At 41.2% G+C, this 220,681-nt stretch overlaps 1 protein-coding gene and 1 long non-coding RNA gene across 5 annotated transcripts; one reads left to right on the forward strand and one right to left on the reverse strand.

Moving 5' to 3' along the window:
* Positions 1–43,054: 43,054 nt before the first annotated feature.
* Positions 43,055–211,653, reverse strand: AOAH (acyloxyacyl hydrolase). Of its 3 annotated transcripts, none has more exons than XM_045495320.1 (22): positions 211,260–211,653; positions 210,758–210,949; positions 186,376–186,471; positions 176,921–176,987; positions 169,372–169,471; positions 152,361–152,420; positions 147,131–147,201; positions 140,584–140,644; positions 139,457–139,527; positions 138,494–138,542; positions 137,230–137,278; positions 135,246–135,340; positions 113,088–113,179; positions 93,213–93,295; positions 77,158–77,194; positions 76,346–76,420; positions 68,237–68,409; positions 60,971–61,029; positions 60,823–60,882; positions 59,461–59,557; positions 54,073–54,149; positions 43,055–44,508 (listed from the first exon to the last, which is right to left on the reverse strand). In XM_045495320.1, the coding sequence occupies exons 2-22, from the start codon at positions 210,882–210,884 to the stop codon at positions 44,380–44,382; spliced, it is 1,728 nt and encodes a 575-aa protein (XP_045351276.1). In that variant the 5' UTR covers positions 210,885–210,949; positions 211,260–211,653; the 3' UTR covers positions 43,055–44,379. The 3 variants fall into 3 exon arrangements, with proteins under 3 accessions (XP_045351276.1, XP_045351277.1, XP_045351275.1); XM_045495321.1 differs by lacking the exon at positions 211,260–211,653 and adding an exon at positions 211,113–211,253; XM_045495319.1 differs by lacking the exon at positions 211,260–211,653 and adding an exon at positions 211,109–211,253.
* LOC123606702 lies at positions 114,563–125,634 on the forward strand. 2 transcript variants are annotated; one of them, XR_006716456.1, is made up of 4 exons: positions 114,563–115,118; positions 116,727–116,856; positions 124,168–125,239; positions 125,425–125,634. It is a non-coding gene; the product is annotated as an uncharacterized LOC123606702 (long non-coding RNA). The 2 variants fall into 2 exon arrangements; XR_006716455.1 differs by having other exon boundaries at positions 124,168–125,634.
* Positions 211,654–220,681: the final 9,028 nt, after the last annotated feature.

The following is a 220,681-nucleotide window of genomic DNA, read 5'->3' on the forward strand; positions in this document are numbered from 1 at the left end:
ACAAAACACCACGCAGTATTCAAGAAAAGAAGCAAACCTAGTATGTATACATATACATATATGTGTATATATTTGGAAAAAAATTCCAGAACAACCTATGGGAAAAAGACACATGCCATGCAACATGACACTATGTAACATGTATACATGTACATACCTAGATGCAAATGTGGAAGGAACCACACCACAATTTATATGGGAAAGGGCAGTGGGCAGAGGCTGGGAACAGTGTTGGGTGGAGGAATGCTCTGACTTTTAACTCTAGAATATTTGGTATGCTTATGATGAGAGTATTTTCATATTGCTCATGCACCTGAGTACTTTAGAAATTGAAATCAGAAAGGAACATCCAGTGCCTGGAAGACTGAGTAGAGACCACAGGTTATTGGGTCGGGAAGGGAAAGGCACAGTTGGGACAATCGTTTGCTGAGGCAATGTTGAAGGACAGATAGTTTGGATGGAGAACTGAGTATGTCACTACACTGGTCGGGGAGAGCAGAGGGGCGGGAGGACCTGAGGATAGTGGTCAACAGGAGTGTAAGAGATGAGGGAGGATGAGTGTGTGGAGAGGATGAAGGGTAATCAGACCCAGATGATAGGTGGAGTCCAGACCCCCTCCCAGGAGTCAGCATCTATTTAGGGAATTTGTAAGTGTTGAAGAAATGGGGCGCCCAAACTGCACAGTCATGCAGGACTAGGTGCTGTGTGTAGGGCTTCCTCCTCGTTCACGACATATACTGGCCAGTGGGATATGGGGAGGCCCAACAACTGTCACTTGTGACAACTGCACAGGGGTTTCAAATAGGGAGCCAGAGCATGGCCAACCACAGCTGATGCAGAGACCCTGTGAAGACATTTGGGGCAGTAATCTCTAAGCTCTAAGAGAGTTCATACCGTAAAGAGTCTAAACCCGAAGAGACTATATACGCCCCTCTCATTTTCAAGCTGATCTCTAAAATTTTTCATTAGAACTTTACAAAGTTGCAGAGGATGTAATTTCCATCACATTAGAAACACTACCACTTCAGATTAAAATTTTCACATTAGTTTTTAAAACCAAATCCAATAGAATCTAAATGCAAGTACAATTTTATCCCTTCCTCCATCGTCAATTTAAAAATTCATGAATAGGATATTTTTGGAAATTTTATAGTGTTCTTTTTGCTTCTGTTCTTTCACATAATTTTATACTAATGTAATTTATATTTTTATGCTTGAGCAAAACGTGTATATAAAATAAAATGGAATTTTAAAAATGTTCCATGACCATAAGATTTTAAATGTTAAAAGGTTGTTTTGAACTGAATTATCATTCATTCATTATCAGTTAACAAATGATCAAAGCTAAAGTAGACATTTGAAAATTTTTAAACATAAAGAGCAAAACTTTGTAGGAAATATGTTCCTTAATGAAATGGATGGGCTTTCCATCAGCCGGCTTATGGATCTATGGATAAACATCAATTCTTTTTGGAATGAGATGTGGTTCAGCACTGATTCTATTTCTTTTTTTCATTTTTATAGAAAACCTAATTAGATAAAAATGAAAGCTTTGTTATTGCAAAGTCACTCAATTCTCGGGACTCTGAAGTGATCTATCAAAAATTATTTTTAATGATACACTCAATTATTTTTAACTGATATAGCAGGCAGAATATATACTGTGCTACCATAGAAAATGAACAATAGCAACAAAATTCAGTGGATGGAACTGGATAGAAGTTTTTCTTTCATACGAAAATCTAGAAAGGGTGTCAGTCTGGGTAGAGAGGTGGTTCTGAACTTGCAGGACATCCAGGGACCAAAGACCTTACACCTAGTGTAGCCTAGGATGTGGCCCTTGTCCTCATAGTCAAAGCTAGCCCCCCCTGCATCACTTCCAGAATCCAGCTTTCAGGAAAGGAGAGAGAGGGGAGCTCATCTCTGGTCATTTTAAGATCAAGACACAGAACTGGCACGCATCACTTCTCACACCCCGCCTGCAAGAACTTAATCACATAGCCATCCATACCTTGTTGCTAGGAAAGGTAGTCTTTAGTTGAGTGAGCCCCAAACCCTGCTGGGATGCACGAGCGTCTATTACAAAAATGCCCAAAGGGGCATTCAGGGATGACCAGCAGGCCCTACCACTGCTCGAATTCCTTCACTTTTGTTGAAAACAAAGGTATGAAAGCTACCTATCTTGCAAAAGGATTTGTTATCTGCCTCCAGAGTCCAGGAAACCATTATTTGAATTGTCATTTTCTTTTAGTGTTGGGAGATTTTTACATCCCAGGAAAGTGACTGTAGAGAGAAGCATAGTGCATTTCCTTTGCAAAGCAGGGGAAAGGCAATTGGGAACAGGGTGAGGGTAGACAAGACAGCTTAGAGGAAGGTGCCTCCCGAAGGGAGGAGTTGCCTCCCTGAAGCAGTTCTGCCTCACTGAAGAGGAAGATGGCGGAACGGTTCCCCTGGAATTATTCAAGGGCATGGCCTCTGAGAAGTCTTCCTGCTGAAACTTTCTAGTTTTCATGTGTTTTAAGCATGTTCGTAGGTGCTCATTGAAGCATTTTTACTATGGTTGCTTTAAAATTCTCATTTGGTAATTCCAACATCTGTGTGATTTCGGTATTGGCATCTACTGATTGTCTTTTTTCATTCAGGTTGAGATTTTTCCTGGTTCTTGATTTTTTTTTTAAGGTTTTATTTATTTATTTTTTTTATTTAAAAAAAATTTTTTAATGTTTATTCATTTTTGAAAGAGACAGAGCACAAGCAGGGGTGGGGCGGAGGGGGGGTTGGGGAACGCAGAATCTGAAGCAGGCTCCAGGCTCTGAGCTGTCAGCACAGAGCCCGATGCAGGGCTCGAACTCACGCATCATGAGATCATGACCTGAGCCCAAGTCGGATGCTCAACCAACTGAGCCACCCAGGCGCCCCAAGGTTAGTTTTATTTTTTTTTAATATTTTATTTGTTTTTGAGAGAGAGAATGAACGTGAGTGGGGGAGGGGCGGAGGGGGACAGAGGATCCAAAGCAGGCTCTGTGCTGATAGCAGACAGCCCAATGTGGGGCTGATAATCAAGAACTGTGAGATCATGACCTGAGCCGAAGTCAGACACTTAACTGAGCCACCCAGGAATCCTGATATAAGTGATTTTTAAAATCGTACTATGTATGTTTGGGGTGTCATATTATGAGACTCTGGATCACATTTAAATCTTCTGTGTTAGCAGACCTCCTCTGACACCATGCTGGTGGGGAGATGGGGGGATTGTTTCTGCCAGGTGGGTAGTGAAAGTGCAGTTCCCCACTCAGCCTCAGTTGGCAAGAGGGGAGGGGAGGGGCTCCTTGTCAGTGCTGGTCGGGGGTGGGGTGCTGGCCCCTGCTAGGCTTTGCTGCTTCACTTTGGCTGGGATGGAGGGCGCCTGTTACTGTCCCTCAAATGATCAATACTGACACCCAGAAAGGGAGGGGAAGGCCTTGTTACAACTGGACGGTGGTAAGAGGTTCTGCTTCCCCTTGGCTTCTTTAGACTCTGGCAGGGAGGGAGAGGGATGCCTCATTACCACTGGGTGGAAGTGGAAGCCTAGGCTCCCCACGTGGAGTCTCCTGACACAGTAAGGGTGCCTCCTTACAGCTAGTGGAGGGTAGAAGTCCAGGCTCCCCACTCTGCCTTTCCTGGCATGGGTGATAGTGGGGCCATGTTTTCTTCTGTGGTATTTGGCTAGGGTAGGGTGGTTATTGTCCAAAAGTTTGCTTTCTTTCTAAGTTGCCACTTTTCTGCTCCTTTGTCTAAAGAGAGCTGGCTTTCCTTTGCTGCCATTGGCATTTCTAGGTTGCTTCTCTAGCATTCAGTCCAGAATATATCACATAAAAAGAAAGTGCAGAGAATTCACCATCATGTTGTTCCTTGGGTCTCAAGGTCTCTAGATAGGTTTCCTTTTTCTTTCCACCTTTTAGAGCCTTCTGATGTTTGTTTTATATAATGCCTTGGGCTTTGGCTGTGCATAAAGGAGGAACAGGGAGAAATACATCTACTACATCCTGGTTCTACTGATTGAGTTTTAACAGTCTGTAATTTCCAGAGTTCTCAAGCACATCTTGTGGGGCTTAATTATGTTAATTTAAATGATCCTCTCTATTATGGAATAAATTTTTTTTCTTTAATCAATTCTATCAAGAAGTGTCCCAAAGCTGATGAGCTCTTTTTAATTACTTAGGCAATTTTGGTAGATTCTAGTGAGGTTGAATATCTTTCCATGTGTTTATTGGCTCTATGTATTTCTTCATTTGTGAATTTCATGCTTGTGTCTTTTGTTTATTTTTCAATTGTCCATATTAACTGATTTATAAGATTATATGTTAGGGATATTAATGCTTGGGTATATGTGGTTAGATCTACAAGCAACTCCTTTATTAGCTGTGCATTCTGCAGCTACAAATTGGATATTCTAGTACCCACCACAAAATCTGTTGGGTACACTAAATAAGACAATCAATGTTAAGGCCTCAGACCAGTAAAAAGGCAAAGAGTAAATCCCTAATACGTGACAGCGATTGTTTATTGTGGAATTAGCAGCCCAAGAAGATCTGGACAGAGGCAGACATAAATCTGGTTGGACTAGCTATCTTCCCATCAAGCTTTCTACTCTTGCCCTCTGCAGTTAGAGGTTGCTGGGAATTTGAAAGTGGCTAGAAATTCTCTTGGCAAAGAATAACACTTTCTGGCATTATTGAAGTTTTGTCACAGAGAACATAACCGTAATACTACAATTTTAGAATTGCCTATGTGCAATATAATATTTTTGTGTGTGTTTTCAAGACCTCCTTGAGGAATTAAAACAACTTTTACTTCTATAAAAGGATGAATAAAATAGACTTAATTTGATTTCTTCCAAAAGTTAATTTTTTGTGTGGATGAAGTGATTTCAAAAAAATGACATGTACTTTATAAGATCCTAGAGTTTGGGTGTTGCATATGAGGTCTAACAAAACGTGAGGCTCCAGGCTGGAAAGAGGAAGACTAGGAGGGGATAGAAGATGTATCCTTATAAGCATTCTGGAGATGCTGCATATTACCTATGGTTTTGTTCAGAACATTTAGAAATGTTATGTGCCTCTGGGGACTGGTACACAAGGTCCAGTTTGCTTGACTCTGCTTCCCACAGTGCATTTGAAATAAGCATTATAGGGAGAGCATTTTCCCATCTTCTGGTTTCAGATTGTACTGGAAAACTTATAATAAAATCTTAGAATATGAAGCCCCAAACAAAGTAGTCCAAATCAAAGCAAATATTAAAGTCAATGAGAAAAAAGTACATAGAGCTTTCACTGTACCAAACAAAAACTTGTAGAAATGCAGGAATTCTTATATAAGAAGTCTGAGAATAAAAACTAAAGGAAAAATACAAGCTGATCCAAACATTCACCCACTTTCTGGTTACCCAGTTGAGGAAGGAAGAGCATAATGAAAGGGCACACGTTGGTGTAGAACACACAAAACTAGGAGGGTAAAGAAAGACTTGGGTATGAGCTTCTTTTCTATGGCTTAATTCTGTGCGTACCTCATTTCAAACTACTCTGTTGCTCTGAAACTCTGGCTTCCTGATTTGTAAAATGCAAGAAAAGCTCTAGAGGTTTTGTGATGGGAAAAATCTTTTATGATGCTTCTTGACCTGGAGCATGCAGCTGTGAGCCCCTTAATGGAAAGACTGAGGTATTGCTCATTAACCGAGAAGAGGATCAAAGGCAAAGGTGTGGTACACACGTTGGTGCTCAATCAATGTTTATCAAGGAAGGTGCATTAAACCAATCAAAATCTACCGCTAATTTGAATGTGGTCTTGGATAAATCACATTCTATAGGCTTCATAGAGCTTGCTTGTAAAATTAGCAGACAGCGCTAGGAGATCTGTAAGGGTCTTTACACAGAATTCTACTGTAGCAAAGTTCAAAAATGTGTTTAGCAGTGGCTCACATCCTCCCCTCCTCCCATCTTTTTTTTTTTTTTTTTTTCTCTTCCTCCTTTTTTTCCTGTGGATTAGGTAGGAATTAAGAAAAAGGAACTGGATTCTACATCCAGGTCAACCAGGAGAAAAGCAAACAGAATTACTTCACATGAGAAGAAAGGAAAATTTAGAACCCAGCAAGGACAGGAAATTGGGCCGTGGGAAGCTCTTGGAAATAGGCAGAAATCATGAGAGCACTGGAGGCACCAAAGATACTTGACTGAAGCCAAATTTATCTCAGTTTTATATGACCTGCAAACCATCACTGACCATTAAGCTTACAGGCACATCTTACCATTCTGACAGTCTTGAGTTCAACCTGAGTGATTCTTCGAATATCAACACACATCAAAGACAGAGAGAGAGAGAGAGAGATTGAAAACAATTTTCACAGGCAAAAAAAGTCTCAGAAAAAGAGACTTTCCTTCCACTTAAACACAAATTGGCTTTTAAAAATTAGTGTTTTTTTATGGCCCCCCTCTTTTCCCCCCTCAAACTCCAGCACTGTCAAATTCCACAGCTCCTGCATAGGATGGTCAATCTGGAAGTGAGAAGTCTTTGGGGCATATTTGTGATGTGCCGAAGCTAATTCTTATTGGAAATTGTATGCATCTGTTCCCAAGTCCGTGTTTAACTGATGTCAGTCTGGTACCTTGAAATCCATCATGGTGGAGGTATTTATAAATACCAGGGAGACTGGAAAACACTACAAATAAAAAATCAGGTTCCCAGTTCCCTCCCATGATATACCAACAGACCACTGGACATATCTCTACTCTTGATGGGCAGTGATTTAAGGCTGGTGTGCCTTCCTTCAAAATTGATTTTGTTGTTACTGTGGGAGATGGAATACCAGGACTCACGATTAGCCAGAAGGGAGATTTTTAGTTGGGAGGTTGCCATTTCAGAGGCAGGTAAATGTTTTGAATGGAATAGCAAGGCTGGTGCCATGGAAGATATTCAGTAAGGAACGTCTGGGCCTAATGGAAATGAAGTGGAGACATGACCTGCTGGTAAGTAATACTGAAGACAGAACGGGCTGGAGAACTGTGCATGTGATATAGCAAGAAACATGTTGATTCCTAGAAAATTCCAGGATTATTTGGTCAGTTTGACCTGGTGGTTTTTGGCACCCCATATGTGGACATTATGGGGTCACTTTTCTGCCTAACTAAAATGTGCCAACCTTCAAAATGAAATAGCCAATTTTACCAGCAAAATGAATTTATTTGGGGATAACAGAGAAATCACAATTCAGGACATGCAAGCTGTGGCGAACCATAGGCAAGTCCAACAACACAAAGGGAAGGTGAGCTTTTTTTAGGTTTAGGAGGATGCCAGGGAGGGCTGTTCTGAACAAAAGTTCGTTTGAGAAGAACAGGAGCTCCAGGTGGTGGTGGTTGGTGCTTTGTTGGATCTCCCTTACTTTTCTTAAAGGCAGGAGACAAATTCCTATGTGCAAAGTCCCTTTGCCCTCCCTTTTCCAAGTGATTCTGTTTCTTCTTTCTGTTGGTAAGCAGGCTGCAAGGAGTGGTATGTATGTGAGTGCCTGCTGCAGGGCTTGCCGACTCTATTTTTAAGTGAGGTTTCACTTATTTTCACAAATGTAACCTCACTGTTGGACCTGAGGTGACCAGGAACACCATCTTCCTTTTCTCCATGTCTCTGAAATTGCAGCCATTTCTACACGGGACCCTGTAACTGGTGTAAGCAGCAACGATAAATTATGTAGATTTTCTGGGACTTCTTCCAATGGTGACCCAAACATGATTCCTTAGATACATGTGGCTGCACTAGACTGTGTTCTGCACGGTGCACACTTTCTGCTTATACCAATGGCAGCTGTTGTTATGATTTGAACTTCATGTCTTGTTGAGGCTTGGGATGCATCTTTGGGACTCCCCAGACTTCTCCTGAGATTTCTTCCTCTTGAAGTTTGCCGTCTGGCATTCTTCGGTCCCACCCACTGTTGGGAGGCAGTTCCCATGGCTCTCTTGCATTTCTGTCCAACTTGCACTTCTTTTGCAGGGAGAGGCACTGACTACTTTTGTTCTGGACAGCCCTTTCAAGGATGTTATATAGCGAACAGCCTTGGAAGATAAAGCATCTGCCTCTGGAGCAAAGAGCAAGTTTGCTTGGCATACACAGACAGTGTCGTTCTCAAGTACAAAAAGGAGACTTACTTCTCATTATAAAAGATGTAATTTTCCTACGCTAAGGGCTCCTCTCTGTAATGCAATGCAGAGTACTAGCAGGTATTATCTGGCATTCTTTGTGTTGCCCTGGGAGCCAGCACAAATGTTGATACTTTGACTAATGTTATTGCTATAATATAGTCCTTTGTCTCTGACCCAGGAGTCCTGTATCTTTTGTCAGCATCCATGAAACTGTGGCAGGCCACCTGGTGAGTGACAGTAGGGCAAATCTCAGACCCTTTACCTACCTGAGTTTGTCTGATCTGCCTCTTGTTTCTAAACACCAACCTGGGGTGAATATGGAGATGCAAGGGAAAAAAAAAAAAAAAAGCCTAGATTGTGAGAAGCAATGTTTACTGAGGACTGAAGGACACCCATTTCTAAATGTTATCCTCAGAACACGTACTTTTGGCTCTGGGACTTGTACTAAATTGTGTTTCCATTTTTTGCCATCTGCCTATTTTGATGGACATAAGAAAAAACAATGCAAAATTTACTGTTGTAAATATTGTTGGGATAGTTTCAAGGACACCGACTACAACATCATGCAGTGTCCTTTTTATGAGAGCCCACGGGAGAAATTTGTCTCAGGTATCAGGAAAAGCTGCATTTCTGCTGAACATCTGTGGTGTGTTTGTCCTATGGATACTATAAATCTTATAACTGATTGTGTATTTCTATTGTCCCAGTATCTTGGAAGAATGGAGCCAAATTTGTGATCCAGCTCTTGGAATTGAGGCCAGACAGTATGTATCTGAGAGTACTAAATTTACCCCAGGTTATTTTCTTCACTCCATTTCCTTATTTATTTCTTTTTATATTTTTGCAATGTATGTTATTAAAAATTATCTTAATCAAATTTTAAGGGTCTGATATTTTTATAAAGCTTATCATAAGACCACATCTCTACCCCTTTCTCCCCCTTCCCATGGCCCCTCCATCCTGTCTCTTTCTCACCTTTGGTTTAAGTTCTGTTTTGGGAAAGATGCTGGGAAGCATATTTATGGGAGCTAACTTGTCCAACAATGTCATTGGCCTACCATCACACTTAACGGGTGATTTGGCCAGTTATAGAATTCTAGACTAGACTAAGTTTTATATAGACTTTTGAAGACTTTGCTCCATTCGCTGCTGGGTTCCAGCATTTCAGTTGTGTAGTCCAAAGACATTCTGATTCTAGATTCTTTGATGAGGCCCCTATAGTGCACACCCTCTTACACCACAAATCTCTTACTTAGTCTTTTGCTCTCTTCTGCAGTTATGGGCTAATGTGATTACACTGGCCCTACTTGATAATCCAGGATCATCTTCTCTTAAGACCTGAAGTCCCTCCACCACAGCAGCATCGAGGTTAGCATTTGTATCACTAGGGGATGGAGATCTTATCAGGACACTTTTGGAAATCTGTTTATCACACTCCTCACCTATATATTGCAACTCTCTTGTTTCCTGAAAATTTCTTTTTTATAGTGTTCTGTTCTTGGGACTTGTGGACAATATCTTCTTTTCCTTTGAGAGTCTTAGTGAGTTTTTTCAAAGTTTTCTTCCTTCTGCATTTCCTATTTCCCTAGGTTTCTTCTTTCGGTTTGTTAGTGTGGGGCTCCCTTTTTCCATGTTACAGGCTTTCCCCAAGTGTTCAATGTCAATCCGTGGCTATCTGTCCAGGTGTATAACTAACTTCTGAATGCAAACTCTTCATGGCAGGCTCCACCAAGGCATCATCAGGTGGGACATTTCACTGAAGAACCTACAAAGTCAGTATACGTGGAATTTTTTTCTAGGACTGGTTCGAATCCCCAGAGAAGGAAGTCCCAGTCTCTTGGTGGAATACCTGGCTCCCAACATGGCAGGGACTGTTGGGACATCTCCAGATTCAATGGACAGGCTTCCCAAGCCCACCTGTTTCTAGCACGTACCTTAAACCTCAGCTCTGCCCAGTGTTTGGGGGCAGAGTCCCTCCTGCTCCCTGTTTTCTAAAAATCAACCCACGCCATTTTGCTGAGGCTGGGGAGGGGATCTAGGGGATCTACTGCATCTTACTAGATTTTCAAGCAATCCTCCTGTTTTCAATTCTGATTTTACTCCAATTTTAAGGTACCTGGTGCTCCCTGTCTCTGAGATTTTGTGAAGTTCTGTGAGGCAGGTTGCTTCTGGGCTTTCTCTCTGCATGTTTGGCTCTCACCTGTTTTGGGTTGGTCTAGTCAGCTGCTTTTTTACCTCACTCTCCATGTGCCTTGTGAATGTTTCCTCTCTCATTCACTTTGACCCTGTAACTACATGTGTCTTTACAACAACCTCATTGCTGTAATTTCATGGGCCTCCAGGAGACAGCCAAGGTGAACACATCTGTCCAATGAACATCATGAATCAGAAAGGCCTATGTAGAGTTATTTATTTATCTATTCATTCATTCATTTATTTATTTTAGCAAAATCCACACCCAATGTGGGGCTTGAACTCACAACTCCAGAGATTAAAGTTACGTGCTTTACTGACTAAGCCTGCCAGGCACCCTGGGTTTTATTTTTAAATGAAAAGCCTTGAATCCCTTTTGGAATGTGGTAAGGAAAAAAACACCCAATTCATTAAATACATTAATTAATATTGTATCTGGATCTCTGGGAAGTTACTTAGCTTCTGAAACGAACTTCATTTTCTCATTCGTGAAAATCCAAATAGTTTTGTTTGTAAAGATACAATGTGATGATATTTAAGAGTACTTAGGACAGCACCTGACATGCAGTTGACATTCACTTGATATGCTTGTTGAATCAAGGAATAAAACACATTCACTCAGAACTAAAAGGAAAAAAATAATACTGGGACTAGATATTGTAAACAGGGGCTGCATGCAGACATGAGATGCCCAAGGCAGATTAGGAATGTGGGCTTTCTCCAAACCAATGGACTTCCCATGTTTGCTCCATATTCATTTAGTTGGTAGCTGAAGGAAAGAAATTGATTTTCTCTTAAAAATATTGTATGTCCCTTTCTTCCAAATTTAGGGCTTATTATTTAGCCTAAAAGTAATATAATATTTTAACTTCCTTAGAAATGTCTTTCATTTCACAGTTTTCCCACCACTCAACTCTACAGAGTTATCCATGCCTAATGATAAAGGATAACAAATGAATATAGTTGTAAAATTTTATTTAAAAATATTATGGGGTGCCTAGGTGGCTCAGTCGGTTGGGCATCCAACTTCGGCTCAGGTCATGATCTCAGAGCTTGTGAGTTCAAGCCCCACATTGGGCTCTGTGCTGATGGCTCGGGGCCTGGAATCTGCTTCGGATTCTGTGTCTCCCTCTCTCTCTCTCCCTGCCCCTCCCTCACTCACTCTATCCTTCTCTCTCTCAAAAATAAATAAAAACATTAAAAAAAAAAAACCTTTTTATGACTTTCACAATAGCAAATATGTTCCATTTTTTGGTAGATCCTGTATTCTTTGGTTTTATTTTTTTCTGAATCAGTGTTTTGGGTGGCGTATTGGAGGGTTACAATATATACAGCAAAGTAGAAGAACCCTCACTCTGTTGACATGTGCCAGAGCGTTGCCTGACTTTGTCCTCATCATATGACTGTGAGCCTATCCACACTCCATCACTGATGGAGAGGATGAATAAGTGGCTTATGGGAGGATTTCTTTTCAAATGTCCACTTCTACTTTGGGGGAATTGGAAAGAAAATGACCGATTGTAGTTTTCTAATAAAGCAAGGAACTACATGAAATATCTGAGCTAACTGGCACCTTTCCTCCTACTCCAGTGATACCTTGGTGACTATAATGAGTTGGCACCTTGAGCAGCTGCCAGACTGACCTGCCCCTTGATCTGGTTCTGTCCTCCACTTCTGCATTTTCTGCCTGCTGTCCCAGGTGCTCAGTGTCCTGATAATCTCTATCCCACACTCCATGAAATAGCTTTCAGTGCTATTCACACTCAGGTAAAGTGCTTGATAACAGCATAAAGACCTATTATTTCTCAGGGAGTTCTGAACTTTAGTAAAGATCTAAACTTGGAACCATATACATGGCATTCAGCCCAGAGAAGAGCATCCAGCACCAGTAACTATTTCCCATTGTCTTTGAAATACACATTATAGATCCCCTCTCCCAAATTTCTAGTCCTGTGGCATTCCTTTAAGCAGCCCCATTTGCTTGGGAAATACCTTAGACCACATGAAGGTAAGCTTCAGGGTAGATTTGCCATTTAACACTATGAATCACCTTCGACCACTTCCTAACTCCTTATTCTGCCCTGAGTCAACCTTCCAAAATACTGTTTTTGCTGCTTTTTCTTCCATTTGCATCTTGGTTCCTCTTTGGGTATAGTACTTAACTCTATTTGACTTCTGTGGGCTGTAATTTTTCACTAAGCTAAGCTGCCTCAGGTGAGCATCCTTCCTAGTTTCACTTGGCCTCCTATTTTGACCTTCCCAGGCCTTATGTGTAGGGTCTGGGAAGCACATGAAGCTAGGCCAGGATACACACCCAAGAGCCCCAGCCATGTAGAACACATTATATGCAGAGTAATGCCTAGAGAATCTGTCTGAGGGACCACTGGCTTATCTTCCGGGCAGCTAAACCCATGGTAGTCTATACTGCTAGATGCCTACCAGTGTTTATTCTCTCTCTCTCTCTCTCTCTCTCTCTCTCTCTCTCTCTCTCTCTTTTTTACATCAGAATTGCTATATAGGGGCGCCTGGGTGACTCAGCCGGTTGAGTGTCTGACTTGGGCTCAGGTCACGATCTCACAGTGCATAAGTTTGAGCCCCGCGTCGGGCTCTGTGCTGACAGCTCAGAGCCTGGAGCCTGCTTCAGATTCTGTCTCCCTTCCCCTCTGCCCCTCCCCCACTCATGCTCTGTGTCTGTCTCAAAAATAAATAAACATTAAAAAAATTTTTTTTTAAAAGAACTGCTATATAACTGGGCAAGGTGTGGGGGTCAGAAGGGTAGGGCAATGTGCTTAGCTAAGTTTAAGACTATATTTCCTAATCTCCCTTGTATTTAGATATGGCCATACAACTTATTTCTGGTCAATGATATGTAAGGAAGACTCAAAAGGAACTAACAATGAGGGCAATGTTTTTCTTTTTCCAGCTCCTTGGAATAAAGGCATGATGACTGGAGCTACAGCAGCCATATTGGATCAAGAGGGTAGAGGCAATGTCCCGAGCATAGTAAAGCATAAATATAAAATAAACATAGGTCCCTGATAGTTTAATGATTCCACCACACCTTCTTAGACTATACCTCAATTTTCTTATATGAGACAATAAACCTTTGTGGATTTATTCACAAGGTCGCCATTGCGACCTTGGATTTTCTGCTATATATTGCCAAACCTAAGCCAAACTTACACCAACAGCTTCCCTTTCCCTACTTTTATCTTGTTGCCACCTCTGAAAGGGAGAGGAACACCTGTATTGATGTTGATAACACAAGATCTTGGATTGCTCTTCTAGGCTTGCTGTCATCACTACTGTTGAAGCAAAAGTAAAGCACATTGTTTTTTTTTTTAAAGATTGTAATAATATCCATGGCCAGAGACTCTGAACCCCACAAACTCAACATACTGGCATCTACCAAAAATATCTAAGTACTACTCCTTAACTCTACCTTTTACTTGTGGAAGTGTCTCCTGCTTGGAAAATGTGCACATAATCTTTGCATATAACCAAAGGTTTGAAATCACTTTATCAAAGGCAGTGTAGGAGAGTAAGACCTCTAATGGGAATTCCTAGTGTTTGCTGAAAACGGTCTGTTGTTCAGGTTCACTCTTCCTCCAGCCTCCAACTTTTTACTTAAAACAAAAATTTTAAACATGCAGAAGCATTCCAAGAACATTAAATGAATTGTAGTCATATTCCTACCCCTGAGATCAATAGTTGTTAGCATTTTGCCATATTGCTTTCTCTATATACCTCTATATTAAAAAAAATTTTTTTTGACATTTATTTATTTTTGAGAGACAGAGCATGAGCATGGGAGGGGCAGAGAGAGAGGGAGACACAGAATCTGAGACAGGCTCCAGGCTCCTAGCTGTCAGCACAGAGCCTGACGTGGGGCTCGAACTCACGAATTATGATATCATGACCTAGGCAGAAGTCGGATGGTCAACCAACTGAGCCACCCAGGGGCCCCATATATATCTCTCTATTTTTAAAGCTGAAATCTGTATCTAAAATAGCATATTTGGACCATTGAAAGTAAGTTGCAGACATTATTTTTACATTCTTAACATATTATGAATTTCCGAATTGTGTTTTACCCGGTCAAGACAGATTTCCTAAGTATTTTCAGCCCAAGAGTGTGTGGGGCTTAGAGGAGCCCTTTAGCATGGGCATGGGTCAGGGGAGAAACGAAGAAATCCAGAGAGCAATGTTATAAAGTGAATAACTGGAATATCTGTGCTTTGTCAACTTTTTGTAGGGAAATACTTGCTTTGTTCCTAAAATATTGTAAATTTAACTAAATTCAGTTCGAAAACATCTGAGCCATAATGTTGACTCCCAGATAGTACTGGAAAGCCTTAAGTAGGATGACCAATTTTTCCTGGTTTTCCTGGGACTTTTCTTGTTTTAGCATTAGGTGTCGTGGAGAGCCCTCATCCTGGGCAAAACTGGCTTATTGGTTACCCTACTCAAAATAATTCTCTGACTTAAACTCCCCAGGGAGAGATCTGACAGTTGTTTTTTCATTCACTTAACAAACTCTTCTGGAACAGTGGTTAGATGTGGCCCCGGGCTGGCGATGTGCTATTGTGACATGCCTCTGTTCTGGAAGGTCTGCACGTGACCCTCTATATTTGCTCCAGCTAGGTAATGACAAGCGTCTGTGTCTCAGAATTGAAATTTCTTTTCTGTTCAGAGTCACATGGAGGAGAAGGAATGAGAATGGATTTATACAGAGAATAGTCCGGATACTTGAACACATTTTGTCCAATTGTGGGGAATTTAGCTTTCTTTTACCTTATATTTCCAACTAGGGTTCCTCAAATAGAAAAGTCCCTGAGGAAGAGAAACTGTGGCCACAATTGTTTGGTGTCTCCTGAGAGCTTTCCCACTCTTCTGTTGCTCAGTGTCTTTGGAAAGAAAACCTGCCGGCTTTTCACAGCCTAAGAGTCCATTTGCAAAAAAAAGCTGATGAGAGATTCCTGGCAGGTTTCTGGAACTCACTAATTAATGAGGGTAGTGGTGAGATACTAAAACCAGTTGAAAGAGCACTCAGGAACTAAGGTATTTAGACATAGTGTTTGGGTAAGTTTGCTGGGTTAGATACAAAACTGGTTAATGTCCAACAGGGCAATAAACTATAACCCTTGGGGTTATCTGTTCTACTAAACATAAATTATTTGCATTTTCACTAGACAAAAATCTACAAATTAACCTCTGCCTCCAAAGATTTGTGAAATGGCTCATTCAGTAGGAAGTCGAGCCCAGCACAGTACCGCACAAGCACCCTATAATCTTTTTCGTCTACTTCTACATCTTGGATAATTTCAGATGGTTGTTGAGACATGACTTTTGGTTGAATTTGACAGACACATAAGGAGAAAGCTAATGTTCTCTTCCTTTAATGAAGAAGGTACAGGGACTGATGGCAATCTCTTTATGCACCATTCAGTTTCCTTTCTTATGCCACATGGGATACCTTATTGTTGTCAACAAGAGATACACATGCCAGTTCAAAACCTTCAGGAGATCTGTCATCAGCTTTCTTGTGTAAAGATAAAGCTGTGAAAAGCTTTCACGATTGGTGAGAAAAATGCCTTTTGAAACACTATGTGATTACTACTCCAGAAGTCTTATGTTCTCATAGTAACTCAGTGAATTTCTACTTAATTGAAATTTTAAGGACAAAAAGCAGATGTTCTCCTATATTAGACAAATTGTATTTACCTGAACAGTTTTATCTGCTATAGTGGAAAGAGTGAACAGAGTTGGACTAACTTTTGCCAATTAGATGAACTTATTTGAACCTTTGTTTCATTATCTAGAAACTGGTAATAATAGTGAACTAAATACATTCTTCACTTTAAAAGCATGATGAAGTGTCTCCTAATCTTTATGCCATAAGTAGCACAATATTTAGCCAAAATATAACTGGATGATTTTTATTTTAAAATATCATGCCATTTTCTGGTAAGATCTCTTGGGGGATGTAATTTGCTCTGGCTAACTAGCCACAACTGATGAAGGTCCATCCATTTTAACTGCCCCATAAAGTTAGAAGTTAACTTATAGAAAGTTAATGTGGGCTGTGTGTGTGTGTGTGTGTGTGTGTGTGTGTGTGTGTGTGTGTGTGTTTTGACCTGATAGAGGACAACCCCAAATATTATGGTATTATTGCTCTAGAGAAAGTTCATCAATTTTATATCTAACTAGACTTTCTCATTTCTGCTTTCATTTTCCCACTGACTGCTACATCCCCATTTTTCAAGTGTTCTTTTTGTCAGCTCTTCCATTTGTCTATTTCCTCCTTAAAAAGTTAAGTAAAACTTTGCCATGTTTTCTATTTGTAAGAGAAGTAGATTTTTGTCAGTCTGAGAATTAAACTTTTAACCAACTATACAGAATCCAAGAAAAAACAATAACCCACACCTGATTCCAAAATTTTTGAAGAACAGTGTGGATTTTTACTGAAGAATATTCTCAGAGATGGAGTACAAGGGATTATCATGCCACACTGACAAAATGTTCCCTATAAATGTCTTTGTGTCTCCCAAATCCCAGACCCTTAGCTAGCTACCTAAATTCCCTGTGTCTCTCCCAACTCATTGTTCCCCACACCCACCAGTCAATTCCTAGGCTCTTCCAGCACCTCCCTTCCTGGGGCAGACACAGCCTATGGTGACCCCCCCCCCCCCAAGTGAGATACACATTACAGACAATCTCCTCCCTGGGGGAGTGTGGAAGGAAGCTGTGACCTGCTTCTAACTGACAGAAAATAGCAAAGTTGATGGGATGGTACTCCCTTAATTAGGTTGTGTTATACGACAAAGGTGATGGAAGGTCATTTCCATGATTATGTTATCTAAGACTCTGCTGCAGCAGGTTGGAGAGATACACTTCCTACTGGTCTCTAAGAAGCAACTTGCTCTCATGTGACCTGTCTACGGAGAGGGCCACAGGGCCCTCTAGGAGTTGAGGAATTCTGCCAACACTCATGTGAGCTTAGAAGAGTACCCCAAGCAAAGAAAAAAGAGAACTACAGGCCAATATCCCTGATGAATATGGATGCAAAAATTCTCAACAAGATACTAGCAAATTGAATTCAACAGCATATAAAAAGAATTATTCACCATGATCAAGTGGGATTCATTCCTGAGCTGCAGGGCTGGTTCAATATTCGCAAATCAATCAATGTGATACATCACATTAATAAAAGAAAAGAACCATATGATCCTGCTAATAGATGCAGAAAAAGCATTTGACAAAATACAGCATCTTTTCTTAATAAAAACCCTCAAGAAAGTCGGGATAGAAGGAACATACTTAAACATCATAAAAGCCATTTATGAAAAGCCCACAACTAATATCACCCTCAATGGGGAAAAACTGAGAGCTTTTCCCCTGAGATCAGGAACACGACAAAGATGTCCACTTTCACCACTGTTGTTTAACATAGTGTTGGAGGTCCTAGCATCAGCAATCAGACAACAAAATGAAATCAAAGGCATCAAAATTGGCAAAGATGAAGTCAAACTTTCACTTTTCACAAGAGGACATGATACTCTACATGCAAAACCCAACCGACTCCACCAAAAGTCTGCTAGAACTGATACATGAATTCAACAAAGTTGCAGGGTACAGAATCAATGTACAGAAATCGGTTGCATTTTTATACACCGATAATGAAGCAACAGAAAGAGAACTAAACTGATCCCATTCACAATTGTACCAAGAACCATAAAATACGTAGGAATAAACCTAACCAAAGATGTAAAAGATCTGTACACTGAAAACCATAGAAAGCTTATGAAGGAAATCAAGAAGACACAAAGAAATGGAAAAACATTCCATGCGCATGGATTGGAAGAATAAATATTGTCAGAATGTCAATACTACCCAAAATCGTCTATAAATAACACAATCCCAATCAAAATTGCACCAGCATTCTTCTCGAAGCTAGAACAAACAATCCTAAAATTTGTATGGAATCACAAAAGACCTCGAATAGCCAAAGTAATATTGAGGAAGAAAAACCAAAGCAGGAGGCATCACAATCCCAGACTTTAGCCTCTACTACAAAGCTGTAATCATTAAGACAGTTCGGTGTTGGCACAAAAACAGACACATAGACCAATGGAATAGAGAACCCAGAAATGGACCCACAAATGTATGGCCAACTAATCTTTGACAAAGCAGGAAAGAATATCCAATGGAAAAAAGCCAGTCTCTTTAACAAATGGTGCTGGGAGAACTGGACAGCAACATGCAGAAGATTGAAACTAGACCGCTTTCTCACACCATTCACAAAAATAAACTCAAAATGGATAAAGGACCTGAATATGAGACAGGAAACCATCAAATCCCTAGAGGAGAAAGCAGGGAATAACCTCTTTGACCTCAGCTGCAGCAATTTCTTACTTGACACATCTCCAAAGGCAAGGGAATTAAAAGTAAAAATGAACTATTGGGACCTCATCAAGATAAAAAGCTTCTGCACTGCAGAGGAAACAATCAACAAAACTAAAAGGCAACCAACGGAATGGGAAAAGACATTTGTAAATGACACATTGGATAAAGTGCTAGTACCCAAAATCTATAAAGAACTCACCAAACTCCACATCTGAAAAACAAATAATCCAGTGAAGAAATGGGCAGAAGACATGAATAGACACTTTTCCAAAGAAGACATCCAGATGGCCAACAGACACATGAAACGATGCTCAATGTCACTCCTCATCAGGGAAATACAAATCAAAACCACACTCAGATACCACCTCATGCTGCTCAGATTAGCTAAAATGAACAAATCAGGAGAATATAGATGCTGGAGACAATATGGAGAAATGGGAACCCTCTTGCACTGTTGGTGGGAATGCAAACTGGTGCAGCCACTCTGGAAAAGTGTGGAGGTTCCTCAAAAAATTAAAAATAGAACTACTCTGTGACCCAGTAATAGCACTGCTAGGAATTTACCCAAGGGATACAGGAGTACTGATGCATAGGGGCACTTGTACCCCAATGTTCATAGCAGTACTTCCAACAATAGCCAAATTATGGAAAGAGCCTAAATGTCCATCAACTGATGAATGGATAAAGAAGATGTGGTTTATATATACAATGGAATACTACTCGGCAATGAGAAAGAATGAAATCATGCCATTTGCAGCAACATAGATGGAACTGGAAGGTATTATGCTAAGTGAAATAAGTTAGTCAGAGAAAGACTGATACCATATGTTTTCACTCATATGTGGATCTTGAGAAATTTAACAGAAGACCATGGGGGAGGGGAAGGGGAAAAAAAAGTTACAGAGAAGGAGGGAGGCAAACCATGAGAGACTCTTGGATACTGAGAACAAACTGAGGGTTCAAGGGGTGTGGGGGAGAGGGGAAAGTGGGTGATGGGCATTGAGGAGGGCACTTGTTGGGATGAGCACTGGGTATTGTATGGAAACCAATTTATCAATACATTATATTAAAAAATAAACTTTACATTTCTAAATTCATCAGTATAAAAAAAGGAAGAGGACCCCAAGTTCCAGGAAGAAACATAACCTGGCTGGCCCCTTGATGTAGCCTGTGAGACCGTAAGTCAGCTCAGCCAGCCTGGACTCTTGATCCACTGGAATTGTGAGATAATAAATGGGTGTGCCTTCAAACTTCTTAGTTTGGGTGAATTTGTTACCCAGCAAGCCCCTTTAGCCCTCTTGGCTTCTTTCAGATAAAATCCTCTTGCTCTCCTGGCTTCTTTCATTTGTATTCAATCAACCACTGTTTCCCATCAAAACTCAAGGATCTTCCTTAGGATCCACACTTCTGAGAAACCAGGGAGTGTGTGTGTGTGTGTGTGTGTGTGTGTGTGTGTGTGTGTGTCTGCGTGTGTGCAGGTGCACACATGTGTGTACATATCATAAAAGGGCCGCACGTCTCATTTATATATTAATATTATGTTAATATTAATATAAATTATTATTAATGTATATTAATCCATCTAACTATATTAATTTGCTCATTCCCTTGGTAAAATCTATTGATTAACAACCACCCAGATGCCAGTAGGCTGCTTTCCAATGTGTGCATGCATTTGTTTCCACAAGCAAATGGCAGAAGAGTCAATGTGGTTTGTTCCCAAATCTGATCATATCAGTTGTAAATGTTTTTGTAAATGATATAGTTAGATCTTACATAAAGTGTGAAAAGGGAAGTTTTTTCTACAAGAACCATGAAAGGGTCTATAACATTAAATAGAACAGAGGATGGAACACCTGGGTGGCTCGGTCAGTTAAGCGTCTGCCTCTTGATTTCCGCTCAGGTGGTGATCTCACGGTTTGTGAGTTTCAGCCCACGTGGCTGGCTCTTTGCTGACAGCATGGAGCCTGCTTGGGACTCTCAACTCCCTCTTTCTCTGCACCTCCCTTGCTCATGCGCACACGCTCTCTCTCTCAAAATAAATATATAAATAAATAAATATTAAAAAAAAAGAAAGCAGAACAGAGCAAAATAATAGAAATCTAGAAGACTTTGCTCTGAGATTATTTCATAAGTGCCTTTAATTTTTTTTTTTTTTTTTTTTTTTTGCACAGAGTACATTTGTTTATATAAGGAAGACGTGGTATAACTCATTCTGCAAACTTCTGCTCAAAGAAAAGGGCTTGTCCTTGAAATATGTTTGATGAATGAAAATGAATATTTGAAATGTGTGTGCAATCTTTCATAATGCTTTCCCCGTTTAATTGGCTTTTTCAATTAATTGATTGTGTTAGACAAAAAGATTCTTTCTGAATTTTACTTTTAACATTTTTTCCTCTGTCACAATAAGATTGCATAAATTTCTATTCTGTCTTTAAGAAAAGGACTATTTTGTGCTCACCAGCTGGAAGTATTTTAGGAAAAGCTCTGAGGCCTTGTCATAAAGCTGACTCTTGGAATCTGTTTGTCTTAGAGCAGCAGCAAGTATAGCTGAAGGGTTAAGTGATAGGTTTGACAACAAAATGGGAAAGTCATTTCCAGGTAGCTCTTGACATGTTTTCAAATGAATAACATAACAGGGTTGGAAGATACTGTCATTGCCGACCTTGAGAAAGAATTACTGGCTAATGGGAATTAACTTATAAAAGGTAAATAACAAAGGACTCCCAGGAAGGATTCCCTTCCTCCCTCACTTTCTCCTTCCCTCCTTTCCCCTCTCTCCCTTCCTTCCTTCCTTCCTTCCTGCATTCCTTCCTTCCTTCTTTGCTTCCTTCCTTCCTTCTCCTTAAATCTATATAACACACATTTGTCTTAAGGCATAATGAAATCCTGATGGCCAATACAAACACATAGAATGACTATTTCTCTGGAACTAAAAATCCACATAACTAGCTTACCAGTAGGGACAGACTATTTGGAATTGGGACATTAACTTCATTTTTCCTATGGATTTATATAAAGAAGGGCTTGTGACTGTTGCTAAGAGCATTAAGAATCTGAATTTGGACACTGCCTGAAGGAGTGCCTGCAATATTTCTATTCTATCCATAGGCAGGCCTTTGGAGAAGACAGATATGTCTCTTAGCCAAGGGAATATTCAAAATCCTGCTCCAAAATCTGCACATAAGAGGCGGTTAGAAAGTGGGAAAAGGGCACTGTAGGAGATTTACTTCTTTAGGAAGATTCAAGAAAGTGGCTTCCCAGACAATAGGGCCCTTTCTTTGGGTTCCAACCCCTTCTTCCTTTAGCTCACCTCCAACCATGAGCTTCCTCTGCAAGGCCAAGGGGATGCCCACCCGGACCCTGCATCTCCCCTTCTAGATCATGCTCCTGGCAAATGTGTCTTCAGAATCCCTTGTCCAAATGACCAGAGTCTGCTTCTAGAGGCTGTTCCAACCTTTCCCCTGGGTCATTCTCTCAAGGGTCAACCATGATGCCTGTGCTTCCCTGATCCTGAGAAGTGGCTATGCATAGGGTAGTGTGAAAAGATCTTGGCGGTGTGAGCTGGGGTATCTACAATATGTGAGTACAAGGCCCCCTGAATATGATACAGAGACAGCGGTGGAGAGAGAAGGTGGCAGCTGCAGACCAGAGGCTGCTCACCACATTTTGACACAGAACTCTGAGCAATCCATGGTTTCTAAATTCAAATCTGGACCTCCAGGTCCTCAGGAAGGTGTATTCATCATGGCATCAGAATAGAGCATACATAATTTATTTAGCAGCTTGTTAGTTTAATTTATAAGTTTTACATGTGCTTTTATGTAAACAGTATAGAGGTCTTCACTGTACTTTGTCCCAGACCCTGCTTAGAGTTGAATTGCTGGTAAAAATACAAAGCAGTACACCCTGCATGGGGCAAGCTGTCAGTATTTGTCAAAATTGTGAAAGTGTATCCTCCGACTCAGGAAATCCATTTCTGGGAATTTGTTCTACAGTACAGACTTCTGACCCACAATCTGTAGCCACGAGGTGAGAAAAGCCACTTATTACCTACAAAAACCAGCTCAGGAAGGCAGTTTGCTATCCACAGGCCAGACAGTCAGGCCACCATCTCTACCACCTGATCCAGGAAGCCAAACGAAAACCTCTGTAACAATTGGCCCCAAATGGTTAGAACTCTGTTAATACCTGTAGCTTCCCTAATTTTTGTTCCCAGTTCCAATTTAAGACGAAGCTGAGAAAACGAAACATGCATCCCTCGCCAGTCACATGGGATGCTGTATTTCTAGTTGGCCTGTCTACACTTCCCCATGCCAACAGCTTCCAACCAGGGCATGCCTAAGCCCTCCCTTTTTCCCCACCAGAGAACTGTCCCACTCCTCTGCCTGCCTTTACTCTCTGCTCACACAAGTGATGGTGGCTGACTCCCTTGCTATAGCAATCCCTAAATAAATACCCTTTGCCTCTTCTCATTTACATGGTCTTTATTCCCACGATTACCACAGCTTCTCTGATCTCCCACATTCTCACATCTAACCCAAAGGCGACATTTTAATGTTCAAAATAATTACTCACAATATCTGTGTCTTTATTACTTACTTAACACATTAAGCCCTATTTAAAGTTTTCTGAGGCAGAGTAAAAGGATTCCAAGTATTGAATGCTGGGGACCTGGGAGTATATATACGTGTATTTTAATTCTTATAAACTAGTTCTTTATAAACCTTTTTTCATTTGAGTTTTCTTTCAGCATAGACTTGGCGAATGTGAATTTGCAGGGTTGAATGTAGAAATCCTGGAAGGAGGGCAGCACTTGAAGAAGGAACACTGGCTGGTGGATCAATAACCTATCTGGCGTAAGGTCTGAGTTTGTTAACAGCTGGAGGTTGTTCACGTCTACTTGCAGTTTTCAGTCTTACCAGAGGATGGCGCCAATACTTCTCCAGTGGGTCTTGCCAAGCTGCTTTGGTATCCTCTCAAGCGGCATTTGAGAGACACTGAAAAGATTGGTGACTTACGCTCTTAACCAAATAAGGCTTTTATTATTAATTCAACTTTATATGTAGTTAAAAATGAGTATACATGTATCACATCCTTCAGAACCATTTATGCCAAAGAATTAAGCAGCCTGAAATGAATGGAGAGCTACTTATTTCCTGTAAATGTACTCACACTTTATATTTAATTTATACAACTTCCAAAAACCAGTTTCTACAAGTGAGATCTTTCCGAAATTTCCATTTGCGTGCCATCTGCTGCATTGTAGACCAGCCATTTAATATTAAAACTTGTTCAGAAGCTGCACTCTTTAATGCACACACCGGCACACCAGGGTGTTTCCTGCAGCAGGGCTGTTGGGGTGGGGTGGGAGGTGGAGGCAAAGGGGAAGTCACTTGTCTATCTTCTCGGTCTTCCAGATGGAACTGAGCCATGGGCGCAGCCATTCCTTTGTTTCCCCTTCTTGGACTCCACGCATTTGTTCAATGGTGTCTTCTGAACAGGAGTGGTTGTAACTTTTCCTCCTTAAACTCTGTGTTCTGGAGACTCAAGGGCTGTCCGGACGTAGCAGACGGGTTTGCTCAGAAACTGTGCTTCTCTTTTGGAAGATGACCCCAAACTCACTGGTATTCTATAATGCACTCGAAAGCAACCATAGTCAACTCACAAAAACTGTTATAAGAGTTATAAGAATCCATACATATCCAATCCATGGTTGGTGCAAAGAGCCCAACTAGAGAAAGCACTGATGAGCTGTCCATGCATTAAAGAGTGCAGCCTCGGAACAACTTTTAATAGGGGGTCTTAACATGCCCTGAAGCAGAATAGAAAATTCATAAAGTAATCATAAAATAGGGATGTCATATAGGTTCACTATACCTTATCTGAAATTCTTGGGACCAGATGTGCTTTGGAATTCAGAATATTTTGAATTTATAAAGCTAACATGGTCTATATGCCATATATTATGCAATACTCCAGAAGGGTCCAAGGCAGCTCCCTGTAAGCAAAACATTAGTATTTCTTCAGAGACAAATGAATATTCACATCAAGTGGGATAAATAAAGGCGAACTGGCCTCATGTCAGGGTACAGGCCAGGTTTTGCCTCCAAATGAATTAGGAAACAAACCTTGGTTGTAGGAGTTTTTGGATTTGGGAAATGCAAACAAGGTATTGTGGGGCTGTAATTAAGTGCTTTACGTGCACTATTTCATTTAATTCTCACAGGAGGCCTATGTTAAATACAAGGACATAAGAACATGGGGAACCTGAGTGTCAGAGTGGTTAAGTAACTTTCCCGAGTTCACACAGCAGAGCCAACATTCAAACCTTGGCCTGATTCTAAAAGGCAAAATGCTACATTGCTTTCTATGTGTAATATAAATGCTAGATATTCTAAAATAATGAAAACTCTTTCACTTCCTTGTCAACTTTTGGATTTGCACCCATATTCTGCACTCTTCTTTATTTTCCCTGTGGTCCTTGAGAAAAGATAAGATGGCAGAGTGAACTATTCCACCCTAATGGATGGAGGTAAAGCCTCTGTCTGGCGTCCTTTCAGAGCAGCCTCGTCTGCTTAGGGAGGCAGCAGGTCTGCAGTGCTGAAGAGCAAACAGTCAATGCCCCAAATGTCAGGTTTTCCAGCGGTTAGTTTCCTGTTCTGTACTTGGTCCGTGCAGCTGATCAGCCTTGATGTCATCTGCAATATGATCCAAACATCTAATTAATGTCTCTGGCCTCCTTTTGCAAATTTTGCACCAGGCTGGCCTCCCATAAAGGGATTCTGCTTCTTTGAATTGATCGGGATATCAGAAGTCACTTGGCTTAATAAAGTTGTCAGCAGGGAGGAATCCTTGATTTTTTTTTCTGTCCGTTTTCTCATGATGGGAATGAATTAAGGTAATCATATTTTAAAATTGTGATTTCAAGGCAATTCATGAGCCATGTTCCCCTTTTTTTTTTTTTTGCATTGTAATTATCCCTTTTCTCTTTTCCTTTATGTCTTTCTCTTTTTCAAATTATAATCCTATTTATAGTCTAAAGTTTAGGAGCTTACAGTCTCTTGTCCCCCATCCCCAGGGATATTTCTTTCTTGTAATGAAACCAATAGCTTAGCAATTGCATGGACACAAAACTCTTTTTATATTCCTGTAAAAATATTACAAGTCACAATAAACTGTGTAACATTTTAATGGATTTTTCCAGTGGCCTTTTATAGACTTTCAAGATCTGTTAGAAAAATGATTCACCTATATAGGTGTACATATATCTATCTGTCATGCTTGAGGTACTTAAACAAAGAACCCTTGACATATTTTTATAAAGGAAGCTAGCAGATACAGGCAGTCCTGCATTTGCACACCTTGCCTCCCATCTGGCCATAAAATTCACATACAATAAAGTGTGCAAATCTTAAGTGTTTCATTTTGATAAGTGCATGCCTCTGTGTAATGCAAAACTTTTATGAGGATAGAACCATCACTCCTCAAAGTTCTTTACTGTTCTTCCTAGGTTCCCTCACTTTAGGCAAACACTTTTCTGATTTTTTTCATCATAGTTTTGCCCGTTCTAGAATTTTCATATGTATACACATACATACAAATTATATGGCGGATGCTCTTTTGTGTAAGGCTTCTTTTCTTCTGCATAATAATTTTAAGACTCATTCTTTTTGTGTGTGTCAGTAGTTTCTTTTATATCGATGTGTTTACCCATTCCATTTTCCTATTGATAGACATCTGGACAGTTTCCAGATTTTAGCAATTATGAATAAAGCTGCCATGAACATTCTCATACAAGTCTTTTTGTGGACATATGCTGGTAAATAATTAGGAGTAAAGTTGCTGGGCCATGGTGGAGACTTACAATCAGTTTTGTAAGAAACATTTTTCTTTCTTAAAAATTTTATTTCAATGCTAGTATAGTTAACACACACTGTTATATTAGTTTCAGGTGTATAATATATTGATTTAACAATTCTGTACATTACTCAGTGCTCATCACAATAAGTATACTCTTTAATCCCCATCACCTAGTTCACCCATTCCCCCACCCTCCTCTTCTCTAGTAACTGTCAGTTTGTTCTCTATAGTTAAGAGCCTGTTTCTTGGTTTGTGTCTCTTTTTTTCTTTGTGCATTTATTTTGTTTCTTAGATTCTACCTATGAGTGAAATCATACGGTGTTTGTCTTTCTCTGACTGACTTTAATTACTTAGGATTAAACTCTCTAGATTCATCCATGTTGTTGCAAATGGCAAGAGCTCATTCTTTTTTAGGGCTGAGTACTATTCCATGCTGTATACATACCACTTCTTAATCCATTCATCTATGAATCGATGCTTGGGCTGCTTCCGTAATTTGGCTATTATAAATACTTCTACAATGTACACAGGGTGCATAAATCTTTTTGAATTCGTGTTTCATAAGCAACTTTTTCAAAAGTGCTTCTATGTGAGAGTTTCATTTGCTCCACATACTTGCTAACACTTGCTGCTGTCAAATCTTTTCATGCTTTGGCCATCCTGGTGGATGTGAGCTGATATTTTATTGTGGTTTTAATTTGCATTTCCCTGATGACTAAGGATGTTGAGAACTTTTTCATATACTTGTTGGCTTTTCATATGCCTTCTTTTGTGAAACATATTTTCAAATCTTTTGCTCACTAAAAAAAAAAAAATGGGTTGTCTTTTTATTATTATAGTTGAGTCGTAGGAGTTCTTTAAATATTCTGGAGTCATCTGTCAGATACACATTTTGTGAATATTTTCTCCCAATCTGTGGTGCCTTTGGATAAGTAGAAGTTTTAAACTTTTGGTAATTTAACAGAATAATGTTAATTCTGTCTAAAGTTTGTCAGGTTTTTAAATTTTTATTTTTGTTAATTATTTCTGTGTCTTGGCTAGAAAACTCTTACCTATCCCTAAGCTGTGAAGATATATTTTTTTAATGTTTTCTTTCTAGGGGCGCCTGGGTGGCTCTTTCGGGTAAGTGTCGACTTTGACTCAGGACATGATCTCACAGCTCATGGGTTCAAGCTCTGTGTTGGGCTCTGTGCTGACAGCTCAGAGCCTGAGGCCTGCTTTGGATTCTGTGTCTCCCTCTCTCTCTGCTCCTTCTCCGCTCATGCTCTCTCTCTCTCTCTCAAAAATAAATAAACATTAAAAAATTAATAAAATGTTTTCTTTCTAGAAGCTTTTTAGGTTTAGCTTTTACATTAAGGTCTATGATCCGTCTCTAATTAATTTATACATATGGTATGATATAGAGGTGGAAAGTCATGAAAAAATATCCCCTTGTTCCAGTAATATTTATTAAAGACTTTCTTTTTCCCCTTGCATTTCTTTGGCAACTGTGTAAAAAAAAATTAAATGACCATACATATTGGGATTTGTTTCTAGGTACTGTGTTCTGTTCCATTGAGTTATTTGTCTGTGTTGATGCCAGTAACACACTATCTTGATTATTGTAGCACTATAGTAAGTTTTAAGTCAGGGAGTAAAAACACTTCCACTGTTTTTATTTTTTTCTCTCTGAAATTTCTTTGGCCAACCTAAGTTCTTTGCATCTCACTATAAGCTTTAGAATCAGCTTTAAATTTTATTAAACAAATCTCTGCAATTATGTTTAAAATTATGTTGAATCTATGGATCAATTTTAGTAGAACTGACAAGTTAATAATACTGAGTTTTCCAATTTATGAATGAGGTAGATATCCCCACGTATTTAGGTCTTTTTAATTTTCTTCCAGCAAGACATTGTTTTTGGCAGAGAGGTCTTGCCTGTCTTTTGGTAGGCCTGTACAACCCACCACTGGATGCCTTTTATGTGAGAAACAATTTTCTCTCTTTTTTAAAGCACAGTTATTTTTTCACACATAATGAAAAAATACCAGGATTAGCTGAAACTAATTGTAGAGATTCTTATACCCTCCAGCAGATTAGGTGGGTGTCTATATCTTTTCATCTGTGACAACAGTGGGGTAACCTGGGTCTTGAAGAATGAATAAGAGTGTTCCAATCAGGGGTACCTGGGCGGCTCAGTCAGTTGAGCATCTGACTTTGGATCAGGTCACGATCTCGTGGTTGTGGGTTCGAGTCCCTCATTGGGCTCTGTGGTGTCAGCACGGAGCCTGCTTTGGATCATGTGTCCCCCACTCTCTCTGCCCCTCCCCTGCTTGCAGTCTCTCTCTCTCAAAAATAAATACAAGCATAAAAAAAGAGTGTTTCAATCAGAGAAGGGAGTGAAGGCTGAGGAGACAGTCTGTGGGAGGACATGGTGCTGTGAGAGATCTAGGCCTGTGTTTTGGTTCACTGTTGCTGCATAACAGCCCCCTCAAAAACTCAGAGGCTTGAAAGAAGAAGTGGATGATACCCCATGACTCTGTAGGCTGGCTGGGCTCCATGTGGTCTCGGCTGGGATTGCCCGTTGGGCTACATCCAGCTGGTGGAGGGCTGGGTGGGAAGTCCCAAGAAAGCCTCTTTCACGCCTCTGAGGTGTGGCCTCTCTCCTCCACACGGTGTCTCCTCCACGAGGGCCTCTTTCATGGAGGCAGAGCCTCAACTTCCCTTAGGGTGGCTCTATGACCCAAGAGGTAAAGAGGCCACTCGGCCTCCTTGTGCTAAGCTTGGTGTGGAAGTGCACCTCCTTCTCTGTGCCAGGCCAGCTTCAAGGGGTGGGAATAGATGCTGTGTGTCTTCGTGGAAGGGGTGGCATGAACATGCGGGGGGGGGGGGGGCAGCCATGATTGGCAGCCATCTTTGGACACCTACCCACTGCCTATGTTTTTAATGACAAGTTTTCTGTGGCTGGGATGTAGGATAAAGGAAGGAACGGACAGGAAAAGAGGGAGCCTGCATAGGCCTGGGCTTTGTCAGTTGATGAGTTCTGGTTTCACTCTTTTTTTTTTAATTTCTGTTTTGAATGTTTATTTGTTTTTTGAGAGAGAGAGAGAAAGAGAGAGAGACAGAGAGTGCAAGCTGGGGAGGGGCAGAGAGAGAGGGAGACAGAGAATCTGAAGCAGGCTCCAGGCTCTGAGCTGTTAGCACAGTGCCCGACGTGGGGCAAACTCATGAACCACGAGTTCATGACCTGAGCTGAAGTCAGACGCTTAACAGACTGAGCCACCCAGGCGCCCCAGCTAGTTTTACTCTTTAGACAAGGCAGACTCCAGCCTGTGTGGTGGCCAGACTCCATCCTGGTTGTATAGACCATCAGCAAGTACCGAGTGACTACTTGTCATGTTGGACAAACATTATCTTACTTAATAAAGGCGGTGTTCCTACAGCAGTATGGAAACTGGAGCCAGAGGGCTTGACTTCAAATTCTTGATTCATCATCTATTAGCTGTGCAAACTCCAGCAAGTTAACTTAACTGCTATCTGCCTGTCTCCTTACTGTGAAAGCAGATAATCATGGTAGACCTGCATTATGCAGCTAAGGGTTAAGTGCGATTATATATGTCACTTAGCCCTCTGTAAGCACCAGCTTTTATTGTTAATGCTCACAATAGTGCTGGGAAACAGGTATTATTGCTCCCATCTTAAACAAAAAATGACTGAGGTACCAGGGGCTTAAACAACATTCAAATGCAGATGAGTGCCTCCAAAGACTGTTGCCATGAAGTTGCCACTCGTGTTTTGATGTGTCTCTCAGCTCCAGCCGGCAGCAGGACAGAGTTTTGGTCTTTCCATAGGAGTTGTATGAGCCTGAAGTCTCCACTTATTATCCCTCAAAAGCTCTCTGCTTCCCCAGCAGCCTCACTCAAGGTCCATGCTCTGGCTGATATTTACAGTGTGGAGGTCACTGTAAAAATAGTAACACTTTTTTTTTTTTTTTTTTTTTTTTTTTTTTCCTGAGTCTGTGCAAGCGTGAATCTCTGAGGACCGAATCCTCTGGTGAGACTGCGAGTCTCTGGGGTCTGAAGCTGCCTGAAGCCTCTCCTGCCACAGAAGCTCTGGCTGCGCCCTCCCAGCCGTCCTTCTGCTCCGGCTTATTGACTGCGGCTTTGTGAACCCGCAAGTTACATTTGTAGCAATCCCAGGCTGAAAGGGTTCCTATAAATGCTCCATGTAATTAATTATAAACAAAGCAGCCAGCCAGAAGCCCAATGCCCAAAGAAGTCCTTAGCAAGCCTCATTGTGCGCTCTTTATTTCTCCTCTGCATTTCTATCCATGCAAGAGCTTCAGAAGTGTAATAATCCTCCTTAACGACAGATTCGTGATGATGAAGCCATTATTGTTTGATACTGCGGTTCTAAGAAGTGACCCAGAAACAGCCTTCGAAAGCAACCTCTCTCCACCCCCTTTACCCCAAGCAAAGGACCAGATTAAAAGAGCTTGTATGAATATTTATGCTAGAACCTCTGCCAGATCAGATTAGAGGAGTTCATCCTGCCGGGCAAACAGCGATTCTGTACTCCGATTTAATGAGAAACTGACATGTTAATAGCATACTGATGCATCCATTCATCAGCAAATCCATAACGCACAGTGAATGTGCCGTGCCTCTCAGGGGCCCGGAGAGGTGATGCTTTTGTCGTTTTAACTTCAACCAGGAAAGCTGTTGCAGTGAGAAGGATTCCAAAGACATTCTGCCTCACAGAAAAGATGAGGGGTGGGGATTCTAGTCTAGATATGCCTGGGAAATTGCTCTCTCACACTGCCAGTGAGAATGTTAGACAGAGGCTAATTCCTCTAAGCAGGATCTCCCAAGGTGGTTCCATAGAGCATGGTACCCACAGGGTGTTAATAGCTATCATACAGAGAAAAAGGCTTTAAGTAAAAAATGTGGCGTAAATGGTGAACTGAACAAATTTCTTTACGGTAGAATTTCCACCCTGTGACTTTGCAGGGAGCAGAGAAATTATGCTGTTCTTCCAGCTTTTTTGGACTGTGGAGTTCTTCCTTCGTACAGCACCACCCCCCAAAGCATACAACCTTTTGAGTTCCCAATCCCTTTGGCAGGCCGGGGAAGGCTGGGGAATCCTTTCTCAGAATAAAGTGGTTTTTTTAAGTAGTGTCTATACCCAATGCAGGGTTCGAACTTACAACCACGAGATCAAGAGTTGCATGCTCTATGGACTGAACCAGCTGGGATCCCCAGAATAACATTTTTAAATGCAAAAAATATAACACATAGGATTACAAAGGAAACCAATTGTATTAAACCAAATATCAAACTACTAAAAATACGTTGAAATAGTGAGGAGCTAAGATGGCAAAACAGCATGGAAGGTTTTTTTGTTCCTTGCGTCCATGAAATACAGTGAAATAGAGCCAGATCAACACTAAACCACATTGCACACCTAGAAAACTCATCTGAGGATTCACACAACAATCTGCACAACCTGAGCTACAGAATTCAGCAGGTATGGCATGGAGTGGTGAACTGGGGGAGGATGAAACTGCAGGGCGCAGGGAGCTGTTTTTGCGTGCGGAGAGAGGACGGAGACAGGGTTGGGGGGGGTGAAATTCAGGAAAAGCTCCCCCCCCCCCAAACAGCTGAAAAGAAAGTGGAAAAGTGGAAACAGCTGCAGGGGTTGAACTAAAAAGGGAGAAAGGAGAAAGGAGAGGGTTTAAAATCCATTAAGACTATAAACAGGGGATGTGCAGACTGAAACGCCGCAGCTCCATACCTGGCGGTGCTCTGGTGGGAAGGGCAAATCCCCAGGAGCAGAGTGGAGTCCGGTGTTCTTCAGGCCACACGGGGAGAGGCGGTTCCCCTGCTGGGAGGACTCCCCACACGCAAAGGTCCCAGTGGACTCTGGAGAACACCACATTCGCTGGTGCTGGAACAAGGTCATTAAGGGTGAAGCCTGGTGCCAGACGTGTGTCATGATTTTCCATAATCCCTGAAATGCTGCTGCTGCATGATCGCATGAACTTTTTCTGGGGCAGGCTGGCACCTGGCCGCAGTCTCTGGGCATCAGCAGCAGCACAGGCCTGCAAATGTTGCTGGGTGCAGCTGGCACACGGCCATTGCAGAGGGGCAGCATGGGTCAAAGCCATAGTCCCTCAGAAGTAAGGGGTCGGGAAAAACAGCCGCATCGGAGACAAAACTCAGGACGGAAGTGCTGCCTGGGGCTTGGTCACGGACAGTGTGAAAGCAGGCAGTGGAAGAAGCCGAAGACAAAGGACGGGTGCGCAATTGCTGACCCTGGAGAACAGAATTCCGACATTAGAGACTGGGGAGCTGGGTGTCGCCATTTTCACCAGTCTCGTGCATGCGCATACGCACCTACGAGCACCACAACAATCTACCCCAGTAAGCCAAGCAGCGCCATCTAGTGGAGAACAGAGACATTACACTAAGCCCCACCTAACTGGGCCAACCTCGCTCTTCAGGAACCTAAGTCTCTCCACCTGCTTAGTTAACGGACTATGAAATACTTCATAGGTTGACTTCTAGGGCAAAATGATGTAATTTCAATCATATTTCAGTTTGTTCGCTGGTCCATCTATTCAATTTTCTTTCTTTTTCATTTCTTTTCTTTCTTGAATATAGAAAGAGAAAAAATTTATTTTTCTTTTCAGTTTTTATTAAAATATTTTTCTTTAAATTTTTTTCTACTATAGTTTTTACTTTTTTGTAAATTTTCACATTTTATTCTATTTCATTGTATTCATTTTTTCAAATTTTCAAATGTTTTCCTTTTTTTTTCTTTTTCCCCCTTTTTTCCTAATACATCAAACCCCTTTCAACATCCAGACCAAAACACACCTAGGATCTAGCATCATTTATTTGATTTGTGTGTGTGTGTTGTCTTTAATTTTTTAATTAAATTTTTTTTACCTCATTAATTCCCTTTCTTCCTTCAAAATGGTGAAATGAAGGAATTCACCCCAAAGAAAGAGCAGGAAGAAAAAACAGCCAGGGATTTAATGAACACAGATACAAGCAAGATGTCTGAACCAGAATTTAGAATCACGATAATAAGAATACTAGCTGGGGTTGAAAACAGATTAGAATCCCTTTCTGCAGAGATAAAAGTTAGTCAGGATGAAATAAAACTGCTATAACTGAGCTGCAATATCGATGGATGAGGCAGAGCAGTGAATCAGTGATATAGAGAACAAACTTATGGAGAACAATGAAGTAGAAAAAAAGTGGGAGACTAAAGCAAAACAGCATGATTTAAGACTTAGAGAAATGAGTGACTCATTAAAAAGGAACATCAGAATCATAGATGAAGATTCTGAATCAAGATCTGAAGGATCTTTGATTCTGAAGATAGAATCAAAGATGAAGATTCACCAGAAGATGAAGAGAGAGAAAAAGGGGTAGAAGGGTTATGAGAGCAAATCATAACAGAAAACTTTCCTAACCTGGAGACATCAAAATTCAGGAAGCACAGAGGACTCCCATTAGATTCAACAAAAACCGACCATTGACAAGGCATAGCATAGTCAAATTCACAAAATACTTAGGCAAGGAAAGAATCATGAAAGCAGCAAGGGAAAAAGAGTCCTTAACCTACATCATCAAGGGAAGACACATCAGGTTTGCAGCAGACCTAATCACAGAATCTTGGCAAGCCAGAAAGGAGTGGCAGGATATATTCAATGTGGTGAATCGGAAAATATGCAGCCAAGAATTCTTTATCCAGCAAGCCGTCATTCATAATGGAAGGAGAGACTAAAAGTTTCCCAGACAAACAAAAATTAAAGGAGTTCGTGATCATTAAACCATCCCTGCAAGAAATTTTAAGGGGGACTCTCTGAGGGGAAAAAAGATGAAAAAAAAAAAAAAAAGATCAAAAGCAACAGAGACTAGAAAGGACCAGAGAACTCCACCGGAAACTCCAACCTTACAAGAAACATAATGGCAATAAATTCATACCTTTCAGAACTCACTCTAAACGTCCATGGACTAAATGCTCCAATCAAAAGATATAGGGTAACAGAATGGATAAGAAAACAAGATCCATCTATACGCTATTTACAAGAGACCCACTTTAGACCTAAAGACACCTTCAGATTGAAAGTAAGGGGATGAAGAACCATCTATCATGCTAATGGTTGCCAAAAGAAAGCCGGAGTAGCCATAATTATATCACACAATCTAGATTTTAAAATAAAGACTGTAACAAGAGATGACGAAGGGCATTAGGTCATAATTAAGGGGTCTATCCACTGAGAAGATCTAACAATTTGTGCTCCAAATATGGGAGTACCCAAATATATAATTCAATAGCCACAAACATAAAGAAACTCATTGATACTAATACCATAATAGTAGGGGACTTCATCACCCCACTTACAACAATGGACAGATCATCTAATCAGAATCAACAAGGAAACAATGGCTTTGAATGACACACTGGAGCAGATGGACTTAACAGATATATTCAGAAAATTTCATCCTAAAGTAGTGGAATATACATTCTTCTCCAGTGCACATGGAATGTTCTCCAGAATACATCACATACTGGGACACAAATCAGCCCTCAACAAGCACAAAAAGATCGAGATCATACCGTGCATATTTTCAGACCACAACTTTATGAAACTCGAAATCAACCACAAGAAAAAATTTGGAAAAGTAACAAATACTTGGAGACTAAAGACCACCCTACTAAAGAATAAATGGGTTAACCAAGAAGTTAAAGAGGAAATTAAAAAGTACATGGAAACCAATGTAAACGATAACACCACAGCCCAAAACCTCTGGGATGCAGCAATGGCCATCATAAGAGGAAAGTATATAGCAATCCAGGCCTTCCTAAAGAAGGAAGAAAAGTCTCAGATACACAACCTAACCTGACACCTAAAGAGCTGAAAAAATAACAGCAAATAAAACCCCAAACCAGCAGAAGACAGGAAATAATAAAGATTAGAGCAGAAATCAATGCTATCAAAATAAAACAAACAAACAAACAAACAAACAAACAGTAGAAAGATTAATGAAACCAGAAGATGGTTCTTTGAAAGAATTAACAAAATTGATAAACCCCTAGCCAGTTTAATCAAAAAGAAAAAGGAAAGGACCCAAATAAATAAAATCAAGAATGAAAGAGGAGAGGTCACAACCAACAAAGCAGAAATATAAGCAATAATAACAGAATGTTATGAGGAATTATAAGCCAATAAAATGGGCAATCTGGAAGAAATGGACAAATTCCTAGAAACATATAAATTACCAAAACTAAAACAGGAAGAAATAGAAAATTTGAACAGACGCATAACCAGCAAAGAAATAGAATTAGTAATCAAAAGTCTCCCAAAAAACAAGAACCCAGGGCCAGATGGCTTTCCAGGGCTTTCCAGATTGCTACCAAACCTTTAAGGAAAAGTTAACACCTATTCTCTTGAAGCTGTTCCAAAAAATAGAAATGGAAGGAAAACTTCCAATCTCTTTCTATGAAGCCAACATTATCTTGATTCCAAAACCAGACAGAGACCCCACTATAAAGGAGAACTATAGACCAATTTCCCTGATGAACACGGATGCAAAAATCCTCAATAAGATATTAGCCAACTGGATCCAACAATACATTAAAAAAAAATTATTTACCACGACCAAGTGGGATTTATATCTGGGATGCAGGGCTGGTTCAATATCCACAAAACAGTCAATGTGATTCATCACATCAATAAAAGAAAGAACAAGAACCACATGATCCTTTCAATAGATGCAGAGAAAGCATTTGACAAAATACAGCATCCTTTCTTGATAACAACCCTCAAGAAAGTAAGCATAGAAGGAGCATACCTCAAGATCATAAAAGCCATATATGAAAGACCCAATGCTAATATCATCCTCAATGGGGAAAAACTGAGAGGTTTCCCCTAAGGTCAGGAACAAGACAGGATGTCCACCCTCGCCACTGTTATTCAACATAGTATTAGAAGTCTTAGCCTCAGCAATAAGACAACATGAAGAAATAAAAAGCATCCAAATCTGCCAGGAGGAGGTCAAACTTTCACTCTGCAGATGACATGATACTCTATATGGAAAACCCAAAAGATTCCACCAAAAAACTGCTAAAACTTATCCATGAATTCGGCAAAGTTGCAGGATATAAAATCAATGCACAGAAATCGGTTGAATTCCTATACACCAACAATGAAGCAACAGAAAGAGAAATCAAGGAATGGATCCCATTTACAATTGCAACAAAAACCATAAAATACCTAGGAATAAATCTAACCAAAGAGGTGAAAAATCTATACACTAAAAACTATGCAAAACTATAGAAAGCTTATGAAAGAAATTGAAGAAGAGACAAAAAAATGGAAAAGTATTCCATGCTCCTGGATAGGAAGAACAAATATTGTTAAACTGCCAATACTACCCAAAGCAATCTACATATTCAATACCTATCAAAATAACACCAGCATTCTTCACAGAGCTAGAACAAACAATCCTAAAATTTGTATGGAACCAGAAAAGACCCCGAATAGCCAAAGCAATCTTGAAAAAGAAAACCAAAGCAGGAGGCATCACAATCTGGGACTTCAAGCTGTATTACAAAGCTGTAATCATCAAGACAGCATGGTACTGGCATAAAAACAGACACTTAGATCAGTGGAACAGAATATAGAACCCAGAAACGGACCCACAAACGTATGGCCAACTGATCTTTGACAAAGCAGGAAAGAATATCCAATGGAATAAAGACAGTCTCTTCAGCAAGTGGTGCTGGGAAAACTGGACAGCGACATGCATAAAAATGAACCTGGACCACTTTCTTACACCATACACAAAAATAAACTCACAATGGATGAAAGACCTAAACATAAGACAGGAAGTCATCAGAATCCTCGAGGAGAAAGTGGGCAAAAACCTCTTTGATCTTGGCCGCAGCAACTTCTTACTTAACACGTCTCCGGAGGCAAGGGAAACAAAAGCAAAAAAGAACTATTGGGACTTCATCAAAATATAAAGCTTCTGCACAGCGAAGGAAACAATCAGCAAAACAACCGATGGAATGGGAGAAGATATTTGCAAATGACATATCAGATAAAAGTTTGTATCTAAAATCTATAGAGAACTTATCAACCTCAACACCCAAAAAACAAAAAGTCCAGTGAAGAAATGGACAAAAGACATGAATAGACACTTCTCCAAAGAAGACATCCAGATGGCCAACTGACACATGAAAAAATGTTCAACATCACTCAACATCCAGGAAATACAAATCAAAACCACACTGAGATACCACCTCACAGCTGTCCGAATGGCTAACATTAACAACTGAGGCAACAACAGATGTTGGTGAGGATTCAGAGACAGAGGATCTCTTTTGCACTGCTGATGGGAATGCAAGCTGGTGCAACCACTCTGGAAAACAGTGTGGAGGTTCCTCAAAAAAGTAAAGACAGAACTACCCTACGACCCAGGAATTGCATTACTAGGTATTTATCCAAGGGATACAGGTATGCTGTTTCTAAGGGACACATGCACCCCAATGATTATAGCAGTACTATCAACAATAGACAAAGTATGGAAAGAGCCCAAATGTCCATTGATGGGTGAATGGATAAAGAGGCGTGGTAAATATATACAATGGAGTATTACTCAGCAATCAAAAAGAGTGAAATCTTGCCATTTGCAATCATGTGGATGGAACTAGAGGGTATTATGCTAAGCGAAATTAGTCAGAGAAAGACAAATATCATATAACTTCACTCATATGAGGACTTTAAGACACAGAACAGGTGAGCACAAGGGAAAGGAAGCAAAAAAATGTATAAAAACAGGGAGGGGGACAAAACATAAAAGCCTCTTAAATATGGAGAACAAACAGAGGGTTACTGGAGGGGGTGTGGGAGGGGGATGGGCTAAATGGGTAAGAAGCATTAAGGAATCTACTCCTGAAATCATTGTTGCACTATATGCTAACTAACTTGGATGTAAATTTAAAAAAATAAATAATAAAAAAATAGTCATTAAAAAAAACGTTGAAATATTTAAAAATGGGCATACATGAATACATGTGCTTCTTTTATAATGGGTCTAATAATGACAGTTATTTCAAAATATTTATGGCCATAAATGATATTTTAAGAAATGGTCAATCCTCATTAATCAGGATTCTGTATTTGTGAATTTGCCTACTTGTTAAAATTTATTTGTAAGCCCCAAGTCAATACTCATGGCACTTTTTCAGTTATTTGAATGGTGAAATTTTCAGTCATTTGACCTGTATGTTCCCAGCTGAGGTTGAATCAGGCAGTGCTCTGCCTTCTTGTTTCAGCTTTTACACTGTAAATAAGTGTCCTTTTCAAGGCATATTTATTGTCATGTTCCGGGCATTTTTATGCTTTTCATTGGTGGTTTCACTGTTTAATATGCAAGCGCAGTGCTAAAGTGTTCTCGGGTGTTCCTAAGCGCAAGAAGGCTGTGATGTGCCTTATGGAGAAAATAGATGTGTAGATAAATTTCATTCAGGTGTGAGTGAAAGTGCTGTTGGCTGTGAGGGGCACCCGCTTGGCTCAGTGGGTAGAGCGTGTGATGGTGACTCTTGATCTAGGAGTTGTGAATTCAAGTCCTATGTTGGCTGTGGAGTCTACTTTAAAAAAAAGTGCTCTTGTCTATGAATTCAAGGTTAATTAACAACTATACATTAAATAAGGTGTCTTTAAACAAAAGCCACACATGAAACAAGATTATGTATTGATTGGTTGATGATAATGTTGTGACCAGAGGCTTGCAGAACAGAATCCTGAATTTCCCTTAGGAGCAATGGTTCACTATTTGCTAATTCAGTGTTCCGGATGACTTTATGGAACATAACGCCTATGAATAATGATAACTGACTGTGTCTGCAGCAAATATAATGTGCTATGTAAAATATTAGTGACAGAAATATGGCTGTCTTGTTGCCTACATTCATAATAAAAGGAAATGCTCTTTTAGAAGGTCTTTTACTTTTTATTTTTTTAAATGTTTTATTCTTTTGGAGAGAGAGAGCATGAGCAGGGTAGGGGGCAGAGAGAGAGAGAATCTTAATTTTAAAAAATCTTTTATTTATTTTTGAGAGAGAGGGAGAGAGACAGAGACAGAAGGACAGAGTGTGAGGGGGGGAGGAACAGAAAGAGAGGGAGACACAGAATCTGAAACAGGCTCCAGGCTCTGAGCTGTCAGCACAGAGTCAGACATGGGGCTTGAACCCAAGAACCATGAGATCATGACCTGAGCTGAAGTCAGATGCTTAACCAATGAGCCACCCAGGTGCCCCATAGAGAGAGAGGGTATCTTAAGCAGACTTCACGCTCAGTGCAGAGCCTGATGGGGGCTCAATCCCACAACCTTGGGATCAAGGTCTGAGCCAAAATCAAGAGTCAGACCCTCAACTGACTGAGCCACCTAGGCACCCCAAGAAGGTCTTTTTTTTTCCAAGTTCATAAGCACTCTTAATTCTGGGGGAGTAAGGTCCCCATGGACTCTAGTCAAGAATCTCTTTTCTAGTGGGATTAACTTGGTGAGAAAGTAGGGTGGGGAAGCAGTTCAAGTTCCTGGGGCTTAGATCCTGCTATGTTGTGTATCAATACAATCTCATATAAAGATTTTTTAGCTGATCTACTTTGACTGGGGGCCCTGGAAATTTTTTTCACCAAGGCCCAAACCCAAAAGGCTCTATCCCAAACGAAAAATGCCTAGCAGTGGTGGTGGGGAGATAAAAGTTCTTGATAATTGTTAATGCAGAAAATGAGGAGCTCTATTTCAATAGCAAAGGGTAGACAGGTCCTTCATCTGAAAACAGGAGAAACAAATGGCAGTATAGTGTTGAGGTATTTAAATGAAGATTATAAAGGAGCCCATGCCTCCCCACCAAGGGTCTCTGGGAGGATGGCATCTTCTCATTGATTGCTTTCCTTTTTTACACTTTCACACTTTTTACCCAAGTGTGATCCCATGAGGCTAATTTAAATATGTCAAAAAAGAGGCTCCTTTTGTTTTTAAATAGCAAGAAATAATGGTGTGACTTGGAAGGCAACATTAATATCTCATTCATTCACTCACTCATTCATTAATGTATTCACTCATTCGTTCATTCATTCATTCATTCATTCATCCCCTCTTCATTTAGTACTTCTTACTGAGCACTTATTGTGGGGCAGGCATTGTTGTAAGGCTGTGGATACAGGACAGGATATAAATCATGTGAACATGACTGACCAGGAGGTTATCTCCTGGAGCTTCTGTTCTGGTGCATCTGTCCAGGAGGCCACTACAGGAATGAGGAAAGGGGATGGAAAGGGATGTGAGCCACCCTGAGGAAGTCCTCCACTTGCCTCTCAGAGGCTAGTACTCACACACTGATTCTGAAAAACTGGAGGCTGAAGACAGTATCTCAAGAGGAACCAGTGCAGAAATATAAGAATAAAGCTGTCCCCTACAGCTATCTTGTAAATTCTGGACACTCAGAAGTTATAGGAAGTACACAAAGCACTTTATGGGGGCAGAACATCCCTAAGCTAGAGAGAAAGACGTGGTTGAATCTCAAAGAAGGAACATGTCTGGAATGGAGTGGAATATACAGATGGAGGCAGAAGTGGACATACCTCACCTATGGGCTCCTGTCCCCAGGATGAGGGTCTGGCCTTGGACTCTAGTTCTTAAGGAGATGATAGTGGCATTTAGTACTTATTTCATGCAGTATTTGTGTTATATATATATATATATATATATATATATATATATATATATATATAAAGTGAGATGGGAGCACCATTCTTTCCTTTGATTTCATGGGACCATGCTGTAGGAGTGAGGTCAGGGCTCAGGGTCCAGGCACCTCTGCCTCCCCACCTGCACCTGTTCAAGTGGAGAAGGGGAATGGTGGTACTGGTGATATTCCCCAAGGTGGGGGCTTCAGTCCCTAAGAGAATTTAAATAGGAAAAAGTGGCAGGGACAGAGATAACCTCTAGGGTTGGAGAAAGAAGGTGGTTGGCCTCAGGATAATTCAGTCTGGGAACCCCTTCCCTGTACTCTCTGAATCTCCCTATATACTCCCTCCGGTTTCCTCCAATTTTTAAAATAACTCTAGTCCTTCAGGGCCTTCTGGGAAATGACTAGGTCTAAAATGAATTCTCTATCCCCCCAACAAGAGCAACAGCAATACAAGATAACCAACTTCACAAGTAGTCTGGGAAATAGAAATTAGAATAGCAATAAAGTAGCTTGGAAGCATTTTAAACAGAGGGAGGATGAAATAGAATTCTTTCTGAAGGAATAAAAAATTTTACTGCTGTGTTCCCTGGGTATATCTTCAGACTAAACGATTAAGATTTCAGATTAAAAAAAATAAAACAACACTACAACAAGTATTGGTATTTTGGTGCTTAAAAAAAATAACATGAGATATTGGAACACCAAAACCAATGATGTACTTACCAAGACCCTGTTAGGGGACACATCCCGCAAGAGGAGACAGATATACCAGGTTTCCAGAGCCCCACACCTCCACACCTCATAGTCTCCAATTCGTTCCCCTCATCTGTATTTCTTGCTGGCACCAAGCAGTCTCCTGGCAGCATGTTGGCCCCCTGTTGATCCACCTCCCCAGGATGTGTACTGGTCATGCTAAACCAAGGATTCTGTCCAAGTGACAGAAATTAATGGTTTGACAACATTTTGAGTGTTTTGGCCCCTAAAACTGAAGCTCGCCCGCAAACTGGCAAATTAATCTTGTGAGCATAGGCAGACTGACCATAAAGCTAATAAAGATTAAGTTTTAGGGTCCCTTCCAAAAGCCTAGAAGGGGACCAAGCAATGTGTTTGCATGGTTATATACTTTGTAAAATTTGCAAAACTGGGATATTCTAAACACAATTGCTTCTTCTCTGTTATACTTTCCTTTACATCTGGTGGCTGGGGGATAGCCATGGGCATTTGGAGTCAGTTGAAGTGGAGATCCATTTAGGTTGGATTTAGGTTGAAATATTTATATGGTTTGCAGTCATTTCTGTGCACAGCTGGGTTACTGCTAGCCATTGTGGTATAGGAGGGGCTTACAAGCGTGCCCCTACTGTCCATCAGTATTGTGACAAAGGTGCAGGGCCAATGGGCAGAATCACAGTATGAAATTATGCTACAGCTCCCAGCGTGGGAAGTGTGTGGGTCATGGAGGAGAAACAAGGTGTGAAATGCACAAAGCTAGAAGCTGGTCCGTGTCAATGGATGGTATACAGTGAGTGGGAGATTTGGTTTGTATTGGTGCCTAGTCAAAACAGAAGTATAGGGGCAGGGGAAAAACAAAAACAAAAAACCAAACCAAAACAGAAGTATATTCATATGAGGAATATATTCAATAATAAAGCATACACAATTATACACACACCAACATTTTAATTTTGTCTTTATTGAGACAAAGATTTAGGTGCAGGTGGTTTATTTGGGAAGCATCCAAGAAAGCAGGAATGAGGGACCAATGAGTGATAGAAGGCAGGAGGAGGCACCATCGAAGGCATCATTGCCATGAACATAGGGGATGATTCTGTCCCTGAGAAGCACACTGAATGCCTCCCAAACTGACCACTAAAGGAAGATGCTGATGCATTTATTCACGGTTTCCTGGGACCGCTGGGGTAGACCTGCCCCACATCTCTGGGCTCTGTCAAGCAAGTTTTGAGGGCAGAATGTGGGAAGATGTGCTCATGTGAGGTGGGATGCTGGCAGTGTGATGTGGGTCTCGATATACACCCACTGACTCCTGAATCCATGGCTGCATCAGATACGGGCAAGGGAGGTGACACAACAATGAGAATGGTGTGCAATAGAATTTACGAGAATTCCTGTGCTTATATGGATGCAAAACTTTAACAATACTTGAACAATACTACAAATAGGGAGTGTGACTGTAACAGATCCTACTCAAAAGAAATTGGATAAAGGTCTTCCCAATGTGACAATTCTAAAAGTTTACATGACTTTACCAATAATGAATTGTGGAGCTGCAAGAAACTCTTCTAAATTATCAGTTAAAAGCAAGGTATTTCACTTTTCTGTCCTTTCTTTAGACAATGATATCACCAAATCATTGTTCTGGGAAAAGACGATGAGATTGTGCAGCCAAAGAAAGTAAGAAAACATTTTAAAGAAAGAAAAATTGTCACATTTTTCAATCATCTGGATTTTAAACAAATTTGTAATTTGTTGTGATTTCTTTTCTCATTCTAAATAAACATTCAAGTCGGTAACTAATTTTGTGTTTATAGTCTTGTGCTCTGATGTGAGAGTCCTTGGCAGCCAGCCACAGCCTCCCTAGGGGCAGTACCCACTTGCTGGCCATCTTGAAGAAGCAGCAACAGAGCAAGGACAAGTCCTGGCACACCAAGACCCGGGGTAAGTTGCCGAGCACTGCTGGACTTCTCATTTGTTTTTAGAACAATTAGCTGTGAAATGGCACACTCTCTTGTTTGGAATGGCATCCAAAACACTTTATTAAAGGTTACTTGAAAGGTCAATTGGAGGGAACTGATCCTTGAAACACACAGAATCACGCTGTCATTTAGATACACTCCAAAATCAGAGAAAATCACTTTTCAAAGTTGCTGCTGGAGGAACCAATGAGTCTGTCAAATGGCAGCCCTATAACATTTGTTGAATGAATTTACCCAAGTTTTTGCCTCACTGAGCTTTCCAGGAATGCATATCCTGAAGGCACTCAGTGGCCCCCTTGATCTCCAAACACCTGTTCAATCTGAGGGTTGAATGGATTCTCCTTTCCCAGAACCTGGGGCCAATGAAGTTCCACTTTCTTCCACAAGCGATCTGCCAACAGCAGCAAAGCCACCTGCAAGAGAGAACCCAAAGGAGGAATAAAAGGAAAATTACCACAAAATAAATAATTTAGCAGCAGGATTTATTGTATTCTTTGTATGGTGGGCAGACTCTAGAATGGTCCCCATGATGCCTACATTTGTGTCTTTGTATGATCCTCTTACCTTGATGTGGGTGGGACCTATCACTTGGTTCTAAACATGGGATATGGATGTCACTTCAGTGATTGTGTAACATTGTCTAAGACTCTGCTTTGCTAGCAGTCTTGCTTGGGAGACTCTCCTTGTGGGATTGATGAAGTAAGAAGGCTCGTCAGGAAGTCCACACGGCAAGGGGTTGACATCCAGCAAGAAGCTGGGTCCTCAGTCCTACATCCACAAGGAAATGAATGAATTCTGCCAACAACCCAAGTTATTCTGAAGTCAATTCTTCCTCAGGTGAGTCTCTGGATGAGGACGTGGCCCGGATGACACACCTGGATGTTAGCCTTGTGAGATCCTGAGCAGAGGAGCCAGTTAAACTGTGCCAGCACTCTGACCCACAGAAACTGTGAGTTCTGGATTGTTTTGAGCTGCTACCTTTGAGGTGATTTTTCATTTAGTAACAGACAGCAGGTGCACATTTTCATTTGTCTGTGGGCAGCTAATACCGACTGCAGGCCTCAGTCTTGGTTGGATCTTGGGATGGATCCTTCCTTCAAGGAACTCCAGTCTAGGGAGGGAACCAGACATGCAAAATGACACCACCAAACCCACAGGGGGTGCTGTGAGAGGCTGGAAGGGGAGGAGGTGCCAACTCTGCTGCGGGGGGCAGGGAAGGGGGGGCAGGTCCTCTCTGAGGAGGGTGATGGCGGAGCTGAATTTTCAAGGGAAGTTCACCAAGATGGATTATGTGGGAAACATCGCACCTGGTGGAGGACACAACGTGTGTAAAGACAGATGGTGTGGGAGAGAATGGCATGGTGGGCAACTCTGGGGGTCTGGGAGATGAGGCTGCACGGTCACTGGGTTGAAGCAGGCTGTGAGCACGAAGAGTGTGGCTGGGGTGCCAGGGTGAACAATGATTGGCTTAATGCACAACAGGCCTGTCTCTGGCTTTCCCAGCTTAATGCCCACTCTCAGGTTGCTTTGTTTTACAGCAGGTCTCCCTTCACTCGTGATGTTAGCAGGATCCATTCTTGGTTGTCCAATCCTCTGGCTTGTCATTAACATGCTTGCGATGAGGAGTCTTTCTCTGCAGATAATGCCTTATTTAGCAAATGGGGCCTGGCCAGGCATTGAGGTCCTAGGTGGCTACATCTCCAAAGGGTTTTTTAATACTGAAAGATAAATGTGATTGCTGAAGACCTTAGGGGGGCACACATTATTCATGGCAGATGCTCAGGGATGTCCCCAACTTTACTCAGAAGCATGTGGACTTTGTCTCCAAAGGGCAGGTCCCGTTCACCATTCCTATAGGCAGGGCCTCCAGCTCCCCATGTGATGTTTGGCAGCCCCCTTCTACTCTCTGGGCTGCAATTCTCTCACTTGCAAAATGAGCGGACTAGAGCAAACGGTCTAAAGACCTTTCTGGGTCTAAATGGTGTGTAAGGTTTTAGCAGTTGTTAGAAAAAACTAGAACTGGCTTAGTTGCTACATTAAATAGCCCCAGTATTTTAATACATTCCTGAGCCTTTTGAGGTACACCCGAAATTCTATTTATCCAGCAATGTAATCTTGATCATATCCATGTGGTGTCTAATAGAAACTCACCCTACCCACCCACCACATATACACATACCACATACACACCCCTAACACCACACACATCACATCACACCACACACACCATATCCACCCTCTTCCTCCACATCACAGACACACACACACACACACACACACACACACACACACACCCCTCTACACTCATACCACCCCTCCCCCTAGGCTAACTGTCAAGCCAGCAGATTCCTGGGAAGGGGGTGATCATCTCTCACACACTAAGCAATCAGTGTCTTCGAAGCTCTTGTGGCTGTTTTTCCTGCTATTTCTCAACGAAGGAGGCTGCTGCCATGTCTGTGAAAGATCACTGCTTCTTCTTTTATGTTTCTTGCCTTTCTACTTGGTACACCTAAGCTGTCTTCTTAACAATTATGTGAAACCAAGGCATTTGTGGTTATTTATTTCCCAATCTAAATTAATAGAGGAGGAGATGGGGTGAGGATACGAAAAGGAAAGTTAAAAGGAAGGAGATCAGCTTTCAGCATGTGGTAACTGTTTGGTTTGAAAGCAATTAGTTGGCTGTCACTCTAATGGAGATGAAAATATTTATGAATGTGCACTGCTAATATATTGGGTCTAAAGTGAGAGTGGCATGGCTATTATTAAACTAGAGACTTGTGATAAAATGACCCACTATAATCATTCACTCATGTGACAAACATTTACTGAGCGCCTACCATGGGCTTCTCTTATAACCAACCTCCTATTATAACTCCCATGATGCACAGGGCAAGGCACAGTCACCCTCTACCCTCATTACTCCAACTTAGCCATTCCTTGAACATGAACCTTCTTCTGTGCTTCCCTAGTCATAGTTTAAAATAGTAAAGCAATACCTATTCACTGGAGAAAAATTTAAAGACAATTAGGCAGAAAGAGAAAACAATAAAAGTCATCTGTAATTATAATAGAGGTAGCCAATGTTAACAGTGGGTGTAGAGCCTTGCACGTGCACAGACATACACACACAAATTGAATCCTTCTGTAAATATCATTTTATAATCTGCTCTTTCTGAGGTATAATTTACACACAGTAAAATTAACTTCCTGTGATAAACAGCTTCATGAGTGTTGACAAATGCATACACTTGAATAATCGCCCCCACAATCTGTAATCTTCTTTTATTTACTTTTCTTTATATTACAAACATATTTCTGTGTCACTAAAGGTAGATCTACATCATTGTTTTTATTCAGTGCACAGTACTCCATCACATGGGTGCAAGATAATTTACTTCACCGGTGGAGACTTTTGTCACTTATCTCCCTAACATTTGTCCTCAGGACAACGGACAGGGACAGCCTCCTCCTGCCAGCATACACAACCTCTGCAGCACGGAAGGGGTTCAGAGACTGCCTTGCTCAGTAACCCTACCAAACACATGCATGGGATGAAATCTGGTCTAGCAGAAGGCTAGCTAATAGGAGGTTGTAGTTAAGTGGGATTTTCTGGTTAACGGAGGTAGGCCCTTCAGAGTCTCTTCCTTTGCAGTTGACTCAGCTGCCTGCGTGCTCTTGCAAGGCCCCAGTTGCAGTGAGTCCAGATAGCTGCCGCGTGGGTGGTGCTGCTCTGGCCCACACACCACTGCCAACTTCAGCAGGTGTGCCCCTTCCTCTGGCTAAGCCCACATCTGAGGAGCACCGGTGCTTTTTTTGCAGGCACACCTGCAGCCTCAGTGCTTTTGTGGGATATTGCCACACACCTGTCCGCCTGCTGCTACTGCTGTTTAGGCGCCCTCATGCTACCAAATCCATGTGGTGGTCAGGGGTCCACCGCAAAGGCTCCTCTTTGAGGTTTTCATGAAAGGAGCAGCAAAGCAGGGTGACTTAACGCCCCAATGTCCTATGTGAGTTTTGCAAAACAGGTCTTTCAGTTTTTATCTGTAGCCCCAGAATCTCTCAGGATTGAGGTGTGAGTCCAGAGAGAGGAGGATGGGAGGAAACTGGTGTAGTTTCTTGATTGGATTCTTGCTATTAGCCACCGTATGGCTTTTAGAATCTCTCTCCCTTCTGATGACAGTTTTTAAATTGAGCCACACTTCTTTGCTCAACCACATTTATACTCATGCTGAGTTCCTCTCCAGGAGAGCCTCTGGTCCTCCAAGCAAACATAACTGTGTGGGGTCCACCCCACAAGTTCATGAGACACATCTGGACACAGCAGAAGCCCAGCAGTGGTCACTGCTGCACATAATCCAGGATTCTTTCACGTGCCTGTTTCATAAACTAATTTCATGTATTTTGCTACAAAAATAGACCTCTTTAGTAAGACAACTATAAAATCAAACCCTAAACAGTAACTACCTTTTTGCAATATTTAAAAGAAGAAATGCAATTCAAAGCAAGATTGCACAGGTTTTACCAAAAGCTTATCATCCCTGATCCCTTTTAAGTTGAACCCTGGCTAAATTTAACTCTGGGGTTTTATGAGACCAAAGTTAAAAATGCACTCTGAATTTATTTTTCCTGTAGGAAGAACATTTCTGGGCTATTTTGGTAAGATTGCTTTTTAAACGCCTGCAGGGAAGTCCTAACTAACCACAGGGAAGGCATGGCTTTGCTTCTCGGGGCTCTTAATCTGCCCACAAACACAGTCTATTGGACCTGGTTACCTTTGGTCCCAATTAATTTTAAATTTGTAAACTGACAACATGACAATGATGTAAGATGGATTTAAACACTGACATCTAAGGAAAAAGGTAAAGTCCCGGCTCTAGCCCCTCTGTGCTGACTCAGTGTGTCATTCCAGAAACACTGCTACTAGCTGGCTTCATGTAGAAAGCAAAGTGAAGAGATATGCTCCCTGGTGCCTAGGCAGGGCTAGCCTAAAATGACTGGGTTTGAGGGTTCCCTGGCCCAGAAGGCCCTCCTCTCCACCCTACCCACTGCCAACATTGCTTCCTTCTTAGAGGAACTCCACAAGTCTGCTCAGGACTTTGGGTTCCCAGGGGCTTACATGCTGAGATAAACAAACCCCTGCAGACTATTAACATTTAATAACTAATTATATATATATATATATATATATATATATATATATATATATATATATAAACCAAGTATATATATAATGCAAAACCAATCCTTTGATTATTTATCTTATGTCTGACTCTAGTACTGTACAAGGTCCAGGGCTCAAGAGAAGGTAGAGATGATGTCATGGAAAGTTTATTGCTTGCAACGAGAAGTTTAGGAGGATGGTTTGAGTTGCTGTTGGCTTTATGAGAGCAGAGGGCTGTGCTGGGCAAAGCTGCTAAGGCAGGAGAGGTCAGGTATGTTTAGCTGAGTGGTCTCAGAGTAGTCAAGGAATCTGGACTTGATGTATGTCTGTGGCTCTTTCATCATTTTTTATTTACTATTGTCTGGTTTTAGGCAGAGATCTCCTAAGTGTCTCTTCAGAGGCTTAACTTCGCAGATATTTTAAAAAGTGTTTATTTGAACTGGTAGAATTGTTGCCGCTTCTACAGGCCACAGACCTGGGTCTTGGGTCTTTGCAATATCATTTCTTTTATAAGTCAGGCTTCCTTTGCATTTTGTCAGCAGTTTGGCTGCCATTTTCCCCTCTTCACTACATCTTCTCTTGCTGGAGGCAATGGGCAATGGCCACAATTTGATCCCATGGCCCAATCCACCGTTGAGAGTGCTTCCAGTTCTCAACTAGATGCCGGTGATTTCCAAACCTGTGTCCCCTAGCTGGGCCCCTGTCCTGACATCAGAACCCATCAATTTGATCTAATGCTGATTTAGACAATTCCATCTGGATTTTGTGCAGGCACCCCGATTTCAGAATGCTCAAATCTGCCCCTTCTTCTTTGGGGTTCCTTGACTTGGTATTTTTCATTTCTGTTCATCCAAATGCCCAATCCTGTGAGTCATCTCCTTCCTACCCACCAAACCCCATCAACCGTCATGCCCAGCATTATAACCTTCTATGTCTCCCCCTCATACTAAAGAAGTTATTTTTTAAATTTCTGGTTCTACATTTGGGGAGTGAGATGAAAAGATAAAGCAGTTCTCAGTCTATATTGGGAGTTTTCCTTTGCCTGGTTATTTCCATCAAAATATAAGCAAAGATGGTGGATGTAATTTGGTTAAAAAATTATAATGTATCAATCATAACACAACTCATGTTTGTACTTAAACTTGTCTTCCTAAGAAAATTGGAGAAGTTGAGTCAATAGTGGTTAGACACTTCCGCTGCTTCTCTAGCAGAATTTTAGGAAGAATAGGCCAATAAGATAAAGCCTGTTCCCCCTTTGGTGGTTAAGGGACCAGGGCCAGCTGTTTTTGCTTGGATAGGAATTGGTGGGACGGCATTTGAACAAGTCCTGAGTCTACTCCTTTGGTTGGTATTCTGTCCATGCCATTAGCATGAGGTCCTTAGACCAACATTGCCCATCTTGCTCTTTTAAGATGGAAAAGATGTGGACTCCCATAGCTGACCATGTTTTGTGGACCATGTGCTTGTGTGTGTGTGTGTGTGGGTGTGTGTGTGTGTGTGGCAATTTTAAGTGTTAGTTTTTAAACTATTAACATAAGGATCCTTTTAGATCCATTAACACTGCCTCTGCTGTAAGGTGCTTCATTGGGAGGGGAGTTTGCAGGTTCATCCAGAGGCTCTTCTTCAAGGCCTCAAGTCACAAGTCTATCCTGATGTGCTCGCATCTGCAGCTCCCACCCAGACCCCTTCCTGAGCTCTAAGCTTGTATATTATCTGCCAAAAGGACATCCTCATTTTGGATGTCCTGTAGGCTCCCTAAGTCCAACATGTGACAAACTCCTCAAACCACTCCATCCTGTGTGTTCTTTACCTCAGTGAGCAACAGAATCATCTATCCAATCTCTCAAGTCATAAAAAGTGTTACACTAAGCATCTCTTTCTCTTTCACCCTCACATCCAATAAACGACCATGTTCTGTGGACTCAACTGTGAATGAAACTCCAATACAAACCTTTCTCTTTCTGCCTATTCCTCCTGGGCCATCACCTCTCACACACAGAAGCTTCCTCCAGATGGTCTCCCTCCCTCTAGCGGGGCCCTACTGCACCATTCTCCAGGATGCTACCACAAGTCTGGTTATTTTTCTTTCTTGCTTAAAAACCTTCAGTGGCTCCCTCTTCCCCACAGGAAAAAGGTCAAATCCCATACAGGCGTTACATAATCTGGTCTCTGAATACTTCTCTTGATTCCTCTCTCTTAATCCCCCTCCCATACTCTATGTTCTGGCCTCACTGAGGCACTTTTACTTCCTCCAACATGCCCTGTTTGTTTTTTTTTTTTTTTCATTCAGGTCTTGGCCAGTGCATTTCCTCTGCTCAGAACACTTTGTGCAGACCCTCCCTCTTCTTTGCACTTGACTAGCTCTTGGTCTTAGCTCTGAGTGGGCGCCTCTGAAAACTCTTCCAAACACCCCTCTCTCCCATCCCATCCCTCACAGTGCTCCCATTATACCGGGCTTGCACAAATGGAAGCATCAACCACTTTCTATTTAATTATCTGTTCACTTGTCATTCTTTCCCTCTATACTATAATCTCCTTAGATGGCAGGGGCAGTTTCTCATTCACTCTTAAATTCTTACTGTGTTTGATATGGGGTGGGCACTCAATAAACATTTTTGGATGGCACGTTGCAGTCTGGACTCTTCGGTTCAATATACATGATGAATAGGCAGGTTTTCATCATGGTGCCCACTTGCAATGTGGCTCCACCATGCCATCATCCACTACCAGCATGTGAACAAATCTCTCAGGAATAACATACAATTATGGCACATACCGATTTTCAGTTTTATTTTTATTCATTTATATATTTATCTATCTCTTTATTTATTTATTTATTTATTTATTTATTTATTTATTTTGAAGTAGGCTTCACGTCCGACGTGGGGCTGGAAGTCACAACCTTGAGATCAAGAGTTGCATACTTTACTAACTGAGCCTACCAGGTGCCCCCCCGATTTTCAGCTTTTGACCCTGTTCTCAATAATTAGTTATAGGCAAAACTGTTTGAGTGCAAGATAAAGCCTTAATCTGACACACTTTGAACCCTAATATTATTTTAAGTGTCAGGGACAGGATGGTCTTTTGATGGATCAGATAAATAGGTCCAGAAGGGTAAAACAAAGCTATTTTTGACCCTCTGCTTTTTAGTCTGTTCCTAATTAACTCCTTCTATATTTCTTTATGTCCTCAATTCTCTACAGAATCAGAAAGGTAAAATTCTGTGACTTGTGGGAATAACAAGAACCACTACCTAATTATTGCCACAAAGAAAGTCTCCATATTAAAAATTACTCTATAACGAAAGTCATCATTTCTGTGGGGAGAAGAAATCTAGTATTTAGCCAATTCCTAGGCAATAATTCTGTTGGATCAGTTCATCCAAATGAGACACAGGAAAATTAGATATTCTGAGGTGGATTACTTAGATTTATTTATTTATTTATTTTTGGTTGTTGAAAACAGGGAGATGGGTATTTAAATGCTTACTTTAAATTTTCCCAGCATTTGTGGGACCCAACTGTATATTCATCTGTCAGTGGAGCGGCACTTTTTTGTTTTTCCCAATGAGGCAGTTCTTTTTTTTTTTTTTTAATTTTTTTAACGTTTATTTTTGAGACAGAGAGAGACAGAGCATGAACGGGGGAGGAGCAGAGAGAGAGGGAGACACAGAATCGGAAGCAGGCTCCAGGCTCTGGGCCATCAGCCCAGAGCCTGACGCAGGGCTCGAACTCACGGACCGTGAGATCGTGACCTGAGCTGAAGTCGGACACTCAACCGACTGAGCCACCCAGGCGCCCCCCAATGAGGCAGTTCTTAGCCCTGTCCGTAGGTGCTCCCTGGAGCCTACAGTGCATTTCATTCAAGCTCCTGAGGGGATGGTCAGCTCTCCCTGTGGCCCAGCTGACCACCGAGACAGGAGCCATGAGGTAAGCACACCAGGATGCTTCTCTGGTTTAGACCCTTGTCACTGCCACACCATACTCACCAAAGGCTAGGCCAGAAAGACTACAGTTGCAAAGGATTGCCAGCTTTCAAAATTTGAAAAGTGACAGAATTACCCCCATACTTATTCATTTGTTTTTTAAAGGAAGAAACATCATGAGCAAGTCTAGTATGTATAACAGATAAAAGTGGAGCTTCCCTTGTTGAAGTTCGGATAAAGGAGAGCATGAGGTAGGAAGGGACAGAGTCCCTCCAGCTCCCCTTGCTCTGGGAAGAGGCCAGAGTAGAACTACTTTCTAGAATTATACCTTGGAATCCTAGATAAAAAACAGCTCTTACTGCAGGATATTGCTAAGGACACTGTTCTCCTCTCATTCAGTGTCCTTTCTGGAAAGATCCATAGAAGAGATTTCTCATAGGTCTCTCTTCCAGGAATCCTTGTGATTGTTTTCGAGTATGTGATTTATTTATTTATTTATTTATTTATTTACGTATGTATGTATGTATGTATGTATGTATTTATCTGTTTATTTATTTTAATGGGGGCCATGACTTATGCCTCTTTTTACATCAGTCCCTAGACCACACAGCTGATTTTGTAGGCTCTCACCAGCAGTTTCTCAGGACCACCCTGCACACATTTTATGAACTGTAGACATTAAGTGAGGAAGCCAGGTATCATTTCTATCTTATTGGCTTTTTACTCTGATTTTCACTTTATTTTACTGAATCTTCTGTTTTACACATGTGAATACATTACCTCAAATTCTTTCTGGAACAAAATGGGATAATGATAAACATAGATGCATAACTATATTTTAAATATAACCCAAGATATAGCCTTCAGCCACTGCTGTGTGATTGCACTTACCTCATTGGGGTGGAATCCATCGACTGGTTCAATGAGCTGCCAGGGCTCCCCGCCTCTCTTCTGCCACTCCTCTGTCACTGCAGGGCACACACACAACCAGAGGATTAACTGCATGCTTCTATGAGTGACCAAGTGACTGCCATCGATGTTAGAGAGCAAGGACCAAGTGGAAAATGTCAGAGCTGCCCACCACCCCTGGGGAGATGCTTACTCAATTGTGGCTGCTCTGGGCTATTATCTCTGTCTGGAGGCTTTCTGAATGGAAATGATCTTCCCATTGTATGGTCTTCTTCTTTTTCCTAACTCAGGAAGAAAATGTGTGGGGGTATTAGGTGAAGATGGTTTGTGCAGTGAAGAGGGTGGTGAGAAAAGGTGAGCTCTGAAATATTCAACATCAATGTAAATTCACCTCATTTCTCAGTGGGTGAGTATTGCAAGAAAAGGAGGGAAAATTAAACATTTTGTTAACATCTCTTTATGTAGGCTGCCATTTCCAGATACTGCCTGTGTATGTCAAGCAATCACCATTAAAAGTCATATAGTTTGCCAGAAATATAATTACATAAAATTATCTCAACATCACATTTAGAGTGAGTATGGCAACAGAGGAAATATTATGAGCCCCAAAGTGATGAAAAGCAATAAAACTGCCCTTCAACAGGAGTAAGAGACCAAGAATGTCAGTTGCTCCAAGGCAACAGCACCATTAACTCTACAGTGTAATACTACACAGCCAGGAAGAACTCCTCAAGGAAATTCCAAGTCCCTAGAGAGCCTCCAGAAATAAATATTTGAAATGTACTGCTCCCAGCATCACCAATACCCTCACTTCCTTGCTGTCCAGAGAGGGGAGCAAGACATAGATTTTCCAGTTCTTCCCCCTCCACCTGACAAAGACTCAAGAGCAGGGATGTGCGCTCTCTTCGTTCCCCCATGCCCCTCATCTCACCCCAAGGGAAGGAATGAAAATTCTACTGGAAGCTTTGACTGGGCAAGTGAAGCTTGTTCCAGAGCTGAATCAGTACATTGCTGTTTTTTGTAATTAGTCCTAATATCACAGTGTGCCACCCCTGCTTGCTATCCAATCCCTGTACTCTGAGGGGCTGAAAATACTGCTGCTCTTCTCAGAGCTCAGGGAAAAATTCCTGCTGGTGGTTTGAATCCCTAGACACAGGATCACCTATTTCTGTTGCCTTCTTTCCTGGCAAAATGGCCGCCCTTGAGCCTTTCCTTCATATTTTGCATCTGGATTTAATTGGGAGTCAGCGACAACATATTCCTTCCTTCCAGGAAACATATTCCTGCTGCTGCACAAGTCCCCATCCCTCACCACTACGAGGGAGTCCAACTTTAGAAGAACTGGCTTAGCATATAGAATAATCCAGTAAGTGTTAAAATAAATGCCACAGGTTACCAAGGCTACGATCAGACTATTAAGAGTGAAAACCATTGCTTTCTCACATGATTATTGTGTCTGCAAGGGTTACCAGTCATTGCACATCTGCAGACATCAGTTTTATAACACTTAAAGGGAGAATCGATAACTCACAGGCAAGAGACTAAGGTTTTACCTGTGTTGTGCCCAGTGTTAGACAGAGTGACCCTTTTACATTTGTTTATCTCAGGGGGAAATTTTACTTTCTTAGAATAAATGCAACACCAGAGAGTGGTCTTATTTCTTCTCTGATTTTAGAGGTGGAGGTCCAAGCAGGGGCAGCATGGGAAGGTGGTCTGTTTTCCTCTTACTTGGGACCATAATTAAAAATAGGTAAACAAATTGCTATTTGTTCAGAAGACCCGAATGAAGCCTCTTAAATGATCATGAATGATCTCTCAGGATTTGGTGCATAACGTATTTTCTGTATCTGCAAAGTCAAAGTAACTCTGCTAATGACCAGCTTTTCAAAGATACAATAGAAATCAATGAGGAAGAGTCACAAAACACTTGATAGCATCTTGATGAACAGTAACACTAGTAGATATTTAAAACAAGAAATTGAGCTCTGGTCAGTACCGTGAAGTCATTGGTTGTTTTACAAACATACACATGGGAAGAACTAAGAACCCAGTTTACTCCAATTGAGTTGTCTTGGAAACTGAGGGCAGGTGGTATATTTAAGCTGTCGGTGTAAAAATGGCCTTGTCGGCCAAGCAGCATTTTCCTTCCTCTGTTTGGGAGGTGTGGTACAGACAAAGAAAAAGGACATCACCTGCTCAAGCTGGCATTTTCTGAAGGAAGGAAAAATTGCTTCCTCTGTTTAGCTTATAACCAGTGAGAGAATGAGTCAGCAAGAGACAAAAAAGAGTCTTTGGAGATGAGCAATAGCCTTTCACGGTGGGACTGAGGCTGTCAGAGTGGAGAACAGATAGGTCTCATGCCTGCCCTCAAAACACAGGGACCCTCAGTTGCAATTTGCTCTGCCACAGGGTGTGGACATGTAAATTTTGTAGGAAAAAAATGAGGATATTTGTGATGCAACAGTCAGCTCAAATACAGCACTGAAAGAAGCGGGGAGATTTTCTTGTGACCATTAAGACTGCCGGTTTATTTTGGGATGAGCACTGGGTGTTGTATGGAAACCAATTTGACAATAAACTTCATATATTGAAAAAAATAACTGAGAACAAACTGAGGGTTGATGGGGGGTGGGAGGGAGGGGAGGGTGGGTGATGGGTATTGAGGAGGGCACCTTTTGGGATGAGCGCTGGGTGTTGTATGGAAACCAATTTGACAATAAACTTCATATATTGAAAAAAAAAAAAGACTGCCGGTTTAATATGTGGCTATGCAATTTTTGGGTCTGGTAACAGAAGACCGCAGTGCCAATGAGATACATTCTACCACAGCTTCCTCTAGGGAACTCAAAGTGATCTACAGGTATGAGTGGTGATGGGAGTTGGGTTGGATGTTGGAAGAGAACCAACATTTAGTCTCCTTCTATAATAAGCCTTAGAAGAATGTACTAGGTGCTTGGCATACATTGATGGCAGTGGTGGCGGGAGACTAACAGAGTTCTCAGTACATAGCAGAGTTGGCTCTGTGTTCACATAGCAGCCCCCCTCCCCAGCTTAGTTCTTGCTACCTTACACAAAAGGAGACAAAGCAGACTGGTTATTTAATTTACTCAAGGTTGGTTACACAGTCATTCTGTGTCTGAGCTGGGCTAGGGGCACAGTTCTACCTGGGCTCTTTCTATCATAGCACATTGCAGCTACAGGATTTCTGGGACGGTGAGCTGCCCAGGTGTGGCGGTTACCACGGGGATGCATCTGGGAGTGGATGATCCCTCTGCTGTATCAGATGTTCACTGGGGGGCAGATCCCAGGCCACCATTTCCTCTGCCTGCACCATCCCTCCACTGTGCCCGCTAACTTCACACGGAGAAGCCAAAGAAGGCCCTCGACCAAAACTGGGTCTTCAGATTTATTTTTCATAAGTGCCTCTCAGGAAATTCCTGAAACTGTTGATGAGAGTTGCCAAGCAAGGGCAAATGCCAAGGAGGTTTCTCAGTAATAACCTACTGCCATTTTGGTTTAGAATGCTCAGTTCAGTTTAACTGAGCGTTTTGCTTCTTTGATGCATTTATTGTTGCTGTGAGGACAAGAATGGGCTGATGAACCTCACCTTCAAGCCTGTTAGGTCACCAGTGGAAAGCTGGTAGTACTAAGTCAAGGGTAAAGCTCTTCTCTCTGTATCCTTCATGAAGATAAGGACTGTTTTGTTTTTCTGACAGCTGTATCCCTAGCACCTACACGGTACATAGTAGGACTTAGGAAAAATCGGATGACTAACTAAATCTTAATCTTGTAGTATTATAGAGCCCCATTTATTAAATTTTAACATGCATATGGTTCATCTGTAGATTATGTTAAAAGGCAAAATTCCAGTGAGGTAGGTCCTAATTAAAAGTGGGGCCTGGGAGCCCTGCATTTGTAGCTAGAGCCCAGGAGGTGTGGATGCTGCTCATTCTGAACCACACATTGAGTAGCAAGGGTGTGAGGGAACCGTGCTCTTTCCTGGGCACTGACTATGTGTGTACCAGGCACAGCACTTAGGAGAATTACACATTTGTTTCATATAATCATCACAAAGATCTGTTATGAAGATATGGTACCCCCAGTTCCAGGTCTGGAAAGGAGAGTTTAGACATGTTCAGGGAACTGCCTACATTCCCAAAGACAATAAACGACAGAGCTAGGGATTACTTTGGAAAATGAAAAGTCCCATGTGAATGTTAGACATTATTATATTTTTAATAACTTTATCTATATTCAAGGTTGATGATCATCAAAGATCACTTGGTGGTGCATTTGTTTACACCAGGAATTCATTAATGAGTCCTTAGCTCTGCATTTTAATGAGAGGTTATTTATCAAAATGTCTCTCCCCATGAGAGAATTATGTATCACCCGGGCAGGAAATCTAGTTAAGGGAGATCAGTCCTGTTGAAAAGATGTTCAGACTTGAAGTGTTAGAGTGTGCAATGCAGTACTTGTCAGCTAATGTAAAATTTGATAATTCATGATGGCCATCTGCTTCATCCCAGATGCTGGGGCTGGGGTTGTTGGTGGTGGGGAGATGGAGATTATAAACTCTGGATGAGACACCTTCCATCATTTGCATACACTGTAAAGCTTTCCATTAGCATCATCTCAGCTGGCAGTCAATCAACAGGAGGTTTTTCTCTTGTATAACAAGTGCTTAGCAATGAAAACGAGGCTGAGAGGAATAAAGTCAATAAATAACCATTTTTCAGAGTCAAGATGTAAAGGATAAATCAGTAGCTCCGATAATCATGCCTATTTTTTGCATGGCCGTCCATCAGTGACCCCAGTGTCTGGACAGAATGCTAGGAAAGAAGCAGTGATATTCTTTCCAGAAAGCTGGGATATGGATTGTCCACTTTACCACAAGCAAATCTGAGGTCCCTTCCTTAAAGACTCTGGTGTGGTGTCTGGGAGTCTGCACTGCTATTGAGTCTGTAGGTAATTTCATGTGCATCTGGGAGGCACCGCCTTTCCCTCTTTCCTGCCACACTCATCTTTAGGTAAGCAAGGCATTGGTAAACAGGCAAGAATGAGTTAGGTGATTCCACTGATCTGCTGGCTCCTGGCCCAAATTTGTTTCCCACTGGTCATTGGCTCTGTTGCTTCAGGAATTCTAAAACGATGCTGAAATGAATAGGTGATGGTAAACTTCCACTCTCCCAGAGAGGGTCTCACACTTCACCTTTCTCTAATACTCAGAGCTATTAGTATGTCAGAACATACAGGAGCCTCCCCACCCAACCTACTGCCTGTTGCCTTACAAACACTTTGCCCAGTCAGGCTCTAAACTGTAGCTGCTACTTCTGTCTTGTGCCAACACCTCCTTCCAGCAAAACTTACCTTCTTGGAAGTCAAAATCTGCATAGAAAAGATCGAAGTTCGTAAATTTCTGGCTGGTTGCAATATTTTTCAGTGTATTGGAGAGTTGTTTTGCTCTCTGAATACAAAGGAAACAGGGAGAATTCTGTAAAGCCTACACTTCAGTGAGACAATTCAGGCAGAACAAAGAAATTGATAATCATCACCCTCACTCCAAGCCCTCAGCAGTGGGTTGCTCTGCACATTACAGTCTAGTCATGTACAAGTGGCTAACAAAGACACAAAACTGTTAAGATTCATTAGGAATAAATCAGTGAAAATTAAAGTAATAAGATACCACTTCTTTCCCATGGGATTGGCAAAGAAAAGATGAATAATCATGATAATACAGAATATTGCCATGGGAGAGGTGACTGAGAATGTCAATTCGTTTAAACTTTCCAGAGAGCAATTTGGAAATAGGGATCAAACCCTTAAACCTGGCATACACTTTGACCCAATAATTTTTCTAAGAATTTGTCTGAAGGAAATAGACAGGGTATAGAAAAAAATATATACACACACAGGTTCATCACAATGCTATTTTTCATATTGAAAAATTGGAAACAACCTATATGTCCAACACTAAGGTGAGAAATAAATCATGGTATATTCATATATTGTATACTTTAAAATGATTATAAAATTATGATGTGGAGAATAACTTATGAATGTTAGAAGGCACAAAACAATATGTGTATTCTGATACTATGTAGGCAAAACCCCCAAAATATCTATGAAGGTAATATTGGAAAAACATACATACATATTGACTTTGGGTAGTGGAATTTGGGGTCATTTGTGTTGATATTCTTTGTGCTTTTTTACATTCTCCAAGTTTTTTTAATTGAAATATACTTCTTTTGCAAAAAAAAACAATAAATCTCTTACAAAGAGATTATTCACCATCAGTGAAAGAAGTGTATGAATCATGGCTTCCATCAGAGAAGAGAGGAAAGCAATCGAGTACCTGGTCCTCGTGTACCTTGGGAGAACACCAGTCATACATGGGCCTATCCTTGCTCACTTCTATTTCTACAAATACGCCTAAGACCAGCTTCGAAAGGGGTGTATGTGTGTACATGCATGCACAAGAGAGGCAGGCACACACAGAGACAGTGACCGAGAGACACAGCAAGAGCCAAAGACCCAGACCGAGGCAGAAAGAGAGAGACAGGGCACCCCACATTCTCTCGACTTCTCAAGAACCCTAGAAGTTGACATTTTTATTCATCAGTTTGGAGGCCATTGCCCCGCCCAAATCCCATTCCCAGCAGAAATGCTGCAGTAAACACCAGGAAGGAATAATCAAAGATGGCATCAAAAGACCTACTACAGTCCTACCTCTGAAGTGAGATTCCGGAGTGTCTTGTTGGAGGACATCCAGCTGTGGCAGGGGCTAACCTGAGAGTAAGAAAACACCACTTTGATGACAGTGGAACAAGGCCTGTAACAGGGAATGTGGCCTTGGAACAGGTCAGTGTGGGCTCACCTGGAGACAGTTCAGGAAAGAGTAGAAATGTGCATAGGTCACATCCTTATTCAGCTGACCTGGAAGACAGAGAGGTCTGGTGTGTTGTACATATTCAAATCTAGCAGCCAATGAAACACACTTGTGGGTGACCATGTCTCTCCTGCAGAAGGGCAGCACTGCCAGGGACCTTCCCCGATTTTTCATTCAGCATTGCTCTTGAAGAACACCTGTGCATTCTTTCTTTCTGAGCGCCCTACAAATTCAGACTGAGTTGGGGAGTGGCCCTAGGGACTTTACTCCCATCTCGATCTTCTGGAGTGACTAGGGCAGGCCCTGAAAGGCCTGACCTTATTTGGAACCTAGGTAGAAGGATACAAAGGTACCATACAGACTGAAACGCCACTGACACAGGACTTGTGGAGTGGTGGCTTTCTCCTGGCAATGATATGAGATGCTAAGTTCCCCTGGGGCACAGGGAGCATTCAAGATGGTAGTTGATCAAACCCTTCTTTTCAACTTTATGTAACCCAATTATCTGCCCAATTATCCCATGCTAAGGACCTTCCAGGACATTCTGTGTGTCTTAAGTTCTGACCATGCACTGTCCTGCAGTTTATTAGACTGAAAGCCTACAAAAGAGCTTGGTGGCCATCGGATGGGAAAGGACAGTACATCATATCCCTTCACAGCCCAGTGCATACCTTATTTGAGCCCTAATTAGTAGATATACCCTACATTTATTTTTTGGTGCAGGTTAAAGAGGTACATAAGAATAAAGATGGGGGTGCCTGGCTAAGTCAGTGAGAAGAGCATGCAGTTCTTGACCTCAGGGTTGTGAGTTTGAACCCCACATTGGGTGTAGGCATTACTAAAAGAAATAAAATAAAACTTAAAAAAAAAGAATGAAAGTGTTAAGTGCTATATGTGAGTTCATCCAGAGTCTTTCCAAACATCAGTTACAGGCCCAGAATCTGTGGGGGTTATTTCTTCTCTCTCCCCACATACCTCCCCTCTCTCCCCACCCCCACCTCCCAGCCTATCCACCCACAGAGGCAATTTGACTTTCATGCTGAGGCTGAGACACGAAACCCAGGCCCTCCCAGATCTCAGGGCTGAATAACTGATGTCTCATCCATTAACACTTCTCTCCCGCTTGAAAAAATAAAGGAAAATAATAGGACCTATCTCGGAGTGAAGAGAAAGATTGAAGGTGATGGAACACAGTCTTATTTTTCACTTATACCTCAGATCGGTTAGACTGAAAGATAGATTCAATTTTCTTGTCATAGAGGAAAAATATATTCTCTCTGTGTGGGTGAGTGAATCCAAGACTGGAAAACCACAGGCTTATTACCACCATTAAAGTCACAATGACACGCCAGGCCTCCTCTCTTCTCCAAAGGTGCCTGCATCTTCATATTTTAGATAAATCCCAAGCCACTGGCTTCTGTCTTTGCTTTCATTTTCTGCTCAACATGGAGCCCTGAGCTCCTGTCTTTCTCCAAGATCCTGCTTTCTACCACTGAGGCTTCTTTTCCTCTATTGTGTGTGTGTGTGTGTGTGTGTGTGTGTGTGTGTGTTGTAATTTGTCTTTGTGGGGGCACCTGGGTGGCTCAGTTGGTTAAGCTTCCGGCTCTTGATTCTGGCTCAGGTCATGATCTCAGGGTTTATGAGGTTGAGCCCTCTGTCACTGCAGAGCCTGCTGGAGATTCTCTCCCTCCCCTCCCCCGCACTCTCACACACTCTCATTCTCACAATAAATAAACTTAAAAGAAGTGTCATTTGCCTTTCTGTATGTGTTCCCATCTGTCTTAGCCTAGACAGCTGCAGTGACTGACACCTCCAATCTCCACTCCCCATCCTCTATCCTCTGTGTCCCAGTGACTTGGCTCTTGCCCCCTGCTGGTACTACCTCTGAGTAGTAGTACTACCTCTGCAGCCTTCCCTCTGCCATCTTGTTTTTTGTTGTTGTTGTTGTTGTTGTTGGGCTGGGGCTTTGTAATAAACCTTAGGTAGCTTAGCTGGGGCCCTGTCAACCTGCTTGGCCCTGATGAGTCCCCTCTCCCTGAGAAGTGGCCTCTCTCTCTTTCCCTTGTCCAATGGCTGAAGCCTTTTTAACCTGGGGGTGATGGCACCTAAGGCCTGACTATAAGTAAAGTTCTTGCACCTTCCCCTTTCCCACCTGGATTACTCTGCTATCCAGAGGGTCCAGAGATTGTCCTTCTCCTGGATATTGGGAACTCATCTGCTGACTCTCCTTGAGGGGTTAAGTCTTGACATAGCCTTGTTCCATTCTGGCTTACTCTTCCCTCCCTGCTGTCCTACTGCTGAGGTCCCAGCACACCTGAGCATGAGACCACAAGATGTGTCTTTCTAGGTCTTCTCCCAATCCCTGTCCTTCCCCCCCCCCCCCATTTTCTTGCTTTTCTGGCACTAATTTTAATTAGACAAGTCAATATAGGAAAAATCCTTAGGTGAGTAGGTGGGTCTGTTGAATAGGATAAAGGCATTCTAGCTGTACTTGGGGGAGGTAACTGGGAAAGATGTAATGAGTTGGTTTCCCTTCTCTCTGGGATTTCTGCTGTGGAAGGTAGGGTGACTCTGGGCTGGCCATGTGGAAGGTCAGTTGGGAGTGCTTGTGATAGGCTTGTGGTTTAAAGAAAGGGAAGCGGGGAAGTAGTTCTTTTCTCCACTTATTGGTGCTGTCAGTTCACTCTTTCTTTTTAGGTATTAGTTTTTATCTCTGTAATTTTAATGGTATTTTTGTAGATTGAGGAGCCTCGTATAAAGAGTGATCCTACCTACGTGTCATACCTATAAAGAGGCAGTGTCTGCAACATCCTGTTTAGAAAGTGAATCTGGTGAAGAAAGCTGGTCAAGAATGCCAGGACAGGGGCGCCTGGGTGGCGCAGTCGGTTAAGCGTCCGACTTCAGCCAGGTCACGATCTCGCGGTCTGCGAGTTCGAGCCCCACATCAGGCTCTGGGCTGATGGCTCAGAGCCTGGAGCCTGTTTCCGAGATTCTGTGTCTCCCTCTCTCTCTGCCCCTCCCCCGTTCATGCTCTGTCTCTCTCTGTCCCAAAAATGAATAAACGTTGAAAAAAAAAAAAAAAAGACCAAGGCTGCTTGGTAAAAAAAAAAAAAAAAAAAATGCCAGGACAGGGGCAAGAGGACTAGAATTATCAGGGCTGAGGAACTACCAGTGTGTGTGTGTGTGTGTGTGTGTGTGTGTGTGTGTGTGTAAGGGGTGGGGAGCCTGTGGACTGGCATCCAAAGATTAAAGGGCATGTTTTACCCCTACTGCCTAGAGTAGCAGCTTGTGTCTCAGTCATTTGTCAGTTCTTTAGGGCAGAGTCTTTGGCATTTACTCAATGCTAGGACCATAATTGAAATTTTAGGCACCATACCAACAAAGATCAGCTACACCTCCATGAAGTACCATCTGAATGTATAAAACCTTAGTAAAACCACATGAAATCAGACAGGGAGTAAGCCAGTAATAAAACAAGAGGCATACTACAAGGTATTTTAGAATATATTAGGTTTCAAGTTTAAGAATAATTGGGACAAAATTAAGCTGTTGTTGATGTTTTGTGGCAGAGGTCTTTCAAGGAAGGCCTACTTACAGGCTTATTTGTAGCCAGAAATCCTGAACTTTTTGATTATATAGTCTAATCCTTCAGGTAGCTCTCAGCCTATGACTTGTACCAGTGTCATTGACACAAGGTGATTTCACTGTCAGGATCTATATTGTATTTTCCCCAATGGAGTTTTCTTTTCTCTCTCTTTTGAGGACAAGGGCTCCATTTTAGTATCGTCTTTACCTCCAAAGGTATCTCTGACATATTTATGGAAAGATTGCCTTTCTCATAGACTGTGCCCGAGAGGACTTATCCCTGGTCAAACTTGAAAAGATCTATGTAAGTAGAATCCTAATGTGTGAGATTTACTTTCTGGTGATTCTTCAAAAAGCCTATGCATCTTGCTAGGAATTTTAATTGCTGGTAAGGATTGTGGGGCTGTCACAGACATTGGCATTGAGGCATTGACTGGGTAGTGACTCAAATAGGGCTAAAAGATGCTAAGAGGGATTTATTACCCCCTTCTCCTTGGCAGGAGTGAGCTAGGAATCTATTCTTGCCCTAGGCCTCCATTACCTGCCGATCTGATGTTGTAGCATTGAAACTTTTCCTAGGTGAATGGTCAGGCTGAGTTCCTACCTGTCCTACTGAGGCAGCAGAGAATGTATCACTGACCCAGGGGTTCTCCTTGACCCCTTCTGCTTCCTGACAGCAGGCAGCCAGATGTAGGGTTTGAAATCATGAACTGTGAGATCACGACAGCCGAAGTCAGAGACTTATCCGACTGAGCCACCTGTGCACCCCCTGACCTCTTTCTTGATCCTTAATGGGTGGCTACAGTCAAGTCTAGAGAGTATCCTCATTGTGTTTCTAGGCTCAAAGACAGAAGTAAATGGAACACCCTGTTTATTTGCCTACACAATCCTTAGCACTGTGCCCTGGGAATCAGACTTGGCATTTGACTATTGACTAAGATGAGACCGACCCTAACCTAGGCAGAGCAGCCAAACCCTGAGGCTGGCCCAGAATTAACCTGCTTTATTGCTGGCACATGTCTGGTGGGAGTAAAGGTCCAAAGATTAGATTTGAAGCCAGAGCAGAATTGGGACATAGGGTGATAGCCCTCCCCTCAAGCCTCTCATCTTATGTGAGTTATGTGCCAGCTCAAGGAGAAATGGGGAAGCTGGGTAAATCCCACCTACTTTCCTGGGCTGTCTAGGAAGGACACTGATGCTTCGTTGAGGAATTTATAATTTATTTCCCATGGCAACCAGGCAGCAGGGATAATTTAAGATATGAATAATAACTTAAAAACATTAAACAAATTTTAGAGGGTTTCAACTTTCTTCCTAATTGGATTTTTTTTTTTCCAAAACCAGGGTTGTTTATATATAACAAATTTGTTCTACCTTTTCCTTCTTCCTCTTTTGTACTGTGAAATGCTAGTGTCTGATTAGTGGCTGGAGAAAGGCCATTTGAGAACAGGGCAAAACCTAAATAAAACAGGGTTTCTCAACCTTGGCACTATTGACATTTTGAGTTGTGGGTGGTTTTCCTGTGCATTGTAGCATGTTTGGGAACATCCTTGGATTCTACTCTTTAGATGTTAGTAGCACACCCTCTCCAGTTGTGATAATGAGTAGGATGGGTAGGTTGTCCCTGGATGAGAACCACTGGCCCAGGGAATCCACCAAAGTGATTGATGAGTCCCCCAAGTCACCTTCTTTCCTTCCCTTGTTCCCTTCCAAATTGCATGGTGTCATCATTGCATACTGTGGTTGAGTGAAGTGAATTATGCATCATATATGAGAGAATTTATGGAGTTGTCTAACTGGAGTTCATGGAAAGAAAATGGAATCTGAAGTCAGAAAACCCAAAGTCAAGTCACCATTGATGTGATAGAGTAAATTGGAAGCACATCTCCCCTGCCTTCAACTCCTCTTCCCCAGGCATTTCTTAGTATGGGAGAAATCTAGGAATCTGAAAACATCTGTTAGGGGAACTGAAATTTTCAACCTCAATGACTCAAAGAGACATTCTCGGCCCAAATAGTTGTCCTTTGCATGTTCAAGGCAGCCCCAAATGGAGTTAAGCTCTCTGTGTAAACATGTTACTATCTCTAAGGGTCAGCGTGAAAGCTGTGGGAACAGAAGGAATATGTTTTCCTCGTTGGAGGCTGGACAGTGTTTTCCTTGGATGAAAATGACATTTGGGGCACACTTGATAATTGAAGAGCAAAATGACTTCAGTCTTATTGGTGGGAATCCTAGAAAATGGGTATTTATTGTTGTCCCCCTGGTGACGGGACAAGACTCCTTTGACAAGTGGTTAGAGGGAAACTGCTCATTTTGTGTGTGAGGAGGGGTGGAACTTTCTGAGGGAGGTGGTGGTAAGGGGTTGGCTTAAGCAAGGACTACAGGAGGAGGAGGAGGAGGAGGAGGAGGAGGAGGAGAAGATACTGGAAAGATACAGAGAAGTTATTAATACAAGGGAAAGCTCTCCACCTCCACCCTCTAAGGTGGGCACTGAGGAAGGAATTTCAGGTTTTTCCCTTTAAATTGCTCATCTGACTCATTAGAAACTGCTTGGACCTCCAGAACACTTTAGTAGGAGTTGGTCTAAAGAGGAGGCTATGGCAATATCAGGGAAGGGGCAGACCTTTTAATGAGAGATTGGCACAGGCGTTGTTGACGTGGGGCTGAGGGGAGGGTACACATGCCCCTTGTTGTAGGTGCCTGTCAGAGAGGACTGAGGCCAGCACTTCCCATCCCCCTTCCCTGCTTAATTTTCTCTAATAACACTTATCATCCTCTGACATGCTCCCACTGGAATATAAGCCTATTGGTTTTGATTACTGTGTTCACTGTTAGTTATGCAGTGCCCAGAACAGTGCCTGGCACATAGTAAATATTTCTTGAAAGGACTTTCTCCCCCCAAACACCGAGAGAGCCCTGCTACACCCACGTTACATATACAATAAGCTATACAACATTTGGCAAGGTGCCTGCCTCTCTGAGCCTTACTTAGGTTTTTCATCTATAAAATGGAATTAATGAAAACATCTTACAGGATTGTTTTAAGGATCAGCATGTCAGCCCTTCCTGATGTGAATTACTACTACTTTTACACTGTTTATAAAGCGTATGGATGCTAGAGATGCTATTGGAAGTTTCTGGAGATCTTTAAAGCGTTTTAGAGCCAAGGATTCCGAGTGAGTGTGGGAGCAGGAAGCGAGGCCGCTGGAAGATGTGTTGTGTAGAATTTTAACTGTCCACCAGAGTCCACAGAATTTGTTAGAATTCTGGCCACCAGGGGGCACTCACCATTGAGATTTGGAGAAATCCTTCTCTTCCACAAGAGCTTTATCCGCTCATTCTAGATTTCACTTTTTGTTAAAGGAGTTTCTTGATTTAAACTCTTACCTTTCAATTTGTCCTAATTCTACATTAAAGATTTCTGCCCTTTCTGACTTTGGATCCGGTTCTGCTCACCTTTAGATACTGACTTTTATATCCACACCTCAGGGCTCTTGCCCTTACCTGTTCTGACCTGTGCACTGTGGTGGCATTTTAGGTGTATTCCTATATGGTTCGGACCACATATATTTGAACTATGTATAGCTAACATTGTTAGTTAGTAAACTAACTATATATAACTAACATTGTTAGTTAGTACAATTAGTAAAAGTATCTTCAAACTAATACCGAGAGGATAATATCTGTTGTGCAAGTTATCCCAGAGAAACGTTCCATTTGGTAAGCCATATAAAATAACATGGCTGCCATTTGGCAGGTGGGAATTTAGATACTTTAGAGTCTTCATGACACTGGAGTATAATTTCTTAGGAGTAGTCATTTCTGGGACTGGGTCAGCTTTCCTGTTGGTGAAAGAAACAGAAAATATCTTAGTAGATAAGGATAAATGTATACACATACATGATCCCCCCTGGCCTCCTCCCCACGCCCCATACATACAATGTAGTAGCTATTGGTGCTATTTGCAAAATACTTTGGGCTTCCTTACTCTCTTTTGGTTGGGTGGGTCATGTGACTGGTTTAGCCTATCAGTGTCATACGTCACAGTTGGTGATATGAGAGCCTCTAAAATGCTCTTTGCCATGAGTCTGCACTATGTTCCATATAGCAGCTGCTTCACTAATCTGAGTCCTAGAATAGAGCCCCATGGTGATCCCTGGTGGACAGTGGAGTATGAGTAAATGTTTTTTGCTTTACGCGACTAGGATTTGAGGCTGTTTGTTCCTGCAGCATGAGCTTACGTATCCTGACTGATATACACAGTTAATGGAATCATAGGAGTCTGGTATTATTATTTGTTTGACCCTTTGAATTCTGTAACTTCGTCTTTAAACTCTTCACATATATCACAGTCAGGAAAATACAACCTCTCTGAGAAACAAAATGACATTATGTATCCACACAACATCCTTCTTTTCTACATTGAATATGAACATACACACATTTAGGAATATATCAAGTTTGAATTAAGGTACCAACTTGCATTATCCTGGGAGTAGATTATAGAATTCTCTAAGATTTTCATCTACTCTTTAGGGTTAAAACTGCCTTTTGTTAACCTAAATGGAATAAAAAGTTGTTTTCTATTTTGAGCCCTTAAAATTTCAAAGTTACATAATGATCTTATAGTGGTTTGAGTGGTGTCCCTCAGAATGTGATCTTATTTGGAAACAAGGTTTTTGCAGATATTAAGATGATGTCAAACTGGGTTAGAATGGGCCCTCAATCCAAAGACAAGTGTCTTTATAAGAAGAGAAGGTGTTACACAGACACACAGGGAAGAAGGCCATGTGAAGCTGGAAGCAGAGACTGGAATTATATTGCCACAAAACACAAGGAAGGATTTTCCCTTAGACCCTTCAGAAAGAGCATGACCCTCCTGAGACCTTGATTTTGGACTTCTAGTCCCTAGAACTGTGAGAGTTGTTTGAAGTCACCCAGTTTGTGGTATTTTGTTATGGCATCCCTTGGGAACTTAACACAGATTCCAAACCAGGCAAAGGAAGTCTATTACTCACAGGCTGGACTCAAGGCATGAGTGACATGGAAGGAAGGGACAGAAAGAAGCCCCGGGTAGATCCACTTTTTTTTTTTTTTTTTAACGTTTATTTATTTTTGAGACAGAGAGAGACAGAGCATGAACGGGGGAGGGGCAGAGAGAGAAGGAGACACAGAATCGGAAACAGGCTCCAGGCTCTGAGCCATCAGCCCAGAACCCGACGCGGGGCTCGAACTCACGGGCCGCGAGATCGTGACCTGGCTGAAGTCGGACGCTTAACCGACTGCGCCACCCAGGCGCCCCCGGGTAGATCCACTTTAAAAACTTTTTTTTCTTTTTTAAGGTTTTAAGTAATCTCTCCACCCAAAGTGGGGCTTGTACTTACAACCTCCTGAGATCAAGAATCACAAGTTCTACCTACAGAGCCAGCCTGGCACCCTTCCACTGTTATCAGTTTTAAGGGAGCTTCTAAATGACATTGGAAATGTACCAACATTTGAAGTTGGCTTAACTTTTGACCTTGAAATTTATAGTAACATTTCCACAAATGTGCAAAGATGTACATATAAGTATTGCAACATTGTGTGAAATAGTGTAAAGTTAGAAAATGCTAAAAAGCCTGGCTACATAAATTATAGTACACTCATGAAGTAGAATGGGATACAGCCAGTAAAAATAATGAAGTAACTAGATACAGGTGATGGTTATACAACACTTTGAATTACTAAATGCCATGGAATTGTTCACTTTAATTTATTTTTTTAAAATTTGCATCCAAATTAGCATATAGTGCAACAATGATTTCAGGAGTAGATTACTTAATGCCCCTTACCAATTTAGCCCATCCCGCCTCCCACAACCCCCAGAATTGTTCACTTTAAAAAGGTTAATTTTATATTATGTAAATTTCACCTCAATAAAATAAATTTTTTTTAAATAATGAAGTAATCTGTAAGTTTTAGCATGGAAAAGTATTGTTGATTGAAAAGAACAAATTATAGAGTAGTAAGCATAATATTATTTCATTTCAATGAGCATTAATCAGTCTGTAAATTAGAATTTGCATAGACAAAATCTGGATGCAAATACGTTAAACTGTTTCCATTGGTTAGCTTGGAGCAAGGTGGTGGGGGTGGTTGGTAGGCAGTGATGTTGGGGAAACTCACTTCCTATGCCCTGTATTATTTGAACTTTTAATAACAGATGTTATTTTGTAATCAGAAAAATAACAACAATAAAACAGATTCTCATATTATTTTTATTCTTTCTAAAGTAAGGGGGGGAAACTGGACTCTACCTAAATTTTAATGGGAAGAGCAGAAAGCATTGTAATTTTACGTCATTCCCCCCCCCACCCCCCCACCTAGTTCACTTAGTCAAATAAAATCACTTTCTAAATTGCTGCTATCCAGAAGGGACAGGTTGATCCTGGATGCGAGGTTCACTTTGGCTAATTTGTGACAAGCAATATATACCCATACAGAGGAAAAGGCAGAGAAAGTCTGATTTAGGGGTTGTGGGTAGGGTGTTAGTTGTGGATTATATACATGCTTCTACACTACATAACAGGTTTCTTAGACCCCCCCCTCCCCCGCCAAATAAAAGAAAAAGAAAAGAAAAGAAAGAAAGAAGAAAGAAGGAAAGAAAATGTTGTCCTATTTTACCCTAGCATATAGAACAGACTGCTAAATTCAGGTTTTTTTACCTTGGGAAAAAATATACTACTTTATGAGTAAAAATCTTCCTAATTTGCATATAAAGCTCTCATAAGGATTTGACAATAGGTTGCCTACCTACCAAGCGCAGAAGGCTGGGTAGGGGTTTTGGCTTGACTTGCATAAGTGTAGAAGTGCTAGAAGGATCTCAGTTTGTGAAGGGGATTTAGGCTGCCTTGTGGGTTTGCTCAATGCAGGAGGACCCACCCAGAGTAACTGGTTTTATTTCACTGTGTGTGTTGAATGTGACAGTGAGGATGAAAGGGAAGCAAGCTGGGTGTTTATACCCTATGTTCAATCACCAGTAAGGGTACCACATACTGCTTATTAACTTTTGCCTTGGTACCTCAGTTTTTTGTTTTTTGTTTTTTCCTGCTGATACACTAGCACTTTGGCACGAAGCAATTATGCTGAGCTATGGCTCTCCACTCACATAAAGCCAAGATGAGTTAAGATGGAGAAAAGTCTCCCAAACTCCCTATTTAATGATTATTTTTTGGCTAGAGACACAGCCCTGATGATAACAAAGAATCTGAGCTAATTTGTGCTTTTGCACCAGCACCCCATAACTGAACCAAGCATTACCCAAATGACTAATTACTTAGTGAAATCAAAATGGAAGCCTTGGTGTTGCTGATGGAACATTCTCCAGTCATCTTTGCTCCATCATGTACAGCACATTGATATGTGCATTGTCAGTCAAACCCTTCGATGTGCATAGCAAAATTACCTGATTTTTAAAAAATTTTTCTTAATGTTTATTTATTTTTGAGAGGGGGGAGGGGGAGGGGCAGAGAGAGAGGGAGACAGAATCTGAAGCAGGCTCTAGGTTCTGAGCTGTCAGCACAGAGCCTGACGCGGGGCTCAGACCCACAAACTGTGAGATCATGACCTGTGCAGAAATCAGATGCTTAACAGACTGAGCCACCCAGGTGCCCCCAAATTAACTGATTCCTAAAAAAAATTTTTTTAAGTAAGCTCTAGGCCCAATGTGGGGTTTGAACTCATGACCCTAAAATCAAGAGTCACATATTCTACCCACTAAGCCAGATAGGGACCCCAAAATTAATGGATTCTCAGTTCAGGCAAGGACACATGGGTCTAAGTGATAGGTGGTGGGTCACTTCTTCTGGATGCCATAGAAGGTGCCTTCTGACTCTGTCCCTGAAAAATCCTCAATGCCATTTTGGTCTGGTACTGTTTCTCCTCTGGTGGTTTTTGAGGAGAATTAGCATTAGCGTTTTGGACACCACAGTTCCAGTGGTTTGGGAAACATCTCTTAGGCCTTCTCTGATGTCCACCAAAGGTTGAATAGGCTGAACTGCAAGCGTCTAACACTCTTCAACCCATGTTTTCTGGAGCCTGTGTGGGGTCCACTCTGCCAGCCTGGATTTGCCTGCACACCCCAGCGCCCTGCACCCCTTCTCACTCACTGATGAGCTCCTGCCAGTCACCCAGACGGAGAGGTGAGGGGTTAGGGGAGCTGAGCTCACAGAGGGAAAGCCTGGGACATGTGAGGCTTCCACTGGGGAAAATGATGAGAGAGCAGCCGGCGCCCTCGGCTGTGCTTTCAAAGGTCAGGAACACACGGCAGGGGAAAGACAAAGAGTCTCACCTCCTGGGTGGCTCAGAGCCTGTCCTTGTCCTAATGAATTGTGTCTGATCATGAAAATAAGCCCCGTGACTTGGGTGCAGTGCCGGCTGTGATCTTTTCATTACCCTGGCAGCTATTCCAGCCAGATTTCATCTGGCTGATGCCAGAGAGATGTGCCCCCTCCTAAGGATGAAGGCAAACAGCCTCTGTGGAAAACAGTTCCCAGAACCTGAGCGAAAGCCCAGAGGCTTGTCATGACTGAGTGCTCGGACCTCATGCACAGCTAGCATTTGAGCTTCTAAGCGGCCAGGCAATATAGTCAGCCCTTTCTGCAGGCCAGCCAGTTGTAATCACATCTCTGGCCTTGCACTCACCCCCCCTCTAAGGGGCGTCTTGCCACAGACTGGGAAGGAGATGGGAACGCACTGGGCCCGCACTACCTCATGCCTAGAGATCCTGGGTCCCTGGAAGTGGGTGTGCCTTGGAGCATGCTGGCTGCTTGGGAACCTCCTTAGCCTTCCCATGGCCACCCATGCCTCAACTGAGGAGGCTGGGAGATAGAAATGCTCTGAGCATTTCTTTCCCTGCCGGTTTTCCTACCATTTGTCTAGATAGAATGGATTGTTTCCCTCTCCTTGGGGAGCACGTTGGTACCTATCAGCACATTGACTGGTTTCTTCTTAATGCAGTGCTGATCATCTGCGCTAGGTGACATCAGAAACACTGACATTGCAGACAAAAAAATAATGCTTGGGGGCAGGGAAGGCAGACAACCTGTCACAGGGGGGCCCTGGCTCTTTCCATTAGGTGAAAAACGTACAATTAATTATTTCTCGGTCCACTATAAAGAAAAATGGAACCATGTCAATCGATGTGGATAGTACTGGATGTTTTCATAATTCTATCACATTGCTGACAATTGCAATGTTCTTGTCAGGGATGTCATGTTGGGGTGGGGGCGGAGGAGGGGTTTATGATTTGAGGCCCTTAAGGACATTCCCATTTCCCATGCTGCCCCTGCAAGGTTCTGCTGCTGTAGCTCACTCAAATCTTCCCTATTTCCAGGAATTTTTCTCCTTCTGTATCATTGACCTTCCATAGCTTTTAAGGGCAGTGACAGGAAAGGCCAGGGGAAGCTGGGTTAGCTTTGGCCAAATTGACTACAATCACAATGAGAAAGCTGGATGTGTCTATGTTACCTTTCTTCTTAAATTCCAGATACTAAAAGCTGTCTTCCAATCCTGGCCTTCATTCATTTAGCAAGTATTCATTGAGTAACTGCATAGGTTGAGTGAATTGAGAAAGAAGCGGATAGCTACATTATTTCAGTACATGCTAGCTAGCATCCTCATGTAAAAAAAAAAAAAAAAAAAAAAAAGAAAAAAAGAAAAGAGAAAAGTCAAGCAAATATCCCCAAACTTGTTCCAGGACGGACTTATTATGCAACTCATTGCTAGCTTGAGCTTTTTATGAAATTGCTTTGCTCATTTTGGGTTGTCTACTCCACCTTGACGTTCTGGCAGATGGGGAGGTATAGCTGCCATCTGCCTTTATTTTTCTAACCCCACCACAGGACATTGCAAAGTGGGCACCACAGGGACATCCCACACTGCCAACACTGTTCTTTCACCCAAATGCTTGCTGCTTCTCTGCCCAGATCCCTGGCGGGGGGAGCGGCTGGCACAGGTCTCTGGCTGATGTCTGCCTTGCCCTTTGGCTCTTTGGAAAAGGAAAAGCAGGACTGGGCTGGAAGGGCCTCTGAGTAAGCAGGTTCTGTTGCAAAAGTGCAGTTTCAGAGGTTAGGACTCTTGGAGTCAAAGCCGCTTTCCGCAGGTGTTCTTTACTCAGTATCACTGGTTTGCTCTCTATCCCCCCCAGGGGAATATGATCCAGAGGCTAGCAGGGCACTGGCTGATCTGGCATGGGTTCAGTCTGTTTGGTGATGGGACTGGGGTTCCTGAAGCTCAGTGCTTCTCCTTCTAGAAGCTCCTTGTGGTCAGGCACCGTGGCCTGTTTGCCATAATGCCCCAGAGCCTGGCACAGCATTTGGCACATCATAGGTCGTTAATACGTACTTTTCAAAAAGCGACTGTCTCAAAGAAAGCAAATAAGGCAAGTGTGGATTGTGGAAAGAGCACAGAACTGAGTCAGAGAACCTGGTCTGCATCTCAAACTTGCTACTCATTCAGTATTAGTGAGTTCCTTCACCTTGCTGAAACTGTTTCCTCATCTGTAAATTGGGGACAATCATACTTTTGTCTTAAGGCTGCTGTGGGGATGAGATAATATAGAGTGGTGCAGCTCTTGGCTCATGGAAAGCTTTGTGGGTGTTTGCTATTTACCAGAGAGTTCCATGTGGCTCATCACAGAGGTTGGGACTTTGGTCCCCAGTGTGTTGCTTTGGGAGTCTTGGGGTTCTGGGGAGGGTGGTAAACCAGCCCAAGGTGTGCCAAAGCAGGGTCTGGCACTCAGTATCTTTGCAGGACAGCATGGTATCTCTTGGCCTGAACTCACTTCACTAATTAAGTTTACAGCTCCTTCACTGTGAGAGTTCCAGGGCTCTCACAACTTGTGGAGTTATTGGTGAGGGCAAACACATTTTCATAATATTGAACTGGGTCTTTAACACAGACTTAGAAAGCTTGGTGAGTGAAAGCAAAGGGTGGGCAGTGAGTAGAATGACCTATTTCTAGTACCACTTGGCTTGGAGGCCAGCTCTGCCATTAATCAATTAATCAAGCAAGTCACATAATGTCTCTTGGCTCTAGTTTTCTGTTTTCTAAAATGGTGGGTGGGTGGGTGGCTACTGGGGAGTTGTTCTAGATCTGATCTCACCTTTTTTTTTTCTTTTTGGCCACAATCACAGGACAGATGGCATTCACATGTGCAGCATATTCTTAGGGGTACACACAATTTTTGAAAAACCTTCCAAAATGGTGTGGGGGAACTAAGGCATTCAACACTTTGAAATCACTACTGATATTAGCAGTTTAGCAAAACTGCTTTCTTACTGTGGGCCATGGGCATACATAAAATTGGCCATAAATGATACACAGTCCTTTTGCAAATGCTCTAAGCCTATGCTGTCTCTGCCATGAGTACCTATATCAGAATATAAGTGAGGAAGCTATTCTTATGGGGTAGCAGAAATTCAGCCTTATTTTACTTAAAAGGCCGTTATATTCAGTTTGGATTCTTGGCTAGTAGCAGCATCTATCTTGTGCTACAATTGAGAACTTGTAGCATGACATACCCATTTGTTGTGAATTGGAACAGAGAATTAATGGATCAGATCTTTTTAAAAGGGCCTTTCAGCTTTACAGGTTGGTTCCGTTGATTTCACATATGTCTGGGACTTGCTAAGACAGAGAAATTCAACTCAACAGCAGGTACTGGGACGCAGTGGAGTGCAGTGGAGGACAAGGAATCCAGAGTCCAAGAATTTAAAACTTTTTTTCTCCATAACTCACCCATTGCAGACATCGTTTCCAATCATGGCGTATATAATGATGGCTGGATGATCCAACAGTGGGTCCCTGGACAAACTGAGAAACATAGATGGGATATGAATGGCAAACACTCAGAAGCCATGCTTTGGAACTGATGTCACAGCCTGGATCTGTGAAAGGATCTTTGCGTGCCCCCCCTTTTGGATAACATTTTGCTATTTTTCTTTCATTCCAGTGCCACCATTCTCTTTCCCTCTTCTTGTGTATAATCTGTAACCTACTTCCCCATTAGGGAAAGACCACAGAAGTAAACAGAATTGAGAAGAGTGGATTGAAGTCTCCAGTAGGCACATGTGATGCCATCTTTTTAGGACCTTTCCCAGCGTTTTTCATCAAGTGTTACTTGGTTACTTCTGTCCAGATTTGTAGGACATCCCAACATCTGTGTACTGAACTTCAAATTCAAGGTTTTCTCAAGCTTTCTCTCTGGGAACCCAGGGCCTTGCTTCTGAATTTTAAGCTCAAAATGAGCACATAAAGCAAGAAAATGAAATACATTTTTTCGGTCTTTTGTTCAGCAACTTTGGCCAGACCTAAATCTGATCCCCTTTGTATGCGTTTTTTATGATTCTTCTTAAAGAACATATGCAAATTAATCACTTCCTATGCCCACGGGTCCAAGAAGTGATAATGTCCCAATGTTTGGGAGTGGCTAGTAAGGTACTGGTACTCAGTACAAGTGATTACAGGGTAGCCACAGAGGGTTTTCATTCTTTGTTTTTAAATCAGAAACCCAATCTAAAAACAACTTCTTATATCCCACTTTCACTTACCTTTCTATAAATCTTTCCAGGTTTTGGGAAGATGCACCTGAATAATTAAAAGACAATAATTAAAGGTAGTGAGCTCAATTCAACACGATTGGGATGATAGTCTGATTGACTGAAATCATGGAAGAAGCATCACTGTGCAACCAGACATTGTCTGCACCATCACACAGATGGGAAAGCTTCATTCTCCTTAAAGAGTTTTCTGTTTATGTGGCATTATATTAACATGATCCTAAATTCTTTGGATTTCCAAGTCTCAAGATATTTCCTAAGCATGAATGAGTAAGCTTTCTAGTAGATGTGAGAACATGATATACATCTATCACCAAAGAGAAACTACTCCAAAGATCATTAGGTGAGGGATGAGAAGAAGTAAAAAAGGATTCTTTGAGAACTAGCCATCTCCTTAGAAAGCCCCAGTTAATCACCTGCTGGGATCCCTGCTCACTCCTGAGGCTCCTCCTGGCTGGCTGGTCTGTTCAAGGTTCAGATTGTACAGCTGGTATATTTAAACTCCTGTGATGAATGACCACCCTCCCCCTCTCCTTGCTACCACCTGTAATGTATCTCTTATGTGAAAATTGTATTTATTGGATACTCATTTTATTGTGGACACACTGTTAGGTACTTATATTATTAGTTCATTTACACCTTGGCACAACTGTGTGAGGTAGGTATAGTAGTATTCCCATTTTATAGATGAGAAAAGTGAGGCTTACTTAAGTGACTTGCCTAAAGCCACCCAACTAATAATATGGAGAGCTGCTTAAACCCAGTCCCTTCTGTCTGTAATGCTGAGCTCTGGCACTGCTCCTTTAGGCTGGGAGTCTAGAAAGAGTGAACCCATATAGGTTTATTGCTAGTTTGTCCCTTGGAGGCTGGCCGGCAGTAACGAGTAATCATCAGCTGGGTGACAAGGGACGAGGAAGATTCTCCTATAATTTCCAGCCTTAGAAGCCTGGGTACAGGTGCATCTTATGACAGAGTCAGTGAGTGTTCTTAGAGATCTGCAAAGAGAAAAGGGGAGTGCACAGCCATGAAGGCCATGATGGCCCGTGTTTCCCTGAATCAGTGTGACCACAAAGTGACTGCCTCTTCTTCAAGTGCAGTAGAATCAAGCTATATGGGCAGTGCTGATGTTCCCTTGGTTGACTCGGGAATGTCAGCACATTAAATGGATGTTGCTTTATTTCCCTTTTTTTTGTGTGTGTTAAATATACAACCCATAAACTTCACCATTTTAACTTTTTTGAGCATCCAAGTGGCTTTAAGTACATTCACATTATTATGCAACCATCAGCAATATCCATCTCCAGAACTTTTCCAGCATCCCAAATTGAAGACTTATACTCATTAAGGAATAACTAGGTCCCTCATATAGGTGGAATCATAATATATTTGTCTTTTTGTGCCTGGCTTATTTCATTTACCATAATGTTTTCATAGTTCATTTGTAACATGTGTTAGTATATCCACTTTTTTAAAGGCTGAATAAGTTTCCATTGTATGGATCTATACATTCATCCGTTGATAGGCACTTGGTTTGTTTCTACCTTTTGACTATTGTGAATGATGCTGCTATGAACATTGGTGTGCAAGTATCTGTTCAGGTCCCTGCTTTCAATTCTTTTAGGTATATACCTAATTTAAATTGCTGGACCATATGGCAATGCTATGGTTAATTTTTTTTTTTTTTTGAGGAACTGTCATACTGTTTTTTTATTCCCTTTATGTTAGAGAGGCAGGGTACATTTGATATGAACACAAACATAGAAATTAAGAGCAGTCAATTCATCTCGGCATGCATGCATCCATTCACCCTCTCCATTGGTTTGCTGAACACCTACCATGTGCCTGACATACAGTAGGGAGTTGACAAATGGGTTGAATGCAGACTCTATGTCTGAGGAGCAGCATTTAAAGGGGGTAAACACATAACTGAGTGCTGGTGAAAGTTTTAATGCCCATCCAAACCCAATGAGAATGTGCCAGATTTTACAACACTGAGTCCTAAATGTACAGACTCAAAGACTTTCTGGGTGTTAGAGGGTTCCCATCGTTCTCAAGAGGAAAGAGAAGGAGGGCAGCCATTGCCTGCTGACATATCCCATGGTGTCTCACTCATCTCATTGGCTGGCCTTTCATTCAGTTCCAGCCCCATGACTCTCAACTTGCCATTTTCAATAGGGTAACAATCAAGACGTGTTTAATTCTCACTCTTTGATTTTTCTTTTAATGAGAAATGAAAACTAATGAAAGCTCAAGCCATCAGTGGGAAAAAAAATTAAAGGACCAGGTCAGGCCAATAATTTTCCTCATTATCCAGACTGCAGCTGGGAATTTGAGGTGCTGAGCACCCACAGAGCTGGAGGGAAATGAAAATGAAAACCTGTCATGGCTTGCAACATGGGCCGCACCCTCCCAGTGCCCACACCACCCACATCCCTTTGCTGCTCAGGACAAGGATGGCAGGCCAATTGCAACTGGGTGTGGCGAATTTCAAAACAACAATCACAAACTTCCACTCAAGGGGAGATAACATGCCTACTCTTCTTTACTCAAATGTTAAGGGTTTTTTTTTTTTTCCCTGCTGAATATTTATAATATGAGCACAGAATTTTCTGTGCTCCAGAGCTGTTGTGCCTTCCATGATTTATATTTCCTTTTGGGAATCTCAGTTTTATGAAATTATGTAATTAGGTAATTTCCACATCACTCTCTCTTCTTAATTCCCTTTTCCTGTTGTCCTGCTACCCTTTTTAAGTCCCATCAACATTTGCTGTCTCTCTCCCTCCCAAGCCCTCTTGTCTTCTTCCTCTTGTATATAGACTTCTTCTCAGCTGCTGATTTTACGGCTGCTGTTGTAGAAAATACTGAAGCATTTGGAACTGGAAGATGTGAGCAGGAAAGAAAGACAGCCCCTAGCCTGTGGGATGTGGCAAAACAAGGGGGACATTTGAAGAACTATAACTACCCTTAAGAGATCCATAGTCTGGTCTCTACAATTATAGTTCAGAGAAATGGAAAATGTGTGACTATGAAATAGGGACATTTTATTTATTCATTGAAGTGGTCCAATGGAGAATTAAAGGAATTCTTTCCCCAATTAAAGGAAGAAGGGAGTCTTTTTTGGCCATCAAAGTCTGAATTCCGGCTCATTTAGTGCCTTTTTTCCTAACATTTATTTATTTTGAGAGAGAGAGAGAGAGAGAGGGGAGGAGGGGCAGAGGAGGGAGGAAGAGAGAGAGAGAGAGAGAGAGAGAGAGAGAATCCCAAGCAGGCCCTGCACAAATTGTGAGATCATGACTCACATTGAGCTGAATTGAGCTGAAATCAAGAGTCAGAAGCTTCACTGACTGAACCACCCAGGAACCCCTCATTCATTGCATTTTAAATGAGGAATTGTGCACTGCAAGGAGAGAAGAAGGGTTTCACATAATCTCAGCATTGGTTGTTCTCCCATAAATAAATTTCAGTGTACATTTCCACTGCTGGATCAGTGTTGACCCTATATAGCATCAATTCCTTCATATTCTGGGCATTCAGATCAACTGGTAAGATGCTTTTCATGGTCTTCTAAATGAGCTTGTAACTTTCTGTGCCTGGCCCAGAACAGAAGTGCTCTGTCTCAAATTCTTCATGGGAAAAGATGAAGTATATTTAAATATAACAGGTCTTCAGAAATTAATGCATTAATTTTATAACACTTATGGACTACTTCCTGTGTGCCGGGCATTGCAATAGATGCTGGGGACACATCAGTAAGTAGAACAGATACAGTCCCTATTTTTATGAAGTTTATAGTTCTGAGGCAAATAATGAACATAAAGTGTGAGGATTCAGAGAAGCCCTGAAGAAGTGTTAAGCTGTGCACTGAAAGAAAACTAGGTGTTTCCTTTCTTGATGTTCGAAGACAATAACTTGTTAATTAATTTCTGATAAAATATTTGATGCTTTTTTATACATGATGCAGAAAGAAATCCCAAGTTTAAGGCCATTTTGTTATAACTGTCTGAATAGGACAAGGGAAGATCCAGGTTTCAAGTTCTAAAGCTTATATAATTTGGGGAATCCTCTTTAAGGAAAAGGACACAAAACAGAAAAATGATTCCTGACATAAAGGGAAGCCAAAGTGGGAAGAGAGAAGGGTCTGAACCAATTGTGGTTAGATATCTTAAGTTGGAAAATTTTACAAATTCATATGGTTGCCAAGCTTGGGAGGCCCTCAAGCTAGAATATCATTAGCTTCATAACTCTGCCTCTTGATGCTCCTTAAAGGTCATGTGTGAAGTCTTGGGGCATCAGTGCCAGGTGGGACCTCCAAGAGCATGTGATCAGGCAGCCCACTTTCCAGATGAGGCCCAGGGGCAGAAAGAGACTTGCTCAAGGTCCTACAGCTAGTAAGCGGTAATCCATTTCAGATGTCAATTTAACAATACACATTAGTAATGATTGAACTAGATCATTTTAGTTCCTATATGAGAATATGTGAATTATATTATTCATTCTTCTATGAGACCCTGTCACTGCCAGGAGACCCCTTTCCCACTTCCTGAGTGAGAACTGAAGGTTTTTTTCTCTGTGCCTCTGTCCACGTCTGGGTTTTGGGGAGCCTTGAGACTAGGTCGGGAGATATCAGAAGACAATAAAATGCTAACCTCACTGCTGGTTTGGTGGTACTCATTCTGGTCTTCTTCTTCAATCGACCTGCTACTATTTACTTTTCAGAGTCTTCTAGCACCTGCTCCATACTTCCTGACAAGGCTTTAGAGCAGCTTTCAGGGGGGCAGGCTGGGTGGAGCATACTTACTCTATTGTACCCAGAACCAGAAACCTAAGAAGTGTTATAGAGAGTATAAAATGTTCATGGAAAATGTGCTATCATACACAGACATAAAGTAAATCTAATAATGTTTTTTAACTTTCATTAGATTTTAAATAATGCAGATTTTGCTCGTATTTTTGTAATTGAGGAAGCATTTTGAAGAGTATGATGTATATACATCCAGTTAAAAAATCAGCCATAAGAAATTTAAATTCCTTCTTTTCTCTAAAAATGTTGCTTGCAATAAGTAGAAACATTCAGACTAATACATTGACCTTGAGCTCAAAATAGTAGGCACTTAATAATTGTTGTGACAGTTTCTGCTGGTGTTTCTACTACTGAAAATGCTTTCAAATTCACAAGTGTGGTTCTGAATTTCTGTGACAAGCTAGATAAATGATTCCCCAAAACATATATTTTTTAAAAGAATATAATAGCCTTCCCAGAATGGCTCTGATCTCCCTCATAGTCTCATAACTTGACACAGCTTCACAAGCATCCCTCAGCCACGCTGAACTTCTCTCTTCCTCTTTCTCAAAGATATTTTGCCCTTGGAGCCTCTTTGCACTGAGTCACCATCTCCCTCTGCTTTTTGGATTCCTATTTTTTTTTTCCTGCAGGGAAGTCTGCTCAAACGTACCTTCTCTGTGAAGTTTTCCTCTCCTTCTCCAGGAAGAGGTAAATATCTCTCACCTCCAGAGACCTCAGCCTACCTCTATTTTAGTGTCATTTCAGAAGAACACTGATTGTCTCCTTATTTGTCTCTCTTTTCTGTGTAGTTATGATCTCCTTGAAGGCAGGGGCTTTGTCTTGTCCATCTTTCTATTTCTAGCACCTATTACAATATCAGAGAAGAAACAGAGGGAGTACTGGGGGCAAAATCAAGTGGAAAATGAGAGGATGGGAAGTAAGAGAAGACCAAAGGTAAAAGGCACATCCCAGCATGCTTTGGAGCTGATAAAAAAAACATGGCAAATTCATTTAAGCTATCAACACAAGTAGCAGGGAGCTTTCCCCACAATGTCCTTTATCTCAAAACCTAAACAAATGAGATCTACTGAGGGGCCCCTGGGTGGCTTAGTCTGACTCTTGATTTCAGGTCATGATCTCACAGTTCATGGTTTTGAGCCCCATGTTGGGCTCTGTGCTGACAGCACAGAGCCTGCTTGGGATTCTCTCTCTCCCTCTCTCTTTCTTGCTGCCCCTCCCCCATGTGCACACTCTCTCTCAAAATAAATGTTTAAACATTTAAAAAAGGGGGGATCTATTGAAAGGAGACCCCCTAGGACTTCAGCAACCTTTGCCATTGACAATTACACAAAAAAAGTAGAAGATATTTGCTTCTGAATTTGCCTTCTGTAGGTGGGCAGATTCAAGAGGTACAGGATGGAAATCTTGACCTAACAGAAGAAATGAAAACTCATTCTCTTCACATTATAATCATTGTCAGGTGCCCTGCTTCTATCTAGATGAGTTGCATGGAACAAGGAGAAGCCAGGCAGGGCTGCGTAGATAAGTGCTAAGAAATAGTTCCACTTGGATCAGAATGTCTCCACTGTTTAATGATTCTTTGAGATTGAAAGCCTTGAAAATATTAAAAATGGGAATAAATCCTCCTAATATAAGGAGGGAAATGTGCCCCTCTATACAAAATGTATCAAATTGAAATGTTTTTAACTCAAAAGTTTCTATTAAAATCAAACAGTGTATCTTGGAGATAAATTTGGTCCTTAGGATAAATAGGAAGTTTTGATACCTTGCAGGCATTGAGCATATCTGCATTTACCTTTTAGATCAAGCAACTCAAAAACTGGCATTAAAACCTGGCTGCTTTTTTTTTTTTTTTTTTTGCTGTGAGCACACTGGATCATGGCTCCCAAACAGAAACATCCCAGTTGTTTTGTTATAAATAATTTCTCTCGTTGCCTCCCAACATTCTGGGTTGAGATTAAAAACTTGACCCAGTGGTTGGGTTTACTAAATACTTACTGAAGGCCTACTTCTGCTTGGCAAGATAATTTCTTTGCTTCTCTCCTGTGCTCTGTGGCTTTTAAAAAATTGTTTTAAAATTTCCATTTTAAAATCATTTCCAAGAACTTAACATAATTTTCGAAGGTTGAAATAGTTTACAAAAGTTGCAAAAATAGAACAAAGCATTTGCACATATCTTTTATCCAAACTCCCTGAAAGTGAACATCTTTCACAGTCATGGTACAGTTATCAAGATCAGGAAATTCAATACTGTTGTCAAATCTATAGACCTATTTAAATTTCACTGATTGTCCACTCATGGGTCAGTCCAACTCAGACCCAACACTTTCTGGGTCAGTCCAACTCAGGATCACATATTGTATTTAGTTTTATGTCAGCCCAGTCTCCTTTAACCTGGGCTAATTCTTCAAAGTTTTATGACCTTGACACTTTGGAAGGGTACTGACCAATTATTTTATAGAATGCCCTTCAATTTGGGTTTGTCTTATGTTTCCTCCTAATTAAATTCAGGTTGTGTATTTTTGTCAAGAATACAATAGCAAGTGCTCAGACAGCTAGTTAAAGCCACAGAATCTGTTTTGATAGAGAATAGAGACCATGGTGGGGGGAAGTGATAATAAAAGTAATACGTTCTTGTATGTGTAACTGAATTCAGCTCTACCTGGATTAATACTCGTTTCTAGTTTGTTTCTTCATCCTTCTTTTACTTTTTTTCTTGCCTCTCCCTTTCTGAGAGGATCACTTTTGATAAAGAGGGAAGGCTAACAGAGTGCTGGGTCAAGGTATCTAATTCTGATGTTCAGCTGCCTCTGGGCAGGTATGGGTCATCTTGACAGTGTGACAGTGAAGATAGTGGCTTTAGAAGCCAGAATCTGAAAGAGGGACAGCATGGCATGGTTGGGAGCAGGCATAGACACTCTCTGACACGGCTTGTACAAGACAGACACGGGTTTACACTCTACCACTGATGAGCTAATGGACTTTGGGTGAGTTATTAAACTTATCTAAGCCCCAGTTTCCTCACCTGTAAAATAGGGTTGCTTTGTGGATTAAATGGGGATAAAGTATGCAAAGTACTTAGCATAGTGTCTGGGTGAGAGAAGGTACATTTTATGAACTAAATATTTGTGTCCCTCCAAAACTCATACGTTGGAACCTAATTCCCATCATGATGGTATTTGGAGGTGGGATCTTTGAGAAGTAATTAGGTCCAAAGGATGGAGTTCTCATGAATCAAATCTGTGCCCTTTAAGAAGAGGCAGAAAGCTAGGGTGCTTTCTTTCTGCCATGTCACAAGAGGATACAAGGAGAAGTCAGCAGTTTGCAACCCGGGAGGGGGCTCTCACCCAGAACTCCCCCTGCTAGCACTCTGATCTTGAACTTCCAGACTCTAAAACTGTGAGATATAAGTTTCTGTCATTTATAAGATAGTCTGTGTTTGTTGTTGTTGTTGTTAAAGCAGTCTGAACTAAGCCTGCAGTACTTAATATCAGCTAAAATCTATAAAAGTAGTAATAACAATAGCAACCTCAAAACCTCTCCAGCTAAATCCACCCATCCTGCTAATGGATGCTCCTGGGGAATCATGCCCTGACCACTGGTCCCTCCTAGATGGTATTCCCCAGGTAGAACACACGATTAGCTGGCCAGGGCCTGAAAAGACATCGATGTATTCTTTCTGGCTTGGAGCAAGGCCTGAATGGTGGTGTTTCTGTGTCCAAGGCAAGCTCCTTCGACAGTTCTCTTGCTTGTTGAGGAAGCAAGCTGCTTTCTGGCAAATCTCTGCAAGTCTAACAGCAGGATGGATGGTTCTTTCATGTTCACTCTTATTAGAACATCCCCCAGAAGCATCTTCTCTCCTTCTGCTTCTCACTCCGGGCCTGGTCACCTTGTAGGAGCTCTTCCCACTTTTGACTTGTTGTACATTGAAGTCCTACTTTTACTTGCACAGTCCCTGGCCACTTAAGACTTGGGAGGGGGTCCGAAGCCTCAAATGGCCACAAGGGCCAGGTAGCTAAGCCCATAGTCCACCTGAAGGGCAGGCCACTACTCAGCTCCAAGCAATCGTTGCCAGGCAGGGGTGTGGCTGTGTTGCCAGAACTGCTGATTTTCAGAGATAGATAAAAATGGGATTTTTATGCAAGAGCTCTCGAGTTTTAAATATGAGCAACAAATCAGATTAAAAACAAAACTCTTAACCATGGAGTGACCCTGAAGATTGCTGGTCTAAAACAGTCTGATTTAGAATTTCAGAGTCATGGAGCTTGGATGGAAGTTGAGATTATCTGGTTAAAGCCCTTTATTTTACACAGAGGGAAACTGAGGCTCAGAACAGGGAGGGACTCACGGAGGCTGTGGAGTCAGCCAGTGAGAGGTCAGGACCTGAATGTGGTCATGCATCCATTAATGGTTAGTCTTTTTTATCCTTTGTGCCTATTACAGCAGCTGGTGCTCAAAAACACCAGCAGACTTAATATCAGCATAGAGATGAGTTTAGGGTTCGCCTCTCCCCTCACTTTTCACTGGAGAGCAACAGGAATGAGTTGTACTGTGCTGCGGTGCACGAATGAGGTGATTTGCTTTGCCGGTAATCTTGTGGGGTTCATCTCAGAGCAGTGATTTGTAGAAGAAACAGTTGAGCGGCCATCAGGAGGGAGCACGGAGCTGAGCTCATAGCCGTCATGGACACGTAGTACCCTGCTCTCTTCTTCCTCCCTCTCCCCTCCCTCTGCTTCTGCTCCTCACCCCTCTGCTTCCCGCCACCTCCCGCTTAGCCTTCCCAGCACCTTACCATGTAGATGGCCTGAATATAAATTTCATACGCTGCCCTGAATTTTGCCCCTTTACCCTAGTTTCTCTGGTCTGCCAGATTCTCTCCCATTCTCTAGATGGTTTAATGCAAGCTGAAAGAAGGGAACCAGCAAGTTCTTGGAGTGGGGGAGGGGCAGTGGAGTTCAAGCTCAAATCCGGTTTGCAGCAAAAGGATTGAGGTGGGGTCAGGTAGGTAAGGCTGTGACACATGCTCTGTGGCAGCATGTTAAAATTCTCCAAGTTTCGGGGAGCCTGGGTGGCTCAATCGGTTAAGCAACTGACTTCGGCTCAGGTCATGATCTCACGGTTCGTGGGTTTGAGCCCCGCGTGGGGGCTCTGTGCTGACAGCTCAGAGCCTGGAGCCTGCTTCAGATTCTGTGTTTCCCTCTCTCTCTCTGTTCCTCCCCTGCTCGTTCTCTGTCTCTCTGTCTCTCAAAAATAAATAAAAACGTTAAAAAAATTTTTTAAAAATTCTCCAAGTTTCTTATCTATATACTTCCAGCTGGTCCCCTGCTCCCACTTCTGGCGTGTGGGGGAGCACATGCGTGCACAGAGAGGGGTGGCCTCACACTGTGTGGGAGATCAGGCCTGGAAAACAGAATTCCTGTAAGCACTTTTGACTTTCTGAAAACAAAACGACCCCAAATAGGGGTTTACACTAAGGTTTTGCTAAACCTGCAGAATCAAAGTGAGGAAGGCTACCAGTGACAAAAGACATTCCAGGCTAGTAAAGTCTCCTTGGGAAACTGTGGAGATGCTACGCGTGGCCCAGGAATGGGTAGGTCAGAGTGCCCACCTCTGTAGGCTGTGTGCTGTGGCCATGGGGGCTCAGGGGCTGGGATCTGTGTGTCTTTTAAAGCATATGAGTCTTGTTTATTTTAGAAGTGGATGACTTGTGAATTTTTATTTGCTTAAAAACACATGTTGAATACTCCTTTAACATTTGTTTTTCTTCTACCTTTTATTTTAAAAATGAAGTATAATCTTGCCAATCGTGGCTTTTGCCCACTGTGGAGGTATTCAGGTTGGCAAAGGATTACTGTGTATGCTTTTCTTCTCTTCAAAGGCTAAATGTAACTCCTGAGAGTTATTCGAGTTTAGAAGAAAAAAAGTGTGTTGGCTTGACTTTTCCCTACTACGTGCAGCAGAGGCTGAGTTCAGTGCTAGAGTACAAATATGGTTCCCTTGGGGCTCATGCTCACTATTGCACTGGAAAGTTCCACTTGAAGCAGCTTCAAGCCAAATAAAGGGTGACCAGAGGCAGCAACAGAGGACTTGTGTAAGGTGGCAGGAGTTTGGCTCTGCTGGACGTGTGAATGGGAGCAGTGAGATCAGGCAAGGACAGTGAGGGCTGAAATAAAAGCTAGCATTCATTGACTCTTTACTGAGCATGAGGCTTTGAGGCCCAATGCCAAGGTCTCCAAATGTGGAACATGCAGCATGGCTATGAGAGGTAGTTTGGGGGTCCATGTTTGCCTCACTGGACTCTCAGATGGATATTGATTGGCATCCACATTTATAGGTCTAGCCTCTGAGAGGTGATCATCTTTGAAAACCTTCATCTGCTCCTCCACCTTCTAGAATATTCTAGGGCTCCCAGCTCAACCAGTCAAAGCTTGTTTTCCAGACTCTACTACCCCACAGCTTCCGTCCTTTGCCCCACCCATCCTTACTGCCCCACACTGTAGCTCTCACTTCCCTCCACCCCAATCCTGCCTTTGTCCTACTTTCTTCCAGCCTTGCAAGGGGACCCCTAGCCCACTGCCCAGGATGCACCAATGGGCTGCCTTGAAGTCCTGCCCATTTCTCCTCTGTTCCTGGCCCCAGCTCCCCTCAGTCACTCTCAGACCTGCTGTCCACCAGGCTCCAATCATTTCCCGTTCTTATCCCTTGCTCAGCCTTTTCCTCCCAGAGGAAGAGCCCTCTTTTTCTGTGAGATTCTCCTGGTCCAGCCAGCTGCCCCTCACCCATGACCCTGCCCGCTGCTGTCGCAAGGGGCCTGTAGACCCAACCCCAGATGTCCCCTTGTTCTGTCCTTACACTCGGTGAGCAACAGGCTTTCCCATCATGGGCGTTCATCTTTTAAATGTATTTTTGTGTTTTCAAATCTACTTTTTTTTTTTTTTTAAGAAACAATGTACATTGAAAAAGTGACTGATTTTTTTAAATGCTGAGGAAATAATAGGACAGGTGGTAGGTGGAGTTTGCAATGATGATGGACATTTAGAAAGCACTGCATTTTTCCCATTCAACCTTAAATAGCCCTGTGAAGTTCAAGTATGTCCTGTTATTATCCCCACTGTGCAAAGTGGGCCCCATCTGGGTTTTGTGATTAATTCTGCATGTCATGTGATGTAGTTTAAAAATTGGCTTTATTGGAGAAGGGGCAAACATACAAGGCAAGGCTTGTTCCCTGAACCCCATCACTCACTGACTTTGGGTGCAGCCTTTCCCTCCGCAAAATAGGGTGAAGGCGACCTACTGGGGCTAGCTTGTTGTCTAGGCAACCCAGAGTGACATCCCGGGTCAACTTTGGCAATTGTGTGCATTGAACCATGACCCACATTCTATATAGATGCAGAAACAGGCCAGGGAAATTAAACTATTTGTCTAAGTCACACACCAATTCCAGCGCCTAAATTCAAAACCAGTCTACTAGTTTACATGGCAAGGAAATAAGATGATTTTAGGAAGCAACAAGAGTGGGATACCTCTGCCGTTTGTTCTCTGGGAATCACTTTACATCTCTGAGAAGTGAGGTGACATTCTGTGAAGACCCAGCCAACCACAAGGTGTACTGACCCTTTCCCTGTCCCTATGCGGCCCCGCTCCGCAGGTCCTCTGGGCAAGCTGGGAGCTGTAGGAGTTTGCTGCAAATCGCCTTTGCCCATTGTAAAGATTTAGCTGGAAGCTTGCTGGGCAATCAGTACCCAACTTAAAGATGACTTTGGCATTGTACATCTTAAAATGCTTTATAATCACTGGCAATGGTTCATGGTAGAGGTATCTCTAGACATTTTCCAGGTCTTTTTCAGAAACATCAAGATGAAACTAAGAGCTGTTTCTTTAATTCTTACTACACAGTTTTTAAGAAAGTCTTTAATATTCCATTCAACTCTTTCTTCTCTTTCTCCTTTCTCCCTCTCTCGCCACCGCCCGCCCCCTCGCTGGTTCTGAAAAATAAGTGTAGCCATAAATATGCAGGGCGTAGAAGGCTGACTTTTCCTATATCCAATAAAAACCCTGGGGAGTAATTGAAATAACTTGGCACAGCTAGTCAGGTTACATTCTGCATAATAGCAAAGAAAACCCATAGTGAGGAAAAGCTGCAGTAAATAGGAAGAAAGGCTGGAAGTAAAACCAGAACATTAAATAATGAGTAATTATGAGGAACTAAAACAATAACAACAGCAGAAATAAAAACCCTTGTAGAATTCCATCCTTAGAAAAATAGTCAAGGAGCATCTTCAAAGAAGTTATACTAGACAAAGTCTACATTTTAGGCATTTCTAAGGATTGAAAATTTAAAGAAAAGGAAGGAAATAAGCCCTCCCCCCACTTACACTCTGGCACCTATTTATTAGACTTAACTCTGACAGAAGGCACAGGTTTTGATCCCATTTTGACATGCCTGTTTTTTTTTTTTTCATGATTAGGCTTCTCTCCCATCTCTTTTTCCCTGTTTTATCTTCACAATCTGAATTTTAAAGGAATGCTGTCAAGACAGCATACCACAAAAGGAGAAACATCTACTACAAATTGTACTTTGTATTTTTGGAGCATCTTACTTTGGTCTTTTTGATTTTACAAAAGATCACTGCATTCATTGTGGGTAGAAAGTAATGTTGAGTTGACAAGTCTGGGGCTTGGGAGAGAGCGAAATGCTGGCATCGTAGGCACAGGGAGCGTGCAGCTTAGAGTCCTATTGCTTGTTCCTGTCCTAACCTGACCCCTTCAACTATGGGATCCCAGGCAAGCCCTTCACGGTTCCTGTACTCACTTTCTTCTAGGTTTTTTTTTTTTTTAAGTTTATTTCTGTGTAAACATAAAATCTTTAGGAAACAGAAAAGTATATATAACAAAAAGATCATCCATAATTGATCAAACATAATGATTTTGGTATATTTTCTATGATCTTCATATGTGAAGCTAGTTTTTTCTCTTATTTAAAAAAATATAGTAGGGGTGCCTGTGTGGCTCTGTGGGTTAAGCATCCGACTTCAGCTCAGGTCATGATCTCATGGTCTGTGGGTTCGAGCCCTGTGTTGGTCTCTGTGCTGACAGCTCAGAGCCTGGAGCCTGCTTCAGATTCTGTCTCTCCCTCTCTCTCTGCCCCTCCCCTGCTTGCAGTCTGCCTCTCTCCCTCTCAAAAATAAATCAACATTAAAAAAATGAAAAAAAATAATACACTATAAATTAAACTATACCATCCAACTTTGTATCCCGATTTTTCTTTTGGCAGTGTTTTGTCTTTCTAAATAAAAATATATGGCCTCTTCACCATCATTTTCTAGAGTGCATGATATTGAGCACAGGTGTTTTTGTTCTTTGTGTTTTATTATACATTGACAGAGAGCTTTTGACAGCTTTGGGGCTGTTTGTTTAGCTCACTAAAGGAAAAGAGAAAGTGCAAGGGGCTGATATTCACTTTGTGTATATGATGACTCACAGCCAGGTTCAATTCTAACTTTCCACTACATTGTCCATTGTGTTCATCTGCAGAGAGGTGAGGCCAAGCTCTTTCTGTAGATCATCTTAGATCACAGACCAGTGACTGTAGTATCTTTGTTGGTGTCTGAGTGTGGTGTAACAAGCTGGCTACAGATCCCAGCCCTGCAACCTTCTCTATGATCCCAGGCCATGTTCTTGGTCTCTGTAAGTCTCTGTTTTCTCAGCTGTAACAGTGTGGATATCTATCATTAGAATTCCTCAATTCTGAGAAATACATTTTAGCACATTTGACATTGGGTTGAGCCCTGAAATCAATGTGTACACTGTAATTCTTCCTTCCTTTTTCCTCCCTCAACACCCCCTTGAGCTATCATAATCAGTGGTATCATAGAACTGAAGAAATATACTGATACTTGCCTTACAGTTTGTTGAAAAAAAAAAGCTGAAATATTATACGTAAAGTATTCTTAGCACTTGGTAAGAGAGTAATAAATAGCAACTATTATTTCATTAGTAAGAAAACTTATATTGTTCTTAGACTAGCAGAACATTTATTCTGTGTAGAATATGTATGATAAGACATACATAATTTGCTGCTCATATATTTGGTTAAAACTTGTACTGCCCGGAAAAAGCCTTAGCACTCTTGTGAATTAGAAATGGCACAGGGATGGCAAATAGGTTTAACTTTACATGCCAAGTCTAACCTGTTGATGGTGATCGTCAGATGTGCTGTATCGTAGGAATTGCTGAGGCAGAATCTGGGTGTAGCAGAGAGGAGCGCCAAGGTTGACTAGTGACATCTTAGGAAGATGGAGTGGCAACACCCACCCTAAGTGTCTGCCATCTCTACATCACGGTGTCACAAAACATTACTTGGCAATTCATTTGGCATTAGCCAGGCATTGGTTCATCAGTCAGGAGTTTCACTGAAATCCTGTGGCAATGGACTGTCTCTGGGTCCAAGGTGGGAGCTGAGAACCATGTAGGTGAGAGGCAAGGACACTGATGTCCTGGGAAACATGGGAAACTGACAGAGACCTGCAAGTCTCCACAACACTCTGAAAATACATTCATTTTCTTAATGGCTTTGGGGATTTCAGATATAAACACTTAGCCATTTACCTTAAAACTCCAATCTCAGGGGTGCCTGGATGGCTCAGTCCGTTAAGTGACTGACTTCAGCTCAGGTCAGGATCTTGCGGTTTGTGAGTTGAAGCCCTGCATCGGGCTCTGTGCTGACAGCTCAGAGCCTGGAGCCTGCTTTGGATTCTGTGTCTCCTTCTCTCTCTCTGCCCTTCCCCCACTCATGCCCTGTCTCTCTGTCTGTCTGTCTGTCTCTCTCTCAAAAATGAATAAACATTAAATTAAAAAAACTCCAAATCCCAGTAGAAATGTGGGAGACTGCATCACAAGGAAGGGCAGAGCCTTTGCAATGATCTTGATTTTACTCAGCCCTTGTTCTGCTAAGGCTTGCTTAAGTCTTGCCTCCTGAGCCTTGAATGCCCTGCCTTTCTAGAACTTTGCTTGTGGATGACTGACCTGCTCCCTTGCCTTGGCGTACGTCCTCACCACATCTTTTTCTTTCTCTCCTCTGCTGTAGGTAAGATGCTGTATTTGAAGGGCCCTGGTGCTGGAAAGGGAGACTGTTCATTTTATTAGGTGGCCCTTGTTTTCTAACTCAGCTTTTGTGGAACTTATGAAATAAAATCAATCAGTAAAGGCACACTGCTGAAGGCTTCGATGGAAAGCTACATACCATTTCTTGAAATATTCTGGTAGTCTCTGTGATTGCAGTGGTTTCTTTTCCGTAAGCGAAGGTAAATAGAATTTTCTTTAATTCTGAAACAAATACAAAGGTGTATATCAGGACAAATACAAAGGTGTATATCAGGACATTCACACAATTAAGTTCAAAAACCTTGATTTTATTATGATTTTTCAAAATGGATGGTTCAAATGAACTCAGAAGATCAAATCTTTGCACACATGTTTTCTCTAAACTGTTAATACATTATTAAGAGTTGTGGGGTGCCTGGGTGTCTCAGTCGGTGACAGCTCAGAACTGGAGACCGCTTTGGATTTTGTGCCTCCTTCTCTCTCTGCTCCTCCCCAACTCACGCTTTGTCTCTCTCTTGCTCAAAAATAAATAGACATCAAGAATATTAAAAAAAAAAAAGAATTGTTACAAATAACAGTCCTATAAAATGGTTTGCATCAATGTAGTAAGACTAAACTTTTTCACTTTTGTGAAATTCTCCAGAGTCATCCCTTTCTAATCTTTTTACCAAGAGCTACTATAAGTTGCTTGAGCAAAGGTCATCTTGACAACTGTGTCCATTTTTAAATTTTATTAGGTTTTTTAAATTTTAATTCCAGTAGAGTTAACATACAGTGTTATATTAGTTTCAGGTGTGCAAGATAGTGATTCAGTGATTCTATACATTGTTCAGCGATTTTGAACCTGACCTTCTTCCCTTTCTTCTTTTGGTTGCTATGAGGCTGTGGCACACACTCTTGTTGTCCTTCAGATCTAGCTCTCCCCTTCATTTCAATAGAAGTTTTAGTAGGACATGATAATGTCACAGTGATGACTGCTTTACTCAGCTTCCCTTACAGCCGCAATTGGCCACCTCACTAATTTCTGGACGATCAGATAGAAGGAGAAGTATCCAATTTCTGGGAATATTTCTTAGGAAACAATTGGCAAGTGCCCTTGTTCCTTCTTTATCTTCTTTCTCCATTTTGGTGCCCAGAGTGATCCCATCTTGGACTATGGGGGTATCTCCTACATTGGGAAGGCAGAGGGGTGAACTGCAAGAACCCCGAATCCTTGAGAACCAGTGGAATTGAGCTCTCACACTAGAGCCGGATTCCACATTTCTGAATTTTACGTGTGAGAGAAATAAACTAAAATATTATTTTATTTTAACCACCCATATATTGAGTTTCTTTGTTTACTTGTAGCTAAATCTAATACTAATGGACACAGAGTTTAGAGACAAATTTGTGACCAGTATCAGCTTATAACTGCATGTATTTTAAGTCATTTTCTTGGCTTCTCTTTGTCCCATCCTTGATTTTCTATCTTCTCTTGCCAAGGTTTAATTTAAGTGTAATTTAATGTTATATCCTTTATACTTTTATAGGCTTCCCTAAAATCTTTTTTGAAACAAGACCAGGTATAGACTAATGAATGATAATTAAACTCAGAAGTACTTGATTACTCCTCAAATGTTTGTATCTTCTCTTTATTATAATAACTTCATATCTCACAACCTTACATAAATCATCATTTATTTTTAAGTGTTATGTGAGCCTCACTTATTATATTTTAGTGCTTGCCAACTGTCTCAGTGTTTCATAAAGGTAAACATGTATCAGGTTGGGAACTTGGGATGCACTGAAGGAGTATTCATTTCGAAGCCTGAAAAAACTAATGATAACATTTTTTGATAGACAAGCAAGATGTATGAGCAATATTTAAGTATGGGATTTTTACTTTGTGGTAGAATTTTTAGGCGAATGATTTGTTTAATTTTTAAAAATCAAAGCTACCCATGCAAATAATTTTAAAAAGACAAAGTTGTTTTACTTGAGTGATGTTTAATGGGCCCTACTATGTTCCAGAGACTGCTCTAGGCACCTGGGTCATACTGGTAAATGAAGACGATGAAGACCACTGCCCTGTATTGTTGAAATTCTATCAGGAAAAAAACAGTAAGCATCCTGAATGAACAAATTAGAGAGGATGCTAGAAGGCGGTAAGTGCTATGAAAAAAAGGAGGCAGAAGAAATAGGGTTAGAGTGGTCAGAGCAAGGCTCAATGAAATGGTAAACGTAAGCAAAAACAGTTAAACTATTTATGTCTATAAAGCTTATAGTGATTAGCAGCAATCCCACACTCCCCTACCCTCCCCATTTCTCCATTCCCAGAGGCTACTAATTTCAGCCTTAACTGACTCTTTGGGTATATTCTTTCTTATCTCTAAATAACATACTTTCAAGTCCACTTCTTGATTTGTAGTCTATTTACTTCCCACCATAGAGCAGGGGGTTTGGCTATTCACAATTGATGTATGATTGCTTTCTCTTTCCTTCTAAATTCTTTTATTTCCCTAGAGTTAATAGTTGCCTTTTATTTGTTTGCTTAATTTTCTAAGTATTTATCATCAATTTACCCTCAAATTTTTTACAGTTGTTTGATCACCTTTGAATATACTCTAATGGATAATTTATTCATTTTATCTTGCAGAAATCTCTCCTGAAACCTCTGGACCTGCTTCCTCTGGACTTGCTTCCCTCTCACCCTGGTGCTCAGTAGATATCCTGAGAGCCCCCATCTTCATCATCCTGGAGATTGTCTTCACTTCTTCCCGGCTTAGTAGATCTATTTTCTAGAAGACCACATTTTTATTGTTTCTGACGGAGAATATTTTAAAGTAATGTTTGAAGGATGTGAGGAAAGTAACTTATTTTTTTTGTCATTTGTATATCTAAAAATGTTTCTATTTTTTGAGTTGGTGAGGTATAATGTGGGCCCAGAAACAGCTTACACCGTAAGTATAAACATAAATAAGGTAAAAAAAAAAATTAAAAACATATATAAGGTTAATAAGACTTGTTGGGGAGAAACTTCAAGTTCCACTTGGTCTCTGAACACTCATTATCTTATACAAAGGTCTTTAAAAAATTTTTTTAATGTTTATTTTGGAGAGAGAGTGGCGGGGGGAGTATAAGTGGGGGAGGGGCAGAGAGAGACAGAGACACAGAATCCGAAGCAGTTTTCAGGCTCTGAGCTGCCAGCACAGACCCCGATGTGGGACTTGAACTCATAAACTGCAAGATCATGACCTGAGCTGAAGTTGGACATTCAACAGACTGAGCCACCTAGGTGCCCCTAGAAAGGTCTTTTAAACAGGACATAGCTAGACTAGATATATCAAGGACAGCCTACATATTTTTAGGGAAAGAGGGTTCTGGTGTTTGTAAGTCACTATTTAACAATAATAGTAGATTTATGGTATAGGAGATTATCTGTTAAACAGGAGGAGTCCCAAACATGATGAATCATCTTCTTGCTAGGGAATCAATAGGAAGAAGGAAATAAACCTCTGAGACCATCAGAGTTTGTCTCTCATTGACTGGTGTGGTAGATTAAAGATGGCCTCATTATCTTTGACACCCTTACCCTTAAATCTTGGCTGTTATATGACTTTTTGACCAACGGGGTACGTTAGAAGTGATTCTATGCCAATTATGGCCCCATTTTTAAGATTCCTGGCAACTTTGTTCTCTTGAAGCCCTGATTCACCATGTAAGAAGTCTGACTATCCTGCTGGAAACCATGTCAAAAGATCCTTCAATGGAAATAACCAAAATGTCTTTCAAAAGGTGAATGGGTAAACAAAATGTGGTGTATCCATACAATGGACTATTATTCAGCAGTAAAAAGGAAAGAGCTATCAAGTCATGAAAAGACATGGAGGAAGCTTAAATGCATATTGCTGAGTGAAAGAAGCCAATATGAAAAGGCTATATTCTGTATGATTCCAACTAGGTGGCACTCTGGAAAAAGGCAAAACCATAGACACTGTAAAAGATAAGTGGTTTCTAGGGATTTGGGGAGAGACAGGAGGGATTAATAAATGGAGCACAGAGGTTTTTGTGGGTAGGGGCAGTGATACTGATATATGATACTGTAATGGTGGATACATGCCATTATGCATTTGGCAAAACCCATGCAAGGTTCAACATAAAGAATACACCCTTAGGTAAACTGTAGACTTTAGTTAAAAATAATATATAAATATTGGCTCTTCATTTACAACCACACTAATGTACCACATTAATGCAAGATGTTGATAATAGGCAAAATTGAGGAGGAGATGACAGAGTATATAGGAACTCTGTACCTTCTGCTCAATTTTTCTGGATATCTAAAACTGCCCAAAAATTAAAGCCTTTTTTTAAAGTCCCTAGCTGGAAAGGAAGCAGGACCCAATATTCTACAACAAACCCAATATTCTAACTCTCTTTCTCAAGCCTCAGTTATGTGAATCAAGTCATATCTGACCCTTTAACCCAACCACTAGGTAGATACCATCAAGTAACCATGGTCAATATCACATGGAGAGGAAGAATTGGCCAGCCACACTCTTCCTGAATTCCTGATACCCTAAACTGTGAGAGGTAATGAAAACGGTTGTTGTTTTAAGCCACTAAAGTTTGGAGTGTTTTGTTACACAACAATAGTTAACCAGAACAGATGGTTATAGAATTCTAGGTTAAAATCATTTTCCCTCAGAAGTTTGAAGCTATCAGTTCATTGGCTCCCAGCCTCCCAGTGTTGTTGTCTGAAGCTGCTCTGTGCCTCCATCCTTTGAAAACCTGCAGTAGCATCTGTTCAAGAGTTCTGAAATGTTGTGATGATAGGCTTGGGGTGGCTCTATTTGCATTCACAGTGTTAGTCACCCAGGGACCTTTTCAACCTGGAAATTCACATGTGTCAGTTCTGAGAGACGTTCTTGAATTATTTCATTGATGATTTCTTCCTTTCTTTTTTTCCTTAGAACTCTTATTATTTGTATATTGGGTCAGCTGGACAGGTCTTCTAATTTTCCTAGCTTTTCTGCCCTATTTTCCATCTCTTTGTCTTTCGTTCTATTTTCTGGAGGATCTCTTCAATTTCATCTTTAATCCTTTTATGAAAACTATCTTATGCCACTAGCATAACTTCCAAGTGATATTTTTTGTTTTTTGAATATTTCTTTAATTTTAGTGTAACATTCTTGTTACATGAATGAAATATCTTTTCTTATCTTTTTGGAGATACTAATTCTAGTTATTATTGTAAAAATTTTTTTAAATGTTTATTGATTTTTGACAGAGAGAGACAGACAGAACATGAGTGGGGGAGGGGCAGAGAGAGGAGACACAGAATCTGAAGCAGGCTCCAGGCTCTGAGCTGTCAGCACAGAACCCAACACGGGGCTTGAACCCACAGACCGCGAGATCATGACCTGAGCCAAAGTCAGATGCTTAACTGACTGAGCCACCCAGGTGCCCCAAATTCTAGTTATTTTTTATAGGTAAGATATTAGAGTCTAAGAAAAATGTTTCTCCCTTAGAATATAGAGCAATAGTTTATTTTCTTGAAGTTGCTTCTTCTCTTTTTTGTGTTGTCTTTCCACATTCAAAGTTTCCCTCTGATGTCCGATGATCCTGGATTGTTTGTTGGCTTGTACTTAAAAGTGGAAGCTGGTTAAAAACTTCAAAGCTGATTGGAAAGTGGACCTCTAGGTGTGGCTTTTTGACTCAGATCCTCACTGTAGCATGGGCTGGTGGGGACTTTCTCGGGGAAGCCCTGCTGTCAGTGTCTGGGTCTTTCCTCCCTGGGATGTGTAGACTCCCTACAGAAGGATCTTCTGCCCTCCAGCCAGGTTGCCAGCACTCTGGGGCTAGGGGTGGGTGGTTCGCAGCATTCAGTATGCATGTGGAGTGGGGTGCTCCTCTCTTCACTTATGTCTGGTGTCCCTCAGTCCAGAAGCTTTTGATATTAGCATCTCTAGAGAATAATAAACCTCTAGACTTATACCAGAGTAAGGAGAGGCAACTGCCCACCTGTGTGAAGTTGGGAAAGAGTCTCAGGATCTAACTGCTTCTTCAGCAATCTTTCAATCGACCCTTGTTTTTACTCTCACCTCAATTTCTAGAGCTACCAAATATAACCAATCCTCAAGTCTTGTGGGGAATCTGCAGTGTAAAGCAGGTTGCTTCTTGACATTCCTTTCCACTGGCTTCAGATGCAGCTTTCTGAGTCAACTGAGTCAGTTACCACTTGTTCTGCTTTCTGGTTTCCAACGTTTTGTGGCTGTTGGCTCTTCCTGTTCTCTTTGTCCTTGTGGACAGATTCATTTACTGTCATTGTAGTGGAGTTTCTCAAGGGACAGAAGTAAATGTTTTGCTCAATCTGCTATCTTACCCAGAAGCCCGAAATGAATACTTTATACTCTGTGTCATTTACGCCCTCTGCCTTGACTGTTTTATTATATTTTGAAAAAAGCAGATGGGAAATGGACATTAGATCTGAGTTCAATCCTAAAATAATTTCACGGTCAATAAAGAGGAGTTATTTTCCTTTGGGAAAGTAATTGTTACCAATATTTAGCCATAAATGTATTTTTGATAATTCTAAAAATGGAATTTATGTACCGAAATACTGTTTTGCTCATGACCTGCTCATGGAGAGCGAATAGTGTATATTAATATTATAGAAACAGTTAGTTGCATCTGTCTTTGCAATAATACAAAATCTTTGCCAATTGGTGAATAGTTTCATTAACATTTCTGACCAGAAATAGTATCTAGACTTTTGAGATTAAGGTTTTGTACTAGGCACTAGCAATCATTTCACATAATCAAAGGTATCATTTTCTTTCATCCCACCTCAAATGCATAATCTGTCTTATAAATACTAGGGATTGAACTTCTCATGGAGTGTCCAGGAATCCTGAGGAGACAGAAAAATCAATACAGTATTCTGAGAAGCCCATAGCACAATATTTTTGAGATGCTAACAAATTGAGAATGCTTGATAGAAAGGCATCTGTATACAGGGTTAGGTGAATTTGAATTAATAGGAGAAACCAAGGATACTGTGCATAGTAAGGTTAACTGTGATGACCTTTCTGGTTTCAAATCTCCCCTCCTCTTGCTCCTCTACCCCTACTTGGACTCAGGTTTTTCAGTGTGACCTTCTGTTTTTTCCCTTTGCCCTCTGTTGTACATCAAAACCAAGCCCAATGGGCTGGTAGAAGAGGCGATAGCATCAGTGCTGTAGTTTGATGGGGGCAGAGAGGAGTACTTGAAAGTTCTCTTTCTCCCACCTTCCCCTATACCCAAGATGCTGGTATCCTCAATGTACAGGGCTGCCGTGGAAGCATGCCATATTCAATTCCCGCTCTGACTAGCTCTACCTACTCCAGTGCCTAGGAAGTACAGGCATTTCATGTGAGGACACACTGGTCCGCTTTTGATTTCTAACATCAAAATTCAAAACAGGTAAACCTAACACAGAATGTCTACTCGTTGCTCTTCCCAACATAGGTGTAGGTAAACACATATACACACACAAACCACTTTCTCTGAGAGCCTTCTTATGACCTACCACCACCATACCATTTCACTATGACTAAATGGAAAACAAAACAAAGAAGAAGACCAAAAAATGAGCCTTATGCATGACGCAGATAAATTAAAGGAGTCAAATTTAAAACTGAAAAAAGTCATCACCTTCTATGTTGACTCAAAGCAGAATTTACTTGGAGAAAGGCAACAGAACAGCTTCCCCAAAAGGCTTAGCATATCCGAGGTTTTGGGGATAAATCAAGTCTGATACTATGCAAACAACAGTGATGTATCAGGTCCTGGTGAAGTTTCTGAGGCTATTTCTGTCTCTCTGCAGAGCACTGCTAGTTTGGGTATAAGTTCTGACACCCTAATTAAGGCGAATCGTAGAGAATGAGACACACGAAAAAGACTAGGGCATGTGGAAGACTAGTAGCAGAGACAGTGAGAGATACATGGTAACATCTAATGTGAAGGGTTAGGGCAGGGGAGTGGATTAGGATAAAACTGAATCATTTAGAGACCCGGCAGGCTTTATCCAGGGCCCACTACTGCTGGGAAGCTTTAAGAAAAGAGTGAATAGTTTTCTTTCTGATGTGGGTGGAAGTCAGACTAGCATGGGGCCGGGGAGATGGATTAAAGAATTCTTAAAATTCCTTCTAGTTCTTTGATACTAGATCCCTGTGTAACCTCTAATTCACCACATCATGGAACAATGAAGATTTCAGCCTGAGAGAGAGATAAACATGTAGAATATGACTCGTTGTGTATTCAGAGAGGCTAGCAATGGGCTAATTATGCAGGGGTGTGTGTGCAGTGGTGAGGCTGGCTATAGAGGAGGTCCTAGGAGTTCAGACATGAAAAGATTAGTCAGACAGCATGATAGATTTTGAATTTGGAGCAGCAAATAATGCAGGGAAATAGACTTCATGGGCATTGTGTTCAATAATTCATGAGCTGCGGTACTCAGACAAGGCTTCTTACCTGTTAAGTTAACTTCCCACTAAGGTTCCTTCCTCTGTCCTCTGAACTTAGACCAGCTGTAACTGCTTCCTTCCTGGCTTTTCTTGGCCTCAGATTTGATTGTAGGCCACTGCATCAGCATAAATATTAAACTATGATAAACTGAGAGATTTAAGGTGTTGAGGCTTATAATGTAAAAAGATCACTTGCGATACACAAAAGATTGTTTTAATAATCTAAACAGCACTTCTCAAAGGATGCTGTGAAACACTAGTTTCTTGAAATGTATCTTTCTCATTAAATGCATACATATAGAGAGAAAGGGAGAGAGAGAGAGAGATTTTCTACATAGTTCGGCGGTCAAATAAGTTTAGAAATGGTTTCATATTATACCTTGGAGATACATAAGGTTTTTTGCCTTATTAAAGGCTCTAATAAGCCTTATACTGAATAAATGTGTTTCTCCTTATTTAAACGAGCATTTCCAAAACTTAGTTGCCCTAGGAATCTTTTAAAAAATATGTATGACATCTTGTGGAACTAATGTTTCACAGAAGTGTGTTGGGGAATATTGATGAACTAGTTCTGTGCTCTCTATGTAAGCATTGAGATGGTCTAAAATCTCAGGTTGAGTTGGTTATAGGAATTTTGCTGGAGAAATTTGGAGGTTGTTCATTTACTTTGATCAACCTGGATTGAAAAATTATATCATTCTGGACAAAACTTCACACCGAGGCTTGACTCATCTATTATTGACCAAATTCACTTGTTAGCAGATCTCTCATTTGTTTTATTCCTTCTATCTGGCTATTGAATTGATTATTTTACTTGAAAATCGTTCTCTCCAATTTGTTGACTGTGTGGTTATTTTAATACTTAAATGAATTTTGCTAGTTTCTTGTAGAACATTTATTATAGAACATGCTTAGAAGTCCAAGGGCTTAAGCTACACTGATTTATTTTTACATGCATCACATCATGCAGCTGGTGATTCAATTCATTCTGTTTATATTCCTTTTCCCTTATCCCTAGCGTTTTCCCTGAAATGTTAATTCCTGCAAATCTGACTTGATTTAGGCAATCTGAGGAAATGCAAGGGAAGGAGGCTTGTAGATTGTAAAGCACTCTACAAATGTAAAGTGATATCAATATGAACTTATTCAGTAGTTCTTTTATTGAGTACCTATTATGGTGCCACATAATGTGTCAGGGTCTAGGGCTAGAGAGCAAAGTCAAGCCCAATTCCTGTACTCAAGATGCTCAAAGTCTGGGGTGGGGTGGGCGGAGTGGAGAGACAATAAATAAACTGTTTTGACAAGTGAGGTGACATTGAGGTTGAAGGAGCACACTAGGAGCACAGGAGAGAATTATCCACTCAGGTGGGGGTTGGCCTGAGGAGGCTGTCTGAAGGAACTGATCCCTGGGTGGTGAGTGTGGAAGCGTGAACAAAGGGTAACTAGATAAGACAAAGGTGAGTGTAAGTGCTCATGAAGAGATGCTCAAACTCACTAGTAACCAGGTTACATATTATCAGAATAACATAAAATATTGTTAGATTGGAAAAAATTAAGAAGATGGACAATCTTCAGTATTGGCAAGGATACGGGGAAACAAGTATTCTCACAGACTATTTGTGGGAATATAAATTGGGATAGCTTTTTGGGGAGATTATGAAAAATTAAAATGCATACATTCAGATCTATCCATTTTTTCTTAGATGTTTATTTATTTATTTAGAATTTTTTTTTTAACATTTATTTTTGAGAGGCAGAGACAGAGCATGAGCAAGGGTGGGGCAGAGAGGGAGGGAGACACAGAATCTGAAGCAGGCTCCAGGCTCTAGCTGTCAGCACAGAGCCCGACACGGGCTCGAACCCATGAACCGTGAGATCATGACCTGAGCCGAAGTCAGATGCTTAACGGACTGAGCCACCAAGGCACTCCTCTCTCCATTTTTTTTCTAAATAAGTTGTCACATGTATTCATAAAGAGAACTGTAGGATGTTCGTTATGGCATTATTGGGTATCATGAGGATTTGGAATGGACTGTTCATCAGTACGATGCTATGAAATACCACGCAGAATTGTTCAAGAATGGAAAGTGCTTTGAGAAGTATTGTTAAAGCAAAGCATTAATTTACAGTGTATTATACACTGTTTAATGCCACTTATGGGGAGATTTTAATGAAATATTTCTTTATGTACCGATCTACACACGTAATCACACAGAAGGGATCTGAACAAAATCACGCTAAATTGATAATAGGGCTTTCTCCTGGGAAAGGAGGTGGAATTGGGGGAAAGCTTTGGCTTTTTACTATAAATATACCTCAGTATGTTTTGGAAGATGAAAATGTATTCATTATTTGAGTAATTAAATTAAAAAGTGAAAATTTAGAAATGAATGGCATCAAGGGAGAAGTTTTGCAGGTGGAGAGATTTGTCAGTATATGGCAGGAAGAGTCCTTGGCTAGGAGTTACAGCTTCTACAGATGGTCCTTCTGGCCCAAAGGGCAGTGCCCTGAGCCTTCATTCCATCCCTTCTTGCTTTCTCCATCCTTCCTTGCTTCCTTCCTTCATCCACCTTTCTTTCCCTGTTGGAACTTCCTCTCGCTAACAGCATACTGTAGGATTTCTCATCTAAAAATGATTCCCCACAAGCTATCACCCCTTTTCTCTTCTCCCTTTAATGGGGAAGGTTTCAATTTTTTATTTATTTTAATATTTATTTATTTTTAAGAGAGAGAGACACACATACAGAGCATGAATGGGGGAGGGGCAGAGAGCGAGGAAGACACTGAATCCAAAGCAGTCTCCAGGCTCTGAACTGTCAGCACAGGGCCCGACCGGAGAAGGTGGAGAAGCTCGAACTCAGGAACCTTGGGATCATGACCCGAGTTGAAGTCAGGCAGTTAACTGATTGAGCCACCCAGGCGTCCCAAAGGGAACTTACTAAATAAGTTGTTGATGTTCACTTCCCTTATCACCTCCTGGAAACTACTCTCTGCAGTCAGGTTTCCATCTCCCCCCACTGAGACATCTCTGGCCAGTCTCCCTTGATCACCGCCCTGCACCCACAGTCCTCTTTCTCTGTTCCAGTCCTCCTCTGCCTCTGGCAGCATTTGGCTGAAAGTCACTTCTCCTTTGGAAACACTTTCTTCCCTTGGTCTCTAGGCTGCTGAACCCTTTTAGTTTTCTCTCTACTTTGAGAGCTATTTCTTCCTTTCTAAAATTTATTTAGAGGTTTATTTACTTAGAAAGAGCATGAGCAGGGGAGGAGCAGAGAGAGTGAGAGAGAGAATCCCAAGCAGGTTCTGCACTGTCAGTGTGGAGCCCCATGCGGAGCTTGAACTCATGAACAGTGAGATCATGACTTGAGCTGAAATCAAGAATCCCACCCTTAACCCACTAAGCCACCAGGCACCCCAAGGACTATTCCTTCCTTATCTTCTCTTCCTGAACCTCTAAATGTTGGCACCCCTCCCCCCAGCTTCTGTCCACAGCCACATTTCTTTTTCACACTCATTCTCTGAAACAGAAGTTCTCAATTTGTTGCTCTCAGAACCATTTTATACTCTTAAAGTTACTGAGGAACCCAGAGAGATTTTTAAAGAAAATTAAATGTGAATTATACCTGTCAATATTATATGTTAGAAATCAAAACTTAGAAATTTAAAAGAATATTTATTGACTCATTTAAAATAATAATAATAATAAAAATAAACCCATTACGTGTTAACATAAGTAACATATTTTTTTTCTGAAAAATATATATTTTCCAACCCTTCCCCCAATTAGTGGGAAAAATGGCATCGTCTTACACTTTTTCAAATTTCTTTACTGTCTGACTTAATAGAGGACAGTCTGCGTTCTCATCTCTGCTTTTGCATTAAATCTGTGGTGGTATGTTGTTTTGATGGAATTATGTGAAGAAAGTCTCATCTTCAACATACAGTTAGTTGTAAAAGGGAGTAACATTTTAATATCTTTTAAAAAATGTTTATATTTATTTTTGAGAGAGAGAGAGCACAAGTGTGTGCACACGTGCACGTGCATGGCAGAGGGGCAGAGAGAGAAGGGGACAGAGGATCTGAAGTGGGCTCCATGCTGATAGCAGAGAGCCTGATAGCTGGACTTGAACTCACGAACTGCAACATCATGACCTGAGCCAAAGTCAGACCCCTAACCGACAGAGCCTCCCAGGCACCTCTACTTTTTTAGATAAGTATGGACAGTCTTCTTTGATTCTATACCAAAATTTGAGATGTGGTATTATTTTTTAAAATTTTTTTTTTTAACATTTATTTATTTTTGAGACAGAGAGAGACAGAGCATGAATGGGGGAGGGTCAGAGAGAGAGGGAGACACAGAATCTGAAATAGGCTCCAGGCTCCGAGCTGTCAGCACAGAGCACGACGCGGGGCTCGAACTCACGGAGGTGAGATCACGACCTGGGCCGAAGTTGGACGCCCAACCCACTGAGCCACCCAGGCGCCCCAAGAGATGTGGTATTATTTTAAAGATTGATTAGTTGTCATGTGGAATCTGAAATTATATCAATGAACTTTTGCACCACATCACATTAAAATGCATTGGTCTATCTTGTACTTTGAATGGATCTTTTACCCATGCATGGTTTTATACATCATATACTGGTCATTTAGAAAATATTGGCTCACTGAGTTATGTGGATATTTTAAATGTTGATACATTTTATGATACAATATTGAAAAATCATACTTGTTGCTAGCACTACATATCAGGAAAGTTTTGGGTATTAGGAAGCTGTGAAGTTCATAACAGAAAATACAAGTTTTCAAAAACTCAGAATTTTCTTTGAAAGCTGAAATTTTATGATTAATGGTCAATACTGTCGGTTGTTTTCCTTGAAGCTCCTTCATTTCAGATACACTATCTGCCACATATCCAATCTGAATAACTATAATTTATTTTCTACATCTTTTAAATAAAACCAGTGTTCCATGAAAAACTGACTAATTCAGCTCTCAACTCCCTCACAAAAGTGCTTTTTCTTAAGAAAATCATATTTTTTCTTATTCAGTACAAGCGCTTTATGCATACCTCCCATTTCATCTGATGAAATTATTAAAAAATCATGGACAGGGGCACCTGGGTGGCGCAGTCGGTTAAGCGTCCGACTTCAGCCAGGTCACGATCTCGCGGTCCGTGAGTTCGAGCCCCGCGTCAGGCTCTGGGCTGATGGCTCAGGGCCTGGAGCCTGTTTCTGATTCTGTGTCTCCCTCTCTCTCTGCCCCTCCCCCGTTCATGCTCTGTCTCTCTCTGTCCCCAAAATAAATAAACGTTGAAAAAAAAATCATGGACATACTTTAAAAAAATTAATAATTCTTCTGCTCAATAGGTGAACTTTTCAGGGGAAGCTGCCCTCCACCCCCGGGCTATTTTTTAAAACGAGGGTTGTGTAGAGGGTGAAGATCACAGTGACTATAAACATAGTTTGGCGCCACTGCCTTTATTCATGCTCAGATGTCAACAATTTCACCCACCATGTTTTTGTGCCATCAGTACCAATGGCTACACAGTGCAAAAGGCAAATACTGTTTTGGTACTGTTGTGAAAGTAATTTTTACCTTGTGGATCCCTCGAAAAGGCCTGAGAGACCCACCTCCCAGCAGTCCACAGACCACACTTGGAGAATCTCTGATGTAGACTGTATTTCACTCCAATCAGCCTCACCTAACTTCAAATGACCACCTCTCTGGCTAATTATTTGTTTTGCAAAGTATAATTATAAGATGATTAATCATTTGCACTTACATCACATGTAATTTTTGAATAATGGATTTAATAAGGTTATTAAGTCCATTAGTGTTTAGTACCTACATGTCTTTTTTTAAAACATGAAATTAGGTTAGCAAATCTTAGCTGCAAATCCCTTCTCTCCAATTTTCTGTTTTTAACACCCCAAGTGACTTGGTTTGGAATTATACACTGCTTTTCAAAATTGTTCTCTCATATAACGTCTATTGGGTTGGAGAGAATAGATAACCTTTAACACTCAGATTCTAGGACACCGCTCATCAAAGATGTGTGTTTAAATGTCCTTGAATAGCATTACTGTGTCTCTTTTCACAGTAGCTTTGTCTATTTCTTTCTAAGCGTGTACTATGTTTCTGGCCCCAAATAGCAAATCTAAGCCAGTGGCAGAGGGAGCGACATTTGTTCTACAAAATTCCATGTAGTTGGCACCCACTTATGTTGACCTACTGATCTCACTCTTCTCTTTCCAGCTTGATATGGTAACTTCGGTAATTGCTTTTGGTTCCTTTGGCTTTCATGATTTTTAATGGCTAACTTCACCTTTTATTTTTAAAGCTCTGATTGCTGCCCTGTTTTTCCTCCCTCTGCTATGCAGCTTTGAAGGACTTCTCTACCATTTACCCCTGGCCTGCAGAACTCCACTGACTGGACCATCTCCCGGACCCACTTTCAGAAGGGGTTTTGGGCACCATAAATGCTCACGTTACATGTGGTTAGGTTCAGGTGCTTATGTTTGTTAAGGGTTTGGAGTTACCAGGTTCTCTTTCTGAGGTTTGCTTAGAGGAAATAGTACCCATAAAGGACAATCAATTATGGAGTGCTACTTAAACGAGTAGCTGGTCAAATAGCCAGCACCACACAGTGCAGGGCTTATGATGCAGATGCTCAAACTTTATGGCACAACAACCCTGGCCCTAGAGAAACATGGTTCCTAGAAAATTTCAGGCTCTGACCCATAAAATTAGCCAAGTCGTATCTGAAGGCACGGTCAGTTAAGGGGTGGAGAAAAGCATATTTGGTGGGGAGAAGCAGAAGCATATTTTCTCAACAGCTTCCTCCAATGTTTCTAAACCAAGCAGCATCAGGAAGGTAGGATGTGGACTTCAATAACACGTTGCCCTAAAGCCATTAAACTTTAATACTGGGGAGAACTTCAGAGATTGCTAGGTGCAACTCAACTTCAACATATAAATGAGGTCCAGGACTGCTGTATATTCCACTGAAGGCCATACAGAACCAGAACCCTTGTACCTGTAAAGGTGGTCTTCCTCCTACTCTACCACACCAACTCACAGGGCTCTGGAGTTTTAGATATTGCTTTAACTAGAAGTCCTTCCTTCCTGAATTTTGGTATTGTTTCCCATACTTCCATATGTGTTACTGGGCCTTGTGTTCTTTAACTTAAATAGGATTTTTCTCTTACATTAATTGCTTTTGAACATGATCTGAACATGAAGTACTATTTTTAATTTAAAAAAATACCCATTTCTTCTCACTTACAATTATAGTTCCCTTCTCTAATGTTGGCTATTGGGCTCCCAGCTCCCATGCTACCAACCTCATAGGATGGGTTTTTGTTTTGTTTTGTTTTGTTTTCGTTTTTTTTGTTTTTGTTTTTGTTTTTTTTTTTGTCTTTGAACCACTCAATTACTTTCAGAATCACATTGGGAAAACAAAATAAAACACATGGTTTTAAACGATATTGCTTTTTGAATTTTCTCGAGCCTAAGAGTCAAGAGAACAGATTTTTGTTAACGTTGAATCAACTGAAGGATGTAAAGATTTGTGAAAGTAAGGGGTTGTATTTGTCTTTTAATGCATGCATGTAATTTCAATTAGTTACATTTACCTCATAAAAAATATTAAATTTTGAGGGAGGAAGGTATGTTGGAAAAAGAAAAGGAAAGTAACCATTTTCTCTCCCAAGCAACATCTTTTTGCTTTCTTTCTTTCTTTCTTTCTTTCTTTCTTTCTTTCTTTCTTTCTTTCTTTCTTTCTTTCTTTCTTTCTCTTTTAAGTTTATTTATTTATTTTGAGAGAGACAGAGAGCACAAACAGGGGAGGGGCAGAGAGAGATGATAGAGAGCCAATGCAGAGCCAGATGTGGGGCTAGAACTCACGAAACTGTGAGATCATTATCTGAGCCTAAACCAAGAGTCTAATGCCCAACTGACTGAGCTACCCAGGCACCATGCATCCTTTGCTTTCAAAGGTACATTTTCTAAAGAACATTGTTAATACCCAAAGCATGATGCTGATCACAGATAATAAGAAGCACTATCTACAGATCCAGTTGAAGAGAGAAATCCATAAATTCTATCCCATTTTGATAAGCATTTGGACTCAGAAGGACATTTGCTCAAAATGCCCGTGGAAGCTGCCCATGTCATACATACATGTTGCTTTCTGGGTCAATATTCTTTTCATTCTCCTGATTCCAGCAGAAGATGATCTTCTAATCTCTAATCTAATCTTCTAATCTCTGTAATATTTTTTACACGCTTTATAAATCTTTGTTCTTTTAAGAAGGGGATTGGCCCAGCCTAGATTATCTGCAGTATATAATTTGCATGAGATTATAGAAATGGTTTAACAGGACCTACTGCTGGGAGGGATGTCTTGAATGGTGACACACACATGACTATCATGCTGCTATGTGTCTGTTTACTGGCGGAATCTGCTACAACTCAGATTTCAGAGAATTTCCTTTTCTGTCAAAAGGAACTGAATATATTTCCCCCATTCCAGCTGGGTGGCAAAGAACACAGGCATAGTACACACAAACAGGTGGCAGAAAGAGCTCTTGGAGAGAAACGACTAGATAGCCTGGGGCCCCACAAACACACAGAGAGAAAAGCCCTTGCAGGGTATGTGACCCTACAGCATGCCAGCTGTGCTGCGCACATCCTTAGAAACACAACAGATAAGGACAGTACCTGGAGTCAGTGAGGAGTAAGTTGCAGAACCAGATGGAAGTTTTGTAAGTGGCAACACAGAGCCTGATACAAGAAGGTGCTAAGTCAGCACCAACTAGCTTAGGATAAGGATGACTTTCACCTAACACACACCTAGCCAGTCACCTCCTTTGTGAGATGGTGTTAGAATGTCTCTGCACAGCCCTTATAAGGATTATAAACCATGAGTGGCTAAAGACTGGCAACTCTCCTCTCCCTTTCTCCCCACTGCCTTTCTCCTATGGACATCTGTCTGCTGCTGGGCTCTGATAGGATGGTGGTAGATGCAGCCATGGGACTGGAGGGCTAGTGGGATTCCACACTGAGAAGGGAGCAAACCCCTAGTCTGAGGACAGAAGAGACACAGAAGGACATTGGCTCCCCCTGTCACCCCCTCACTAAAATCTAAAAACAACTGAACAGCCTGCTTGGGAGCAGGAGCTATTTTGGGGCAGAGTTTTTGGGAAAATTAGATGTAGGAGATGTGGGGCAACTGTTGGTGAGTGTGAGCTATAAGTGGAAGAGATAAGGAAACCAGTTTTCCCTTCAACTGGGCCCTGCTGAGTGGATTCTTCTTTCACTCTTTGGATGACTCCAAGGAAGATTTAAACTACTTGGCAATTGTTTTATTTTTTATTTTATTTTTTTAAATGTTTATTTCTGAGACAGAGAGAGACAGAGCATGGATGGGGGAGGGGAAGAGGGAGAGGGAGACACAGAATCCGAAGCAGGCTCCAGGCTCTGAGCTGTCAGCACAGAGCCTGACACGGGGGCTCGAACACACAAACCATGAGATCATGACCTGAGCCTAAGTCGGTCGCTCAACCGACTGAGCCACCCAGGCGCCCCATTGGCAATTGTTTTAAACATCAGACTGGTATTTCCTCAATGGCAACCTTGTGAAGCTTTAGGTCAAAAGGTGGCTGAATTTTATAGGGTTCAACATAAAGTTAAACTTCCATTAAAAGTGTAATAAACTATATCCATTTCTCATTCATAATGTATTCCTTTGTTGTTGTCATAAAAGCTTTAATTTAGAGAAATCTCCAGGTGTTTTTGTACTGGATTGGTGGAGGCCAGTTAAATTTTGTTTTCTCACTTTCAGTGTTGACAGTGGGGAGATAGGTAAGAGTCTTTTTTCCAGAAAGCTGCTTCAGCTTGGCTATCTCTGGATGTGTTCCAGGTGACAAAAACAATAGCAAGAGCAGCTGAAGAAAGAGAGGCTAAGCCTGGTGCTCAGGGGGCCCCAAACCACCGGGGGTATGGCGCCCATAGAAAGGGAGCCCCTGATTGACCTTTGAAACAATGCATGCCATGTCTCCCCATGGAGAGGGCTTCTTTGATTCTTAGTCATTTCTCCATCCCATCGCTATTCTCTCAAAGTGACAAAGACTACAGAGAGCAACATTCCTGCAGGTAGAATGAAAAAAAATCATAAAGTTTGGGCACTGGGGACCAGGAGGACCCCTGCTCACCAAATTACTCTCTGGTATAGTGTTCCATGATGACAGATCCCCCCATTTCACATTAATGTGGGTCCCTGGTCAAGTTTCTTAACCTGTCTAGGTAACCCTTAGATTCCTCAACTGTGAAATGCAGAAATTAATGCCAGCTCCCTCACAAAGAGATGAAATGAGAAAAGTCTCTACATAATGCTCAGGGTAGTGATTTGCATATAGTGAATGTCTCATGAAGGTTACTTCTTGCTCTCCCTATCACTGATACTATTAACATTATTACACTAACCTCATTTTTCATGTGATTAAACTTGAAAACCTACACCTAAACTTGAAAATGCATCCCCTTGGCTTTTCCTATATTCACAGATGATTCCTACATTATTATCAATGCCCTTTCCTGAAGATTGGTTATCATTTCCTGTTTTTTCTCTACCTCTTTCATTACACCAATCTTGTAAATCCTTTAGGGTTTGGGACCCTGGCCTGACACCCCAAAAGGAAGAGGCTATTGACTAATTCTATGATTTATTTCTTCAATGAATCTGTAGCTCTGTGTTGAGAGTTGTCTTGTGGCACATCTTTCTTGTATTATCATTATTTGTACATTTGTCTAATCTGCCCTATTTGATTTCAATTGGTTGCAGAGATAGGTCAAACCCCATTTGCCTTTGAAACATCTGTAGCATATATTCCTGATTAGGTAGTAAGTATTTAGTAAGTATTTTTAGATGAATGAGTGAAGACAATAAGGTAATAATCGAATAATTTATTTATGATATATAATGTCCTCCATTAAATAAAAAAATGGGGTGCTAACCTATGAATGGCTGCCCCCAGGCTCTGAGTCAACATCTAATCACACATAGCAAATTGGGTTTGTGTGTCACTCAGATTTGCCATACATTGTCTCTCTACCTTCAAATCCAGAGCATTGAAGCCAGGGTGATTCCAGGACCTTGAGACTTGTCTATTAATTTTAGCCATTACCTTTATGGATATTAATTTCTGAGAGTAAATAATCAAGTAAACTTTCTTGTCCCTTGAATGAGAAAAAGTCAGTGATGTGTTTATGTCTTATCCACTAGAGGTCAACTCTACAGCCCCTGCAATGAGAATATTCCCTCCTTGTGAACACTGATAAAATTCAATTTGCATTACATCCCCCTGCATAGTGGACTCTATGTCAGTGGTAGGTTTCTTGTATATTACTCATGTTCTAGAAGCAATTCCTAATAATTCTCATTTCAACATCTTGGGAGCAAGCCCCGTCTCTTGTTCTTTCCTTACACAGATACGTTGAAATGTTTAAAGGTACTCAAACATACATACCCACTAATGGAGTCCAGAAACCCAGTAGCACCAGAGATTTGGGGCCAGTTGAGCTCATTGGTAAGAGCTGTTGGTAAATTGATGAAGGATTTCTAAAGAAAACATAAAGTGGTGATTATAAAAATGGTCATTTGTTTTTTACAGGTAGTAACATTATCCATTGCCTAGGCGGTGTTCTCTGTCTTTCTCACTCTCTTTTTCTTAATCTATTTCTTTAAGAGGCTTTGGTATATAAAGCGTATGCCACTCTATCATCAGGGACTTCACAAAGATCAGCATCACTCATGAACTGGCTTCCATTCAGCTTCTGTGAAAGATGCGAAATGCGTGGCAGCTTATACTCATCCCTCATTTGAAAGGGATGCTTCAGTAGATGGGTAAACTTTCCACTCTTTTAAATTTGCTGAGATTTTCTCCATATTTATTTTAGATATTCAGGAAATCAACTGCCCAAACAATAATAATACCCAAGCCCCCAGCAAGAATGCCTTCCCTGAGTTCAAAGTCATGTCCTCAGTCAATAAGATAGTGTCTCCTGACCTCCTTGGGAGTCTCAGGCACCTTTGAGAATCTAATTTTGGTTTCTTTCCTCACAAAGATGCGCATATATTCAACACGGCCTATGATTTCAAGGGGTTCACATACCCCCTGTATCTCTTACACAGTCTCGGGTTCAAGAACTCCTGACACAGAGTGTTGACAAAAACAGGATTTATTTGAACCATGTTTCTATGGTTTGTGCAAAATCATAGAGAAAAAACATTGCCAGCTATGTCCCCTTATTATTCCTTTTATAAATGCCCTCTGGGATAAACCTCTACTCTGGTCTAATTTCTAGAAAAAGCTTATCTAGACTGATGTTTTCAGAATAGGGTTGCCAAATTTAGCAAATAAAAATAGAGGATGCCCAGTTAAATTTGAGTTTCAATACACAAAATGTATGGGGTGCCGTTGGTTAAGCATCTGACTTCAATTCAATTCATGATATCACGGTTCATGGATTCTGGGCCCCATGTAGGACTCTGTGCTGAAAGCTCAGAGCCTGGAGCCTGCTTCAGATTCTGCGTCGTCCCCTCTCTCTTTCTGCCATTCCCCTGCTCTGTCTCTCTGTCTCAAAAATAAATAGTCTTAAAAACAAAACCGGGGCGCCTGAATGGCTCAGTCGGTTAAGCGTCCGACTTCAGCTCAGGTCACGATCCTGCGGTGAGTTTGAGCCCCGCGTGGGGCTCTGTGCTGACAGCCCGGAGCCTGGAGCCTGCTTCAGATTCTGTGTCTCCCTCTCTCTCTGCCCCTCCCCTGTTCACTCTCTGTCTCTTAATAATAAATAAACATTAAAAAAATTAAAACAAACAAAAAAAACCCACAAAAAACCCCCCAAAATGTGGTGTCTATATACAATGGAATATTATTCAGTCTTCAAGAAGAAGGAGATTTCTGACCCATGCTAAAACATGGGTGAAACTTAAGGACATTATGCTAAGTGAAATAAACCGATTTCATAAAAAGATAAATACTGCATAATTCCACTTATAGAAGGTATTTAGAGCTGTGAAATTCATGGACACAGAAAGTAGAAAGGTGGTTGCCAGGGGCTGGGAGTGGATGTAGAATGAGGAGCTGCCATTTAATGGGTACAGAGTTGTAGTTTTGCAAGATGAAAAAGTTTCGGAGATTGGTTGCACAGCAACGTGATATACTTAACACTAATGAACTGTACAGTTAAAGGTGGGTAAGATTATAAATTTTATGTTGCAAGTATTTTATCACAATTTAAAAAAATGAGTACACAAAAGATTGAATTTCAGGTAAACAAAGAATAATTTTTGGCATAAGTGTGTCCTGTGCAATGTTTGGAACATGTTTACACTTAAAAAGTTGTTTGTTATGCATCTGAAGTTCAAATTTAACTGGGTGTCCTGTATTTTACCAGGGAATCTCAGTTTGGATACACACTCTGAAATCCAATGCTTCCTTTTTGCCCTGGCTGACAGGAAGCCTCAATGCCTGGCTGCAGGAAGCAGTTTATCTCAGGTACATAGTGTCTTCTCCTCCATGTGCCCTTGGGCTTCTCAACATTGAAAACCTATGCCTCCTTTGGGTCTTCCTTTAATGTTTATTTTAAAATGAAAAATAAACTAAGGATAATGTCTAAAGGCAAATCCTATCAAAGCAATTGTGGCACAGAATACAAGTTTTCAAATTGCATATGGCCTTTCCCCTGTTTACTTCCTTAGTTATGATGTTACTTAGGATGATCCTTATCCTGTCTCCTAAAGAGAACCTAAATGTGGAGGCTATGAGGGAAGGAAAAGCCACACTTCTCGCTCATTAACCACTTGAAAATGTATCATTATTATTTTTTCTGACTACAAAGTATACTTATTTGTTATAGAACTCAAATATATAATAATTTACAATATAGAAAGTCTCTCATCACTTCCCCTTAAGAGATAATCATTGTGAGGTAACCACTGTTAACACCTTGTGAGCTACCTATCGACATCTATATCATATCTGTATCTATGCCTATATCTATCTATATCTATATCATCTATATCTATATCTATATCTATATCTATATCTATATCTATACCTAAAGCTATCTATAGATGAACATTATATATGTGTTCAGAATAGGGTTGCCAATGGTTATGAATCTACCATCATTCTTTAAACCTGGAAAACCTCAAAACTCAAGTAGTTTTCCTAATGTCAGGGTGTGATGGTTCCTACCATCATATAGAGAATGAGTACTCAAAATAAAATAAAATTTATTTCTCAACTGTGGACTGTAATGGGTTGAATTGTGTCCTCCAAAAAGGCATGTGAAAGGCCTAACCCTCAACATTTCAGAATGTGACCTTATTTGTAATAGGGGGCCATTGCAGATGCAATTAGTTAAGATGAGGTCATACTGAAATAGGATGTGTCCCTAATGCACTATGACTGGTCTCTTCACAAGAAGAAGAAGAGACACAGAGACACAGGGGCAAGACCATGTAATGATGGAGGCAGAAACTGGAGTCAAAGAACAAGTCAAGGAGCACCAAGGATCGCCAGTGATCACTGGAAGCTAGAAGAGAGGCATGGAACAGATTCTTTCTCAGATCTGTCAGAAGGAAACATCCTGCTGACATCTTGATCTCAGATTTTCAGCCTCCAGAACTGTGTGAACAATTTTTTTTAAAGCCATTCGGTGTGTGATACTTTGTTGCAGTGGTCCAAGGAAACTATGGCATGGTCTGAACTGGACAATTTGCTTGCAGTTCTTATCATTCTTATTCAGAGGTCCAAGATACGAACTTTCTACTGTGTTCATTTACTTCTCAAAATAAGTCATGTAACAAACAAATAACTTCACACATAGCAGTTGTCCTGTGGTGCCTTGCCCTGTTTTCCTTGGCTCTGTGAGCTTTCTCCTTCCACATGTCAATCCCAAGGACCCCATCCTTATTCTTATCCCAAGGGTGATTTTCAGCACAGTGGGGGCAGGAAGTGGAAGAGAGGTGACCGGAAAGGATGGCTTCTTGGGATTAACTATGCTGGTTAGCAACAAAATAATGTATTATCATTAATAATTATAATAATTATGTATTAATAAAATAATAATGTGTCAATTATGGTTTATCTCTATCTAAGGAGCAGAAACAGGTGATGGAAAAGAGGCTCCTGATGAATCTTGAAGCACCATGCAGTTCCAGTGACTGGCACTTTGTCACCCCTTAGCAGGAGGCACCCGCCACTTTCTGCTCAAAACTCCACCATTATTGTGAGTCAGATACTCTCTGTTTTGGTTTCTGTTCCTCCTGCCACTATAAATCAAGTGTCTTCTCTGTTTTTTTTTTTAATCTTATTTTTTCCCTAGGTCTTTCTGTTTACAATGTGTGTTTGCTGTAGGATTTGAGAATATTCAATTCTTCCAGAGAAGACAAGAAAAGTAAACAGAATGGATGAAACTCATAAGATTTGTTAGGCAGAGATAGTGAATAAGCAGGTGGCTTGTGATATGTAGACAGAATACGTGAGCTGTGTTAAGTGAGTCAGTAGCCTATAGAGCATATTGAGAGTTAAAGAAACAATACAACACTCCCCGATACCACACACTCTCTCTCTCTCTCCTTTTTCTCAGTCCTCTGCATCATGACAACCCCAGATTTGGGGAACTGGGCACGGAACTAGGCTTCTGATTTGGGATGGGCCTGCTCTCTCTTTCATAGGGAGTTAGACAGGAACCCTGCTGGCAGGGAGGTGTGCCTGATGCTCTCTGCAGCCTGGAGCAGTAACAGAGGGGATGGCAGTTCTGAAGCGTGCCAGCCAAGTAGGGAAAGGCTTTACTCTAAAAATGCAGAAGCTCTACTTCTGTGTCTGGCTCTACAAAGACAGTGAAACTCCACGGTTTGGATATGACACATTGGAAATGGGTTCCATAGTCTATCCAGCCCCATTCTCAGTCAGGGGTGGGTGATAAAGTGTTTATCTTCCCAGTGGGGGAGGGGAGAGCAGAGGTTGAGAGAGAGTTAGGACAGAGGAGAAAATGGCCGGCAGCCTTGTCTTGGGTAGTGGGGTCTCTCAATTCAGTCTCTCTGGATCAATCCCTTCATCTCAAATATCTGGGAGAATCCTGGACTTCTTGCTGCTCTTGAAAAAAGCCCCAACCAGTCCTGGAATCATCCCCACCAGGATTTAAGCTGGAGCAGATGGCAGCTGATGCTGAATCACAGCGGGGACCAGGGTGGCTTTGTATCTCACAGCCGAAGTCCTGGAAAGCCCAGGAAGGTCAGCTGCATAGGTTTGTCCTGGTCACTCAATTAACCTTGAAATAGCACGCATTTGTGCTTTCCTGGTTAAATGTTTCAGACTTCATTTATGGTGTTCTGGTGAAGTTTTACCATTCTTGGCTGTGCAAAACCAGGGGCTTTACCTTTGTGTCAGTTTTGGTATCTCCGATGGCTGTAGAATATTTCTCTCTTTAACAGGAATGTTGGGAGGGTCAAAGGACAGTGAGGGGAGCAGCTTGACAAGTAGAAGCCCCACACTGTGTAAAGAATCATGTTTGGGTGGATTATGTAGTGTCCCGTCCAAGTGGATTGTCCCAGGTTTAAGAGGAATGAATTTTACTGCAGATAATAGAAAACATTTGAGCAGACAAATAGAAGCCCCAACATACTTTTTCTTCCTTAGTAAATTTGGTAGATAAAAATGAGAAGTAATGGCCATTAATAGCAAAGGTTTTATAGACCCTAGCAAAAAGAGAATGTTTAAGTCATATCACATTAAACACTAAAAGCCTTATTCACGCAACATTATACCCAAGATATTTCAGGCATTTAAGGCAGGAAAGATGCAAATTAGGATCTCCCTCATCAACTCCTGCTCCTCTTGAGCATATATGTTCTCAGAAAACTTGTCTTAAATGTACCTTAAATGGACATATGTAGAAAGACTTAATGTTTACCAAGAAAAATTTCCCAAATTTGTAAAGAGCATCAGAAACTCAATGAGTGATAAGTCAACTGCCTCATTGCTTCAGATTTTCTTCTGATTTTATCAATGATACACAATGTTTTATGTCATAATTGACATGTATATACCATTTTTGTGTAATATTCTAACATTACTCTGTGTGTGTGTGTGTGTGTGTGTGTGTGTGTGTGTGTGTGTATTTCCATGAATTAAGAAAGCCCACTGGTTCTCATTTTTAATGCATATTCAGTAAATATAAAACTTTGGATTTGGGAATATTTTAAGCCCTAACTTCAATAAGCAACTTATATTTGGGTTTCTTAAAACCATATGAAGTGACAGAGAATAATGGCATCAACCAGAAGTTCATTTGGTTCTGCCAATCTTCCAATGATAAAGGGAATATTCTTGGAGCCTTTATTTCACTGTTTCCATTTGAGCCCTCTCTATCCGACAGTGCCATGGACAAATTGTACAGTGTATTCCCTTCTATAGTACTGTTAACTGGGTTAGATCTAAGTTGTTTATTTTCAAATAATACAAAGTCACTTGGAGGAATCTGTAGCTAACTTCTGTTGGAAAAAGATATGAAAAATATCATCAGTTAAATAAGTTTTTTTTTAAATTTATTTATCAGGAACTAAACTCTCAAGGCAGACAGGTTTTGTTGTTTTACTCAAAGAGGAAAATAGCTCTTAGGTTGGTCTTTTGATAATGGAGCAAGAATCTCAAGGCCTAGGAATCAGAGATCGCTGTTTAGCTTTGGGACCACGAGCCTCCCAGCCCTCTTGGTCTGCCACTATTTCATCTATCCTGCAGGTGGCCTAGATGAGGCTGTCCTCCTGCTTTATGCCTTTTTCCCCCTCCTTTGAAAAAATTTTAAATTTACTTATTTAAATTCAAGTTAATTAACATACAGTGTCATCTTGGCTTCAGGAGTAGACCCCAGTAACGCATCTCTCACAGATGACAGCCAGTGCTCATTCAACAAGTGCCCTCCTAAATGCCCATCTCCCACTTAGCCCATCCCCCCCCCCACCTCCCCTCCAGCAACTCCCAGTTTGTTCTCTGTATTTAAGAGTCTCTTACAGTTTGCTTCCCTCTTGGTTTTTCTTATTTTTCCTTCTCTTCCCCTATGTTCATCTGTTGTATTTCTACACCTTTCAATCTCACAGGCCTGCTCTATGACCTCCTGCCTTCTCAGGCCACTGCCTGGGACTCAGTCTCATCATCCACCCTCCCCCCCTCCTATCTCCCGCCACTACCTTAGTGCATTTCCTTATAGAAATACCAAGTCATGAAACTTCAAGGGCCCTCCTTGTCCTTCGCACAAACTTTCTTGCTCTGGTCCCTTTCCTTTAGGCTTTGATATGTGAATAAATCCTACAAATGAATGTATATTCCTTCATGATGCTTGAATGTGCTACATTTCCCAGGTAACTGCGTTTTAGGCCAGAGGAGAGAAAGGACTAATAATGAATTCCCCCTATGTGCCAGGCACTGAGACGGGAAACTTGTACACACTGTGTAACTTCATCAAACAACTCTGTGAGGCAGGGGCTAGTCTTCTTCCTTCCTTCCTCGGTCCCTTCCGCAAACACTGTTTGAGCAACTACCATGTCTCAGATGCTGGATACTACCTTTTAGAAAAGGAACAAGCATCCAAGCCTCAGATGAACAGCAGTAAATTAAATGAGCACGCTTCAACCTACTTGGAGATACTAGAAAAAGCCCATTTTATGGTGGCACCTCTTGTCACTGGTCCAGGGCCACAGAGGACTCTGTATTTTCTGTGCAGAAACTGGGCCATGTGGGACTCAGGAAAACTGTGGCAAACAGAACTCAGAGGGAGTTTGGGTGACTTGCCAAGGTCACAGAGCTGGTACGTAGTGGGGCTCGGATTTGAACACAGGTTCTGGTGGGATTAGGAAGGGAGAGGCTTGGAGCAGGCCAGAAGAACCTCAGCTTTCAATAACCCCTTGTATCTGGTCCTTGCTTTCCCCCTAAGCTGCCAAATCTCATGGAATCACAAACTTGGCTAAGCTGGATTGGCTAGTTGTTGAGAATGAGGCTTCCTGGGTGTCTACTGAGAGGATGGTCTCTCAGATAGTACTTTGGGTAAAAGGTTCAGAAATCTACAGATAATCCGGGAGTGGCTGCCATCTTTTCCTCTCTGTTTCTCTTATGTGGAAGCCAAGCATACCTTATGAAAAGCACAGAATGATTATTTTTGGGATACATACTGAAATGATATGTGAGCCTACACAGACACATACATACACACCCCACTCACATATTCCCAGGGTCTGTTCTGTCCTCACATCTGCTGGGGAAAGGCAGACTCAGAGAACCACTACCTATCTGGAGGTTTATCTTCCAGTGCAGCTGGCAGATGAAGGTCTGGGAGAGCAGGGGAAGTATATTTCCTCTGGTTTCTGCCTCTCAATCTCAGACTTTACTCAGTCAGGCAGCATCATTCACATAAGCTAATACTTTGATATAGACAATTTCAAGAATGTAATTAAACTCTGAGTTTGATTCATAAACCTTAGAATCCTGCATGCAGTGAAATGAATCTCCTATTGAGGTCCTGGTGGCCCTATAATTCATTAAACATACAGAGAGAGAGAGAGAGAGAGAGAGAGAGAGAGAGAGAGGAGAGAGGAGAGAGGAGACAGACAGGGGGAGAGAGAGAGAAACACATCAAATGCCATCCTGTGCTAGGCACTCTGTTTACCACTGTACCAAGCAGTAGTAAGTTCCTCCTTTGTGGAGCTCACAGTCTAGAAAATAAACATTTCCCAGCTGGGTACCTTGAAGACTTTCTTTAACTCTTCTGTATCTCAGTTTCTTTGTCTATATGATGGTCTAATAACAGCACCTATCTCATCGGGTGGTCTGAAAAGACAATCCATTTAGAATTATAAGTGTTCAATGAAAGTTAGCTCTTAGTGGTAGTGATAGGGAAGTCCAGAGTGATAGAAAGGACACCTGTCTCATATGTGGGGGTTTGAAAAGGAATCTTGTAAGAAACGTCATCCCATGTGAATCCTGTGAGGTTGCTGAGAGGGAGCCAGACAAAAAGGGGCAGGGGAAAGAGTTTAAGCACTGGCAATACCATATACAAAATTCCACAGCTGAATCCATCCTATTACATACAAGGAAGACCAACAAACTCTGCCTGTAACAAACCCAAGGAGCATATATGCCAGTTCTCTATTGCTCTATCTATTGTTATGACCAGTAACAACTGCTCAGCTCCTGGGATGATACCTATTGAAGGCACATTTAAACTTTAGCAAGAGCTAAATAAGTAGTTTTCAGGTAAAAAACATATAGCATTTCATCTTTGACCCTATGCCAGTCCAAAGCCTTATGGGGCAGTGAAGAAAGTCAAATAAAGATTTCTAGCAAAATGTGACCAGTAGATATAAAGAGGACAGAATGGCAGGCAACAATCTTTCATCATTTTGCCAGAATATAGCTCTTTTTATTTATCTATTTTTTCACCTTGTCAGCTCCTCTTAGTCTCTTTCATTCCCCTTTTCTTTTATTTATTATTTAAGGTCTAACCCCATCATTTATTTATTCGATGAATGAGTTGAGGGATGCATTTATCTAATCGCCCCATACCAAATGAAAATGCATTGTGCAGTTGGATTTCTTCCACAAAATTCAAGTCCTTCCATCATTATTTCTAGAGTGATTGAAGAACTGTATCCAAATTCATAAAACTGAGAAAACAAGAGTTTAAAGTGTCCTGCTGCTATGCAGAAAAAAATCACAACCTTTTCTTTCATGGAGCCAGTGGAACACATTTTTTCACAAACAGAAAAAATAACTATTCTAAGGGCCAGGAACAGGCAACAAGGCACGCATATCATAAAATTTCACTCTTCAGATACCTTCATTTGTAAAGGTTTGGTCATTTTTTTGAAGCATTCAAGCTGCTATTTGTCTGGGGTGGGGTAGTTTTCATTTTTTGAGAGGTAACATCAAACATTAGACTCTAGAAGCCCAAAGTCCACAGCCAAGCTACAGGGGAAGCCATCACGGGGGCACCTAATGACCAGGCCAGAACTGGGCTGTCACTCCCCACTATCTAGCTCATCAAAAATGATCTCATTTTCTTCCTCTCCCCTCTTCCACCTTATACCAAGAAGCTATCACAAAACCTCGCTGATTCTATCCTTCCAACTTGCACATGTGATGGTCCTGGGTTACTGCCACAGCCTCTGGCCAGGGTCCCTGCCTTCTCACACTCCCCCTACCATCTTCAGCAGTCTATTCTAGAATCTTGTTGGGGAGCTTTGTTAAGATATGGATCCTGTTTGGGTAGATTTGTGGTGGGGTCTTAGAATTTATTTTTAATAAGTGCCCTAAATGGCTGCAGTGACTGGCCCAGTTTGGGAAACACTGCTCTTTGGGCTACAGTAGCTATTCAAAGTCATCCTCCACATGGCACCACCCACTGCCCCAACTTCTCACATCTCACTCAACTACCTGTGGGCCACTCAGACCTTCAGGCCTGTCACAAGCTCTTCCTCCTACTCTGTGGTCTTTACTTATCAGTTGCTACTCATTGGTCAAGCATTAGCTAAATCCTGACTTCTTTGGCCCTCCTTCCTTTGTGAGGTGCTCTTCTCACTCTCATCATACCCTGTGCATGCTTAGCTAATTGCACCTAACATGCCAGCACTAGGGTGGAGTAGGCCAACTTTTTAGTATAAAGGGGTTTTGGTCTCTGTTGTGACTACTCAGTTCTGCCATTGTAGTGGAAAAGCAGCCACTGACAATATGTAAATGAATGTGCATGCTGTGTTTCATTGAAACTTTATTTACCAAAAAAAGGGAGGGGCCACATTAGGTTCAAGGGTCATAGTTTGCTGACTTCTGCTCTAGGCTCCAATGTATTCAGTTTGTGTCTGGGCTCCATGTTTAACTGCATTATCTTGGGTAAGTTAGTTATCCTAAGTCTTCATTTCTTCATCTATAAAACACACATAATAATGGGGTCATTTCAGTGCTTTTTTTTTTTTAGAGAGAGAGAGACAGAGTGCCAGCATGGGAGTGGGGTGGTGGGGGGCAAGAGAGAGAGAGAGAGACAGAGAGAGAGAGAATCTTAAGCAGCCTCCATGCTGATGTAGGGCTTGATCCCACAACCCTGGAATTATAACCTGAGCTGACATCAAAAGTCAGACACTTATCTGACTAAGCTGCCCAGGGGTCCCTCATTTCAGTATTAAATGAGATAATACTAAGTACAATGCCTGGCATTTGGTAAATATATGGTAATATTTGCTTAATGTAATTATTATAATTGTGAGTTTATCTATCTTTCCAACTAGACTTTAAGCTCCTTGAGGTTAGAGATGACTTTTCATGTCTATGGCCTGAGTTGTTCACCCTTATCTATTTTCTGTACCTTTAATAATAGAACTCCCACAGTGTCAGCTGGGCACATGGCTGTACTTCCCAGCCTCGGTTACAGCCTAGTGTGAGCATGTGATTGATTTCTGGACAATGAGGTGTGTGAGAGAGTAACACGTGCCACCTCTGTGTCAAATACTTCCAGAGGATGTGTGTGTCCTCACTTGGTCCTTTTTCCTTCCTACAGGAGGGGAGTGAACAAAGCAGGAGCAGCCACCGTGAACCCAGAGGTGGAAGCTGCATGTTGAGGATGGCCGAACTATCCTGCCAGCCCTGGACTGCTTCCCTCTGGATTATTACATGAAAGGAGACCACATTTTCATCTTAAGTCACTTAATTTGGCGATTCTTTGTTACAGCAGCTGAACCGATACCCTGCTTGATTAATTACTAGTCTTTTAAGATGGGCTGACCCACCTGCTATTCTTTCTGGCTCTCAAATATGTTACCAACATGAAAACATGAACTTTTTGCTCCTTATTGATCTGTTTTTGCTCGGGGTCTTTATCAATCAGTCTTTAAATTATTGGCTCAGTGTTGCTGTCCTCAATTTCTCTCCCTGGAATCTTTGGACCTTCTCTTTCAGAATGCTCCCCTTGGTTTTCTTCTAGGAATTATGGCTTAGCCAATCTGACCAATCTGTGAGCCATTGCCTTGAATAGAAAATCCCTAGGAAATCACTCAGAAGCCAGGCATTTGGCAAGGGCTAGGCTGGGTGATCTCCATTCTTTTTACCCCAAGGAATGGCATGGAGGGAATTAGCTGAATGAACTAATGAATGACTGGAGTGTAGCAATCAATTCCAGTCATCCAAAATTATTTCTAAATGCCAGGGTTTTCCTCTTTCCACATCCCAACTGATTCAAGACTCTAAATGTTTTTCCTATGATGAGTCAGTTTCCTGAGACCCAGTTTATGGTTGAGGAACTTGAGGGAGAGCAAAGCAAAGTGGTAAATATAATTAACTAGGGGGCAAGAAATTACATCTAGTCTTCGTAGCACGCTGGATCACACAGGTGTTTACCGACTCATGCTGCCTCTCTCTGAGCAAATCTCCATCTAATGTGCTGGGAGAGCAGGCATATGGGCTGAGTAATTATAAATGCCTTTCAGAAGTACGGTGCTTAAAATAATTTCCTCTTATAGTTTTTCATAACACCGGGTGTTTGTCTTTTTAATTCTTGCAGAAGGCAGTGAGGGCTAAGATCACACATGTTTTCAGAAGAATGAGCCTGCAACAGCATCCTACTTTGCTGGCAGGTAAGAGCCCCAAACGCTCACCTTGAGTGGGAAGAAAAGGGCATTACATTGATCCGGCCTCAAGGCAAGAGCCTGTCTGGCCTGTGCCCGTGAACAGAGAATGGGAATAGAACATTCTGTCTCCTGTGGCCTGATAGCTGCTGGAGAAAAGGATTCACCATGGTGAATACAACTCTCTTTTTCAGGCAGAATAAATGAAGTGTAACTAGAATTGAGGCTTCTCTTCTCACTGCTTAGCATCTTTAATCTACTAGCCGGCAAGAGTCTGAGGAGCAGAAAATATAATTTTGTCCAATTTTACTGAACTACAGTCTTTCCTCATCTTGAAAAAATAATAATAATACTCTAATTCTTAAGTATTTCTGGAGTCGACATGAATCTAGCCAAGGTAGAATTTCCATATTTTATGTGCACCATGAAAATCAGCCTTTATGCTTAATGGAAGCTTTGGGCTCACTGTTAAATCCAGAGAGCAGGAAGCAGGGCAGGTTAGGGAGAGTCAGGGTGAGAGCTTTGATACTTGCCTGTGCGGTCTGTGGGCTAATAAAGGTCAACCAAACTTGATCTACACACTCATCTCAAAGAGTCCAATGAAGCACATGTGGGCTTGAAAGACTGGAGCCGCTTTGCTCTTGGGTGAATATGCATTTTCTGCAGCCAGATTAAGGATTCATTTTGTCCTTGACACAGCACGAAATTCAATCTGCGCCTACTTACCCTACAGACAACAGCCTGCCGGGGGTCGTGCTAAGATTTTATAATAGTACAGGCAACAGCCTTCGCTGGCAACATAAACATTTGGGAAATTGTATTTCAGAATCTCTTCTCCCTCCTCTTTCCCCCAGCCCCAACCCGTCATGCAATTCTGGTTCAGTGAAATGCAGCATTTAATATTTTGGAAATAATTTTCGAACAGATGGGGAAGAGGCAGGAGGGCAGCATCTAATGCTGGCCTTGATGATCTCTCTGCCTCCCTTCCGTTCTCAACAAAACATCTCAAGCAGTGAATGTTTTTCCTTTGAAGGAAAAAAAAAAAGCACGAAAGTGTTTTCAAATCCACTCGTTTTTCTTTGCAATCTTTCTAAGTTGAGATCTTTCCTGTGGCACGGGAAGCTTATTCTGGATCTGACTACTAGGAGACCTCCGAGAGAAGCTAGGGTTGTTTAAGGAGGGAGGAGGGGAAAAACCAGCTTTCTGCCCTCAGCCGAATGAGGCTCAGAACCTTTGTTTCTGCGGAACCAGTAGGGTGATTCTTCACACTCTCTTTATTGAACTACAAATATCTTTCCAGATGAACACACTCCTAATCTAATTAGCTGTAAACAGGCCTCTCGGGTGCCACACTGCTTAACTAGAGGATGGCAAGAAGGGCGGAGAAGAAGAGGCTGTGGCAGGAAAGATACCCACCACTGTGGATTCCTTTCCATAGGCACAGTTGGGATGGGGTGATGTATTTGCAGCAGTGTTTTCTGCTTTTAGGGACGCAAAGGCCAAGAAATGTTGAAGTCTCATAAAGGGCAGAATTATGAAACAATGAGTAATTGGGTTTCTACAGCACTTCCCTCTCTTTCCAGATGATATGATGTATTCCTTGGCACAGGAGAGAAAGCCAGGGCACCAAAAACGTGGGATCCTGAAGGGTTTTGGTTGATGGTACCTATTCCCACTGTCGAACCCTGAGTGAGGACACACAGCTGGGTGTATGCCACAGTTCCTTACCCGAGGAACCTTGAAATTCAAGCATCAGTCACACGCCTTCCTCTAGCTTCTGGTAAAATCCCATCTTCCTTTTTGTTCCCTAGCCTTGGTGTCAGCAATGATTAATCTCTTCAGAAACTGCCTTTGAGTTCTAATACCTATGTAATCAGTTGTGTGTATGAAATGCAACTCCAGTGTAGCCAGTCTCCTGTATTAAATCCCTTCGGTTGGAGTGCTTTTATTTTCCTGATTGGTCCCTGCTAAATGTTGACTCTGACCCTGACTAGAAACCCAAGGCTCCATCTGCTGAATTAGCCAAAAGTTTTGGGGCTCTCTTCCTTTGTGGTGACATTACTAAAAGACTCTCAAATAGTTAGACCCATGGGCAGAGGGTGCATTCTCAGTGGACACTCTCTTGGGGAATCTCACACATTCTAATATGCTCTGGAAATCTTGGGTTGAGAGGCTAGTCCACACTATGCTGAAGGATTCCCATTTTACCCTAAAACATTTTATCTTAGAGTACCTCTTTCCTGGCATTTATAGATGTAAAGAATTTGGAAAACCACTGCAGTACTCCACAACCACACCTTTCTTTTGTAAATCCTCAAAATTTGGACATTAGAAGCAAGAGGAAAACTGTGACAATGGTTCTCAAAATACAGTCTGGGGGGATCACTGAGGACCTTTGAGACCCTCACCAGGAGTTCATGAGCACACTATTTTCATCATAATACTGAGACTTGATTTGCCTTTTTCACTTTCACTTTTATTTCACCCATGAGGGTACAGGGTAGTTTTCAAGAGGCTACATCCATATATATTAAAACAGATTGAAGAGGGAAGCAGATATAGGGATCCAGCTGTCTATAGGCAGATATCAAAGAGATTCACAAAAATGGGAAAGAAAACTACTCTTCTAACTTATTTTGTTGTTTGTTTTGGAAAATAAAGTTATGTCATAAAAATATGCCATTTATATTGATGTATTTCTTATTGTTATTGTCAAATGAATTAATGAATAATTCATGGCTGAACCTTCTGATCGCAGAGGGTGGTGGGCGGAGGGAGAAGAGGTACAATCAGATATGATTCTTCTGGCTGGGCAGATGTCCAAAGCTGGCTCCCTATAACGAGGGCTCTGAGAGGTCCTGCTGGGAACATGGGACTAACCTCCCAGGCAGCTAGTGCACTCTCCTAACCCCATCTAGTCTTTTAGGTTTCATGCTCCAGGCCCTGGTCATTGGAGGTTACCCTCCACAGTGAAGTCATCTGCAGGCGATCTTCTCCAGGATTTTTAATGATCCAGGCTGCCTCTCCCTTCCTGGGGTCCACATCCTTGCCCCAGGACACACACTCTTTCTATCCTGTTGCCTCAGTCACCATGCTTACATTACTCACGAGAGTGTCAGACACCAGCCCCTGTGACCCCAGTCTCTGGAGACAGCTGAGTCTGCTAGTGGTCACCTACACTGAGGGGAAAACATGTTCACCCTTCCCCCAAGGGGAGAGCTGAGGTCTACTGCCATGCTGACGCCAGCCATTCCCTGCCTCAACTCATAGACCTCCGAGGTTGGGCCTTAAGCTACAGGTTGCAGAAATGATTTTCACTCCCTTCTTTTGTATGTCCTGTGGAAAGTGGGAATAGTTGGGGCCTCAGTTGAAACTTAGGTAGAAATAAATAGCCCAGTTTTTAATATCCTATTATAAAACTATCCCAAATTTCTGGTGAGATAGTCATCATTATTTATATTTTTTAGATGAGGAAATTAATTTCAGAAAGGATAAGTGGCTAAGCTAGGACTCGAACTCAGATCTGATTCAAGGTCCAAAATTACTTTAAATAGAGATAACTTAGGGGCTGGAAATGCCCCTCTAGGCACTTGCTCTTGACTCAAGGTGTCAGTTGCATACATGGCTCTCATGCTATCAGTTGGGTGGCCATACATCCCAATTTGTCTGGACCAATCTAGGTTAATGCCCATTGTCCTCATATAATTATCAGTCATGATCCCTCTTCTCTCAGGTTTGGACAACAAATTACAAGTTCACCATAACCATTAGGGGTTGGGGGTATGGTGCAGAAGAACCAGAGGCACCAGAAATTTCTTAGGGGGACAGACTCTTCCAGAAGAGTCTTCAAAAGCTGGCTTTGACCCTCTAGGGAAGATCTGCATTCGAGGGGTGAAGTCAGTGAGGCAGTCTTTCCAGATGCAGGGATGCCCGAACAGCCCTGAGTAAAGCCCAGCCAGGTGGGACACTGGCTCTGGAGGGTGGTCTCTTCAGGAGCTGGCTGTAAAGTCCACAGGGTGGGAAGGGTATGAGAAAAATACATGTCCACTGTTAATTCCAGATAACTTCTGCATTTGTCCTTTTCTTTTCTTCCCCATTGTACTCTTGTAGCTTAGGACACTTTCACTAGAAGATAAACAACTAGCTGGTCTCCTTTCCTGTTTTCCTCCCAATCCAATCCATCCTGCTATTGAAATCAGAGTGATTTTTCTAAAATTCAAATAAGACTGCTACTATTTCTCAGTTAAAAACCCTTTGGTGGCTTCCTATTGCCTTCAGGATAAACTCTGAATTCCTTAATGTGGCTTCAAGGGCCTTTGAGATCTGGCTCTTATGCACCTTCCTAGACTCTTCTCGTACCTTCTCCACCTTGCTCCCACTTACCATCTAGTTCAGCCACGCTAAACTTCCCAGAATGCTGAACCCTCTTACTTGTGAGCCTTTGCGTGTGCTCTTTCTGCTGCTAGCACACTCCTCACTGCTAGGACCAAACTGCCTGAATTCCTTCTTTCCTTGGGTGTGGGGAGTGTGTGTGCATCACAGCAGCTCTGGAATTTGCTGGTCTGCATTTCCCCCCAAGGCCTGAAGCCCTCTGAAGAACTGGTTCTTTCCATCTTCTTCACCTCTGTGTCATTAGCCCCTATCACACGGCTTGGCACACAGCAGGTCCCAGGTTAGTATTTGGTGACATTTTGTTTACTTGCCACAAACACTAAAAGTCAAATAATCAGGGTGCCCGGGTGGCTCAGTCAGTTAAGTGTCCGACTCTTGATTTCGACTCAGGTCCTGGTCTCATAGTTCGTGAAATCAAGGCCGGCGTCACTATCCGTGCAGAGGGTGCTTGGAGTTCTCTCTCTCTCCCTGTCTTTCTCTGCCCCCCACCTCAACATAAATAAATACATTTTTTAAAAATCCAAAAGCCAAACAATCAAAACACAAGACATCAGAACTCAACATACCTCATGGATGTCTGCTAGGCACAGTACTCATGCATACTCTGACTCCCTGTGTAAATGAGGAGGTTGTATAGATAATAGGTTTTAAAAATGAGAAGTTTTTTGGGGGGTGCCTGAGTGGCTCAGTTGGTTGAACATCTGACTTTAGCTCAGGTCATGATCTTGCAGTTCGTAGGTTTGAGCCCCGCATTGGGCTCTGTGCTGACAGCTCAGAGCCTGGAGCCTGCTTCTAATTCTGTGTCTCCCTCCCTCTCTGCCCCTCCCCCCACTCACACTCTGTCTCTCCTCTCTCTCTCTCAAAAATGAATAAATGTTGAAAAAAAATTTTTTTTAAAAATAAATAAAAATGAGAAGCTTTTTTTGTTTTTAACAGAAGTGTGATCCATAGTAGCCCAGAAATGAATCAGCTCAATATCCAGTCATGAACAGATGGTTCAGTAGATTATGGCTTGTATACTGAAAAGGATACTACAGAACCCTGACAAATATAATGAATGTAAAGACTAAGTAGCAATGTAGGAAAATGATTATAATTAGTGCTAATTGAAAGAAAGAAGAATGGCCAATTGCATACTTGCTACTCTTGTGACTACATAATGTGTGTGTGTGTGTGTGTAGTGAGGGTGGAGTTCTGGGAAGGAGAGGAAAAATACTTCTAAATTTAAGATGGTGGGCATGTTTTTTTTTTTTTAACCTCTCAAAATTGGTTCTAACATTGACTTTAAATCTTCTTTTTTTACCCCAATAAGAATAATATTAAAAGAATACTTTTAAAAACCAATCTGATACTCCAAAGTGTTAAAATGGTTCTCTCTGGGTGGTAGAATTAAGGAGAATTTTAATGATTTCCTAATAATTTCTATATTTGCTTATTTTTCTCCATTGACTATTTAACATTTATAATTAGACAAAATCAATACTACAAATATTTACTTTCTTTTGTCTCTCTCTTTGGGAAGATATACTTCTTTCCCCATTATCTTGGGCATGGCCATGTGACTTGCTTTGACCAATACATTGATGGTGGACATGATGCAGCAAATGTATTTGTGTAGGGGGCCTTGCCCTCTTGCATTTCTGCCACTACCATGAAAAGAATATGTTCTGGATAGATTCTAGGAAAAACCAGGAAAAATGAGAGACACGTGGAACAGACCTAGACCCAATCTTTGGCTTGGAGCCAAGACCAACAGAGTCTAAGTTAGGACAGCTGACTCTAGACAACCCACAGATATGCGAGTGAGAAGAAATGTGGATTGTTGGAAGACATTGAGACTTGGGGTGGTTTGTACAGTATTATTTTGAGAAATAATATTTTGATAAATCTTCATTTTTAATGCTAACTTTCTAAGCAAAATCTCTCTTTTATTCTTGTCACATCTTCCATCATATAAAAGGCATTCCACAGAAGTGGCCCAGGCTTGGAATGACTGTGCTAAATTTTAGCTTGAAGAAGAATGTTAACCTAGGGAGAACTTCTAAGAACACTAGAACATCAGAGGCTTGACGACAAGGTGACAAAATGACACTAGAACTGTAGTGTTGTCCCTAGCTTCAACGCATTATCAACATATTGGTGAGATTCATGAATCCCAATTACTATTATGCCTGATCTGTGTTCCACATCAGCTCTATGTTATTGTCATTCTCATGGTCGTTTCTCAACACTACTTATTTATTGCCAAAACGTGACAGGGGATGGGGGGGGGGGGTGGGAACTACAGGTTTCCCTGGCTATCCAAAAGCGGAGTGTTCCGAAAGCTCAAGTTAGGCCACATTGCTTTTCTCAAAGACCTACGTTAGTATGGTAACAGCTTTTTTCGTGAAAGTGAAAATTTTCTTTAGATTTCTTTTGCTTGGCAAGAAAAGGGGACTAATATAGGTCTTCTGTAAAGGCAAAAAGGCATAAAACAAACTTTCAGAAAGCATGGCATACCTATAACCTGAACCCCAACCAACAAATGCCGAGTTGCAGGATTTCAAATCAGTTTGTTGTCGCAAATCCCAGATTAAAAAATGTTACAATTCAAATCCCAATTGTCAGAACTCCAGGATGGGGCCAACTGCTGGGCTTTTGAGAGTGATTTCTTTTAAAGTGGCTTCTCAGCAGGTCTTTCTCTTCCCCAGAAATTTAGCACACTGCAGAACGAGCTGCCAGTTCTGGTGAGAGTTTGTGAGAGGCTGTTCTTTCCAGGAGAAACCCAAGGTGAGAGGCACCATCCACCTCAGCCTCCAGAGGCCTGGGTGTGGGGTAAGGAGGACAAGCACCAAAACATGGACCAGTTTGCTTAGCTGCCACCACTGCCCTACATGAGTGCATGTCAATCTCCTTTTCATTTGGGTTGAATCTAACACAGAGCTCCAAAGCGTTTGCACAGCCCTCAGATTACTGAAGCCGCATGGCCTTGCCTGAGATTGTTCCTACCATCATTTATAGAGTTTCTGGTTATGTGGCTTGTTCAAGATGACAATGACAGGAAGTGATTCTTCCACCTGTTGGCTGTGTGGCCTTAGGCAGTCTACTCAACCTCTCTGAGTATCTGTCTGTACAGTGAAGTTACGTTCTAACAATACCTACCTCAGAGGGCTTTTACAAGTATTAATATAGCAGTACTTTGGTGTTCTTTAGCTATTTGCTCAAAACAAAACACAACAATCCCCCAAATCTTGGATTACAATATTTGGTACATACAAAGTACAAATCCACTGAAGAAAAATAAGAAAAAAAGTTACCCAGTGTTCTATGATCCAAAGATACCAGTGTTAACATACCAATCTACAACCTTCTAATTATTTTCGGTTTTTTTATTTTTTATTTCTAAAATTTTTTTTCTCATGTTTGCTCTTAAAAGTAATTCTTTGATGAATACTCATGTATATAGATTCTTTGGCGAATGATCATTTTTAGAGGTAAATTTCCAAATATAGAATTAATGGTCCAAATCACAAATGTTTTAATATCACTTTCTATGTATTATCAAATTGCCTTTCAGAGAAGTTCTAGCAACATAAACACTGTTGGTGAATGAACATCTCCATTTCACTATATTTTTGGTGAAACTAGTCCTTTATCATTTTTTAATCTTTATCTGTTTAACAGATGATAAATGATATTCCATTGCTGTTTTAATTTGTCTTTCTTTTGTTATTTTTAAAGATGAAACTATTTTTCTTTTCTTTTTTTTTCTTTTGCATGGATGTTTGTTTATTTATTTATTTATTTACATCCAAGTTAGTTAGCATATAGTGCAAAAATGATTTCGGTAGATTTCTTAATGCCCCTTACCCATTTAGCCCATCCCTCTTCCCATAAGCCCTCCAGCAACCCTCTGTTTGTTCTCCACATTTAAGAGTCTCTTATGTTTCGTCCCCCTCCCTGTTTTTATATTATTTTTGCTTCCCTTCCCTTATGTTCATCTGTTCTGTATCTTAAAGTCCTCATATGAGTGAAGTCAAATGATATTTGTCTTTCTCTGACTAATTTCACTTAGCATAATACCTTCTAGTTCCATCCACGTACTTGCAAATGGCAAGATTTCATTCTTTTTGATTGCTGAGTAATACTCCATTGAAACTATTTTTCTATTTAGTGGTTATATTCTTGATTATTAAAAAACAAAATTTATTATTTCCATGCAGGAACTGTTTGTTATTAGGGGATTTAAATGTTGCCTTATATTTTATAAATTTGTCCTAGTTTTTCGTTTGTCTTTTAATTTTATGGATTTTTTGACATTGCATACATTTGAAAATGTTATATAATGAAATCTAGTAATATCTGGAATAGTAATCTGGAATACTTCTTAAAATAATCTGTTTTTGCAGAAGGGTATATGTCTGTTGTTTTCTGAATCTTTGAAAAACTGAGAATAAATTTCTGTGGCCCTCATGTAAGAACAAACAATATCTTGGCAGTTAGGGCCTTTTTCACACACAATCCTCAAAACATCATAGAAACCACTCCACTATTTTCTGAAGCTTAGAATTGAGAGGCAAGTCTGATGCCAAAAGGATTTTTTCCTCTGTGTACCCTGTTTGTTGTTGTTGTTTTGGGGCAGAATGATCGCAAGATGTTTCTTTATATTTGGAATTAAAAAAGAAAAAACAAGACATGGTAAAGAGATGGTCTATTTGATACTTCGGCCTGGTGCTCAGTGCAGGTTTGGGATTGAAGACAAGGATTCTCTCAACTCAGGAAAGTTATCTTTTATTATTTATTTTGTCACCACTTCCTCTCTGGCTGATGTGTTCTCTTTTTTTGGGTTCCTATTCGATCTCCAGAACCCATTCTGCATGCCTCTTTGCTGAGTTCCAGAATTTGCCCAGCCGGTGGACTGGTTTGCCTATCTTACTTTTTGCATTGTCCAACTTGCTAGTCAGTGTTACCACTGGATTCTCACATCAGGTAATTACTGTTCTTTCTCCCAAAAGTAGTCTTTCCTGATCTCAAATTGCTCCTTTTTCATGTGTACAATCTTCTCTTGACTATTGTTGAGAATCTGAATTTAATATTTTACAAAATGTCACTCTCTCTCCTATAGCAAGCTTTTTTTCAAAAGAGCACTCTTCTTTTGAGATCACGAGCATTTTTTTTTTTATATGTCCAGATGTTTCCCTGTCTGCTCATCTTTACAAAGGGAGGGCTTCTTCTGAGAAGAAGAGGTCAAGAAAGAATTTATAATTCCTGTAATTTAATTTCTCTGAATCAGAGTTTCAGGGTTCCAGGAGAGGAAAAAGGGAACCATGCCCAGAGATGGCCGTATGACAAGGGCTTCCCCATTGTGCCGAAGTTTCCTTTCCACCTGGTGGGGCATCATCCCCCTTCTCTAATGGACAGGATAGTTCTTGTTATGAACCTGTGGTGACAATGCCCTCACATTTCTTATCACATTGTTTGAAATGAACTGAGCTGAAATGGCTGTGGATGTGCCTTTTATAGCAGATTTTGCTGAGGAGGGAAATTTGCACCTGTTTGGAGTTGGCATCCCATTTACAGAAAGCAAGGGGGAGCAAACACAAAGGCCAGCACATCCGGGATGATTACTGCCAAAATTACTTACCAAAGACATCTGTGAAGCTGTGATCCATTCGGGAGAGATGTGGAAATGAGCCCCTGCTGAGTCTCCTAGCAAAATGATTCCCCTGGGCTGTGAACCTGGGTGGGACAATTTATTTGCATTATTTATGCACTCGAGTAGTTTGAGGCTCCAGATTGGGTGGTTAGGAGACTAGATACCCTGGTGTGTATTTCATGCACAGAGCATCATAACAGTGATGCATTGCCACTTTTCAAGTGTTGGGGAGTGAGGGAGATCGCATTTCGGAGCTGAATGAGATTTCTAGGCCATCAGAACTGCTAGCTAAGCTGTACAGATGCAGGTGTGTTTCCTAGCTCAGCATAAAACAAACTGCCGTGCAACATCACGAGTGAAGGATGGATGAATAAATAAATCAAAACTTTATCTGAACTCAGAAATACACCCTAAATTTTAGTTTTGGAAATTGCTCTCTTGAATTCTGTTATAATTCATTTGAAGAATTCCTCTTATCATGGAGCAATTTTGATTCTTCAAAACTGTTATGGTCTTTTAAAGCCCTTAATCCATGTACACAACAGCACTGGATGGACAATCCTGGCTGATTCATGGGAGATGAACATAAAAAGGTACCTGCGCAGGCCTATTTGGAGGTTAGGAATCACTTAATCTGCTTCTGAGGCCCATCTACACAATCCATTTACCCGTGGGTGATGCATGTACTCTTTTAAATCCCTTAAGATGCTGAAAGAATCAACTGATGCCTCCCAGAGTCAGGGACGCCTCTCTCCCCTAGCTCCAAATCCTCCAAATCATGCTGGAGGACTGTCTAGCCTCATTTCAGTGGCTCCTTACCTTGGGCATCGGTGACAATTAGCTCTCGGACTGAATGCTGAGTGACTGAGCACCTGGACTGAGAAGGTCCAGGACATCCAGGAGGGCTTGGGATGTGGGGTGTCCAAGAGGCTTCCCACAGTGATCCCAGAGCCTCACATGAAGATCTTTCGCTTAGATCTGAGTTTGTTTATTTATTTGTCATTTGTTCATTCATTGTTTATTCATCCAATAAACATTTCTAAACTGCAAACTATGCACTGAATCTTCACATTTTCTATTCCTTTTCTACCCCTCTGAGATTTTAAAGACAATTAGACTAAGTTGATTGAGGGCAAGGACTGTATCACATTTGCCCAGGAAAACTCAGAGCCAAGTATAGTATAGCCTTGGTGCAGAATAGGAATAGGTATTCAGGAAATATATGTTGGATGAATGAATGAATGAATGAATGAGTGAATGAACAAATGATTGAAATGCTTTTAAGTTTTACAGAAAAGCATGCATAAACATAAAAAGTGGTGCTACCAGAGGGTATTGTTTGAGATACTTTAGGTATCACCAGGAGCATATTTTCAGTAGTGTGTCGGTGATTATAGGTTACTCCTAACAGTACTGGTAGCTCAGATGTCTGGGGAATTTGGGCTTTAGAATGCAGAGCTTTTGCTCAGCTATTTTTGGGAACTCTCAATGGCTGTAACTTGGAGGTCTCCCTCAAGTCACCCAGATACGAATCTTTAGCCCAGTTGACACAGGGACTCAGTCAGTATAAGCCTGGATGTCTGACTTTGTAGTCTATTGAGAAGGACATGAAGAATATGAGAAATGATCACCTCTATTTGTTTTCTTATTTGCAGAAGTGCTAGATTTCAGTTACCTTGTACTCTATCCTACAGCCCTTTCTGGCCTGATCGTTATGGTTTCCAATCCCCACATAAAGGAGTCAGTTAAACAAATTCAGTTTTTCTTTTTCTAGATCCATTTTCTCCTGTCCTCATTTTCTGCAATCTTGTTCATGTCTTTTTCTGATTTTTTCATGAAAATAAAGGTCAAATGGTCAACTTTAAATTGTAGCATCAGGCATTTCCTCACTTTGGGTGGTCTGCTCCCTTCAATCTGACTCGGTCTAGAAAAGTGTCCCGTTGTAATAATCACACGAATTTACAGTTCATACCTTCACAGAACTTCTTCTCATATGGAATTCCATCTTTTGGATCAACACCCTTTAAAAGAGAAATGATGAGATTAGCTCTTTGTTTTAAGATTTATGAGACGCATACACTGAGGCCTTCCCTAATGGCTTTAAAAAGTACAAAGGCAAATCGGTGGATAAAACCCATTAATGTCTTTTGAGCCCTTAATTCAACGTAGCAACACTGTGTAAATGAGGTGGGCTTTAAGGAGCTGGGGCAGGAATGAGGAGGGATCCAGAAGCGGAACTAGCAGATTCAGGGCAGCGTCTGGAGTGCTGCAGTGTGACCGCGAGGGGGCGCTGTGGACCCACCGGGTGATGGGGCCACAGGTCAGTGTGTATTCTGCAGTCTCTGAGCTGGACTTCTAAGTGTCCTGACATCTCCACTTCCTAAGGACTGATGCTTCCAGAGCAGCGATTCTCGCCAGGGCTGGATCCCTCCCCACTCCCACCCCCCATGGACATTTGGCAATGTCTAGAGACATGTCACAACAGGGGGAGGGGGAGTGACTGGCATCTAGTGGGTAGAGGCCAGGGATGCTGCTGCACATCCTACCATTTCCAAGGGACCTGAATTTCCAAGACTCCAGTACTTGGTTGGGATTTCTTCTATTGTTCTAATTAATTATGTATTTTCATACTTGATTTTGTATTTTGGTATTCTTTTCCTTCATGAGGACTCTCAAATCCTATATTAGCTCAAGACCTCACAAAATGTGGGGCTGCTGCCACTGTTGTTTTCAGGTAAGTGCTTGGCCTTCCTCCTTTCTTCCCTCTTTCTGCCTGAAAGCTGAAAATCTGATATTCATAGAGAACTGGGGCACCAGCATTAGATGCCTCAAGAGGTGGGTAGTGGGGTAACTACTGGGGAGTTTCCACCCTGCCTGGCTAGGTTCATGAGACAGAAAAGAAATGGCTGGATGGCGTGGTGGCAGCAAGAGGTTTGCTCCAATAGCTGGGTCGCCATTTGGTAACAGCGTTCTTTATTTAATGTCCTATGACTGAACACAGAATAAAGGGGTTAGCGGTGGGTGATCTTAGACAAGCTTAACGGGGCTTTGACTGAGAGACCCTCAACTCTCATCCCATCACTGACATCATGTGCGATTGGAGTCTATCCTCCTCTTTCAAGTTGCAGAAAAAGATTTGCTTTTGTCACCTCCTTCTTTAGGTCTGACTAAAGCCAATAGGTTTTTAAGGAGGGCAGAAAGCAAGAACAGGGTTAAATTTGAATTTAGTTGCTTACCCAAATGCCATTACAGTTTGAATCCTCATGTACATCCCAGTTATCTGGCCTAAGAGGAAAACATCAACATTGGTTTTCAGCATATACTTGTTGCTCTGCGAATGTTAGCTGAATGAATGAATGAATGAATGAATGAATGAGTGAATGAGTGCTCAATGAAGTGTCACTGATAGACAACAGGTTCTTCAAAGAGGAGTGACACACATTATTGTCAGTGGCACACAGAAGCCTCCACTTGGCCTTGTTGCCATGATCTTGATTTTGGATATTTTCTGGGCACCCTGGACCAAATCCAGCCTTTTAACAACGACCTATATTCATGGACTGTGTTGTTGTGGAACAGTGCTGATGGGCAGAGTGAATGAATCTGCCGTCCGCCTTATTTACATAGGCGAAGCCATTACAGTGATGCCTCTAAAATCCCACACATCTGGTAAATTGAATGCTTTGGCTCTGTAATCACAGCTAAAATGAAGATTGGCGTATCCCCACCCCCCCTTTTTTTTGGCATATCCAGTTTTTGAACATCAACCTGGGACTAAAATGTGACATGTGCTCCATTCACAGGACCTCTGTCCTCACTCCTAGGGGGGAGAGGCCGCTGTTTCTGGGCTCAGTCCTGCATGCAGAAGTCGTGCAGAAGGCCAGACACATGTCCACCATAGCCTGCTGTCTTGCTTCTCTCTCCCACTAGACGGTAAGCTCCGTGAGAGGAGGCCCTTCTGCCATTTTGTTTACTGCCCAACATGAGGCAGAGTGTTGACAATTAGCAGGTGCCCGATGAGCATTTCCCGGACAGATGATGAACGAATGCTGTTCTTTTCTCACCGAGCTTTACTTCAGTAGGGACAGGGAGGTCCCTTGTCTCTGTAAATACAAATCCCCTAGGCTGAGGATGGGATTACACCTCAGGCCTCCTTTATAGAAGGTAATTTTCCAAATCAGTGACCAGCGGAGACGTACCTCCTGCCCGGGTATGCCATCTTGTTGCTGTCATTGCAATCCCTCCCTCGCCAGTGATAGCCCCTCAGCGTCTGAAATTGAAGAGCACACACAGGAAGGGTCATTTCCACTGTTATTATCCATGAGGAAGGACAGTCAGAGCTGTCTGAGGGGTACTGACATGTGCAATTTTTAATTTGCATGCAGTCTAGGAACACTAGAGATTACTAAGAAAATGAAGATTAATATGCTAAGACATGCTGTGTGAGGTGACCAGGGCTAATACCAGGTAGTGTGTGTGTGAGTGGGTGTGGATGTGCTGTTGGGTGTGTGCTATACATGAGTGCATGGGAGTGTAAGTGTGTGAATGTGTATGTATGTGGGCATGTGTGTACTCACAGGTGCAGTTATGTGGATGCATGCTGCACACACATGTGTATATATGAACATGCATGTGTTCGTGTGTGTGTGTCCACTTCCACAAACAGCAGGAACGTCCAACTCTCTGAACTTTATTAATCACCAATCTTCTTAGCCTCCAAAGCAATTTTTTTTTATTTGGTCAAATGATGAATTGTTTTACTGGACAATTTCAAAATCTCTAGCAAAACTGGCTAATTGTGTGGATTTATTATGTGATTGACCTGCCTTGATCCTTGATTTGAAAGAATCAAGAGTCATGATAATGTCAAACAATGTTTTTGTTTCCCCCATTCCCAGGTAGCATATCTGAGAATCCCACCAACTTTGGGGAGTTACATCTGTTACTTGCTTGTTTGCTTTCACAGCGAACATCCTGATATCCAATGTGCTCGAAGTCAAACATGTACACACTCATAAACACACACACGCATGCTCTAAAAGTAGGCTTAAGAATTTCCCAAATAATTCTCAACATCTTTCAAAATAACTGAAACACCCAGCTGGGAATGGCTTCAGGAGATAAAAAACAGTTTCAGCCTAAGACCCCCTCTGATGGTTCATGTATTATTAAGATGACAAAAAAGTCCATAAAAATCATAAAATAGTGCATTATCAAATAATTAATACATTCAAATTGAATTCAGTCTTATCTTATTAAAGGAAAGATATTTGTAGAAAGCAGTACAATATTTAATGAACATCTGGTTACTCTTAACAATACTTACTGGAAAAACACTGTATTTGTCTGAATCTACATCTTTGAATGGCACAGAATTTTTTATAGCTCTAGAAAAAAGAAAACAAAACAGCTGGTGAGCTAAGAAAAAAAAGAAACCGTGTTTGTGAAAACAAACAGAGACATTTCAGATATGGCTATGTTGAGTATGTGTGATAGAAGTCCATTCTAAAAATAAAATTAAGTGCCTCCATGATATGGAAGAGTGCCCGCCAAAGTTTGCCAATCTCTGTTCTCCACCTAATTAGAACTATTTTCTCTCTGATATTAATTTGGCCCATATGGGGAAATGAAACAATTGGATCAACATTTTGGAGAACACGGGATATTGAGGTTGAGATGCCCAGAAAAGGAGACTGCATTTTTGGTCTAATGAGCTCAGCGCTACAGATTGAATTTGTGCCATTTTACACATTCTGTGATGGAAGTCTTTTCTTAAAATTCTACTCTTTTAAACCACTAACTCTAAGAATCTTGAGGCGCTTTAGCTGGCAACGTTCACTCCCATTCATGAGCCCGGAAAACCAAAGACTCTGATGTGATTGATGACCAAGCAAATTCATGCTAAAGCCACAGACGCCTCCCCCAAGTGAGGGTCTCCCCCTGCGTCTTCCCTACCAAACTTGTCCCAGCTTCTGCAGGGCAAACACTGCTTTTCCTCTCTTATGGGGTAGCAGGGTAGTGCCATCATATGGCAGGCTGAGGCTATTTTTAGAGCCTAGAATGTAGAGAGCAACATGATCCTTTACAGGATTTGTTAAATGGTCTTTTGAATCAGCAGTTGTGAGAGCCTCAAGGCAAATGGATTCAGCAAGAGCCAGCATGGAGACTAATTGGTATCACAGAGCCTGTCTTATTAACTCTGGGATGGTGGTCCCACCAGAAGTCTAGGTAGTAGGCCTCTCTAGGTACTTTTTCCCCATGTACATATTTCCCCCATGTACCTCTTGGACAGCTATCGTAGTCTTTAGTTGAGAAAAGAAGGAAACACACACACACACACACACACACACACACACACACACACACACAGGGTATAGACCCAAACAGTCATATTTTCAGTCTGGGAAAGGTGTTAGGTGAAAGGTCACAGTCTGCCACCCTTGCCATCCTGAGGATGAGAGTTTGAAGAAACAACGAGTTGCCTCTAGAATTAGAAAGCGAATTCATTAAATTAAACTTCATCTGCTTATTTTAAAGGCTCAAAGTAACTAACCAAAACCATACTTTCTAATTTTTTTAATGTTTTTATTTTATTTTTGAGAGAAAGAGACAGAGTCCGAGTAGGGGAGGGGCAGAGAGAGAGGGAGACACAGAATCCGAAGCAGGCTCCAGGCTCTGATCTGTCAGCACAGAGCCTGACACGGGGCTTGAACTCAGGGACCATGTGACTTGAGCTGAAGTCAGAAGTTTAACTGACTGAGTCACCCAGGTGCCCCTCAAAACCATACATTCTAGACACAAGGGGGTTGATTGGTCATTCAAAGTAGCAAAAACTGCAATTTATATAAACTCCACAATCTCTTATTCATAGTCTCCAATCCAAACAGCTATGAAAACAGTTTTTTTTTTAACTTTGCAGAAAATTCATTGGTGGAAAACTTGATGTGAACTGATATAAGGCAATTCATAGGCTTTACCCTACTTAGTGTGAATATTTATACATTTCACTGCTGAAATACAAATGTGTTTTCTCAGAAGGTACTGAGAGTGTTAGGTGACGTAAGGTATATGCACCATATGTCACTTTTCTTAAAATCTGGAAAATTCTGAATTTCCGATCACATCTGGCTCCAAGGTTTTAGAAAAGACATTGTTTGACGCTCACTAACATTACCTGTGCAAAACTGTATCTAAATTTGATACTTCATATATCCTTACAGGTGTCTAATTGTATGCTGGAACATTCATTCATTCATTCATTCATTCATTCATTCATTCATCCCACAGGCATTTTTGGAGTCTCTGCTGTGTACCAGACATGATACTAGATATTAGGGGAGAATATATTTCCAGAAGAGCTTAATGATGGGTAGGAGTAAACAATGCATCAATAGATAACTACAGTATGATGGAGAAAATGCTATAAAGTGTTGTGCACCAAAAGGGAAAACACTTCTAATACTATACAAGGGAGGAAGTGATCTTAAGTTGAGATTTAAAGGATGAGAAAGCATTTTCAAAGCATGTAATTAGGTGAAGAATGTTCTAGCAGAGATGTAGTAGAACATAGCAGAGTTCTAGAAGAAAAGCCATAGGAAGCCTCTTAACATAGTTCTGGGTTCTGAAATTAGACTCTCTGGGTTTGAATCCCAGGTCTGCTCTCTACTTGCTATATAACCTTAGACAGATTATTTCATCTTTTGTACCTGTGTTTTCTCATTTGGCAAATGGGGCCAGTATCCGTGTCTGCTTCCTAGAGCTGTGGTAAAGACCAAGTGAGTGGTCCATGTGAAGCGTGAAGATCCATGCCAAGGATGTGGTAAACACTCACAAAACATGAGCTCTTTTTGTTGTTTTGTGCAGTGGTAACAGTTATTCCAAGGATAGTTTCTAGGGCTGGGGAAACAGGAGTCAGGCATCTGCTCTTATGACATTTTAGTTTCTGGAGCCATCTCAAATCCAATCCATGGACCCTCTTCAGGTTTTCAGATTTCCAGGGACACAATATTCTACCCAATGGTCTTGTTGGCTGGAGCAGCTAATCACCCACTCGGGGACGAATGTAAAATATATTTCCAATAGAGCCATTGCTCATTACTGCCAGTTGTTGAGCTAGCAGGCTTGATCCAGTGAGCAACTGTAATTGCAGGTGAATATTATTCATTACATAATAGAGTAGCTATTCAAGTTCAAACTCCCTAAAAGCATTTCATGAAACTGGGGCATTACAACAAAAGCAAACTAGGGAGAAAAAAAGTTTCCACATGTAGCTGCCTCACAACTGAGTCCCAGGCAGCACTCCAGGGCTGGGAATGGGTCTGTTTCATATGCATGTGGCTGCATTACACGCATCCCTGCAAGATGAAATGAGAGCAGAGAAAACCAGGAAAGAATACACCATGGATCACCTTGGTCGTGGGGATGGGGACTGACATGGTTGGAAGGAGTAGCTCATGGGGAAGAAGGAACAACTAAAAAAGGCAAGGAAAATAATGATGAACTACAGGGAATTAACATAGGATAGGATAGTCTGTCCATGTTTACGTGAAATGATCCATAGCAGGGTTAATGCATTTGGAAATTAAATACAAAGAAGAAATTGTTAAGAGGGGACTCGCTTGACTTGCCATTGTTACAATAAAAAATAGTATGTAGGCACTGTCAATGCTGACCGAACAAAACAAAATGAAAACAACAAAAAACTTGATTGTCCCCATGGTAGGTAGTAGTCTGGTATCTTACACAATAAAATAGTGTCTTTTCTTGACTTATGCCCTACTAATTGCAAAGCACTGTGGTAAGTACAAGGATAAAAGTTTTGCTGAGAATGGTGTCCCTGATCTCCAGGAGCTGTGGGTATGTGGGAACCTGATGGGAAGCTGCAGTACCAGAGCTTGATGCAGGAGCAGGCACCGGTGAGCTCAGGGTACTAAGGGCGAGCCCAACGTCTAGTAGCAGAGCTGGAGAACTTCCCACAGTGGAGATACCTCACTGTACTTGGCAGGCATTAGACCAAACAGGATGCGGGCGGGAGAGGCACAGAACAGGAAGGCATTCCTACAGGAAGGGATTCTATCAAAGGATTATCTAGTAGAAGACACGTAGGTCTTGTCTCTACCGCCTGCTCGCTGTGCTTAGTGGGTCAGACACTCAGTGTGCTAGAACCTACTTGCTCATCTAAAAGTAGGGCTAAGAGTCAAGGGACAGACAATTGGGTGGCTCTGAGAATGGCCTTTGCAATCAGGCTGCCGATTCAAATGTCAGATTTATTTATTACTAGCTCCATCACCTTGGGAAAAAGACCTTACCTCTTTAGATAGGGGACAATAATGCCATCTGCCTTGTAAAGTTGCATTGACAAGAGTTCCTGGTGCACAGACCTTACTGTCCAGTTATCCAACTTTCAGTTATTGTTATTACTGAGCCACAGGTTGTTTTGAAGAATAAATGAGGCTGCATTTAAATGTGCTTTGTAAACCATAAAGCACTGAATAAATTGTGTTCTGGTGCAAATTATATTCAAAGCACAATGATTTTTAGAAAGAAAATGCACCCTGCTTTTGCTTTTTCATAAAAGAAAAATTTCCCTTTTAAATTGGGCCAGGAAAATCCCTGGCCACAGATGCTCTTGAATTCAATTTTTCAAAGGTGGTTCAATTGAAGAGTTGTCACTTTGGGTCCTGCTGGCCCACGTTTGACATAGAAAATGCAATGATGCCTTCAGCAAGAAGGGGACAGGTGTCTCAATTCAGCAAGAGCTAGGCATGATGAAATGACTGGGGACCTGGGGAGCTGGCTGCATCTCAGCCTTCCAGCATTTTCTTTCATGTCTTCTATTTCCCCTCCACTGCCCACATCCTGGTGCTGTGTCCACCCCTATTCATGAAAAGTCATGTTGATACTGTTTCTGGGACCCAGGCCAGCACTTTGCACAGCTGGCTTGCAGGAGCTCATGTGGGCAGATGAACCAGGAAAAGTTTTTCAACTCTTGGATCTCCAAGAAGCTTTGAATATAGGTCAGAAGATAGTTTTGTCCTCTCCTGGGGAACTTTCACAGCAGAGGGAAGATGTTTAGTGGATGTAGCTGCCATGAAACTCATGAGATGAAGGATGGAGAAATGTAGGAAAAGTGCCTCTTATTACAGGTTGAATGTTCACAAAGAGTCATGTTGAAATTCTCACCCTGGGTCCCTGTGAATGTGACCTTTGTTTGGAAATAGGGTCTTTGTAGATATTACGAGTTAAGATGACACCATTAGGCTGGACCCTGATCCAATATGACTGCTGTTCTTATAAAAGGAAAAGGTGGACAAACAGGGGAGATGGCCATGTAGGCTGGAGGCAGAGATTGAGTGTTGCACCTGCAAGCGAAGGAACACCAAGGATTGCCGGCTCCACCGGAAGCTAAGAGGCAAACTGGGGCAGCTGGAGGGTTCAGTCCATTAAGCATCTGACTTTGGCTCAGGTCATGATCTCACCGTTTCGTAAGTTTGAGCCCCATGATGGTCTCTGTGCTGACAGCTCAGCCTGCTTCAGATTCTGTGTCTTCTTCTCTCTCTGCTCCTCCCCCACTCACACTCTGTCTCTCTCTCAAGAATAAATAAACATTTAAAAAGTTACCAAAAGAAGAAGCTAAGAGGCAAGGAAGGATCTGACCCAGTCTCTCGGAAGCAATCTCAGAGGGAGCAGAGTCTCAGAGCAGTCCCGCCAGCACCTTGCTTTCAGACTTCCAGCCTTGAGAACTGAGAGAGGATACATTTCTGTTGTTCTGAGCCATCCAGTTTTGTAGGTATATTATTACAGCTACCCTAAGAAACTACTGTAGCCTCTCAGTCCAGATGTGCAGCCCAATCATCTCCAAGCCCTCGCAAGGAGAGCCAGGTAGGACCAGAGACACCTGGCTGCCGAGAGAAGCTATCTCTTTAAGACTCAGTGTCCTTCACTGTGAAATGGAATAATAACAATCTCTACTTCGTGGAATTGCGAGGACTGGATACGGAAATGTTTGCAGGCTCCATGTCCAGTACCTACAGCAACGTCCGTGTACTATGTGACCCTCTTAGCACACCGTTCCATCTTTTAAAGTTCTGGACAGTGATTCCTATGACACCCAGTACAACCTCAGACTCAGAGTAGAGCTGGGGTATGGGATTTTAAACGGAGACAGGAGGTCGTGGGAATTCGGGACAGTGTTTTTGTTGTTGTTGTTGTTTAAATGTTTAGTTTTGAGAGAGAGAGTGTAAGCGGGGGAAGAGCAGAGGGAGAGGGGACAGAAGACGTGAAGCGGGCTCTGTGCTGACAGCAGTGAGACTGACGTGGGGCTTGAACCCACAGACCGTGAAATCATGACCTGAGGCGAAGTCGGATGTTCAACCTACTGAGCTACCTAGATGCCCCAGGGACAGTGTCTTTGTATTTGCAACCCTGTTCAGACACATCTGAGTCAGAGTCTTTAGGTAATAGGTTGCACCCTGTGCTAAAATGGTCCCTTTCTAGCCTCATGAGTGCCTTGCACTAAAGATGTTGAGTCCCTTCCATGACGAGTTGCCAGCCTTGACTGTGTCTTACACAGCAAGGAGGGGCTGTCCCCACATGCAGCACGGGTGTGCACCAGGCTGCCCAGAAGTTTCATGGGTCCCAGCCCAGGGTAGAAGTCAGGCCTTAAGGTTCAAAGATAACTACTATGCAGTGTATTTCCAAAATGATTTGTTCAGAGATCATTTGTCCTTTAGTACTGTACAAGTGCAACAAACACTTTCCCCCTCAGGAAGACGCTTTTAACATCTGGCGATCATTTCAGTCACTGCAAAACAGAGACAACCAAAGATGCCATCTCATGCCAATACTTGGGGAGATAGAAATAGTATACATACAATTTAATCTTCTGACAGATCTTGGCCAAAAACGGGAGGGAACAAATATCAGCACTGCTTCTGGAATATTTCTGGAGAGAAAAAAAAGATGACAAAAAAGTTGCTTAGTTCAAGGAATGGCCCCACAACTTGTAAAGGCCCTTCTTCTCCCGCCGGCCCTATAGTCTGGATTTCTGGACCCTCTTTCCTTCAGAAACTGGGCCATTGTATTTAAGTTAATTTATTTCTTGTTTCTGTGCCCACACTCCATATTCACTCCGTCTCTGTGCCTTTGTTCTTGCTGGGGGCTCAGCCTGAAGGCTCCCCCTTCCTCACACAGCCAGCCACTCCTACCTTCACGTATCCCCCACCTCTTCCCTAGAGGATCTGGCCCCTCGTGGTCCATCCCACTTGGGCAACAACATTCCTCTCCCTCCTTGTACTCAAGGGCTTTGGGAAAGGGTTTGAAACAAAGAACATTTTCAAATAGAATAAGCCCAGCCTATTAGGAAAGAAAATAAAGACTAATGGGGAGACATGGCTTGGGGAGAAGGAAGAAGGAAGTCCCCTTTCCTTGGGGCGGGGGTGGTGGGCAGGAAGTGGGGGCAGGTGAGGTGTGCAGATGAAATTCCTCAAGCTTCCTGAGCAAGGGATTTCAGACAGCAGTTTCCAGAACTCTCTAGCTGTGGGACAAATTAAAAGCCCTGGCTTTTCACTGGGTGGTAATCTTACAGTGATTGTGGTTTCCATGATGTTTTCCTCAGATGAAAGAAAAAGACAACACGGTAGAAATGTTAGAAAGTAGCGTTTATCAGTGAAGGAGGAGAGATCGTTGATTTTGCCAGCCTACAGAGTCCTTCAGGTGGCTATGAGTTGTATCAGTGGTGTTGGTGATATATTAACCCTGGCAGAGGAGAACAAGGCAACCTCCTTTTCACATTATAAATGAAGTTTTTAAATATCTTTGTGAAGTTTGCCTAACTTTCTAGGATGAGAGAAACAATCCTGATTGGTGCCTCCATCCATATGCACGACACGGAGACAGAAGAGGCTGTCCTTGTCCTCACTGCAGTCACCGTCTAGTGGGGTGGAGGGGTGAGTATCTCAGCTCTTAGCATGCTTTGTGAGGTTTGCAGGGGTCTAGGCATTAACGTGGCTATCTAGGAACCCAGAGGAGGAGGCAGGAGATGAGCCAGAAGTCAAGTAGGAAGGTAGATGTTCTAGGCTTTGTGACCCCAAGTCTGGTCCACAGACTTGCCACAGGTGCAGTGTGTGAGCCCCACCCTGATCTACTGAATTGGAAAGCCTGGGGTGGTTCCCTGGCACCAGTGTTTGCATAGCTTGCACAAGGTCATTCTGGTGCTCGCTTAAGTTTGCGAACCACTGCTCTAGCTCCTGGCTGATGCAAATGTGATCACCAACCAGGAGCATTGACCTTGTCTGCGAACTTTGGGAAATGCATAGTCTCAGGCCCCACAGCAGAGTCCACATTTCACCATGGTCCCAGGTTACTGGAGCCATCACCGAAGCAGGAGAAGCGTGGCTGCCGGCACAGGGAGCCCCCCACGCAATGCCATGGGAGTATCATCATGCTGGGTGTGGCACCTCGGGGGGCGGCCGAATGTTTCACCCTGGCTGGCATGTAGGGAGCCACGAGGACATGGTGAACCATGGAGGAAGGAGACATTAGGACAAGTCTAGGCTGCCGCACTGTGTGTTATCCTGTGGGGAATTCCTGAAGACATTAAGCAGAGAGATCACATTTGTATTTTAGAAAGATAACTCTGGGGGTGAGAGGGTGTCCTGGAGGAGGTGAGCTGGGGCAGATGGACCTGTTGGCAGATAAACACCCTGAGGCCTGATCCTGGGGTTTCTAATCTCAACACTACTGCTATTTTGGGCTGAGCAATTCTTTGTTGTGGGGCTGTCCTGTGCCTTGTGGGATGTTTAGCAGTATATCTGGGGTCTAGCCACTAGATGCAAGCAGCCCCAAAATGTCCCCAGATGTTGCCAGATGTTCTCAGGGGAGGGGTGGGGAGGACAAAGTTGCCACTGGTTGGGAACCATGGTTGTAAAGATGAAAGGAGGGGGTGGTTGTGAAAAGGAGGGGTGTTTAGAAGCTTGAGTCCAGAGACCCGGCTGTAGACAGACTGTCAGACAAAAGCCAGCATAAAATTATACTGAAACATCGGTGGCAGTTTGGAAATATAGACACATTCAGAGTTCAAAGTCAGGTTGCATTTGAATGTTCAAGCTACATCTTTTAATATTTACTTGAATCTGAAGGCCTTGGTCTAATTAACCTAATGACAAGGTAGATTTTAACACAGATGTAACCAATTCATCAAAAAAAATTATATGGACAGTTTTATAATTATTGCACAAGAGGTAAAATAGAATAAAATGTTATAATTGCACAGCTGTTCACTGTCAGAATTCAACCTGAAGGCTGCAGCTGTCTTTGACATTCACTGGGCAGAAACTCAGTCTAGGATGTGGACAATAGATCATGGGGCTTGCCTAGGGACGTCTCCCACCCCCAACCCCACCCTGAACTCCTCCCATTGAGACAGAGGTTTTAATAACCCAGTCCTTTCAGTCCACGATATGGGAAAGACTAACCTCTTCTAATTTACTTGCAAAGAGGAATGAGACAGACACAGAGGGATATTACTTCTGCAACCCTCCCTTGTAGTGTGCCAGCCCCTTCCTTTCAATTTGAACTTCGCTAGACAGAGGCAAAATGTAGGCTGTGATTGATTCAGCAATGGTTTTAAAATATTGCATCTGGCTGCACGTAATCCCATTTAAGTGAAAGTCTCAATCTGGGCTGTCCCTGGGCACAGGGGTCATGTAGCATCTTCACTTAGCAATCTATTTAAACTGGTTTCTGCTTGTATCTTGAGCTTTCCCACACACCAGGGTGTTAAATGAGTACAGAACAATACACAGGGGTTGAATAAAGAAAAAATGTGGTGACTGGGGTAAACAGAAGGCCAAAGGGGAGAGAAAAACTATTCTTGCATACACAGCCACACTGAAGTTGAATTTCTGCATGGTGAAGTACTTTGCAGCCCTTGCCATGTATTATTTTGCTTGGGTTTAATTGCACTGGGGAGGATGATTCTATTAAGTTGGTAGGTTTTCAATCAGGGATGTCATGTACAGCTGCACAGGTCGTGCACTGCACAGTTTTAATATCTACATAGCCTGTGATGTGAATGGTGCTTCCTGAAATTTAGTACTGAGGAGGTCTGGTTGAGAGCTACTGGCATAGTGGAGAAGGTAGGAACTCAGAAGTAGCTAGATATGGATTTAAATGATGGGTTTCTCACTTACTAGCTATATGGAATGAGTGAATTACTTAACATATCTGGTCTTTACTCCTCTCATCTGTAAAATGGGGTTGATAACAAAAATATTATTGATTGTGTATGAATTTTTGTGAGAATTAAATAAATTGATTCCATAACTCAGGTACTCTAAGCCCTTAGATGCTCAGTTTTCTGCCAGCTTCACTGAGATGCAGATGCTTTCTGGAACATCCCCTTCAACAATACTTAACCTCCCCCCAGTCTAACAGACTGCACTGAAATGACATGCAACCTACTGTGTGCTGCTTTCTGCATCCTAGCTGGGTCTGCAGGTATGTAAGCCATCACAGTGGAATTAATTGCAGCCAATATCATCTGAGCAGTAATTCAGAGACACTTATTTGCATTTTCTGATTCCTTTTTCCTTGATCGCTTAAATCCAGAGGGTAAATACATTGGAAGAGGTTTTTGAGGAGTTTCGTATTGTTGTTGGGTGAAAAAAAAAAAAACAAAACTTTTTTTTTTGGCTTTTCACAAGGAATTACTGGAATCCTGCTCCATGGATTTATGCTTGCAACTCTGATGACAGAAATGAAAAATTGTAAAATCCTAATTAGCCTTTGAGCTAATGCCAAGGCAGTTTTTGCTAGTGAAGTTAACAACACTGGGAGAGTAAGTTTCTAGAGGCATGTTGAGAAGAAGGAAAGAAGAACCGTATTGTTCTCTAGTTTTGTTTAGAGTTCTGAAGGTGGTCAAGGGTTTCATGTGGTGTTTCAATTTCTTGTTCAATGGCTTAAGCAGATTAGCTAAACTGGCTGCTGTTAGCCTTTAATTACTCACTGAATTAAATAATGATTGGCAACACAGACATTGTGATTGATTAGTTGATTGTGTAGAAATGCCCGAATAGTGCCATTCACCACGTCTCAGCCTTACATCAAAACCCATCTGCCCCCCATGAGCAGGGTTGCCAGATAAAATATTGCACTGAACATACTTACACTAAAAATTATTCACTGTTTATCTGAAATTCAAATTTAACTGAGCATCCCCTATTTTTATTTGCTAGATCTGGCAAGGCGAGCCGTAAGGGCTTTTCCTCCTCCTTATTTCTGTGTTGCCAAATCAATACCACCTGAGATGTATGCATCAGGGTGAGTGGCGAGCAAGGTGACGAGGCAGAAGCCAAGGACGAGGGCGGCGCCTTCTCATCTCTGATGAATGCTTCCTTATTGCCGGGACCTTCAGCCTCGAGGGAAACCTGGTTCTTTAAAGGTTTCCTTTTCTGCTTCCTTTTCGCGTTGGGGCTGATTTGCATTCAGGGCCTAAGTCCCATACTTGACTCCATGATAAATGATTTAAACTAAACATGGTATTGATTGAGTGCCTGGTAAGTTCCAGGCGTGCCACACATCAGCTCTGTTGGTCCTCACACCTATGCTTTGAGAAAGGAACGCTGCTGCTGCCTCTATCTTGCTGACAGGAAAACCGAGGCTCAGCTCCAGGGCAAGTATTTAGGAAGTGGAGGGGCAGGAGGATACAGCCTCCTCCAAAATGGTCTACTGGAGAGTAGCACTCCTCAACTGTGAGTCCCAGAGGACTTTTGGCAAATGCAGGAGACAGTTTTGGTTGTCATGACTGGGGAAGGGCGTCATGGCTGCTGGCATCTAGTGGGTGGGGGGCAGGGATGCTGCTGTGATGTGCAGGAGGGTGCCCACAACAAAGGCGTAACTAGCCCCAATGTCCATAGTGCCCAGATTGAGAAACACTACTGCGGAAAAAGGGGGAGGGGCTCACCTTCCTACCTCAACCTCACTGCAACAATGGTGGGAGCGGGCTTGGATCGGGAGTAGCCCCTGATCTTTGGGGCACACGAGCAGGGGTGGGGGAAGACCGATGCGTCAAGGAGAACAGAGGCGCTCTCCTCAGTTGCTTACCAGAGCTGGGGACTTCTTGACAATCTGTCTCGCCTTCTCTAGTGTAAATTTCCATGGCTCCTACAAAAACAAAGTTAGACAACATTACGGCTTGTGTCTCATCTTTCCTTTCCATGTCTTTTCCAAAGTTAGGATCTTTAAAGTCTGTAAGTTTGCAGTGAAGAGATTATTCCGTACATTTGTGATAAAATAATTCACAAGAAGGCAATTTCATGCTAATAACCATCTTTATTAAGGGATTTGCTCTGTGCCAGATGCCGTGCTAAGTACTTTGCAAACACGGTCTTATTTAATTTCACAACAGCTCTGAGAGAGATGACCTTTTTATAGATGAGGAAATTGAGAAGCAGAAAAGCTAAGAAACTGGCTGATGATCGCAGCGCCAGTGTCTGGAGAGACATAGTCTGAACCTCTGCCTGCTGAGCTACTGATGTCTCTAAGTAACCGATCCTTGGGTCCGGAAGCGCCACGGCAGGAGGTGGCCAACGGTGAACCTGCGTGGTGCAAGGTAACACCCCCGTCTCTCATTCACCTCCTCTTCCAGTTCAACATCCCCGTTTTTTCACCATTTCTAGAGCATCCAAGTGCATCTTCTTAGTTTACATTGCAAGTATAAAGAGTTTGCTGTGACCAGTAACAATTGTTATAGAATTCCATTTTTGTAGACTTGTGGGCAGTTTGGGGGATAAGTAGCCCTGGGGGTGAGGGGTGGGGGGGGGTCTTTGCTCCCAGCACTGCTTCCCAGAGCTTTCATGCTCCCAACACGTCCTGACCCTGCCACAGTCTTCCTCGTGCTGCTTTCTGTGAGACCTGAGCATGGGTGATGGTTTGCACATCTGGGTTCAAACCCCGGCTCTGCTGTTTATTAGTTGAGCAAGTTATACTCTGAGCCCTTTGGTATCCACAGAGGTCCTTCACATGTAAGAAAGCCCTCTTGTTATCATCTGCAACATGGGAATTGATATCCACCTACCTCATAAGGGTGCTGTGAGGATGATGGGACATCATTCATGTAAAGCCCTAGGCCAGAGCCTTCCCCAGTACTCCCCAGCTCAATAATTGATAAGTTGGTTAGGAAACTTTGGTCTTTCAGCCCTAGATTTCCCCTTATCCTAATCGATAAGGAAGCTGGATTAGGGAGGAGTGTCATGGTTCTTACTGCAGGAAACTGAGGACATTGTCCCTGCATTTAAGCAGAAAGAATAGGTACCAGGAGCACCTGGGTGGCTCAGTCAGTTGAGCATCTGACACTTGGTTTCATCTCAGGTCACGATCTCACAGTTTGTGAGTTCAAGCCCCACGATGGGCTCTGTGCTGACAGCACAAAGCCTAATTGGATTCTCTCCCCGCCCCCCACTCTCTCTCTGCCCCTACCCCCTCTCAAAATAAATAAATAGCCATTTAAAAAGAAAAAGAAAAAACAGGTACTGGAATGGGACCTTGGAGGTGGCTACCAGCAGGAGAGGCCTCTTGGGAGATGTGACCATTGTTGCTAATGCATGTTCAGGACTTGTGTCCCTGCTTGACTCTGTTGTGGATTCTTCCCTCCTGGGAGACACCTTCTTCCATTACAGAGCTCCGTAGTACTCTGAAGACCTCAGCCATGCTGGGTGAACGTGGGCAGAGGAATGAATGCTCAGTGTGAACTTGGGTTGGAATGGATTTTCCAGCAGTTGCTTCAGGAAGGAAGGTAGCAAAGCCAGCCACAGCACAGCCTCTCCGTGCTGGCTCTGAAACCCTCTCCCTGGCTTCTGCCCCAAATCACACTCCTCCAGCTCAAGTTCAAAGGATGGCAAACCATGGCTCTTGTGTCAGAGGCAGCAGGACCGCTGACATCTAAGAGCGCATGTTAGCTACTTGAGAAAGGAGGCTGCTCTCCAGGTCAGTCTGGTCACCAGGACGCTCTCGTACAATGTATGTTTCTTAAAACATTGAAACGCTAACGTGTCGGTTGGTGAACAATTGTGCCCCTGAGCCCTTGAGTGTCCCCACCACAGGTCTGGTCGTTCAGCCTCTCCCTAGGACTCCCTAGACTTCCTTAGGATCAGTTCACAAAGGGTCAAAGTTGTGGTACAGCCTTATTGGCACCTGCAGACTGGGCTCCATCACCACACCCAGCGTCCACTCTGATTGGCTGACAACAGGGACAAAACAGACCATTGAAATCCTCACTTTAAAAACATAGATGCATGAATGCAATTTTGGCTTTTTCTGGAAATTCTGACAAATCCTGGAAACTCTCTGGAAAGTCAGCATCTCGGGCAGAGATCTAAGCATCTCGGACACTAGATCTAAGTGCAAGTTTCTGTTGTGGTGCCCTTTCTTGGCTGCTCTCGTTAGCCTAAAAGTCATTCTCTGCGATACTGAAACATGCTGTTGGTGCCCCTCTGCCTTAATTACATGCCCTCTGCTTCTCTGCCTTGGAAATACCTCTTTTGTTCTAAAGCCCAGCTCAAGCCTAATACAGTCCTTACTACATGCTAGGTGCTCAACACATATAGAAATAAAAAGTGAAAGAAAACAGTTATGATATTATGTTAACCCAGGAAAACAGGCTACTAGATTTTACATGCACAGAAGAAAAGTCTTGCAAAGAAATTTGCCATCATACTTGTGAGTGACAACTTTTTCCTTTTGGTTCTTTCTTGTGTTTTCTAAATTTTCAATAATGAGCACAAATTCAGCAATAAATGCTTTGTAAAGAAGAACTCAATATATGTTGCCCTGTTTCTTACTGAAACAAAACAAAAACATGCTTCCAGCATAGAGATGCAGTGAGGACCCTGGAGATCTGGTGCTGAAGAGACATTCATGCTCTCCCAGAGTTGCCAGTCTGGTGAGGAGACAGACCAGGAATGAGCATTGCAAGTGCAAGGGGCCAGAGAGATGGCCTTGGCAGAATCTTCATAGGACAAGCCGCTTGGATCCCCTTCAGAGACATAATCTGAGTTTCATCCAGCTCAGTTCTCTGAGGGGATCAATGTGTAGTGAGGGACAAAGACAAGCAATCCAAACAAACAAACAAAAAGCCAAGTGGCAAGTGCTTCACCAAATGCCTTCTGACCCCCTAGTGCTGTGAGTGACGATGCTTCTGGTGTTGCCCCTGGGAGCCCGGGGGCAGGTTCATCTAGACTGGCTCAACCAGAGCACCACTTTCTTCCACAGTTCAAGTGCATAAATGCCAACATAGAAAAGAGACTCTAGATACCAGGCCTGATCTTTTTCCCCCAGAAGAAAATGGATGTAAGGATTCAAAGACATTTGGAAAAGCTCATTTTTTGCTTGTCATTATGATAGGCAAATGGGCAAATTGTTAGCAATGTGCAAATGAAGATAATTGCTATCTCTTCCCGGTAACCTTTCACTGTTGGCAATGTACTGCTTAAGGAATCGTTTCTAAAGTATGAGGACCACTCTTCTGTCCTCTGAAAAATTAAAACTCCAGAATGCAGATGCAACTGTAATTGGGGGTTGGAGAGAGAACTTGGGAATAGATGGTGAGCTGGTTATAAAACTTTGCTGGTTGGAAGCCATATTGGTGTTTATGACTCAGCTAGAGCAATCTTCTGAGGCATGGGCAGATTCTCCATCAACAATGAGGGGCTTGGTTCCGGAGTGCTCATTTGATCCTGAAATTTTTATGGTTAACTCTTTCCAGTTTCTCATTACTTTCTCCCTCTGGTTATAGTGTCCCCCTTATTCCCACTTCAAATTCCCTTTAGGGTCTATTTAACATCCTCATGAGTGGGTTACCGAGGAGGCCCTCACATTGGCTTACAAGATATAAGCCCTCAGCATGGAAGCTTAGAATCTGAAGAACCATGGATACGTATATTGGATTTCTTTACTCAAGAACTTGGAAAATTCCAAGGACAATATGGCATGGTGTCGTAGTAGGCTACAAGAACAGAGAGGCTGACCATCTGCAACATCATCAGAGCACATAGGAACACAAATCTATGGTAGTTCACAGAACACTTTCATCTAGAATGATTGAAGTGTTCCTCCAAACCAGAGCCAGCCCAAAGTCTTCAGACTAGAGGAGAGGCTTGGTAACTACTGATCTTCAGTGGAAGATATTTAAATATCTAGTAGGTCATGGTCTCCGTTGTTATTTTCTATTTAATGCATTTGGATTCTAGAGTGTTTGTGGGTGTGAATGCTAGCTTTGCCATTTACTAGTTGTGGGACTTTGGGCAAGGTACTTAAGCACTACAAGCCTCACTTTCCTCATCTGCAAAATGGGGATAACAGCATTTGTGTGTGTGACTATTGAACAAAATAGTACTTGGAATAGTGCTTTGCATATAGTAAGCATGGCATTAGTGTTAACAATTGACATATTTATTTTGGGTTGTTATGCCACCAACACATAGCTGGAAAAATTACAGTAATTACAACATCAGCCTCCAAAAACGTATGCTATTGTTTCCATGATCTTGAAAGCCACCCTGAGAGGAAAGCATTATTTTTCCCTTTTACAGATGAGAAAACAGAGAAGAGAGGTTACATATTGTAACCATGGTCGTTCTGCAAGCAGAGCTAATGGTACTGAAGTCTCTAGGCTCCAACTCCTTTCCCACCATTGCCACACTGTTTTCTAAGAATGAAATAAGCCCAAAGTTTTAACACAGGCAAGGAAATTTGACTTCTAAGGTTTCATTGAGGCTTAAGGGAATGGCAAGGGAAATTCACATGGAATGTGGATGGTTTAACGCAAAGGATCACATGGTCAGGGGAGAGAACTGATTCTGTATACCAGGGACCTACGCACCTGTGGTGAAACTCATGTACAAGCATAACAGCCAGCATGTGACTGATAGTGAAAGAGAAAGAAATAGACGTTCAGTCAGTCATTACTTTGTGCAATCATTCATTCTATTCATTCATTCCACAAACACTTATTGTCTATGTTGTGTGACATATTACATACTAGGGATGTAATAGTGAATGAGACATAATCTTCTCAACAAGGGTGTTATAACCTGGGAGAGAAGATCGGAAATAAAATGTAATTAGAATACAACGTAGCAAGAGTTAAGTAATAATTATTATTATTCCTATTTTATAGATGAGGTAAATTAAGTCTTAGAGTGGATAAAGTTCAAAGTCACAGAGCCAATGAGTGGCACAATCCAGATTCAGTTCATACCCTTTTGGCACAAAACCCATGCTTTTAATCCCCCTCTGGGGGACGTTAATAGGTATGCTAGACAAGAAAGTTGTTTTAAGTTAAAAAAGTTTGGGAAATCTGGGAACTAAATACTCCTCTGAGAGAGCCATAACACACATTAGTATTTTCAAGGCTTTCAGCCACTTTGTGGTAAGAAGTACTATGTAGAAAAGCATTTCCCAAACATTTAAATGTTTCAGCCAAAGCATAGCATTGTATTGTCTACGGTAGGGGAAAATGTAAACAAGATAGCGTACCGGGGATTCTCCAGAATTCAGTATAATTTCTCTTGACATTTTGGGAGTATTGGTGAATTGGACAAGACACATTCATTAATTGGGTCTTCTCAGGTTTTGTGATGTTAAAGAATTAAATTCTGGTACACTTAGGAGTGAAGGAAGTAAAGAGAAATAGTATTTTTAGGCACAAGTTTCTACCATGAATAATTTTTAGTGATTGTGTTCTCTACTATCAATTATAGCAGCAGTAGATTTAAAAATTACAGAAAGTGCCTTTTGTTCACTTCACACTTTTGACAGCAGCGACAGGTTCCAACAAAGGAGAAAGCCCCTGGGAAGTGAAACGAAGATTTTAGATGCATGTTTTTTATTGTCCAAGAGCAGGCATTATGCAGGGGTGGGGAGGTGTTGAGGGTGGGGGAAGATCACTGATCTATTTGGATCTTTTCTAAAAGTTCATTAGGACAGGTTTTTCCACACCTCTAAATTTAATTGTATAAGTTGAGTCACAAATGGAGCCAGATTTGAGAGAAGCTATCTCCAAGGATTTGACCACCCACTGGAGGCAGTGAGTACATAAATAACTGCCGAGTAAGGCAGACTAGTAGAGCCAAGAGAAAGGGGGGAAAAGTGCTTTGAGGTGACTTCAATTCAGTAAAAAGACAAAGGCAGGAAGCTCCTCTGTTTGTAAGGTTTTATCAAATAGTGTCATATCTGGCTTTTGGGTAGGATTTGCTCATCTATTATCGTATCTACATTCCGCTGTATCCTACAGTGGCTATTTTCCAATATGTAGGATAAGGCACACCAAAGCCCAATTTGATTTTCACGTTCTGACAATTCCCAGCTCTGAAGGGCATTTATGATTTCTAGATGTGTGGAAAGAATGAAGTCAGTTCATCCCACTTTCTTCTTCCAGGGACAAGAGGGAGGGAAGGAAGGAAGGGAGGAAGGGAAGAAGGAAGGGAGAGAGGGAGGGAAGAAGGGAGGAAGGAAAATGTAAAAGAAAAAGGCCACTATATTTAAATCCATTCCCTTTGATCACTGAATATCTCTTCCTCATACTCATTTTACCATTAGCTAAATGTTTTTCTTTCCTATTAGTACCATCAATATATTTAATCAACTATCCACATCCTTTCCCCAAGACAACAGCTTTTTAAACAGCATTATTTTAAATGGCACTCTTCCCATCCCAATATTTTTTCCCCCTGACATTATTTTCATTGATTTTACCACCATCACCTCCAGCAGCATCAATGCGCACAGACAGAGGTTCTTTCTTCAATGCTGCCACGTCTGTGCCCAGGCATTGTCTATGCTGCATCTCTACACTTTATACCAACTCAGCCAGGCAGGGATTAACAGTTCTCATCCCACTTTAGAGATAAAAAGTCAAAGAGCCAGTGCTGGAATTGTCCAAGGCTTCACAACCAACACTTTTGTTTCATTTTGACTGTTTCTTCCCTAGCGTCTGTGTATGTGAGGAAGCTCTCCAGCGCTAGACTCTATGGGCTGTTCTTATTACAGGAAATTGTCCTACTTTTTAACCCCATGATTTCTAGCAAATCATTGGGTTAGTTAGATAGTGAGTGTGGTTCAGTCATTGGGTTGTTTTAGTCAATTGTTTTGCAACATAATGCATTATTATTATTATTACTGTTGTTGTTGTTGTTGTTGTTTGACTATTATTCTGTTTGCATTCAGGTTGCTAGATAAGTCTTGCCCAAGGTTTCACAATTAACTTGTGTTAGTTTTCTACTTTGCTTAAAGCAACACAAATTTACTATTTCCTAGCGTGGAGGTCAGAAGTCTGGAATGAGTCTGAGGAAGCTAAAACCAGGTGCCAGCTGGGCTAACAGTCTGTAGTTTCCAGGGGGAATCTGTGGCCTCTGCAGTGTCTAATGGCTGCACCCCCTCCTTGGCTGATGGCCTCATCACTCTACTTCTGTTGTCATATTTTCTTCTCACATTCTGACCCTCCTCCCTCTCTCTTATAAGGAAGGACCCTTTTAATTACATCAGGTTGATCCAGATAATCCAGGATAATTTTCCCTCATTTACAGGTCTTTAACTTAATCACACCTGCAAAGTCCCCTTTTCCATGTAATGTAACATTCACAGATTCTGGGGATTACGACGTGGACCTCTTTGGAGGGGGAGCATTGTTCTGTGCACTATAGTGTTCATTCAACACATACTTATTAAATGATTAATGAGTACAGTGAGTTGTGCTGGGCTTTGGGGAAATTGCAGGGAACAGCATGTGTTTGGGGAATAAAACAGCTAGGTTATCTGTTCTCATGGAGTTTATATCTTAGAGCAGATGTTAAACAATAATTTTACAATTATGTAGTGTAATGTACAATTGTTTGATTATAACTGTAATACATTCTGAAAGGAGGAGGTATGATGAAAGACAAGAAGTTTGGAGGGTCTGGCTTAAGTTAGGGCATCAGGAATAGCTTCTCAGAGGAAATGACCTGTGAACTGAGTTCTAAAGTGGGTGACTAATTAGATGAAGACGAGGGTCAAGAGTGGCTATTGGGAGACCACTGATTAAAACCTTAATATTTAACATATCTTTCAGAACTGTTCGAATTCGCTAGTCTTTTTCTTCCTTCCTTTCTTTTCTTCCTTCCTTCCTTCCTTCCTTCCTTTCCTCTCTCCTTCCTTTTCTTTCTTTCTTTCTTTCTTTCTTTCTTTCTTTCTTTCTTTCTCTTTCTGTCATTAACTTTTCTTGAGCTTAGGGAAGAAAGAAGCATATGATGAAAAAAGAAATACTTATTTTTAAAAACTTTTTAAAGTAGGCAAAGAACACTTTCAAATCTTGAATACTATATAAGCATCTTTCTTAGGATCATTTCTTCTACTTATCAGAAAAGGAAATTAAAAAAAATTAATGTTTATTTACTTTTGAGAGAGAGAGAGAGAGAGAGAGAGAGAGAGAGAGAGAAAACACAAGTGGGGGAGGGGCAGAGAGAGAGGGAGACACAGAATCCGAAGCAGGCTCCAGGCTCCCAGCTGTCAGCACAGAGCCCAGTGACGACAGGGGCAAGGCCGGGGGGGGGGGGGGGGGGGGGGGGGGGGGGGAGGGAGGGGCGGGGGGAAGCAGTGGAGGAGCTAGAATTCAGGAGCTTGAGATCATGACCTGAGCCAAAGTGGGACACAACCAACTGAGCCACCCAGGCACCCCTCAGAAAGGGTAATTTAAATTTGCATTATTTCTGCTATATTTTGAAGATTTTTAAGGTCTCTGAGTTTAATGACTGCCAGATTAGTCTTTAAGCAAGTCTAAGTAGATAAATTCTCCAAGATTCCTAATATGGGCTTACACCAAAATGCAGCATGGAATCTCTATCAAGATACCGTGAAATGCCCAGAGAAATGATTCAACAGTAGACCGTACATCCAAGCACAGCATCTAATGCCTTCCTCTGTTCTCTTAGAGTTTTAATCCTCTCAGTCTTCAGGGAGCAATTTAATTTAGTGGCCTCTGATATTTACAGCCTTTCTGTTTCTGCGATAATTTCTTATCTAATGACCTTCAAAGGGTTTTGTAGAGGCAAAAGACATAAGAGATAGTTGGAATCTCATTTAATTTTCACTTTGTTAATTATGAGAAAAGGATCAGTATTTCCTCCTACAATTTTGGTTCTTTGATCTTCTTTTTCTGTAAACTAATTGTTTGTGGACTTTTCTCGACTTTTTTTTCTTTTCAATTTTATATAAGCTCTTTGAATTATGGAAAAATAACTTTGTGTGGCATATTACAAAAACATGTTCCCAGTTTACCATTTTTTTAACTTTGTGTATGGCAGGTTTTTTATTAGTCACATGTATTCATATTTCCCTTTGCAACTTCTGTGTCACAAATTACAAATAAAATTGCTTAGATTTTTCTTCTTTTATGGTTCCATTTTTAATGATTCAAACTTTAATTCATTTGGGATTTACTTTGCTATAAGAAATAAACATTGAGCTTAAATTTTATTTCCAAATGGCTGGTCTTTAGTTCCATTGAGTGAATAAACTAGTGTTGTACCACTGATCTGAATGTTATTTTTATCAAAAACAAGATTGTGTTTGGGTTTATTTTTAGGCAGTATATTCTGTTCCTCTTTAGGCTGATTCTTCCACATCTAGAAGGCCATATTCCCCTGTCATTTATCTCATTGTTCAAAGTCTCCTGAGATGTTTAAATAGGAATTTTAAAAACATTGCCAAATAACTCCACAACCAACAATGTGCTTGAATATTGATTTCTCCTCTGTAAAATTAGGATAATAAAATAAGCTTGCAACTGTGTGGAAGGACTTTAGATGCTATATGACAAGTACCTAGGCCAGCTTTTGTTATGTGTGTCACAACTTATATTGTGTTTGCCATTTCCTTTTATTTTTCAGCCCCTAATGTGTGTCTGTCACACAGTGGGGGCTTAGTAAAGGTATATTGCGAGAATAGAAGAATGACTGTGTATGCCTAAAAACCTATCAATTTCACCCAAGACCCTTTTGACCCTAGTACCATTTCTGATTTCAGTTGTCAAAGATATGATTGTCTTCTGGGCACAAATATGGGTTTATTAAGGGAGGTAGTCTGAAAAACTTTATTAACTCTTCCAGAGTATTGAGGTAGTACACACACAAGAATACCCTGAAATTGTAGGTTACTCTTTCCCTGGAATATATGTTCCTTTCACAAGCAACATTTGATTGTCTAATAGTTTGCCAAGTCACAGTTAAAGATCAGCCATCATTCAAGAAGGAACTTTCTTTAACCTGAAACTGATGATCACAAAAATGGCTTCTTTATTATTTAATATTTTGTTTTCCCCTAAGCTTGGACATGTGAGAAAACACTCATATTATACAAAGTTATGATGGAGAACAGAGGAAGAACAAATATAAGCTGGAGAGGTTGACCAGACAACCAAATAGGAAGAGAAGCTTAGTTATTTCTATTTAGTTTAGGCTTTGAGATATTAATTTGCTAGAATTGTCCATGACAGTAGCCATGGAGGCTCCAATGTAGTGATGATGACAGAGGAAGTAATTTTTTTCTCTTGTTTCCTTATTTTTCCTTTTTTTCCTATTAAACTGAGAGCGCTGAATTTATTTTTAAATTCTGTAAACATACTCCTCCTCCCAAAAAGGCAAGTCATAATTATGATGTTGAGAGGATAAAGGCAGACTTTAGAGACTTGGGTCTTATAAAACAGAGATGGAGTAGAGAAATTTACCTAAATACACACACACACACACACACACACACACACACACACACACACACACCACCATATTGGACAAAATGGGACTCACTCAAAAAGTTTGGGGAAGATTAGATAACACATTTAGAAGCACAGTGTGAGCTCACAGAGCTAACTAAGCTCATCATTATGAACAGAAGGGCACTGTTGATTGTACCGAGTGAAATTTAGTGATTCATGAATCTTAGAAAATGTTCAACTTCCTATCCATTTGTAATCTTTCCTAAACCTTACTACCTGAGATTTTCAATTAAAAGAGACACCAGATGTTTTATTCTACACTTAATGTTTAAAAAATTAAAGTAAGTTCCTGGGATCAGCTTTATTTCTCAGTTGAACAACAAGAATTTGTCATGTGACACTTTCTCATAAAAAGAGTGCAAACTTCCTCCTCCTCAAACCCTTTTATGTCAGCTTCATGGTAATTTGGGTCCCAAGGAAGCATGTATTCCCTGTCTATGCATACACCCCCACACACTCAGCATTGGAGAGCTCTGGTTCCAGCAGCAATCAGACTCATCCTGGAAAAGCCATTTCAAAGTCGGGATTGCTTTCCTAAGGCAATGGTTCTCCCTCACAGTGGTTTATTTTATTATTTTTTAAAATAATTTTTAACTTTTATTTATTTTTGAGAGAAAGAGTGTGTGGCTGTGTGCCCGTGTGGGGAAGGGACAGAGAGAGAGAGGGAGACAGAATCTGAAGCAGGTTCTGCACTATCAGTTGAAAACCCTACATGGGGCTTGAAGTCACGAACCGTGAGATCATGACCTGAGTCGAAGCTGGATAATCAACCAACTGAGCCACCCAGGCGCCCCTAAAATAATTTTTAAAATTGGTTTTAATATGGTGCCTGCATTAGAATCACCATTTGTGCAAGATGAGACAGGGAGATGAAGACAAATGAGAAATAACTGGGAAGTTTTTCATGGCTCAAAGATGACATCATTGATAGATGTCATCATTGATAGACTTAAAAAAAAGATCATAATTGTATTTCATGTTTAACCCCAAATAAACTTTATGTAGTGCTTATTTGAAACAATATTTTATTTTTAAATTGGAGTACGTTTAAGGTATGTGTTAGCGTATTTACATTTTACTTATATTTATGAATTTTTGTATTTGAAAGGTATTAAATACTCCGATTTACTGATTTCAAGTACTTAAAATATATTATGTGAAATAAATAGCAAAGTATCCTGAAATTTTACTCCATATCTGAATGACTCTTCAGTGGCATCAGCAGCCCTTCCTATTTGCCCCTTGTCTACATTTCCAGCCTCCCTCCCCCATCCCTCTCCCAGGGATAAATATGTCTATCTATGTTTCCTTTCCCAAATAGAGCTCGATCTGGCTACCTCTCTTCCTTTGCTTGAGACCCCTTGTCCTACCTGTGGTGTTTACATTGAACAAGCACAACAGGTAGAATGGAATCTTAAAGCAAATTCATTCTTGACTCCCCCTCCCACTGCCTCACAGAACTTTAAATGGGTTGGAGGCCCTGGGGAAATAAAGAGAATCTATCTCCATTAGAGCACACACTCTGAATATAATTCTCTTTTAATGTAGATCAAAGTGATGTGAAGTAGGTCTTCAGTATGCCTTTGAGATATCTGTGAATGTAGCATGTCCCTGCAGCTCAGGGGTGGTTAGGAAGGGCGTCTGCTGCATGATGTAGGGTGTGCCTTGAGGATCTCAGTGTTAGGGGACCCAGGAGCAAACAACATAAAGCCGAGGAGGCTCCACTCTTGACCCAATGGGTGCACTCTAACACTGATCTAACAAAGATGATTCAAGGTACACATGAAGGAACCACGTTCAATTTTCAGTGTCCAATTCCTGCTTATGCACACACACACATACACACACATACACATTCCAGCAGCAGGCAATGCCTTGTTTTGTATGCAAATGTAAAGGAGCATATAAATAATCCCCTCAAAGTAGGTAACACAAAACCATCTGGGTGGTCTTTACCATGCAGTCTGCGATTTTCTTCTTTCTGTTCCTTTCCTATCCTTGTCTTGTCCTCCTTTCCACCTCCCCTCACCTCCCCCACCCCCGCCCCAATCCTGGTGCCAGCTGAACACTATAGATTGTTTCTTGCTCAGTTAATCATGGATGGCGTTTGTCATTTTGAGAACACAGTAGATAAAGGTATGAGCCGTGGCTAAAGGATTGGCAAAAACTGCGCTTGGAATGTCAACTGCACTGTAGATGATGAATAGGCAGTTTGCTGAGATCCCTAAATGTGATTCCACTTTTACTTTTGATCCTACCAACATCAGACTCCATTGCTCTGCACTGCTAGGTTCTGCCATGCCAGCTCCCTGGAGCAGAAAGGCCTCCTTCTTCCCTCCACCCTGCAGCATGCATTTCACAGGGGCAATGGCTCCTGTCACTTCATTTGTATTTTACCAGAATCAGAAACACATGCAAAGTGGGATACAAGCAGAGTCTTGCTTGTGAGGAATTACTGGCCCAGGAGCAGTGGTTCAATTAAAAGTAACTATACCCCAGGAGTAGCAGTGAGGCCTAGAGCACCATGGGGAAGAACTTGGGCTTTCAAGACAAACAGGCCCAGGGCTGAATCCTTTTATTGTCACTTATGAGCTGTGTAATCTGTTAATTTCTCCTCGTCTCAATTTCCTTATCTGTAAAATAGACCCCTACCCCGCAAGAACACTGTTGAATGAGATCACACGCGTCAAGGTCAGTGCTGATGGATTATCCAGATACCAGGCATGTGCCTTGCACAATGGAGACAGCAAAGACGGACAAGATGCAGAACTGCCACCTCCACACGCTTACATCTGAGTGAAGAAATCTATGTAAACTTCATATTTTAATATCTCTGGGCCTTCCTTTCCTCCTCTATAACATGCAGACAACAATAATACCTACTCATAAGATTAAATGATTAATATATGCAAAGCATGTAGGGCAATATTGGCACGTTGTAGTATTTGAAAAGGAATTTAGGATGACGGTGGAGAACAGAGTTAAATTTTGTGGAGAGGGCTAGGAATCATTCTGCAGAGAAGTTGACAGAGACATGAGCTTGCAGGACAGGCCTGGTCAGCTGGGTGGAAGGGATGATTGAGAACAAGGGTGCAGAGGTAGGAAGGTTAAGGTGAGCACAAGAGAGAGCCAGTCACTCTATCTTGGCTGCAGCAGGGGGTCCACAAGGATAATAGTGGAAGTCCAGGAAGGCTTTTGGAGAATCCTGAAATGCTAGGTGAAAATGTGTACCTAATTGTGTAGGCAATACTGAGATCATAAGCTGGGGGAAATAATATGATCAGAGATAGGCTCTGGGAAAATTACTGTGTCCATGAAGTAAGGGAAAGCAGAATTTCCGTCAGGGGTGCAAACGAGAAGCTAGTGGCACTTTGTTTATTCATTCAACAAATATTTCTTTGTTATGTGTGAGGCACCATCCTAGGTGTTGGGCTTACTGTGGGGAGCAAGATGGAGTCTGTCCATGTGGAGGTTATATCCTAGTGGGAGAGATGGATAGACAGGCAATCACCCGGGTATATCATTTAAAACAAGGCAGGTTCAGTGGAGGGACCTACAAGAGCTTTGACAAGAGGGGTATGTAAAATGAGTCAGGGATGGACTCCCTGAAGAAGCAACATATAAGGTGAGATTTGAGGGATGGGAAGTCCATCAAGGTGAAAGATGAGGGAGAAGGAGAAAATGCTTCCCACGTAAAGTCATTGAGTTGGAGTGACAAGATCAAATTTATCTCATAGAAAGGTGTTTCTGGCCTTGGTGTGGAAAATTTTTTGGAAAGCAGGCAAGAGCAGAATTTGGTTGGACTAACTAGGAAGCTAGAGCAGGAATGACATCCAAGGATGATTGTGAGACACCTTCACGCCGGAATACCATTACACACCCAAAACACGATGAACCTTGCAAACAAAAGAAGCCAGACACAGAAGAACATACTCTATGATTCCATTTATATGACATTGAAGAACAGAACTTTATATGAATGAACTAATACGTGATGAGAGATTTTAGAACAGTGGCTACTTTGGGGGTGAGTATTGACTGGGAGAGTCGTGATGGAGGCTTCTGGCAGCAGGCTGGAAATCATTTGCATCTTTAGTAGGTAGGTAATTCTACCCACTAATTCACACCTGCTTTGTAGGTGTAATTTGTGTGCCAAGGAAATGAAAAGAAGGACTGATATACACCATTAAAAATACACAGAGTGTAATGTTAAGGAGGAAAAATTATATATATAACATTATCATAACTCTGAAAAAATCAATATAATAATATTATTTATTTACAAATTAAAAGGTAAACATACAAGATTTTGATATTGGTTATTTCTGGTGGTGGGATTTCAGCTGATTGATGTGAAGGGACACCCCAAGAAGGATTTTCAGAAACGTAGCCAATTGTCAAGAGACTAAACCAACCACTGTCAGCAGGACAGGGATATGAATCCCAGTTCTAGTCTTTCCTAAGGGAGTGAGCTTCAGCAAATTACATAACCTCTTCAGCCTGGTTTCTGCAACTTTATAAAAGGGGTCATAATCAATACTGGTGCCTCTATCCCAGAACTGTTTGGGGGACTAAATAAAGTGAAGTGGAAACACAGTGCTACGTAGTGTAGTGAGTCCTCAGTAAATATTGCTATTAAAGAAAACTTGGAGGCAGAAGAGAGTAGAGCTGCCCACATTTGCATGGACTGCCCCTCTTCTCCAGGGCGCCTGTGGGGACGGGGATTTGAGGAGGAGGGCAAAGGTCCAGAACAGCGACTATGGAAACATCAAGCTGACCCAGGAGCATGCCCTGCTGGGGTGCAAGCTGAGCAGTTCTGGGGTGAAATACCCCCCATTCCATCTCAGCCAGCAAGGATGCTTGAAACACTCCCGAGTCAGGAATTGCAAAGGGTGTTGATGGGAAGACAAGGAAATGGTATTTCGAGGATAAACTCCATGGAGTACGAAAATAAAGAATGTCATTTTACATGGGATAGTTTAAAGTTGAACATTTTGTGACTATGTATAACTGTGGGTGTGATGTATATATAATGTGATGTTATTTAAGGAAATGACAAAAAACCCTTATCGTTTGCCTTTGTACATGGAGACACGTTTCTCTGTGCATTATCCAATAGCGAACATTATGATGCAATATTTACATGCTATTTGAATTCATGAAAAAAACTTTTTTAATTAAAAGTGCCTATCCCTTCTAGAAACCAGTGGACTCCAAAGCTTCTCAGGTGGAATTAGGGGAAATTTAATCGGCACATAGTCAATGACTGAGGAAGCACGTCATGGACACATGCTCCAGGTATTTGAATCTCTATCTTCCCTCTCAAGGAGACAAGCTTATGATAGTCAGGCAGCAACATCAGATTCATTGGTTCAGGCCACAAAATATTAAACTGACTTTATTTTCTTGAGAAGAAAAAGGAAATCACATACAAATCAGAAGCCTACTGTGTAATACACAGAAAAACTACATTTCTGGGACAGGGGGCATAGAATTTTCTTTTATTTTATCATTTAATTTTATTTTTACAGGCAGCTTCTGAAAAATCAATACTTTGAGGCGGAACTGGATTTAATATTATGCTCTCATTCAGAATGTGAGCTGAGAATTGTGTCAACATTTGCAGCCCTGTCCGCCTGCATTTCAATTGAAAATTGTCCAACATGATGTAACACACACGGGGGGTTCTGAAGAGCTATCTCTGAATAATAATGATATTGATAATAATTATATATTGGCTACCACTTTTATCAACACTTTTTAATGTAGCAGGTATTGTGCTGAGCATTTTGGATGTATTAGCTCAACTGTTTCCCACAACAAACCTATGAGGGAGGTATTTTAGGCATTTTATTATACCCATGTTATGTGTGAGGACAATTAAGCTCAGACTAGGGTGACCAATGGCTCAGGTCTTCCCAGGATGTGAGACCTCAGTGCTTAGCCCAGGAAAGTCCTGGGCAAACTGGATGAGTTGGTCTCTGTGAAAGTGATCTGCTTGATTTTTTAAATAGCAGAAAGAGATTTAAGCTCTCCTCTTCTTGGCTGGTTAGATTTCCCACCTACTGCCAGCTGAGCTCTAGATTACAGTCTATGATAGTTAAGTAGCCAAAACATTCTTTGGCAGCATGGGGTGAGGGTCTAGGTTGAAACTGGGGAATATTATTTCACACGATGTAATTGGAAATGTTGTCTTGTCTCTCTCTGTCCCCCAACCGTTGAGCCAGTGAAGCTGAACCTCCCTTTACAACATGTCCAAAGGGCTTGCAGGTTACTGTAATCTGACATTCAAAGTGAAAATCCACTTACCTTGGGAAGTGGGTAGAGATGACACAATGGTTGGCCAGGGTCCTGCTTACAAAACTTCAGGGTGTGACACACCACATCAGCATTCATATCTGTGCTAAGCCTGGAGGGAAATGGGACAAAACAAAGGCTATTTAAGATCTCTCAGGCATTTAGGAAATAGAACCTATTTCAAAGGAAGGTAAATCCCCAGAATGGATTCTAGCATGGTCTTTGAGTCCAGCCTGGAGTAGCTGCCAGATCAAAACGATTTCCTGCCATGTTGCTCTCTTTTCTGTTTGAAATAAGGTCCTGGGGGGTGGGAAGGGGGCATGGACAGCACTGAGCTGTGGTCATCCTCTCACATGGGCACTGTGATTCTTTTCAGGAGAAGCCACAAATAAAATTGGGAAAAGAAAAATGGATAGGTGTATAATTTGATGGAAGGAATATTTTAAAGTTTGCTAGGTCTTATAGCAAAAAATCATTTATAATAAAGCCTTAACACCTAAAATTATTTTCTTAGGCATAATCCAAATCATCTGTTTCCCTTTATTTAAATTTTTGTTAATGTTTATTTATTTTTGAAAGAGAGACAGAGACAGAGTATGAGTGGGGGAGGGGCAGAGAGGGAGAGGGAGACACAGAATTTGAAGCAGGCTCCAGGTTCTGAGTTGTCAGCACAGCTCAAACCCATGAGCTGTAAGATCATGACCTGAGCCGAAGTCGGACGCTTAACTGACTGAGCCATCAGGTGCCCCAATCATCTGTTTCCCTTTAAAATAAATATATTTCTAGGGGTTCCTGGGTGGTTCAGTCAGTTAAGCATCTGACTTTGGCTAATGTTGTGATCTCAAAGTTTGTGGGTTTGAGCCTTGTCTTGGGAATCTCTGCTGTCAGCACGGAGCCCTCTTGGGATCCTCTATTTCCCTCTCTCTCTGCCCCTCCCTTGCTTATATGGGTGTGCTCTCTCTTTCTCTCTCTGAAAAATGGATAAATATTTAAAAAAATAATAAAGTAAATATATTTCTTTACCTTATGGGAGAAAATACAATATGTTTGACTTTCCACACCCCAGGATGGTGTAAGGAAAGTGCTCTTTAAACATTTTGGTTGGGGCGCCTGGGTGGCGCAGTCGGTTAAGTGTCCGACTTCAGCCAGGTCACGATCTCGCGGTCCGTGAGTTCGAGCCCCGCGTCGGGCTCTGGGCTGACGGCTCAGAGCCTGGAGCCTGTTTCCGATTCTGTGTCTCCCTGTCTCTCTGCCCCTCCCCCGTTCATGCTCTGTCTCTCTCTGTCCCAAAAATAAATAAACATTGAAAAAAAAATTAAAAAAAAAAATAAACATTTTGGTTTATGTCTAGTTTGAAGGTGCTAACACAAACCTTCCATATGCATTTTCTACCTGACACTCCCAAAATTCTTCTTACCAAGAAGAATGAGTACAATGTGCTGCTTCAAATGAAGGAACAAATAGAGTATGGATTTTTAGTAACTTTTCCCAGTAAATCATTGATTCAAACCCAACCCAACCAACCAAAACAACAAAAAGAATCCATAAACATACGCTGGTCATACCCAGAGAATAATCTCAGAAAACAGTTCTTGATTTTAGAAGATACTTTTTGGGATTTTTTCCCAGCTCACGTGATCATTTAACTGACCCCCTTCTTCCACAGGGGTAAGTTCCTAGCAACTATGTTTTACTTACTCCCTATGTCTTGGCCAGTTGATTGGACCTCATTTGATGACTGTTCAAGTAGGATCAGTCAGATTCCCTCCTATGGAAATTTGGAATTGGTATTAACAACTTCAACCTCATTCTGAGCTGTTCCCAGAATAACAGGAGCTATAGTAACTTGGGACTGTAAAGTCATTTTCTGCCACATGGACTGAGAAGTTGGAAAGCTAATCTGTAGGATAGGATTCAGGGGGTCAGAACCCAGTGTGTGCAGTGAGAAAGCCTGGGGAGAATGTGCCCCTGTATTCCTGGTGGCTTCCAAGTCCTGCTTCCATCCCTGTCTGAAGCCTGGTAAGATGGCTTCCCACGCTTCTGTGAGTACCTGAGTTAAGAGGGAAAAAGAGAGTCATCTGTTTGGCTCCATGGTTCCTTGGTGAGAGGTAGAGGGGAAGGTAACTTAAAATATAAAAGGAGTTCACATCTTCTAAGTTGTGGGGCAAGCTGTATGTAGAAGATAAAGTTCATTAGCAAACTAATGTCTACCAAGGGTCAGTAAATCAGGAGAGGTGGCTGTTTTCACATATCTTTTCTCAACTTAATGGTTCATTTATTTAACTGATGACTGCTGTCTTTATGGGGGTTTGATATTTAGTGGACTCAAGAGGGTGATAAATAGGCTCTGCTTAACCTTTTTTTTTTCTTTAAACCCTACAGCCATCCCATTTGTGGTAATCCAGGACCACTAACTAATCATATGATATCCAAGACATATTCTCTTTCTCTGCAAATAGAGCACAATTTCAAGTAAGTGAACTTGAATATGGGAGTGGAAATGAAAGCCCCACAGACAGTGAGGTGGTCTCTACATTGAGGAATAGGAGAGGGGAACAGGCATATGGTGTTCTTCCCAGGGTCCTCTAAGATCAGATCTTTGTCATCAAAAGACTGAAAGTGAGAAGCACTCCTTTGGACAAGAATAGAAAATGCTGAGCCTCATAAATCCAGACAAGTGTAAGACCATTAGAATGTGCAAGATGTAAGGAAGTGGCAAAATAGCACATGTGCTCTTTACCAATTGTGGGATAGAAAGCCTAGGCAACACATAAGATGTGAAATCCCTAGGAAATCTCCAAATTCAGAATATCCATTCCCACTCAACATTGTTTTCTTTTTCCCATAGTAGCAAAAAGACCAAAATGGTCACTTTTTAGTTTACTTCCTTTTACTACCCTTATAGGTACAGAGGTGTGCAGGAATGAGGCATGTGGTGGGGGACTGGGGAGGAGGGAAGAGGCTTCAACACATTTGGCAGAGCTAATTAACAAGTCTAATTAAGATCATGGTAGAATGAAGTCAATGATGATGATCATCACCATAAATCAAAAGAAGGGAGCAAGGTCAGGGTTAATAGACAGAGTAACAGCCTATGGCAGGGAGTGAGGACAGGGACTTCCACACATGAAAGCTCTCAAATTTAGACCTTGACATCACTTTCAAAGAAAGTTTATATATTAACATATAGTCACAGAGATATATTCACAGCATTGGAAGAAGATCTTCCTTATGCAACTTAATACTTTTATCCCATTTCTGGACCACACACAGAGCGCACTATGAATTTATTCACTTCTATAAATCTTGTACAGTAGTCTCTCTCTTGCCTGTGGTTCTGCCTTCCATGGTTTCAGTAACTAGTAGTCAGCCATCGTCTGAAAGCAGATGATTCTCCTTCTAACATATCGTCAGAAGGTCAATAGCCACCTAACTTACCTCACAATGCCTACGTCATTCATCTTCATTTATCTCATCACGTGGGCATTTTATCATCTCCCATCATCACAAGAAGAAGGGTAAGTACAGTGCAATAAGATATTTAAGAGATAGAGAGAGAGAGAGACACCACATTCACATAGCTTTTATTACAGTGTATTGTTTTAATTGTTTTATTTTATTGTTGTTGCTAATATTTTTCTGTGCTTAATTTATAAATTAAACTATATCACAAGTATGTATGTATAGGAAAAAATAGTATATATAGTTCAGTACTATCTGGTTTCAGGCAACTACTTGGGGGGTCTTGGAATTTGCCCCCTCTGGATAATGGGGGACTGCTGTAATTATCTTGTGAATGGCACGGATATTGCTTTGTGTTTGGGTGTCTAAAAACACATTAATTACATCTAAGGTGTACTATGTTATAAATCCTGTTTCACATTTTCTTCTAAAAAATGTTGGTAGTTTAGGCCCCCCATGATCTCTGAGACCTCCTAGTTTAGAATACAAGAGTTTATGATTTAGAGGAAAGCAGAAGTAAATCCTAGGAAGTAAGGTGAGATGTACAGAAGATAAGGATCAGGCTTGCTATGGCAACCAATGGCACAATGGAGGTCAAGACCAGGCAGAGGAAGACCCAGCACATGGCTAAGACCTAGCACTGGCTAGAATTGGCCGCTCCTGGAAGCAGCCCCTCCCTGTATGATCCAGGTTCTTGGGGGAATGCCTGAGTGCTCAGGTGACTCACTTCCCAACAACATCCTGTGGCTTGCCCATGGGTAGGAAATGTAATTGCTGAATAATTAGTCCATGAATCATTGATAATTGACTGGTGTGAAATAATGAGGAGGGATGCCTTCTGGGTTAGAAAACACATTTAATACTGGAAGCCTGAAATTGAGGTAAAACTAAACCATAAGATTGTCATTTTCAGCACTTATATCAACCCCAAACTGTATGTGATTGATTAAAAGAAGTTGTAATAAGAGCACACCATAAGAGGAGAAATGTCTATCAGCAAACACCTAACACAGGTACCGGAAAATTCCTTGCAAACAAAACTAATGGTAGACAGAACCATGAAGGGGGATCATTTATTATATCTGTCTTTCTTCAAATGGCCCACCCCTACTACTGAGAATTAGTTGTCTCGTGACTTTGAGTCATCACAAAGGAAAAAAATGTCTCCCTTCCCCACCACCTACTCAGAGAGTGGCCCTCTGTTTTGGTGACTTGCTGGGCCCATTCTTCTTTAACACCTTGTGTTAATTTGCTGTTATTTGAGGTGGGACTGTTGTTTGTACAGTTCAAATCTGTAGTACTTAGGACAGTGTCTTGTCTGTCCTCTCTCATCTTTGTCTTAAATGTCTCTTACACTTGCCACTCTGGCCAGCTACAGAAGAGCAATGGGTTTCTTAATCAACCCAGGCAATGGCCCTTTCACTCCCAGCATGCTTGGTAGCTAATCTCTGGCTCCTCCTTTTGGGTATCTGCATGCACTCTCCTCTTTAGCTTCTATGACTTTTTTCCATGTACCTCTCTGGTTCCATGATCTAGGCCCAACAGAACCTCTCCGCCAAGCTGACATTTCTGCCAGAGCACCTAGCTCATAATAGGTATATAGGCAGATTCAATAAATAGGCTAAAAAGTTTTTCTTTTCCTGTTTTAATATGTCCAACCAATTTCTTTGGAGCTATCTAGTCATATCATCTGCAGTGATAATTTTGTTCTTTTAAAATAATTAGTTCAATGAACATTTATTGAAGGACTTCAATATATATTGAAGGCTCAAATATAGCACCAAGCCCTGAAGATACAAAGCCCTCTCCTTCTCCTCCTTCCCTCCCTTCCTTCCTTCTTTCCACATACTCAGTATTTTGCTAAGTATCTGGAGATACAGAGATGAATGAAATGCATCTCAGAAGGTTTTCAATCTAGTTAGCAACTCAGAAAAAGTAAATGGAGAATTAAATTACAAACAGATGTGGTAAGTGCTGTGCTAGGGGTTTGCACCGGATACCAGGAATGTGTGTGTGTGTGTGTATGTGTGTGTGCACATGCATGTGTGCGTGTGTGTGTGTTGATGGTGGTGGGAATATCATCTGTCTTATCCCACCCTAAGGGCTAAGGTCAGGCAAGCTTCCAGAGGAAGTGACCTTGGAACTGAGGTCTAAAGAAGTAGAATTTGTCTGGGGTAGAGGTTTTGAATGAATCAAGCATGGGGGAACATCTTATGCAAAGGCCCTGTGGCAAAAACCTCTTGGTGTGTATGGGGAGTTACAAGTGGTTTGGAATGTGGTGTGCTGTGGAACAGCCAGGGATAGTCTGAAAATGTCCTCAAGGACTGATTTATAAATAGCCTTGTGTATGTGGCTAAGGAATCCTGCAAATAGTGTGAAGACTGAAGAATTTTGTTAGTGCCATATTAGTTTGGCATTTAAAATATATTTGGCCAGCTAGAATGTGGATTATTGACTTGTGCCAATGGGCAAGTCTGGAGTCCAGTTAGGAGGCAGTAACGGGAATAGAAGTATGAGCTAAAAAGAAATGGTCCCTGCCTTCCCAACACTTGCACTCAGCGGCTCATGAGAAATCATTTACCATGATAGCGTGAGATACATATTAATAGAGGCAGGTGCACAGCATGACCAAACACTTTGGACTTTATGATTTTAAGCTCCTTTTGTCTTTAAAATTCTGCAACTCTAGGCTACCTAGTTGTGGGGAATGGTGCCTCTGAGCCTATCTGTTTTGAGGCTAATGGCATATAAAAGAGGAACCACATAAGAATGTTCATTGTAACACTGTTCACAAGAGAGAAAACCAATAAACAACTTAAAATGGGAGAGTGAAGGAATAGATTCTTGTAGAGACACAATGGAATATTCTATACAGGCAGAGTGAGTGAATTATAGCAATGACACAACATTATGGATGAATCTTAGACATATAAACCCAAGTTGTAGGTCCCATAGACATATAAACCCAAGTGGTAGGTCCCCTAGACATAGGAACTCAAGTGGTTAGTCCTGAAAGATTACATACAATGTGATACTGTCTTCATAAATTTAAGAAATGACTAAAACAAGGTATATTTTAAAGAAATATATATAGTAAGTACATTAAAATTCTAATTATTTTATGTAATTATATATTACCATTAATTATAATTATTAATCATTGATACCTCAATCCATTGATATTTAATTAAGATTAATTTTCCATATTACATATTGACACAAATTTCTTATATATTATTATACATAAATATACATAAATTTAACATATTAACATAACTGTGTGTGTGTGTATGTGTGTGTATAAACTATAGAAAAAAGAAAACAAGAGAAAGATGAGCATGGGATTTATTACTTAGGTAGAAAAAAGCATGAGAATGAATGAAAGAGGGACTGGGTGGTTAGAGTAAGTTATAACCAAGGTCCTAGATTTAGTTTTGGGTGGTAGGTTTGGATGCTAATTACATTATTCAAAATAACTAAGTAACTAACTAAATAAAAAATATAAGAAAGTCATGTATGGATTCTTGAGAAAATGTCATGAACAAGACGGAATAGGGTTTATCTCATCCAGTGCCCTTGAGCTCAAAAAAGAAAGACAGAGAAGAGAAAGAAGGAAGCAGACATGTGATAATGGCACACGCAGGGGATCCTGAGAGGCAAGGGCTAGGGCTAGAGAAGTAGGGAGGGGCCAGGAAACCCATGAGGGAGGACAGAGGAGAAGAACCTAAGATGATGTGGCCTTGGAATCCAGCTGGGGTTGAAGGGAAAGACTAGTACACTTGGGGGAGCTCAGGGTAAGGGGCCAAATGCCTGGGTCTGGACAGTAGGATCTAGTCACTTGTTAGTAAAATTTCTTCTGGAAGGCTCTTGAGGAGAAATAAAGCCAGATTCCATACTGTAATTCAAGGGGAGCCTTTGCCTCAAATGATAGTGGACCTGAGTCAGGTCTGAATGTTCCACTATTAACAAGAACAGGAACACAGCTCAAGTCCTTGTTCAGTGAGTACATCCTGCTGGCAGAAGAGTCAGCTGCCTCTCAGCTTTCCTGTTTCACCCATGTCCCAGCAACTGAGTAAGGTCAACATGCCAACATACTCACAGTTTTATGATGTCTGGTCCAAACATTTCTATCACTAAATAGCAGGTTGTCTTCAAGAACAGCTTTTCTAAAAAAAAAAAATAAATAAAGAAGGGGAAATAGATTATTTTCATAATCATCTTTACTAAGAATTGATGATGGATGATTAATTTATCATTGATTCCAGTGATTAATTATAGGGGTTTGAGGGAAATGTTACAGTTAATGTATTCATTATTTCAGGTTTATGTGAATGCTACTTTGTTTACAGTACATGACAAAGATTACCAGTTTATTACAGTTAAATTTGGGGGTTTTATTTTCTTTTGTACAGCAAGGAATGTCTGAATGTTGGTGAAGATCTCCTTTGTTGAAATAAAAGAAACAGGACTCACGTTAAAGTAAATAATTTAAAATATAGCTTTGCTAAAAATACTCTTTTCTGGTGTTCATTTGGAAAAAAAGATTTCACTTTGCCTATTTAGTTTTTGCTGTTAGTATTCCAGAGATAAAAAGAGATGGTCAAAATGTCCCTGCACTGCCATCTTCACCAGAGATCTCACACACACACACACACACACACACACACTAACAAAGCAATCTCCTTCCTCTCCACTGTGAGAGTACAGGGATGCTTTGTGAATTGATCAGTTTGCACAATGAAGCCTGTTTATTCTCTGGTCCTGTTTTTCCAGTTTGTAAGTCCACTGTGGAGCCTTGGGAATTAGGACCTTAGCACAATTAGGACAGATGGGCTGTCCTGGGAAGAGATGGGAGTCTCTCTCTGATGAGAATTTATCTCGTCATGCTCATCTCAGACTGCACTACCCACAACTTGCTTGGAGGGTAGGGTAGTAAAAGAATAGGATAAGTATGGGAAACACTGTCTGCTACTTCATTTTTACTCACTAGTAAATAATGTAAATATTATTGTTATATTACAATAGATCTATTCATAGGAACGTTTTTCCTACAATAAAGCAATGACTTCAAACACATTGCGTTTGAAGTAGGAACTTAAAATTATATCCCCACGTTGACTTTACAGAAGTGAAAAGAACCATGGGGGAATACTATGACACTGCATGACCGCACCTTAGTTAACTAGATGAGATGGACAAATTCCTAGAAAGACAAACTGCCAAAATTGACTCAAAAATAGACAATCTGGATAGATCTATAACAAGTGATTGAATTAGTAATCTAAAGCTTCCCACAAAGAAAAGCCCACAACCAGATGGCTTCACTGGTGAATTGTACCAAACACCTGAAGAAAGCATCTGAATAGGTTTTCTCCAAAGAAGATATATGGATGGCCAATAAGCACATGAAAAGATGCTCAACATCTTTGACTATTAAGGAAATGCAAATCAAAAACAAAATGAGATACCACATCATACCCACTATGATATGCTATAATAAAGATGACAGATCATAGGGGCACGTGGGTGGCTCAGTTGGTTGAACGTCTGACTTTGGCCCAAGTCATGATCTCACATCACGAATTTGAGCCTCACTTTGGGCTCACTGCTGCTAGGGCAGAGCCTGCTTTGGATCCTCTGTCCTTTTTCTCTCCACCCTTTCCCCACTCATGCTCTGTCTCTCTCAAAAAAAAATTTTTTTAATGACAAATAATAGCAAGTATTGATTTGGAGAAATTAGAATCTTCACACACTGCTGGTGGGAACATGAAATGGTGCAGCCACCTTGGTAAATGGTCTGACATTTCCTCAAATGGTTCAACATGGGGTTACCACATGATACAAATCTACTCTTAGGTATATACCCCAAAGAATAAAAAATATATATAAACACAAAAACTTGTGCATAAATGTTCACAGTGGCATTATTTAAAATAGGCAAGAAGTGGAAACAATTCAACCCAAATGTCCATTAACAAATGAATGAACAAAATGGGCTACATCCATACAATAGAATATTCAGCTGTGAAGAGTAATGCAGGTCTGCTACATGCCACACATGGATGGACATGAAAAACATTATGCTAAATGAGAGAAACATAATTCCATTGATATGAAATGTCCAGAAGAGGCAAATGCATAGGGACAGAAAATAGGTTAGTGGTTGTTTAGGGCTGGGGAGGATGGATAAGGACAACTTAGAGGTGTGAGGGTCCTTTCTAGTGTGCTGAAAGTGTTCTAAAATTCACTGTGGTGATAAATGCACGTCTCTGGGAATATACTAAAAGCCATTGAATTATACATTTTAAATGGATGAACTGCAGGAGGCGCGCGCGCGCGCGAGACTCTTAACTTGGCTTCACACCCTGGGCAGAATCCAACCCAGGCTCGATCTCACAACATGAGATCGTGATCTGATCCAAAATCAAATGTCAGATGCTTAACCAAATGAGCCACCCAGGTGTCTCCTCAATAAAAAGGTTCTAAAATAAAAACCTCTCTTTCCCCTGGGTGCTCCTTTACAGGGTCAGTGCAATGGAGAGTATCAAGAATCTATGATGTCATAGGATTCAGAGACCTGATTTCAGCATCCATGGACCTGCTCTGACCTTTGATTGCTTACCCCTTCTGGGTTTCCGTTTCCTCATCTGAAAAATGTGGGAATGGAATTCAGTCTCCTTCACTAGACCATCTAGGGAGTTTGGAGAATTATGTAACAGATATTGAAAATTACATGAATTGGCAGAGCACTCTGGAAGCCAGTTTCAAGTATGGCCAATGTAGAACTAGTTGAACCAAAAGCTGGGCAATATTTATTCTTGCAGTACTGCTTGAAAGACAGAGGAAATTCATCTTCTTTCTGGTACAATAAGAGATGTTGTTGGGGTGTGTGCGTATTTTCTTAGAACCTTGTTTTGTTCAGGTTGAAATGAGTGGCTGCAAGTTTTCCTCGCTCTCTGAGTAGGACCATCTGAATGATCAATTTCTCAGACAGATTCAGTGATCATTTCTCAGATGGCTTCTGCAATGGTTAAGAGGGAGAGGCTCCTGGAGCAAAGGAATAAGAGATGGCCCCTTGAGAGCTAAATTATAGATCAGCACAGAAAGGTACAGAGTGGAGATGTGCCAGACCTCCAGAGCAAGCCAGATAGGGCCCAGTCAGCATGATCAGATGCCACCTCACCATTACTGATACAACCACAGAAAAGATTGGTACTAACATATTGCTAGTCACCTATCTGATATGAAATGTATACAGTTAAACCATCTGTGACCAGCAAGGTACAGAGCATTGAGTTTCTACAGTGTCAAACAGACTTGGAACAGCATAGGAGGGGGAAAAAAGTGGCCATTTTCAAGGGCAAAGGAGGGTGAAAAAGGAGCAAGTGAGCAGTTGTCACACATTAGATGTACACATGTGTGTGTAAATGAAGCCCAGGACATTCTAGGTTGTAAGTCACCTTCATGTTTGCCATGACGAAGTTTCTCATAAGACCCTTTGGAGGGAGTGTTTATGTTTACTCTCCTTCTACTCTCCTTCTAGAGACTTATGTTTACTCTCTAGCTAGTTCCTACTAGTTTGCTTGTAGACTCTCAGAACCTAAGAAACATGAGGAGAGTTGCCTTCCTTGTTTTAAATCTACATGTGTTTTTAACTATCATATTCCACGAAGATAAGATTTTTGCATAGGTGACCCAAGAAAGTGAAGTTCTAACCAGGCTCTCAGGGCATATGAGTCTGCTAACCCCTAGTGAGAATGATTCCATTAATCATTTTTCCATTAACAATTCTGATATTCTTCCAAGGTGTTTACTAATGAGAGCCAGAGGCAAAAGCAGCAGGTGAAACTGAAGGTCAGTAATGCTTCGCACAATTCAAAAAAATCGTCTTCCCAGGCAAAGAAAGGCCAGCCTGATTTACTGAGTGATTATTCTCAAGAATGTCGCTTACATGCTTTCAGACCGCTAAGGTTATGTCTTCTGAACTAGTTCTGCTTTGGAGGTAAAAGCAATACTATTTAAAAATAATAACTGTGTGTTGAAGTGTGTAATTTCACTTCCTCTGTCCCCCATTCTCCTGGCACACCAGGCAGAAAGCAATACAGGACGCAAATAGGCACTATGGCTCAGGCCCATTTCGTTTTCAAGAAGGAGAAATCCTGAGCTAGGAGGCAGACTATCTTTGTCACCCTCTACAGTTTGCGTGACCATCCTACACACAAATGTACAAAATACATTTATAAAATGGAAACAGTAATGCCTGCCATGCCTTTATGCATGTCAGGTGAAAGAGCTTTTAAGCTGAACTGAATATATTATTTCTATCCACAGGTAAAAGATTAATTAATAACATGAAAACAACTGCAAGCGCCATTCTTTTTTTTTTTTTTTAATTTTTTTTTTCAACGTTTATTTATTTTTGGGACAGAGAGAGACAGAGCATGAACGGGGGAGGGGCAGAGAGAGAGGGAGACACAGAATCGGAAACAGGCTCCAGGCTCTGAGCCGTCAGCCCAGAGCCCGACACGGGGCTCGAACTCACGGACCGCGAGATCGTGACCTGGCTGAAGTCGGACGCTTAACCGACTGCGCCACCCAGGCGCCCCTGCAAGCGCCATTCTTAATCCTTTGAAATTCCTCCAGTTGAAAGGAAACCCACCACTGGAAACTGAAATACCAAGTTCGCTTCTCTTGGGAAGGTGTCAACTTTTATTTTACCAGAATCTGACTTTCAACCTCTTATTCACCTTAGCAGACTCTGAAGTTTCCTGTAATGAGTCAGAAGGAGCCAAGATGGTACCTTGCATACCAGCGATCTTGGTCCATGTTGTTTTTCGTTTTGCTAGTATATCAGGTGAAGATAATCTAGGAAGAAGGATTTTTGCTGAGCCTTTCATTTTTGAGCAACATAACTTTGCCTAAATAAAGAACAAAACTGGGTGTCTCCACAAACCCCAAAACACAGTTAGGCAAGGATAAACCACTCACATCCGCAAGACATGTGGGTTATCAACATCTGGGTGGGAGAAAGTAAAGGGAAGCAATAGAATACCAGATAAACCTGAGAATGGGGGCGTCTCCAAATAGTACATAGGTATTGCCTAGAAAGTATGGTGGGCCACTTAAAGAAAGGAAGCTGAGACTGGGTGGGGTTTTGGCCACTGTGATGGCAGATGAAGGACTAAGAGGCTGGCATGGCCAGGCATTTATAATTTCTAGAAACTGACCTACCAGAGATTCCTTTTAGGATGGCATCCATGCTGAGGAGAAACTGCTGGGTTTGGAAACAAAACTGAGCTGGAGAGAAGCAAAGGAAAGAAAATCCAGACAAAAGTGGTCAAGGGAATAGTCAGAAACACCAAAAGTATGCTCCCATGTGTGTGTGTGTGTGTGTGTGTGTGTGTGTGTGTGTGTGTGTGTGTGTGTTTTAACACTACATAAGAACAACAGAAAAAAGTTCTGTGCATTTAGAAACGTACCCTGAACCACTTCTCTTTTTAAGAGTTTTAGAAAACTAATTTCATATAAAAATGAGCAACAGAAATGTATCTAGGTCAACTCCCATACAAAGTTATTATAAGAAAAAAAAGAATAAGGAACAGAATCCCATCCCTATAGAGAGCAAAAGCATGCCAGAAAGTCAAGTCCAAAAAAGGATTAAAACATAACATAGTATTTCAAAATGAGCTAAGAAGCATTAATAAAATGCTTTAAGTCATGAAAGAACAACAGAAATCAAAATTAGAAAACTCAGACATGGACTAAAAGAACACAGGGAAGAATACAAGATTATAAGAGGAATGAAATCTAAACCAGAATGAACACAAGAAGTGAATACAACAGCTAATGTCTTAAGAAAAACTTTCAAGATAAAAAATAAATGAAAGGATAGTAGTATTCAAGCAATAGGCAACATATCAAGGTTAGGCAAAGAAGATTCAAAATATGGATACTAGAAATCCCTGAAAAAGAAAACCAAATCAAGGAAATTGAACAAGTAAACAACTTTTCTGAAATTATTTAAAAAATGTATTTGAGAGCACACTGCATGCCTGAGAACATCAATATACCACAACAAACACTGAAGCATATTCTAGTTAGATGACTGAATTTTATAGAAGAAAGGAAAAAAACCTCCTTTGAACTTCTAGGCAAAAACAGCAAGTGACTTATAAGAAAAAGGAAATTAGATTATCAGTAGGCTCTTTAAAGACACATTTAAGATACTTAGAGAAAGAAATTATATGGCAAGGATTTATGTATCCAGAAAAACAACTGACTTTCAAGTGTAAAGGGCACAGGCAGCTTGTTATTAAGATGCAAGAATTCAGGGAATAGTGTTCCCATGAGCCCTTCCTGAGGAATGAGCTGTAGACAAGTTGACTAGAGAGGCATCCGCATAAGGGCTGGTAGTGAACGTCAATCAAATAGTTGCTGATGGGACTGAGACCAAATGGGGGTGAGAAGGGCATGGATATGGTATGGAATAGCCGTATGCTCAGGTCATAGAGAACAATGATTGCAAAAGGTGGAGAAATGGGAACAGTATACTTAAAGGGCAGTTTTGGTTGCCTTCAGTGATTATAAAGTATATTAATGGTAGCAGTACGAGGATTGATATTGATATTCTGAGACTGTTATATGTCTAATGAGGGATAGGTGAAAGAGTAATTATAGGGTATTTTGTCCCTTTGTCCTTGAGAACTAGGACTTTGGCTGTGGAAAGAAAGATATGGATATGACACAGGAGAGATTAAGAAGAAAATCCTGCTAAAAAAAATCCTATAGTCCTGAATTTGAATTTGAAGTGTCAGTATGACCTCATGAGACATAAGACATGAGATATCTATCTATATCTATCTATTCTATATCTATGTATCTATCTATCTATATATCTATCTGTATATATCTATATCTATATATATATCTCATTATATTGTTATAATGATAGTTTTTAAAGAAAACTAATTGACTATTATGGGACAATAATAGAAAGGCAGCGAATCATTTGAAAATTGGCAAGTAAAGCAAAGGAATCAGGCATTTATCCTGCCTTTCCTACTATGGACAATACCATTATGGACTGTGGGGAAAACGTCTCTAAAATATGATGGGAACATGTGGGTGGCTCAGTCGGTTAAGTGTTCAACCCTGGATTTTTGTTCAGGTCATTATCTGATGGTTAGAGAGTTTGAGCCCTGCATTGGGCTTTGCACTGACAGTGTGGAACCTGATTAGGATTCTCTCTCTCTTCCTCTCTCTGCCTTTCCTCTGCGCTCTCTCTCTCTCTCTCAAAATAAATAAATAAACTTTAAAATTTTTTAAAAATATGATGACGACGAGGCCAAGTGTCTCTAATGTACTTCCACCACTAAAGATAATATAAATGATATATTAGAATAGCACAATTTTGCAATCCCCAGTGAACTAAGAGATCTGGCTAGTGACCATCAACAGCTGCTAATGTCACAAAAAGAGAAAGCCACTTATAATGGCCTCCTGACTAAAGAAAATATCACCACTTATTGTCTTGCCAAAGAAGTCAAACTGGAGTCTGATCAAGCCTCTGGATCTAGCTGCAATTTTCAGGAAATAAAGAACACAGAGCAATACATTCAATCATACCATAGGGAAGAAATCAGCAAAACCCAGACTGTGGGAAACTCTACAAGGCAAATCCCACAATTAAATTAAATGGAAAAGGAAGGGATGGAAAGAAAACTTATAGATTAAAACAGATTTAAGAGACATATCAAAAAATATTTTTTGAGAGTCTCAGGTGCTACCAGCCGAACTAGCTGGGCAGTCAAAAAATATTTTTTAAAATGTTTATTTATTTATTTCTGAGAGAGAGTAAGAGCAGGATCAGGGGAGGGACAGAGAGAGAGAGAGAGAGAGAGAGAGAGACATAAAGAGAATCCCAAGCAGTCTCCATGCTGTCAGCAAAAAGCCTGATGCTGGGCTCAATTCCAAGAACCGTGAGATCATGACCTGAGCAGAAACAGCCAACTGAGCCACCCAGGCATCCCAGGCCTTGACATATCAAAATTTTAAGACTAGGCAAGACTAGGGTATAGCAAATGCCCACCTGGAAGATAAAACTATAAAGCAATGCCAAAAAAAAAATGAGTAGAGTAAAATTCAAGATGTTGTTCCTTTAGGCAAAAGAATGGATTTATGATGGAATGGGGCTTCTAGAGTAGCTACCTATCTGTTTCTTCTTGACCCGGGCTATGTTTACAAGGGTATTCACATTTTAATAACTAATAAACTTATACATCTATTTCATGTGGTTTTCTAGGTTTGATTTGTTTCCTCCAAAAAAGGTTAAAAGATTACCCACTGAACAATACCATACATTGTTTATGGATTCATACAAGTGAATATGAAAGTATTAAATTTGACCAGAACAATAGCCATAAAGCTCATGTGAGTGGTTCCCTCTGGGGAGATGGAAGGAGAATGGAACTGGGGGTGAGAGGAAGCCAAAGGCTGCTTCAAGTCTATCTGCCACGTTCTAATTCCACAAAAGAAAGATGATGTAAATAAGTCAAAATCTTAGCAATGATCAATCTGGGACGTTGTAAACACTCGTGTTTGTGTATTATTCTCTCTTAGACTTTAGATTGAATTCCAAGAAATTTAGCTTGTGAATGCATATTGTGACTGAATGCAATAAATTCTCTGAAAATGCTTTGGTGCTATTGGAACAGCATGCTATGTAAACCAGACACAACCACCATTAGTCTGGCTTCCTTACTTTGAAAAAAAATCATCCTTGATGAATTTGTTTCTTAACATTCAAGGAATGACAATTTGACTCTCAAAGAAGTTTACTCATTGTGGCTGTTCACCTAATAGTATTCTGTAAGGGAAATAGAATCAATATTTTTTCAACTTTGTGGAGATGGAGAGAGAAATATACAATTTGTTTAAATCATCAATCATCAACCCATTCCTTTTTTTTGTTTTTTTTTGAGTATGGGTCAGATGATTTTATTGAGATCCAATTCAAATCCGTGGAAAGTTCCCAGATTATTTTCCCATTTGGGTTTTTTAAAGATCAGTTGTCCTCTCTGACTAAATAAAGCTCTGTGTGGGTAAGGCTGTACATGTATCTGGGAGTGTACATGTGGTTAAATTAACATAAATCATTGAAAATTATCCATTTTTCATTATTTTGACCTTCTTGGCACTTAAGGCAATGAACTCCAGTTAGGCAAATCATTATAAATGTGAGATATGAAGCAACAATTGGCCATTCTACATTTTATTTCCTAAATGTCCTCAACAATCTCATTCTGCCATGGTGGAAAATGAATGTCAGGGGAAAAAATTGCCTCGAGTGGTTTGTGTGTGTGTGTGTGTGTGTGTGTGTGTGTGTGTGTGTGTATTTGTTTTAATTTCTATGAGCCCCATAAGAATATCAACTCACACAAATAACTCAGTCATATTCTCCTCCATAAGTGTGTGTAGGGTATAAACTCGCTCATGATGACTCAAAAGTCAGAAAACAAATCAGACCCACAGCCACATGACCCTTTCTGTATTTACCAGGAAGGTAGCTGCACAGTCTCTCCATTGAGGTCTCCACCGTGGAGTTGTGAACTTGAGCAAGCTGTTCAATCACGGATACCACCGCCACACAGGCTGCAAGGAGACAGAAGAACATGTCAGCAGTGTCATGTAGAAAACTGTGCTGGAGGGCCAGGGGAAAGGAAGGGATGCGCATGTGTCCTTGGGAACACCAACCTTTCCAAAACACAGAACTTTTGTTTGCCAAGCCTTTTAACATCTGCTGTGTGCATAAAGGCACCATGAGTTGTAGTGAAATGTAAAGTGTGCTAAGAAGATTGTATGTTTGAGGGTCAGAAAGACTGGTTGTCAGTTCAGTTTTGCCACTTGTAAGCTATAGGACTTTGTGGAGGTAACTGAATCTTTGTTTATGTTCATTGCTTTTCAATCGCATAGAAGACAGACATGGCATTTAAAGGAGACAGTGTGGAAATAAACAAGTCAGCACAGAGCAGAAGCTCAATAGACACTGGTTTCCTTCCTCCCCCCTTTTCTTCCTTTCTGCAGCAGCTGGTTTCATTGGGATTAGGATCATCCCCACCCCATACATACTCAGCTGTGACTTAGGGTCAGGTTTTTAATTTTAGAAAAGTGGTGGAAATTGCTCAGCCTTTAGAGTCAGAAGACCTGGAATTGAGTCCTGCTCTTGAATCTTGGATTTACCATCCAGGCTTTCTAAGACTTGGTCTCCTCACTGCAAAGTAGGTAATAAGTTTCCTATAAGAGGCTGTAATGATTCAGTGAGATAACAGTGCAATTGAACATGCCTTTGAAATCATCACACGAGTGTAAAGTATCATTTCACCTCCCAGCTAGAAAGCACTCTGCTTGAAAGCATATGCCAATATACTAAGTGTCTAAAAGGAACCTCAGATTAAATTAGGAATATATTACTTCACCAACCTTGGTATACATATGTGAAGGCCCAGAAATGCCAGGCTGACACCTCTTAGAAGTTTCTATCACCAGCCTTGATCTCCTGAATGCCTGGGAAAGCCCAAACTTCCTTTTTCCAAAGAGAGGGGACTCTTTCTTCTACACACAAAGGGTTGGTTGGTCAAAGATCAGTAAGTCTGTGAGAGGAAATTGTTAGGCCTCAGAGAGACAAGAGTGGCATTTATTAGCAGTGGTTGGTTTCCAAGGAGGAAAAAGAAGGCTTATATCCCAAATGAAGAAGTTCCAGGGTGCCTGGCCCAGTAGTAAACTTGCCATTAACCATCTGCTCAAGGTGCTGGGAACCCAAATTCACATGCAGTGTCATTAAAGCCAGATTTCTACCAGGACTCCTTGAGGGACGGTGGCTGGTAACAGATGTGATAGTACAATTGAGCATTTCTAGACAGAAAGAAATAAAATCTTCTGTAAAATGCAGGATTGTCAATGAGCGAGAGACTTTCCTCTTTCTAGACACTGCAACAGCTGATGAGGCTTTTGGCCTCGATTGCTCTGTATCCTCAGATAAAGCCAGACAAAGCTAGGCTCACCTAATCTGAGCGTGATCTTGAAAACCACAATCTCACTGCTCTGAGAGCACCTGCGCATTTATCAACACCAACTATCAAGGTTGATTAGATGTGCTTTTAGTAATCCATGCATTGAGGGTTCTATTACACGCAATGAATTTAGTAGCTGATACTTATTAGCACTTTATGATCTAAAAAGCATTTTCATGTGTATAAACATTTTCATGTGTATTTTGTTTTATTTTAAAGATAACATTTCAAAATATAATGCAATGCAATCTCATTTTAGAAAACAAAAAATACCGAATATTGTAAATAAAATAAACATCATTTAACTCACCCAGAGATAAACCAATTTCACTTTTACTTTAAATATATAAAATATATTTAACATATGTGAATATTTTCAACATTTATAATACTTTTGCCCCCTAATTTATGCCTCTGCCAATCACCTCTTAAGTAACGGGAGCTAAATAAATTTTAATAACTGCAATTGAAAGACAATGATAAATAATGAGATTGCAGTGTGGTAAGAGGATACAGTGTGGTATAGTTGAAAAGGGAGAGGCTTTGAATTAAAAAATAAACTTGGGTTCAAATACTGGATGGATGAGTTACAAACAGTGTAACTTGAACAAGTTACCTCTCCACTGGAACTTCATTTTTACGAGTTTAGATTTGGACCAGAAGTTCCTTGAAGGTGGGAGAAGGGTCTTACTCTCTCTAACTTTGAATGCCTGATGCAGGGTGTGGTTTGGAGTCAGGGGACAGAGATGTGTGCTGACTTGAAGCAAGCTGACTGGAGAACCGGCAGAGTGACATTTCAGTTGTCCGTTGCTGGGGGTCTCCATAGGAAAAGGTTAATGAGTGCACCTGAAGTTGTGTTCAGACTCAGTCATCTCCCCAACAACGTCGCTTACTCTCATTCCATCTTGTTGCAGGGCATGACTGCACTTCTCATTCTGGTGTGAAACAACCAGTGCCAACTCTTGAGTCAGACAGCGGATCTGATAGCAAATAGTCACGACTTGCAGCTGGGGATCACAGAAGGCGGTGGACATGGGGTTGAAATCTTGCATAACAATCACTTTGTGTGGCATCTCATCAATGAGCTGCTTCACCCAGCATGGACTTGAAACGAGGGTATGCATTTGTTTTAATCCAAGGCTTGCAAGGATCAATGCAAAGAGAATTGTGCCACTCGAAACCTCAACCTGCTTCTTTGTACTTATAGATATGGGTTTTTCTTTTACTCAGAGGAATCCCATCAAGGACTCTTATGACTTTGGTGGCTCCTTAGTACTCCTTACTAAAATTGGAAATCATTAGATAAAAGGAGCCAAAAAAAAAAAAAAAAAGTCAGCTGTCTCTGATGGAGTGGACCTTGACATCACCTCTGCTCTGCCCAGTGAAGAGTTATGATCAAAAGGGCTCTGAAGAAAACTGGGTAATGGGGTTTGAAATATGTAAACGCCCAGGTTGGACTCAGCTTTGATTTGAATCATGCTCCCTTAGACATCCTCACCCATATCCAGGGGCCTCAACTCCCCTTCCAGCTGGATTGTTAATTTAGGGTCTGCAGCGCAGTGTGTTCTGAATCCTTTAGTTGGCAAGAGTGGAGAAATTGACTTGGCTGTAGTTTCTAATAAGAGGTTCCACTGTCTTGACAGGCTAAAGAATGTTTTCCCTTAGACGCATGGGCAGAATAATTCTTCGCATTACAGACCATTCTCTGGCTGCTGATAAAAGGCCTGGCTCTGCTAAAGTGAGTTTGTCCAAGCTACTGTTCATTTACAGAGAGTGAGAGCGGTGCACTTTGCTCAAGTCACCATTCGAAACCTCACATATGGAAAATCTCTTCTCACGTGGCTTCTGAAAATAATGAGTGTAATAGAAACAGACACTCCTGATATTGTACGAAAAGAAGTGAATGGGACCCAATAAAAACATCTGCCACAGATATCTGCTTCTGGACACATTCCTCTGGTAGGTTGCAGACTATACCCAGAATCCTTTTGAAATGAAACAGGACTCTTGCAACTCTAATTATAATCATATCCATGCTGGCTGGAAATGCAGCCAACTGCAGAGAGACGGCTACAAGATTTCCCATTTGTGTGAAGCCCACACTTCATCGAAAAGCCCAGAAAGCACTAGGCAGTTGTCAGAGACAGGGTCAGCATGACTATCCTTCCTTTGTGACCCTAAGTGGACACATAAATAATTCATCACATGGCTAGAGTGTGCCCTGCAGTTTTCAAAGTGTTTTGCATACATTATCATCTCATTCAAACTTCACAACAACTCATAGATGTAGGAATCATTGCTCTCATTTTACAGACCAGCAGACAGAGGCTCAGAGAGGTTAGCTATCTTGCCAAGGATGTGGCTAGTTAACAGGAGAGCTGGGACTGGAACACAGTATGTACAAGTTCCTTCCAGATGGAGGCACTGTGCTGGGCTGTGAGTAGGTGCTGAAAAAAAAACTGATATGGTTCCTGCCCTCTTAGAGATTATGCTGTAATGGAGAAAAGTGATGGTAAACAAACAAACACATAAATAATTTTAGGAGCCATGAAGAAAAGGAACAGGGTGAAATAGCAGAGGGTAATGAAGATGGGGTGGTATAAACCTTCTTAGCTAGAGCCAATAAAGAGGGCTTATCTGGAGAACGCACACAAAAAATGGCTAATATAATGGCAAGGATCATAAGGAGCTGGGGGCAAGCTTGGTAAGAAGTGGGGGGAGCTGATGCCACTTCATGGCCTAAAGCTAGGAAAACCTGGCACCAGAACCCAATGGTGAAAGATGAAGTGCAGGGAAAGGAAGATGTCAGTTTCATGGGCTTTGTAGACTGCAAAAGAGCCAGGGATTTTTCCAGAGAGCAATGGGGAACCATGGCTGGGTTTTGTGGAAAGAGCTGCTGCTATTTGATCTATGTCTTAAATTATCATGTTGGCTGTCACAGGGAGGAAGGTACTTAGGGGGCAAAGGTGGGAGCAGAGAGATGAAGTAGAAGGCTATTTTGGTACCGGAGAGAGATGGTGGTGGATTGGAGAGTAACGAGTGGCAGGGGGGACAGAGAAAAATAGACAGATGTGGGATCTATTGTGGAGGTTAACCCAATACAATTTATTAATGAATTGGCATGTGAAGGAAAGAAGTATGAGGACAAGTGAGAATCAAAAATGATTCATTTATTTGTGGTTTGGGCTCCGGGGAAGGGTCGAGCACAGGTTTTGGGACCATACCACACCTGGGTTTGGGTTCCTGAGTCCCTCTGCACCCGGGTGACTTTGTATGTCCCACTTCCCACCACAATAGTGCTCCTCAAGCAGTTAAACTCTGTTTTCCTCAGATTTCCTTGCTTGTGTGGGAGCAGAAGATATGGCTTTACATGTTTACACTCTCCTAGGCCTTTCTCATGTTGGTGAAAAGAAAAGGAAATAAGGTATGAAAATAGTCACTTAAAATTACCTTCCTACCAGTTTTGTTTCCCTACGATTGTAGTTACTAACTAGTACACAACCCAGATATGAATATTACACCTTCACCCTTTTCTTTTCCTCGTCTCATGAGTCCGGACACGGATAGGGAGAGGTTGGTAAGAAGAAAAGAGTGGAAGGGAGGAATGAAGGGAGAAATTATGTTATAGTAGAGAGTAGAAGAATTTGGGGGTCAGACAGACCTGGGCCTGCTTCTCTGACTTATGAGCTGAGGTATCCGGCGGGATGATTAACCTCTCTGGACCCAGATTTTGTCACCTACCAAATGGAATAATAATGCTCACTTGTGTGTTACACTAAACATGGCCATCTATTCCAGTCCTCTGAATCTGGCCTTGTAACTTGTTTTATCAGTAGACCATGGAGGAAATGACGGCATGTCAGATCTGAACTCAGGCCTCAAGAGGCCTTGCAGCTTCCATTTTTGCCCTCTTAGAACGTTATAGCTGTGAGCTTGAACCAGCCTACTGGAGAGGCCACATAAAGGAAAATCAAGGTGCCCCAACCAACAGCCTGCCAACATTTGTGAATGAGGCCATTCTAAATCATCCAGCCGCTGTCATTCTGCCATCTACCAAGTGAGTGCAGCAGCAGGAGTGAGCCCAGGGGATCTCTAGTGGGAGGATCACCCAACTGTGTCCAGCCCAAAATTGCCAGCCTGTAGAATTATGAGCTAATAAATGATTGCTGTATAAGTGTGGAGTAGTTTGTAACTCAGCACAGGTTATCTGCCATACCTGGCAAAAGCATTGTGGGAATTAAGTGATACAACACACAAATGCATATGCTATCTAGCAGAGTAGGCATTTAACAAATATTACTGTCAGTTTCTACTCCAGCTGCTGAGACCATTCGGCCAAGACATATTCTCTGTGATTCTTTTTAAAATAAAAACTCAGAAACTTATCTTTGAAAACCATATTGCTGTACCAACAGTATTTTTACTTTTCTATAGCTGAATTTGCTTTTATTGCCTGTAGGTAGTATTTTCACTACATTTGGGCAGATTAGGGTCTGTGGCTTAACCCCATCATCACCTAGAACATTGTCTTTATGAGAAAATGTGCAGTGAGTTCCAAACTGCCAAATTTCCCAAGAACACTGGCAATGAGAGAGGCACTATATTGGGCAATTTCCTAGTGATAACAGAGGCTGGGGGTATTCAAGGGTGAGGAGTATTGGTGAGAGGAAATAAGCAGACTGTGTTGAGAGATCCAGGATGGTTGGCTTGACTAATTTAGAAATATATAAAAAGCTAATAATAAAGAGATGAGAGTAAAGACAGGAACCATTCCATCCTGTTTTTAATTCAACACATGTTTATTAGTACCCAATATATGCTCAGAAGTTTGAGGATACAAACATGAATAAAAGAAATCACAGACCAGGAGGAAAGCCTGATGATGAGAAAAACAGTCTAGTTATGGCAACCTGTGAGTGCTATGGTAGAGGGACCTGTTAGTGTTTTGGAAGCAGAGAGGAAGAAGAAACTAACTCTGGGAGGGGCCAAGATTGCAGAACAGCATGGAAGGTTTTTTGTGTGTCTCTCATCCTTGAAATACAGCCAGATCAACACTAGACTATCCTGAACACGTACAAAACTGACTTGAGGATTAACACAACAATCTGCACAACCTAAACCAGAGAACTCAGCAGGTATGAGGTGTGGGGAGGTGAACTGGGGGAGAGAGAAGCCACTAAGGGCAGGGAGCTGTTTTTTGTGCAGAGAGAGGACAGAAACAGGGGTGGGGGCAAGGGGTAGAGCAGGAAAGCAGCTGGAGAGAAAAGAAAGAGTATGCAAGGGACTGAACAAAAAAAGGGGAAAGGAGAAAGGAGAGGGTTTAAATTCCATTAAGACTCTACAAACAGGGGGAGTACAGAATCTGAAACTCCACAGCTCGATACCTGGTGGTGCTCTGTTGGGAAGGGCAAATCCCCAGGAGCAGAGAGCGAGGTCCGAGGGGGTCTCAGTGGACCCTGGAGAACAAACACATTTGCTGGTGCTGGAACAAGGTCATTAAGGGTGAAGCCTGGTGCCAGATGTGTGTCATGATTTTCCATAACCCCTGAAATGCTGCTGCTACACAATCACGTGAACTTTTTCTGGGGCAGGCTGGCAGTCTGGGGCAGGCTGGGGCCGCAGTCTCTGGACATCGGTGGCAGCACAGTCCCGAGAATGTCCCTGGGTGGGGCCGGCACTCGGCCATTGCTCCGTGAGACCCTCACCTAGAAGGTCTGAGCGGGTCAAAGCTTCAGTCCTTCAGAAGTGAGGGGTTGGGAAACACAGCCGCATCTGAGATAAAACTCAGGAGGGAGGTGCCACCTGGCAACATGACAGCTTGGTCACAGACAGTGTAAAAGTGGGGAGTAGACAGAAGCTGGAGACAAAGGACAGGTGCACGATTGCTGGTGGGGGAAAGCACAGAGTTCCGATACTAGACACTGGTTAGCTGGGTGATGCCATTTTCACCCCTCCCACACATGCGCATACGCAACTACGCCTGCCACAACAATCCACTCCAGTAAGCTAAGCAGCCCCACCTAGTGGAGAGCAGAGCCCTTACACTAAGCCCCATCCAACTGGGCCAATGTCACTCTTCAGGAACACCACAAGTCTCTGCACCTGCTTAGTTTATAGTCTATAAAGTGCTTCATACTTTGACTTCTAGGGGAAACTGATGTAATTTCAATAGTATTACAGTATGTTTGCTGGTCCATCTATTCAAAATTTTTTTCTTTTCCTATTCTTGAATACAGAAAGAGAAAATATTTATTTTTATTTTCCATTTTTATTAAAAATAGTTTTAATTTTTTCTACTATATTTTTTACTTTTTTGGTAAATTTTTCAAGTTATAGTTTACTTACATCATTTCACTTTATTTCATTGTATTCATTTTTTCAAACTTTCAAACTTTTTTTTCTTATCTTTTTGTTTTTTCTCTAATCTATCAAGCTCCTTCCAACAACCAGACCAAAACACACCTAGGATCCAGCGACCTTTATTTGATATTTTTTGGGTTGTTTTTAATTTTTAATTTTAATTTTTTTACCTTATTAATTCCTTTTCTTCCTTCAAAATGATGAAATGAAGGAATTCACCCCAAAAGAAAAAACGGGAAGAAATGACAGCCAGTGACTTAATCAACACAGATACAAGCAAGATGTCTGAACCAGAATTTAGAATCATGATAATAAGAATACCAGCTGGGGTTGAAAACAGATTAGAATCCCTTTCTGCAGAGATAAAGGCTAGTCAGGATGAAATAAAATATGCTATAACTGAGCTACAATTTCAAATGGATGCCATGGTGGCAAGGATGGTTGAGGCAAGCAGTGATATAGAGGACAAACTTATGGAGAACAATGAAGCAGAAAAAAAGAGGGAGACTAAGGCAAAAGATCATGATTTAAGAATTGGAGAAATGAGTGACTCATTAAAAAGGAACAATATCAGAATCACAGGGGTCCCATAACAGGAAGAGAGAGAAAAAGGGGTAGAAGTGTTACGTGAGCAAATCATAGTGGAAAACTTTCCTAACCTGGGGAAAGACAGAGACATCAAAATTCAGGAAGCACAGAGGACTCCCATTAGATTCAGCAAAAACCGACCATCGACAAGGCATATCATAGTCAAATTCACAAAATACTCAGGCAAGGAGAGAATCATGAAAGCAGCAAGGGAAAAAAAAAGTCCTTAACCTACAAGGGAAGACACATCAGGTTTGCAGTAGACCTATCCCCAGAAACTTGGCAGGCCAGAAAAGAGTGGCAGGATATATTCAGGGTGCTGAATTGGAAAAATATGCAGCCAAGAATTCTTTATCCAGCAGGCTGTCATTCAAAATAGAAGGAGAGATTAAAAGTTTCCCAAACAAAAATTAAAGGAGTTCATGACCACTAAACCATCCCTGCAAGAAATTTTAAGGGGGACTCTCTGAGAGGAGAAAAGATGGGGAAAAAAAAGATCAAAAGCAACAAGACTAGAAAGGACCAGAGAATACCACCAGAAACTCCCAACTCTACAAGAAACATAATGGCTATAAATTCATACATTTCAGAACTCACTCTAAATGTCAATGAACTAAATGCTCCAATCAAAAGACATAGGGTAACAGAATGGAAAAGAAAACAAGATCCATCTATATGCTGTTTACAAGGGGCCCACTTTAGACATAAAGACACCTTCATATTGAAAGCAAGGGGATGGAGAATCATCTATCATGTCAATGGTCGCCAAAAGAGAGCCAGATTAGCTGGATGTTTTTATATTAGACAATCTAGACTTTAAAATAAAGACTGTAACAAGAGATGAAGAAGGGTATTATATCATAATTAAGGGATCTATCCACCAAGAATATCTAACAGTTGTAAATATTTATGCTCTAAATGTGGCGGCACCCAAATATATAAATTAATCACAAACATAAAGAAACTTATTGATAATAATACCATAATAGTAGGGGACTTCAACACCCCACTTACAACAATGGACACATCATCTGAACAGAAAATCAACAAGGAAACAATGGTTTTGAATGACACGCTGGACCAGATGGACTTAACAGATGTATTCAGAACATTTCATCCTAAAGCAGCAGAATATACATTCTTCTCCAGTGCACATGGAACTTTCTCTGGAATAGATCACATACTGGGACATAAATAAGCCCTGAACAAGTATAAAAAGATCGAGATCATACCATACGTATTTTCAGACCACAATGCTATGAAACTCGAAATCAACCACAAGAAAAAATTGGGGAAGGTAACAAATACTTGGAGACTAAAGAACATCCTACTAAAGAATGAATGGGCTATCCAAGAAGTTAAAGAGGAAATAAAAAGTACCTAGAAGCCAATGAAAATGATAACACCACAGTCCAAAACCTCTGGGACACAGCAAAGGCGGTCATAGGAGGGAAGTATATAGCAATCAAGGCCTTCCTAAAGAAGGAAGAAAAGTCTCAGATACACACCCTAACCTTACACCTTAAAGAGCTGGAAAAAAAAAACAGCAAATAAAACCCCAAACCAGCAGAATACAGGAAATAATAAAGATTAGAGCAGAAATCAATGCTATCAAAACCAAAAACAAAACAAAACAAAATAAAAACAAAAAACAAAAAACAACAACAGTAGAACAGATCAATTAAACTAGAAACTGGTTCTTTGAAAGAATTAACAAAATTGATAAACCCCTAGCCAGTTTGATCAAAAAGAAAAAAGAAAGGACCCAAGTAAATAAAATCAAGAATGAAAGAGGAGAGATCACAACCAACACAGCAGAAATACAAGCAATAATTAGAGAATATTATGAGCAATTATACACCAATAAAATGGGCAATCTGGAAGAAATGGACAAATTCCTAGAAACATATACACTACCAAAACTAAAACAGGAAGAAATAGAAAATTTGAAAAGACCCATAACCAGTAAAGAAATCGAATTAGTAATCAAAAAGCTCCCAAAAAACAAGAGTCCAGGGCCAGATGGATTTCCAGAGGAATTCTACCAAACAATTAAAGAAGAGTTAACACTTATTCTCTTGAAGCTGTTCCAAAAAATAGAAATGGAAGGAAAACTTTCAAACGTTTTCTATGATGCCAGCATTACCTCAATTCCAAAACCAAAGTCCCCATGCAAAAGGAGGACTATAGACCAATTTTCCTGATGAACATGGATGCAAAAATCCAACAATACATTAAAAAAATTATTCACCACGACCAAGTGGCATTTATACCTGGGATGCAGCGTTGGTTCAATATCCGCAAAACAATTAATGTGATTTATCACATCAATAAAAGAAAGGACAAGAACCATATGATCCTCTTAATAGATGCAGAGAAACCATTTGGCAAAATACAGCATCCTTTCTTAATAAAAACCCTCAAGAAAGTAGGGATAGAAGGATCATGCCTCAAGAGCATAAAAGCCATATATGAAAGACCCAATGCTAATATCATCCTCAATGGGGAAAAATTAAGAGCTTCCCCCTAAGGTCAAGAATAAAATAAGGATATCCATTCTCGCCACTGTTATTCAACATAGCATTGGAAGGCTTAGCTTCTGCAATCAGACAACACAAAGAAATAAAAGGCATCCAAATCAGCCAGGAGGAGGTCAAACTTTTACTTTTCACAGATGATATGATACTCTATACAGAAAACCCAAAAGATTCCACCAAAAAACTGCTAGAACTAATCCATGAATTTAACATAGTTGCAGGATATAAAATCAATGCACAGAAATGGTTGCATTCCTATACACCAATAATGAAGCAACAGAAAGAGAAATCAAGGAATGGATCCCATTTACAATTGCACCAAAAATCCTAAAATGCCTAGGAATAAATCTAACCAAAGAGGTGAAAAATCTATACGCTGAAAACTATAGAAAGCTGATGAAAGAAATTGAAGAAGACACAAAAAATGGAAAAATATTCCATGCTCCTGGATAGGAAGAACAAATATTGTTAAAATGCCGATACTACCCAAAGCAATCTACATATTCAATGCAATCTCTATCAAAATAACACCAGCATTCTTCACAGAGCTAGAACAAACAATCCTAAAATTTGTATGGAACCAGAAAAGACCCCGAATAGCCAAAGCAATCTTGAAAAAGACAACAAAAGCAGGAGGCATCACAATCCCAGACTTCAAGCTGTATTACAAAGCTTTAATCATCAAGACAGTGTGGTACTGACACAAAAACAGACACTCAGATCAGTGGAACAGAATAGAAAACCCAGAAATGGACCCACAAACATATGGCCAACTAATCTTTGACAAAGCAGGAAAGAATATCCAGTGGAATAAAGACAGTCTCTTAAGCAAATGGTGCTGAAAAAACTGGACAGTAACATGCAGAAAATGAACCCAGAACCCTTTCTTACACCACACACAAAAATAAACTCAAAATGGATGCAAGACCTAAACATAAGATAGGAAGCCATCAGAATCCTCGAGAAGAAAGAGGGCAAAAACCTCTTTCATCTTGGCCGCAGCAACTTCTTACTCAACACATCTCTAGAGGCAAGGGAAATAAAAGCAAAAATGAACTATTGGGACCTCATCAAAAAAAAAGCTTCCGCACAGCAAAGGAAACAATCAGCAAAGTAAAAGTCAATCAACGGAATGGGAGAGGATATTTGCAAATGACATATCAGATAAAGGGTTAATATCCAAAATCTATAGAGAACTTATCAAACTCGACACCCAAAAAACAAAAAATCCAGTGAAGAAATGGACAAAAGACATGAATAGACACGTCTCCAAAAATTATATATTATATGTATATATACACACAATGAAGTATTACTCAGTAATCAAAAAGAATGAAATCTTGCCATTTGCAACTACGTGGATGGAACTAGAAAGTATTATGCTAAGCGAAATTAGTCGGAGAAAGACAAATATGATATAACTTCACTCATATGAGGACTTTAAGAAACAAAACAGATGAACATAAGGGAAGGGAAGCAAAAATAATATAAAAACAGGGAGGGGATAAAACATGAGACTCTTAAATATAGAGAACAGAGGGTTGCTGGAGGGGGGATGGGCTAAATGGGAAAGGGGTATTAAGGAATCTACTGAAATCATTGTTGCATCATATGCTAACTAACTTGGATGCAAATAAAAAATAAATAAATTATTGATTAAAAAAGAAACTAACTCTGCCTTGGTAGCCGGTGATAGTTTCCTGCAGGAGTTGAGTGTTAAAAGAATGGAAGGACCTTATTTGACAGAAAAAGGCAAGAAAGGCCTTCAAAAAGAGAGGAATCGCTTTTTTAAAGACTTGGTTGTGAGAAAGAGAAGGGTTGGCCAAGGCTAGAGCTCAGGGTCCATGGGAAAGACAAAGTGAGAGAGGTAGAAATGGATCCCATTGTGAAGAGCGTTGAAGGGCAGACCATAGAGCATGGGGTCCAAATTCTGTAGCGTCTACAGTGTAAACCAATGGTTTCAAACATTTTACCTTGTACCCCCTAAAGGAAATTTGAGAAACTATGTACCCTTCCCACATTTTAATGGATGTTAATGTAATATTAATGGATATCAACTTAAAAAGATGCAAAGAGTGTATAATTCTAGGTAGACTATAAATATTAATAGTAGAAATCATACATTAATCTCTATGTATCCAAAGGAATCTAAATACTGTAGTGATTCATACCTACTCTCATCCACTTAAAAAAATAAGCTCAAGCACTTTTTTCACAATGAGAAATTTATGTTGATAATCCCTCTCCTTGAAATCATATTTCAATAAAAAGTCTACCTCCTTGAATTTTTCTTCCAGTATAGAATTGTATCCCAATGTAATATATTTTTATGGTTGAATGTATTTTATTGATGGCACTGTTATACTTCTTAGCACTAAAAATATGAATAAAATTTAAATGGAAATTTTAATTTCCTGTGAATATAACTCTAAGTTTTAAAAAATTCTTCTGGATAGTTTTCATTATTAGTAAAATTAACTTTTCTCAGCAATATGTATTGTCAATCTAACAATTCCTAAATAATAAAAGTAAAATTTTATTGGAATTGCACTTCTTAAAGAGATATTGCCCTTTTCAATTAGTACTTATGTCTGATGAAGAATATTACTTATTCATGTAAACAGGCAAAGTTCAGCATCATGTCTGTTCCTATTTTTCATTTTTAAAGAGGCAAGTGCTGAGAAAACATGTTCACTTAAGTAAATGAAATAGAAGGACTTTTGGTAGAGAAATGTCACTTTATTCTTTAACTCCTTCTAAGTTAAATGTCAAAAGTCTTAAAGTGATCTATCATTGGCAATTATTTCAAATGATCTATCACCTGAAAACTCCATTAAGTGCCCCTTCAATCGTGTTGAAAGCAAAGAACTAGAAACCACCTGACTTGCAAAAACATTTGTTACCGAATCAATGAAATCTTCTATTTTCTCAATTTCTGGGAGATATATGTATATATATATATACATACATATATATATACACACATATATATATATACATATACATATATATAGAGAGAGATATGTATATATATATACATACATATGTATATATATATATGTGTGTGTATACATATACATATATATGTATATATGTTTTACTAAGACTCTTCTTTTAATTATATCTATTATAATTCACCTCGAGAGACCTTGTTAGAACTTAATACACTCAGAAAGAACTGGGAGGTTGAAATACTATTCTTTTCAATACACTTTTGTGTATATAATATTTTAAGTAAAACCTTTTATCTAAATGCATACTTCATGTATATTTTTGTCAAATTTGGAGCTACAGATTTAGTTCATCAGGTTATGAGAAATGTCCTCTGTATAAACCTAAATGGCAAAGTCAGACCTTATCATTAAAGTAACTAATCAGATTATCTTTCCAAAAATATATGACTTCATGTTTCCTTTCACTTCTATTTTTGAATTTTAAGATACGTACTTAGAGATAGAGGATGGATGGATAGAACAACAAATGGATGAATGGCTGAGTAGGTGGGTGGATGGATGAATAGAAAAGGATAGACTGATGATGGATGGATGGATTGATAGGTAGATAGATTAGATAGATACGTAGGTAGGTAGGTAGGTAGGTAGATAAGATAGATATAAAAGATGAAAAAAATTGAAAAATTTCCACTTGCTAGCAAAGACTTATTACTACCAAAGTTCTTTTGTTTTTAAACAAAGTTTATTTATTTATTTTGAGAAAGAGAGTGAGTGCAAGCAGGGGAGGGGCAGAGAGAGAGAGAGAGAGAGACAGAGAGAGAGAGAAAGAGAGAATCCCAAGCAGGCTCCAAACTGTCAGCACAGAGCCTGCAGTGGGGCTCAATCCCATGAACCCGCAAGATCATGACCTGAGTCAAGATCAAGAGTGGGATGGTTAACATACTGAGCCACCCAGGCGCCCACCAAAGTTTTTACAAATGTTTTCTTGAAAAAAAAAAAAAAGTGTTGATTTTAGATTGTCTACTTAGCCATCCAGATTTAGAAATCAAACAAAACAATAAGACGAGGTCCCAAACTCCATAAACACATACCCAGACCTTTCTGAAAGGAAATATAGCAAAATATCAATAGTGATCATCTAGGTTTGGGGATTACAGTTGATTTTATTCTTCAAAAATATTCTTTGCTGTTTCCTAAAATCTCTATGAAAGCCACACATTCTTTTATAATTAGAAAAAACCAATACATAGTATTTTGTCAGATAATTTCTCATTGAATAAACTTTTTAATAGTTGCCTTCCACCTTACCAAGTTCTAGGAAAATGTGAAATGCCATTTTCTACGATACTTTCATTGTTTCAGCTCTCAGCTGCGTGTTTTTACAAGCTATATCTCATTTAATCTTCACAACACCCTCATGAGATTGGTACTTCCCATTTTACAGATGAAAACTAGGAGGCGCAGAGAAGTTAGGCAACATACCCAAGGCCTTTTAGATAAGCAGCGATTCTGCTACTAACTGGCTGACTGGTGATTTTAATCCAGATCAGTTGAACTTTGAAATACAAATGCTTCTAAGTGTCACACTGAACATATTAAAATATGGGATTTTGAAAGTCATTGCTATATTGAAATAGTCATTGCTATATTGAAATCTACAGTTTGTGCGTTATTTTCTCACAATATTCTTTTCAGTTTCCAATGATGTTTCTGGGAGAGCAAAAATGTTTAAATTTAATAAGGTGCGATTTAGATTTTTTTTTTATTTTTATATGGTTCTTTGGATGTCATATTAAGAATCTTTGAATCCAAAGTCACAAAGATTTTCTTATAGAAGTTTCATAGTTTTTGCTCTTACCTGAGACCCAGAATTTATGTTGAATTACTAATTGCAAGTGATCTGAAATAGGAAATCAGATAGTGTCAGTTCTCCAACAGTGTTTTTCAAAATTTTTGACGATTATAGTTTCTTTGTGTTTTCATATGAATTTTAGGACCAGCTTGCCAATTTTTACCAAAAAAGGATGTTAAGATTTTGATTGAAATTGTGTTTATAGATACAATTTGGGGAGTAATGCTATCTTAATACTATCGAGTTTTCCAATCCATTAGCATGAGACATCTGTCCATTCCAATAAAACATTCTTTAATTTCTCTCAGCAATAGTTTGTAGTTTTCAATGTAATCACATTTCTTTTTCTAAATTTATTCCTAGGTATTTTTTTTATTATATTGTAGATGGAATTGTTTTCTTCATTTCAATTCTTGAAAATGTGTTGGTAATATAAACAAATGTAACTGACTTTTATATTAATCTTGAATCCCGCAACCTTGTTAAGCTTTCCTATTCATTACAGTCATTTTATTGTTAATATCTCAGGATTTTCTATATTCGGGATTCTGTTGTCTGAAAATAAAGACAGTTTTACTTCTAAAGATAGTTTTACTTATTTCTTTCCAACTTGCATGCTTCTACTATTTTTATTTCTTTATTAAACTGAAGAGAATTTTCCAAAAAATGTTGACCAGCAGTGGTGAAAGTAGACACCCTTCCTGTGTTCCTGATCTTAAGAGGAAAGTATTTAAGTCTTTCATCAATGAGTATGAAGCTAGCAATAGGGTTCTCATAGATGCCCTTTATCAGGTTAAGAAAGTTCCTTTTTATTTCATAATTTGTTGAGAGTTTTTGATGTGGATGGGTGATAGATTTGCCAAATAATTTTTCTATTTCTATAGGGATGATAATGTAGTTATAGCCTCTATTCTATTAATTAATGGGATATCCCATTAATTGATTTTTAGATGTTAAAACGACCATGTATTCTTAGGATAAACCCCACTTGGTCATGGTGTATAAATCATTTTATATGTTGCTGGATTCAGTTTGTTAATATTTTGTTAAGGATTTTTGCTGATGTTAAATTTTTCTGTAGAATAAGGGTATAGAATTATGAATTTGGGAGGTGGCTGGGTGGCTTAGTCAGTTAAGCATCTGACTCTTGATTTTGGCTCAGGTCATGATTTCAGAGTCGTGAGACTGACTCCAAGTCAGGCTCTGTGCTGGGCATGGTGCCTGCTTAAGATTCTGTCTCTCTACTCCTCTGCCCCACCTTGTGCACATTCTGTCTAAAAAAGAAAAATAAATAATTTTTTCTCTAAACACTACTTTAGCTACATTCCATAAAATTTGATATATTGTGGTTTTTCAGTTAAGCCAAACTATTTTTTTAATTTTCCTGTGATTTCCTGTTTTATTATTATTTTTTTAAAGAAGCGTGTTGTCTTATACACATTTGATTTTTTTCCAGATTTGTTCCTATTGTTGATTTCTAATTTAATTAGAAAAATATTTGTATGATTTCCCATCTTTAAAAATGGATTGATACCTGTTTTTTTGCCTAGTATATGGTCTATACTGGATAATGGGCCATGTGTAGTTAAAAAATAATGTATATTTTGCTGTAGCTGAATGGGGTGTTCTATAGATGTTAGTTGGGTCAAGTCAGAGTCGCTCAATCTTCCATATCCTTACGTACTTTTTGTCCTTTGTTCTACCAATTACAGAGAAAGGAGCATTGACATTTTCAATTGTGTTGTTGAACTGTATTTTTTTCTAATTTTTTAATTAAATTTTTATCTCTTGGGTTTTTTTTGACTCTATTATTAAGTATAGGTACATTTACAATTATTACTTCTTCTTGATATATTGAGCTCTTTATCGTTATTAAAAATACCTCTTTGTCTTAGGATGATTTCATATCTTAAAGTCAATTTTGTCTGATACTAATATATTAATTCCAAGTATCTTCCATTCAACCTTTTTGTGTTATTGAATCTAAAGCGTCTCCAGCAGACAGAATATAGTTGGATCTTGCCTTATTTATCTAGTCTGATCATCTTGTCTTTTGATTGGCGTGTGCAGTTCATTCACATATGTCAGAGCTATATAAAATAGCTGTATAAATAGAGAGATGGATACATCATAGCTTTATGGGGATTTTACTCAGCTTGATGCTTTGCAACATTCTTTTTTTTCCTCTTTCCCATAGTACAATTAATCTATGTTCTAGTTTCACACCCTCCCTCCCCACTAAAATTTATTCACATTCTGCCTGAAGAAAAGCATACTGTTAAGTTGAGTTCTTTAGGTTTTGCTCACTTTGTGACCTTTCCCCAAAGTGGTAGATCTCTCTCTATAGTGTCTTTATGGCCTTTCTTTTCAGAGATGTGACCCCCCAGAACAGTCCAGGAAAATAACAGGCAAATGTGGGTATAGTGAAAGTGTAGATGATCAGAAACCTAACATTTGTGCCAAGGCTGGGGTTAAATTCTATGATAATGTAGAAATAAAGTATGGGAATTAAGGAGGGGAGAAGGTGTGAAAAGTGGGGGGCAAAGTGCAGGGGGCTACAGCTATAGCTGGGAACCAACAGGTGACAGGCTAGACCAGCACAATCTGAAGGCCCCAGCGGGTGACCTGGGGGATGGTGGGGGGATGGAGATGAGTAGATGCTCTGAGAGCAACAGTGGATATTCCCTTGCTGAGAGGAGCCCATGATCTACACCAGCCATGACACCCCATGGGGACAGAGGCCTGCCCTCAGAGGCCAAGAGCGGTAAATGTCAGAATGGTACGTAAGCCCTCCTTCAGAATTGAGACCAGCCCTAGCAAGGAAAGAAGAGAGCCCTGAGGTACCCAGAGGAGACCAAATTTAAACACAAAGCGGTAAGATGAAGTGTTTTGTGCTATCAGCAGCAACAGCAGCTTACGAACAAGTGTTCAGTTACAGAGAAATAGAGAAAATGAAATTTCTGTATATAAAATTGTGATCATAAATTTTCAAACTTCTCTGCTGGCTCTACCTAAATCTTTCCTATCTTTGTCAGTAACACTGTCATCTTACCATTCACACTGGCACCCCTTTCTCTTTGTCATGCAATCTATAAAGTCACTCTATGTGAGATGTGGGGGATGGGGAGATGGGGTTTTAACTGCCTCTGAAGGTATTTTATATATTTAACCAAACATAGATGAAGGGTGGGGGGAGGTAGGTGTCTTTTTTAACCTTTTAGAAGTGCTTAAAAAACAAACAAAAAAACTCAATGAATTAATTTAAAATGTCATTGACTTAGAAACATAAATATTACTTTGCCCCTAAATCACCCATGGAAAGAAAATGATGTTTTGTAAAAATGAACATGGCTTATTATTGATTCCATAACATTTGGAAAGTGGCAGAAAGAGGCACTGCTTGCTCAAGCACAGTTGAATCAGCATTTGCTTAGTGATCAAATGGGATGTATGGTTCCATGCAAACAAATTGTGGTAAATTTGGAAGGGGGCCACTGGGGCTTTGCACAGCTTAGTTCTGATTTTGGAATATATTTAAGAAGGTGTCCTCCAGGTGTATTGGTTCGTCCTTCCTGCAAAGTCTTCTCATGGGACTGAAGCTGAAGGTGTTTGCTTATGACAGAGATGTTGGTGCAATCACTCAGTAACTTCTGTGATGGCTTCCTTTATTTATTTTTATTTTTTTAATTTTTTTTTCAACGTTTATTTATTTTTGGGACAGAGAGAGACAGAGCATGAACGGGGGAGGGGCAGAGAGAGAGGGAGACACAGAATCAGAAACAGGCTCCAGGTTCTGAGCCATCAGCCCAGAGCCCGACGCGGGGCTCGAACTCACGGACCGCGAGATCGTGACCTGGCTGAAGTTGGACGCTTAACCGACTGCGCCACCCAGGCGCCCCTGTGATGGCTTCCTTTAGAGTATCTCTCCAGTCCCAGCAATCCTCACTTCTTGGAGAGCTGTCTTCTCACCCGTGGCTCTGACAGCCACATGTGTACAGCGAGCTCTCCTCACTCCCACTTGCCCTTATTCAGTGGCCTAAAGACTGAGCCCAGTTTCTTTCTGCCACGAAGCTGGATTAACAACCAGAAGGAGAGTCCATCTTGGTGTGGACTGGACAACTGCAGGCAAACTCTGGCCTCTGGGAGCCCATAACTGGCCAAAGGGCCTAGAGCAGTGAAACCAGCTAGTCTATATAGGGTCAGAGATGGAGGTACTGAGAGGCCAGAAAAGTACTCCTTAGGACACTGACAGCCATCATTTTTTGGCTCCTGGCTCATTTTTTAGGCCTAATTGTATTTTTCTGCCTTTTGGTTCTAAAATTCATTCCTGGGATCCTCATAGGAAAGCTTTCTCTTTTTTTTTTTTTCTCAGCCTAGCTCAAGTTGATTCCTGTTACTTAACAACCCCAGCAGTTATACTCTGGGTCACTAAAATGGTAGTTAGAGACCCAGTGTCTGACAAACAAGGTAAGGGGATGGGCACATGACAAGAAAGAGACAATAGTTTCAATAATTTTTTTTTAAATATGGGATTTAGATATGATACAAGAAAGCCCAAGACAAAAGAAAAAATAGATAAATTGGACTTCATCAAGATTTAAAACTTTGCTCTTTCAAGGATACTATCAAGAAAGTGGGGGAAAAAAACCCCATGGAATGGGAGAAAGTACTTACAAATCTTGTATCTGATAAGGGATATATATCTAGTATATAAAAACTTTTATCATTCAACAATAAGAAGACACAACTCAATTAAAAAATGGGCAAATGACTTGAGTAGACATTTTGTCAAAGAAGATATGCAAATGTTCAATAAGCACATGGAAAGATGTTCAACATCATTATTATTTTGGGAAATGCAAATCAAAACTACAAAGAAGTATCACTCCAAACCTACGAGGATGACTATAATAAGAAAGATGGATAATAACAAGGTATTGGCGAGGTTGTGGGAAAATGATACCTTCATGCACTAATAGTGGGGATGTAAAATACTGTAGTGTCTCTAGAAAACAGTTTGGCAGTTCCTTAAAATGTTAACTATAGAGCTACTTTATGACCCAGAAATTCCACTCCTAGGTATGTACCCAAGAGAAATGAAAACAAATGTGCACACAAAAATTTGTACATGCATGTTCATAGCGGAATTATTCATTATAGCTAAGAACTGGAAACAACCTATATGTCCACCAACAATGACTAGACAAACAATGTGGGGCATATCCATACAATGAAATATTATTTATTCCTAAGAAGAAATGGGAGTGCCTGGCTGGCTCAGTTGGAAGAGCATACAACTCTGGATCTCAGGGTCATGAGTTCAAGACCAGGGTTGGGTGTAGAGATTACTAAGAAAAAAACAAAAACAAAACAAACAAACAAAAAAACTTAAGAATAAATGAAGTTGGTACATGCTACAACATGGACAAACCTTAAAACATTATGCTAAGTCAAAGAAACCTATACAAAAAAGCCATATATTGTTATCATTCCATTTATAGAAGTGTTTATAGAGATATGAGAGATTAGTGATTTCTAGGGGTTGAAGAGAGGAAATGGGGAGTAACTGGTAATAAATATTGGGTTTGTTTTTAGAATGATAAAAATGTTTGGATTAAATATTGATGATCAATATACATACAACTTATGAATATAACAAATAAACATTATACTTTAAAAGGGTAAACTTTATAGTACATGAATTATATCTCAATAAAGCTATAAAATAAAATAGTATTTAAAAAAATGTGAGGAAGAAATATATTGCCCCTACCTAATCACTGAAAAAAACCCCAAAAAACCATAATCACACTGACAGTGAAATCTAAGGCCAACTTTTAACTGGCTGCGTAAACTTGGCCAAGTTGTTTCTTTCTCTAATTCACAGTTGTTTCCCCTGCCAAGTGGGAATAATGATAATATATATCCCATAAGGTCATTTTAATGATTAAATGAGATACTTTGTATAAACTTTTTGGAAGACTGTTAATTGCACATACACGCTCAATAAATGTTAGCAGTCTTATATTCATTAACTTAACGAATGTAATTCTTGTCACTGAAAAACCCTTACTTTCTTTATGCACCACTCCAATGAGCCCAGATGCAACTCAGAGAAAAGACACAGGGCAGCAGGGAGAAATGCCAGGAAGCTGCAAGAATGGCTGCAGACCAGTAGCAAAAAAACTTTCATGAATAAGAAACAAATATGATCACTAAATGCGCATCTTCATAAAAATGGATGGAACACAATTAATTCAGTTGAGCTCCAGGAAAAACTGGGAAGCAGAACTACTTCTTAACTACTTAAGCAGAACTACTTAACTTAACTACTCTTAAGAAGGTGACTGTAAGTATTTTATTTTATTATGCTTTTATAAATCAAGGCAAGTGTATACTTTTATAGTCAAAGTAAAACTTTATTTTGGAATGGTAATTAGGAGATCCCTAGCTGCTAACAAAGATGATCCCTTACTGCTCAATCGGATGATCAGAAATCCAACTGCCTAGCCATGTTTTCTCAAGACTTCTGTAGCCCAGCGTCTCTCATCAGGAGGGTAAATGCAAGTGAAATCTTTGGCAATACCTGAAGCTTCCTTCTTTGACTGGCAATACTTGGGTAGAAATATTTCTAAAGTTCTAAAACTTCACCCCACCCTTCTTCCTATTTTCTCCTTGCTCAGTGATGTTATGACTATGACGAGGTTCTTGCAGTCACCAGTTGCCTGCTTCGAAATGGTTTGCGTTTGCTCTGTGTTTCTTGGCTTTCTGCTGGCTGTACCGTGGGTGCCACAGTTCAGAGTTCTTTGACAGGTGGAGTATTATTGTGAGCACTAAGCTCTCAGTTTGTGCTTCGTTTTAAAGAACTGTAATCTTAACAGCCCAGAGTTTCATTTTTTTTCCCCCCTAAACTGAACAGTGAACTTGCTGAGGACAGAGGCGTTTTAAATATTATTCTCATTTGGGGCACCTGGGTGGCTCAGTCAGTTAAGCAACCGATTCTTGGTTTTGGCTCAGGTCATGATTTCACTGTTTGTGAGTTGGAGCCCCACATTGGGCTCTGTGCTCACAGTGTGGAGCCTGCTTGGGATTCTCTCTCTCCCTTTCTCTCTGCCCCTCCCCCACTTGCTCTCTCTTTCTCTCTCTCTTTCAAAATACATAAACAAACTTAAAAATTGTTAAACACTGTTATTCATCTTTGTATCTCTAGCGCAGAGCACAAGGTCTGGCATGTGGTGGCCATTCAGTGACCATGTGGAAAGGGGACACATAGGAATGTTTGGGAAGTGCCTTTGTGCCAGTGAGTGTGAAGTCAAACAGTCCTGCTTTTTTTCGGAAAGTAGTGGAAGCCCAACCAGAAACTCCTTGTATTCTCCTGCCTCTCTTCCTCTTACCTGACGCTCTTCCTCCTACCACCAGCTGCGAATGAGCTAACCCCACATTCGGCCCTGCAAACCCGAGCACCCTCATATCCTCATGTCCCCTTTCAGGAGACACTCCCTCCCCCTGTTGCTGGGACCGTCGGTGCTAATGGCTCCCAGCAAGTGCCTCTGCAGGTATTGCCTCCACTGAAAGGAGCTGCCCCCTGGGGTCAGTTCATATCCAGTGACTGTTCACTGTTGGCAGTTCCAGTGTCTGGACCCACTGCAGGCCACTGTGAAGGGCCATTTTAGCTCCAGAGTGGGATTGGTGTGCATGTGTGTGTGTGTGTGTGTGGCTGTTACATAGCCCATATTTTCCTTCTGCCTATTCCTGCTGCTTTACTCCCTCCTCATGGTGTTTTCCCCAAGAGCACACCTCAATCAACACCCCTGTGTGCAAATTTCTGAGCCTGTTTCTCCAAGGAACCAACTCAAACAGTGAGACCCCAGCTGGGACAGCCTGCAGCCCCTGGCTCAGGACAGTCATTGCCCAGTAAATGTTGATCACATGATGGACACATCTTGCACTCACCTTTCTTCTTAACCATGTGGACTGGCCAACAACTCCAGGCAGTTAGCCAGAAATTGCGAATTGTGGAAATGGGTGCTAACCCGTCATCAAACCCAAGTAGCAATAGACTCCCTGAGCTCTCAGGGCCGTGGAGTATTTGTTTGGGCATCCAAACGAACACCCATGGCTGATGAGGATGGCCACAAATTCCTTAACCTTCCCACGAAAAGGAGGGAACTATGTCCCCTACCACTGAGTCTCAGTGGAGGAACCAGGAATATGGCAGAAGTCATGCTGTCTGATGTCAAAGACCACCTTCTTTCTACTGTGCAACGCTGCCTACTGTCCTGAAAGGGGTAAGAATTTCAGGCTTTTCTAAGGGTTGTCCCTCCAAGAGAAAAAAAAAAAAAAACTACAATCACCAGCGAGGTGGAAGACTTACACAACTAATTCAAACTAGCCACTGGATAGATAGCACATATGTGCTCACTGTCAGGCTCAAGGTTTTCTATGTTGGGGAGGTTATTGTCACCTTACTTGGAATTCAGAGCTATTGATGTCACTAAATAGGTGATTTACTATGCAAGCAAAGTATTTGACCCCATTGTTATGCCCACATAAAAAATATGTAAAACACTTACATACCTAGACAGGTGTGGCCATTGGGGTTTCTGGTGCTTGGGGAGTCATCAAAGGCTGGAGAGGCCGAGGTGCGAAGTGGCAGGAGTAAGAACAGAGGAGTCACCAAAAGGATATTCCAGGGGGACTTCATCTTGGAGCTGTGCACCACGAGAGACCAACCGGGCTGCAGAGGCTGCCCGCTGAGGGACTCTGAAGCTGAGGCCACAGAATCTGTCAGTCTGGCTTCCCTTCTCCACTCTTCCCTCTCTGATACACACACACACACACACACACACACACACACACACGTCCTGCACTCTCACGTACAGACTTTTCATAAGTGTGAAGGGAATAGAAAAACATACAAACACTCACAGACCCACTCCTTCCTTTTGCAGAAGCCCCGAGAGAGAGCCAGCGGCCTGGGCCCCGGAAAGAGCTGCAGGGAGTCCCTGGTGAGCAGGTTTTCTGAGTTAAAACTGAAGCCAAAGGAAAAACCCAAATGGCAGCAGCTGCAGCCACATACCCTTTTATATTGCTGGCTGAAGTCAGTCGTAAGCCTCAGAAACCTCGAGTCTTGCCGGAATCATCCTGTGGGGTGGTTAGGAGGCCTTCCTCTTTCATTCTTGCCAAACAAAGCAAAACTAAAACTGAAGAAAAAAAGACCCACAGACACACAACTCTAGCAGTTTGGTCAGCCGTGTCCACAGCCTGTGGAAATGATAATTTACTGTATTCACAAGTTATTTCGTTTTGCTCTAAACAATTTTGTGTGGTAAGATCGAGCTCCTTATTTTGTTGCTAAAGAATATTCTGGTCAAGTAGCTGTTTTCCTCTGGAGGAGTTGGACTATTCCTTCCAGGGTCAAGTTTTGCCAAGGCCTTCTGTTTGGTGTGCAGGGAATAAGCAATGCAGACAAGAATGGACTGTCAGCATGGCTGGATTTTAAACCTAACGTGAAAAAAAAAGATGTGCTGTAATTAACCCACTTGTATTTACTCAGCTGTATATGATGCATCTCTTTTCTCCAGAATTCCACAACGTGTTTATATTTCCCACCTCAGATGATTTGTTCGTTTTCCAGAGACTGATTTTCTGTTTTGAAGATGAGAATTGAATGCAGTTTTTCTGGAGGAAAAAAACTGAACCAGATCATAGATAGAGAAAAGACATATCATCTGAATGCTTTGTTCTAAAACAGGATACAGCGAAGTCACATGCCATGCTCAGACGAGATAAGGGGATTGGGTCAAAGTACCACAATCTAGATATGCCTGGGAGATCCTGCGATTTTTACTCTCCTTGTTTAGGCTCTGAGGAAAGCTTATTATAAACTTCATGAAATGTTATGAAAGCTATCAGACTTGGTAGACATTTCTCCTTCTCCTCCTCCTCCTCCTCCCCCTCCTCCTCCCCCTCCTCCTCCTCCTCCTGCTTTTACTTAAGGAATAGCATTTTAAATAGCAGGCAGAATTTTAGAGTTGTATTCTTTCCAGGATGTAGGAAATACCAATTTTTATGCTTTGAAGAATTCTTTGTAGGCATTAGTTTAACAAATGCTAATGCATCAAAGCTCTGAATCTGCAGCAGAGATATCACACTCCAGAGTGTTCCTCTGCTTATGTCCTGGCACACGTTGGGCCAAACAGATGCATGATGTCCTTGGACCTGTGACTTTCTTTGAGGCTGAGCTGCTGGTTCTCAAGGTCCCTGACTCTGTGACCAAGGCAAACTCTGGAGGTCACTAGGACCACCACAGGAGGCAGGGCCTAGAGAAGTTCCAGGGACTTCCTGGAGAGACAGACCAATGGAATGATTATGAGCACATACTGCAAAGACAGAAAGACCCAAGTTCAAATACCATACCTATTGTTTACTTCTGAGTAATGTATTATGCCAGTAATGTAACATTTCAATGCATCAGTTTCCTCACTGATATTGGGATAATAATGATATTTGTCTTACAGGGTCGCTGGAAGGATTAAAATAGATGATGTATCCAAACTATAAAGCAGTGTACCTAGTAAGAAGTAAGTGCTTAGTAAATCAAAGCTCTGGTTATTATCCCAGTAGGAATGTGATGAAATCTGCACCCCAGGCCAGCCTTTGTGAGAATTATAAGACACCGTGGTCGTTTCAGGCCAAGATGTGGGGAAATGGCATGGATTGGAAGAGGCAGCATTTATTGAATGCCTTCTATGTGCCGGGCAGAACTCCAGGTTGCTAACCCATAGGTCAGTAAGGAATTTTCAGGCAGCTTCCAGAAGAGCACTTGGCACAGGCTCTGGGCCTCCTGAGGTTCTGTTGGTTCTAGATTTATAGCTGTGCGCAGGCTGGAAGCAGGCCTCTCAGGGTGAAAAGAGTTTCTTAGTGGAAGGCTGTATGCAAATTTTAAGCCTTGTTATTCATGTGGGTGACCTGGGCAGTTCTAACCACAACCACCCCAGGAACAGTGAGCCCTGAGACAACCTGGTGTGCTCAGGCTTCCAGGCTGGCCAAACTGGGAATTCCTGGTTTAGCTGTGCAGCAAGAAGCAAGTCATTTGCCATTTCCAAGGGTGAGATTCCTCAGCTGTAGAGGTATATCCCAATTATACTTGACACACTGTAGGTTTTCCATAAACAGAGTGATTTTCATGCTTGAAGATCAAATTCTTATTGGGCAGGGTCAAAAGCGGAACCCAGAAACCAGGAAGTGATTTTGCTAACTGATGCTGAAGTGTGTGTGCCTGCACACCACCAGACAAAACCTTTGTGTCACCAAGGTGGTGTCATTCACAATGGCGTCCCTCGCAATGGCCGGTCTCATTTCTCCCAGGAGGGCTGCCTTTGTTCATCACGCATTGAGTGCAAATGACCCAGGATCCCTGCACAACTTGCTGACAGGCCCCGGATATACCTGTGGTTTATAACAACTAGCTGGGCCCTGTGTGATATCCCTAGAGGACCCCTGCTGTCAGATGCTCCAATTCTGATTTTCTCAATATCTGCCTCTGGGAATAAGATTTCTTCCTTGCAGCATTTTGTTACTTTGCTCAGGGAGTTTTGATTCAAACCACAGTCCCTGTAGCAGAAGGCTGAGGGTTTATAATTCCCAAATACTACACCTGTGGTTCTGGTTTGTTCTGTCTGAATATGCTTCCTGATTACTTTTTGACCTACATTGGCCTCAGCTATCTCATTCACAGCGAGTCCTTTAATCAGGGAAAAGAAAAAAAAAAAAGACCCTAATGACAGGAAATCTTGTAAAAGCTGGTGCTATCACAAAAGCATGTCTTTGACTTTCTCCTGTCTCTGACACCAAGGGTACCTTTTTTTGCTTCTGGTTTCCCAGGATTTTCTGCGGTGGTCCCTGGCTCAGACCCACCAACCCCAGAGTCTTTGCTGAGCCTCTTCTCTCCAGTCAGAGCTTATTTATTCTAGCTGTAGCCAATCCTTCTTTCTGTTATGTGCTAGGGAAATAGCAAATTAATCTATAACAAGCCTGCACATCTGCTAATTAAAAGAGTTATGAATTTAGGATGCGGGGACCTACATTTTTACTGTGGCTTCATCACTTCCTAGCGGTGTGCCCTTGGGCAAATGGATCCACCTCTCTGGGATTAGTTGGTTTCACTATAAAATGGGTCATATAATGCCAATATTATAGAAACATTGTAAGGATTAAGGAGACAATGAGAGTAAAAAAATAAAAATAAAAACAAAACAAAAAAACAAACCCTAACAGTAAATGTTAGATAAATGTAAAGCTAACAATCAATTAACATTATCCTTCTTAAGTAATATTGGAATTTTAACATGCCTTGGCTTTGTACATTTTCGGAGAACATTTAAAGGCATTTCCATTTTAGTAATGCACATACGTAGATACAAAGTAGGAATTCAGAAAGCCCCAGGGGAGTGGTAAGATTCCCCAGTCCAGGGAGACTTGTGATGTAATTTGAGAAGTAAGCACTAGGTGGGTAGGTGAGTGTGGAGACAAGGAACCCCTCTCCCAGAGGTATGCTGGTAGCTTCCAGTAGGAAGAGCCGTGCACCAGGAAATAAGCCAAGGATCCTCTAGTGATGGGTGGCCCAGCAGCAGTGCAAAGCAACCCAGACATACAACAGGATGTGTGCTCCCACACCCCCCACTAACCCTACCCACTCACTCATGTGCTTCTAGGTGGTTGAGATTTGTAGAGATAGTTATCTGGCAGGGGTGTGCCATTTATAACCATGGCCTTCTAAGGAGGGTGAATTCTATTAGATATAACTTGTTTTTGTCTGCTGGGCACCTGATAAAAGTGTGGAGAAAGGAGATGCTGTGAATGAACTGATTCTTATAAATGAGGCAAAAGAATGTGGACATAATCCAGAAGGAACAGGGTAGGAGTAGAGAAATGAGAGCAAAGGGAAAACAGGACAGATGACACACTAGGATCTTTCTGGCAAAAAAAAAAAAAAAAAAAAAAAAAAAAGAACAACCCAAAAAAACAAAAACCAGAGAGAAGTGCTGGGAAGTGGGGAGGCAAAAGCCTGAGTGAATAGAAAGGTCTGTGGTAGATTTGCAAGTTGTTTGCTGTGCCACATGGGAAATGATACTTTGCCCAGATCTTGAATGGATTTTTGTGGAAATCAAAGAGAACAAGTTTCTTGTTTGGATCAGGGCTGGGCAGTTAAGAATGTACCCATAGAAGCAAGTGCAGAGGCAGAGGGACCAAGAGAACAAGAGCTCAGGAGTTCATAGGTGTCTTGGAGAGGGCTTTGGATTCTCATCTGCTATAGATTGGGGGAGATGATGGTCTTAAATCACTCTTACCTACATCTATAAAGTGTAGAGTTAAGTTTTCACACAGAGTAAGATAAAATAAACATTGCTGAAATAAGTGAAAAGCTCATTCATTCATTCTTTTATTCATTTTTAGATAAAAGAGGTCCAAGGGTAGGCAGTTCAGTGCCAGTGTCTGACAGTCCCGTGGTGCCTTCAGGGACCTAAGCTCCTTATTTTCTGTCCCACCCTCCTAGAACTGATTTTCATTCTCAAGATCAGCTAAATATCTAAAATAGCTGCTAGAGCTCCAGCTATCTTACCTATATTCCAGGACAGTAGTAGAAGAAAGCAAAAGGTGAGTGGAACTCACACCTTCTCTCATAAAGGCGTTTCTTCCCAAGTCTCCCTCAACACGTTTGCTTACATTTCATTGGCCACACCTGGCTACAAGGGATGCTGGGAAATAGAGTCATATGACCACTCGTAGCTGCATGGGAAGCTAGGACAGGTGGTCTCTATTCTTGTGGTGATGTGCTCAGCTAAAGATCAGAGTTCTAAAAGAAGGAGAAATTGAATTGGAGGAAACTGCCCACCATGTGTATTATACATAAATGCATGTAAACATTTTTCTTGCTGAGTTGAATATGTTTGATTAGGTTGTATGAGTTTTTGGAAGGTAGAATGAGGAAGCATACTAGCCTGTCCTATTCCTCTCAGTGGAATTTTCTTTGAATGCTGAGAAGACTATGCTCCCCAAAGGCGCTTTTCTCTCCAGCTCTTATCCTAGAGAGCTCATGGAAAGATGAGCTGACAAAAATCCTCATGAAAATCACAGCTGAGATGAGATGGGCTAACTTGTGGTGGGGGACCATCATGAGTAAGACAGGCTCCCTCCGTACTGGGGAGTTTGCCACTACATTATAAAAAAAAAATGGAATAAATCTCTTCTGGAAATACTTTACCGAAGGAACACCAAGGAAGATGTAGTAAGGTGCAAATTAAATATAAACAAAATGCTGAACACAACTTTGAGGTTCTTGGTGCAGGACGCCGCACTTGTAGAGGGCCCTTGGATTATATGGTCAACTAGAGTGGCCATGGTCAGATGTCCTGGGAGATTAAGTGGCCAAACAAATGGCAACCCTGGGAACTGGCCTCAGTCTGAGGGGATGCTATTTCATGGCGAGGGCCCCAGATGCACATGGCAAGCTCAGACCACCAGGTCTATTGCAGTCTTCTTCCCAGCTCCTACAGCGAGCCTGGAGGTCTCTTGCTGATACATTAAAGTCATTGTATCAAGAGTCAGTGAAAGCGTGAAGAGAGAGGAGAGATCACGAGACTGCTTTGCCAGTGCCTGGCACAGAGCATGCTTCATGGGCTGCCTCGGAATTCCTGCTGATGTTTCCCACGACAGGGTCGTTGAAGGAAGAGAGGGTGGGGATGAACACACTTGCATGGATTTGGAAAATAAATAACCAGAATAAATGTATCTCTGAATGACCTTGTGTTAAGATAATATGAGCCTTTAGAGAAAAAGAAAGACATGAGGAGCTCAATTAAATATAAAATGAGAGGGGCGCCTGGGTGGCGCAGTCGGTTAAGCGTCCGACTTCAGCCAGGTCACGATCTCGCGCTCCGTGAGTTCGAGCCCCGAGTCAGGCTCTGGGCTGATGGCTCAGAGCCTGGAGCCTGTTTCTGATTCTGTGTCTCCCTCTCTCTCTGCCCCTCCCCCGTTCATGCTCTGTCTCTCTCTGTCCCAAAAATAAATAAACGTTGAAAAAAAATATATAAAATGAGAATTAAAGAAAAGTAGTAATCTTAGTCAAAACACAGTCCATCATGTTATCCCGTTGCTTACAACTGCTCAAAGCTCCCCAGGGCCACCAAGTGAAGGGTGAATTCCTAGTAGGGCTCTCAGTGCTGCTCATCATCTGGAGACTGTTGCCTCCCCGGCCACATTTCTAGTCATTTTGCTATGTGCTCTGTGTTCTGGTGACACCAAATTACCAGTGATGTCCCTAGACCTGCTCAGCTGTTCTATGCCTCAGTGCCTTTGCATGAGCTTTCACTCTACCTAGAGTGTTCTCTTCTTTGTCTTCCAGGATAACTCCTCCTTTTCCTTCAAGGCCACCTCTTCTCAGAAGCTGTCCTGTCCCTTGCCAAGCACGAGTGTTTTCTCTGTCCTCAGAGCCCCCAGAACAAAATGGGCAAGGCTCCCCTGGCTCTTGCTTCTGTGGCATGGCCTTTAAGGTGGGCATCTGACTCCCCTGCCAGCTGCTGGATAGTTAGCACTGTCCCCACAGAACATGCACCTGACTCAAGGTAGGAACTCAATAAATGTTCATGGAGAATAGAAGGAGTGAACAAAAGGAGAAAAATATTTTAGCTGTTATAGCAGAATAGTGGAGTAGAATATATTTTTTTAAATGTTTAAAAATGTTCTCAGGAGTTGTATGTGAAAGGAAGAAACATTAGAGGCAGGCACCATATTTGGGGTTCAGAACTAGACCCTAGTGCAAATGCTTCCAAATCAGATCAGTGAAGGGCCGAGCCTCCAAGCAGGATTTGAGTGGCAGTCCCAAGCCTGGACAGAGAGAAAACGAGAAGTGAGAGCATTATGCGGTCAGGGGTAAAATCTAGAGTCATGCAATTTCCTCCTGGTTTTTCACAGTTTTTGTAATAAGGTGGTAAGGTTTATTTCCCGAGAGACTGTGGACCTGAGCTAGCAGAGAGGAGTGGGGAGAGGGAAGCAAGGGTGTTGCCTTGCTTCATTCCAGAATGAGCTGCTCTGAGGAGCCGGGAGGAAGGGTTCAGCCAGCCACAGGCACTGGAAGACAGAGAGGCCTTTGTCCCCTCACCGGCAATAGCAGGTCCTCTGTGCAGCTTGAAGGTGCCTGAACCGCCTTTACAAATTACTTCTTGCCATGACTTGGGATGGGAGGAGGAAGGCCGACTTAAATGGAGATTACAGAAGAGCCAAGGGAATTGGGGGGGGGGGGGTCCTGGTGTCCTGCCAAGGGGACTGGACGGTCAGTGTGAATTGGCCTGCATCTTTCTCCTCCTCCCACATCCTAAATTATGCTTTAAAAGTCACTCTTTCGGGGCGCCTGGGTGGCGCAGTCGGTTAAGCGTCCGACTTCAGCCAGGTCACGATCTCGCGCTCCGTGAGTTCGAGCCCTGCGTCAGGCTCTGGGCTGATGGCTCAGAGCCTGGAGCCTGTTTCCGATTCTGTGTCTCCCTCTCTCTCTGCCCCTCCCCCGTTCATGCTCTGTCTCTCTCTGTCCCAAAAATAAATAAACGTTGAAAAAAAAATTAAAAAAAAAAAGTCACTCTTTCATCAAAAAAATTTTTTTATTTTGAAGTTTTAGTGTATGTATGTGTGTGTGTGTGTGTGTGTGTGTGTGTTGATGTGTGCATATGTATGTTGCAATGACTATGATCCCAAATTCTTTGACACTCCCACTATTGTGAGATGGGGTTCATTTGCCCTCCTCCTGAATCTGGGCATGTTCATGACTGCTGACCAATCAGTCTGGAAGAAGTGTTTCTGGGTTAGTACCAGGCCCAGACTGTCAGAGGACTGACAGCTTCTGCTTTGGTTTCTTGGAATTCTGAGCTTCCATGTAAGAAGTCTGATTGCTCTGCTATAGAGACTTCATGCAGACCCTGAGACCATATGGGGAGGGAGCAGTCCCCTGCTGACTCAGCTTTCCAGCTGTCACTCCAAAAGCACAGACATGTGAGTGAGACCAACTTTGACCTTCTAAGCAAAAGTGACCCTCCAGACTAGCCGGCTCAATACCGACAAAGTTCCCCACCCCTAACACCAGTTGATATTACTTGGAGCAGAAAAATCTACCCAGTGGAACCCTGCCAGCAAAGAGATAATAAAATAGTTGTTGTTTTAAGACCTTAAATTTGGGGTCATTTGTTATTTAATAGTAGATAATCAGAACAGTGTGTGAGACTGGAGACTGAATTGTGGTTGGCCAGCATGCATCATCCAGGTTGTTAAGGGTTTGAGCATATTTGCCCCATTTCTTTGGGTCTGTGCTTTCCAGAACACTAAGGTCCTTCATTTTAGATCAAACCAATCCAGAAACACTGGACTTTTCTAGTGATCAGAGGTGGTTCCTGCATGTCCCAAAGGGACAGCAACCCAGACTCAGAAGATGAAGGAACCATGTAAGACTTTCAAGGACAAACATCTCCAAATTGCAAGCAAAGATCACATTTTCTGGCTCACAAGTCCCTTTCAAGTCCCCTGACAACACTTATGTTGCTTGCATGGGTATGTGGGTTTTTATTGCAATGAAGGTAAGGAAAGGAGAATGAGGTGAAAGAGAGGTTATCTGTCGGAGGCTTGTTAATATGTTGCAACTGGAGTAAAGACTAGGTTGTAGGATTCTTTGTTAACATTTGCTACCTTTGAACTAGGTTAAGGTAACACATAACCTACTCTCAAGCACCACAAGGTTGATAAAAATCTCAGAGCCAGCAAACAAGAAAGAACTTTGCCTTGATTCTGTTCTCCCAGAACTCAAGAGACACCATGTCTCCTGAATTAGGATAGAATCAGGAAACACATGCAGAACATTATAGAAACTGAAGGCCAGGAAGGTCGAGATGACTTTTCTGGAGTCGAAGCCCAGAATGGGAATCCCATTACTGATTTTAAATCCAGAATCCTTTATGCTGCTTTCTTCTATTCTGCTTTCAGGGGCCATTGTTTTTTATTTTATTTCATTCTATTTTATTTTTTAACTTTATTTTAGTAAATGTCTTATGGAAGGATGTAAAAATTTAAATATATTACATATATACACACATTATATATGTTACATATGTATACATTATGTATATTACATTTATATACATTATATATTACATATATACATTATATATTACATATATACATTATCTATTATCTATTATATATACATTACATATGGATACACTATATTACCTATACATATTATATATTACATATATACATTATATATGTTACATATATACATTTATATTATATATACATTATATATATTACATATATACATTATCTGTTATATACACATTATCTATTACATATGGATACATTATATATATTACATATATACACATTATATATATTATATATATACACATTATATATATTACATATGTGTAGATATATATACACGTTTTATATATATATATA

This window comes from Leopardus geoffroyi, chromosome A2 (genome assembly GCF_018350155.1).
Source record: "Leopardus geoffroyi isolate Oge1 chromosome A2, O.geoffroyi_Oge1_pat1.0, whole genome shotgun sequence".
NCBI lineage: Eukaryota > Metazoa > Chordata > Mammalia > Carnivora > Felidae > Leopardus > Leopardus geoffroyi.

Excerpts from the sequence above, each read along its gene's own strand:
- AOAH (XM_045495320.1), bottom strand. The coding sequence starts at position 210,884 with ATGAAGTCCCCCTGGAATATCCTTTTGGTGACTCCTCTGTTCTTACTC. Across the intron at positions 93,296-113,087 it reads TTTCTGGACTCCATTAGTGG|AATTAAAGAAAATTCTATTT; the intron begins GTATGTATGTTT and ends TATTTGTTTCAG. Across the intron at positions 59,558-60,822 it reads TCCGGAATCTCACTTCAGAG|AGAGCAAAACAACTCTCCAA; the intron begins GTAGGACTGTAG and ends CTTTGTATTCAG.